We start from the raw sequence: 252,381 nt of genomic DNA on the forward strand, positions 1-252,381 counted from the left end.
GAAAAAGAACAGCAAATAAAGCCTAAAGCCAGCAGAAGGGGGGCAGCCTGGGTGGCTCAGCGGTTTAGCGCTGCCTTCAGCCCAGGGCCTGATCCTGGAGACCCTGGGATCGAGTCCCACGTCAGGCTCCCTGCATGGAGCCTGCTTCTCCCTCTGCCCATGTCTCTGCCTCTCTCTCTGTGTCTCTCATGAATAAATAAATAAAATCTTTAAAATAAAAATTTTTAAATAAAAAATAAAAATAAATAAATAAAGCCAGCAGAAGGGAAATAAAGATTAGAGCAGAAATAAGTGATATAGAAATTAAAAAAAAAACAGTAAAACAGGGGATCCCTGGGTGGCGCAGCGGTTTGGCGCCTGCCTTTGGCCCAGGGCGCGATCCTGGAGACCCGGAATCGAATCCCACGTCGGGCTCCTGGTGCATGGAGCCTGCTTCTCCCTCTGCCTGTGTCTCTGCCTCTCTCTCTTTCTCTCTGTGTGACTATCATAAATAAAAAAAAAAATTTAAAAAAAAAAAACAGTAAAACAGATCAACGAAACTAGGAGCTGGTTCTTTAAAAGATTTAACAAAATTGATAAACCCCTAGCCAAACTTATCAAAAGAAAAGAGAAAGGACCCAAATAAATAAAATCATGAATGAAAGAGGAGAGATCACAACAAACACTGAAAAAAATACAAACAATTATAAGAGAATATTATGAGCAATTATATGCCAACAAGTTGGGCAACCTGGAAGAAATGGATAAATCCATAGAAACATGTAAACTACCAAAACTGAAGCAGAAAGAAAAATTCAACAGACCAATAACCAGCAAAGAAATTTTAACATTGATCAAAAATCTACCAAGAGGGATGCCCAGGTGGCTCAGCGGTTAAGTGCCTGCCTTTGGCTCAGGGCGTGATCCTGGAGTCCCCAGATCAAGTCCCACATCGGGCTCCCTGCATGGAGCCTGCTTCTCCCTCTGCCTGTGTCTCTGCCTCTCTCTTTCTCTCTCTCTCATGAATAAATAAATAAAATCTTTAAAGAAAATAAAAGAAGAGTTAATGTCTATGCTTGTGAAACAGAAGAATGAAAAAAACAGAAATGGAAAACAGAAATGAAAAGAAAACTTCCAAATTCATTCTATGAGGCCAGCATTACCTTGATTCTAAAACTAAAGACCCACTAAAAAGGAGAGTTACAGACCAATAACTGTGATGAACACAGATGCAAAAATTTTCAACAAGACACTAGCAAATTGAATCCAACAGTACATTAAAAGAATTATTCACCACTGTCAAGTGGGATTTATTCCTCGACTGCAGTTCAATAGTAGTTCAATAACAGCAAATCAATCAACATGATACACCACATTAATAAAAGAAAGAATAAGAACCATAGGATGCTCTCAATGGACGCAGAAAAAGCATTTAACAGAATACAGCATTCTTCCTTGATAAAACCCCCCAAGAAACTATGAATCAGGACACCTGGATGGCTCAGTGGTTGCTTGAGCATCTGCCTTTAGCTCAGGGCATGATCCTGGAGTCCTGGGATCAAGTCCCAAATCGGCCTTCCTGCATGGAGCCTGCTTCTCCCTCTGCCTATGTCTCTGCCTCTCTCTATGTGTCTCTCATGAATGAATGAATAAACTCGAAAGAAAGAAAGAAAGAGAGAGAGAGAGAGAGAAAGAAAGAGAGAAAGAGAGAGAAAGAAAGAAAGAAAGAAAGAAAGAAAGAAAGAAAGAAAGAAAGAAAGAAACTAGGGATAGAAGGAACATACCTCCACATCATAAAGGCCATATATGAAAGACCCATACTTCATATCATCATCATTGGGGAAAAACTGAGAGCTTCTCCTCTAAGGTCAGGAACAAGACAGGGATTTCTACTCTCACCACTGTTGTTCAACATCATACTGGAAGTCCTAGCCTCAGCAATCAGACAATGAAAAGAAATAAAAGGCATCCAAATCAGCAAGGAAGAATTCAAACTTTCACTATTTGCAGATGACATGATACTCTATGTAGGGAACCTGAAGGACTCCACCAAAAAATTGCTAGAACTGATACACGAATTCAGCAAAGTTGCAGGATATAAAATCAACATACAGAAATCTGTTGCATTTCTATACACCAATAACAAAGCAGCAGAAAGAAAAATCAGGGAATTGATCCCATTTACAATTGCACCAAAAACTGTAAGATACTTAGGAATAAATCTAAACAAAGAGATGAAAGATCTGTACTCTGAAAACTATAGAAAGCTAATGAAAGAAATTGAAGAAGACACAAAGAAATGGGGAAACATTCTGTGCACATGGGTTAGAGCAAATATTGTTAAAATGTCTGCACTACCCAAAGCAATCTGCACGTTCAATGCACTCCCTATCAAAATAACATCAGCATTTTTCACAGAATTAGAACAAACAATTCTAAAATTTGTATGGAACCAGAAAAGACCCTGAATAGCCAAAGTAATATTCAAAAAGAAAAGAAAAGCAAGAAGCATCACAATTCCAGACTTCAAGCTGTATTACAAAGCTGTAATCCTCAAGACAGTATGGTACTAGCACAAAAACAGACACATAGAACAATAGAACAGAATAGAGAACCCAGAAATGGACCTCAACTCTATTGCCAACTAATCTCCAACAAAGTAGGAAGGAATATCCAATGGAAGGAGACAGTCTCTTCAACAAATGGTGTTGAGAAACCTAGAGAGGCACATGCAGAAGAATGAAACTGGGCCACTTTCTTACACCATACACAAAAATAAATTAAAAATGGATGGAAGTCCTAAATGTGAGACAGGAAACCATCAAGATCCTAGAGGAGAACACATGCAGCAACCTCTTTGACCTCAGCTGCAGCAAACTTCTTACTAGACACGTCTCTGGAGGCAAGGGAAACAAAAGCAAAAATGAACTATTGGGACTTCATCAAGATAAAAAGCTCCTGCACAGCAATGGAAACAATCAATAAAACTAAAAAAACAACATACTGAATGGGAGAAGATATTTACAAATGACATATTAGATAAAGGATTAGTATTCAAAAATTTTTTTATTTTTATTTAAAAAATAAAAAAAATCTATAAAGAACTTGTCAAATTTGACACCCCAAAAATAAATAATCCAGTTAAGAAATGGCAGAAGACCCATGAAAATGGCTAACAGACACATGAAAAAATGCTCAACATCACTAATCATCAGGAAAATACAAATCAAAACCACAATGAGATACCACCTAACACCTGTCAGAATGGCTAAAATTAACCACTCAGGAAATAACAGATGTTGGGGAAGATGGGGAAAAAGGTCGGAATGCAAACTGGTGCCACCACTCTGGAAAACAATACGGAGTTTCCTCAAAAAGTTAAAAATAAAACTACCCTATGACCCAGCAATTGCACTACTAGGTATTTATCCAAAATATATAAAAATATTGATTCAAAGATGCACATGCACTCCATTGTGTATAGCAGCAATGTCCACAATAGCCAAATGATGAAAAGAGCCAAAATGTCCAGACATCAAAAAGAATGAAATCTTGCCATTTGCAACAATGTGGATGGAACTAGAGGGTATTATCTAAGTGAAATAAATCAGAGAGAGACAAATACCGTTTGATTTGACTCATATGTGGAATTTAAGAAAAAAAAACAGTTGGGGATTCCTGGGTGGCGAAGCGGTTTGGCGCCTGCCTTTGGCCCAGGGCGTGATCCTGGAGACCCGGGATCGAATCCCACGTCGGGAGCCCAGTGCATGGAGCCTGCTTCTTCCTCTGCCTGTGTCTCTGCCTCTCTCTCTCACTGTGTGCCTATCATAAATAAATAAAATTTAAAAAAAAGAGATTAAAAAAAACAGTTGAACATAAAAGGGAAGGAAAAAATAAAATAAGATAAAAACAGAGAGCAAGGCAAAACATAAGAGACTCTGCACCATAGAGAACAAACAGGGTTGCTGGAGGGGTGGTGGTGGGTAGGGGAATAGGCTAAATGGGTGATGGACATTAAGGAGGACACTTGTTGGGGTACCTACCTGGCTCAGTTGGTTAAGCAGCTGCTTTCAGCTCAGGTCATGATCTCAGGGTCCTAGGATTAAGCCCCACATCAGGTTTCCTGCTCAGCAGGGAGTCTGCTTCTCCTTCTCCCTCTATCCCGTAATCCTGGCTCATGCTCTCTCTCCCTCTTTTTCTCTAATAAATAAATAAAATCTTAAAAAAAAAAAGGAGGGCACTTGTGATGGGCATTGAATGTTATATGTAAGTGATGAATCATGAAATTCTACTCGTGAAACCAATACTACACTGTTAACTAACTCGAATTTAAATAAAAACTTGAGGGACGCCTGGGTGGCTCAGCAGTTGAGCGGCTGCCTTTGGCCCAGGGCGTGATCCCAGGATCTGGGATTGAGTGCCACATCAGGCTCTTTGCAGGAAGCCTACTTCTCCCTCAGTGTATGTCTCTGCGTCTCTCGCTCTCTCTCTGTGTCTCTCATGAATAAATAAATTAAACATTTTTAAATAAAAACTTGAAAGGGCGCCTGGGTGTTTCAATTGATTAAGTGTCTGCCTTCTGCTCAGGTCATGATCTCGGGATCCTGGAATTGAGCCCTGCATTGGACTCCCTGCTCAGCAGGGAGTCCGCTTCTCTATCTCTCTCTCTTCATCTCCCTCTGCCCCTCCCCCCACTCTTTTTTTCTCTTTCTCTCTCTCAAATAAATTAATAAAATCTTTTAAATTTTTTTAAATAAACAAAAACTTGAAAAATAAAAAAATGAAAAGATATTATTATTTCCCTTTAAAAAGTCAGTTTGGCCTATTTGTTCAGGTCTATTTCCAGGTTCTCTATTCAGTTCCACTGATCTGTGTCTTTCCTTAAGCTGATAACATACTGTCTTAATTACTGTAGCTACATAGTAAGCCTTAACGTCATATAGAATTATTTCTCCCATTTCATTGTTCTTTTTCAAAATTGTTTTAGCTATTCTAGACTTTGCCTCAAAGATTATTTTTGGGCAGCCCGGGTCGGTGGCTCCGCGGTTTAGCGCCGCCTTCAGCCCGGGGCGTGATCCTGGAGACCAGAATAGAGTCCCATGTCGGGCTCCTGCATGGAGCCTGCTTCTCCCTCTGGCTGTGTCTCTGCCTCTCTCTGTGTGTGTCTCTCGTGAATAAATAAATAAATAATCTTTAAAAAAATTTTTTTAAAGAGTATTTTTAAAATGAATTTATGAGCAAACAAGAAAATAAAGACTGTGAAGGCCAAAAACTAAGTCAAAGCTGATCTCAGAGAGGTAAGCTGAGCACTGAAGCCTGTTTTGTATTGAGGGCGTTTGCTAAAAAGTTGAATTTAGGCATGATGACGGCCTCACTGATGCCAGCATGGTATACAAAACAGAGTTCAAGCCTTTTCTAGGGTTGGAAATCTAACTGAAGTTCCCCACCATAAGTCAGAACCCCTATATTGTCATGTAAGAATGGATTTAAAATATACTAACACCCCGACTGCCCTAGGGGACTTCACTGAAAATTGCTTGTCTGGAACCTAGGTTCCTAGTGGAGATCTTTCATTTTTTTCTTTTAAATACTAGCAGAGAATTTACAACCACAAGCTATGGGTTTTCTACCTCAATTTTTTGTTGATCCTAAAAACAAAATGTCAAGAATTTAAAGTGGTTTTAGGTTAATAGTGCCACCAAGCACTAGGCAGAACCAATGCAATCCTCTCTGGATGAGCTCATCTTCAAGCTAGGCCCTGGGGAATTTCCACAGATATAGTTCCAAGAAATATAAATTGTGGTAAAAAAAAAAATCACAAACAAATAAGGAACAAGGTTGCAAGAGCAAGAGCCAACAGAGACAGAGATACAAAATAAGAAAGAAAGTTAGAAAATCAAGCCAAATAGTACAATCTCTACTGATAGGAGTTCTAAAAAGAGAAAACAGGATATGAGGTAGAGAGAGATTATTAGAGAAATACAAGAAAAATTTCCTGAATTGAACAAATCCTTCTGGATTAAATAATGTGCTATGTGCCCCCACACAATGAAAGAAAAAAGAAGCACATCAAGACACATTTTTGTGAAGTCAGAATATTATGGAAAAAGAGAAGATCCTAAAAGAATTCAAAGAGAGGGGAAAAAAGAACAGGAATCAGAATAGCATCTCAATACAGTATTAGAAGATAGAAGACAATGTGGTAGTGCCTTTAAAATTCTGAAGAAAAATGATCATTAATCTATAATTCCATACTAACCAAACTATCAATATAAGATCAATATTTTAAAAAAGATCTGGGCGCCTGGGTGGCTCAGTTGGTTAAGCGTCTGCCTTCAGCTCAGGTCATGGTCCCAGGGTCCCGGGATCAAGCCCGGAATTGGGCTCCCTGTTCAGTGGAGAACCTGCTTCTCTCTGTCCCTCTGCCATTCCCTCCACTGTGCCCTCTGCCTCTGTCTCTCTCTCTCTCTCTCTCTATCAAATAAATAAATAAAATCTTTTTTAAAAAGATCAAAATGTATCAAAAGTTAGAATATAGACTACTTTCAGCATCAAAATTCTTACCTCTCTTTTCAAGTAGGCCTCTACAAGGTACACTCTGGCAAAGAGGAAAGAGAAAAGCAATAGATAATAAGGAATGGAGTGGTGGATCCACACACATAACTGGGGAAAGAAAATCCTTGGAATGATAGCTGTGCCATAGACCCAGAAACAATGTGTCCTGACTGAAATAAGAGGTTAGAAAAAGTTGCAGGAAAGACTCCAGAGAAAAAAGCAGATAAAGTATCTAACATGTTTAAATATTTGAAAAATAATATGAACACGTATTTTTACAGGTCTGATGAAATACGGAAAAAATTCTAGCTAGATACATAGAAAATTATACAAAATAAAAAGAGGCAATCATTAACTTAAGGAAAAACAAAAAGTTAAATAAGAAAGGGAAGTCACCTCACACTTATGTCAATTGACTTTCAACAAAGGTGTCAAAACCATTTAATGGGGGAAAGAATAATCTTTTCAACAAATGCTCCTGGGACAACTGGATATCAACATGCAAGAGAATGAATTTGGATGTTTACCTCTCACCACACACAAGCATTAAATCAATATGTATCAAAAACTTAAATGTAAAAGCTAAAACTATAAAAGTTTTAAAAGAAAGCATAACTATGTCTTCACAACCTTGGATTAGGCAATGGTTTCTTAGATATGATAACAAAGACACAAACAACAAAAGAAAAAAGTAAACAGAGCATCAGAAAAATTTAAGACTTTTGTGCTTCAGGGTGCCTGAGTGGCTCACCCGTTAAGCCTCTGAATCTCATTTTTGGCTCAGGTCATGATCTCAGGGTTGTGAGATCTAGCCCTGAGTCAGGTACTGCACTCAGTGCAGAATCTGCTTGAGATTCTCCCTCTCCATCTCCCTCTGCTCCTCTCTCTAAACTAAATAAATAAAGTTCTTAATTTTTTAAAAAGATTTTTATTTATTTATGCATGAGAGACACAGAGAGAGAGAGGCAGAGACACAGGCATAGGGAGAAGCAGGCTCCATGCAAAGAGCCCGACATGGGACTCGATCCTGGGTCTCCAAGATCACACCCTAGGCTGAAGGCAGCACTAAACCACTGAGCCACCCGGGCTGCCCTAATTAATGTTTTTTTAAAAAATAAAACTTTTGTGTTTCAAATGATTCATAGAATGGAAGAAAATATTTGCAAATCAAATATCTGGCATAGTAATTATATATAGAATATATAAAGAACTCATCCAACTCAATTATAATAAAAAAATTGAAAATAGACAAAGGATCTAAATAGACATTTCTCAAAAGAAGATAAGCAAATGGCCAATAATGACAAGGAAAGAGGGACTCCGGGGTGGCTCAGCCTCTGAGCGGCTGCCTTTGTCTCAGGGTGTGATCTCGAGTGCAGGGATTGAGTCCCATATTGGGCTCCCTGTGAGGAGCCTGCTTCTCCTTCTGTCTATGTCTCTGCCTTTCTCTATGTCTCTCATGAATAAATAAATAAAATCTTTAAAAAAAAAAAAAAGGACAAGGAAAGATGCTTTACATCATTAGCCATCAGAGAAATACAAATCAAAGCCACAATGAGATATTACTTTTTGCCCACTAGGATAGTTATAGGGGGGAAAAAAAGATAATACCAAGTGTTGGCAAGCATATGGAGAAATTAAACTCATATACTGCAGGTAGAAATGCAAAATAATGCAGCCAATTTGGAAAAGAGTTGACAGTTTCTCGAACAGTTATCATGTGACCCAGCAATTCCACTTCTTTTTTTTTTAAGATTTGATTTATTTATTCATGAGAGATACAGAGAGAGAGAGGCAGAGAGACATAGGCAGAGGGATAAGCAGGCTCCCTGCAGGGAGCCTGATGTGGGACTCGATCCCCAGACCCGGGATCATGCCCTGAGCCAAAGGCAGAGGCTCAACCACTGAGTCACCCAGGTGTCCCCTAGCAATTCCACTTCTAAGGTGTATATGTAAGAGAAATGAAAATATCCACACAAAACCTTCTTACTTTTATGTTCATAGCTGCATTATTCAGAATAGCCAAAAGTAAAACAACCCAAATGTCCACCAACTGATAAATGGATAAATATAGTGTGGTATATCCACACAGTGGAATATTATTCAGCAATAAAAAGGAATGGAGTACTGATACATGCTACAATTTGGATGAACCTTGAAAACAGTATGCTGAGTTTAAAAAGTCAGTCACATGGAATGATTCCATTTAGGCAAAATATCCAGAATAGGCAAAAATCTATAGGGACACAAAGTTGGTTAGTGGTTGTCTAGATTTGGAAAGGGGAATTGAGGGTGGCAACTAAGGAGTATAGGGTCTCGTTTTGGAATAATGATGAAAATTCTAGAATTGATCATGATTATGGAGATACAACTCAGTGAATACATTAAAAGCCATTGAATTGGGCAAATCATATCTCAAAGATACAGAGTTTTTGAATAAGAAACCCAAGTTATTCCACATTACACTAAGTAGGAAACAATACTTACATGGTCCTAATAATGTAGACACTACCTACTGATTCAAGCCAAAATGCATAACTACAATGAAGAGGAGTGGGGGATGGGAACTATAAGAAAGAAGGGGATTGAGACATGTAAATCCAGTTTCCTGACAAGATAACTAAGAGAGGTCACTGGCTTCCTCTTCCAAAACCAAATCTGGAGAATCTACTGAAGTTAGAAGGAATCCTGAATTTCAAGAACCAACAACAAAAGCATAAGAATGTGATATATATATATATCACATTATATATAGAGAGAGCATTAAATCATATATATTGATATTTATTCATATTATATGTTATATATATTTATTTATTTATATTATATATTTATATATATAATATATATATATATATAAATCTATACCAAAGTAGTAAAAATATGTATTGGGAAGACTGAAGACCATTGTTATGGGTTCAATCATGTCCTTCAAAAATTTTTATGTAAAAGTCCCAGGGCGCCTGGCTGACTTAGTTTGTGAAGCATGTGACTTTTGATCTTGGGGTTGTGAGTTCAAGCCCCACATTCAGTGTAGAGATTACTTAAAAATAAAATCTTTTAAATATTTTTTTATGTTGAAGTCCTAACACCCAGTCCCTAGGAATGTGATTTTATTTGGAAATCGGGTTTTTGTAGATGTGATTAGTTAAGATGAGGTCATGGTGGAGTAGGGCAGGCCCCACTCTGGTATGACTAGTATCTTTATAAAGTGGAGAAATGTGAAGATATACATACACAGGGAGGATGCCATGTTAACATGAAGGCAGAGATCAGGCTGATATGTCTACAAGACGAGGAACACCAAAGATTGCCACCAAACTACCAGAAACCGGGTGAGAGGCATGAAATAGACTCTCCCTCACAGCCCTCAGGGGATCCAACCCTACTGAGACCTACTGGCATCTCAGACTTCTAAGCCACTAGAAATGAGAAACAATAAATTTCTGTTGTTTAACTTATCAAAGTTGTGGTATTTTGTTATGGCAGCCCCAGAAAATTAATGTGTACAGCTATATTGTGCATGTACATTACACATGATTATTGAATACGTGTGAGAATACCAAAAGGAACTTGAGGGTGTGTAAAGTTCAATTTGTTATAATAAACACTGATAAGTTTAAGAAACCAACAAGAATAAATAAATATGTTTCTTAGAATATGAATCACCCTAAAGACAAAAATAGAACATTGTTTTTCCAGGAAACCACATGATCTTTACTTATCCATTGAAAGATTTTTTTGTTTCATTTTTTTAATTTCTTTTTCCCCTATTCTCCCCAGCCATAAACATCATAAATTGCTTGATGTAATTCTGGGTTTTTGCAAAACGTGTTATTTTCTGTGCATGTACTTTTAATTTACATACATGAGGTTTTATTTTTTTTATTTATGTATGATAGTCACAGAGAGAGAGAGAGAGAGAGGCAGAGACATAGGCAGAGGGAGAAGCAGGCTCCATGCACCGGGAGCCCGACGTGGGACTCGATCCCGAGTCTCCAGGATCGCGCCCTGGGGCCAAAGGCAGGCTACACTGCTGCGCCACGCAGGGATCCCCACATACATGAGGTTTTAATTTTTTTTTATTTATTTATGATAGTCACACAGGGAGGGAGAGAGAGAGAGAGGCAGAGACACAGGCAGAGGAAGAAGCAGGCTCCATGCACCGGGAGCCCGACGTGGGACTCGATCCCGGGTCTCCAGGATCGCGCCCTGGGCCAAAGGCAGGTGCCAAACCGCTGCGCCACCCAGGGATCCCATACGTGAGGTTTTAAATCTCAATCTGCTTCTTTTTCCCACTCAGCTTTAAGTTTTAAAGATTCCTGTTTTAGACAATGAAAATCACATAATTTGTAAATTATCACAATTTGATCTTTTTTTTTTTTTCAGACCTCATAAACATTCTCTCCTTTCCTTTCTTCCTTTCATGACATTTACTAGGACCTTCAATACTAAGTTAAAGCGCAGCGGTAATCTGGGCATCCTTATCTTGTTGCTGATTTTTCTTCTTTTTTTTTTTTTTTTTTTTTTGAGAGAGAGCAAGAGTGGTAGGGTGAAGGGGAGAGGGAGAGGGAGAGGGAGAGAACCTTAAGCAGGCTCCACGACCACCAACACAGAGGCAAGGTTCTATCTCACAACCCTGATATCCTGACCTGAGCTGAAATCAACAAGGTTTGTTTTATTTTTTAAAGCTTTATTTATTTATTTATTTATTTATTTATTTATTTATTTATTTATTTATTTATTTATTTATTTATGATATACAGAGAGAGAGAGAGGCAGAGACATAGGCAGAGGGAGAGGCAGGCTCCACGCCGGGAGCCCAACGCGAGACTACATCCCGGGACTCCAGGATCGCGCCCTGGGCCAAAGGCAGGCGCCAAACCGCTGCGCCACCCAGGGATCCCCTTTGTTTTATTTTATTTATTTTATTTTTTTAAATCTGCATTTCTATTTTATTTCCATTAGAAAAATACTATCTATTAAAATTGTGATCCACTTTATTCTCCTTTATCTCTACCATTCAAATTTCAGGTACTTTAATTTTATTCAAGTAAAAGCAGAATTATATAGCTGATGTGAGGACTAATTATTTCACATCATTAAATTAATAGGATTTAACTGAATTATGTGTGCTCTTAATTATTTATTAGGAATGGTACTTCCTCTCTTGCATGATTTATTCCCCTCTACTTTCATTTATTTGCATATGTAATGAGCATCTCTTTCCCGACGTCTAGTACCATGAGTATGTGTGTGTGTGATTTATGGCACCAATAATTGGAGTTGTCATCTAATCTCCAATTCATGCTTAATTCCCCTTATTTATGGTTATTTCCATAATGACCTCAAGTGTTTTAGCCAATCAAACACTTTCCAACATCAACGGTAAAAATTAAGATGTAAACTTAAAAACATTGTTACGATTCCAGACTAAATAACACTGGGCCCACTTATAGCAATGCTGTGGTGAGAGGTCCTAGGACAGCCACTGCTTCAATCTCCACACGGCCTCCTTTGGGCAAAGCAGCAACCTGGTAAGCAGCTCTTGCAGGAAAACTACTCTTGAAATACTGTTTGTAGACTTCATTGACAGTGTTGAAGTCATTTATGTCAGCCAGCAAAACAGTTTTTACCACATTAGTGAAGTCACAGCCCGCAACTTTCAGAATTTCACCCATGTTTGTAAGAGCTTGTTTGGCTTCTTCTGCCACCCCTCCTGGCACAAGCTGTCCACTTGAAGGGTCCATCCCTAGTTGTCCCGAAATGTAAATGGTCTTGTTGACTAACACAGCTTGACTGTAAGGACCAATGGCCCCTGGAGCTTTCGCAGTGCTGATCACCTTTCTGATCAGAGACGCCATGGCTAACCCTTTTTTATATCTTGCTTCCCCTCCAAGAGAACAATCCTGTCCACTGCCTCTGCTAGTGTGTCACCAGACTAACCCTGTTTTATTTTTAAATCATAAATAGGAGTTGAATTTTTAAATTTCCTTTTCAATATCAGCTAAGATAATCATGGAGGGTTAAACCTTCATCTTTCATAACAGGAAGCTAATAAAGTCTAAAGCTGATAAATCCTAAAGAGCAGTAGGCTGTATTATTTCAAATTATGATAATAAATATGATAGTTCACAGAAGTGAAACTGCTTGGGATAACTGGGTGATGGACATTATGGAGGGCACGTGAAATGATGAGCACTGGGTATTATATAAGACTTATAAATACTGAACTGTACTCTGAAATTAATAATACACTATATGTTAACTAATTGAATTTAAAATTTTTAAATGTGAAAGGCTTTCATTCTGGGAGGCTAATGTGAAGAGTAGACAGGTGAAACAGGGGACTGCTGTTTTTGTCAACTCCCCGCCCCTACTCCTTTTTTTTTTTTAAAGTAGGCTTTATGGAGGGCTTGAACTCCACCCAGAGATCAAGACCTGAATTGAGATCAAGAGTCAGACACTTAACCAAGCCACCTACGTGTCCCATTTTCCCTTCTTTTTGATTAACCATATGCATGTATTTACTTTTATTTAAAAAATAAAGCTTAATTTAGAAATAAATCATTTTACAAATTGATATAACTCATGTACCATATAATCCACTCATTTAGTATATGTTTTTAAGTGTATTCACAAGGTTGTGCAACTGCTAATTCCTGAACATTTTTATCATCCCCAAAAAAGATTTGTACCGGTTAGCAGTTATCTCTCATTCATCAGCCCTTTCCCCATCTCCGGGCAACAACTAATCTACTGTCTCTGTGGATTTACCTATTCTGGACATTTTTTTTTAAGATTTTATTTATTTATTCATGAGACACACAGAGAGAGGCAGAGACATAGGCAAAGGGCGAAGCAGGCCCCCCACAGTGAGGGTGAGCCTGATGTGGGATTTGATCCCCAGACCTCAGGATCATGACCTGAGCCAAAGGCAGCCGCTCAACCACTGAGCCACCCAGGCACCCCTATTCTGGACATTTAATATAAATACAAGCCTTTTATGACTGCCTTGATTTACCATAGTGTTTTTAACTTTTCAAGGTTCATCTGTATTGTTATATGTATTGGTATCTCATTATTTTTTATGGCTGAATAATATTCCATTCATAATGGAATATTGTGTGGATATACATTTTTAAAGGATTTTATTTATTTGAGAGCACCGAGTCCTAACCACTAGACCACCAGGGAACTGGATTTTATTTATTTGAAAGAGAGAGAAGGCACATGAGCACAAGTAGGGGGAGGAGCAGAGGGAGAGGGAGAAGAAGACTCCCCACTGAGTGTGGAGCCCAACACAGGGCTCATCCCAGGACCTTGAGATCATGACCTGAGCTTAAGACAGTTGCTTAATGGACTAAGCCAACTAGGTGTCCTCCCAGCATTTATCAGTTGATAAACATTTGGGTTGTTTCTTCTTTTTGGTTATTATGAATAATGCTATGAACATTTGTGTACCAGTTTTTGTATGAACATGTTTTCATTTCTGTTGTGTATATGCCCAACAGGAATGGAATTGCTGGGTCATATGTACCACTGATCACTCTTGTCTTCCGCACATGAAATGTTCTACCACTTTTCTTTCCTTATTGAAATCCAACCTCTTCTAGGAAGCCTCTCCTAATTAGGCCAAATTTTTTTATCTAGATCATTCATCTCCATTTCAGAGGTTTCCAAACATGGCTAATTAAAATCATCTAAAAGATTTTACAATCAGAATCATCTAAAATTAGAGGACACATACTTTGAATAAGTACAAGCCTGGAAACAATCTAAATATCTATCAAAATGGAACTAGTAAAACATTATGGTATAGAATGTGAGGATATAAAAGAATATCCAAGTTATAGTAAATAAATAAGACAGGTACAGAACTCTAAGTATGGAATCCTACTCTTCTCAAAAAGATATACAGTTAATATATGCTTGTACATGCACAGTCTATGTCCAAAGGATTAAAAATAATTTTTTAAGAGTGGTCACCTCTGTGAAGGAGCACAAAAACTTTTGTGAGAAAGTTTTTCACTGTGAGAAAACTTTTCACCTGATTACCCTTTAGCAATTTTTTAAAAAATATTTATTTATTCATGAGAGACAGTGGCAGAGACACAGGCAGAGGGAGAAACAGGCTCCTTGTAGGGAGCCTGACGTGGGACTTGATCCCAGACTGGGATCATGCCCTGAGCCAAACCACATCTGCCCAACCGCTGAGCCACCCAGGTATCCCACCTTTAGCAATTTTTAAATTTTGCATGATATATAGGGATATACTTTTAAAATGTGTTTTAAGAAAACACACATAGATGTTCAAGACTCAGCTCAGCTCTACAAATCACAAATCTTTGGAGGCAGAGACCAAGTTTTTGAAATTATGAAACTACCAAGATGATTCTGATAATCAGGCTTAGGATATAAGCCATTCAAATGGTATTTTTATTTTATTTTATTTTTTATTTATTTATTTATTTTTATTTATGACAGTCACAGAGAGAGAGAGAGAGAAGCAGAGACACAGGCAGAGAGAGAAGCAGGTTCCCTGCAGGGAGCCCCACGTGGGACTTGATCCCAGGATCCCGGGATCACGCCCTGAACCAAAGGCAGATACTCAACCACTAAGCCACCCAGGCGTCCCTCAAATGGTACTTAATGCCTCATATTAAAGTGTACATATGAGAATAGATCTTTATTCCCTAACTAGAAGAGCATAATAGCTATTACGTTTTGTTTTTCCTACAGTTCTTAACTCAGAAAAGGTACCAAATATTTTTTTTAAATTTTTATTTATTTATGATAGTCACACAGAGAGAGAGAGAGAGAGGCAGAGACACAGGCAGAGGGAGAAGCAGGCTCTGTGCACCGGGAGCCTGATGTGGGATTCGATCCCGGGTCTCCAGGATCCGCCCTGGGCCAAAGGCAGGCGCCAAACCGCTGCGCCACCCAGGGATCCCCGGTACCAAATATTTTTGATGAGGATCATGCAGAAGCATAATTCCAATTATCTGTTACTTTTTAACCAGTGTGAAGGTGTTTTGAAAAATATATTTAACATAACAGAATTATGAGGTAATTAAAAATGACCACTTTCAATACATGAAGGCCTAGATATCAAAAAGTGCCAAAAATAATTTTTTTTTCTTAAAGGGCAAGTGGTTAAGTCCAAACCTAAGACTATAGGACTTATGGATGAATCAGACTTTCATAGCCTACAGGAATGAACAAAAGCAGCATCTAGAGTAAAATAAAGTCTGTGGATAACAGATTCCAAAGAAGCCCCATTTTATTACAGGGAGCATACAAATTCTTTCCCTTATAAGGAAAAGTACTGTTCCCCTTCTCCGGTGTGACAGATGTGCCTCTTCTAGTTTCCAGCTTTCTCTTTTACCGGTACTTTCCATGTCGATTAAAGTGTTTATAGAGGTAGCTGATGCGTTTGTTAAGTTTGTGCAGATCATCAAGGAACATTCTATTTCCAACCATTTTCTTCTTTCGGATACAACGTTGTAATTCATTCCCCTTCCAGCCTCGAAGCCATCTGGGGCCCTTGATCAGTTCTTTGGGGTGCATTTTAAAGTCTCCTGTGTAATATAAGAGAATGAATTAGTTCTAAGACCAGAGAGAACCCAGCTTCAATCCGCTAAGCCTTTAGCAGAGTTGCTTTTCCTGAGCTACACCTATAAATAAGACATGTTACACCATCAGATCAAGAGCATAGACTCTGGAGCTAGGCTGTTTGGGGCTCAAATTCTGGCACTGCCATTTACTAGCTTTGGGAAAATCACATTACTTCTCTGTGCCTCAGTTTCCTTGCCTGTTAAGGTGAAAAAATTATTATAAGGATTAAGTGAGTTAATAAGTGTAGAGCACTCAGAACACTGCACACAACCTAAATTGACACGTAGGTGTCTGCTCTTACTATTGAGCAGGATACCATTCCTACACAGCTGAAAAAAGTCGTTACAGCACAGCTGCCATTCTGAAATTCTGTACCACGGGGTCGAGTCTTACCCAGGATCCCGATGTTGTCATACACCCCAAACATGGCCCTCTTCTCGTTCCAACGATCAACCACTTTGGGAGGAGGGAGGGTGACCCTTACATGGAACATTCTAGGAATACCTAGGAATGGAGAAGAAAAGGAATGGCTATGAGCCGCTTCTGACAAGCAGTTCTCGGGGCGTCTTTAATACACCAGCCACTTACCCAGAGAGAAGCTTCTGCAGGCCAGGGGCACCTGGCCCCATAGGACCCTTCCTATCCCCAAAGAGAGGCTCCCTGTCATTGCTCTCGTCTCTCCCCTACAACAGCACACCGCACAAGCCTAAGAGTAGCTTTGCTCGTGCCCTTCAAGGAGCTGACGGGGATCTTCCACACTGGCGACACTCGACGCTAAGTGGAGGCAGCCATCTTGGGCCTCACACCGCCTTGGCCCCGCCTTCCCCAGCCATAGCCCCGCCCCCCGGGTTCCGCTGTACGGAGGCCTTGACATCCTCCCGTCCCACCCCGCCCAGGCGTTTCCGGTTCGCCTGCAGAAATCCTGGAACGCCGGAGGGCCTGAGGACTCGTCTCGTCGTTGCCCGGGACGCCTCAAAACTGAGTTTCAAGAAAGTTCACCCTTTCCTGGGGCGTCCCTCAACTGTGAGGAAGATGAAGGTGCGGACCTTGGAACCCCGAGCTTTTTTCTGTGCCTCACAGCAGTTTTGCGCTGAGGCTGCTCTTATTACCCCTTTTATACAGGGGAGGAAATCTGAGGCTCAGAGAGTGAAGTGGCCTGCTGGACGTCACATAGCAGAGGAGATGGCGGAACGTGGATGAGAGCCTCAGCCTCCCAACTCCCAGCTTGGACTTGCCTCCAGTACTGGGGGACGTGGGGGGAGTGACTGAGTGGGTCCCTAGCCCAGGGCACTACCACTTCCCAGCTAGGGGCGCCGCAGGAGTAGGCGGCCGGGAGACGAGGAGGCGGGTACTGGGTCTAGGCCCCGCCCTTCCGGCGGCTTCTGGCATGTGATTGGCCGGTCTCTGCAGGGAGTGTCGCGATTGGCTTCCTAGCGACCGTTGAGATTTGAACTCCACGTTTGTGGCTTTGCCCGCGCGGCGCCTGGTCCGGAGGCGGGCTTTTGCCTCCGCCTGCCGGGGATTGGCTCGTTTCTTTGCCCGCTCGAGTGCTGCCATGCTGATTGGTGCATATTGTGCACTCCGTGTTTTTTCCTTCTTTTCGTCCTCGCAACCCGAGTCGGAGGAGCGGCGGGCGAACTCTTGAGGTGTGGTGTTAATGGGCTGGGGGAATGAAAGGCTAGGAATGTTGGGTGCGGGGCAGGATGTCGCGGTATTAATTCGGGTATGAGGGATCCCTGGGTGGCGCAGCGGTTTGGCGCCTGCCTTTGGCCCTGGGCGCGATCCTGGAGACCCGGGATCGAATCCCACGTCGGGCTCTCTGCATGGGGCCTGCTTCTCCCTCTGTCTGTGTCTCTGCCTCTCTGTCTCTCTCTCTGTGACTATCATGAATAAATAAATAAAATTTAAAAAAAAATAATTCGGGTATGAGAGGCGAAGAGGTTGCAGGCGTGTATATAATGGGGTAAGATGCCGTAGAAACAGATCCGCAACGGAATATGGGCAAATCGCTTAACCTTTCTTAGTTTCAATTTCCTCATCTGTAAATTGGGTTATATTTTGATGCATTCCTTGAGATTGGCATTCGGAGAACTAGATCAGATATGTATTTAGATAGCCCAAGAACGTGACACAGTAAACAAATGTTAAATGTTGATACTCTCCCCATTCTGGGGCAGGAACACCCAGTAGCCTATGCTGACCCACTGTCCTGGCCTCGGGTGAGACATTTTCTCAGTATTTAAGCTTTGTCCATAAAAACAGAAATAATAGTGCTAACGTGATGCATTGATATGCCACCTTACAACTCTTTAAACATTTTCATACCCTTTGACTCATTTGATCCTCAGAGCAACTTTGTAAAATAATCAGAGATTAGTAACTCGTTTTGCAGATGAGGTTCATAGGGTTAAGTGACATGACCAAATGACAGAGTCACAACTAGAATTAGCTTCTAGTTCAGGGTTGATCTCACATCCTCTAAGATAACGTTACTAGCCTGAAATAAGTTTAATATAAGCATCGTATATTGGAGAGGGGAGGAATAATATATCCAGATAAAAAGACAGGCCTTACTTACAGACCCTGACCTGTTTGCTGTTTGGTTTCCAGCCCTGTGAGTCAGTGGAAGAAAGATGTCGCCCCAACTGTATGAGTTCCATCTACCCATATCCCCAGAGGAGTTGTTGAAAAGTGGAAGAGTGAATCAATATGTTGTGCAAGAGATATTGTCGATCAAACATCTTCCATCACAGCTCAGAGGTAAGACTCCATAGCTGCTACTGTGCCTAGCACCTCAAAACAACCATCTTACATGTAATTATATCGTCTCTCTGTTCCACCACACCACTAAGCTCCATGAGGGCAAAGAACTTGTCTTTCCTAGTCAATTTTTTCCTAGCATTGCTTGGGATGTATTACATGGGAAGTATACATACACATTGACCTCATTTTCTCCATTATTCAATAAACAGTCTTGATGTATGTGGCTACTCTTTGGACAAAAACCTAGTTTTGATCTTTACCTCTTACCATATGCCAAAATTAAGTTCTGGTAGATTTAAAAGTTATAGGAGAGGGTAGCTTTCTCAGAATGTATGGGACTTGCTTGACCTGTATCAGGTAATATTTTTTAAAAGTCTAGATCTCTTGTTTCCAAGAGTATGCAATAATGGGGGGGGGGGGACATGTACAGCTGCAACACTGAACAGCATATGTACAATGCAGTTATCCCTTGAAACCTACAGATGAACAAGGCAATTTATACATTATCAACAAGATCCCATAATGTCACTATACTTATTGGAAGTGATCTTGTGTCGGTTAGGTTGTTTTGGAGAGGTACATAAAGTAGAGATTAAGACTTAGGAGCCAAGCTATCTCAGTTTGAATCTTGGCTCTACCACTTTGACCTTGGACAAGTTACTTATTCTCTTGGTGCCTCAGTTTCCTCATCTGTAAGATAGGGATAATTGCCTACTTAATTTGTTAACTCCTACAAGAAGTGTTGGTTAATATATCAGCTAGAATTTAACTCTGTCTTATCTCTTCTCTGCCTTCCCATCATGGTTGCTAAATGGCAGCTCCTAGCTCTGATTTCCAAAGGTAGAAAGGGTGATTTTTTTTTAATCTTTTAAAAGATTTTTTCTTTTCTTCTTTCATTTTATCTTTTTTTCTTTCTTTTTAAAGCTTTATCAGAAGCCTCCCAATCAGTTAGCCAAAACTGATTTTGCCTGTTTCCCTAACTATTTACTGGTAAGGGAAATGGAATCACCTAGATTGTCTAAATTGATCAAGATTATTGGGGCACCTGGGTGGCTCAGTTGGATGTCTGTCTGCTTTTGGCTCAGGTCATGATACTGGACTCCCAGGATTGAGCCCCACATCAGGCTCCCTATTCAGCAGGGAGTTTCCTTTTGCCCTCACCTTCTCCCCATCCCTGCTTACTCACACTCTCTCAAATAAATAAATGAAACCTTTAAAAAAAAAAAAAAAAAAGATCGTTATTTAGGAGCCTCCCCAAACCTAGACGTATCACCATTTGGTAAGCAAAGAAGGCAGAGTATGGAAGTCAATGTGTAGGTGGCTAGCCAACAGTATCCACTATAGAGGAGAGATAGACTGTTCTCTCCATACTGTATTGATATGTGCATCACCAATTGCCTAGGCTGCCCACTGTAGCAAATTGTTCTTTGGGTATTATAATGCATCATTTTTTTAAATTTTCTTTTTTTCTTTAAGATTTTATTTATTCATAAGAGACACAGGCAGAGGGAGAAGCAGATTCCCTGCAAGGAGCCTGATGTGGGACTCGATCCTGGATCCCGGGATCACACCCTGAGCCAAAGGGAGACACTCAACTTCTGAGCCACCCAGGCATCCCATAATGCATTATTTTTTAAATAGATAATCACTCTCTTTAAAGAGTTCTTTTTATAATAATTTCATTGCTTTTGGTGTTTAGAATCCTAATTATAAGTTCTACAAGATCAAATTGTTTAATTTATTGAAAAAGTATTTACTAACAATATACTGTGTGCCAAGCACTATTCTGGGTACTGGATATACAACTGTAAACAAAACAGACAGGTTCACAGTTTTTTCTCAAGGTTCTCAACAAGGAATAAATAAATATGAGATATATCAGATAGTTGCAAGTGCCAGGGAGAAAAATAAGCAAGATAAGATACAGTGTGGTGGGTAGGAACTACATTTTATGTTGGATGATCAGAGAAGGCTTGCTGATAGGTGACATTTGAGCAGAGGCCTTAGAAGCAAGGAAGTGAACTATGCCAATTCTCATAGGCATTCTAAACAGAGAGAAAAGCCAGTGCCATGTCTCTGAGGTGGGAAAATGCGAATATGGTTGGAGTGGAGTAAGCTAGGGAAAGGGAGATCAGGGGAGAAGTGGTGCAGATTCTCCTAGAGTTGTGCTCCTCAAAGTGTGGTCTTCAGACTAGCAACATTAGAATCATGATTTAGGAACTTACTGGAAATCCAAGACCCAACCCATAACTACTGAATCAGAAAATCCATTTTTTAAGACGATCTCCAGGTAATTCGGATGCACATTTAAGTTGGAGGAGCACTAATCTAGAGCCTCGTAGGTCATAGTAAAGATACAGTGTCAGTGTAAGTTTGAAAGCCATTGGGTTTTGAGCCCAGGAGTAACACGGTCTGACATTTTAAAAGTATCGCTATTCTGTGAAACAGAGTATGAGGGCCAAGGGAAGAACAGGGAGACCAATGGAGAGGCTAATACAGCAGTACCAGTTAGCGTGCCTGGAGTAATAGCAGTGGAGGTAATCTGAAAAGTTAGGTACTAAACAGATAGATGTTGAAAGGAGAGCAAACAGGATTGTTGATGGATTGAATTTTAGGGTTAAAGAAAGACTAGCGTGATGACAAGGCTTGTGTAAGAATGGAGCTGCCATTAACTGAAATGGAGTAGAATATGAGAGGAGCAGGTTTAGTCAGTCTATTGGTTGTAGAATTGTGGAGTTCAGGGGCACAATGTGATGAGAAACAAGATATTTGCATAGATTCAAAGTATCCCCCCACAAGATACTTAATTACTGCAAAGCAGAAAATAGTAACTTACACTAGAGATACCTGGCAAACACTACCAAGTGGTCAAAGTTAACATAGTAATAAGGCAATGATACCATGTACTCCTTGGTATGATGCATTGAAAGAATCCAGCATCCCTTCTACAGTTATGTTGCCAAAAATGCATAACCTCATGAGAAAATAGCAAACAAACCCAGACCAAAGAACATTCTACAGAATAACTGACTAGCACATTTCAAAAGTATCAAAATTGTGAAAGACAAAGACAGAAGAATAAAGTGACATGACAGCTACATGCATTGTGGGACCCTGAATGGGATCCTGGACCAGGAAAAGGACAAATAGAACAACCAACAAAATTCAAATAAAGTCTGTAGATTCATTAATGGCATTCAGTTAGTGTTAATTTCTTAATTTAGAATAGATTCTTGAGTGGTGGTTATATAAGATGTTAACATTATCAGAGTGAAAAGTGTAAGAACTTTGTATGGTTTTTGCCACTTTTGTAATTTCAAAATTAAAAAAAAAAATAGGTCCTCACTATTAACTACACTGGACAAGTCACTCAACCAGTCTGAGACTTCATTGCTTTTTCCGTAAAATAGGCATAATACCATCTGCTTTATCTAACTCACAGATGTCATGAAACTCAAGTAAGGCTTTCATTATAAAACATGACAAATGTCAGATATTATAATAGGTTTCATCAAATGAGCTCTTTTGGTGGATCGACCAATAAAAGTAATTAACTCGGTTTTCTGCCATCAATAGAATTTACCAAAAAGGCTTCTCTCCTCCATATTAATTAGTTTCTTTCATCTTTATAGCATTTCAGGCTGCCTTCCGAGCTCAGGGGTCCCTGGCTATGCTGGAACACTTTGATACAGTCTACAGCATTCTACAGTAAGTATAAAGCACCTAGCTGGTACTTTAAGAACCAGTGGCTAGTTAACCCTAACTTTGCATGTTAGTCCTGAAATTCCAAATTATAGATGCACTGACAAAGGTTCTGGGTGCTGAGATCCCTACTAATGAGCATTGACCCCAACTTAACACCACATTCATTCGAGCAATTTCACAGATATTTTTAAGTATTAGATTCTTCAGGTTTGATCTGATTTAGAATGGGATCTGCAGTTTCCTGTCTTAACCCCCACACTTTCTTTCCCTCGTAGTCACTTTCGAAGTATAGATCCTGGCCTCCAGGAAGATACTCTGGAATTCCTGATAAAAGGTATCTGTGGGTCAGGGGTTAGGTAATGGAAAGTGTTTGTCATTGTTTGTTTACTCCTGTATTTTGTCAGCCATGTGATGATATCAAGGCTGTGGTGATTCAGTTGGTTTGGCTAAGCCCGGGGACCTTTGACCTATTAAGGTCTGTAATCTTGGTGGGCAATACAGAGTTATGTGTGTTCGCTGTAAGGGCAGACCAACAAGAAATATTTCCTACTTTTGAACTACCTCTCTTTAATAAGAGGGTTCTTCCAGTTGCCAGAGAGAAACTAGGGTAGCTGGAGTGAGAGAGTGGGGACAGGGCATGTTCAGGGTAAAGAGGTCAGGGGTCCCAAAGGATTTGGCTTGTGTTGTGGCCACTGAGAGATGAAACACAGATCTTTGGTAATCTGATGGCTGCAAATGCAAAAGGTGTTTTGAAGTTGGGGTGTGTGAGGAAAGTGAATGAAGTTGACTCCAGATTCTGCCCCTTGTAGTGGTATCCCGTCATTCCCAGGAACTTCCCGCTATCCTGGATGATGCAGCTTTGAGTGTGTCAGACAGGAGTGCCCACCTAAATGCTCTCAAAATGAACTGCTATGCTCTGATACGCCTCTTGGAATCCTTTGAGACCATGAGCAGCCAGACAAGCCTCATGGACCTGGACCTTGGGAAGGTAATTGGCGGTTTCTGGCTTACTTAATATGGGGCCTGGAAAGGTAGGGAAATGGAAAGAAGGGAATCCAACAGTTCTGGCAATCTTTTCTGTCCTTACTTAGGGTTTATGGGGAAGTATTCAAAAGTATCACAGCATATCCTTCCCTGACAAGAACCTCCTCTATATTTTAGAGCTTGTAATACGTCTTCTGTGTTAGTTTCTACGTTGTCTCAACACTGGATAGTTTAGGCACTCGGACTAGCAGATCTTAATCTGCTTTTGTTTCCTTATATTTCCCTAAATATATGATCTTTTTCTAGGGGAAGAAAGCCCGGGCCAAAACAGCCCATGGCTTTGACTGGGAAGAAGAGAGACAACCAATTCTTCAGCTTCTAACACAGCTGCTCCAGTTGGATATTCGTCACCTGTGGAACCACTCAATAATTGAAGAGGAATTTGTCAGGTGGGTGGTTAAGATGCCTATGGGTTAGTGAGCTGTGACGAACAAGGGCTTTGTTGACAGACATCTTTCTGAATACTTCATTTCATGCCTCACTTCTATATGTAACACATAGAAGTATACTCATAACACTGAGTTGTTAGGAAGTAGATAATAAATGTTAGAAACTACCGTGAATTTTTCATCTTTAATCCCATTAGTCATTCATGACACAGACTTTACTGAGTGTCTCCTGAGCACATGGCTGGTATGTATGGCAGGCACTGGAAACAAAAGTTTCTACCCTCTTAGAGTTTATAGACCAGAAAATGATTTTTTAGATAAGTAAAATATATGGTGTGTTTTATAGTTTATTATTGTGGAGAACAGTAGGGGTGGGGGGGATTGGAGAGTTTGATGGAAGAGTTGCAGTCTTAAATCAGCTATCCTAGCAAGACCTCTTTAAGTGGTGACATTTGAGCAAAGATCAAGAAGAAGCCCGGTGAGCCATGAGAGGGTCTGGAGGAATAGGAAAGTCAAGGAATAAAACCATAGGTACAAAGAGCCCAAGGAGGGCATGTATCTGGCATGTACAGGACAGGGAATAGCAGTGAGGCCAGGGCAGCCACGCAGTGAGAGGGACACGCTATGAAGTCCCAGAGGTGGTGGAGAGCCAAGTGTGTAGACCCTTGGCTGTTGTGGTGATTTTGGCATTTTCTCAGCATGAGCTGGGGCCGCTCAAGGATTCAGAGCAGAGCAGTGAGGTGATCTGACTTGAATTTTAATGGGATCATCAAGCTCTGGTTACTGTTAGGTTACTATGAAGGGAAAGGAAGAAAGCGGGAGACCAGTTAGGGGGCTGTTGCAGTGACTTGGGCAAGAGATGGTGGGAGCTTCAACCCAAGAGTGGCAGTGGAGATGAAGGGATGTGCATGGATCCTGTACCTGTTTCCCAGAGGTAGAGCTTACAGGATGAGCTCACAGATGTGTGTGAGATTTGAGGGAGAGTGCAGTCAAGAATGACTCCCCCAGGATATGTGCATGAGCATTCGGAAGAACAGAGTTGCCAATAACTGAAATACAGGCAAGGCTATGAGGCATGTTTTGGGGTCAGGTGGGGGGAATGGGACGGGGGATGGACAATTAGAAAGAAGTTCTGGGATTTTTGTTTTGTTTTGTTAAAGATTTTATTTATTCATTCATTCATGAGAGAGAGAGAGAGAGAGAGAGAGAGAGAGAGAGGCAGAAACATAGGTAGAGGGAGAAGCAGGCTCCATGTAGGGAGCCCAGTGTGGGACTTGATCCTGGGACTCCCGGATCATTCCCTGAGCTGAAGGCAGATGCTCAACCACTAAGCCACCCAGGCATCCCAGAAGTTCTGTTTTGGATACAAAGTTTGAGGTTCTTACCAGACAACCTAGCAATGTTATCTGACTCCGATGTTGAGTGTACAAATCTGGAGCGCAGGAGGGAGGTCAGCTAAGGTACTCATTTGGGAATACAGTGTATTTATATAAATGCTATCTATGGCCCCAAGACTGAATGAGATTACTAAATCAGTAAGTGTAGCTAGAGGAGAGCAGAAATCCCTATTGTACCCTGGGGAAGGGAGTCTGGCATGTGGCCAGAAGAGGTTTCCAGGAGAAAGGCATGATCAGCTACATCCCATGCAGCTGAATGGTTGATCAGATGAGGACTGTGAGAAATCTTTGGTTTGGGGGATCCCTGGGTGGTTCAGCGGTTTAGTACCTGCCTTCAGCCCAGGGCGTGATCCTGGAGTCCCAGGATCGAGTCCCACATCGGGCTCCCTGCATGGAGCCTGCTTCTCCCTCTGCCAGTGTCTCTGCCTCTCTCTCTCTCTCTCTCTCTCTCTCTCTTTCTCTCTCTCTCTCTGCGTGTGTCTCTCCTGAATAAATAAAATCTCTAAAGAGAGAGAGGTCTTTGGTTACTTTCTCCTACCTTTTATCATCTATTTGGGTTCTGTGTAGGCATCATAACTGTTGAAAGTTGGTCATCTTGAAGATCAGAACATCTGTCTAGGGTCAGCAGAGCAAAGCAAATTGGTGTAGAAGGTGAGCAATAGAATGAAGAAAGCTAGAAGCCCCTGACTTTGGGGGCAGGTGAGGGAGAATGAATGATGCAGGGCCTGAACAGAATGGAATCCATATAGCTGACTTCACATCTCCTTCCCTTCCTTTCTTAGTTTGGTTACGGGCTGCTGCTACCGCCTCCTGGAGAACCCCACCATTAGTCACCAGAAGAACCGCCCCACCCGGGAAGCCATAACACACCTGCTCGGTGTCGCCTTGACACATTATAACCATATGCTCAGTAAGTTAGCCCTCTGCTTTGCCCCATATTTTCCATTTTGCCTATACTTTTTCTCACATTTAGTATGTCCACAGGTGCCAGTGTGAAAATCATCCAGATGCTGCAGCACTTTGAACACCTGGCATCCATACTGGTGGCGGCTGTGAGTCTGTGGGCAACTGATTATGGAATGAAGAGCATAGTGGGAGAGATCGTAAGGTGACTCTTCTCTGAGTTTCTGATTCTCCCCTCCCTCGGGGAAGACACAGAAAGGTGGGAAGTATTTTCTCTGTGCACTCTAGATTTCTTCAGATGTTAGATAGCAGTCTTACCTTCCCTTACTAGGAAGTGAATTAACTTGCTGTGGCTGTGTTTTCTTCCCTGTGTAGAGAGATTGGACAAAAGTGTCCCCAGGAGCTGAGTCGGGACCCTGTGGGAGCAAAGGGCTTTGCAGCCTTCCTGACAGAACTAGCAGAACGCATCCCGGCCATCCTGATGTCCAGCATGTGCATTTTGCTGGATTATCTGGATGGAGAGGTACGTGGCCCCCTGGGGATCTCCAGGGGATTTTAAGTACATTGCTATAAGGCTGTTCTTTAGAACAAGAAGATGGCTTTCCCATGAAGTCAAGGTATCTAAGCATAACTCTTGACAGTTTCTTCCTACAGAGAGGCAGATAAAGTTCATTGACTAAAGAGCCACTTATTATTCCCCATTTCAGTATCAGTTGGTTTTATCCCGGTCTGGTGGGGGGTTGGCAGTTCCACACCTTAGGTCTAGTGAGAGTCACTCAGCTGTGATTCTGAGTCCCTTCCGTTCCTCAGGATGAAGCCCCTTCCGTTCTTCCTACCACCTGGCTTGCCTGCACTCTCCAAACAATACCGCCTCTCAATTCTTTCTGCCTGGCTGCCTCCCAAACTGATGCAGGGCACTCGTAGGTGAATGTCAAAGACAAAAACAGTCCACTCAGTCATCTAATTCACTTGAACTTCTTGTGCAAGACCCCATTCTCTGGCTCCTGGCTTGGCAGAAGCCCCAATCCCTATTCACCAGATTCCGCAGTGGACTTGCTTGGCACCCTGGGGGCTGACTTGTGCTTTATGTCTCACTCTTTGTCAGTAAAATGTGAGAAGGGGAGTGGGAGGGAAGGGGGTGTTTTATTAGTAAAGATCAAAGGCTTTGAGGCCTCCCAATGAAAGGTAGAAATGAACACTTTTCAAATGTGCATATATGTGATGAGCCTTATGGGGAAAATTGTTTGGGCCTCTTGTTTATTTTGTCTCTATATTCTCTGAGCAGACGAGGCCCCTTCCAGTGATCTCAGGGGTAAACCTAAGTAGCTGACCTGAAAAAGTAACAGTTAAGCAAGCTTACCCTTCACTGAGGGCCTTGCCACTTCTTTGTGCCTGGACAGGCCCAAGAGTTTGGGGGAAGGAAAGTTAGGATTGGAGTGTGGAGCCTCAGACCCTTTTTATTGCTCTCCCTTAGAGTTACATGATGCGCAATGCTGTGCTGGCAGCTATGGCAGAGATGGTCCTGCAGGTTCTGAATGGTGATCAACTGGAAGAAGCGGCCCGAGACACCAGAGACCAGTTCTTGGACACCTTGCAAGCCCATGGCCATGACGTCAACTCCTTTGTGCGGAGCCGTGTTCTGCAACTCTTCACCCGAATTGTGCAGCAGAAGGTGAATAACTTTACACATGATAAACACATACAGTACTCTGGAAAAAGGAATCCAGTATCCCATAGAAGAGTCTGTAATTCACATTGTTACTACCAGTAATAAAGGTCTTCCTCTATCAAGGACAGGGAAGCCTGGCTCCATTTAAACCTGGCTCCATACTATGTCTTAACCACTTAAAAGAGAAACTATTTTATATTCCATAGAAAAGTTCCTTTAGAATGAGTGGGTTGGGCAGCCCTGGTGGCTCAGCGGTTTAGCGCCGCCTTCAGTCCAGGCATGATCCCAGAGACCCTGGATCGAGTCCCACGTCAGGCTCCCTGCATGAAGCCTGCTTCTCCCTCTGCCTGTGTCTCCGCCTCTCTCTCTCTCTCTCTCTCTCTCTGAATAAATAATTTTTTTAAAAAAATCTTAAAAATAAATAGATAGTGGGTTGCTCACATAGAGTGTACTTCCAGATCACCTTTAACAGAATGGATGGTGTGGGGTGTGAGCTCATCCTTCTCTTTGTACCCCATGCAGGCTCTCCCATTGACACGTTTCCAAGCAGTGGTGGCCCTAGCAGTGGGTCGTCTGGCAGACAAGTCAGTACTAGTATGTAAAAATGCCATTCAGCTCCTGGCCAGTTTTCTTGCCAATAATCCCTTTTCCTGCAAGGTAAGTAAGCTTGATCTACCCCAAAGAGAAGGAATTAAATGGAAACAGGGATCAAATTCTGTGACCTAGTGACTCTGATACTCATTTGACCCTGGTAGCTTAGTGATACTGACCTCGCTGGACCACTGAAGAAGGAGACACAGAAATTACAAGAGATGAGGGCCCAGAGACAAGCTGCAGCTGTTTGTAAGTAGTTCCTGCTCACCCTAGCCATTTCTGCTTCCTGCTGTCAGAAAGTCCAAAGAAAGGGTCTAAGTGAAACTTTCTCATTCAGCCACAGTGCTGGACCCAGAGGAGGAGTGGGAAGCCATGCTGCCAGAGTTGAAGTCTACTCTGCAGCAGCTGCTAAAGCTTCCCCAGGAAGAAGAGGAGATTCCTGAGGCAATTGCTAATACAGAGACTGCTGAAGGTGTGAAAACACGCATCCGTCAGTTGCTTGCCAAGGCTAGTTACAAGTATGTGAAAGGTTCTAAGAAACTTCACAAACAAACAAACAAACAAAAAAAAAAACTTCACAAACAACTAATTGTAAATAATGTTATAATTATATATGCAAATGTTCTCCATTTGAAAAAGAAAGTCTGAGTATAATTCTAGTTGTATAATCTCAAGTAAGTTGTTTAAACTTCCTGGGCCTCAGTTTCACTGTAAAATAGAAATGGTTGAGGGGTGCCTGTGTGTTCAGTGGGTGGACCCTCTTGATCTCGGGGTCATGAGTTCAAGCTTCATGCTGGGTATAGAGATTAGTTAAAAATAAAATCTTTTTTTAAAAAATTAGTTCATTGCATGGTACAAAATTTAAAATTATAAAAAGGACATGTATTGTAAAGTCCTTTCCAGACCTATTTCCTAGCTACTTAGTGCCTCTTTCCACAAGGAAGCAACATTCTGAGTTTATTGCACATTCTTCCAGAGATAACAGACATGTTAAACATGTTCTTTTCCTCCCCTTCTTACACAAATGATAGAATATTCTACCCTCTGGTCTACCACCTTGCTTTTTTTCACTGAACCATGTATTGTGTGTTTTTAATATATATGCCTAATAAATAGCTGCCTCATTATTTTTTATGGCTACATTGAATCCCATTGTATGGATATACCATAAATTAACCAGTTATTTGACTTAGCAAAGTTTTTAAGCAGATGTTTGCCACAAGATTTGAAAAGCCTTATTTGAGTGTTTTGAAGACTGTGTAGTAAAACATTGTCAATTTAGAAGTGGGAGAAGTGTTTTTTGAGCTCTGCCTTTAATAGGTGTTTCTCAACTTTGTAAGCATGAGAAGTGTTCCTTTTCTTTGGGGGGCAGTAGGTCTAGCTTCTCTATGGAACCATGAGGTAGGCTCCCTTATAGAAGACTGCAGTGACACTCTTGTCAGTCCTGAGTTGGTGACAGGTGGATGTTCTGACAGGCAGGTCATCGTTCTCACTCAGGAAGCCATAGGCCACTTCCAGGAGTCTGAACCTTTTAGTCACATGGACCCAGAAGTGTCAGAGGAGACCAGGTTCCTGAATCTTCTGGAGACTATTTTCAAAGGTAATTCCTTTTCCTTTATCAGCTAGCAAGCAAAACATTTCTACTAGTATTTATGTGCCATTGACTTCATGCTAGATGCTGATCTGGCTAACAGAACCCAGTGCTGAAGAAATCCAGAGAGCTGTCAGAGCTCTACTCTGGAACAGAAGCAGCCCAAAGGCCTAAGGTTGATAAGTCATTTGGTGGAGGGAAAGGGTATTTCTAAACCACAGAGGACTTTAGGAGTCTTTTTTGAGAAATGAACCAAGATATCTTTTTTTTTTTTTTTTTTAAGATTTTATTTATTTATTCATGAGACACAGAGAGAGGGGCAGAGACATAGGCAGAGGGTGAAGCAGGCTCCCCACAGGGAACTCGATGCAGAACTCGATCCCAGATCCTGGGATCACACCCTGAGCCAAAGGCAGACGCTCAACCACTGAGCTACCCAGGTGCCCCTAACCAAGATATTTTAGAGTAGGTTCTAAATGTAGAACTTCCCACTGTGAAAAAAAAAAAAAAAAAAGAACTTCCCACTGTGGAAAGAAATGTCCAGGGATGTTACAGGTGTTGGGTTGCCCCATATGCCCTCAAGGAATAACCATCCTATAATTGTCTAACTCCTAGGCCCAGTAGCTTCCACACAGGAGAATACCCAGGGGCCTGTAGGGAACACGGGCCCAAAACAGCCAGACTGTAAAGATAAGCCCTGTGTGTCAGAGCCTATGAAATCCAGGGACAATGATGAACTGGTAAAGCAGGAGATGCTGGTGCAGTATCTGCAGGACGCCTATAGCTTCTCTCTGAAGATCACAGAGGCCATTGGCATCATCAGCAAGATGATGTATGAAAATACAACAACAGGTATGCCAGTGTCCCTCTCTGTAAGGACTGGGTCTTGGGGTTGGGAAAACCAGTCTTGTCCATATTTTAATGATAATTATCTGCTCCTTAAAAAGGCAAGGATTCTTTTTTATTTTTTTTATTTTTATTTTTTGGATTCTTTATTTCTTTTGGCTGTGTATATCCCCATGGAGCATACACATTTTAACACACAGTTCATGATAGGGCCATCAGGAGTTGACTTTCTCAGGGAGAGTGAGGAGAGCTTCCACTTGCGTGTTGCTACACTAAGAAAGGTTCTGTCTTTAAGTATTAGGAGAATTTGGCCAAGCAATGGGTGATATTTGTATCTATCCTCTCAGTGGTACAGGAGGTGATTGAATTCTTTGTGATGGTGTTCCAATTTGGGGTACCTCAGGCCCTGTTTGGGGTGCGCCGCATGCTGCCTCTCATCTGGTCTAAGGAGCCTGGTGTCCGGGAAGCTGTGCTTAATGCTTACCGCCAACTTTACCTCAACCCCAAAGGGGACTCCGCCAGGTATATGTGGTACTTTGGCCTTTGCCAACTTCTCTGAGGTCAGCTTCTCATAGGACTGCAGTCTTTTAGGAGTCTGCAGTCTCCTAAAAGAATGGTGGGGATGCAGGGGCATCCTTCTAGAGGAGTTCTAAAATCATCGGACATAGATCTGTAATGGGATTCAGTGGAGCTCAGACTTCCAGTCAAACCCATCCTACATAGTTATCCGACGTTGTGGTGGGATAGCCCTAATAACCCGTTTGTGGGTTCAAACTTAGCAGTTTTTAATGACCTCTGCTCTCTGCTATTCCCACAGAGCCAAGGCCCAGGCTTTGATTCAAAATCTCTCTTTGCTGCTAGTGGATGCCTCAGTTGGGACCATCCAGTGTCTTGAGGAAATTGTAAGTCTCCTTACTTCTACTTTCTTTCTATTTTGTTTGCTTTGTTTTGTTTTTGGCTTATTTAGTTATTTAAATAATCTCTACACCTAGCGTGGGGCTCAAACCCCTAACACCCCAAGATCAAGTATCATACGTTCCTCTGACTGCGCCATCCAAGCACCCCCTTACTTCTACTTTCTTTATTCATTCAATAAGTATTACTGTGTGTTCAGCAATTTACTCAGCCCTACAGAGTATAAGATTATTTTCAAGTTCCCAACTTTAAAGGAACCAACAATATAGTGGGTAGCCAAAAAACATAAAACGTTTATAGAACGAGGTAGCACATCAGTGCCAGAAAAAGTGGCCTAAGTAATGGTTATAGCAGGAATGGTAATATAATAACACTTATTATATATATGCCAGGCCTGTCCTCAGCAGTTTGCTCGTAGGAGCTTGCATCATGCTTATACAACCCTCTGAAGTGATGCTACTAATGTACATTTTACGGTGACAGGTCCTGAGGCTCTGAGAGGTTAAGGTACTTGGCTAATGACAGCTGGTTTGTGGGAGAGACACAGGCAATATGAGCTCCGGAAAACATACTCTTGTATGTTTTTCTGATGAGTATTGTGGGAAGGAGAACAGTGGGAGGACTTAAGCGGGGTCTTGATGAGCAGGATACAGAGAATTAGAGAAAGGAAGGAACCAAGAAAGCACAAAAAGTTGCAGAGTGAAGATTGTGTTGCTGGCTGGAAATTGTTACCTGCAAAAGATAAAGTGGGAGTGTAGGTTGGAACGGAATTGAAAGGTCCCTGAATGCCTTTCACAAGTCCAGGACTTTCAGTTTGCCACCATTTTAGTGAGGCCCATGTGCTTTGAAGCATTTGGATTGTGGAGCCTGAAGGCGGAAGTGGTGCTGACCACCAGCATCCACTAGGTGGAGCATTCCTGCCAGCCACCTTTTCTCTTCTCTGGGGCAAAGAAGAGCCCCGTGACAGCCACTGGCCTGAAGTCTTCGAGGCTAGGAGGCTAGCTTGTGGTCCCGGAGCTCCTACTGTAGGCAAAGAAGAGCTGTTTCCAAAAGATGAGCTGAGGTATGGCATGATGAAGTAGGTGTTGGGAAGACTGGTCCAACAGGAACATACAGGTTGGTGGAGAGGAGGCTGCTGTCAGTGTGCAGTGGTAAGGGGCTGGCCTTGGAGGAAAAGCTATGGAATTGCACTTAATGGAAGATGGATTTTAAAGAGTAGGTGGGACGAAGTGAGGAAACGTTGACTGTGAAGTTTCAAGCATATGAGACTAAGAGTGTTGGTATTCTGGGCAAAATGAAAAGGCAAGGGAGGATGCAGCCTTCCATTTTAGACATGTTGCATTGTTGTAACAGCAACAAAACCTACTAGAAATCTCCAAAATGTGGTCAGAGCCACGGATCCACACAGAACTCAACAAGGTCACTCTGAAAATGTCATCTTAAATGCAGTTTTGAGGGCATGAGGATGGAAAAGTGACAGAGATGGAAGCCCCTCCCCAGACTCCTCCTCCTTCCTTTTCTGTGCCTAAGCATTGCTTTTACCCACCTCGGGTTCTCAGTGCTCTCTTCAAAGAAGTGGAACAAGGATCAGGCGAATTGTTATTTCCTGGCTTGAGCCTTTTTTTTTTTTTTTTTTCTCTTCAGCTCTGTGAGTTTGTGCAGAAGGATGAACTGAAGCCAGCAGTGACCCAGGTGCTGTGGGAGCGGGCAACCCAGAAGGTCCCCTGCTCTCCTCTGGAGCGCTGTTCCTCTGTCATGCTTCTTGGGATGATGGCACGGTAAGGCTCGGGTCCAGACAGGCAGTAGGAATAAGAGGCAGAGCGAGGGCTCTGAGAAGGCTCCCTTCCCTTCGGTACCGGCAGTCAGGCCCACAGCTATACCAGGTAGTAGTTGGCTACCTAACTGAAAAGTAAAACAGTGCAAGTACCAGCCCCCCCACCCTGCCCAACAGAAATAATGGGATTTGGTACAGGGAGAGGGATTCTGAGGGCCAGCCCTGTAGAGCCTCTTCTGTAGTCCTCCAGGACTCTCAAAGCCTCGCACAGAGTGCTTGCTGTTACCTACCCCACTGGGCATTATTCCCTACAGAGTGCTGTCCCCGACTAGCTTTAACTCTGTGGCTTCCTTCTCCTAGAGGAAAACCAGAAATTGTGGGAAGCAACTTAGACACACTGGTGAACATAGGGCTGGATGAGAAGTTTCCACAAGACTACCGGCTGGCCCAGCAGGTGTGCCATGCCATCGCCAACCTCTCTGACAGGAGAAAGGTATGGGGGGGTCTCCAAACCAAGGAGAGTGGGGCTCCTCTTAGCCACTCTTAACACATAGGCACATTTTGTCTTTGCTGTTCTCAACAGCCTTCTCTGAGCAAACGTCACCCTCCCTTCCGGCTGCCTCAGGAACATAGACTATTTGAGCGATTGCGGGAGGTGATCATAAGAGGTGAGTTATCATGAAGGCCTCGGGTAGAATCGAGTCCTTTGGCTGCAATGAGTGACTTCTCCCTTCTTCTCTGCAGGCTTTGTCCACCCAGACCCACTCTGGATCCCATTCAAAGAGGTGGCAGTGACCCTCATTTACCAACTGGCAGAGGGCCCTGACGTGATCTGTGCCCAGATACTGCAGGGCTGTGCAAAACAGGCCCTGGAGAATTTGGGAGAGAAGAGCACCACCCAGGAGGGCCCAAGTAAGTAGGCAAAGAGGGTCCTCAGTGGGCAGCAGCCAGACTCTACTGCTTTCCTTGTCAGGCCAGCAGCCACTGCCAATACTACTTTCTATACCAGCCCCTGCCCCACCCCAGACCATACTCTCACTGTTGTCACTTAGGTTGATCCAGTTGCTTCTACCATTCCCTTGTCCCCATCTCTTACTTCTTTGCTAGTTTGTGTACAGCACACAAACAAGAAGATCTATCAAAATAGGGTGCAGGGCCATGTGAGACTTGATTCTGTCTTTCTCTCCCGGCTATCCCCTCCCCTCCTCCAGAGGACACCCCTGTGCTCCCCACTTTCCTACTGATGAACCTACTGTCTTTGGCTGGAGATGTGGCTCTGCAGCAGCTGGTACATTTGGAACAGGCAGTGAGTGGAGAGCTTTGTCGGCGCCGGGTTCTTCAGGAGGAACAGGAGCAGAAGACTAAAGACCCAAAGGAGAAGGTGAATGAAGTGCCTGGGCATTTGGGTTTCTCTGTCAACCATTGCCCAGATTTGTTTCATGACCATGGGTCATTCACATTTCCTCTTGGGGATCTGTGCTTTTCTACCAATAAATGAAATAAGGAAGACACTCTGCTCCCTGCTGCTATTACTCTGGGAAAGATTAGTGAGAACAAAGATGGAGCAGGCCGTACACTATTTCCCAGGAAGGAAGGTTTTAGGGAAACACAGAGCACTGTCTTAGGGGCCTCGGCCTGCAGTACAGGCTGCCCCCCCGGAGGTGCTGTTTATGAGGATGAGCACGCACTTGCCCCCCCTTTCCCATCAGCCCTGGGCACTGGGCCTGCCGCCTGATGGGGACCTTGTGTTCTCCACTAGAGGCAGTGATGCCTTGCAGACCAATAAGCCTCGCAGCAGTGGAATAAGGTCTGACCTCTGTGACCTTGAACCATTGTCCATGTGATCCATCTATTGACTGTATACAGGACATGACATGCTTCTCTGAGGATGAGTTCAGAGATGGAGGAATATGCTTTGGCAACTTGAAAATAAATGCCATTTGTTCAGTTTCGAACTTGCCAATTCAGATTTGGCAACATGAAAACAAAATGACAAAGACCTAGTTCTTTTCCTGTTTAATTCAGGAGTCCTCCCTCTTCACAGACACATTTGACAGTCGTAGGAGTACTTTTGCAGCACTTGCCTTTCCCCAGATGCATTCCTGCAAAATGCATTCTAGTCAACAACACTGTCCCAGATAAGCTGTGACCTCTGGTTTCTTTTTCTTTTTTTTTTTTTTTTTTAATTTTTATTTATTTATGATAGTCACAGAGAGAAAGAGAGAGAGGCAGAGACACAGGCAGAGGGAGAAGCAGGCTCCATGCACCGGGAGCCTGACGTGGGATTCGATCCGGGGTCTCCAGGATCGCGCCCTGGGCCAAAGGCAGGCGCCAAACCGCTGCGCCACCCAGGGATCCCATGACCTCTGGTTTCTTATCCCACCAGAACACCAGCTCCGAGACCACCATGGAGGAGGAGATGGGGCTGGCGGGCGCCACTGCTGATGATACAGAGGCAGAGCTCATCCGCGGCATCTGTGAGAAGGAGCTATTAGATGGTAAGACTTGCTGAGGGCTCTGCTCCCTGGCCCACGTAACATGTCCCAAACCTAGAGCTGTTCTTCTGACAGGCAAACAAGTCCTGGCTGCCTTTGTTCCGCTTTTACTCAAAGTCTGCAACAACCCTGGCCTCTACAGTAACCCTGAGCTCTCTGCAGCAGCTTCACTTGCCTTGGGCAAGTTCTGCATGATCAGGTAAGCCCTGGGGCGTTAGTCCCTTCTCTGAGAGGATGGGGATTGGACGGTCTCCCTGATGACTCTCTTCTGGCCCCTAGTGCCACTTTCTGTGACTCCCAGCTTCGTCTGCTGTTCACAATGCTGGAAAAGTCCTCACTCTCCATTGTCCGGTCTAACCTCATGATTGCTACTGGGGATCTGGCCATCCGCTTCCCCAACCTGGTGGACCCCTGGACACCTCATCTGTATGCTCGGTAGGAGATCCCTCATGACACTTTAGCAGGCCTCACCAGCTCTGGGATGCTGTAATCCGGCAAGTATGAGAATCACTAAAACTGTATTTGTCTGGTCTTTAGCATTACTTGGAACATCTGCTTGATACTTGGCCTGTACAGGCCATGGCTTTGTATGGCCCCAAAATGATTGGCACCTCAATCCCAAGCCTTGACTGCAAGCTTGGCCTCTTTCCCTGGTCCCAGCTTTCTAACTGTTTCTAGACTTTCACATTAAGAAGGGGTAATAGAGCATAAGGCTCTTGACCTTGGGGTCATGAGTTCAAGCCCCACATTGGGGATAGAATTTACTTTAAAAAAAAAAAAAGGTGATCCCTGGGTGGCGCAGTGGTTTGGCACCTGCCTTTGGCCCAGGGAGTGATCCTGGAGACCCGGGATCGAATCCCACGTCGGGCTCATGGTGCATGGAGCCTGCTTCTCCTTCTGCCTGTGTCTCTGCCTCTCTCTCTCTCTGTGTGACTATCATAAATAAAAAAAAAAAAAAAAAAAGAAGAAGAAGAAGAAGAAAGGGCCCCCAAGGGCCTTTCCTGCCAGTGATTTAAGATTTCATCCCCAGGCTCCGGGACCCAGCACAGCAAGTGCGGAGAACAGCAGGACTGGTGATGACGCACCTGATTCTAAAGGACATGGTGAAGGTAAAGGGGCAGGTGAGCGAGATGGCCGTGCTGCTCATTGACCCCGTGCCTCAGATCACTGCTCTGGCCAAGAACTTCTTCAATGAGCTTTCCCACAAGGTGAGAGGCAGTGAGGAAGCTGAGGGCTTGCTGCTCAGGAAATAGGCACACCACCATCTCTATAACGTGACACTCTCTGTCTCAGGGCAACGCGATCTATAACCTCCTTCCAGATATCATCAGCCGCCTGTCAGACCCCGAGGGAGGGGTGGAGGAAGAGCCTTTCCACATCATCATGAAGTATGGTTCCCCGGGCCCAGAAGCACACTTTTCATGGAGTAGATGCTTAGGAAGGAGACGGATCTATACTTGAATTCTGGCTCTGTTCCTTAGCCATATGGCCTCCAGCAATAACTTAACCTCTCTGTGCGTGTTCCTCCTCTAAAGGATGAGGCCTGTGAGACATGTCCCTTAGTTCCTAAGCAAGTTCAGTACAAGAAAGTTTCTAACATGGGGGTAGGCACAGTAGTCCTCACTACATGGCAGTGCTTTTGTTATAAGTTCCCATTCTCGGTGAAAATTTCTCAGGGGCGTGGGGTGGACCTATTGCCGATAGCATACGAAGAGGCCAGGAGGAATGTTGAGGCAGGCCTAGGCCATGGCCAAGGGGATTTTCTCCCTCAGCCAGGAGGATGGCAGCAGGCTGGTGCCCAGGGAGGGATGGAGTTGTGTCAGGGACAGGTCTGAGCTGGCCCTGGGAGGTCACACGTCTCCCCTTCCTCAGGCAGCTGCTCTCCTACATCACCAAGGACAAGCAGACTGAGAGCCTGGTGGAGAAGCTGTGTCAGCGCTTCCGCACAGCCAGGTACTGCCTTCCCCCCGGGGCGCCCCGCAGCGGTTGGAGCCTCCAAGGCCCAGGCAGGACAGGCCTTTACCCCTGCATCCCGCTGCTTCCTACAAGCCCTTGCCATCTGCAGGACTGAGCGGCAGTACCGGGACCTGGCCTACTGTGTGTCACAGCTGCCGCTCACCGAGCGAGGCCTCCGCAAGATGCTGGACAACTTTGACTGCTTTGGGGATAAACTGTCAGATGAGTCCATCTTTGGTGATTTTTTGTCGGTCGTGGGCAAGCTGCGGCGTGGAGCCAAGCCTGAGGGCAAGGTGAGTATGGTCCGGCCCTAGCAAAGACACCCGCGTCTGTGCTGCCCGGGCCTGCCTCACCTGCCCCAGGCTGCAGTGCAGCCAAGTCACCAGCATGACCTGAGACCAGGTCTTTCTGTCTTCAATTCCTGTTTCTTTTTCTCTTTTTAAAATTGAACTTTATTTTTTAGAGCACTTTTAGGTTCAAAAGCAAAATTGAGTGGAAGGCATAGAGTTCCTCATATGTCTCCTGCCCCCCCACACACACAGCCTCCCCCACAATCAATATCCCCCACCAAAGTGGCACATTTGCTGCAATCGATGAATCTGTGTTGACACATCATTATCACCCAAAGTCCATAGTTTACCTTAGGGGTCACTCTTGGTGTGCATTCCGTGAGTTTGGACAAGTGTGTCGTGGCCTATGTCCATCATTATAGTATCATACAGTATGGTTTCACTGCCAGAGAAGTGTCTGTGCTCCCCCACTCTTTGGGCCCCAAACCCCCAGCTACCACTGATCTTTTTTACTGTTGCCACAGTTTTGCCTTTTCCAGAACATCCTATACCCGAGTCAGGCAGAATGTACACCTCTCAGCTTGGCCTCTCTCTGTTCTGCATCTTAGTTTTTACTGTGTCTTTTCATGGACTTCTTTTTCATCATAGAAATAACTGTTTCCAGGGGCGCCTGGGTGGCTCAGTGGTTAAGCATCTATCTTGGCTCAGGTCGTGATCCTGGGGTGCCGGGATCGAGTTCCACATTGGGTGCCCCGCATGGAGCCTGCTTCTCCCTCTGCCTGTGTCTCTGCCTCTCTGTGTCTCTCATGAATAAATAAATAAAATCTTTTTAAAAATCTTAAAATCTTAAGAAATCTTAAAAAAAAAAAAAGATTTTAAAATCTTAAAAAAAACAAAAAACAAAAAACTATTTCCAGGCCTATTCTTCATCTCTTCTTCCCTTCCAGGCTATAATCGATGAATTTGAGCAGAAGCTTCGGGTCTGCCACACCAGAGGGTTGGATGCAGTAGAAGACCTGGAGGTTGGCCAATGGGGTAGCCAGAGAGCCCCATCCACCAAGAAACCCTCCACTGGTATGTGAGGCAGCCCCACGGGTGGAGAGACCAGGCCTCCTCTCAGAGGTTCCTTTTTTTGGGACTGGTGTCTCTGCCTTTTCTAGTTTCAAAGCGGCACCAGCATCTGGCTTCTGCAGCCTCATCAGACGGTGACTTTGTCACCCCCAAGTCCTGCCGTACTGCCCATCGGCATCCAAATACCCAACAGCGAGTTTCCAAAAAGAAACCCAGAATTGTCTTCTCAAGTGATGAGTCCAGCGAGGAAGGTATGCTGCTCCCGGCCTTGGCCCAGAGGGAGCACAACTTGGGCGGTGAGGCTGGTTCCGATGGGGCCCTGCTGTGTGGATGGTCTTCACCCCCTCCCCCAGGTGTCCTCCCCTCGCGCAGTTTGGGTTTGATTTCTGCGGTGTGGTCTGGGGCCATCCCACTGTTCTCTGAGATCTGTTTTTCACCATCTTTGTGACTCAGCTTTTTCTTATTTCTCCAATCCTCTGAGTAGAGCTTTCGGCAGAGATGATAGAAGAGGAGACACCCAAGAAGACCACACCCATCCGCCGAGCATCTCTTCGAAGGCACAGGCCCTAAGAGGTCATTCTCCCTGTCCCCGTCCCTGCTGTGCAGGATGGCTTGTGGGGGTGACCTTGAAGTCTGTTGGCTCCTGTAAAACACTTGTTTGCCTGTCTTCCTTTCTTTTTTTAAAGCATGGTTCTTCAACTAGCCTAACTGGGCAGGATTGAGCTGCTTTCACTGGATTGTGTCTGCCACAATTATTCCTAGTGAATAAATGTTTTTATATGTTTTTATTCTTCCTAGCCTTGTCTGTCTCATCTTTCACATTAGCCAAGACACAGGAGGCAGGCAGAGGATTATCAGTCCAGAAAGGGGAGGTTCTAGAGGCTGTTTCAAGCCTCCATGCTCCCCCTGGTGCCTTATTTTCCCCTTCTCAACCTCCCCATGCTGCCCAAATAGCAGGATTGCTTCACGGCAGCAGAGCACACAGTGTCTAGTCTCCAGATCAATGCTGCTCCACTTGGGGGCAGTTTTGCCCTCCAGGGGACATTTGGCAATGTCTAGAGATTATTTTTGTCATCAACCTAGGTTGGAGGGATGCTACTGGCATCTAGTGGGTAGAGACCAGGGATGTTGCTAAATTTCCTACAATGCAGAAGACAGACCCCACAACATAATTACTCAGCCCAAAACATCAATGGTGCCAAGGTGGAGAAACCCTTCTCCAGACCAAGGGCTGGTCTGTGTGCTCCCCTCCCCACTTTATGTTCTGTAAGCCCATCTCTGGGACAGGTGACTGACCTGGCCACCGGGCTGATGGAAGGTCAGGTCCTCTCCACCATCTGTGGAAACTCCACCTACCAAGAATCCCTTTATTATTACAGAGTCTGTGGGAAGTCAGCCCCTCAGGCAGGCACTGCTTTAGCCTGCCCACCCCCTCAACTCCCCAAGTCTGTCTGCTGAGTCACCTGGACCAGGAGGCAGTGAGCATGCTCTCATGACGACAGTGGTGTCTTTGCTGTCATGACAACGGCAGGCTGCATCAGTAATGCTCTGTGGGCACTGAGCTCCCTCTTTCTGGCTGAGGACACTACTGAAAAAGGATGCGCAACAGGCAAAAGGGAAATGGGACCTCAGATAACGCATTGTGGGTAGTGTGGGAACATGAAGGGGCTAGGACCCTTTCCAGAGAAAGATTAATGGTCCTGGTTGAGCCTCTGAGTCCCCATCCCAGGCCCCAATAGAAAGCCTGTGGCGCATCCTGTCACCTGTCCCCATTAGGTGCCCTCTGGCCCTGCACTTGGGGTTCGTGAAAAGCCCCTGGGAACCAAGCATGCACATGGCTGCCAGACACTGACTTGGCTCTGGGGCCCCAACGAGGGAGGGCAATCCCAGAAAGGGCAGGGACTGGGAGCCGGGGTGCCGGGGAGTGTGCTCTCTGCCTTTTAAGCAAAGGTTATCACCAGGCGGGCTAAACTTAGCTGCAGGCTCTTCAGCTAGAGAAGGGGGCTGGTCTCAGGTTACGCTGGGCCAGCAAAGAGGCCCCTGGGTCCCCAGCCCCCAGCACCTGCTGATGGGCCAAGTCCATCCCACTCCACCCCTTCCTAAGCCGTCGTTCCATCCATCCTCTGCTGGGGCTGCGGATTGCTGGAGGGCGACGGGCCCCTTCCTCTCCCTCGCGTGCGGCCGGGGGCGCTTCCCGCCGCGTGCCGGAGACCTCCCGGCTTTTTTTCCCTCCTCCGACCGCTCGCCCTGCCCCCCACATTCCCGGGCGCCCGCAGGGCAGGGGCGTCCCTGGCTCCGGGGCTGGCCCGCACGTCCCAGGATGGGGAGGGACTTCCGCCCGCACGTCCCGCTCTCCCGCCCGGGCTGCAGCGGGTGAAAGGGGCGCTGTGTCCAGGCCCGGGCGGCGCAGCCCTCAGCAATCCCGGAGCGACTTAGCGGGGGGCCTCCGGCCTGCCCGCCCCCCCCCCCGGGCCCAGCCCCGCCTGGGGGCCAGCAGCTGGTGCACACACGGCCCGGTTTGTCCTCCAGCTCGCAGGGCAGCGTGACCTTCAGTGCAGGGCGCCCCCACCGTCGGCCGCCTCCGAGCCGCCCCCCGAGCCTCCAGGCCCCCCTGCCCTGCGCCAGCCCAGGTCCCCGGCCCACAGGGGCCGGGAGCCAGGGCCCGGGGGCGGGGGAAGTGGGGGCTGGGCCGGGCCCGGCGGACGGCGGGCTGACCCCTCGCGGGCCCTCTCCTCCGCGGATCCCCCGTCACTACCGCAGAGCCTGGAGAAGTGTCTCAGGCCTCCCGCCTCTCAGTCTCCGAAAAAAAGGGGACGGGGGTGGCGGCGTGCAGCGGCGAGGGGCCCCGGCTCCGGTTCCCCATCCCGCCAGCTCCCAGGGCCCCCCCGTGCCATCCGTGCAGCAACGCTAACGGCCCCGGCTCCCGGAGGCCCTCCGTCGTCCCCAGGAGCCGGCCTCGCGGCCCGCAGAGCTCCCTCGGAGCTCGCCGCCTCCACCGGGCCGGTCTCCGTCCCCTCCCCCACTCCGTCCCCGGCCCACACGCTGGGTGCGTGCGCGCTGGGGGCCGCAGACGCGTCCAAAAAAAAAAAAAAAAGCGGGGGGCCCGGCTACTCGCGGCTTTACGGGCGCACGTAGCTCAGGCCTCCGCGCCCTCGGGCCGCGACTGGGCGAGCGGGCGGGAGGCGGGGCCCGCGCCCCCCCGCCCCCCCGCCGGGCCCGGCGCTATAAATTGAGCCCGCAGCCTCCGCCGGCGCTCTCTGCTCCTCCCGGTCCCACAGGCAGCCGCGTCTCCTGGAGCAGGGCCAGGTAAGGCCGGCCGGGCCCCGCCGACCGGAGCCGCGGGGAGCCCCAGGAGCCCGGCGCCTCGCGGGGCCCCGCGTACCCGGCCGCACCTCGGCACTGCGGGGCGGGAGGCGCGCGGGGGGCGGACGGACGTGCCCGAGCGCGGGGTGGGAATGGAGGCCGGGGGGGGGGGCGCACCGCCCCGCGCCTCATGCTCGCCCCCCTCTGTCCGCAGCCGCGTCCCCGAGACACGATGGTGAAGGTCGGAGTGAACGGGTGAGTTCGGGGCCGCGGGCCGGGTGCGTGGGAGCGTGGCGCGGTGGTCCTACCCCCCCCCCAAGGAGAACTCAAGGTCGGCCCCGGGACCCGCGAGGCGCCGCCGCTGACGGCCTCGTGGCCCCCGGCGCGGCCTCCCTCCCACCCGCCGCCCGGCTTAGCAGCCGCCCCCTTGATCCCCCGGCCGCTTTCTTCGCTTTCGCGCCCTGCGGGGTCACGTGCCGCGGTGCGCCCCTCCCCCGCCCCCGCCCCCCAAGCGGGGGGGCCCCGGGATGCCCGGGCCGGCGGGGTGCGCAGCCCGCTTGCGGTCACCCGGCCGCCATGTTGCAACCGGGGAGGAAGCGCAGGAACCGCCGTTAGGGAAGCTCCCGTAGCGCTCCGCTGCTGCTCGCCCGTGACTCAGCCCTGCTCCGGGCCCGCGGGGTGCGGTCGCCGGCGCCCCGGAAACCAGGTGGGGCGGGGCTGCAGACCTGCCCGCGGACCATCCCTAGGCTGCCGGCGACTTCCCTTGGGGATGCTCCTCCTAGAACATTCTCTGGGGGATTAGGAACAAGGATCCAAGGGTGCCCTCCTGTCTTTTTTTCTTTTTCTTTTTTTTTTTTTTTTGCCCCTTTTCCTTTCTCTAGAGAGAAAAAGAGGTGTGGTAGCGCAGCTCAGTGCCATGTTGGGGGAGCTGAGTCATGGGCAGTCAGAGATTTTGCGCCACAAGATGGCTCCTGAGGCGGCAGCCCCTTCCTGCACCTTGGCTTTCCTGGAAGCTCTCTTCACCCACGCCCGGAGCTGACCCAACCCTAAGGGCCAGGCTAGAAAGGTCACTGGGAGGATTAGGTGTCCGTGAGCCTTGGGAATCCTGCCCTTCTCCCCATTCCATCTCCCAGAAATCAGATCCCCCCTCGTCCTAATCTGGGGTTAAATATAGCTGCCTGACCTTTTTGCAGCGGGGCCTGGGCTTCTAGTCTTCTACCTCCCCCACCTGCCCCCCACGCCCACGCCCACCCATCTGCTGCTTCAAGCCTGATGTTTAGCAGAGGGCTTAGCAAACTGGAACCATGAGATTAGGGGGTTGAGAACTACTCCTTTTTTCCCTTTCTCTTTTGGAGGAAGGAATGGGCTTTCCATGGCCAGTTAGTTTCTGACCTTTACTCTTGCCCTTTGAGCTTGGTGATGCCAAGTGTGCACCTCTTTGCTGCCCAGAGGGTGTATCCTGAACGTCCGCCAGACGAGAACAAGCATTTCTCAGGGCACAGCTAGTGGGGGGTGATAAACACCATGCACCTGGACGTGGGAGTGGCCAGAGCCGGGCCCTGCACTGCTGCTGTTCTTTGTGGGGACTGGCGAGTTGAGCAAGAATCTGATCACCCCTTGGGGCAGGTTTCACTTTTTGGCCAGGGTGTCCTGGCAAGGTTGCCCAGAAAGATAAAATTAGACTTCTTGGGACTTCCTGGTGGCTGGGAAGTGCCATCTCCTAACCTCTGGAAGAGAGTAAGTTGGCCTGGGGCTGCTTCCATGCCCCTACCTCATTCTGTCTCACCTTTTGTCCTCAGATTTGGCCGTATTGGGCGCCTGGTCACCAGGGCCGCTTTTAACTCTGGCAAAGTGGATATTGTCGCCATCAATGACCCCTTCATTGATCTCAACTACATGGTGAGTGCTGCCCCTGCAGCTGAGCTAGGGAGCCGAGCCTGGCTGAAGCGCAGCCCGTCAATGCCCTCCCTTGTTCCCTCCAGGTGTACATGTTCCAGTATGATTCTACCCACGGCAAATTCCACGGCACAGTCAAGGCTGAGAACGGGAAACTTGTCATCAACGGAAAGTCCATCTCCATTTTCCAGGAGTAAGTGTGCAAGACACAACAGGGAGACGTTTGCTTTGAGGGAAGATACTAGGATGGGGTGACCACCTCAAGGTTCATGGTACCTTCTGTCTCTGAACCTGGCATCTTTGTCTTCCCTCGTAGGCGAGATCCCGCCAACATCAAATGGGGTGATGCTGGTGCTGAGTATGTTGTGGAGTCCACTGGGGTCTTCACCACCATGGAGAAGGCTGGGGTGAGTGCCAGGGAGACTATAAAGGTGGAGAAGGGTGACCCTGGGATTTGGTACGGAGTACGGATGTAGACCAGGAAAGGGAGCCCCTGGATCATAATGACTCCTACTGCAGGCTCACTTGAAGGGCGGGGCCAAGAGAGTCATCATCTCTGCTCCTTCTGCTGATGCCCCCATGTTTGTGATGGGCGTGAACCACGAGAAGTATGACAACTCTCTCAAGATTGTCAGGTAGGTATGGCAGGAGGGGAGTGGAGAAGCAGTCCCATAGTACTTGTGCATGTTCCAGGATGGACTTGCTTGACCTTGACTTGCCTCCCTCTTCACAGCAATGCCTCCTGCACCACCAACTGCTTGGCTCCTCTAGCCAAAGTCATCCATGACCACTTCGGCATCGTGGAGGGCCTCATGGTATGAGTGATGGGGAAAGTGCCTAGGCCCCTCATTTCTTACTTGGGACTACATTGTTGGACTACATTGTTTTCCCCACTTAGAACATGATCCTGGGCTGTGGGGGCTATGGGGCATTGGGGGTTCTGAGGTCCAGTCACTCTATCCCTAAACTCTTCCTAAGAGGAAGGCCAAAGGGTCGGTGAGGCGATGACTACTGGCAGGCCCTCACTCCTTCCCTCTTGTCTCCAGACCACCGTCCATGCCATCACTGCCACCCAGAAGACCGTGGACGGCCCCTCTGGGAAGCTGTGGCGTGACGGCCGAGGGGCTGCCCAGAACATCATCCCTGCTTCCACTGGCGCCGCCAAGGCTGTGGGCAAGGTCATCCCTGAGCTTAACGGGTGAGGTTCCTTGCTGCTGTTCTGCCCTGGGCATCTGGGGGGCCAGGGGGAATGGCGCTGACCCTGCTTCCGCCCCCTCCCATCTATAGGAAGCTCACTGGCATGGCCTTCCGTGTCCCCACCCCCAATGTGTCAGTTGTGGATCTGACCTGCCGCCTGGAGAAAGCTGTAAGTATCACCTGGAAAAGGTGGTGGCTTAGGGATTAGTGTCCCAGGGAAAACCGCAAAATTGGACCTTGAATAAGCATCTCATTTCTACCTCATTAGGCCAAATATGATGACATCAAGAAGGTAGTGAAGCAGGCATCGGAGGGCCCCCTCAAGGGCATCCTGGGCTACACTGAAGACCAGGTTGTCTCCTGTGACTTCAACAGTGACACCCACTCTTCCACCTTCGACGCCGGGGCTGGCATTGCCCTCAATGACCATTTTGTCAAGCTCATTTCCTGGTAAGTGGCCCGGTGTGGAGCAGCACCTAGGAAAGCAGTAGGAGTCTGGCGCCCTCTGGTGACCGGTTCAGGAAAATGGGCTTTAATTCTTGATCTCCTTCCAGGTATGACAACGAATTCGGCTACAGCAACCGGGTGGTGGACCTCATGGTCCACATGGCCTCCAAGGAGTAAGAGCCTCCTGGACCACCAGCCCCAGCAAGAACAAGAGGAAGAGAGAGGCCCTCAGCTGCTGGGGAGTCCCTGCCCCAACTTAATCCCCCAACGCACTGAGAATCTCCTGACCTCCAATTTACATCCTAGACCCCGAGGAAGGGGAGGGGCTTGGGGAGCCCTACCTTGTCATGTACCATCAATAAAGTATACTGTACCCAGCCAAGTCTTTGGGAGTTTTGTGTTTTGTTTTTTTTAGCTTATTACAGGGTCTGGGGTAAAGGGGAGGGGAGCTAGGCTGTGTGCCAAAGAGAGGTCAGTCCAGCCTACTCTAACCGGCAAAACTCAGCCATGGGCCTCACCTAACAGAAGGCATCCTTCACGACTGCGTGCACACAGCACTCCCTACCAAGGGCTGTTGCTCTTCACTATGGCTTAGTATCCCTCTGAGGCCCCTGGTGCTACAGGATCCTGCATGGCTACTTCAGAGGACCAGTCCATTTTGTCGCCAGATACCTGGCCAGCTCTGAGAGCTGTACTGTCTGCAGCCCCCTGGAGGGTAACCTTGCAGAGAAATCAGGGCTTTGGAATTGGGCTAGCAAATCTAACAGCCTTGGCCGGGCTGGGTTACCTGGCCACTGTGAAGTGGAGCCCTAGCAGTGTGGAGTATAATGACTGCCAGGGTGCAAATTCCACTGCCTCACAGCTGTGAGATCTGGAGTAAGTTACTGGTATGCGTGCCCTGGTTACTCGCATCTGCAAGATAAGCCAGTGCCCAGCCCCTGCAGGTCTGGAAGGATTACATTCTGTGGCTGTATTAAGCACTGTGGTAAGTGGTCAGGAAAGGGAGGGTAATGTCCACCTCTAGTACTTTCTCGGGACACGTTGAGGGAATCCGTGCCATCTCCCTGGGTGAGGGCTTCAGGGGTGGAAGCACAGGCTGGCCTCAGCCACAGATGGAGGCCCCAGTTCTGCCACTGGAGCCTCCACTGGGGCAAGTTCCTTACAACCTCCCCGCCTTACTTTGTACCTGCTCACGTGTAAGGTGATGAACAGTGCGTACCTCCCAGAAGGGACTGTGTAGCCAGCACCAGAAAGTGCTTCAAACAGTGACACACAAGTGTTCAGTAAATACTCTCCAGGTTATTATTAAAGATTCCATTCCAATGTCAGCTCAGCCTTCCTCAGGCAGTTAGGCTGACAAGTCCTCCCTCCTTGCCAGGTCTCCAGTTTCTCCCAACCTCTTCCCAGTCTGGGACATCTTCTTAGCCTATTGCCCCTCACTGTATGACAGACACGGAGGAGACAGATCTCCAATGGATTCTTGAAGAGACTAAGACCCTGAGCGCATACACATGCACGCACACACGCACGCACACACATACACAAGTAGCTTCACCTTTTTCTCTGCCACTCAGCGTTGACTGGGAAACAAGCAAGGGCTTCCACTTCCCTCCACAACACTGCACCCAGTCAGGTTGAGAAGCTGCCTGGACCCAGGCTCGGTGAAGGAAGGGTCGCAGCTGTCTCTGCCATCCACGGGCAGACGGCAGTGAGCACTTGAACGACAGAGGGAGGACAGAACAGCCTACCCAGTCTGTCCTCCTCCCACTGCATGTGTTTATAAGCCATAGAACATCCAGCCTAATCCACTTCATACCAGTACCTGGGCCAGTTAGCACCAGTACAGAATCAGCCAGCTGGCTCGAGGCCAGAGATGGAAGGAAGCTCTGACAACCACATTCCTTACTCAGTGGAGAAAGTAAGGAGCCACAATTGCTCTGGCAGGATTTTAAAGATGAGAAAGTAGCAGACACCCACGCATGAAGGCAGCAGAGCCCCAGCTGTGGTGGGAGTCGCCTGGGACGGGCGGGCTGAGCCTCACTCCAGACACCTTAAGGCCCTGGAGGCTAAGGACCAGGCAGGAAGGCTGAGGAAGGAGCGCCCCAGTCCCCAGGGGCAAGGCTTGGTGTGGCCGGAAGAATGATGTTCCCCTTCTGTGAACCCCCCTCTGCCTCGGTGAGTTCCCAGCAGGGTGGGGGCCCCAGGACACCAAGCTGGAGGTAGGTCCCTATCTCATGGAGCTATCAGATGAGACATCGCGATCGGAGTCCTCAGCCTCACTTGGCGGTGGTGGCGGCGGGTCGCTAAGCGGGACCGCAGTGAAAGCAGGAGACTTTCTAGAAAAAAACACCAGTTGTCACCTTGGGGCAGGCAAGAAGGCATACTGCTGAGGCTGGCATTCCTCTTTCCCGTGACTTTATTCTCAGGCGGGCCTGTGAGCACCATCTCAGGCAAGGACAGGAGGGCCACAGAGGTGAGGGTGGCCGCAGGGTGAGGGAAGCAGGGAAGGGAGAAAGCTCTTCTACCCCACTCTGACGGGATATGGTCCCTGTCTTTATCCTGTGGACTCTGGGAGGCTCAGAGTTCAGAAATATCTCAAATTGCGGGGTGGCTCAGTCAGTTAAGCATCTGCCCTCGGCCCAGGTCGTGATCCCAGGGTCCTGGGATCGAGCCCCATGTCTGGCTCCCTGCTCAGCGGGGAGTCTCCCTCTCCCTCTCCCCCTGCTGTGCTCACTTGCTTGCTCTCAAATAAATTTAATTTAATTTAAAAAGAAGTATCTTAAATCATAGTATGAGAGAGGTTGCCTGAGCCCGAGTGCACAGACTTGATTTATGTCTATCTAAATCTACTCTGTCTAGTATTTTTGTGACTTTTTAAAATTTACTTTTTTGTAGAGGTAGAGCTTAAACAGGGTTAAATGCACCAATTGTAGCCCTGGCTTTAGATAAAAATCTGCCCCCACACCTCTTCTGTTCCCTGCCAATTTTTAGCTGCTCCTAACCAGGGGAACCACCAGGGTTAGTGGCATTGGGAGGTTTGGGCTGTCCAGCCACAAATGGGCACACACCCCTTATCCGCCTGCTAAGGGAGAGAAGGTTGTCGGGCTGGCCTGACATACCAGGTGGCCTCTAAGGGCCTCTCATCACGATGCATGGGGTCTCAGGGTCACGGGGCCTCTGGTCCACCACTCCCCTGCCCCGCCCGTGCGCACCCTAGGAGGAAGACGCGGAAGAAGGCAGGCCAAGCCCCCACTCCAGGGGAGGTCCTCACCGGTCTCCAGACTGTGTGATGAGCCGGCGGCAGGTCTCCATCTGCACGTCCAAGCCTCGCTTCATACTGCACATCTCCATGTATTCATGCAAGTGTCGGTTCATGTCATTCTTAGCTGTGGCCAGCTCCAGCTGTGGCAGGGGCAGGGCAGGGCCACCCAGGTCAGCGTTGTCCTTGCCCCAAACTCCCAGGAAGCTAACACACCAAGAACACCACTGGGGAGTGGGGGGTGGCAGGCGGCCGTGGGTGAGGGCTCAGATTAAAAATAAGCCAGGCCAAGTCAGAAGGCACCCAGTGTACTCTCATTCCTCCTAGTTGTCCTGGGAATCTCTGCCTATGGAGGAAGGCAGAGGCCTCTGCTACGGACCCTCTCTGAGAGGAACGTACATGTGAGCAGAACAGAGAGCCCGGCGGCCGTCTGCGCACAGCCTTGCCCCCTCACCGGGCTTCCCACATGGCCCTGTACAAGGTTGCACCCCATCTGTCTCCCTCTCTCATTCAGGTGCTCCCAGGAGCCCAGCCACGGGTCGTATTCATCTCTGCCTGTGCATGCCCAGCACCCTGATAGGGAAATCACTTAGTGACCCCCAGGACATAGCACAGCACAAAGGGGGCCCTCCCGCTTGCTCTGCTGGAAGAGGCTCAATCCTCTCCTTAGTACCCTCTTGTCTCACCTGTGAGCCGACTCAGCATCTAACAGAAAGAATGCGGCCACAGCCAGTGTCCTATTGGTTCTAAGATGTATCCCCATTCAGGAAACGTTCGTTCGTGAGAAAATGGGGGCTCAGAATCAAGGAAATACGGCCTCCTTCACAGAGGTAGAGCTGAGAGGCGTGGCAAAGGCGGAAAAGATCTGGGCCAGAGTCAATCTGGACCTCTCTTTGTTTGGGGTACAAAGGACAGGGGCCAAAAGGAGAGGCTGAATAAAATTGCTTGAAGGAGATTGGCCTGGCTGCCTGAGAGCAGAGAAAGGGTAGGAAACTACCCATGAATAATCCAACTTGGATAGAGGAAACCACCCAGAACTAATCCAAACTAGACAGGGAGAGGATGGGAACTCAGAGGAAGAAACAAATGGGTCACAGGGCCAGACAGAAGAGATGGTGGCCTGGGTGCATCGGGAGCCCCAGTAGATACAGCTTGGCTGGCAGCCTTGACTCCAGAGCTGAGACACGGTAGCAAGCCAGAGCAGCAGGACATGCCCACCCACCACTCAATCCAGGAAGACAACCGGGGGTTACCACCTTTTGTTCAGATGGGCTGCTGCCTCACCCCAGTTTCTCTAGCTCAGGGGAGCAGGAGGGGAAGGGGCTAGCTTCCAGAGGCCATCACTCACTAGGACAGGAAAGAAGGAAATGAAGCAAATGTATTCTATACAAAGACAAGGCTAGATCTCCACCAGTTGCCGCTATGTTTCTGTGTGTGTCCCCTTATTTATCTCACACGTCTAAAGCAGGGGTGAGGGAAGGCAGCCACCACACGCTAGGAGGTGTCCAACAGCCTCCACTGAAAATCGCAGCCTTGCTCTGTGACCAGAGGGCGGCATAGGGCTGGGACTCAATGGAGAGGAAGCAGAAAGGACAGCAGGAGCTCCTTCCCACCCTCACCTGGCCCTGGCTTTACCACTGATAATGGGAAATGCACCTTGCCTTCATCCCAGTCACCCCGGGGTCACCAGGGCCAACATTGCACCTAATGCCCCCCACACCCCGTCAGCTCTCCCAACACCTCTCCTAACACCATCTCACTGCAAGAGAAGAAGACTGCCACGTGGGTGTCAGCAAGTGGATGGAAAACAAGTGGCTCCCCACCCCCTCCTCATCGGGGAGCAGACACGTGGCTGCAGCCTGGGTGGCTCAGCGGTTTAGCACCGCCTTCAGCCCAGGGCGTGATCCTGGAGACCAGGGATGGAGTCCCACATTGGGCTCCCTGTGTGGAGCCTGCTTCTCCCTCTGCCTATGTCTCTGCCTCCCTCTATGTGTAGCTCTCATGAATAAATAAATAAAGTCTTAAAAAAAAAAAAAAACACTCAGCCTCTGTCTGCCTGGGCAAGAGACAAAACAGGTGGTTTAAAGAAGCAAGACCATGTGATATGTGTTGGGAGAACACACATGTAGAAAAATCATCTGTCAACTTCCTTCTCAAAATGCAGGCAGTGTGACAGCAGCAAGTATATAAATATGCTACATGGGCTTGAAGAGAGGCTGAGAGTTCCAGGCCCACAGCCTCTTCCCTAAGCGAAGGGCCCTCCCTGTGAGCAGGAGGCCGCCCCTCCACCCAAAGCATCACAAACCTCCCTCAGTGGCTGCAGGCCTAGCTCTAACTTAGAGCACTGCTTCCCTTGCCTGCTCCCTCCCGGCTAGGGAATGACAACAGAGGTTCCTCCATCAGCTGAAGAGCTGAGCTAGGAAACAGAAAAGTCACAGTCTACTTAGTAGCCGCTGCTATCACCCGGACAGTACTACTGATAATTGTAAAACCGCCATGCAGCATGCTTACTAGGAGGCAGGCACTGCCCTCAGCTCATTGCCTCATTTAATTTGATTTTCAGACCAGCTTGTGAGGGGGTTGCGATTCAGACCCCACTTGACAAATAAAGAAATAGGCTCAGAGAGCGGAAGTAGCCCATTAGAAGCAGGAGCAGCAGAAAGTAAGTGACAGGGCTGAGACTAGAACCCACATCTGGGGCAGCCCGGGTGGCTCAGCAGTTTAGCACCACCTTCAGCCCAGGGCCTGATCTTGGAGACCCGGGATCGAGACCCGCATCGGGCTCCCTGCATGGAGCCTGCTTCTCCCTCTGCTTGTGTCTCTGCCTCTCTTTCCCTGTGTCTCTCATGAATAAATAAAATCTTAAAAAAAAAAAAAAAAGAACCCACATCTGTCCACCCCCCCTCCAGAGACTGAGGTCTTAAGGCTCCAGCCCCACAAAAGAGAGAGAGGGAAAGGTCTGGTGTCTGGAACCCTTGGGGTCACAGCTTCAACCCCCAGCCTTACCTCTATCTGGTCAATGGTTTCCTGATATTCTTTTTCCCGGGTCTTGAACAGGGACTCTGTATCTTTAATCACCTTCTCCAAACTGTCTTCCTGCTGCTGGAGCAGACAGGGAAGCAAGGGCAAGGCCAGAGGGGAGGGTGGGATGGGGGTGTTGCATAGGGCCGAGGCGGGAAAGAGAGAGAGAGAGAAAGGTTAAAGGAAGCTAGAGACGGTGGAGAGGATAAAGGAGAAGGGGAGAAGCAGGTAGAGGATGGAGGCCACAGAGGGAAAGCAGCGACTGCAGGGAGGAGGGGGAGGGGACAGGACGTCCACCTTGAGGTGGGGGGCAGGCCTGGCGGGGCCCCAAGGCAGAGAGGAGAGAGGGGCCATTACCTCTCCCTGCGCCTCTGCGGCTGCCATGGCATAGCCTGAGAAATCCTCCCAAAGCAGCAGGGTCTCCTCAGTTTCCTCCCAAGTCAGGCTGTCACAGTCGTCCTCAAAATCATACTCCCTCCTAGAGACAGGGAACCCGCCGTCAAGGAGGGTGGGGGCCTTTCTGCCAGAGGAGGGCCACTGTTGGGGGTGGGAGGTGGGTAGTGGGGGCTCCGGCCTCGGGATGGGGGCTGCTAGAGGTGGGCCTGCAGGACTCAGGACTCACAGCTGGTTGAGCATGCGCTGCATCTCCTCGTTGATGCTGAGGGCTGTGCTCTCCTCCTCATCCCCATCGGGCTGGCGGGGCCCATCACTTTCCGACAGGGAGGTGTCCTCCTCGATGGCAGCCTTGCGCTCCCGCTTCCGCCCCCCCATGGATGGGACCTTAATGGGAGACAAGTGCAGAGACTACAGAGACGAGGCCGGGTGCATGAGGAGAAGGGCGGATGGGTGCCGGCAGGGGTTGGGTTGGGGGGTTGGGGGTGGGGAGGGAGCAGAGAAGCGTGAACCAGCGGGAGGGTGGGGTAGACAGGGACAGAGAGAGAAGACACAGTTACGAAGACAGCAACAGACACCGGAATTACCGAGAGACAGGCGGATAGACACAGATGGGGACAGGGCTGCAGACTGAGAAGGAAGAAAAAGAAGAAACAGAGAAAATAGGGCAGTAAGACCAGGGGAGAAATGGCCCTGAGGCACCCACGGTAGATGTGCAGAATGACTACGGAGGATTTGTTTGCTAAAAAAATAAAAATTAAAAAAAAGCCTTTCTAATGAGATGACGGAACCAAAAGGCAAGTTTCAGGCTGCAAGGAAGAGGAGGACGCGGTGTATACAAAGGAGAACCTGAGTCTCATGTCCAGATCTGGGAAGCCAGAGAAGGGGCAGAAAGAAATGGAGCAAAGAGGGAACGAGATAGAGAAAAGGTGGAGGAAGAGCAAGGAGAACGGAGATGGGAGAAGTCTGGGTCCAATAGCCCAGCAGGTCAAAACTGATGGCCAAAGGCCAGGGTGGCTGAGAAACCGGGACGGGACATTCAAAAGCTTGCATGAGAGCCAAACTAACCAGCTTCTTCTGTGGAGGAAGCAAGAGAAGATGAAAGGAAGAGAGGAGAGGAGGCGGACAGAGGGGGAGAGAGGGAGGGGGAGACGGCGTTAGAGATGGCTTCCGAACCTTCTCTTCAGAGGCTCTTCTTGCCCCCCAGCCTAGTCCCACGGAGGGCCCCCACTGCCGGGGTGGGGCCCCCCAGGAGGATGAAGGAAGGACCCTGCCTGCGCCCCCCTCCCGTGAGGAGCTGAGGCACCGGGCAGGCGTGGGCAGGGGCCCAGGGCCTGTGGGCAGCCCCACCCCCTCACCTGGAATATCTTGATCATGTCCTCGCAGTTGCGCTGCTGGGCCACGTCACACAGTTTGGCAGTGATGTCAATGCGGCGACAGATGTCCATATCTACCTTCATGGCCTTTTCCTGGATCTTTGTATCCAGCTCAGACAGGTTCTGTCCAGGGAAGGTAGGGTGCAGTGAGAGGGCAGCCAGTACCCTAGACGAGCCCCAGGATGGCCCTGGCAAGATCCTCATCTTTCCAGTCACACACCACCATGGCCCCCTCTTCCTGAATGCCCTCCCTGCAGCACTCATGGGCTGCTCATGCCACAGACCCCCTGGTTGGACAGGGAGCCCTGGAGGGCACAGCCCAGAACCCACAGGGGCTCCCTCCTAGAACTGATGCTCCCAGTGAGACCACTGGGTGTTACAAAAGTGGAGGAAATATTGCCAGAAGAAGAAGAATGGCTAACACTCATTCAGCATTAAGTCTGTGCCAGCACGGTCCTAAGAGCATTACAATCTCCACAGTCACTCTGCAAAGTACATGCCTTTATTATCCCATTCCACAGAGGAGGACACAGAGGCAGAGCGGTGAAGGAATTCACCAAGGCCACACCACAGAGCTGGGCTCTGGGTTCTTAACTAACCGCTTGACAACCTCTACTTATGATGGAGGCCATAGTGCCTCTTGGATACGACACCGAGCCTTTTGTTACTTCTTTTCCTTTCTCTTTTTAAAAAGATTTTACTTATTTATTTGTGGCAGAGACAGAGAACACAAGTAGGGAGCAGAGGGAGAGGGCAAAGCAGGCTCGATGCCAGGACCCTGGAGTCATGACCTGAGCTGAAGGCAGTCACTTAACCAACCAAGCTGGCCAGGTGCCCCCTTCTTTTCCTTTTGAACGAGGGTGGCGTAGGGACAGGCAGAGGTAGATGGAAGCATAGTGAAGTGGGTGAGGAGGGCAGCCCAGGTGGCTCAGCCACTTAACGCCACCTTCAGCCCAGGGCATGATCCTGGGGACCGGGAATCGAGTCCCACATCGGGCTCCCTGCGTGAAGCCTGCTTCTCCCTCTGCTTGTGTCTCTGCCATTCTCTCTCACTCTCTCTCTCTCTCTCTCTCTCATTAATAAATAAATAAAATCTAAAAAAAAATTTTTTTTTTAAATGAAGTGGGTGAGGATGGGGTCCAGGAAACCAACAGGCCCAAACCAGAAAGGCCTTATCTGTCTGGTCTCAGGCGTGAGGTGGCTGCACTCACATTGCTCATGAGCCCCTTGAAGACCACTAGCTCAGCTTTCAACTGCTCCACCTTCATGGCCAGCTCCTCTTGGCAGGCATCAGCCTCTTGGGCTTCCTGCAGTTGGGGAGAAAGCCCTGCCTGTTAGTGGTGCTGTCGATGCAGAATGCAGGTGAAGACAAGGAAGGGCCAGGGGAGGACAGGGTCTGGGGGGTTGCTAGGGGCCGGGTTGCTAGGGGCCGAGGAGGGAGGGTGGAGGGAACACAGTGGTGGGCAGCCCTCACCTCCTGGAGCTCATTCACTCGCTCCTGCAGCTGTATCCGCACAGTGTACTCCTCTTCCCACCTGGCAGACATGGGGGACGGGGAGGGAATATAGGTGTGGGGTCCCACCCCGCCCCACAGCTCCCTGCCTCCCACCTCTCTGGCTCAGGCCTCTCTTACTCTAGGTCTCGTGCCCTAGATGCACAGGGGCTGTGGACAGGAATGGCTGGCCAGTCTGTGGGTGGCCAGCTGCAGCTGTTGGGTGGCTCCGCGCCTCCTGGCAAGTGCAAGCTCACCAGCTGCCTTCCCAGAACCTCTAGGCCATGCCCCAGGAACTGGATTTAAGAGCAACTGCTACCACTCTGCGCCCTTGCAACGCCTGTCCCTCTCAGGCCCTGGCCCAGCCAGCTGCTTGGCTGGCCTTCTCCCCACTGTGGTCCACCAGCCCGGCCCCCCACCTTCGGTGGCACAGATCCAGTCTCCTGCCTCCTGCCCGCACCAGACCAGGGCTCCTCTAGCCCACTGCCCTGCCTCTCATGGTGCCACTTAACACCAGAGAAGCAGCTGCAGGACATACACCACATCCACAGGGTAGGTCAAGAGCCTGGGAGCAGACACTGAAAGTCTGTCCTCTGCAAGCTCCAGAAAAGGCCCACACAGAGCCCCTGAAAGTGAGCAGTGGAGAGGTGATGGGGCTGGCCCTGAGGTGTGAAGGCGGTGGAAAGCTGGGGTTCCCAGACACCCAAAACCCGAGGGTAGGGAAATCAAAGTACAGAAAAGCACCTCTGCCAACCCGATGGGTAGGAACCAGAAGCGGCATCTCCTGGAATTCCAGGACTAGGACCACAAGCAGAAAAGAGGCCCCCTTGGCCACAGGCAGGCTCTGCTGCGTAGGGCTAGGGTTCTCCCCGGACGTGAGTCCCTGGCAAGCCAGTGCAAAGGCCATGGCAGCGCAGAGGCGGTAGGACAGTGCTGGGGACAGCACAATGCGGAGGGTTTCAGGGGCCTGCTAGGGTGCCCAGACCCCACTCACACAGCCTCCACTCAGACAGCCTATCACCTCCTGCCACTTCTTCCAGGCTGAGGAAGGAAGCCATGGTACAAGAGAAGCCACAGGATTAGGATCAGAAAGGGAGCCAGAGGCTGCAAAAAGGATAGCATGAATACGAAAGGCTGACCGACAGACAGATTCTGCAGACGTGGGACTTACTCCTCCATCTCCCACCTCACCCCCCCTCTCCCTTCCTGGGCTCTGCCCGCAGCCTCTTCCTTCCATGCCCTCCTGCTCCTCACTGGGCTCTGCATTGCAGTGCTCCTAAAAATAACTCCTCTACATCAGCAAGTGCCCCTCCTCATGGAGCCAGCCTGGCCACCACCCTGCCGGCCCATCACACAACCCAGCTCCCCAGCCTCTTGGCCCTCTGCCCACCCTTCCCCGCTGTCCCCATGTCCTTCCTTCTTTTGCTCTAGCATTCTCCATCAGTTAGTCAGGGCCGGGGAGGGGCTCTAGCAGCATCAAGTTATATCTTTACATAGATAAGACTTTATCTTTTCTGGGCCTGTGGGTTTTTTCATTGACAGCCTGCAGGTGTGGGATTCAGTGCCCTCATACCCCTGAGTCTGTGAGTCCCTGGAGGAAGCAAGACTGGCAAGGGGACAATAGCCCTGGGCAAGATGCACTGGGAAGGGCAGGAAGCAACAAATTCAGGTAGAAATTTAAATAAGGAAGTTAGGGAAAGATTGAGGTGAACAAAACCTTAGAGTTGTTGTTGTTGTTGTTGTTGTTTTAATCTGAAAATAATTCATATGGAAACTTACTAGAATTCTTGAAAGTTTGTTTGTTTGTTTGTTTGTTTATTTATTTATTTATTTATTTATTTATTTATTTATTTTCAGTAACTCTACATCCAAAGTGGGGCTCAAGACCCACTTGACCCTGAGGTCAAGAGTCGCGTGTTCTTCTGCCTGAGCCAGCCAAGGCGCCCCTGGATGCTTACTAGAATTCTCTGTTCTCCAGCCTGACTTTCCCACGAGTAGGTTCCTTCCAACCTCCATTCAAATCTGGTCTCACAAAGTCCTTGACATGGGTAGAATTTGAGCCATTTCCATGAATTCTATGTTTACTAAAGACCTCCCTCCCAAATAAACGGTATCCTTGAGCAAAGTGAGGAAGCAGGGGCCATTCCTATGCTGGAAAACTGAGGCCAGGAGAGATCCACCCAAGGCTGCACACAGCAGGGGGAGCTGAAAATTGAACCTGGGAGGCCTCAGATTCTTCCCAGTTTACTGCTAAAGCTCTACCCATGCCTTCCAGGCCACAGATAGGAGCTTCAGTGTTGTTTTAAAGAGAACAGAACGAGGGCACAGGATCTGGGGTGGAGGAACGAGTAACTGCCAGTGTCACGTACCAGACAACTCTAGCTGCAGGGCCCTCTGCACAGCAGCGTGCTGCAGAGCGATGAGCTCATCAATCCCCAAGGAATAACTCTCTGCTGCCCTGGACAGCTGGACCAAGGACAAACACTCTTTCAGTTAAGAAAAAACAAATACCCGAGAACAGCAGTTGTTTCTGTGGTTATGGGTGCATTCCAGAACTGTCCGTGTTCTGCTGCTGGCAATGTTAATTAATTCCTGCAAGGGCAGGGGCAGGGGCAGGTGCTGGGGCTGGGCCAGGGGCTGGGGCAGGCTGGTTCTGGGTGGCATCTGAATAATGGAGAGGAGAATGGTTTAGAAGAACTGAGACTCCCAAAGGCACTTATAACACGGGCTACGATGAAGGAAGCCAGCATGAGGACAGGACTCAACCTCAGAAAGCCTGCTGGTCTGCAATCTGCTAGACTCTGGCAGGTTACAGATCCCTGAAGGCTGCCCCCAGACCCTGGGGTAATCTCTGGGAGCATTCAGCCAAGCCCCAGAGGACACCGATCTCTGCTACACTGGGCCGCAAGGGTAGTTCCCAGGCTTGCCCACAAGGGGTCAGAGTAGTCTATTAAGAGGTTAACCATGATGGCTCCCAAAATAAAGCCTCCTGCTGACCTGTCATCTTCCTTCTCAACCATGGCATCCCTCACCAAGTCTACAGAGGGCTGGCTGTGTTCATGCTCCTTCCTCATGGCCTGGTTATCAACCCTCTAAGGGATCCACTTGATATACAGCCAGCACTAGCATCACATCCCTTCCCCTGGCCCGTTGTGCTACCCTGCCAGTCCCTTGCAGAAAACCCAAATCGTCTTCCTCAGACAGCACTGGGCCTGGCCCCCAGCTGCCTTATACTCACAGGGTGTGTCCATATTCTCAACTTTTCCCCACTTGGTTCCTCTGCTGGCTTCATTCACATTTCGTCATCCTTTGGCTCTCTGCACTTTCACAGATTCCCCCAGCTTCCACAAGTCCTGTGACAACTACCAGTCCCTTCCCCTTTCCCTAGCAAATTCCTTTTCCCCCTTGTTTTCTATTTTATTTTATTTTATTTTATTTTATTTTATTTTATTTTATTTTATTTTATTTTTACTTACTCTGAGCAATGTTCTGGGGTCCCAGAGCCTTTCATATGGAACTGGGGTAAGTTCCCAGTTTCCGTCGACATTGCTTTGGGAAACCCAGAGCAGGGCAGGGTCGCCCACTCCAAGATGCAGCCCCTCCCTTAAGACTCCCTTCTAATTTCATTTAGACTCCCAAACGAAAGCTCTATGCTTTGTCTCTTACTTTTGATCAGTATGTGGAGCCTCTATCACAAAACTGCTCTGAGGGCTGCGCCTGGAGAGGCTTAGTACCCCAGATGTGACCACTCAAACGCGTGTCCCTTTCACACAGCACACGACCCCACAGTTAATGCAGTCATCCAAACACTGCAGCCTAGATGAGACAGAAAGAAAAGCCACAAGAAAAATATGTATTCCCCACAATCCTCCGCTTAGAGAATCCTTCTTCCTGTCACGAGTGCGACTTCTGCATTCCCTGTGGATTCCCCTCTTCCTGTACCCAGTGCCGTCGGTCTACCTCCAAGCTCCTCCTTACACAGCAGGAACTTTACTCTCCTATTCCTCCCTGATTTGATTCTTGGGCCGCACTGCTGTCCTCTCCAGCACCCACACCTCGTCCTGGCCCCATGTGTGGCATGACGCTGAGCCCGGTCCCCACCTTCCCGGTCCCCTACCTCCGCTTGTACTCGTCCCGCTCGCGCTTCACTTTAGCCAGGACGTTGTAGAGCGCGCGGATCTCGGGGGTGATGGTGTCGATCTGGACGCCCACCCCGTCGGGATGCACCCACGACAGGCCAGGCCCCTGCACCAGCGTGGGCTCCAGTCCCGGCCCGAGCCGGCGGGCGTGAGAGAAGGACCAGATGGTGCCGGGCATGAAGCGGGCTGACGAGGAGTAGGAGGTGGAGGTGGAGGTGGAGGGCGACGAGTGGCAGGCCGCGGAGGGCACGAGGGGGCCGGCTGGCGACCGCGCGGGCGAGCCAAGCACCCGCGCCGACGGGGTGCAGACGGCGGCCGGCCGGGCGCTCAGGGGCAGCCCAAGGGGTCGGATGGGGCTGACGAAGCCGGTCTGCACGGCCTGGTCGCGGCGAGCCAGGCCCCGCCGGCCCTGCTTACCCTCCTCCAGCGCCTGCTGCAGCTGCTTCTCTAGCAGCCGGTTGCGGCGCTCCAGCTCGTGCACCTTGGCCAGGAAGCAGCGGAAGCGGAGGTTCAGGGTCTTGAGCACGTTGATGTTGGAGCCCAGGTCGTTGCGGAGAGCCATGGCGGCGGGGGGGGCCGGGCCCGGCCCGGGCGGCGAGTAGGCAGCCGGGCCGGCCGGGGCGAGCGACGACGGGGACACGTCCCCTCCCCCGGCGAAATGGTCGCCTCCCAGAGGGTCCCCCAGCGGCCCGGCCAGGCCCTGCTGCTCCTGCTGCAGGAGGAAGAGATTGGGGCCGAATAACGGATTCATGGTGGCGTCTTCTGCTGGGAGACGGACACCGCTACAGGAGCAGGGATGGAGAGCGAGGGGGAAGAGCCAATGAGGCGCCAGGCGGACGCGGGGCAACCAATCAGACGGCCCGGCGGTAGGGGCAGAGGTCACGGGGGCGGGGCAGGGGAGAGAGGAAGCCAATGAACGGCCGGGCTGGAAGCTGGCCCCGGGATCTTTCCGGGTCTGAGGCTGGCGGACCCCAGTCCATGCCTGCAAGCCAGGATGGCACAGAGGAAGAAAATCCAGGTCCTTTGCTACTCCATGGGTTCTGGCAGGATGCCCATCCCTCTACACCCCCATTACCCTCCTCTCCCCAGAATCCAAACTGACTCCAGACCCTGAGCCCCTGAGGAGACAGGGAGCCCAAGAGCCTGAAACTCATTTCTCAGTAGACTACATTATTTTCTCTCTTCAGAGGGGCCCTGCCCCACCCTCCCGCCACTACTCTTCAAGCAACAAAGCCAGTACCCAGTCCCCTCAAAAAACACACAGTGGCCAGAGATTATATATAAAATGTGTATTAGATTTCATATGCAGTGGGGACACCAGCCTCACAGAGGTTAAGAGTTCCAACCCTGTGCCAAGAGCAGTAAGCCACCCCAGTCAAGTACCAGCAATTCATCTAAGACAACACTGGATGGCTGCTGCCTCTGGACTGAGATTTTCTCCTCTTTGCTGGTGGGGGCTGGCTGGAATCAAGGGGGGACATGACGGGAGTCTCAGGTCCCTCGGGGGTGCCATTCTGTTTCCGGAAGGCAGCTCTCTTGGAAAGCTGTGCTGGCAACTGCTGCTTTACTTTCTTGGTCCCTCTGGTGCTTCTAAGGGACTGATCACAGTCCTCAGGCTTGAGTGTGTCCTGGGTCTTGGAAAGGGATAGCACAGGCACTTCTGTGTCCATGCCCTTAGGAGGGCCATTCAGCTTCCGGAAGGCAACCTTCTTGGAGGATAGCAGCGTAGCTGATTGTTGCTTTAGTTTCTTAGTCACCTTTGGTCCCCTGATCTCTTGAGCTGGCTGACTGCTGTCCTGGAGCTTGGAAGAAGCTTGGGACTTTGTGTCACAAGATACAGTGGACAATCCTGAGTCTGTCCCTTTGGAGATGCCATTCTGCTTCTGGAAAGAGGCCTTTTTGGGATGTTGCCGTTTCTGCAACTGCTGCTTTGCTTTCATAGCCACTCTGGCCTTCTTGGCAGGCTGGCTGCTGCCCTCAGGTTTGGGGGTCACCTGGCCCTTCACCTCAGGCAAGTCTAGGCTTGTAGGGGTGGAAGCTGCAGAATTTCCTAAGTTAAAATGAAACATGTGGTTTAAGAAAATGGGCCTCACCACTGGTTCCTGATCATTACTAGAGGAAGTTAGTACCAGTATCAAGATAAGGAAACTGCCTACTAATGGCCAAATATGCCACGTAGTTGGCGTAAGAGTACACTATCTTGGGATCCCTGGGTGGCTCAGCGGTTTAGAGCCTGCCTTCGGCCCAGGGCCTGATCCTGGAGACCTGGGATCGAGTCCCATGTCGGGCTCCCTGCATGGAGCCTGCTTCTCCCTCTGCCTGTGTCTCTCATGAATGAATAAATAACATCTTAAAAAAAAAAAAAAGTACTCTATCTAGATCCGTATTACTTAATATTACCTGGCCTTTATTCAAGTCACATCTGAATCTTGTATTAGAGAAAGGGATCAAAAAAATAAATAAAAAGGAAGAGATTATCCATCCTTGGGCAAAAAGGTTTTCAGAGGAAGCTGTGCCCCCTTCAGGACAGGTCACATGACACTCTTGAGGAGGAGGTGAACCTTGAATAAACTGAGGCACTGGGCTTTTTCTTTTTTAATCAAAGACCAGTCTGATGGTGTTTTTTGTTTATGCAGATTTTGATGAGATGCAAGAAAATAAGTCATACCCAGCAACTAGAAACAGGCTAGTAAGGCACAAATGAGAAATGACATTAAGTACTTTTTTAAGATTTTATTTATTCATTCATGAGAGACAGAGAAAGGCAGAGGCAGAGAGAGAAGCAGGCTCCATGCAGGGAGCCCGACGCAGGACTCGATCCTGGGACTCTAGGATCACACCCTGAGCCAAAGGCAGATGCTCAACTCCTGAGCCACCCAGGAGTCCCTAAATATGTACTTTTAAAGTTACAGCAAGGGCAGCCCCGGTGGCTCAGCGGTTTAGTGCCACCTTTGGCCCAGGGCGTGATCCTGGAGACCCGGGATCGAGTCCCACGTCAGGCTCCCTGCACAGAGCCTGCTTCTCCCTCTTCCTGTGCCTGTGCCTCTCTCTCTGTGTGTCTTTCATGATTAAACAAATAAAATTAAAACAAAAATAAAAATAAAGTTACAGCAAATTTTGCTAGTTCTTACGGTTCCCCTTAACGTTCAGATTTGACTTTTGTGAGGACCATTATTTATAAAGAAAAAAAATTGCAGTCATGCGACTCAATCTCAGGATCAAGAATTCAATTCATGTTGGGCGTAGAGATTACATAAATAAGTAAACTTAAAAAAGAAATCAACTCAGTCACAGTTTGTATTCAGAGAACTCACCTCTCCCTCTTCCAACTAAACCTAGGTTTAGGGACGCCTGGGTGGCTCATCGGTTGAATCTCTGTCTGCCTTTGGCTCAGGGCATGATCCCGGAGTTCCGGGATTGAGTCCCACATTGGGCTCCCTGCATGGAGCCTGCTTCTCCCTCTGCCTATGTCTCTGCCTCTCTTTCTGTGTCTCTCATGAATAAATAAAATCTTAAAAAAAAAAAAGACTAAACCTAGGCTTATATCCCAGCTGGCAGAACTCTGAAGCCTGTTCCAGAAAACCCCACCCTTCTCCGAGATCTAGGCCAGACTCAAGATGGTTGAGAAAAAGATCTGCAATTAGTGTGATGGGCTCAAAGAACCTCTAATAGTCCAGAGGAGTCTTGTGCCAACCCGGTGCTGACAATGCTGGACCTCTGCTGAGGTCTATTACCAGGAAGGCAACCCTTGGCCAAGAAGGAAAAGAAACCACAACTGTACTGGGAATGCATTTAGTGCCCAAAGACTGCAGCCACTTGGCAGGATCAAGGAAAAGGTTCCCAGTCGCACGAATTCTTTAACATATACTCAAATGGGGTCCAGGCTCTGGAACGATTCTGACTGGAATGAAAGAGGCAGAAATCCCTCCCTTCCCTGCAGTCATACACCTCCTAAAAGGTAGAAAGAGCAAAGGTGGTGAAGAAGGGCAGAAAGGGCAGAGTATGCTTACCTGTCTGGGACTGGGGGATAGAATTAGAGAATTTCTTGAACTTGGCAATAAAGAAACCATCCATATTGTGGGTATGAGGGTAGAAGCGGCGGGTAGAACGCAGGGTAGGGTGGAAGCGCCTTTCTCGAAAGCGAGTAAAACCCTCCTGGCCAAAGTCTAAACCTGTGGGCACCAACCGCACGTTCCTCTTTTTCAGGGCATAGTCTACCACCCACTCATTCTCTTCCACCTGGATACATCAAGGAGACAAGGAAGAGAGAAGGAAAAGTAGAGCTGGAGCTGAAGGGAGCTCTAAGGGGTCAACAGCCTCCTGGCCCTGTCCCCTGAGCTCCGCCACAACAGAGGCCTCACCATGATCGAACAGGTACAGTATACAAGGTAGCCTCCTGTCTTGGAGGTAGCATTGACGGAGTCAATAGCACTCAGGAGCAACTCCTTCTGAAGGTGAGCACAGCGCAAGATGTCCTTCTCATCCTATCCCAAGGAGAGACCGATAGAAGGGTGTCAAAATGTCACAAGCCAGCCTCAGGAAAAGAGGTGAGCCTCAACCTCCCATCCCAGCTTGCAAGGACTAGGCCAAGACTTCTCAGCCAGCCCCCACACTCACTCTTAGCCCCACCCCCCCAACACCTCACCTTGTTAGTCTTCACGGCTGGGTCTTTGGAGATGACCCCAGTACCACTACAAGGAGCATCCAAAAGTACTCGGTCAAAGCCCCCCACCACCTGGGGAAAAAGGATAGGTTAATTAGGTGTTTTTGGTGGTCCATATCACACCATTATTTTCCAGGGGCAAGTTTCAACACTGAAGTCAAGAAGGGGACAGGCAAACTAGAAGACACACAGAGGGGAGCCACACCTTGGGGAACTGGCGCCCATCGTAGTGGCTGATGATGGTGTTGGTGACTCCCAACCGGTGCAGATTACCCACGACACTCTTGAGCCGCTCAGCATTGGCATCGTTGGCAAGAATCACACCTGTGTTCTTCATCAGCTGGGCTGAAGGGAGAGAGGCATGGTGCTCACCAGCCAGCCACCCTCCAGCCCAAAAATCCATGTGAAGTGGTGAATTCTCACCACTTCAAGGCAACTTTACTGTGAATAGGCCTCCTCCCCATGGTCTACAGGACAGATCTAGACCTGCACCCTCTGATGAGTAAGACTGCCAGTGTGGTGTTTTTCAGTTACCAAGCATCTTTTTGGTCCTCCAGACTAACTTACTTAAATGATAATAGCTTAATAAAATGACTATAACTAGCTATATGCTGAACACTTTGCTAAGGACTTCTAAAACATAACTCAACCCCGACAATTCAAGTATAATATAACTGCCAAGCCAAGCACGGTTGCCCCATTTCACACAGTAAGACAAGACCAGAGGCTTGTCCGTGGTCATATGGGTACTTAGTGGTACAAAGGGCTGGAACCCAGGCCAAATCCAGAGTCTGTACTCTTCACTTTTCTGCTAGTTGCTTGTGCACTGTTTTCTTGAGCACCAAAGAGTCAACGACCTCATTTACTTAGAAAAGCAGAGCCAGATGGCTGCCTTTCTCATACCTATGTAGCTAGTCTTTCCTCCAGGGGCACAACACATGTCCAAGATCCGTTCGTGTTCTTGGGGTGCCAAGGCCATGACCGGCAACATACTGGAGGCTCCCTGAAGCATATAGTACCCAGCCAGGTACTCGGGGGTAGCACCTGTGGAGGAGGACCAGTCAGTGACATGCTGGGACATGGGCAGGGGCAAAGGGGCTATCGGGCAGGGGATACTTACCAATGGGCACAGAAGAATCATATACCACTAGTCCAGTCTTTGACCACTTGCCCAGAGGATCCAGGTTAACTCCACGGTTAATTAGCGCCTGAAAATAAGAAAGATAAAGATCTTATAACCTCGTAGGCTACCGTATCCAGAAAACAGGTGGAAATATAAAAATACTGTTCTACTGAGTTACAACAAAATCATCATAGAATCTTTGACTGCAGCCTCTCCTATATCACCCCATGACGTCCTTTCCCTTAGCCTTAGGCTCTAACTCAAGGCCTGAACTCTATCTGAATGGAGCAGACTGCCAGCTCCTGTCCTTTGGTTTCATGGAACTGAACTCTGATGTTCCAGTAGGCTCAGTCCCCCTTACCACTATAAAATATAACGTCACCGGCTATATCACATTAAAGATAAGGATCAGGTAGGTTACATTCACACCAGGAAGACTACACACAGGGTTCTGCCAGTGACCATAGAACACCAGTATTTAACATAGGACCCCTGAACCCTCTAAAACGGTGAGTTTAAAATACTGTTTGTGCATGTGTGGGGGCAAGAATCAGTTTCACCAGCCCCTCAATGATCTAAAAAGCAGGTAACTTCCATTTTGTTCTGAGGCAGCAGAACTTTAATCCTGATGCAGCATCTCAACCCTTTCACAGGGAGCACAAGCTAAAGGGACAAGTTCCCACTTCAGAGTTCCCGGGCCCCAAGCCAGTCAGATAAATCCAGTATGACACTAGGCCTACCTGAGTTTGCCTTTGGATCATGCCTGACCAAGAAATGCTTAGGTACTAACAGCCCACTCCTCAACCCCCATCTAAGTCAGTTAGGGGAGTCTCTGCGGTTAGAAGTCAACACCCCCCTGAGATAACAAAACAAAAATCTCAAATCCATCCCTTACCTGAGCGAGGTCTCGACGTCGGGTTTTCAAGGTATTGGTCCTGAGGGTGATGGGCCGAGGCACCTCATTAGCTTCTAAGAACTCCAGCAGCTGGGAAAGCAAAATGGCAGGGAGCAAGTCAGGCTGGCCAAGGAGCTTAGCTGGAAGAGGAAAGACGAAGGAGGCTGCCTTCCTCACACATGGTAAGATTGAGAGGGTGAGAAAAGAAAAGAAGGGGCATTAGATTAGCACTTCAGTACCTCAGACAGAGGAAAAAGGTCCATAAGCTTGCCAAGTAGGAAGTCTCCATAGGAGTAATAAGTGGCCAGATCCTTCTGAAGCCGGTGCAGATACTCAGAACGAGACCGACCTTCCTCCCGCTGAGTCCCAAAATCACGCAGCACTCCCACTATATCCTGGATGCGCTTGTGAATCCGTTGCAAGTCTGGAGCCTGGGCATGTGGATGTGTTAAGGAACTGTACTGTTTCATGATGTCCAGAGCCTGGAAATCCCCTCTCACAAGCACCTTTCCCCTACCCCTCACCCAGCACTGGAAGGATATCCTGCTCCATCTCCCCAGGAAGGGGCAGCACAAAGGACTCCTCCTCATCCACATTGATCTGAAGGCCCCCCTCTGTCTCATCATCCTTTTGGGGGCATGACTGAAGGGACCCTTTCTCCTCTTCCTCCTCAGTCTCCTCCTCACTCCACTGGCCCCTAGAAACAGGTTCAGAAACAAGGATTCACAGAATAAAATAGACACCAGCTCCTCCCTCAATTCTTTCACCCCAGCTGTTGCCTGGTCTCCATCTTAAGAGTTTCTAAAACTTACCCAGCCACAGCCTCCTGAACCTTTTGCTTCTGAGCAGCCCTCTCAATGGGCAGCAGCTGAAAAAAGAGACAAGGGGCTAGTAATGCAAAGCCTACCCTCCTACCCTCCCAGGTAGTATTTTATCTCTGTATTTTATCATTTCCTAAACGCAAAAGTACCCTCTCAGAAGCATGGAACCTAAAGAAGTGAAATGTGAGATTGGTACAGTATTTTTTTTTTTTAAGATTTATTTATTTATGATAGACACAGAGAGAGAGAGAGAGAGAGAGAGAGAGAGAGAGAGAGAGGCAGAGACACAGGAGGAGGAAGAAGCAGGCCCCATGCCAGGAGCCCAACGCGGGACTCGATCCCGGCGCAGGACTCAATCCCAGGACTCCAGGATCGCGCCCTGGGCCAAAGGCAGGCGCCAAACCGCTGAGCCACCCAGGGATCCCCAGATTGGTACAATATTGACCATTTCTGCAACTAAGTAACGGATCAAGGGGTTTCACCAAAACTGTTCAACTTTTGTGTGTAGTTCCCTTCTCCTTAAAAAGCTCAGAACCTGGGGCATGCCTGTGTGGCTCAGTTGGTTGAGCAGCTGACTCCTGATTTCAGCTCATGTCAATGATCTCAAGGTAGTTAAGACTGAGCCCCACTCAGGAGTCTGATTCTCTCCCTCAGCCTCTCTCCCTGCTCCCACACATGCATGTGCTCTGTCTCTCAAATGAATAAATTTTTTAAAAAGCTTTTATTTATTCATTTGAGAGAAAAAAAAAAAACACATGCGCATAAGCAGTGGGGAGGAAGAAGCAGACTCCCCATTGAGCAGGGAGCCTGACGAGGGACTCGATTCCAAGATCCCAGGATCGTGACCTGAGCCAAAGGCAAAACTTAGCTGACTGAGCCACCCAGTGCATCTTCAAATTTGTTTCCTGCCCTTTCTCAGTCACAGATCACCAGCACTTTCATAGACATAATAGCCAAATGTTAACTTATTAGTTAGTTATAAGCTTCTTTATACTCTAACTTAGCGTATAAAGAAATTAAAATTTACTTAAGCATATTGGGTATTTTGGCAGCTTCCAGAGTTTGGAGCATTATAGTCCACAGGGTGCCTGCAAATCTCCTGATAGTAACTCTGTAGAGAAAAGGCAGTCTAGGAAAAAGGTGCAAATGTGAACTTTGTTTTCATCAAAAAAAAAAAACAAAAAAAAAACAAAAAACAACCTTGTATCACCTGAGTTTTCCTAACATATTCATATACTAACTATAATAATACATAAAGAACTCCTCCCTTTTTAAAAGTAATCCCTATACCCAACATGGGGCTTAAACCTACACTCCCAAGACCAAGAGTCCCATGCTCTACTGACTGGCCAGCCAGGCAATCCTACATAAATAACTTCTTACACCCCAGTCAATAAATCTGTCCATACTCTGGATCCTCCTCTGAAACAGAATTACTAGGTCAAAAGGAAGAAACTCTCCAAGGTTCTCAGACACCAAATGCTTCACTAAAAAACTATGTACGCTCTCTAGTCCCCTCAGTGGGGCAAGTATCCACCTGACCAGGTCCTCACCAGCACTGAGGAGTCTCGTATTTCAAAATGATCAATCCTACGGCTTTTCTACACTTTTGTGTGCATTGAGCAAACACAGATGACAGGAAAACAATGATGGAATGCTAAAACCCCTTTTCTCTACTCAGCTCATCCTTGTCACTGAGTCTCAAGGACCTGGAAAGACTAAAAGGCAAGGATCCCTTCCTCAACACCCAGAGAACTAAAGCTCACCTCTCCATCTTCATCCTCGCCCTCTGAGTCGGAGTCGGCGCCATAGTCATCTATCATATCAGCATCACTGTCCTCAGAGCCCCAGAGGTCCCCCTGGTTCAGCACACCATCCTCTTCAGAGTCTTCCTCCTCCACCTCTTCCTCCTCACTGCTATGGGTCAGTGCTGGACGCTTCTTGCCTTGAGTACCGTGATGCAAGGGCTGGGCTCCCTTCTTACCAGGTGTCTGGACAGCTCCTCCAGAGATTCCTAAGGGTTTGAGGAATTATGGACTGACGGCAGCCACACACTGATGGAACCTACACTTTCTATTCCTAAAGATGTCCTGTTTCTTTCTCTCCAGAAATGCCCAGCAAGGCCTTTCCTACCCAGAATCCAGCGGACTCGTCATAGAGCACACAGCTCCTATACTCACTGACCTTTGGGTAGTTTTCCAGGCAATGGTTTGGCCCCAGGGAACTTATGCATCGCAAGGGATTCAGCAGAGCCCAATCTCCTCTTGGCTGCCCTGAAAAGAAGTGAGGAAATGGAACATACCTCTAGGCTCTGCCACTGAAATGTGACAGTCCCCAAACAGCCCTTTCCACATGTGATCATGGGACTAAAGATAGGCAGTACCAATTTAATCCAGGTAAACCTGCACAACCACACTCACCTCTTCCGAGCACGACTAGATAGCCTCTTAGAATTTTCATCACCAGCTGTATTTTTTTAAAAAAAAGAGAGAAGCAGAACAATAGGTTACAGAGAAAATGAAAAAGAACATTAGAAGAGAGGGGTGCCTGGGTGGCTCAGTGGTTAAGCGTCTGCCTTCGACTCAGCATGATTCCGGAATGCCAGGATGGAGTCCCACATCAGGCTCCCCGAACATAGCCTGCTTCTCCTCTGCCTGTGTTTCTGCCTCTCTCTGTGTCTCTCGTGAATAAATAAACATATCTTTTAAAAAAAATTAGAAGTGAAAATAAATGTAGAGAAAGAATACACTAATTAGGGGCATCTGGATGGCTCGGTCCGCTGAGCTTCTGCCTGTGGCTCAGATCATGATCTCAGATCTCAGGGTCCTGGAATTGAGCCCTGAGTTGGGCTCCCGGCTCAGCAAGGAGTCTGCTTTTCCCTCTTCCTCTGCTATTCCCCCTGCTTGTGCTCTCTCACTCTGTCAAATAAATAAATAAAATCTTACAAAAAAAAATATATACACTAATGAAAGGGTGTAGATTCTAATTCGCTCCACAGAGCTTTACAAGGAGCTGGATGAGAGATGTAAAGGAGATGATCTGTATGTGGTTGTTCATCAATCAAATCCAAACTGGGTCTCCCTCCAGACTTCTGATTTCAGTAAATAGTATTACCATCATTCTGGTAACAAGAGAGATTCAAAATTAATCTTTACTCTCTGGCCTTGGACCTGGTTTGCTGCAACATGGCTAAACCCCCCAAGAAGGTCTGAATTGGGGATGGGATGATAAATATGGAGTAGCCTGTGGTGCCTGGACCTATACCACCACTTCTGCTGTGGCAGTCAACTCTGCCATCAGAAGACTGAAGGAACTGAGGGACCAGCAGAAGCTCCACCATCTGAAACACTGCTGGTCTATAACAAATGGATTTATTTTTTTATTTTTTTTTTTTTATTTTTTTTTTTTTTTATTTATATATGATAGTCACACACACACAGAGAGAGAGGCAGAGACACAGGCGGAGGGAGAAGCAGGCTCCATGCACGGGGAGCCCGACGTGGGACTCGATCCCGGGTCTCCAGGATCGCGCCCTGGGCCAAAGGCAGGCGCCAAACCGCTGCGCCACCCAGGGATCCCAACAAATGGATTTATGTGACAAACAAAATTGTCTTCTCTTCTGTTTTTTTTTTTTCTTTTTTTAGGATTTTATTTATTTACTCAGAGACAGAGAGAGAGAGGCAGAGACACAGGCAGAGGGAGAAGCTGGCTCCACGCAGGGAGCCCGATGCGGGACCCGATCCCGGGACTCCGGGACCATACCCGGGACCGAAGGCAGACGCTAAACCACTGAGCCACCCAGGGATCCCCTCTTCTGCTTTCTTTTATTCTCAATTTAATCAGTGACCAGCCACAGATTTTACCTTAGTAACTAGTTTTCCATACATTCTCCAAAAAATAAAAGGCTTAAATGCCAGCCCTGTCATTTGCAAATGCCCAAGCTGCTTAAACTCTCAACATTCATTTCCTTCAGAATGTCTCTGAACATTGAGGTGACATAACATGTCCAACATAAATGCCCAAGCTGCTTAAACTCTCAACATTCATTTCCTTCAGAATGTCTCTGAACAGTTGAGGTGACATAACATGTCCAACAGATTCAGTATAGTGGCTAACACTTTTGAAAGATTTCAGAGGGGGAGAGAGTGTGCATGAACAGGGGGAGGGGAAGAGAGAAAGAATCCTCAAGCAGACTCCCCGCTGAGCAAGGAGCCTGATGCAGGGCTTGATCCCACAACCCTGAGATCATGACCTGAGTGGACATCAAGAGTCTGATGTTTAGGGCAGCCCGGATGGCTCAGCAGTTTAGCGCCGCCTTCAGTCCAGGGCCTGATCCTGGAGTCCCTGGATCGCGTCCCACATCGAGCTCCCTGCATGGAGCCTGCTTCTCCCTCTGTCTGTGTCTCTGCCTCTCTCTCTGTGTGTCTCTCATGAATAAATAAATAAATAAATCTTAAAAAAAAAAAAAAAAAAAAAGAGTCTGATGTTTAACCAACTGAGCCACCCGGGTGTCCCAGTGCTAGCACTTTCTAGTATCTCAAAAACCTGCATCTTTTATCTAATGCCCAACACAAACTACCTGTCCACTCTTCTCTCATCCCCAGCCTTCCATGCCATAGGTTATTCACCATATGGGAATCACATCTGTGCCTTCCCATGCTCACCTCCTCCACAATGCAGTTGATGTGACTGGTCTGTTCCCTTCCCAAGTTCCACTTACTAAAACGTCAACCATTTTCCAAAACCCAGATTAAAATCTTTTTAAACTTGAAATGCGTAGGTCCTCTAATAACCTTACTCAGTATTAACCTAGTATTAACCTGTACCTCTCGTTGCATGGGTACTTGGGTCCCTGCTGCATCTTCCCTAGTTTCTAAGTGCTGATGACAATAAGTGTTTCATTCACACTTATTTTTATTTGAGAGCGAGCGAGAGAGGGTGGGGTGGGGTGGGTAAGGGGAGAGTGAACCTTAAGCAGACTCCCCACTGGGCAGGGAGCCTGCTGTGAGGCTCCATCTCACCACCCTGAGATCATGACCTGAGCCAAAATCAAGAGTGGGACGCTTAACGGACCAAGCCACCAGGTGCCTCCATTCATACTGGCTTTCTAAAAACTCATACAACAAACTCTGGTTTCTCTTCAAATGTATAAAGCTAGTAACTCATTCAAAGAAAATTCCCTTTGAACAGAAAATAAATACAGAGACGAGAAACGGAGGAGAATGTGATTCAGATGAAAGAACGGTGCAAAACCTAGAGGCCTGGGAGGAGAGGGGGGGCCCTAAGCCTTACCTGCAGGCAAGAATCTAGCGAGTTCGGTCTCAGCACCCTTCTGTTTCCGAGCCTTCCGGCCCGGTCCGCGCTTCTCCTTCTTCGTGGGGTCCAACTTGCGCCCCATAGTTCTGGAGAAAAGAAAAATGGGAGAGGAATAGAGTCGCGTGTGTTGGAAAGGGAAACGGAGACGGCAGACTCAGCGTATCAGAGTGGGACAGGGCACCCTGGAGCCTCGACTCAGCACCTCTCCCTCAACGGAGCCTCCCGGCCAGACCAGACCTCCATCCCCCGCTCGGCTCGGCTCGGCCCGGCCCGGCCCGGCCCGGCCCGGCCCTTAGGTCCCACGCCGTTTGTACGGCGTCCCCCTCGCAACGCCCCAGTCTGGATCAGCGCAGTCACCCTTCCCCGACTTCTCCCACACCCGCGCGAAGGCCGGGCTCACCTGAAAAGGTCCGGGGAAGCGGCGCGACACAACACGTGCACCCCGAGGTCACGGTTCCGACACCGCGCTCGGAGGAAGCGCTCCACGCAGGCGCACGGCGGCGCGCCGACCTCGCGGCCCGCCTCTTCCGGTCTCCTCCAGTCGCGCAGACCCGGAACGGACTGCAGCCCTGGGAACGCGCCTGGGCTGGCGGGGGGCCCGGGAGGAGGTTCGGAGGCGGACCGCTGCAGTCGCTCTCCGAGGCCGAGAAAGCGAGGACGGAACCGTCTTCCACTTCCCGCCCTTCCCGCCAAGTGTTGGCTTCTTGATTCACCGCAGATTTCAGCGGGAAGAACTGGTACCTCCGAGCCGCCCCCCCACCTCTCGAACCAGGACGCGGCGGCGGCCCTCGTGGCTCGCTCCACCCTCCATCTAGTCTCGGGATCACGGAATCCCATGCCACTCCCCTTCCAGCCCCTTTGACCGGGAAAGCCACCTCTTCGGCCCCACAGACCCCTGCTCAGCCCGTCGAGGAAGGTCTCTGCCTGGCTTCACACACCCAGAGGCTGAAGGCGGCCTCGTGGGTCCTCATTTCACACAAGTTGACAATACCCTTCAGCCTTCTTTCGAATATAAGCGCTAAGGCGGTGCGCTTAGCAGCTGTTACAAAGTTTTCCAAGCACTTTACTAGTTTTATCTCCCCACCTCTATGGGAAGAGATCTTTATTTTATGAGACATCTACAGCCCAGTAACTTTCTCAGCTCACAAAGCTATGGAACAGCAGCACAGGGTATGAACCCAGGTCTAGTTTTGTAGCTCATTTTCCAGGTGGTGGTCGGTCATCCTGGGTCCCGAGCACCTAAGGCACAACAAGCACACGGAACATGGCTCTTCTGTAGGATACCCGACACACTCACCCACCTTCACCTACACCCACACTGAACCAGAGCACTAAAATACAAGGAAATTTTTATTTTCAATTTTCATCAAGAAATTTGCTGTGGTTTTTATGCTTTTGGTTCTTTTCCTTTTTTTTTTTTTCCACTTTATTTCATTCTAGCTGCTCAGTGGCTGGAGCCGCTGGGTTCCTGGTATTAAAAAGATGCCAACAGAGGTAGCTGTGTCTCGCCCAGGGGCCCGGCCCACTCTGAATACCCCAAAAAAGGAGAAAAAACACAAAATAAACCAACAAAATAAAACCAAAAGGAGGAAGAAATTCAGATCATTTTCTTCAAGCCTGGCGGGAACCCACAACAGTTTGTGTGTAACAGGCGTTACAGTGGGGAGAAGCCAGGGCCCAGAAGAAGGCCAGCCCGCCAGCTCCCTGCAGATGGCGCCGGCGCTACTGCTGCATGTCTCTCCAGCAGGAAGGGCACCACTGCCCCTCACTCCCCCCTTCCCCAGTGCACTGGGGGCTGTTCCTTTACAACACGGAAGATGGGGCAGAAGGAAGGAGAGGGTCTCTCAGGCCCCCCGGGGAGAAGCTGGGCAAGGGAAAGTGAGGAAGGTCACTGCTCAGCGGTGGAGGTGGTATCATAGATCCGGATCTTCACTGCTGCTGGGCTACCTATAGGAAAAAAGCCAAAGGAGTCAGAATTCCAAACCACAGGATCTACCCAATCCCAAGGGAACTCCCTGGTAAGAGCCCCACCTGCCCAGTATATGAAACTCGGGACCGAGAGCAAAGTTACAAGTTCCAGTATGGCTCTGCTGAAACAGGTGGCCAGAAGACAGGGGTCTACCTGCTGTGGAGTAGGTTCAGGTGCTCGGTTTGCCAGGCGGCTGAGAATGTTACGCTCTGACATCTGTAGCCTCACAGCAACTGGGGGAATCCGGGCAATAGTGGCTGGGAGTCGAGTCACATCAGCTTTCATGTCACTCAGCAGTTCTTCTAACTGTTTCAGAACTGCACAAGGAAATACAGAAGGTGAGCTGTGGTCGTCAAGACTGAGAACCTTCTTACCCGGCCCCTCATTACTTCTCAGTGACCAAGCGAGTTATGTGCTGGAATGCTGGAGTACTATGCTCCAGTACTGGAGTACTGTTTCTCTGGAGTCACCTGACCAGCCTCCGCCACACTCAAATTCTTATTTCTCAGATTCCAGTTCCAACTGTCCATGATGCTATGCATCTTTACATTCTTGAACCCTCACTAACCTTGCTCCCTTACTGCTCTATTTTCTCCACTCCTTGAGAGATTTCTATTGTTTCCTTTTCTCACCATCTTTCCTCTCCACCTTTTGGAGCTCTCTTCCTTCCTGTTTATATCAGCCTTCTTTCCCTCATTTCACCCTCCACCCCTCTTCATGTTTAAACTTTTTTTTTCCAAAGATTTTATTTATTTATTCATGAGAGAAACAGACATAGGCAGAAGGAGAAGCAGGCTCCCTGTGGGAAGCCTGATGCAGGACTTGATCCCAGGATCACGACCTGCGCCCAAGGCAGACGCTCAACCACTGAACCACCCAGGTGCCCTGAATTTGACAGGATCTTAAATCACCAGAAGTTAACCTCTACAGTAAGCCAGTAACACCCTATTATTCTGCTTTGCTTTCTACCTCCAAGAACTTGAATATATTAAGAGCCAAAGAACTAGTGTCGTGGATTGCCCCTAAGATACTAGCTTTCCAAGGAAGAAGGCAAAGATCCCCAGCACATCCTAAGCACCCAGACAGAGGGGCTCTAAAAACGGTTTGGAAACCAGGAGTAACTATGTGTGAGGGAGAGATAGCAGAAGGAAGCTGAGTCAGCAGGAGGCAGGAGAGCCACTGGCTACCTTTGTGCAGGACCGCATTGGCTGGCTTGTTTCCTGCCATTGACTCCTTGGACAAGTGCTGGTGACTCTCCGCCAAACATTCCACCTCAGCAAAGCGCGTGTTTAGGGCCATGGAAGGGTGGGAGGGGTCTTCTGACATGTTCAGGTAAGCTGCCCGACGCAGCTGTTCCTCAATCACCAGGGCTTGTTCTAAGAGCTGGAGAAGGATAAAGAGCAGAGGGGAGTTGCACTGACGCTCGCTTTGCTTATTTCTGATGGGCCTTTCCCAATCTATAAAGAAACTTACAGATGGCTCCCCCACACCCAAGCCCTTCAACACTGTGTTTTTTTATCCCCATTTGGAAATCCATGTTTTTAAAACTCTTTGCCCTTTATGAATTCAGTTATACAAAAATGTTAAAATATCTAGAAAATAGAGCAGATAAAAAAACTAAGATCATAGTAATTGCACCTCCTACAGATACTTGTTAACGTGTTGAGGTTCCTAGCATCTGTATTTTTTATTTAACTGAGATCACTCTGTACACCTGTTTTCAAAGTTCCATAGTAAAACCTTCCTTTATTATAACTGCCCTTGATAAAAGATGATTTTTTAATGATTGCATGATAGTCTGTCCTATGGATATACCTACCACATCATGTTGTTTAAGTGGTTTTATGTTTTAAGAGTATTTGTTTCTTTTGTATCCGTTACTCCCATTCCTTTCTTTCCCAACAAGCAGTGCTTCTAATATACTTACCAAATGGCTTTGTGCAGGTATTCCTGAAAACTGAGTATTGTTTCATGTGTGCATTTCTAATTTACAGAATGTTGTTGTTCTGTACACATAAAAACCTTTTATTCCTTTCCCCACTTTAGATCTTTTTAAAATGTTCAATTTATGTTATTCTATCATATATATTTCATTCCTTCTAACTGTTGCTTAAAATGCTCCATGTGAATCCACGTTTTACCTATCTACACTCCCAGTCGATGTCCCAGGCAAGCATCTAGGTTATCTCCAGGCCCCACCACCAAAAATCATACTGCAATGAACACTTACACGTGTCACCTGATGGAGCTATGTAAAAGGTTCTTTGCAATATATTCCAAGAGACAGAATGTTGATTCAGAAGTTATAAGACTTAATTTGCTCAAGTATCCATCCACTGGTTCTTAAAGACAATAAAGCCATTAGGGGTCAGGAAATAGGACAGTATGAGAATAATGGGCTATTGTTTCTTCTACAAGATGTGTTCCAATGAGCAGAGTAATTCATCCCCAGACTGACCAAGCACCTACTTTCAATCTACATGCCCTGTTTCCTTCACCGACTGCCTCCTGTCCCAAACTATGACCCTTCCCCAGGATCATCAGCCCTTGGCTTGCTGTTCTTTTAAAGCACTCCCTTAAGTGATTTCTCCTCTCCCAGTTCAGCCAGCCCCTCCATACAAAGGATCTGATGCTTTTCGAACCTGCATTTCAAGCACTGAGTGTTCTGATCTCATTCATGTATGATCATTCTTTGATCCCACGTTTGGGGCGGGGGGATGGGTAGTGGGAGGATATTAGCACTTTTCTAAAACTGAACTTACTCTTTTCTACACACTGCTCCGTCTCCTCACTTCCCTGATGTGCCAATGATAATTTTTCTCAGTGACTCAGGCTCAAATTTTAGTTTTTAATCTCAAATCCGTTAAGTCAAGAGTCAGCAAACTATGGCCTATGGGCCAAATCTGGCCTGTCTGTTTTTGTATGGCCCAAGAGTGGTTTTTTACATTTTTAAATGGCTGGAAAAATAGTTTGTGGCACTTTATGAAAAAAACATGAAGTTCAAATTTTCATGTCAGTAAATAAAGTTTTATTGGAACTCATTCCCACTTGTTTATAACCTGTGGCTGCTTGCACACTATGACAGTATTTGCAACATGTGTATCCCTCAGAGCCAAAAATAGTTGTTATCAGGCCCTTTAAAAGGCTTACTGACTACAATAAATCAGTAAATCCTATCAATTATTTGGTATCTGATTTCCTTTATTTCATCCTTTTCTTTTCTTTTTTTTAAACATTTTATTTATTTATTCATGAGAGACACACAGAGAGGCAGAGACATAAGCAGAGAAGAAGCAGGCTCCATGCAGGAAGCCTGATGTGGGACTCAATCCCGGGACTCCGGATCACACCCTGAGCCAGACTGATGTTCAACTGCTGAGCCACCCAGGCATCCTGCCCTTTTCATTTTCTACAAAAAGCATCACAGCCCAGCCTTACACCTCCTGACTATATGACAGTTCTATAATCTTATGAATGTTCTATTTCCATTTCCCTTGGTTGTATTACAACTCTTCACAAACCTTCAATGGCTGCCCAACTCTTATCAGGTGCCAAAAACCCACCTACTAACCTCTACTTCTTCCCTTGCTCTCTGATCTACCTCCCACCATCACCCAACACAAGTGTTTTCTATAGCCCAACTGGGCTGTTTCCAAACTCTGTAAGCTCTGCTGCCTCTAGGCCTTTGCCCTACTTCATCCTGTTGATTCAAACAGCCTTCTGCTTCTCTCCAGCTATTTCTATGACATTAATCAAAATTTAATTCCAATGCCTTCTTCTCCATGAAGCCATTCAGGAGCTCTCTCTGGATTCCCCAAAATTCCCCCCTGGAGAACTTTCATACGGATCTCTCCCAATACATAGAGTGGCATTCATTTGATCACACATTTGCCTCTATCTTAAATTAAAAGCTCCTTGAAAACAGGCACCGTGCCTCATTTGTCTTTGTATCCTTGTGCTACTCACTGCTTGGCACATGATGTCTAATGGTTAGTGTACATTTCTTACTCCCCCAGTGATACTCAGCTTAAAACCCACGACTTATCCACTGGTACCCCATTTTGACAGTCTACACACAAGTTGCTCTCAACATACATTTGCTGAATTTCAGACTGAGACTCCTCTCAGTCCTGGGCTTACTAACCCTAGTGATTCTGAGAATGAAGCTCTACCTTCACATCTCCTCTTTGCATCCACCCCACACACCCCTTATCCACACAGGCTCTCTCAAACCTAGGGAAAAAAAGTACCACTAGCCCACTGACAGCCTTCCCTCTTCAGAGATCCAATTCAGTCCTACCTCTGCATCTTTCCTAACACTCTAACCTATACTGTTCCCCTGATATATCCATGTCATTTTTTAGTTTACATTTCTTTTATTTGTTTTTTTTAAGTAGGCTCCATGCCCAACATGGGGCTGAAACTCACAACAGTGAGATCAAGAGTCCTATGCTCTATTGACTGAGCCAGGCAGGTGCCCCTTCTTCTGTGTCATTTATTAGGCACAGTCATCTTAGGCCCTTAAAGAGCTAATCTTCAAGTCTGTCCTGTTGTGTTTTTTTAATTTACTTATTTTAAGGAATCACTACACCCAATATGGGGCTCAAACTCACAACCCTAAGATCAAGATCACGTGTTCTCCAGACTGAGCCAGCCCTGTGTCTTTAATTCTAATATTTAAGACACTTGGGAGCAATACAAAGAGTTAAGTAACAGGAGAATGCAATAAACAGCATGGCTGCATGAAGAGACACCCTCCTCTACAGTCCCTTCTGCACTCCAAAGGCTGTCACTTCAACACTATATTCCTCCCTATCCTGCTCACCTTGAACCTTCGGGCTAGAAACTTATTCTTGATCTCTAAGAAATTGCCACGATTCATTTCACCCTTGAAAGGTTCATTGAGGATGGCATAGCGTGGGTCATTCTGGATGTCCTGCCACCGGGCATAGCCATGGCTATTGGAAAATTGCTCAGGAAAAACAAAACAAGGAAAGCAGAAACTTCAAACAGTAGGACCTTCAGAACCCTTTACCAAGAACCTCAGCCCAGATTCCAGCAAAGGATACTTTATGATGCCAGCCAGCAGCCAGTAGTCGTGCCGCCGATGCCAAATCTCGTAAGTCTTCTTAGTGACTGTGGCTGCCCGCTCCTCATTCTGCCAAAGGGAGTGCAACTCTGAATTGGAATTTGGGGAAGGTGGAGAAGAACAAGAGAGGCAAATATCTGTAAGAATTCAAAAAGCTATTTATTCCTGGCCCACAGATGCCATCTTAGGAGTAGGCCTCTGGCTTTCTAACATAGAGTCAGAGGAATGTGCAATCAACTTGGCAGTCCCTTATCTGGTAGAGGTAAAATCTTTGTATCCTGGCCTCTGACAAGAACCCTACTTTCACTTCAGATCCTTCTAACCCCAGTTGGTCCCTCAATGTCATACCGGTAAAACCACCATCTGCGATGTTGAACATGAAACGTTGTTTGATATTTTTTTTCTGCTTCTCATCATTCAGGTCCTTGGGGGTCTCTCCATTCTGAAGCATCACCTCTTTTTTCTCTTCTTCTTCTTTTTTGTCTTCTACAGGATATGCAGAAAAAAAATGTCAGCTCCAGACAAAAGCATAGCACCTTGGCCCTTACCCACAGCATTATATGCTCTAAGCACGCAGCCACCTTCACCCTTTCTCCACACAGGTATTTCTCAAACCCAGAAAAATGTCACTGGCCCGTGACAATCATAAGTAGGGACAGATGGGAGTCTTTTAGCTGGGATTAAATAGTTATATGGGTGTGAGAAGCCAGGGGGTGTACCAGAGATAAAGTCCTTGCATCTAGTTTTAGAGTCCTTTTTAGTCACTATCAGCTTCTCCAAACACTCACCTTTGTCTTCTACCACAATGGGGGTCAGATCTACTGCTGACTTCTCTTCTACCTTCTCCACGTCAGCAACACCTGGGGGGAACAGATGGGATTTGAGAGTATATAAAGAACATTCTGGGGTGCCTGGCTGGCTGTTGTTAGAGCATGCAACTCTTGATCTCGGGGTTGTGAGTTCGAGCCCCATGGTGGGTACAGGTTACTTAAAAATAAAATCTTTATAAGAAAAGAAAAATAAAGAAGATTCTCCTCTGTCCCACACCATAGCCAACTGGAACAGTCTTAACCCCAAATCTCAATGACTAACATCATAAAAAATGTCTTAAGGGATTAAAAACCCTCAATATAAAATCAAGGGTAGGGGATTCTCCAGGGTGTCACTTCCTCCTGACCTTTCCTTAGCCCAGCCGGAAGTACCTAAGTTTCACAGGGATCTGGATGTAATACTTGGAAATGTGGATACCTTTGGGCTCTGTCTCCATTGGTTCCTCTGTTCTCTCCTTCACCTCCGCCTTTTCTACTTTCTCCTCAACCTCAGGAGGTTCAACAAGGACTTTTTCATCCTCTGAGGCAGGGGCAGGGGGTTGTGTACACTTCAAAGGAAAAAATACATAAGTTGAGGCAGACAGGCCAGCAACTGAAAAGATGAATGGGCTTCTTCATTTATCTTCCGTATGGCATCTGGTCACCCCCATCTCTTACCTCAACAGTGGCCTCCGGAGCTGTAGATTTAACCTCCTTTTCTCCTTCTACACTCTCTTCTTCTTTGAGGCTATTCTCCTCTATTTTTATCCCATCCTCTGCAGACCAATAGAAGGCAATTAATTAGGAAGAAAGTTCTAGATCAAAGAGAAGGTCATGCCTTCTCAGTTGGTCTTATCTTAAATTGTCCTCTCGTGCCTTTAAGAGCCAGCCCTATTCTTAGGACGGCTCTCCTAAACTGAGAGGGAGATTGCTGTGTGTCCTGCCAGACTCCTCTGTCAGAGCTGAACACAAGGGAGCAGAAGAAACACTGGCAAGGACAAAAAAAAAAAGGAACAGAAAAGGATAGACAGTTCAGACAGACTTACCAGCAGGTGGGGCAGGTGCAGGGGTATTGGGTTGTGTGTCCCCTGGAGTGGAGGGTGTAGGAGTCTTTGGAGAAGGTGACCCTGGCTGGGACATTTTCTTATTTTCTTCTACTTCAGCAAGCTCAGGCATGCTCCAACGCCCATTGACATGTTCAAACTCCTGAACCTGTAGCAATGGGATAGGAAGGTGAAGACCAATTCCAGCTCTAGGCTCCTCTCCCGTTTGTCCTCTAGTTTCCCGTAGAAACTCTGAACAATGCAGAGAGGCTTAGGGCTCACCTTCTTTCGAATCAAGGACATGACACCAATCCTGGTAAGGACATGCTGGCGAGACAAGCCTTCTCGGGGGACACCATCAGCAAAGGTCTCAGCCCCATCTGCTCCCGGCTCACATAAATGTCGCATGAAAAGAGATACGTAAGCCCTGTAGCAAGGAAATGAGAAAATGAGTTCAACAGCAATCAGGCCAACTCCTAGAGGAGATCTTTCCACCAAACAACTCTGGCTCCATCTTAAGATAAAGCCTGCCATCACACTGAAGGCCAGTTCTCCAGAACCCACACCATGCCCCAGGTTCTCCTCTAGGGAAACTAGGAACACAAGGAACCCTATTACTAGTGGTCACACCCACCAACTTCAACAGAGGAACCTGCCTGTTTCCCTGCGCAGCCTTGACTAGTACCATGGAACCACCAGAGATCAGAAGTTCTTGCTCTACCATCAGTTGTTCCAGCTCTCCACTTACTTGAACTCTTTCTCTGATTTGCCTCGCAGATCTCTCACAAGCCACTGGGTGGTAAAAGCATCCTGAGGTGGCATCCCATACCGCATAATTGCATTAAGAAAGGCTTTTCGCTGGCGAGCATTAAAGCCAAGTACCTAGAGGAAGGAGGAGCCTAAGTGAGAGGGAGTAGGCCTTACTCCATCGATGACCAAGTATCTAGCACTCACCCACCCCACCTTAGAACCAAATGGCACTTACTTCGATATTTCCACCAACACGAGCCAACAGAGGAGGCAATGGCTTATCTTTATCATTCCGCAGGCCCTTACGGCTGGGCCTGCGGGGAGCTGCAAGAAGAAAAGGACATGTGAGTGATGCTGGTAGGGGTGTGAAACAAAGCAATATTTAAAAAGTCAGCAGAAAGGCATAGCTCTCACCTTCTGAACGTTCATCAAAGTCTTCATCACCTTCCTCTGAGGCCACTGAATAATCGGACTGGTTGTCGGACTGGTCGTCCTGCCAATCTGGAGGGAGAGAGGGCAGATGAGCGGGGCCCACTGCTCTAGTGGAACGGCCCATGGGTGGGGGGCGGGGCCGGCCACACACACCTCGGTCCTCCTGGGAGCCATCATTGTAGTTGACCTGTTTACGGATTCTTTTTCCTTTGCCCAAATTTCGGGCTAGATCTTCTTGCTGCTGCTCATAATGGTGCCGCAGCAATTTCTCCCAGTAGTCAGGATCCACACTTTCTTCCTGTTTTATGATTTCTCGTTCTACCTCCTCTTCCTCCTGGGACAGAGGGAGGGCCAGGACTCAGGGGTGCTGAAGTCAGCACCACCAGCTACCCCTGGTCCTCACAGTTCCCATTCTGCTAGCTCCTTTTCAGGACTGGGCTCTGAAATACTTTAGTGTGCCTCTTTGGACCTAAGAACTTAAAAGGAAATTTAATCGACAGGACATCGCTCCTCATTACGTAGAGATTAGCAGTCAACATAACTAAAAAAAAACGTGAGATGATGCTGTTATCACAAGAGAAGGATGAAGAGAGTATGCTTTCTTCTAACCCCCTTTGCAGACACCTATATGGTTGGGAGGCAGCAAAATGTAGAGAAGAAAGGTTAGCAAGGTAGAATGGAAGGTCTTCTGAAATACTGTAAAAGATTTCGTAAGACATAAAGTAGAAGAGTCATAAGCTCTTTTGTTCTTTGTAACTTCATTAAAGTTTGCCAACTGTGTGCAAAAAACAATCCAGCAAATTATACAAACATATCCTCTTAGGTCCCAATAATGTTTATGTTCCTCTGAAAGTCTTTTATTTTCTTCAGACACTTCAGGACCAGCAACTGATTCCAAATCTCTTACATTAGTACAAAACCATTACAAACAGCATACTAGCAGAAACCACCTAAATGTCCATCATTATGGAACTAACCAAATAAACTCCTGGTGATAAGAAGTGGGCAAAATGGGTAAAGAGGGTCAAAAGGTATAAACTTCCAGGTACAAACAAGTCCTGGGAATGCAACACACAGCACAGTAACTACAGTTAGTAACACTGTATTACATACTGGAAAGCTGCAGACAGTAGATGTTAAAAGTTCTCATCACAAGAAAAAAAAACAAAACCATATAACCATGCATGTTAACAGATGTTAATTAGACTTATCATGGTGATCATTTTACAAAATATATAAATATCAAATCAATTTGTTGCACACCTGAAACTCACATTAATTATGTACCTCAATTTTTAAAAATAAATCATGGTACTTCCAAATAAGGATATATATTATATAGCCCAAAAAGGGGGGGGGGGAGGGGGGGAGGGGAGAAAGCTGGCTGGCTCAGTCAGTAGAATATGCAACTTTTTTTTTTTCTCTGTCTTCTGAGAAGCCAGAGAGAAGACAAGAGAAGCAGAGAGACAGAGAGCAGAGGGAGAAGCAGGCTTCATGCAGTGAGACTGATACAGGACTCATTCCAGGACCCCAGGATCATGACCTAGGCCAAAGGCAAAAAAAAAAAAAAAAAGGCAGACACTCAACCACTGAGCCACCCAAGCGCTCTGAACATGCAACTCTTGATCTCGGGGTTGGAAGTTTGAGCCCCATGGTGGGTATAGACTACTTAAAAAAATAAAACTTTGTTTTTTTTTAAAGAGGAGGGAAGGTCTTTATGTAATAATTTGGACTAAATCTCAAAGATTCATTTATTCATTTTAAAAATATTTTATTTACTCAGAGTGCAAGCGGAAGAGGTAGAGGAAGACAGTGAGCAAGAAAAACCCAAAAGGTTCCCCACTGAGCACAGAGCCCCACACTGGGCTTGATCCCAAGACCCAGAGATCATGACTAAAGGCAACATCAGTGGGGATCCCTGGGTGGCTCAGCAGTTTGGCGCCTGCCTTCTGGCCAGGGCGTGATCCTGGAGTCCTGGGATCAAGTCCCACATCAGGCTCCCTCCATGGAGCCTGCTTCTCCCTCTGCCTGTGTCTCTGCCTCTCTCTCTATGTCTCTCATGAATAAATAATTAAAATATAAATAAATAAATAAAATAAATAAATAAATAATGACATCAAGAGTCAGATGCTCAACCACCCAGGCACCCCTAAATCTCTAAGATTTATTAAGTGGACAAAACCAAAGTACATTATGTATAACAAACTCTACTTTGTGTTTTTTTAAAAAAAAGGGAAGAGCGCCTGGGTGGCTTAGTAGGTTAAGCATCCAATTCTTGATTTCAGTCCAGGTCAAGATCTCAGGATTTTTGAGATTCAGCCCCATGTTAGGCTCTGTGCTGGGCATGGAGTCTGCTTAGAATTCTCTACTTCTCCCCTGCCCCCACTGTACTTATGTGCTTTCTCACTCTAAAAAAAAAAAAAAAAAAAGGGAAAAAGGTGTTTGTAAGCACATGCATGTGTGCATATAGATGGACAGATATGCACATAATTTGTATGCACATAAAATACCTTCAGAAAAATATACAAGAAACTGGGGCACTCGGGTGGCTCAGTTCATTAGGTACCTGCCCTCAGGTCTTAATCCTAAGGGCCTGGGATTGAGCCCTGCATCGGGCTCCCTGCTCAGTGGGAGCCTTCTCCTTTTGCCTCTGCTGCTCCCCCTGCTTGTGTTGTTTCTCTTGCTCACTCTCTCAAATAAATAAATAAAATCTTAAAAAAAAAGAAAAGAAAAGAAAAAAAGAAAGAAAAGAAAAAAAGAAAAAAAAGAAAAGAAAAGAAAAACATACAAGAAACTGAAAAAAATCAGTTATCCCCAGGGAGGGAACTAGATGAGAAAGTGATTCCTTGTATCTTTTGAATGTGAATTACTATTTATTAAAAAAATGTTTTAAAAATATTGTAAACAGCCAAAGCAGCCACTTATGAGAGAGGGCCTTTTGTGTACCTGAGTAGTTGAGAGCAGAGGTCATCAGTGGGAGAACCACCCTCCCTTCCCAAACACCCAGCATGTGTTGCCCCAGTCAATCACACAGCCCCTGCCGTGACCGAAACAGGGAGCACCTTACAGAAGGGCTGTCATGATTAAACACTGCTGGTCCGTAGAGCCAGGTCAGACTTTTTAGCCATCACTACCCACAACAGAGGCTGGCGGCATCACCTCCAGAAGGGAACAAAGGTAACAGGTATATATCAGAAAAGCACAGCAAGGGAGATGGTTCTGAATGGGAAAGATGAGAAAAGAAAAGATAGCAAATACTGCCAGAAATCTACGCCAATTCAAAGAACCCTGAGTTGAGTGGTCTAAAGGGGACCAGAAGAGAAAGTGATTTTTTTTTTCCATTTTATACTCTATTTTTTTGGGGGGAGGGATTATTAAAGAAACCACGCATTTATCAGTTTCAGGTTTTCTTGTTGTTGTTGTTCTGTATAAGAGACCAAGTAAAGGTAAAGAAGGGAAAACAATTCTAATGTTTTTTAAAAATACAGGGAAATGAGTTGCTTAGATAGGTATCTCATCTCTTGCCTTTTTTCTCCAGAGACTTGATAACAATCAAAAGTTAATTCGTAGGGTTAATAAAAATAGTGAAAATGAGATTCCGAAGAGGAAGAACTAATACAGATAAGTTTTGAGTAGGAAATTTAGCTGTGAGTTTTCTGACAGCCATGGCAAAAATGAAAATGCGATTGCCCATATGTGATAGTATTTATTTTCAAAGAAGGAGGTTTATCAGTTCATCAATGTACTGACTTACGTACAGATGTTTTCCTCTTGGATCAAATACCATCCTGGTCTCAGTAACAATTTCCAGACCAATCACCAAGCACAGCATTGTCGTGGACTCATACTCACCCCCATCTCTTCTTCCCGCACCACATACTGGGCTACTTTGAATGAGCTCAAGTATTCATTCATGCCCTGCAGTTCTGTGTCTTCTGTCTCATCTTGGTTACGGTCCAGAAGTCGCTCAATGGCCTTATCATCATAGTGGATAACACTGCTATCTTCCCCCTCTTTGTTGTCTCCTCCTGTAAAGAATCAGGGGTCCACACCCTCAAAGTCAGTTTCAGCAGCTGCAGTGGTAAAAGCACATCCTAGAAGACCCTAGGTCCAAGTCTCAGGACCCTAAGTATCAAATATACCCTTTAGAGAGGCCGAGCCCCGCACCAAAACAAGTTCCTGACCAGCTCACCTCCATCTGTGGCTTCATCCTTAAATAGTTCCTCAGTGCCAAACTTGAGGATGTCATCAAGCTCTTGTTTGGACATGGATCCAGTCTTGGAGCCCAGCCCAGGCCGAACCACTAGATGCGTCAGCATCATCTTCTTCTTTGCCACCTGCGTGATGCGCTCCTCCACTGACGCACGGGTCACAAATCGATAAATCATCACCTTCTTATTTTGCCCAATACGGTGAGCTCTGCTAAAAGCCTGAAGTTGGGTACACAACAAAGCCAGAAATTGAAGTAACCATATTTTCCTGCTTCTGCTGTTGCCTTGATGTTCACATAATAAGCTAAATCCAGCACAAGGCAAGAGCTGCAACTTGCTTTCAAATGAACTACCCCCCCCCGACCCCACCCTTTATCATGTTACCCCAAATAAGACCATAGCTAATCCAAACTCTCTGGCTCATGTGATATAAAAGACATAGAAAGAATCTATTGTTTCCCCCTTGAAACAACTAATTCCAGATGGTAAAGCCTTCACAGAGAATACTTGCATTATACCAGTAAGTTACTGTATATGAAGGCCACTACCTCTGCTCACCTGGATGTCATTATGCGGATTCCAGTCAGAGTCATAGATAATAACTGTGTCAGCAGTGGCCAGATTGATTCCAAGGCCCCCAGCCCGCGTGGAAAGCAAAAAGCAGAACTGTTGAGCACCCGGTGCTACAAAAGGAACCAAAACACCATTATTAGTGTCTCCTGAATTCCAATTAATAAATGTAGAAGAAATGTCAGAAATATAAAACATCATCAGGCAAACACCACAGTAGTAAATCACTGTAAGCAAGGTCCACGGATGGATGCTGAGATCAATGTGCAAGTTTAAGGAGAAACAGTGTAAGACCACAGTCTCAAATACCTCCCTCATCCAGTCATGGAGGTGAAAGGCACAGCACAGGAAATGCAGGGATACTATAACACTGTTGTATGAAGACAGATGGCAGCTACACTTGTAGTGAGCATAACTTACAGTTGCCTAATAACCACCTGGCACACCTGATACTTTACTGTGTCAACGATACGTCAATTAAAAAAAAAAGATATCAATTATAATATGAAAAAGAGTGCAGTAGAGATACTAAGTAGATACCACCTGAACTGAGTGATCAAGGTTAACATCACCAGTAATGGAACATTATCAATATCATGTCCTCCCCTTGGTATGATGCAATGAAAAGAACATAGCATTGCTTTTATGGCATTCTTGCCCAAAATGTCTAATAAGCTCAACCTACTCAAGAGAAAGCATCAGACAAACCCAAACTTAGAGACAGTCCAGAACAACTAACTAGTGATCCTCAAAAGTATCAACAGCATGATAGCAAAGGAAAGAATGAAGAACTGTCACAGAGAGGAAGAGACACAATAACCAAATCCAATGGGAGATCTGGTATTGGATCCTGAAATAGAAAAAGGACATTAGGAGGAAAACTGGTGACATTCAATTAAGGTCTAGATTTTAGTTACTAGTATGACATCAGTCATCACATCCTGCTTTTGACAGTTGTACTGTGGCTATATAAGCGGTTATTATTAATTGAAGCTGAGTGAAGAATATATGTGAACTCTGTATTATTTTTTGCTACTTTAAAGTCCAAAATTAGGGGCACCTGAGTGGCTCAGTAGGTTAAGCGTCTGCCTTCAGCTCAGGTCATGATCCCAGGGTCTTGGGATCAAGCCCTGTGTTGGGCTCCCTGGTCTCCCAGGAGCCTGCTTCTCCTTCTCCCTCTAATCCTCCACCTGATTGTGCTCTCATTCTCTGCCAAATAAATAAATAAAATCATAAAAAAAAAGAAGTCCAAAATTATTTTAAAATAAAAAGTGAGGGGGTACTTGGCTGACTCAGTTGGAAGAGCATGTAATAATCTTGGGGTCACGAGTTCAAGCCCCATGGTGAGTGCAGATATTTTTTTTTTTTTTTTTTTTTTTGGTGAGTGCAGATATTAATAAAAAAGTTAATAAACTTTCTAGGGGATCCCTGGGTGGCTCAGCAGTTTAATGCCTGCCTTCGGTCCAGGGAGTGATCCTGGGGTCCTGAAATCGAGTCCCACATCAGGCTCCCTGCCTGCATGGAGCCTGCTTCTCCCTCTGCCTATGTCTCTGCCTCTGTGTGTGTGTGTGTGTCTCTCATGAATAAATAAAATATTAAAAAAAAAAACAACTTTCTAAAAAAAATTAAATTAAAAATAAAGAGGAGGAGGAGGAGGAAGAGCGGCAGCTACTGAGAGACAAGTCTGCTATGAATGGCTCAGTTGAGTAAGTCCTGGTCCCTCTCTGGGCCTCAAGATACAACAAAGAGGGTTAAATGAAAGCTCCTCGTGTATCAAAAAGGATGAAGACAGGGCAGCCCTGGTGGCTCAGCGGTTTAGTGCCTGCCTTGGGCCCAGGGTGTGATCCTGGAGACCCTGGATCGAGTCCCATGTCGGCCTCCCTGCATGGAGCATGCTTCTCCCTCTGTCTGTGTCTCTGCCTCTTTCTCTCTGTGTCTCTCATGAATAAATAAATTAAAAAAAAAAAAAAAAGGATGAAGACTCCAAAGGAAAAAATTATCTGCTAGGAAAAGCCCAATAGGGATCCCTGCGTGGTGCAGCGGTTTGGCGCCTGCCTTTGGCCCAGGGCGCGATCCTGGAGACCCGGGATTGAATCCCACGTCGGGCTCCCGGTGCGTGGAGCCTGCTTCTCCCTCTGCCTGTGTCTCTGCCTCTCTCTCTCTCTCTCTCTCTGTGTGTGACTATCATCAATAAATAAATAATATTAAAAAAAAAAAGCCCAATACATTCAATCAATGCATTCAAAAGCTTTACTCTTCCACATTAATTGACAAAAATCCTAAAGAACCACACAGAAAAGTAGACATACAAGAACAAATGATCCATGCGAAGTCGTGAGTGAATGAGAACATACAGACTGAAGCCACTCCTTCTCACTTACCATTGAAGCGGTCAATGGCCTCTTGCCGCATATTCCCAGTGATCCCACCGTCAATACGTTCATACTTATAACCTTCATGTTCCAAGAAATCTTCTAATAGGTCTAACATCTTGGTCATCTAGAAAAGAAGCACAGTTTAATTAAGGGGGAGTCGAATGACAATTGCCTGCCTCATGTCGCTGAGGGCTGTCTACCGTTTTCTCCTCAAGCTCCCAGCCCAGCCCACAAAATACCTGAGAGAAGATGAGTACACGGTGCCCACCCTCCTTAAGGTTCTTGAGCATCTTCTGTAGCAGCAATAATTTCCCAGATGCTCGAATTAGGGCACTGCCATCATACATGCCATTAGGCATTTTAGGGGCTTCCTGAGGAAAGCAGCACAAAAAGAGAAAAACATTGAACCAAATGGAGCAACTCCAGCCCAGTGAGGAGCAAGAGGAGGCACAGCATACCATTGCAGCCACAGGAAAGAGGTACGGGTGGTTGCAGCACTTCTTCAGATCCATCACCACATTTAGCAGAGAAACCTGGTTCCCACCACCTCGAGCATTGAGTGCTTCAAAGTTTCGAGTGAGAATGTACTTGTAGTATTTCCTACGTGGACAAGACAGAAAGATCAGACTCAAGAGCTTTTATAGGACTCCTAACTTCACATGACTCATCATACCATCCCAAAGTCTGAGATCTTCCTCCCAACATACCTCACTTTGGGACCTAACAGATGGAACCCTAATAAGCACCAGCACCACCATGTTAAATAAGGTATTCAACTAAATAAGAACTATGGCATCAAGTTTCTGGAGATCTTGCTTGCGCCGGTCACCAGATGCCCTGAAGCAAAGTATAGGGAGGAATCGGAAGCACTCTTCAGACTAGTAGGTGTCTAACTACTTTTACAAAATGGAGTCGATGCTTCTGAACCTCTGACTCACTTCTGCATGGGGCTCAGCTCCACACGCACAATCAGTTCTGTCTTGGATGGCATATTCTTGAACACATCAGCTTTGAGACGCCGCAACATATGAGGGCCCAGCATATCATGCAGTTTTTTAATCTGGTCCTCCTTGGCAATGTCAGCAAACTCCTCCAAGAAGCCTTCTAAATTGCTTCAGAAAGAAAGGAAAGTGATATAGGAAATGGGCAACAGGAAGATTTGAAGCAGAATTATCAGCTGATTATGGAGAAATGTACACTTACTGGAATCTCTCAGGGGTGAGAAAGTTGAGCAAATGAAACAACTCTTCTAGATTGTTTTGTAACGGAGTCCCAGTCAGCAACAGCTTGTGTTGGAGTGAGTAACCATTTAAAACCCGGAAGAACTGAAGAAGCAGATGGAGAAAGTAAAATTCAATGAAAAGAGGGCTCTGGTAAATCTCTGCAAACTGAGCTGTTTTGCTGCCCAATAGTTAAGCCCTCCCCGCACCCCCATCTCTATCTCCCTTTTAAGGCCTGGCCACCAAGGGGAATCCCAAGTGAGGAGGGAAGGCAGAGAGACCACTTGACCCTTTCCTCTCCTCCTAGGTCCCCTCTTAATGAGTAGGTGGTACCAGAAAACTCAAACCAGGGGCCATAACCTCCCTCCTTTCCTTCACCTTTGACTGATTGTTCTTGAGACGATGCGCTTCATCCACGATAAGGCAGGCCCAATCAATGGAACCCAAGATAGCCATGTCAATGGTGATCAATTCATAAGATGTCAGCAGCACGTGGAATTTCACAGATGCCTCTTTCTACACAAGGAGTAGACCTGGTCACTAATGTTCAACTCCTCCAATGCAGGTTAACCCAAGAGACATATGGGGTCTTTCCTCCTCCCAATTGTTATCCTTCTGCCTCACCTCAGGGACTGAGGTCAGAAGAAGCAGTAAGCCCACAGCAACAACTCCCTCTAGGGTGCTCTCCCTCCCACTGAGATACCTTCATACGAGAGGCTTTCTTGCCACCACGAATGGCATTGTCTTCAAAGGAGAACTCATTCTCTCGGATGATGGCACGGCTGTCTTTGTCACCCACATAGGTCACCACATACATATCTGGAGCCCACATTTCAAACTCCCGCTCCCAGTTGATGATGGTAGAAAGAGGGGCACTGACTAGGAAAGGGCCTTTGGAATGACCCTTGGAGAAAGAAGAAAAGTGGCAGAGTAAGGACTGAGGGCCCCAGCATACTACTGGCCTAGCACCCATCTCTACCACTGCCCACAAAGCCAGCCAAGGACCGGCATATGTGCGCTCCTACCCTTGCCTTTCTCTACGTACATAAACGCCTTGCCTACTTCCCACAGCACAGCCACCTTTACAGAGAGTTTAAAATCTGAGCCTTTCCTGTATGTCTTTCCATGCTAATTCCACTCACAACTCTCTTTATCTCAACAGGTATTTATTCCTCCAAGACAGAGGCTCTATGCATCTACCACTGACTCTACCCAGGTTGCCATCTCCCCAGTCTATCTCTGTGGACATGTGTCTACCTGACTGTCATTCAACAGTGTTCTTCAAGTTTTGTGACCAATTTTTCCTTCCTTTTCCTCTCTCCTCAAAATGTGAAACGACCACAACACAAAATACCCACATAAAAAAAACTAATAGCCCCAGCTTTCCTACCTCCTTGTAGAGAGAATAGAGGAAGACTGCTGTCTGGACAGTCTTCCCAAGGCCCATCTCATCAGCCAAGATGGTGTCGGTGCCTTGAGCCCAGGAGAAGCGCAACCAGTTCAAGCCCTCCATTTGATAGGGGTGCAGGGTTCCCCCTGTAGCATCCAGGTACTCTGGCTGTCGCTCATACTTCACTGTTGGCTGAAGGATGAAATGAAGGAAGTCAAGTGCCGGCAAGAACTCCCTTCCGTAAGATAACAGATGCTTGCTCCTCACACATCCTCACTAGATTCTTAAGAGCCACAAAGATTGTGGGGGGGGGAAGATCCCCAACAACTGTTGTAACTTTGTGTTTGATTTAGGATCCTCCATGAAGGCAACTAACCTGTCAGACAGATGGGAGATCTTGGTCCTACAGATCCCTGGTGAAAGATACATCGTAGCCTCCCTAGCAATACAGTAATTCTGCTAAGCAAGGTTCACCTGGTAAATAATCATATGTTCCCCCTAGGGTCGTCTTTTTAACCTTAACAGCCCTTACATTATATTACACAAATAAAACCCAGAGGAACTGAGCCATTGAATTGAGTCAGAAGACCCAGGTTCCAATACCAGTTTCATAAAAGTGTGGTTGTGTGACCCATCCCTAGATAATTACTTTCTCAATCATAGGAAACACCATCTCCTATGTTTTTATTTTTGATGATGCAAGAAGAAAATGATTCTAGCATATCCCTGGTTTAGAGCTGTGGAGAAGTAGGGAAGCATTCTACTCTGAAGTTACTATTGGCAGAGCATCAGTAAGAGCACCATCAGAGAACTAGAGCACATGAGATTTATCCTCCTACCCAACAAATTCTACCCTTTCTTCTGCCCCAACTCACATCAACTGTAGGAGTTTCAGGAGGCCTCTCCAACTTCCTCAGCTTTACCTTCTTGAGCTTCTTGCCTGGTCGTCCTTCCTCACCCCTCATTAACTCCCTAAAGAAGACAAACATCACACAGCTGTCTAGAGTCCTTCTCAATAAGAACAAACTCCACACCTCAGCAAAGCTGCCCACCTGTGGTTCCAATAGCTCTGCTTGAAGAGGTCGTAGTCCTGTATCTCCACATCCTCACTCTCCCAGGATGCCTGATCGTAGGGCAAGTCCCGCCATTTGATCAAGTAGTGGACGTGGCCCTTCTTGTCCACACTACAAAGTCAAGGAGAAAAAAATCTTCAGAGCCAGAAGGCCATGCCTCACTCTCAAAAAGTGCCAATAATGGGTATTCCAAACTAGACTTCTAGGAATGCCAGATGCCACATGTAATCAGAGTCTCTACTACACAGTATTTGGACCTAAAATTACATCTAATCTATAGTCTTCTCCTGTGGCTCAAATACCAGGATTCAGTCAGTTAATAATATATCAAGTACACATCTCTTCCAAGTTTAAATCACCGGTGACATCCATTTTCTTAACCCCTTGGGCAGCAGTCTCTCAATGGATATGCTGCCTACCTCCAAAATGCCCAAGACCACCACCAGTCTGGCCCAGCTCCACTGGTACCTGTGGTTGAGAATTCGGTGGATCATCATCCACTCAGGTTTTATCCCGTAGCGATAGAAGCGTTCCTCCATTTCTGCAAATTTGGGGTCTTTGTTCTTACGCTTCCGGCTCTTCTCTTCATCACCACCAAAGTCCCCAGAAGGTGGTTCATCCATATCATTCTTCCGCTGATAGTTTCGGAACATCACTTGACAGTGCAGCTCCAACTGCAGGCAGAGAGGATAGCAGTCACCAAGGAGTGGCATCCGTTCCTTCCATCCACAAGGCTGTTTCTCACGACCCTCTTCCCTGCAGCCCCCAGATCTCTAGCCTATCCCAGGTTTACCTGCAGTTCAGATACCCAGGAGCAGTGCCAATAAGACATGCCTTGCCACTTCACAAAGAATTGCCGCTCTGGCCGCCCCTCCAGGGGCTTGGGAGAGGGAGTATTGGGATCAGCATCTGGAGGCCGAGGCACTGGTGTGGGAGATGGTGGCTGACCCCATTTCCAGATTAGAATCTTCTGAACTTTGCCCTTAAGAGCTGGACACTGAGAAAAAAAGAGGATTCAACACCAAATCATTACCAAGAGGAGGAAATGACACAGTTGGGAACCTGACTCTTGGTTTTCGCTTGGGTCATGGTCTCGGGGTCATGGGATCGAGGACTCTGCTTGAGTTGCTCTCCCCACCTCCACCCTTGCACCCCCACTCGTGCACGTACATGCTCGCACTCTCTCTCTTAAATAAATAAATGATAAAAACTTTAAAATCTCAAAAAAAATTTTTAAATCTCATTTCAAGAAGGACCACTCTAAGTAAATAATAATAGAACTCCTGCTCTACTTCTGGACTTCATCCAGTACCTGAGTGACCCTATTGCTACTATATGTTTAACAGGGCCAGTAACTAGACTTCAACAACAACCCAGAACAAGGAAAGCACAGAAAGCCCCAGGACTTGGATCCCAAAATTCCTCTCATAACCAACTGACAAGCAATTAAGTGACTCCACTAACCATTCTAAACTACTAAGACCTCGGGGCACCTGGGTGGCTCAGTTGCTTAAGCATCTGCCTTTGGCTTGGGTCATGATCCCAGGGTCCTGGGTTCCAGCCCCATGTAGGGGTCCCTGCTCAGCAGGAGTCTGCTTCTCCCTCTTCCCCTGCTCTTCCCCTTGCTCATTCTCTCTCTCTCAAATAAATAAAATCTTTTAAAAAATAAAGTAAAATAAAATAAGCTACCAAGACCTCAAGGCTGGGTGCCAAGACAGGGTGGATGCTCTAAGCTAGAAGCACAACCCTTAAGAGAGCTGGCAAAACATCAACTCCTCTATTCAAAGTTAGTCCTACATTTTATTTTCCCAGACTATATGAGAAAGGAAAATAACTTGTCTCAGGGCTAAAAGACAAAGAGTTCTCCAATGACCTCTCCTGCACCTCAGCGCACCGCGCCCCCCCCCCCCCAAGCCAACACATGAAAGAGGTATACCCTTCTGCTAGACTGCACTACCCACACCTCCCACCTTTGCTGGGGTCAGTCACTCACCGTACAACGGGGACAGAGCCATTCACCATTAGGGATCTCTGGCAGTGGGGGGTTCAGGCAGTGGATGTGGTAAGATGAAGGACAAGTGTCGCAGCAGAGCAACTCCCCACCATCCTTACAGACACGACAGAATTCCATATGGTGGTCATCCTCCTCTTCAGGGTCTCCTCCAACCTCTTCCAGGATCTCCTCACCCTCTGAATTGTCCTCTTTAGCCTCCCACTGGATGCCTTCCTTCTCCTGCAGTAAAGGACCAGAGTCAGATCACCACCACCCCCCACCCACCCAAATCAGAACCACACCCATCATTCTTTTGAATGCTTCCCAAAGTCCACACCAGGAACACCACCCAGGCCCAAAAAACCCCCATCATCCCACCCTTCCTCTCAAGGGTTCCAAAGGGCCACACAATGGCCAGGTACTCACGCAGTGTGGACAGCTCCACTTGCCCTCAGGAGCCTTCTCCATATCCGGATCCAGGCAGACCATGTGGTAAGCTCGGGGACAGGTATCACACAGGATGATCTCACCGCCTTGCTGGCACACCTCGCAATAGTCCTGGTGGTCTGTCTCATAACCATCCACAGCAGTCACCTCCTCCTCGCCTGGGCAAGGAAGAGGGAAAGCCCAGTTATTAGAAAAAAACTACCTCCCCCCGCCCCCTCTAAAATAAACTCAACCCTGATCTCCTTAGGGAGATTCTTCCCCAATCATTCCCACCCTATCCCATTCACACACAGACACAAAAAAGAAACACACCTTTCTTTTTCTTTTTAGTGGTTCGGAGTTTCTTGCGGCTGCGGCTACTGCGGCTGGTGGAACCGTCAGAAACAGAATAGCTATTGATACTGGCATCATCGAAGTCAGATTCCACATCTAAGTCATCATCCTCACTCTGGCAGAATGAAAAGAAAGTAAGTTAGAGGTTGAAGCCAAGGGAAAGGAGAATGCTAGAGAAGGGATCACTCTCTTACTAAGGGTGCTAGAACCCCAGCCAGGACAGTCAAGTAAGAAGCCTAGTCACCTTGTTGTGGAGCCAACTGTCCCCATTCTTACATGCCTACTATAAAGGCTAGACTCTGACATAAAGTAACATCATTATTAGATAAGACACCCTCACCAAAGGGATGGGTTGGGCTCTCACCGAGGATCTCTTACGCTTAGAACCAAAACCTCCCAGCTTGATTTTCAGGGGAGCTACTTTCTTAGGTTTAGGCTTCTTGGCATCAGGTACACGAGGGCTGCCCTTTGGCTTCCTCCGAGCATTGGGACCTAAAAATCAGAAAAGCACAAGTAAGATCGTATAATCCAAATGCATGACAAGGTAGAAGATGGGGAAGATGATAAAATATTCTCCACCTAAGCTGGTTTCCCCATGTTCAGCTTCCCAAACCTCCTAAATCCAGGACTCATTTCTCCCTCACACTCTATCTTTAGGCTAACAGAGCAGCACCCCCATGCTTCTTCTAAGTTCAACATCCCAAGCCCATGTCAGTCCCGCCTTGCACTGGGTCCCATTTCACCTTTGCCCTCCTTGGTCTTGGCCTTGCGGATAGGGACCTCCACCGGGGGAGGAGGTGGTGCAACTTCAGTGGCCGTCACCATGCTCTCCACCACAGCCACCGCTGCTGCTGCTGCTGCCGCCACTGAAGCCCCAGAACTGCCTTTGAAGGGATTGTTGGTGCTGAACTCACGCCACTTTGCACCCAAAACCATCATCATTTTGGAGACAGCAATCTTGGGATTTTTGGCAGCAATGAGGGGTCTGGGGGACAAATGGACAAGAACGACAAAGTGAAAAGAAGTTTAAGAATAAAAGAGAGAGAAAGAGAAGTGAGAAGAGATCATACAAGCACTCTCCTCTCCCAGGCCCAAGACCCTCTTGTTTACCGGACAAACTGGCTGAAGGCCTTGTAGTTGGTGAGGGTACGATAATCCTCCTCTGAGAACACATGGTCAATGTCTTCCATGCCCCAGTCTTCTAGGAGCTGAGCAGATGATTTAGGCTCCTGCAGAGAGAGCAAGGTCAAAGACCTGACACCTAGTACCCACACTTGCTAAAGGGAATCTGAGCTGAGATGGAAGGCTTGCAAGACCAGGGAAGAAGAGCAAAGAGAAAATCATTTCAAACGGGGGGGAGAAGGGCACTAAGGGGCAGGGCATTATCTGGGAGATAGAAGGACAGAGGTGGACAGCAAGCACAGAGGAAAGGACAGAGGTCCAGGCACCTTTGAATCATCGTCATCGTCATCCTCTTCTTCCTCTTCCTTCCGCTTGGATTTGCTCTTCTTTTCTTTCTTAGGTCCAAGCTTCTTCTTCTTCTTCTTGCCAGGGGTATAGTCGCTGCCCTCACTGTCTGAGCGAAGAGCCACCTCTTCCTCCTCCTCCACAAACTCCGGCCCCTCCCCAGAGCTGTCCCCCAGCTGCCGGCATAAGAGCATACGCTGGAGCAGGGAAGGGGGAGAGGGAGAGGGAGACAGACACACACATGCTACACACATGCTGACCTCAGGACAGCCCTGAGGCTCATCCCCAGGGCTGAGGACCTCAGGACCTGGCCCACCATTCTAGAAGAAGAAACAAATGCCCCTCCTACCCCTCGACCATTCTCAGAGCTGCTCCCTTCTTCTTATTATTCCCCAAAACATCCAGTCACCCACTCACCTCCTTTTTTTGGCGCTTGCTCTTAGGGATTTTAGGGTCCCGAGGTTTCTTAGGCTTTTTCTTCTTCTTGAGCTTTGGAGTCTCTGCTTCTGACAAATCCTCTTCTGGGTCCTCTTCATTTTCTACATATATTTGGCAGAGAAAGACAGGTAGAGAAAAGATCAATAGCAAAAGGTTAGAGCCTAATCCAGAGGCTTTAGACTTTATTCCCCACCTCTTGTCCCAGATTCCACTGAAGAGAACTGCTATACTCTCCACAGAAGGAAGCTGATACTCAGGACAAAAACAGACAAAGAGAGAGCTGTATATACCCGAAATAGGCCTGCCAGGCCAGACCAGGCCCACCTTGGGCAGCTGTCCAGACCCCTGCCTCCTTTCCCTCATCTCTAACAGGAGTCCTCTATATGTTCACCAGTGCAGCTCCAGCAAGCTGCTTAGAATTAACCAAATAAGAGAAATATATCTAGCCCTCCTCTAACTGCCCACCAAATATTCTACAAAGCAAGGAATGAAAATGAAAGAGCCTATCAGTGCAGGGGGCCCAGAAACCACACCCTTGACTACCCACTCTGGGTCATCACTGCTCAAAACCACCAGAATCCTCAAGCCCCAGGTTCAGTTGTCCGCCCAATATCACACCCACTCCCAAACATGATTTCCTTTCCCCATCTCCAGCTCTACTGTTCCTCCCCAGCTTCTCCTGGGTCAGTAGCCTCTTCTCCCCAGGGGCCCAAATCAGCCCAGCTGTCACCATCTCCTCCACACACACCCCCATCCTCCTCCCATCTGGCTCCACCTCCTTCCCTGGCTGGGAGCACACACAAAGCCTAGGGTAATACTGAGAGCTCCTGGGCAGGGCTAGGTGGGAAGGGGCACAGGGGGAGGAGAAGGCCAGGAGCAGCTTCCTTTGTAACTAACACACATTCACACCAACTCCCTCCTCCCTCCTCTCTCTCCTTCTTCCTAAGCCACCCCCGCCCTGGGAGGCGGGAGTGGAGAAGGGAGTGGAGAGAAGGAGGGAGTGCCTCACCCACTGAGGAGAGGGAAAATGGCTCCTGACCGCAGAAGCCAGCCCAGGGCACCCAGCTGCCAACATAGGACAGGAAGTAGCAGGGGAGAGGGGGTTGGGTTGAGAGAGGTAGCCGAGGAAAGACTACCCTCACAAGACTTCCCAAATTGCTACCTGGCCCCAGGTCCACATACCACTTCTCCTAACACCTATTTTGGGATGACACAGTTCTCAACAAGCCACTTTAATGTCCTAGGCAAGGAAACCCAAGACAAACATGAAGGGTAATACTACAAGAAAGACTGGGTTACTGCCTCAATCAGAATTATTTTTCCAAACATCAGAACTAAGATTTAACAAAGGCTCAGTGGAGCTGTGGTCACAGCATACAACTTTCTTGAATTTTTGATACCCAAAAAATTTAGCTTGAGGAATGGGAGGCCAGAAGAAGTCTCCACAACTCAGTTCCCTTCTCACCACCTACCTCCCCAAGAGTCCAAGCCATAGACCCTAAACTACCTCTCACAGATTAGAAGTAGCCACCTATCCAGCATATGTGATGTTCACACGGAGAAAAGAAGAGCAACACCTGGACAGTGTGGGACAATATGCTTCCTTCTCTTCTCTTCGCCCCTGACTCCCAGAACTAGCCCTAAAATGCTCTGGCTCCGCCCTTCCTGAGCAAGGCAGATACTAGGGAATATGAGACATTAAGCTTGACAAAGCACCATCAGCCTCCCCCCACTCAGCCCAGGATCAGGCCAGGCATATGAAAGCCCCTCCCATTCTCTTGGGAATGGAACACCAGCTTGGATCTCACCAGAAAGAACCATTTTCTTAAGGCTTCTTCAAAGCAATCCCCCATGTCATCCCCCTCACTAATAAGTCACATCTCTCAGTTCCTCATCTTCCTCACCTCCGTGAAAGCTGGATACCAGGACAAACCCGTGCAGGTGAAGGGAACACCCATCCACATAAGACCCCCAAACTTCTCAAGCAGATAATGCACCGAGACAACATTCAAAGTGGCTGAGACATAAAAGAAGATTTGGGAAAGGGGCAGAAATGGGGTGTGGCAAGTGGAAAAACTGGGTCATGCTACAGCTTGGGGCAGAGTTCACCCTGGGAGCCTGCACTGCTCCCAATCAGCACAGGGGCAGCCCCAGCCCAAGGGGCCAATGGGAAGCCAAAATGTGGAACCAACATTGGCTGGACAGCACTACTACTTCTCTCTCGCCCCTCACAGAGAGTCAGATCATGTTACCAAAGCTGCTACCCCACCCCCACCTAGGGCAACAGTACAGAAATTTGCCACCTTGGTCTACACAGTGATGAGACTCGAGCCTAAGTTTCTCATCCCAACAGCTGAAGACTCAGCAACAAGACTGACCCCTTTACTAAGTGGCCTCAGTTTCAAACTAAGACTTGAAGACTTCCAACTTAGAAAACACCAAAATGTAGGAACATCTTTCCCAGACCTCCTCAACTTACTGCTACAGCTAAGGAGAGAGAAGGCAGAAGTGAAAGATGTTTGATGGGAAACAAAAACATGACCAGCAGGCTCCGGAATTAAAGCGAAAATAAAGACAAGCAGAAGGATAAAGAAATGACATTTAAAAAAAAAAAAGAAGCTTGAAAAAAAGGTCAAGGAAACAAGTAGGTGACTTAGCTACGGGCTGTAAAAAAGGAAAGACAGACAAGAGAGAGACATCCACTCAGATGCATGACATCAATCACCATTTGAGGAGAGACAAGAGCTTCTCCAATCAGGCAGGATGATTACAACCATACGGGTTTGGCCAGTCCCAGGAGCCACCCACAAACACAGAACAACCCCCAACACACCTACACAAACACTTCATGACACCAGCCCAAACCCTAGGCTCCCTGCACCAAAGCAGAAGCCTCTAGGAAAAAAGTCTGTATTATGTCCATTTGCTATGGGAAGGGGGAGGGGGGGTGCCCCGGGTGTCACCTCCCTTCTTTTGCCCCTCCCTAGTATATCCTTCAGGGTGTGACATCCTACCCCAAGCCCCCATCATTTCCCCATTTGAAACATTCCAGCAATCTGCCTGCTAAAAGCTCTCTACATCCCAGCTGAGGAGCGCAATTCAAACTTCACAGTTGAGACACCACAGAAAACCGGTAACTGATCAGAAGCTAAAAATAATCAGATAGAGAGTAACCAGCACTCCCTCTCTCCTTTCCACAGCAGCAACCACAGGATCCTGCTAACACAGATGCCGGACTGGTCTTCAACATGCAATCCTCAACACCCACCCGAACCCCCACCCCGCCTCCAAGGGGTCCCAGCCACCTGCATTCCTCCGTGGACCCACACAAGGTAAGGTCTCCAGACCAGAGGGCTCCCTCAACTGGGAACTGCATAGCATTCCTTAAAACAGACAGTGCAGCAAGCTTGCATCTCGGTCCCAGAGCCCAGGAGGCACATGGCTTCCACCCCCTCCCACAAGAGCTCCGCAGAAGGGAACCACTCCCTTCGGATGCCCTCCACCTCAGACTCTGCACGGAGAGAGAGAAACTCAACCTTGCCTCACCAGAGTCGCTAGGGAGGGCCCAAATGCCTCCTTCCTGCCCTGGGCCCTTGGGGAAGATTTACCTGGGTGGGGTGGGGGCAGGCTGTTGTTCAAAAGTGCATCCATATCTTCCTCCTCGCTGCCCGCGGAGCAGGGGGACGGGGAGCCCAGGCCCGACGCCATCCCCTTCCGCTCCCGGCCAGGGAATTGGCCCAGCTGCTCCTGCCTGCGGCCTGGGGCCCTCTACACTGGCCCGAGTCACTGTGCGGGGGAGGGGGGGAAGAAAGAGAGAACAGTCAGTGACGCGCACTGTCCCCCTCCCCCACACCCACCCGCTCTTTCCGCCCACCACCAAAGCGGCCCCCCCAACCCCAGCCACCCTAGCAGGGCACCCGAACCACTCAGGCTGAACTTAGTTCCACACTCCTCGAGGGCAGCCCGGAAGCCGGCTCCCCAACTGGAGCCCCCAGATGAGCGGGAGCGACGCCCCCGAGGGCAAGCTGGTGCAGGCGTGGGGAGGGGGAGAAACCAGGCTGGACCAAGCAGCGTATGTCGGGGGGAAGGGGGCCCGAGTGGCCGCGGCGCGGGGGGGTCGGGGGAGGCGGCAGGCAGCGAGGCGCTCGGGGACACAAGGTCACTTGGGGGTGGGGGGGCGCCTCCCTGCGCTTGGGGAGGGGCCAGTCCCCAGACAGGGCAGCTCTCCAAAGGCTGTCCTCTGGGACAACTCAGGTTCTCCGGAGGAGCCACGGGGCCGAGGGGGCGTGGAGGCTCGGGCGCTCCAGGGGGCTGGAGGCTGGGACGCGGGGGGCGAGGGAGCGCCCACCGGGCAGGGGGCCGGGCCACGTGTCCCGGGGGGCAAGTGAGCAAAGGGCGAGGGGGCGGGCGCCGGGCATTGTGGGAGACCAAGCCCGAGGTGGGAGTCGCGGGGAGCAGGACTCGGGCCGGCTTAGGGCGGGGGTGGGGGGGGCAGGGCGCCCTGCAGGCAAGGAAAAGGAAGGGTCGGCTCCTCTGGGCAGGGGGCGGTCCGCGAGTCCCGGACATCTGAGGAAGGGGTGGATGCAGGGATGAGCCTGGGGGCTGGTCAGGCTCAGAGGGGCGTCTCTTTAGGAACCCCGCGCTCTCCTCACCCCGGAGCCGCCGCAGGTCGCGCTGGGTCCGGCCCGGTGTCACTCCCGCTCCGGCTCCTCCTCGCCGCGGCCGAAGGGGGGAAAATGGCTCCGGCTCCGGCGTCGCCTCTTAAAGGGCCCGAAACACCGGCCGGGAAATCCCACCGCACAGGCCCCGCCCCCCCACGGACAGCCCATAATAACCTCAACCAACTCCAACCCCCCCTCCACTACCGCCACCCTCCTCCTTAGGTCTCCCGGGCAACCCCCGCCCCCTCGTCGCTCCGGCAACCATTGGCCACGCCCCCTTCGAGCGCGCGCGCGCGTGTCACCCGGGCAACCACCCACCTCCGGCCATCCCATAATACACACGGACACCCCACCACCACCACCCCACACACACACACTCCATACACCTATATGCTAAGGTTGTTGACATATCATAATATTGCAGACCTTTTGCAACTAACCCTTTCCCCACCTCAGACATCCCATAATAGCCATCCTTTGCCAACTTCTTCACTCTTGGCCCTACTGCTAACATCCCATAATAACTCGTCACCTCTCTTTCCCCATGGCCATCCCATAATAAGCACCCCTCCCAGCACTTAAGCCTCACAGCCCATAATACTCATTCCCCATCCCCCACAGACATCCCATAATAACCACTCTTCATCCACCCCCAGTTTGATATCCCATAATAGTCAGAAACAACGCCCCCCCCCCCCCAGTACTACAACGGACACTTCGGCCTCCTCCCACACACATCCCGTAATAATCAGTTTCCCACTTTTATCCTGACATCCCATAATAACCAACCCCCTAGCCTGAGCTGCCCTCAGCCCCTGCAGACTAGGGTCTAGATCCTCACACCACCACCCTCAGCCTTCATACCTGCGTTCTAACTCCACAGCCCATAATAACCTCTTCTCCTCTGTCAAAGAGCTATCCTCTAATGATCGGCAGCCCTACTGTCACCCTACAGATGGACATCCAATCTCCTTTCCTCTAACGCTGGAAAGATATCCCATAATTTTACTCTCCCACCCACACCTTGATATCCCATAGTAATGTCAAGGAGCCCGAGGTCCACCAGACATACTCTAATACTCCCAGCACATCCCATAATGCTTCATCGCCAGCCACCACCCCTATACCTTTCCAGCCAGGCATCCCATAATATTCACATTCATACCTCCCCCACCTCCTCAGGCTGTCAGGTCTATTCTAACACCCAGAGCCACAAGGTTGTGAAGCAGGCTGCTACCCACACTGCCCTGTGCCCACCCCAACCTGTACATACCTTTATCCCTTTCTGGGCCAAAGCAGTATCCTGGCATAAAGCCTCTTGATGTCTAGGGCAAGCCCTACCTTCCCTCAGACCATTTCTAGACTCTCAGGAACTGCCAGTCAACCTAGGGCCCCACCCAATCCCACCCAAATCCAGTTATTCTCCAGATGCTTACCTCCAGCTCCAGCTCTTAAATATTGAGTAAGACCAGCCAAATACCAGGCTGACCAGATGAACCATTTACATAAAGTTTAATTCACCCCACAGCTTCCCCTAATCTTAATAAACTCCAATCTTTAGAAGGGAGTCTTTAGCCTACTTCTCAACATTTCAGCAGTCCTTCTCCCACCTCATCCTACCTCTCCAGGTCAGGTGGTGCAACACACCTGGGCCACTCCCATGGATGGACATCCCACCATGATGTGACATGAGGATATATATATATAATATATATGCCAAGATCCAAGACCCACTCTCCCTCGACTCACTGCTACTCATGTTCATTTAACAGATGTTGCCAGCATACCTAGTAAGGCACCAAGGTGGGCACCACAGGGAATGCAAGGACCACAGGTGCCTCCCTTCATCAAACAATGAGACAAGATAGAATGTCTGGTGTCAAGGGAACACTGCTCAGTGCTATTTCCCAATTTCCTGTTACAGAGAATAAAATAAATCCCAACTGGTCTCAGGAGAGATCAGATCCCAACAGAGGTTCTTGATAGTCCTTCTATAGGCTAGAAAGTATTCCAAAAGGATGATATAGATGGGTGGCCAAGATATCTCCTCTCTGTTCCCTACCACACTAAGGGATTTTGATTGGAAAGCAATGTCCATCTATCCAGAGTTTCTGAAATCCTATAGTATCCTATCATGTGCCTCCTTCTTGAGAGACTCTTAACACACCAGAATTGTTACCCTCATTCTTGAACACCAAATTATGCTGACCCTCAATGTCCTGGACATTTTTTTTTAAGATTTTATTTATTTATTCATGAGAGACAGAGAGAGGCAGAGACACAGGCAGAGGGAGAAGCAGGCTCCATGCAGGGAGCCCGATGTGGGACTCGATCCCGGGTCTCCAGGATCATGCCCTGCGCTGAAGGCAGATGCTCAACTGCTGAGCCACCCAGGCATCCCTGTCCTGGACATTTTTAACCTGGATTGTTTGTATCCTGAAGTCTCATACTTCCAACTGCCCACATTCTTATCTTGTTGAGGCCCCATGCTCCATCCAAAAAAACCTTTTGATGTAAAATATTCACCACAAGTCAACATTCCAGGATGCTTCCTTCATTCAATTATGCTGCAAGGTAGTCTTCCAATATGTACCCTCCACTTCCCAGACTGGGCCTATCTTGCAGTACCTTGGGGACCCAGCCCTAGAAAGTCCAAGAGCTCAATCTTAAGACGTGTTAGCCCTCAGAGAGCCTGCACCCATAAATCTGTCACTTTTCCCTCTTCCTGATCCCCAGAGAGCCAGGACCCAAATGAGAACCAATGTCCCGGCACCACTGCCTTGCTGCCCCTGACCCCTGAGGCAGAGATAATGCCTTTCTTTGTTCTCATGTGCCTTTTTCATACAAATCCAAGACCTATGGCAGTGGGACAGTTGGTAGAAAAACTGGGATGTTCTTCTAGGAGGAGCCTTCCTAATCAGAAGTGAATAGGATAGACCTCACACCATCACTGCATTGCTCTTCTAATCTCACTTTCCTAGAGAAGGGGCCTGGCCAGAGGACTCTGCCCTTGCCTAGGAACCCAGGGCTGGAGATGTAGCAAGGAGAAATAAATTCAGGAGGTAAGAACTTGCTTCAAGAAAGTTACTATCCCGGGACGCCTGGGTGGCTCAGCGTTTGGGCGCCTGCCTTTGGCTCAGGTTGAGATCCCGAGATGGTGTCCCGTCCCCGTCCCCCCCCCCCCCCCCCCCCCCCCCCCCCCTCCCCGCATTGGGCTCCCTGCAGGGAGCCTACTTCTCCCTCTGCCTAGGTCTCTGCCTCTTTCTCAGTCTGTGTCTCTCATGAATAAATAAATAAATCTTAAAAAGAAAGAAAGTTACTATCCCTTTGCTTCCAAGCAGAGCACCAGTGATGTGGATACTTCTTTTCACCAACTCCTACCTGACTTAACTGCCTAGACCACCCTTTTGCCATGTCCATGGGTGTACTGGCTGTTTCCCCCATTCTGTAAGGCTGTCATAGCCTCCCTCATTCAATTCTCATGACACCAAGATTGGGCCCCATCCATTTGTGCAAACCCTCTCCCATGATTCTCTGAGTACTAAAGATGAACCTTGTACTCTTTGCTTAGGGGAGAGGAGGCAGCTCTTTTAAGATACCATAATGTGGGTATACCTTCTTCCAACAAGATTCTCTTTTGCAAGTAGAGCTGCTGGAGATCTATTATGCCTTCCTCTCTCCCCCCTTTTCTCTCGGGGATCCAGCTTGTCTCTGGGCCTCAAATTCCCTTCTGTAATATCTCCATCTGGCCCTTAGCCTTTTCTTCTCCTATGTATACCACATTACTACAGTGATTCATAATATAAACCAGGAAGAGAGTTTTATAACTGGGTAGCCACAGCTTTGTGCCCATGGTTATAAATATGGATAGATTTTGTCCTCCACAGCCCTCTGCCCCCATCCCTGCAAGTTCTACCCACTTACCACCTTCCTCATCTTACTCCCCACCTCTCCGTGCTACCACCACAAGGAGAATGTTAGAATCCCCTCGTCTCTTCTTGAGTTCCAGAGAGGGCTAGGATTTGTGTGTTTAACTATTGCTTTTGTGGTCTTGGTGCTTCTATACTCCCCCACTCCCTATCCTGGCCCCATGCTACTCTTCCAGATAAATTACAAATAAACCACTAGCATGATTGGCCCACAGAGACTGAGGGTGGGATAATCTCCTGATTAATGCACCCAGGGGGACAGCCTCTCTAGCCGGTTACCTTAGAGTTCTGTTTCCATCCCATGATACAGAAGAACCTAGAATAACACTCAGAGTGGGTTGTCCATGGAGTTCTCAGCACATGCTCTCTCTACATCTCTGTTCTGCGTGAGCCCCAGAAACTCTGCACATAAGAGGTCTAAGGGACCAGTGTTCTCCTGCTTTGTCAGAAAAAGGGGTTTATAAAGACAACATAGGGAAGAAAAGCCAAAGTGACAATGCATTCTAATGGCTAGACAGGATGCAGGTGTGCAGGGTTTGGGGGGGGTGGTGACAGGCCAGGCATTTGTCCTTCAGGAGCCAACAGAGCCTCTGTCCTCTGGGTGTGACTGCAAGGTTGCAAAGCCCCCCTGGCCCAACCTACCTACCTGAGCTGTAGTCCCAAGTCTCAAATCCAGGAAGACAAAGTGGGGAGGAGAGTGCTTAGGTACTGTGGTCACCCAGGAGCACTACTCCCTTTGGTGTGCCACACAACCAGAACCCAGGCATTCTCACTGCCAGCCCAGTGCTGCAGGCCCTGGACTCAGCCACCCTGCAGCTGACAAGCTGCAAAGGGACCCAGGTGTCCAGGGTTCAGATTTGACCAACTCTTGCCTGCCCCAGGGGCCCCTTCAAACAGCTGTCACAGAAGAACCTCTCCAGCCAGTTACTCTTGCCAGGCCTCAGGTCTGACTCCAGGGCTCACCCCACCCTCCCCAGCTCCTTTCCCTCCCTCTTCCTTCCTTTCCTTCCTCACCACCCCCCCCCCTCCCCAGAGCTTCACCTACCCAGGACAGCCCCACCCAGCTGTGCAGGGCACATCCCATAATAATCCTTCTCTTTGCTAGCCCCCACCCCCCCCCAAAAAAGAGAGGCGGCCATCCCATAATAGCCACCCACAAGAGACATTCCGCGGTGACCGCCCCCTCCCTGCAGAGCTGCCGGGAGCAGCCATCCCATAATAGCTGGCCGCCTGTTTTACTGGTTACGGCTGTGGAGGGAGCTGGAGAGGAAATGGAGGGGAGGGGGGAGGGGAAGAGGCTCAAGGGCCCCCACTTTGTGGAGGGAGAAGGGGGAGGAGAGTGGCCCAAGGGGATTGAGAGCCAAGGGGACACAGTGCAGGTGGGAGGTGTGGTCCACTGGCCACTCCAACCATGCTTTGGGGCTTTCTCCCCATTCCCCAGGGGCCGTTTTCCCCCCCTGAGCACCCTGGAGGTGTCTGCTAGTTAGGGTGGATGCCCAGGATGGGTTGAGGTGCTCAAAGTGTGTGCGTGTCGGGGTAGGGGTGGGGGGGTGGATTTCAGGTGTTCCCCTTGGGCCGTTTGAAAGAGAAGACAGACCTTAGGGAGGATGGCAAGAGAGTAAGGGGTGGGGGGGGTGTTGGAGAGGAGCTCCTCAGGCCCTCCCCATTCTGCACCACCATCCCATAATAATCCCCCCAGCCCCACTCCCCCTCCCACACACGACATCCCATAATATCTTCTGGAGAAGCAGTCCCCGCAGTAGGTACAAAGAGCTATCCCATAATATGCTCCCCCACCCCCACTCGCCACCCCCCCAACTTGGCCCCCCCCCTCAGTCACATGCAGCCGGTGCCATCCCCCGCTGCTCCCCCCTCTGGCCACCGAAGGCCTTGCCAGCCCATAATACTCTTGCCTCTGGTCGCAGGAGGCCTCCAGCCCATAATATTCCCTTCCACCACCACCCCCCCTTCCCGCCCCGCACCCCTTCCTCCCGCCTCCAGTTGGATCCGGGCCTCACCAGCCCATAATACTCCCCAGTCTCCTAAGGCTGTTCCAGCCCATAATACTCTCCCTGTCTCCTAAGGCCTCTCCATCCCATAATACTGCCAGACGCCTGACCTGTGGGCCAAACCCCAGCCCGTTCCACACATCGAGGCTGTGTCAGCGCCGCTGGTCTCCCTCCCTTCCCTCCCTCCTCCCTCCTCGGCGCTTTCCCTCCCAGGCTCTCTCCCGCCCTCCTGCCCTAGGCCCCTCTGCCGGCCCCACCCTGTGCCTGCCTGGGCCCTCACTTCCCCTCCAGCCTCCTCTCTTGCCCTTTCTCCTTTGCTTGGTTCTTCAACCCATGCCCCCTCTCCTCTCCCTTTCAGGCACTTTTCTACCCACTCCTCTGTCTGTGGGATGGATGTTAGGCCTAGTGGGGAGACAGTGCCCCCAGAGGGCAACAGGCCGGTCACTGCCCCTGAAAGCTGTCTACTTGACCTAGCACCATGGAAACTTGCCCAGCCTGCCTTGCTCACCCATCCCCTGGCCCTGGTTCTGATTGCTGGCAGAGCTCTGTCTGCGTGAGGATTACCTTGGAGCCCTTGCTGTCTTCCAGAAACACCCCCCTTGGGCATCACGAACAGACTTTACCAACCCCGCGGTCTCCTTTACGCCTCCCCATACTTGTGTTGAAAAGAGAGCTCCCCCTTATGGGATTTCTCTCAGGTGTCTTTCACAGGTGATCTCATTGACCTCACAGCAGCCCAACAAGTAAATACTATGATCCCCATTTCACAGAGCAGAAAACAGAGGTTCAGAGAGTTGAAGTAACTTTGCTAAAGTCACATTTTCAAGAAGTGACAGGGCTGCAATTACTACTGGCCCAGGTTGGTTCTGAGAGCCTTGGGATTCCCCAAAGCCCAAGGGAGAAACTTCACTTTTTGGTGCTACCTCCTCTGGAAGGGATATAGCATGGTGAGAGCTACCCAGCCTCCCTCCATCTCCAGGGCCTCCTGAAGGAATGAAGAAGGCAGGCCAGTGGTGTGAGAAAATTAACCTCCCCCTCCCCACTTCCTCCATGGGACCCCTGGTGGCAACCCTTTGGTTCAGGGCTAAGAAAGAAGCATCCCTGTCCCTCTGGGACCCCTTATCTTGACCCTGGTTCTCCTAAATTTGTTTAATTTCAAGACCAATTATTGTTTATCTTCTCCCAGCTACTCTCACCATGTGGAGGGACCATTCTGCAGAGGAAGCAGACTCTGAGGAGACCTAGGGGAAGGTCTCCTCTTTGGCTTAGTTGGTGAACAAGCAAGAGGGCTGCCTTCCAGATGCTGGGTACCTCCTGGCTAAGGGTGGGGAGTCATGGTCAACTCCACCAAGGCTGAGCCATCCTGCCCTGATATGCCACCACCTAGCTATTCCCTTCTAAGGCCTCAGTGGGGTGTGTTTCGGGGCTCAACACACTGGAACGGTGAACAAGCCCAGTTCTCTCCAGGGGCACCGGTGCTCTGTGCGGGAACCTGGGGCAGGTGTGCCGAAGGGTCAATGGGTTAGTAGCATGGAGGAAGTAGTAGGAAGAGGGAGCGGAGAGGTACAGCAGATTCAGGGTGAGAGACATAGTTGAGAGAGGTGGCCTGTGTGAGGAGGATAAAGGAAGCCAGGAGAAAGGTGGATGGAACGGAGCCAGGATGAGAAGGTGGGAAGCCTCAGGAAGGAAAAGATACGGTAGCATGTCCTGCAAAGAATGGGAGTTTGGGAACCAAATAGATACCATGCCTCTTCCTGTTTGTGTGACTTTCAGACCCCAGCTTCTCTTGGGTGCTTCATTTGGAAAATGGGGATAATGATCATCCCTAACTCATTGGCTTGTTATAATAACCAATCACTAAATAATATAATCAATAGTAATAAGCACCACATTGAGATCCTGGTATAGGGAGTATTTTCAAAACTTGTTTTTTTTTTTAATTTTATTTATTTATGATAGTCACACAGAGAGAGAGAGAGAGAGGCAGAGACATAGGCAGAGGGAGAAGCAGGCTCCATGCACCGGGAGCCCGATGTGGGATTCGATCCTGGGTCTCCAGGATCGCGCCCTGGGCCAAAGGCAGGCGCCAAACCGCTGCGCCACCCAGGGATCCCTCAAAACTTGTTAAACGCTCTTCTTCCTCCATCTAGGATGCTCTCATTTCCCCCATTTGGATTTTCCTAAAACTGCAAATGCAGCCTCTCCAGGATGCTGGGTTAGGCCTCTGGACTTCCACCCCCCCCCCACCATCTTGCATCTGTCTTACTGTGCATCTGGTAATTGGAGAGTCCTGTGAAAATGGCAGTGGCTGGCTACAGGTGTCCTTAGACTTCCACACCTTGTTACTCGTAAAGTTCTTCTGTTCATGCCTCCTCTGCCTGCCACATCTCCCGAATCTATTCCTGCCTCTCTATTCTCGTGATCAGAACTCTTTGGATATACTGAGTGCAGGCCAACAGCCCACCAGAGCTTAAACACCAGAGATTTCACACTGGAGATGACCCATTTCCATCCACCTCCACAGGCCATGGTCACACCTCTCCTTGGCAATTTTAACAGCACCCCAAACAGTCTTCCTTTCCCCCTTCCTTTCCTCACTTCCCTACAGCTGATGCCACATGGTATGTCAGAGTGAGCAGAGCCTCACTCAGAAACCTTTAGGAGCTTCCCAATGCCCACTAAATTAACTTCCACCACCTTACTCTGCCTTCTTGCATCCTGTCTTGAGTGGTAATTGTTGACTTGTTCTGTGGTCCCCGACGAGACAGTAAACTACTCCACACCAAAACTCAACAGTTCATCATTCAACAAAATATTTATTAAGTGCTTCTTTTGTGCGAGGCGCTGTTCTAGATGCTGGAGATACAACAGAGAACCAAGCAAACAGAAATCCCCCCCCCCCGCCCCCAGGGACCTTACATTCTACCTGAGGGGAAGGGGCGGAGGAACAGACAAGAAACTAAAAACTATAAAAATAAATAGTTATATAGTATGTTACTTTCTATGTGAGTTTTTATTACTCTGGAATTTGTTCAGATACCAGAATATAAAAATACTCAAGTAATTTTTAAAAACTGTACACAGTTCAGTTCAGTTTGGATAGGGCAAAGTTCTGAGACTTTGAACTACTACTACCTTTTATGCTCTCGGGGCATGCGTCTTGAACCCTAAGGATGAAGCAAGATGGAGCAGGTGCTAACCATCAGGCCTCTAGGAGAGCCACAGGGGGGCCTGGCCCAGGGCTCTATCTTCCCACCAGATGGTGTAAGGCTCTACTTGAAAGCTATCACGGAGGAATCTGGGTCAGTTCCCCGCTTTGGCCACCAGGGGTCATTTTACCCCTGTAAATCACCATCTGGAGCATTCTCTTGAAGACACAAAAGGCTTACTCCAAACTAAAATACATAGTCACACAGGGGAAGACCCTGACAGTCTCTCTCTCTCTCTCTCTCTCTCTCTCTCTCTCTCTCTCTCTCTCTCTCTCTCTGACACACACACACACACACACACGCACACACACACATCATAGAAAGACCTAGAGACAGAAACAGAAATGCATACAGGACATACGCATGGCAGCAACTTCCTCACTTATGCAGAGCCTAAAGATGCCAACTCTGCAACCCCTCCCAGCCCTACTTGGTAAAGAGGGAAGAAGGAAACAGTAGGTGGTCCATTAACCAGTCTTCCATTTCCTTGCCTCCAGCTTGCTCAGAACCAGACAGCCTATTCCTGTCCTCCCATTGCACTTATTTCCCTGGAAACTTCTTTCCTGGCTGTGGCAACAGTTCCCTTTTCTCTCTGCAGGAAGAGAAGCCCACCCCTCCTCTGAGTGTGTGTGTGTGTGTGTGTGTGTGTGTGTGTGTGTGTGTGACTACTTCACCGCACCTCAGAGCTGCCCCCAGCACCAGGAAACCCAAGGTAGCACTACACTGAAGGTGCAGCTCCTACTTCTCCCCCTGCAAACCCTTAAAACTTTGGGACTCTGTTAGCACTTAATTTATGGAGTATTGCCCCTTCCGGCAGTAATAAGCAACAATGTATATGTATGCCCTGGGAAGAAGTTACACATGAACTCTAATACTGACTCTTTGAGGAAGTCCACAAGGTCAAGGTTATTTTCAGAATACTACTACTCCCACCATGTTGTTTGTCCTGTGCAGTCTCCTTGCTTACGGTGTTTTCTAGAAGCTTCATGAAGTGTGATGACATTATTGCTCTCACAGCTAATGGAGTGTGTTGCTTGTGTGTTTCTGTTGCTAAAACTTACGAGTTTTAATTTCTATTATGGTATCAAAAGCATAAGCAAAAACTTTTTGGAATCCTCGATTTTTAAGAGTTGTAAAAGGGTCAGGAACAGAGTCTGAGAATTGCTACTTTAGTACAAAGAATTTTCTCCTTAATTCTAGATGAAGCTGCAGAGGCAGAGAGAGAGAATTTAGGACCTAGAATGGAGGAGGTCCCAAAAGCGGGGTGGGGTGGAAGGAGAAAGGATACCTAGAAAGGGCTAAAGGGACCAGAATCTTGGGAGGGGGGAACAGCCTCTAACTCACAGTTTTGTCCTGTCCCCAAACACCCCATGCTAGGTATCAGGTCTAAATTGTTACAAGTCACTAACCAAGAATGAAACCAATTCTGTCTGCATCCAGTAAACTCATGCCTCAGTGCTGGGCAGGGGAAGGCCAGGTGGAAATGAGAGTGGGTGGCATCCGAGGCGCGAAGACTGCCGTGGTTGGTCTAAATTCAGGACACTCATTTTCTGCTCCAACTACTAGCTCTCCACAGTGTTTCATGCCCACACCGAGGGCATGTCATCCGGTCCTAGCCGGCCGCTGCACTGGGAAAGCTCACAGCAACTCTTCTTCGGGGCTGGGGAAGGGGTCTGCCCCGGCTCACCTCACCGTCACCACCAAAGTAAAGGCATTTCTACCGTCACTCTTCCCTGTGCCCCTGGATCCCCACACTTGGTTCTCTTGTGTAGTTATGGGCAGCAGTGGCCACCCGGAAGTCCAAGTGCCCAATCCGCTTCCCTCATGTACACACCCTGCGAGTGTGCGTGTGCGTGGGAGGTGGGGGTGACCGAGCGGCAGCACGTTGGGCACTTCAGAGGGCCGAGTCCTCCCGGCGCTGGGTCAAGGGCGTCCCCCGGGGGGAGGACCCGGGAGGCTCTCGGCTGGCGGGAGCCGGCCCCGCGATGCAGGTGGTCTCGGTGAGCCGTTCGGCCAGCGCCCCCTGCGCCCCGTTGGTGGCCAAGGTCCTGGCACGGTGCCAAGTGCCCAGGCCGCGCAGGGTGTTGCGGAAACCCTCGGCGCTGAAGTAGTACACCAGCGGGTCCAGCACGCAGTTGGCGCTGGCCAGCAGCACCATCACCATGAGCACCTGGCGCACCCGGTCGCAGGCCTCGCTGCCGGCCGCCACCAGGTTGCCCCGCAGCAGCCCGTAGACGGCCAGCGTGGCGTTGTAGGGCACGAAGCACAGCAGGAAGATGACGAGGTTGGCCAGCAGGAGGCGCACGGTCTTCCGCCGCCGCCGGCTCCGCGTGGCGTCGGGCCGCGCCAGGGTCCAGAAGACCCGGCCCGACGAGTAGAGCATGGCCGCGAGCGGCAGCAGGAAGCCCAGCGCCTCGGCCAGCAGCACGAGCGGCAGCAGCCCGCCCTTCCACAGCTTGTCGCCGAAGCTCTCGAAGCACAGTCGCGCCCGGCCGCCGTCGTAGCTGCAGGGCGAGGGCCGGTGCACCAGGACGGTGGGCACGGCGAACACCAGGATGAGCGCCCACACGCCCAGGCACAGCAGCCGCGCCACGCGGGGCCGCCGCAGGTGGCGCAGCCGCAGCGGGTGCACGATGGCCGCGTAGCGGTCCACGTTAATGAGGGTCAGGAAGATGCAGCTGCCGTACATGTTGGTCTGGAAGACGGCGCCGGCCGTCTGACACAGGAGGTCGGAGAAGGGCCAGTGGTGCAGGGCGTAGTAGGAGATGCGCACGGGCAGCGAGAGCGTGAAGAGCAGGTCGCTGGCCGCCAGGTTGCACATGTACACGCTGACCACGGAGTGCACGCGCAGTGCGCGCAGGAAGACCCAGAGGGCCAGCGCGTTGAGGGGGAGCCCCGCGGCCAGCACCAGGCTGTAGGCCACCAAGTGCAGGCGGTGGGTGACCCGGTAGTCGGGGCATGGGAGGACGGAGCTGTTGGCGGAGGCGGTCAGCATGGTACCGGAGCGTGATGAGGAGCTGGGCCCGGGGCATCAGCGGGCACGCCGGGACCCCGGCCTGGTGTCAGTCTCCGGGGCGAGGCCCGGAGGCTGCGCAGAGCCCATCGCGGAGCAAGCAGCGCCTGGGAGTGTGGGCTATGGCTGTAGGGCTGCAGGGGGCACGGCCGTTAGCGTTAGCGCCGGGGTGCTCTGGGTCACCGCTTCCTCAGCCGCGGGGACCTGGAAGAGGAAGGCAAGCCAAAGTCAAGGTGATGCAAGGAAAGGGTAGAAGCCTCAAATGTTTATCTAGCTAACCTGGCTGCCCTCTCCTTTCATATATTTGTTTAGTTATTCATTCATTCATTCTTGAGAGGCAGAGACATAGGCAGAGGGAAGCAGGCTTCCCGTGGGGACCCCGATGCAGGACTCGATCCCAGGATCAACCCTTGGATCCCAGGATCATGCCCGGGGCCGAAGGCAGACACTCAACCACAGAGCCACCCAGGTGTCCCCCGGCTAGCCTCTTGAGTCTTTTCTCAGCCTCAGAAACACCCCCCTCCCCCTTCCATGCGGCCAGAATAGCTTTCTGCGGTGAGGCTAGATAGGGTAGTGTTAGAGGTCCAGGCTTTGGAGTCCGACTGCCTGGGTTTATTTTTTTAGTTTTAAAGATTTTATTTATTTATTCATGGGGGCGGGGCAGAGAAACAGGCAGAGGGAGAAGCAGGCTCCATGCAGGGAGCCCGATGTGGGACTCCATCCCGGGTCTCCAGGATCAGGACCTGAGTGGAAGGCAGATGCTCAGCCGCTGAGCCACCCAGGGATCCCCAACTGCCTGGGTTTAAATCCTGGTTCTGCCAACTTGCTTACCTTTGTCCCCAGAAAAGTGACTTAATCTCTCTGAACCCCATTTTCCTTACCTGGGGAAAAAGGTGGTCTTGTGTATATGTATGTGGGGGGGGGGTGTCTCCTACTTCATGAGGCTGTTAAACTAGGTATGTGTAAAATGCACAAGTTGCTGCTAATACATAATATGTCTCTGTTTCTTTCTTCTACAGATGTTTACTGAACTTTTTAGAAGCTTTTAGAAGGTTCTGGGCATGTTCACAGCCCTGAACAAAAAACAAAGGGCTTGCCCCCATCTACTTTACTCCCATTGAAGGGAAACCTATAATAAAATGCAAGTAAATAGGTGTTGTGTCAGATGGTGAGAAATATGATGGAGTACCTCCCCTGGAACTCCCCAGTTCTGCTGGCTCCCCATTATCTAGAGAATAAAGTTCAAACTCCCTAGTACAGTACAAAATCCAAGCCTCATTCATCACATCCACCATTGCTCCTGTGTGGGCTGGGTTTATGGTCAGAACAACCCAGGTTCAGCTCGATTGCTTGACCACTCTCCCCATTTCTTCATCTGTAAAATGGGGAGAATAACATAATGGGCTCTCATAGGCTGATCGATCACATACCAGCACAGTCCTGCCAGGCAGGGGAAGGTGCTGTGGGTTGAGCATTTCCATGTGCTCTCCTGGAGGATCTACCTAGGGAGCTTCCCAGCTGGGGTGCTGTGATGGAGAGAGACAGTAGTTTTTTAGTGAGGGCTCAGAGGGGACCCGAAGTCCAGAGAGTGTGGCAGTGAGGCAAGAAAGTACCAAGGGCACTGCCAAGGCCACAGGGAGAGCAGCCCACGGCAGCCACAGTGCTCAGGCAGCAGCTTCTCTCAGGCAGGATATGGCTAGGTGAAAGGGCCCGAGGACAGGACATGGTCTCAGGATCCCACCCTCCTTAATGCCCTAATGCCACAGAAGCTACTCTGCCATCTTAACCCCCAAAGTCCATCTTGTGTGTAAAATATACACAACTTCATATTTACCATTTTAACCATCTTTAAATATACAATTCAGTGACATTAAGTACACTCACAATGTTGTATGACCATCACTACTATTTCCAGACTTTTTTTCATCCCAAACAACTCTATACCCATTAAACACTAACTGCCCATTCCCTCCCCACACTCCCTCCAGCTCCTGGTAATGTCGATTCTACTTTCTGTCTCCAGGAATTTGCCTATTCTATTTGAATTAGTATTTTCATTTTCTTTGGGTAGATACCCAGTAGTGCAATTACTCGATCATATGCTGATTCTATTTTTAATTACTTGAGGAACCTTCATACTGCTTTCCACAGTCGTAGCACCAATTTACATTCCCACCAAAAGTCCACGAGGGTTCTATTTCTCCACATTCTTGCCAGTACTTGTTATTTCTTGTCTCTGTTGGGGGAAGGGCAGAGGGAGAGAGAGAATCTTAAGTAGGCTCCACGCCCAGCAGGGATCCAACATGGAGCTCTATCCCGCAACCCTGAGATCATGACCTGATCTGAAATCGAGTCAGATGCTCAACAGACTGAACCACCCAGGTGCCTCTCTCATTGTGATTTTTCAGTTGCATTTCCCTGATGATTAGTGATGTTGAGCATCCTTTCATGGGTCTGTTGGCCATCCGGATGTCTTCTTTGGAGAAACGTCTATTCAGGTCTTCTGCCCATTTTTAAAATAAGATTATTTGTGTTTTTTTCGGTGTTGAGTTGTGTAAGTTGAATTTACCTATCCCAGAAATCTCGTATGAGTGGAATTATATAATATCTGTCCTGTTGTGTCTGGTTTATTTCACTTAACATAAAGTTGTCAATATTCATCCATGTTTTAGTATGTATCAGAACTGCAATCTTTTTTATAGCTGAATAATATATATTTTTATATTTTTTGTTTATCTATTTATCTGTCGATGGTTACTTGGGTTCTTCCACCTTTTGGCTATTGTGAATAATGCTGTGAACATGGGGTCCACATGCCATCTGAGGGAGCAAAGTCATCCAGAGGCCTTGAGCAATTATCCCAAGATACTGGATTTATTCCTTTTAAAAGGAATAAATCTTTTTTTAAGACTTAATTTTGTAAAAAATATTTATTTATTTTAGAGAGTACACACACAAGCACAAATGGGGGGGGGCAAAATTCACAAGCAGACTCCCCGCTGAGTAGGGAGTCCAACTCCAGCTTGTTTGCAAGGCTTGATCCGAGGACCCATGAAATCATGACCTGAACCAAAATCATGAGCCAGACACTTAACTGACTGAGCCACCCAGACATCCTTTAAGATGTTTTTTTTTTTAAAGATTTTATTTATTTCAGAGAGAGAGCATGAAAGAGAGAGAGAGAGAGAGAGAGAGAGAGAGAGAGAGAGAATGAGCGGGGGAAGGGCAGAGGGAGAAGCAGACTCCCACTGAGTAGGGAGCCTGATACCGGGCTCTATCCCAGGACCCTGGGATCATGACCTGAGCCGAAGCCAGATGCTTAACTGCTTAACCAATTGAGCCACCCAGGTGCCCCAAGATTTAAAAAAAATTTTTTTAAAGGTTTTATTTATTTGAGAGAGAGAAAGCATGAGCGGGTGAGGGAGGGGCAGAGGGAGAAGCAGAGCCCCCCACTGAGCAGGGATCCCAACAGGGGTACTGGATCCCAGGACCCTGAGATCATGACATGAACTAAAGGCAGACACTTAACTGGCTGAGCCACCCAGGCACCCCAAGATTTTATTTTTAAGTAACCTCTACACCCAATGAGGAGCTTGAACTCATAATCCTGAGATCAAGAGTCACACTTTCCACTGACACCCAGCCAGGCACCCCAGAACTGCTTAAATTCTTACATGCAACCAGGCTGTAAATATGACTCTTAAGAAATTTTCTTGTGGGTTTTCTGTTCATTTATTCTCCCTCCAACCATGACTACCAGCAGTTTAAAACTTGTACGAGGTAAAAAAAAAAAAAAAAAAAAAACTTGTACGAGGTTTAGTAGGTCAGTTAAAGGAAATAAACATTTCCTCTGCAAAACACCAATTTCAACAACGAAAATCAGACTAAGTGGGGCTGAAACACGCCAAAAAGCAAAAAAACCCAGACTCTTGCCCTGATGCATGCCCCCAGCTCCCATGTTGCTTTGCTCCAGTCACACCAAACTAATAATTTTGCACCAATCTTATGTTCTCAGGACTCTGCTTTTTTGCACGTGCGGGGCCAGCTCTTCAACCTGGAATGCCCTGCCTCCTCTCATTCTCCAACTGGCAAAGTCAATCATTTCTTAGGACTCTGTGAAGCCTTGCCTTCCTCCCTCCCTTCCCGCAGGACAGATGTCGTTTCCTTTCCGGGGGATTCCACTTTGTACACAGGTTTACCATAGGTGTTCCACCTCTACTGTAATTGTCCTTTCTTAGTCTGCCCCTCCTGTTAGACTGTGAGCTCTTAGAGGGAAGGGCTGTTGGACTGTGACTTAGTCATCTTTGTCTCCCCAGCCACTGCCTCAATAAATGTGGAGTGAAAAATACTAGTGATCATTTATGACCATTCAGTGCATGTCCCAGGGGTTTGTGTTTTTTTTTTTTTTAAGGTTTTATTTACTTACTCATGAGAGACACAGAGAGAGACAGAGACATAGACAGAGGGAGAAGCCTGCTCCCTGTGGGGAGCCCAGATTCAGGATTCATCCCTGGGATCACGCCCTGAGCCAAAGGCAACCACTGAGCAACCCAGACGTCAGTCCCAGGGTATTTTATACGCATAGTCTTTAATCCTTCCAACAGCCCTTTGAGGGAGGTGTCTTCCCTCATTTTTACAGGAAAGGAAACAGAAATTCTAGAGCTCAGTCAGTATTCAGACTTGAGATTCAAACCCAGCTCCAAGCTGCCCTTGGGGAGCTGGTCAGATATGAGGATGCATGCTGCACAGAGCACCTGCCCATAAGGAGTCTGTGCCCACAGAAAAACTAGGTTACTTCCTTATTTGCCCAGATGAAATATACTTTTTTAACAGCCCACTTTTTCTCAAACTTCAAACACTGGTAACACAGACTCAACTCACTTTCACACACACACAAAACAGGAGTGTTCCTCCTTATGATGTCCTCTTACCTACTTAAGTGCTTACTTCGCTGCTTTGAACTCAGGTTGTTTTATGTATGTTTATTTGCTTCCATCAACCCCAGCTAGATGGTAAGGCTGTGAGGTGGGGCCCCATCTTCCATTGCCTTATTTCCAAGCACACACACACTTCAGTAGCCCTCGTGACATTCATTGACCGCCTGGAAGAAAATCTGTCCCTTTCCCCCATGTTCATCCATCCTGTAATCTTGCTATAATATCTCTTGTATCAGTCCACCACCTGCTTCTTATCTCACTCCTGACTATCTTGTCCACATGTATCATTCACTTAGTAAAAGACTATGGCCCCTAAAAGGCCTGTTTGGAAACAGCTTGCATTAAAATTTCAAAAAAACAGTTTACACTATAATTACAATAACACTTTATCGTTCTTAACCACTACCTAAAGAATCAACTGCTTCTTACAACCAGGGGGCACGTAAAGACAATGAATGAGTGAATATTTATTTTCCAAGAATCTCAAGTATCTCTGTCAACAAAGTTACAGCACTAAAGAAACCAAAAACGTATTAGGTGAGCTGCTACTTATAGGTAAAGTTAAGAAACCTTTAGTAAAGCATGATGGTGATGCATTTGTTACTGGATCCCAAAATGGAGAAGCCCTTTTTGTCAAAAAGTCATCCCTTTCTGACAGATACACACACAATGGCCCAAGCTGGGTGTTGAGAGCTGCCAGGCCCCTGCCCTGGTCCCCACCCCATCTGCCTGCTTCCCTGGGGCTCCTGTCAGTGGAGCTGAATGGGCACAGTGCCAGGCCAGATGGCAAAGATGGGGAAAACTGCCAAAAAGGAGGCAAACAGGAAATGGAAGGAGGGCACTAGCTTGGGGGGGGGGCAGTGAGGGGGAGGGACAGCCCAGGATCTCTGCCCAGTCCTGCCTTGAGAAAGAGGTCAGGTTGTAGAAAAGATGTTGGAAGAAAGAAACAGCAGCTGTCCCAGAAAAGAACCAACACCAGGGCTTCGTTTCACCAGAGAGGAGGGACATGGAGGTCCCATAATCTTTTTTTTTTAGGTCCCCATAATCTTAGCAGCCTCCACCCCCATGTTTGTGGTAATGAGCACGCCACTACACACACATGCACGTGCAAAGACACACAGAGGTGTAGGTACACTGAGAGAAGTGCACACAAGATCCCTGGTAACGTACAATCACTATACATACACACCCACCAACGCACAAGTATGTGCACGCATGGAGGTGCGGACAGCTAAGGCCAGAGGAGGAAGAGAAGGCACAGCCCTTGCCTTAGGGACAATATTCTTGCACAGACAGAGTCATGCAGCCTCAGGAGCACATAGCCATACGGAGGGGTCGCACAAACACTCGGGGGCAAAGGAAGCACCCTGCTTATGGGGACAGCCCTGGGGACTGCCCACTTCACACCGCCCGAACCACCACCACCACTCACACACAGAGCAGGGGGGACATCATTTTCCTTTCTTGCCTCGAGTCTCTTCCAGCTTTCCATGCTCACATCCGAGGCCCGGGTTCCTGACAGACTCAGGGCCTATCGGACCTGTCCCATTGCCCTCTGAGCTGGGCTGGGCACTGCTCTTTGCTGAGATAAGCCAGAGGGGCAGAGCTATTTTCTGCCAGGCAGGAAGTGAAAACTGAGTAAAAATGAGCAGGAGGCTAGGTCGTGGCCATCCCTCCCTGTCCTCCACACAACCTCCCCATGATATCTACCCTTCTGGCAGCTGACCAGCAGTGCAGAGGGCTGGAGAGAAAGGAATAGGTGATTCAGGAGAATGGTGGGGGCAGTGAGGGGATAGAAATAACTTTTGTCCACCCTCCTCCTGTCTGTCACACTCTCCATGAACACAACTATCCCCCCTCCACCGGCCGCTCTCGTGCGTCAACCAAATGCCTTGCTCTGTCTCCTCTCTTTAGTAATTCATATTCTCCAGGAGTTTGAAAAGGAGGAATCTCAGATTTCATCCTCCTTGCCCCAGAAAATCTGTTCTAGAACAGCCCCAAACTTCATTTTAGATTCTGGAGGCCACAGCTGAGAGTCATGGCCAGTCAGCATGTCCCACACTTACACAGTATGGATTCTTTTTTTTTTAATTTTTATTTATTTATGATAGTCACAGAGAGAGAGAGAGAGAGAGAGAGAGAGAGGCAGAGACACAGGCAGAGGGAGAAGCAGGCTCCATGCACCGGGAGCCCGACGTGGGACTCGATCCCGGGTCTCCAGGATCGCGCCCTGGGTCAAAGGCAGGCGCCAAACCGCTGTGCCACCCAGGGATCCCCACGGTATGGATTCTAACCACCACATTAGCTGAGCCCACTTCTGCTGCTGTGCGTGGGTGGCCGTGGGAGGATACACCCTTGACCCCCAGACAGGCTTAATTTTCAATTATACCTCTTAATACGTGTATGTTCAGACTCCCCAAACAGATCCAAACTAGGCTGGAGCGTCCAGCGGAAGCTTAACGAAGTCTGAAGGCTTTGTGAAAAGCTCTTAGAGCTGCTCTGAGGACATGGATGAACCCACTCATTGGAGGGGTCTCCGCATGGAGATAGTACAATGTCACCATGGTGAGTGGATGGCCTCTTCCTAAGGGGGCCACAGTCTTCCCAAGGAGAGGAGCATCTGACACAGGCCCCTGGGGGGTGTTGTGTCCTAACTCCCTGTCCCTCTTCCTGTCCCAAGCTTGCTCTGCTTCTCCAGCCAGAATTCCTGCTCCAGCCTTTTTCCACCTTTCCCCACCTCAGCCTGTCTCTTCTTTCATTTCCAGTATCATCCTCAGCCATGTCTTCTCCCTCCCTGGGTATTCTGATCTCATCTCTCCCATTTTTTCCCCCAGGCAAAAGCAGAAAGTAAAGGTGGCCTACAGCTCAGTGATTTGTTTCCCCTGTGTGTGGATGTTACCTTGCATCACCTGCCCATGTCCCTCCACCCTGCTTTCAAGAGCTTGAAAAACAGGAAATAAAGTCACAATCCAGAGAAGTCGCTTGGGCTGGACCAGCCCTCTGCTGCAGCCCTGTACTCTGCGTAGTCTGTGTGCCTCTTACCCTTGCTTTGGGGCCTGGATGGGTCCTGCCCCCGCAGAGAAGCCCGGAGGCTTTTGGCCTCTTTGACCTTGCTCTGAACTCGGGCAGCACTTCTTGCACACCCCTGGCTTCACCCTCACCCTTTCTGCTGCCTCCTTTCTTGTGGGCCTGGGCACACAAGGGGTCTGTGCTGCTGGGGTATACTCTGGGGGCAGTAGGCTGTGGAAGGCCAAGAACATCAGCCAGACAAGGAGCTGGGCCTTAGGGTCTCTGAATGGCCAGGAGGTAAGGCTTATGGGTACAGGCAAGTTCCTATTTTTCCCTCACTCCTTGCCTCCATCTCCCTCTGGGGCTACAATTTTCTTACCCTAAAAGAAGCTGGAGATACAGCCTGGTGGGAGTTCCCCTTCTTGTCACAGGGGCGACCCTAAACATAAGGGATGGGTAGGCAGCTGCCCTTAGTATTGTGATCTAAAGTTATCATAAGGCCTTGCTGACCTTCAAATATTTCCCCCACCTGCACTCAATATCGGAAATTTCATCCCCTTCATGCCACTCATGAGCCACATTCTATCAGAGTTATAGGGACATTAGAGACCATCTCGTCTAATATCCTATAGAAGATGAATGCACTGGGTTTAAGCAGTATTTCTCAAAGACCCGATTAAAATACATCTTGGTTAGCTGGGAAGGATAACCGGAAGAACACATCTGTGCCACTAAACTCATTCGTGGAGTTTAATCAGGTTAGTTCATTGTCATCTAGCAGAGGGTTTGGCCTGGGGGAGAGGGTGAGTGGGTCCAGGATTAAGTTTTATCTGAGAGTGGGAAAAGAGACACCATCCCCACAGAGCCCTCCTAAGTGGCTGTAGGAAGCCTAGGGTTCAGCATAACAGTGGGAGCCCAAGGGGTGAAGGGGAAGACACATCTCCCCAAGGTGGTCCAGTGTGGGGGCTTTGGGCTTCAGAGGGGCACTCCTGGGTGTGCCAAGTGTGGTGCCTCCCCTGGCTGGGTCTGAAAAGGTCTGTCTGCCAGAGGCAGCCCCTTACAGTTTTTTTCCCCCTAAGATTTATGAAAGAGAGAGAGAGAGCACACATGAGTGGGGGAGGGGCAGAGGGAGAGAAACAAGCAGACCCCCAGCTGAGCAGGGAGCCCAGTGTGGGACTCATCCCAGGACTTGAGATCATGACCCAAGCCAAAGGCAGACGCTTAACCGCTTAACCGACTGAGCCACCCAGGCACCTCCCACCCCCCCCCTTTAGCTTTTTACTCTATTCAAAAAGATTTTCCAGGGCCCATGGCCCTCCTCATCTCCATCGCCACCCACAGACCCATTCTAAAAGAAGGCCACTGCCTCTTATGCCCCCTGCAAGGTCCAACCCCACCTGTGACAGCCCCATACCTGTGTTCTCTGTGGCTTCCGCTGCCTGCTCTGGGCTGGGCTAGGCTGGTAGGACCTGCTCCTGAGGTGGGTGGAGACACACTCTCCTGGCAGATCTCAGCGTGTCCCAGCTCCCTGCACTCACCCAACCCCACATAGGGCAGGGAGAGAGAGGAAGCAGTGCCCTCAGTGGCCTTCACCGCTGGCTAGGGAAGAAACCCCAGCAGAGAATGGCACTTAATCCAGCCCCAACTCTTGCCTACTAATGCCTGCTCCCACCCATGGCTCACACACTCCCCAGCTTCCGGGAAGTTCAACTGACACACCCACTCACCGATGCTAGATGACTAACCCACCCACCTCTAGCTGTACTATACCAGTTCCCCCTGGGTGTCTCTCTTTGGGTTCCAGCAGGTGGTTTCATTCCTGCCACTCATAGCCCCATGCCACACCCTGTCCAGAGCCGTTCCTCCTTGCTTCTGTCTGGCTCCCCTAGGCTGTGGGCTCTAGGGAACGGGGGACTTAGATGGTAGCCCCTCTGGCTGAGCCCATCACCTCCTGCCTCAACAAGGCTAGGTGTATCATGCCCAATACACAAAAGCAACTTAAAGTTTCTGAGCATAGATGAAAAAGGATATTGTGGTCAAATAAGTCTGAGAAACACTAGGCTGAACAGGTTTCTCTATGACAGGGTTTCTCAGAGCGTTTACCCTGCCATTAGAAGATTGACCATGTGTTCATAATTGAAGCTGGGTGAACGGTGCATGGGGTGCATCATACTATTCTATTTTTGTGCATGTTTGAATTTTTCCATAATAAACAGGTTTTTTTAATGCTGTTAATCACCATGCACCTGTAGAAGGAGAGACTACAGTGTCCCAAATATATGTGTCCCTAGAACACATTTCAGGAGCTCCCAAGTTATTAAAGGCCAATGCTGGAGGCAGACCTGAATGTATGTTGTCAAGATAGGACCACCTCAACCTTCAGATCATCTGGCCCATCACTGGATGTTAAATCAAGGGTTTCCTGAGCTCTGGGTCCCAGCTTTCCCCTCCCTCCTGATAAAGTGTAAGTTTTGCCCTACTTTCCTGGGGTTGTTCCCCCTGGGACATAATCTCAGTCACATTCCAGCCTTGATCCTCCTGAGGGACAATCTTATACCTGTCTGAGGGCATAGGCTTTAGAAATGAAGACACACACCCTCATGACCCACACAATCCCTAAGACCCCAGCCATGGCCTCCTTCAATCCAACTTCCTGATTTCTTAGGTATTTTCCTGGCAGGTGGCTACTTCCTTGAGTACAATTCATGAGGTTCTTTCATCTTCAGATGGATCCATGAATCCCAGGGGTCGAAGTGTTGATTCCCATGGGGTAGGATGGCAGTGCTGAGGATGGGATCATCACCAAAGTAAGCCACACAGATTGAAAATAAACACTTTATGTAAAGACATCCTTTAAGGCGAGTGGAGTGCCCATCATGGACCTCTCTGGGACTGCTGTCCCAACCCAAGGCAAATGTGAGTCAGGGCAAGGTGAGAGACCCACAAGTGGCAGCCAGGAAAGCAAACTGACAGATGGGGTCTAAAGGCAATGGAGAATGTGGGGAGGTAGGGCTGGGGTGTAGGTAGCATGGACCTGAGTTCATCCGGCTTGGCCTAGAGTCAAGGTGCTGAATTCCTGGCTCCATCGAAGTACAAGGTCCTCGCTTTTGGCCTGGCTTAAGACACTGTAAGTCTCATTCTGCAGACATCTCATACGGGACACCTACACAGGGGTTGGGGACACGGAGTCTGCATCACAGAGCCCAAGAGGCAGAGGTGTGGCAGGAGGGAAGTGTCAGAAGTCCCGCAAGAACCAGAGGCGAGCAGGGATGGGCACAGGGCAGTAGAAGGAAGGAGGAAACAGATGTAGGTTTTTAAGGCTGCAAGAGACGCCAAGTAGCCCAACCTCTCCTTCAAGAAGTGAGGAGGTTGAGGATGGAAGAGGAAGTAACTTATCTAGACTATTGGGTGAGTAAGAGTAAGAGGCAAGAAGGACACTTCAATATCCAATGCCTAACCCAGCTAGGGAGTCTTGCCGTGGTGCCTCTTATTTGTAGCATGCCTCCTAGACTCCCCTTCGTCCCTGCCTGGGAGGGCCTCACTTACTCCAAGACAGGAGGAGTGGGAGAGGAGGCTTTGGTGGAAGCTTCTGCCCAGAGATACAATTTGGGAACTCGTTCTCACCCCAGTAGACCCCCTGTGGTGACCGAAGGGAGGAGGAGGAGGGGGCAGGGTGAGGGGCTCACCTTCCGGTCCCGGCTTCTCATCAGGCACTGTTGGCTTTTGAAGGCACAGTAGTTTGGATACTGTACATAGTCTGTGTCACAAATCTAAGCCAGGATCCAGGAATGGGGAGGTGGGGAGATATCAGAAGCCTTCTAAGACACCCATCCTCCAGAAAGCCCATGATGGCAGAACCAGGGCCAGGGGCAGAGCCCTTGAGACCCAGCCCTTCCACACCTGGGGTGCCCCCTCTCTGAGGAATAGGCTTCTGTCGCCTCTGCCTTTCTTGCCTCACCCTCAGTCACAGCTTGGTGCTGAAAAGACACCAGGAGCCAGAGAATGAAGTGGCTGCCTTGCTGGTCAGCTTGCTGGGAAAGTAGCCAAGGAAGAGGGAATGGGGAAGGGGGCCCAATTAATGGCCCAATCTCAGGGAGTCTTCTAGTGATGGTTAAGTGAGAGAGAGGGTAGAAGAATCTCTAATGTGTGACCTTGGGTGCACCACTTCCCTCTGTGGATCTTGCCTCCCCATCTATAAATCCAGGGGAAAGGGAGGGATGACCTCTGAGACCCTTTTCAGGTCTAGGGGCCCGGGGATAAGAGCTAGGCGGGGGCCCTACCAGCCCTTTAAGCTGTCCTGGCTTTTCCTGGCCTTGATTTTTTCCTGTTAAACCACAGAAAAGAGGGATCTGGCTATCAGTGAACAACAGGTAGCTCCAGAAGGGAGGTAACTTTGGGCAGAGAGGGGGCAAAGTCGATCCCACTGAGCAGGGGAAGCCCTGGAACCATAGGGCAAGGAGCCCTGCCAGACTGAAGCAGGCCAGCACTGGGTCACAGGTCAGTGACACCTCAGGCATTACCTAGTCATCAGTTGTAGAGGTGAGTCTCACTTTGGGCCAGTGTGGGAAGTGACTTGACAGAAGCCCCACAGCAGGTAACAGGCAGAGCGGGGATCAGAACCTCGGTCTCCTGCTTCCCAGTCCCTGGCTCTCCCACCCCTCTACCCCTCTGATTCCTCCTCCTTTGACCAACACAATCCTGCTCTTTTCTTTGAGAGGGGGTGGCAGGGTGTCTGTTGGAAAGAAGCAGGAGGGCTCAATGAGGGCCGGTTCCCTAGCCGCCTCGTACATCCTAGGGCTACTGGAGCAAGGAATTGGAAGGAACTGGAATAACTGGGGCAGGGTTGAGCTTTGGGGAAAGGCTCCAACCTTGGTGGGGAAATCCCCATCCTGGAAGCTAAGGAATTCTGTCTGGAGCCAGCCGGACACTCGAACATCTTCACAGCCCTTGGTGGCTAGTCGGGCACACCAGAAGTCCATGCGGAGCCCGCCATACATATCCAGCCCGTAGAAGCGGCCTGATGTTGGGGTCCCTACCTGTGGCACAAGGGACAGGGGAGAGGTGCATGCCCCTTTCCCCCCTACAGACCTCCCTTCCCACTGTCCAGTCCTGCCTGGAGCCTCAGGCCTCCCCACTGCAGGCTGCCCTGCCCAGCTAGGTACCTGGGTACCGATGGACATGCTCTGGGCTATGAGCAAGGGGCTGATGAAGGGTGTTTTGTGGGAGCTGTCACACAGCTGCCGCTGCAGGATGGCCTCTGAGTGGCACTGTTCCAGCTTCAGGGAGCAGAAGTCACAGAGGTCACAGGTGGCTGAGTGTCGCCGCCCAAGGCTATCACAGACCTGGGGCAGGAGTGTGGTTGATAGAATGAGGCTGAGATACTTTGAGCCCCTGCAGAATGTCTTTGTGTTAAGTCTCCTCCCAAGGCTTCTCCGGCTTTCCTCCCCACCCCCTCCCCAAAGGCTCCTCCGGGACCTTTCCTCAGTGCTCTAACTCTTCACCCTCTTCTTCAATGATGTGCCTACTCCCGGCTAACCTTCACTTTCCTGTGGGCCACACCCAAATCTTTATCATCAGTTCCAATCTCTTTCCTGAGCTCCAAATCCTCATCACCAAGTATCTGACAGACGTCCTTAGACTCTGACAAGGACTCATGCCAGTCCCTTTCTCTCACTCTGTTAATGATAATACTAGTATTTACAGAGTCGACATAGTGCTAGGCACCATGGCCACAAATGCTCTCAGCCCAGCTAGCCTTCACCAGAGCCCTGTACTAGCCTAGGCACTAGAAACATCTCCATTTGACTGATGAGGAAACAGGGCTCAGTTGAGGCTGAGTAATCCACTCAGAACAGGAGCCTGATAGACGGTAGAGCTCTCTCCCAGCTAACCCCCAAACCTACACTCTACCCAAGAACCTAAGCCTAAAACCTCCAAGTCCTCAGAAGATGTTCTTCAGAGTGGAGTTACCCATCTCCTAGCTGGGGTCCGTGCCCTGACTGGGCCTCCTCAGCATTCTCAGGTGGGTCTTACTAACCAGCAAGTCCGGTCCACACCATCCTCCCCCTTGGTCACAGCACATGAAATCTCTTATGTCACCTGTTTACTCCTCACATGTAAGAGATCATCATCATGTCCCTGACTCAAAATCGTTATTGGATTAGCTTTTCCTACCAAGTTAAATACAAATACTTCAGACAGCTGATTGAGATTTTTCACCTTGTGATCCTTCCTATCTCTCTGACTCTATCTCCTGCCACCCTGCTCCCAGTAAAATGGGCTTCTGACTGTTCCCTTAACCAAACCCAGATATCCAGGGAGCTCTCCATGACTCCTGAACTTGCTACACTAGGGGGAAAAAAAGTCTCAGGGGCAACTGGGTGGCTCAGTCATGATCCCAGGGTCCTGGATCAAGCCCCATGTTGGGCTTCCTGCTCAGCAGGGAGTCTGCTTCTCCCTCTCCCTCTGGTCCCCCCCCTCTGTCCCCACTCACACCCTCCCACATTCATGCTCTCTTTCTCCCAAATAAATAAAATCTCAAAACAAAACAAACAAAACAAACCCTTGGGATGCCTCGGTGGCTCAGCGGTTGAGTGTTTGCCTTTGGCTCATGGCGTGATCCCAGAGTCCCAGGATCAAGTCCCATATCGGGCTTCCTGCAGGGAGCCGGCTTCTCCCTCTGCCTATGTCTCTGCCTCTCTCTGTGTGTCTCTCATCAATTAACAAATAAAATCTTTTTTTTTTCAACAAATAAAATCTTAAAAAAGAATCTCTCTCCAGTGCCTACCACACACTTCTTTTACAATGCCATTGAATCCTTCATGGCTCTTGGACCCCTTAAGGCCAGGAGCAGTATGTTCATTCTGGGTCCCCTACTATTCCCTCTAGCAGGAATCTCCACCAAGCCCCTTCTTTTGCCTGCTTAACTTCTTTTATTTTCAGGTCTCTGTTCCTTCCCAAACGTGGACCATGGGGTCCCGCATCTGCTGCCTCTAGATTTTGTACTTATCTGTGACTGCAATTACCCATAATACTCTTCTGTCTCATCTGTCTCTCCTACCAGACTCTAAGAAGATTTTACTCATCACCAACATCTCAAGTACCTAGCACAGAGTTGGTATGCTGTACTAAAAAAATCAATTATTTGTTGAGCAAATGGATGAATGGATGGCATGTTCACTCTTAACACATGTTTGCTAACTTGTCTTATCTGGAAACCTATAGACTACCTTCCTGGTAATAGGACTCACTGGGTGCTGAGGGCATATTGAGACTAGGATCTCTCTACAGATTGTTGGAATGGGTTCTGTGACCCCTTTGGAAAGGATCACTGCATCTAAGGCAATGCTAAGTATTGAAGATGGTGAACTAGATCAGGAGATAGCTCAAGCCTAACAGCTTAGAGAAGTGAAGAATGAACTCTGGACTGGAATGGGTTCCAGACTAGGTCTTGAGCCTTCTTCCTTTAAGGTGAACTGGAGATGTCCTTCCAAAGAAGGGATTCTCACTCATTGGAGAGACCAGCCTTTCCCCATACTCTCAAGTCCCAGTATAGTGCCAGGCCCAAAGGATAGCTATCATTGAGCATGTATCCATTAAACAGCATTGCAGTCATACCGGCTTCCCAAAACCAAGGATCTCCTCCTCCACGTACTGCCAGGCCTTGGCTGTGGGGGTTATGGTGCAGGTGTTCTCCACAATCGAATAGCACAGCACCAGCAAAGCCTCTATGTGGGGCATCTGCAGGAGGCTGCAAGAAGACAGCACTGGCTGGTGAGGATGGGCCAGAGGGCTGGGACAGAAAGCCACATCCACTCTTTGCCCCTCCCATTGGTGTCTGGATTTGGTCACACACATTCAGCATGCTGATGGGGCTTTAGAGGCCTCCAAACCAACTGCCTCCTTTTACAAATGAGGAACTGAGGTTCAGAAAGGGGAAGTAATCTTCCCCAAAGCTGCAATGCTAATCTGAGACAGAGACAAGAGCAGAAACCAAGCCTGGTGGCTGCAGGTATAGGGCTCTTGCCACTACATCACAGAGAATGAGCATCTAGGACAGTGCTTAAGCCAGCGAAGGTGACAGAACAGCTGAGGCAGACAGTTGCTAGACACACATGAAGCCCAAGCAGGTCTGAGTGGGTCTGGGAAGCCAAAGCTGGGAAATGGAGCTTCTCCTTCCCATAAAAGGCAGCATCAGGGGTAGGGCTGGTGGTGGCGGGAAGGGAGTCAGGACTGCCTGTACCTGTCACGGGTTGGCTTTTTCCAGACAGGTTCTTCATCATACAGATCATTCATTTCATCCATCTCCTGGGCTGATCGAATGAGCTCCTGGATGTTCTCTATCATCATAGGCGTGGACTCCACTTCCCGCACCCGGGGAGTGAAGGAGAAAGGGTTGGAAGACACAAATTCTGACTGGAACTTGAGCTCTGGGTCTGTCTGCAGCCCTGCCATTGACTCCAGTCCCTCCTCTGCCCCCTGTCCTTCCTCTTGCTTTCCCTCCTCCTCCAGCTCCTCCTCTTGCTCTTCTTGCTCTTGCCCTTCCTCCTGCTTATGTTCTTGCCCTTGTTCTTGCTTGTGCTCTTGTCCTTGTTCCTGCTTGCGCTCTGAACCTTGCTCCTGGCCCCCCAGGGACAAGGACGATTGCAGCAGCTCCTCCACATTGTTGTTAAGCCTCTCAGGCCACGGCTGGAAGGCCTGTCGTTCTGTGGCTGCACAAGGGTTTGGGAAAGGATCAAGAAAGAAAATGGAAAGGAACAGTCAGGCTTCTGCTCCCTGAGCATCTCTGCAGCAAGAGGGACATGCACAGAAACACAAAGGCACAGGAAAGCCGCCCAGACACTGATTCACACAGTCAAGCACAAAAAAGCATGGGGGATTAATACGACCATCAAAATAAAAGAAAAATTGCCAAGGCAATTGTGGTTCTTCTTTCCACCTCCCTTACATGTGCTCCTCTGCCCTAATTCCCACCTCAAATACTACCTGTTGGCCCTCTCACTGAGGAAACCCCCAAGATTCTGAATAGCTAGCAACTGATCGTTCCTAGAGTGAAGATGTTAAGCCAGAGGACTTCCAGATGCCGGAATGTTTTGGGGAGCTGGGAAAAGTGAATTTTTCCTAGCCTTGGAAGTAATGTAGGAAAAATACCCTGAAGCCCCAACTTGTATTCATAAAAAGCAGTCTCCTGCCTTATGTAAATAGCTGCCTGCTGCCAGCCACCCCCACCAACCCTGCTCAACATTCTTCCCCATTCCCTACACTAGTGCCTTAACTCCCGGGCTCTGGGATTTGTGCAATGGCTTGCAGGTAGCCTCCCAGGTACTGGGAGGGTCTCACCTGTGACATGAGATGAGAGGGGGGAGGTCATCGTGGTGGGAGGGACATCGGAGGAAGCATCAATCTCCTTGAGAGTGTTAGGTGAGAGGATTGAGACTGGCTGGGAGCACCGGACCCTCTGCAAGAAGAGAAGGACAGTGGGCATCCCTTTCCCATGGGGCAGACTTTTACTCCAGTGCATGGCTCCGTCCTTTTCTGGCATGTCTCCTCTCTAACAGTTCCTGGGCAGGGATGAAGAGATATGGTCCCTGGTGGAACCCTCTAGACCTGAGAAAGGGTTCCCTTGTGAGATAAGACTCTGGGCCACACCTCTGCCCTCACTCTTGTGTTTGACTTGAAATCACTCGAGAGTTAGAGAAGAAATGGGAGGGCTTGTCCCTTTGCCCCTTCACTTCCCTCTTCCCTGATTTTCTTGTAGTAACAAGGTTGTTCCCGAAGGTCTGAATGCCCAAGGTGAGACTGACTCAGGTTACTCTTATCCCCGCATTGCAGATGACAAAACCAGGGCTTGGAGAGACAATCTAACCCAGGGGGTGGTGGCACCTTGGTAGGAACATTGGCCGGGTAATGGGGCAGGCAGGGATGGAGTGGAGGAGCAAAGTTGGGGCCTACCTCATATGTAATCTCAGTAAACAACTGGCCAAGTGGCAGGCAGGGAGGGAGGATCTCAGGACAGCCTTCCTGGAGCCCATCCTCATTTCCTCACCCCTTCCACCTCTCCCCTGGTCCTGGGACACTGAATCCAACCTTTGTCTGGAGCCTCACCTTGGCGTAGTAGACGTGGTTGGAGCAACGATACTGAGTAAACTGGCAGAAGGATTCAAACCAGGAGGCATAAGGGAGGTCTGAGCACACAGCGCCTGAGAATGGGCAGGGGTGGAGAAGGTGAACAGAGACAAGGGGGCGTCGCCCTTCCTGACCGGGAGGGGCCAGTGGGCTCCTCGGGTCTGCAGAGTGGAGACTCTGGCTTCGGGGTGAGGAGCAGGCCGTCCCCTCTGGTCTCAGGCGAGCACAGGCCCGCCCCCCTAGTCTGGCCCTCACCATCAGGCACCAAGCCGTGATTTTCGTACTGGTCCAGCTGCACGAGGGTGGGGTTCCGGCAGCCGTGCGTTGCACGGAGACGGCAGGTAGTCTCTGCTTTCCAGGTTGGGGTTAGCAGCGCGAAGAAGCGTTCATACTCGGTGGAAGACAGAGGGCTGCCTGGCGTGGAGGCCGAAATTGAATCCTGGGCTGGGGCGGGTGTCAGAAGTAGGAGAAGCACTGCGGGGCCAGGAGACACACGGATGGATGGATGGACCAAACCCCGAAACCCGCTCGGGGCGCTGGACTGACCGACTGGCAAGCGGGGCCCGTGGAAGGCAGGAGCTGGGGGCGTATGCCGGGACCTCGGCTGATGGAGTGACACACTCCGGGGACACAGGCGGAGGTCTGACCCCAGAAGCTAGGGAGCAAACCCAACGCGACCACCCAGGAAGGTGGTTCAGGACTACACAGCAAGGGCTTTGGGAGGCGGAGGACTGAACCCCGGACCAGAGCCGGCTCCGGTCGGCGGGGGCAGCTCACCCTCGAGGAGTGAGAGAAGGAAGCCAGCAGCTAGCTTCCTCATGGCCCCAGTGGATCTGCCCGCGTTTCCCGGACCGAAGCGGCCTCTAACGGGCCAAGCCAGAGAGCCGGCAGCGGGCGCGGGTCGCCCTCGGGGGAGTAGAAGGTGCGGCCCCCACGTCACAAAGGGCGGGGCGGGGCCTCGGGCACTGACGCGCGCTCAGGGTTCAACCCCCCCCCCCCAACCCGGGGCGTAGGGGTCCCGCCTCTCGCAGATCAGAGGGCACGGACTCCGTACCTTCCATGGACTAGGCCCTGCGGTGTTCTGTGTATCAGAAAGGTACTCCCAGAGGTATTCCCAGAAAGGGGTTACTCTTATCCCTGCATTGCAGATGACAAAACCGGGGCCTGGAGAAGCAATCTAACCCACGGGGTGGTGGGGCCTTGGGAACGTGGGCCGGGCCCTGGGGCAGGCAGGGATGGAGCTGAGGAACAAAGTCAGGGCCTACCTGGGTAGGTACTAGAGGGAGCCTCCAGTAAGAAATGAGCCCAAAGGGGAAACAAGCAGGGTTCAGGTGAGGAGGTGCTCAGGTATAAGGATGGTCCAATCTAAGGAAGTGGTTTCCAAGCAGAAGGTGAGCAAGACAATCCATCCAATTTGGAGAGAAATATTTTTGTTTTGTGTTTAAAATAAGAAATCAAGCTAATAGTATGATAGTACATGCAGAAAACACAAATACATGTTTGTTGGAAATTAAGTGAAAGATGTTTTATGGGGAAAAGATGCATGATCTTAAACGTTTGGGAAACCCCTGGTCTGAGGCCCATCCCCTAGTCGGCTCCATCCTTCCCAAGTTGAGAAGTTGTGAATTCTGGTGCAGAGGTACCACGTCTGGTTCCAGGTCTCATTCTACTTTTGGCATGTTACCCTCCCACCTCTAATCCAACCCAGAGGATGCAAAAAAAAAAAAAAAAAAAAAAAAAGTTTAGCACATGTACTAAAATACGGTCTGTACAATAAACACAGCAGGCCAACATGTATAGCTTTTATTCACCTACTCAAATTCCTTTACATGTGAGTTCTGTGCATTCCACCTTGCCCCCTCTCCCATTCACAAGGCCAGGATGAATCCTCTTGGCACAGAGGAAGGGGTGCCCTTCAACTAAGGCCACAGCCCAGATGCTGTGGGAGAGCCCCTACCAGGGACAAAGTGGGAAGAGAACAAAGAGAGTTTATCACACCGTAGCCCACTCCCCCCGCAGGGGGAGGGAGTCAGGAGGGCTGGGGAGCACCCCCATGCTACTGCCCTAGTCCTTAATACAGAGCGAGGGGGGGGTGAAGAGGACCATCCCTTGGAAATACAGCACCAACCTCAGCATGGAGGCAAAAGGACAGTGGGCAAGACCGCTTCCCTCTGAGGGGGGGCAGGCTGAATGAGAGCACAGCCAGTTAGCGGCTGTGGCACCCCTCCCTCCTAAGGTTGGGGTGCAGCCTCAGCACCAGGAGCAGGAGGAGGGGAGGAGAAGAGATGACAGCAGTTGTGCCATCCACCCTCCCCGAGCCCCCAGGCCCCAGCACAGGCTCTCCTCTCCCCACTAGCCCGGGTCCAGGGATGTGGAAGAAACCGTGGGAATCCAAGGTCCCTATCTATTTCTTCTTGCGTTCCTGGGAGCAGCGTGGGCAGAACCTAGAGGGGGACGCGATAGAGAGGCGGGAGGGAGAACGTGAGTGAGAGGGAGTGCCCTCCTCCATGCAGCTCAGGGGCAGCCCGGCGCCTGCCGCAACTCTCTCACTCACCACTTCCCCCGAGGCTTGGTCGTCAGCCCCACACAGGCAAAGTGGAACCACTCAATGGAACACTGAAAAGGAGGAAGATGGAAGAAGCAGAAGTCAGGGGCCCAGATGGAGCAGAGGAAAGAAAAGAAGTATCCTCCACAGATTCTTAGAAGAGTTCCTATATTCCATCCCTTTGGAGAAATCTTGGGAGGTCCCAAGGTCAACCAACTCCACCTTCCTCTTATTCTGGAGTCCCGCTATTCAAGCATTTCTTCCCCTCTCATACCCACACCCTCATGGCCCCCAGAACCCCATCTGGAGGCAAAACAGTTGGTTCTCACATCAGGGTTGTCACAGCCAATCATCTCTCCATAGGAGACCTGGTGACAAAGGCAATAGGTGGGTTCGTTGGGATCCACAGGCATATCCAACACATCAGAGGGGTGGACACTGCCAAAGGTCACTGAGGGCATCCCATACTCAGGACTTCTGCATGCCGAGAGGAAGAGAACGTGTCATCTGCAAAAAGGGAAGCTACAGAGGTGGTAGAAAGACATCCTGGTGGGGCAAGTGATTTGTGCCTTCTCTTCTCTATCCAGCAAAGACTGCAATGATAAGGAGAAGTTGCTGGCACAGAAGATGGAGAGGGTGGCAAGGGGCAGTGTGTGCAGTGTGTGTGTGTGTCTGTGTGTGTGTGTGTGGTAGGGTGCAGGGCAAGGGGAAAAACTAATTTGGCAAAATGCTCCCTTGTACACTCACGTGCGCACAAGCTTTAACTTCTTTTGGGTGGCTTTGGGAGCTTCTTCATCTGAGTTTTTCCCTTTGGAACGAGCACGGGCAGCTTTCTTCTCCTTTTGAGTCCGGCCTTCTAGGAAAGAGGGGGAAAGCCAGGAGGCAGGGAGACAGAAAGATATGGTTAAGTCTTCCTGCTTCCCCCTCCTTCCAAGCTGCTGCCCCTCCCTCTGGGCTGAAGAGCAGTAGCTGCTTCTCCCTTGGAGTCCTGGCCCACCTCTCAAGCCCCGCCCCCCTCCTCACTCTTTTTGCCTTTGCTGGATGAGCTGTCATAGTCACTTGATTCAATCTGCTTCTCCTTTAAATCAGCCTCAAAACGGGCCAGGTCTGTGTCCAGTCGCCGAATGTGTTTATCCACCTAGGGGCAAAGGAAGGAAAAGAAAGAGGTACACAGCTGGTTCCAGAAAAAGAAAATAAGGCTAAGGCATACTCTGCGTCTCTCCCAGACCCAGAACAGATCCCAACACAGCTGAAGGAGGGTTCTAGGACCCCGAGGATTAGACAGGAGGTAGGTGGGGAGCCATGAACAGGGCCATACCATCTCATAGGTCTGCATGGCAAGCTGCACCTTGTCGTCACCAAATTCCTTGCATTTGCCATAGGCTTCCTGGATCTGTTTGAGAAGAGCCAATTTTTCCTCGGAGCTCAGGCTGCGGGCGCTACTCATATACTCAGTGGCCAACTTGTCAATTTCAGCCTTCAGGTCTACAACAGAGACAGAGGCCTGGTCACAAAGGCCCCGGAGTGGCTAGGTGAAACACACTTCTTCCTCTTGTTTCTTGGACCTTTGCCATTGACCATCATCATAACCTTCGAACCAAAACGCCCCGAGAGTTCACAGGTACTGTGCCACTTACTCAAGAAACGCAACACATTGACAGTATTTGTTTTAGAGGTGCCTCCAGGTGCTGAAAACATTGCTATCAGAGTTGGAACTAAAATTCCTGAAAACCACGGAGGGGGTCTCTGCCCGTTGCACTAATCCGAAGGCTATTTTTGTTATGTCTGAGGATGCTTCTTCGCAGGGCTTGCTGCTTCTTGAACCATGAGTCTTGTCTAACAGGCTTCCTGATTTCTTGTCTCAAAAACATTCTGCAACAGCTCTGAGTGTGGCAAAGCTGGCTGGGTCATCTGCTGCTGCTGCTGCCTTCCAGGTCTGTACATCTGTGACTCATCGTTCAAAACTAGGCCCTAGTTCATTTATGTAACAGTTCTTCTACCCTATTTTGCTCATCATCTGCAACCTGCTTGTATTTCCCATCACTTTTTTTTCCTGTTTGTTCATCTTAGATGTTGCTCCAAACATTTTAATAGCAGAAGGCTGGCGACGTCCCCAGACACTGAGGCTGTAGATGTCTACTGCCTCCTATTTGGTAGGACTCATAAAAAAATGTTGATGAAAAGAGGCAAAAGAATGACTATAACAAGGTGCCATGACAGACAACCAGAAGGCTCTGTGTACACACTATATTTGTGTCCCGTTTCATGTGATGCCTTGCGAGGAAGCTGAAAATGCATGTAGTTCAATAACCTCCCCCAACCGGTCTTCCTATGCATGAACTCAAGAGTAGGGACTGTGTAATACAAAGGAAGCAAGCTGGTTCTCAGCATTCAGCAGGCAGTTCTCGGGGGTCTAGACCCAGGATTTTCCATGATGTTCACCTTTTCATGAGTAAACTTACCCAGAGTGGCTGAAATCACAGCTTTAGGTATTCTAACACCAGCCTGTCATATCCTTAAGCATGGCTACATAAGGACGGAAGATAAGACATAGGTCTTATATATAGATATCCTTTAGCAGGTATGGAGGATGGCTCCAAAAGATGATATCTTTGCCCCTGAAGAGACCAATCTGACCACTGTAGTGTAGTCTTAGGCTCTAAGTGAATGCCTCAACGAAGCCAGATATGCTCAACATCCAAGGAAGGCCACAGATGGTATCTAGTGCTTCTATAAGGTTGAAGAATACAGTGTAGAGATCCTGTTGTTAATTGCTACTTTTTCTTCGTTTTTTTCTCTCTCTTTCTTTCTTAAGAGCTTCTCTACCAACATGACTTGTGGTCTACAGCCACACTGAATTTTTTTTTTCCAAACTGAATTTTTTGATAGTAACATTAACAATCCAGTGGGGCAGAAACATCCCAGTCTTCCTATAGATATATTGAATACAGAGAATAGAAATGATTCTAGAGTTGGCTTCTTTTTTAATTCTTCTCGCAGATACAAAGAACATAGCATCCTTGAATTCTTGAGGCATCATCACAATACTCTACTTATTATGGAAATGCTGATCTAGAGGTGCAAATCTTCACTGTTCTCCTTTTAAGAATATAAGAGAGTAAAAAAAAAAAAGGAGCCACAGTTCCCCAGTTCAGACCAGATGATACAGTAACATCAAAGAGAAAAAGAAGTGATCATACAATCTCATTATACACTCAAAATCCCTACTCTATACGTACCCTCTGTTCTTTGGTCCAGGTCCCTCATGAGCTGAAAGTTTCTCTGCAGTTCGAAGGGAAGGTTTTCGATACCTAGGGAGAAGAAAAACTGAGAATCATGGCACTTCATAGGCCTGATAGCTGATTTCATTTTATTTTATTTTTAAAAGATTTTATTTATTCATGAGAGACACAGAGAGAGAGAGGCAGAGGGAGAAGCAGGCTCCATGCAGGGAGCCTGATGTGGGGCTTGATCTGGGGACTCCAAGATCACACCCTGGGCCGAAGGCAGGCGCCAAACTGCTGAGCCACCCAGGGATCCCGTGATAGCTGATTTTAAAGTACAGGTCCAGCGGGACTCAGTTTCCCCTCCTTGGAACAGTTGGATTTATCTGGAACAGCACCCATCATTGCTTTGTCAGTGGAGGCTGTGTTTGCATCTCTGCACAATTAACTCTGCCACCTCTTTACAGCTTTCCCATCACTTGCCCCTTCAGTGACCTTACTTTACCAATCAGTCCCTCCTTTCCTTGTACTCCTCCAAGCTCCTTGCCCTCAATCTTGTATTCCTCCAAGCTCCTTCCCCTCAATCCAGATACCTACCTGGTATCTGATGAGTGGAACCTTCCACTCATCACACACACATACTTCTAATCTCTTTTCTATATAGTAGTCAGAATGTTCTCTTAAAAAAATGCAAATCTCATCAAGTCCCCCTCTTTGCTTTTATAACTGTCTAACAATTTCTATCACACAATTCCTGTTCCTATTTTGTACTTTCTGCCCCATGCTCACCTTACTCCAGCCTTGATTCAGGTCAATCCCCCTGTGTGCTGTCTGCTCTAATCAGACTGGCCTTCTCTGAGTGCCCTCAACCTGCCAGGGCTCATCCTGCTCCCCAGCTTTCCAAGTACTGCCTTCTCTGTCCAGAATGCACTGCTTGGTGTTCTTCATCCCACCTCCACCATACCTCTTTTCCTACTGAATTCCTGTTCATTCTTCAAAGTTCAGCTCAACTCTGACTTCTCCAGACTCCAAGTGCCCTGGATTATGCTGTCAAGTTATTCTAGCTCTACCCTTTTGGGCACTTATCCAGCTGTGGTTAAGGAATTAGTTGTGTAACCGGTTATTTGGTATCTATCTCCTTAACCCTCCAGAAGGACTGCTGGTTATTTGGTATCTATCTCCCTGACCCTCCAAAAGGACTGGACACACCTAGCTTCTCTCTCATTTTACTATGACTTGAGTACAGAGGGTCTTCAATAAATACCTGAATAAAGACATATATACTTAAGTCTCTCCATAAAAGAAAAAATCTCTTCCCATGACACCATTTCAACTTCTAAAATAGCTCCAAAACAAATGATCTTTTATATGTCCTATCTTATTTTTTAATATTTTTTTTAAATTTATTTATTTATGAGAGAGAGAGAGAGAGAGAGAGAGAGAGAGAGAGAGAGAAGCAGGCTCCATGCACCGGGAGCCCGATGTGGGATTCGATCCCGGGTCTCCAGGATCACGCCCTGGGCCAAAGGCAGGCGCTAAACCGCTGCGCCACCCAGGGATCCCTATATGTCCTATCTTAAAAAATACATCTGCAGCAGTTGGCACCATCTTCTGTCCTTCAGTAACTTTCTTCCTCTCAGGATTCCAAATCTCATCCTATACTTTCTGATAATTCCAACAGTGACGTTTTGCTAGCCTGTCCCTTAAATGCTAATGTTTTCTTGGGACTATACTTTAACCCCCTCGTTTCCCACTTTGCTTGTATTCCCTGAATGATCTCGATCTCATTCACTCTCATACAATCGCCATGCCTGTGCTTAAGTTTAAATTGAGTTAGGTGTATTGCTGTTACTCCTGAATTCCCTATCTTGCTGAAGGTATCCTATCTACCTCACCTCCCAAGCAGGAAATCAAGGAGGCACTTTGTATTCTTCCTTCTCTCTCAACTACCCAGCCATTTCATCTGTCCCTTTAGCTCCTAAAGACTTCGGTGACTCTCTGAGACCTTATCATACATCAGTTATTTTCCTTTATTGAAACCTATTTTTAAAATCTGTTGGTTCTTGACTATCTACAGTGTGCAAGCCTCTTAGCTTGGCTTAAAAGACCTTGCACAACCTAGCTCCCACCTCCTTCTCCAGGCTCACTTGCCAATCGTCCACCTTAAGAGTCCTATACATCAAGCACTCTGACTTCACTATTCCTTGACCTGCCACACACCCACCACAATACCTTTGCTGATGCTTTCCCCAACCAGCAGTTTCCTTCTTTCTTCACACTGGCAAATAAACACTTGATCTTCAAAACTCTATTCAAACATCACATCCTCTGGTAAAGCTTTACCTACGTCCCCAAGTAATTTGCCCCTCTTTCTCCAGTGCTACCAACTGTCCTTTAATGTATTTCTATTATTTCACTTGTCACAGTTTTATAATTATTTATTAGCAGAATCTGTTTCCTCCTAAACTATAAGCACTGGAGGGCAGGGTCTGTGTCATCATTTTGGTATCTCCGCAGTACTTGCCATTATGTCTGACGCAGAGCAAGGCCTCAATAAATGAATGAATGAATGACTCTCAACACTAAGACAAATGTAAGCGCATAAGGGTGACAGGCTTTGTGAAGGGGTGGGTTACACAAATGGAATAAACGTAGCACCGGATTTCCATTTGGTAGGAATTGGAAGAAGAGAAGCGTTCCAGTTTATCATCTGACAGTAGTCACTGACCACCCCCGATCCCCACTGAAAAACCGTTTCTGAGAAAGAACAGAGCAGAGAAGCTGCGAGCAAGTCTTTGTCGCTGCTCCAAATGGCAGTGGGTGATACACTAAAACGACCGATCCTGAAGGATTGGGGGAGGGGGGCATGGGGGATGGATATCCTGAGGCTGGAGACCCTGAGATGGGGTCGGCAAATACCTTCCCGGCTCTGCCCATTAGCCCCTCAAGAGACACCCCCCTCAGCCCTACCGCGCAGCCCCTCCCTCGTCTACACCCAAAAGCCAGGCCTCGACCCTGCTGCCCCGCCCCCTCTTTCTTCACACCCTTCAATATTTTCTTTCACGGAACCCCTTCACAATTGGGACTTTCTGACCACCGGGACTTCGGGGCCGTACAGCTCCTCAGCTCCGATCCCCCCCACCACTCTATGACCCCTGACCCCCTCCTCCAGCCTGCTCTTACTGTCCAGATAATGTTCCAAATACATCCCCGCAGCCATCTTGAAGCAAAACAAAGCAACTTCCGATCCGCCCCGGAAGTGACTGAAACGCAACAGGCGCTGAAGCTATTATCCGTGGGTTGGAGCCTTTCCGCCCTTAAAAGGAGAGCTTCCGCCCTCAGTCAATTATCCGGGGGGACACATCCGCCCGACGTTAAAACTTTCCCTTTTGCGTAGGTAGCCGGGCTGCGGGTGCCGAGGCTCCTTGAGGTGGCTCTAGCCCGCTTCCGCCCTTACTGAGGCCCCGGTACGCGACCGAGGTGGGCATGACGTCACTGCGGGTCGCCATTTTGCATTCCCTATCAAACTTTTTTTTTTCCCTCCAAAACAGAGATGTGGGGTTATGATGGGCAAACCAACCCTCATCCCACCCCCCCACCTCCCCCAACCCCGTCACTTTAGGACTGTGGTCCAGAAATATCGCTTTTCAGCGAATGGGGACTCTTTTCTCCTTTTTACAGGATATTAATCTAATGACCACAGCAGGTCCTGGCTGAGCCAAGACTTCCTTCAAGGTAGCTAGTTTCTTAACGAAGTTGGGGAGGCCTAGCTGGTGCTGCGAGAATGAAACCATTCGCGTTTCTGTTCACTCGCCTGAGCGTCAGCTCACCGGGATAATTTTTTTAACATGCAAAAAAAAATAATTGTTTATAAAATCTACATACTAAGCCTTACACAATAAAGCTGTAATTCTCCAAGACTCGTCAGGGTTCCTGGCCTTTTGATTACATTCTGGTATAAAGTGACATAGTACTTCCAGCCTTGCCCTCTTCTTTTCTTATACTTCCACCCCCACCACCCCCACCCCCGCCACCCTTCCGCTGATTTTGTTTTCCAGTTTATATCTGATGTTAACTAGCACCATGGCTGTCACAACCGGGCCAGCTCCCATCCTGGTCCACTAGGGTACAGTGAGGAGGTCTCTATATGGGGACGGAAACCAGTCCAGAGCCTGACAGGCTCCCACCATGCTGGAGAAGCAACTCAAAGCCCATAGCCTAATAGTGGTATTAGTAAGAAAGCTTTTGGAGGCTGTTGTCCTTCCTAACTCACATATTCGTGACTGTTGTCAATGCCACAAGGCAGCGTTTTAATGAAAGATTTTTCAGCCACCTGATTTGGGCCAAAAGTGTGAAGAAGGAGAAGATGAAATCTCAGGTTTAGTGGTAGGATGCAGTAGTTGGATCTAGAAGACTTCACTCCAAGTGTCTTGCCCCCGGATATGGTAAACTTCTGTGCTTATGTCCTGCTCTGTAAAATGGAGACTAGTAGTACCTACCTCATAGAGTTCTTGCAATGATTGTGAGTGAATCCTTTAGTAGATTCTGGTTCTAATACCTGTGGTGAAGACAGGGCTGTCAGGGCATTTTCAGTGATTGATGAAGAGCAGGGGGATAAAAGTATTCAGAAGCTAGCAGACATTGACAGATTTCGTCTCAGGTAATACATTCATTAGACTCACACTGCAGATTGAGAGGTATTGGATGCCTCAATACCCAAGAGACCAGCTGAGCCCAAAACTTAAGTAGGCATGATTTCATGGACTACCCACATTCTTCTTGATAATGAGCATGGTTGCCCAGCAGTATACAGAAGACAGCCATGTTAGTCAATGTTAGAGCTTTGTCAACCTTTTCAGTGCTTAAAGGCTTTTAATATCCCAAAATGAACCTTGGAGGCTAACTAGTCTTGGACGCCTCTCAGTGAACACTGGTTGGCAGTAAAGCCAGGGCTGAAAAGTTGGTTTCCTGACCACTTCTACTTCTCAGCACGACTGTCCTGCATTGTTACTCAGTTCTGGTTATGGCTTCCACCATTGCAAACCTATGGATACGGATAACAAATGTCTGCACACACTGTGCCAGCTGGAATTAGCACTGAGCCTGGTGATGCTCAGGCAGGAGTATAGGCCCTTTCAAGAGAGCACGCTTCCATTTCTTTTAATGGGGAGCTTAGTGGTTTTATTAACACGATTGAAATCTTCTTGCTCTCATAATATGTAGGCATTGCAGGCCACAAATAAGATTTTAGAAACCCTCATAAACTGGGAATTCCTGGGTGGCTCAGCGGTTTAGCACCTGCATTCAGCCCAGGGCATGATCCTGGAGTCCCACATCAGGCTCCCTGCATGGAGCCTGCTTCCCCCTCTGCCTGTGTCTCTGCCTCTCATGAATATATAAAATCTTAAAAAAGAAAGAAATCCTCATAAACCAAGATCTCACTTGGAAGTACCAAAGCTTTCCCTTCCACATTTGGGGATACACACATAGAGCCTCATCAAACAGCATTCATTCTTCACATACACACATTCTAGTGTAAATCCTTGAACATCTCCCCAGGTATCTTCTTCCCATGCTCGCTCACATCAGCAGCTCCACTGCCTCTGATCCTTTTACACGAATTTATTTCTATACAAGGTTCTAAAAACACCCCTTGGTTTGTACATAAGTTTTTTTTTTCTTCATTTTAAATTGCTTTATAACAACTGGTTTCCTGATTTTTTTTTTTCATTTTCTCTTTTCTCTGAAATCTGCCATGATTTAAAAATAAGGACAAAAGGAAATAAAAATGCTGTTGGCCAGACGACAGGGTGGAGAAAAACAAAAAGGACAAAAAGTAAAACATCAAATATGAAAATTCTCAGAGATAATGCATTTATAAACACAGAAATGGTTACAACAAAGATGGCCGTGATGAGTGGGTATATATATATATATTTATATATATATTTATATATAAATCCGTGTCCAGCAACTGACCGTGGCACCTAGGGAGCTAAGTCCAGTCCTTGTGTTTGCCCTGAACTCTCCCTTCTCTGCAACACCCCTTGTTTTGGGCTTTCATAAAGAACACAAAACTCCCATAGCTCCTCTGGCTTTGGGATTGGGAGACTGAGTATAGGGTTTTGGCTGGCAGAGAAGGGGAGAGGCTCCAAGGAAAACGATAACCCACATTTCTAAGCCACCCTTGACCATTTTGGGGATCTCCGGCCCCTTGGGGACCACATCTCAGCCCTTGCCCCTTTACAAATAAAGGGGGTCTGACCCCCACCCCGATCTCCCTCTTCCAGCAGTAGGTAGGAAGTGAAGAGACCACAAGGGGAAGACAGCTCCCGGGGGTCGGGGCATTTGAAAAACCTCTGTTCTTTTGCAGGCAAGAATAGAATGGGAAGCCGGTTGCATCTAGGGCTCCCTTCTCTCAGAGATCAGGGAGGTCGAGCCTCTACTCTTCCACCAGCCCCAACTTTGAGGATTATGAGGGTAACGAGAGGGTAAGTGCCCACACTGGAAAAGTTTCTATGAGGTCATAGCAAATCCCTCCCCTGAGCACCAACCCCCAATTTTGAAAAGCTATGCTTGGAAGGGGAGGCTGCTGGACTACACTAGCAGCTCATTATTCCTTTGCCAATCAGGAGGGCTGATGTTCCTTTTGAAGAAGAGGTGAGAATAAGCATGGTATCCTGTGTAGGAAGGCCGTGCTTGAGGCCCAAGGAGATGGAGCCGAGGCCTGTCAAGGAAGAAGACTTTTCCCACCGAGAGAAGTTGGAGAAAGAAGGGACCAGAACTTCTTTCCCCTCTTCCCAGTGGGTGGCAGCACAGGTCTTTACGAGCTGGCCAGGTGCTCCACCTGGATGGTGCTGGTGGTGACAGTGAGGCAGATGTCCTTATGATGCTCCGCCGTCTTATAGGGTGTCAGGTCAAAGGAACACTGGGGTGGAGGGTTGGGGTTGCTGTCCCCGCCACCCCCACCCTGGGGGGCTGCCCCAGGGGACTGGAAGTGTGGTGGCTGTGGCTGTTGCTGCTGCTGCTGCTGTGATGCTTGGGAGGCCTGGGCCTGGGCCTGAGCTTGAGCCTGAGCCTGAGCCTGGGCCTGGGCCTGAGCCTGGGCCTGGGCCTGGGCCTGGGCCTGAGCCTGGGCCTGGGCCTGGGCCTGGGCCACTGCTGCCGCCGCTGCCGCTGCCTGCACTTGTTGCTGGAGATCGGGAGGGTTGTGTTTGCGCATATGTTTCATAAGGTACGTTTCCTGAGGGAGATGTTGAAAAAGAGTTGAAGGATGAAAGAGAAGCAGAGGTTACTTATAATACATCTATAAATACAACCATACTCCTTTCTACAAGGACATTGCGGAGCCGTGGGCAAGTTCTCCTCGGGAGCCTCTATCAGTGCTCACTATCGGGCAGGAAGGCGAGGGAGACTGTTAGGGACACGGTGGGCATTCACCGGCATGGGGAAAGCGGTCAGTGCCTCAAAGATAAGTGGTCTTACCACCTTTTCCTGGAGTCTAATGGAAAACTTCTAACTGAAATCCTTCTCTCCAAATTGCAAGTCACTCTATTTTACCTCATGTTTAAGTAAAATTAAGAATCCTTGCTTAGCAATCTTTCTCTGTGGGCTTGAGGGATCAGGCACCCCCTAAATTCCTCAGCTACAGATCTAGTTAACTTCTTCATTGATGCTGGGAAGTTGGCGCGAGGGCGCTCGCATGTTCAAGGCGACAGCTCTTTATCTGAGATGACGGGGCAAAGACTGTAGTCTTACAGGCCGATGGGGAAGTAAAGGGAAGCACTGAGCACTCACCGACGTATATGCCCGACTACAGATAGTGCAGGTGTACACCTTGGCATGCTTCACCGTATGCGTAGACAGGTGCACCTCTAGGGAGGCTGCGTCCGTGTACGCCCGGTGACAGTTGTGGCACTTGAAGGGTTTATCTTTGTTGTGCTGCCGTCTGTGGGACTGGAAAAATGAGGAGAAATCAGGATGAGTGCAATGGATTCATCCTTCCTGCCTCTGTGACCGTAATGCCAGAGCCCTGAACTGGGTGTCAGCCTCCCAGGTTCTCTTTCCATCCGGAGGCTTTCAATAAAACTGGAGGAGGTACAGGCTATCTCCTGCAGCACACTCCAGGATCATGAAAAGTGAGAAGGATGGACATGCTGGCCCCACTAGCCCAGTGGTTCCCAAAGTAAAGCCTGGGGACACACTAGGGAATACCAAGACTTTTCCACAGGGCCCCCAAAGTCAAAATGGTTCCCCAAATGAGTATAGTAAGACCATGTTTGCCTTTTTGTTCTCACTCTCTCACATCTCTACAGAGATTACATGACATGTAATGTCGCAAAGACTGAGCGCAGCAGGTAGGAGCATCTAGCTGTCTTCTCGTAGGCTAAACATTAAAAATGTGCAACATGTAAAATGATGCCAGGGCACCTGGGTGGCACAGTCTGTTGACCATCCGCCCTGATTTCAGCTCAGGTCATGATCTCAGGGTTGTGAGACAGAGCCCTGTGAAATTGAGCCCTGCTTTGGGCTCCTCGCTGAGCATGGAGCCAGCTTAAGAGTTTCTCTCTGCCCCTCCTCAACCCTGCTTGTGCACACAGTCCCTTAAAAACAAAACAAAACAAAACAGCCATTCTTTCAATTTTTTAGTGGAGGAGTATATTAGGAAATATGTTATACACGTTAGTGTGCAATGGGTTTGTAATTTTTAATTGAATTACTAAATATTTTTTCAAGTTTTTCAGTTTCACGTTCTCTGTGTAGACAGACATTATACACATCAACAAAAACTCTCTGCGCTTCCCAGTAATTAAGAGTGTAAAAGGGTCCTGAAAAAGTTTGCGAACCACTGTGCTGGTCAGATGGCACTCTGACCCAAATCTTTGATACGAGGCCCCAGTGTGGAAGGTAAAACATTTACCTGCAGATTGGACAGCTGTGTGAAGGCTTTCTCACAGCCTGGATGTGCACATTTGTATGGTCTGTCACCGGTGTGGATTCTGCAGGGGATGAGAACAGAAGAAAGGGAAAGGATGTCAGCAAGGCCACTCAGGGATTAATTCCTTAACAGACCTCCTCCAGGTCATGCCTGTCCTCCTACAGGAGCACAAGCTGGCTTTCCAGGAGGTCCCAGCCTCAGCATATTTCTCAAGAGGATCATGCCATGGGGCCTGATCCCTGCTCACTGCCTCCATCACTCAGCTCGAGCTGGGCTCCTCTGCTGGGGGAGGAGGGACTGATGGGTTGGCAGCCAAGAGACAGGCAGTCCAAACTATGGCAGACAAGTCAACTCCTATAGTAGCTGTCCTTAATGATGTTCAGAAACATTAGGTAAACACATGGGTAAGGAAAAAGAAACACAGAACACTTCTTCCTTGGCCCCCACCATACAACCGAAACCTATTCCCTCAACCTTGAACACCGCTTCCAGAAAAAGTTCTGGTATCAAAGAACAAAGTTATGCTAATTATGGAGAGTAGCAGTGATATTAATACTCATGGAAACTCCTTGGGGGATTTTCCCAGTCCAGTCTCCTAATGCCTAGTTTAGTACTAGTTTGACCTCTTTCCCAAACACGACAGGGCCCTCCACTGAGATGAGCCAAGGACTTGAGGGTCTGCAGACACCTGTTCCTCATCAGGGACACTTCAGAACCATTTTTGCAACCAGGTGCTTTTCTGGACCTCCAGTATAAAATCTTGGAAACCTCACGGGATGCATCTCTTTGTGAGGAAAGCCCGACTTCTCCTCTTCGCAAAGCAGGATGTCTGGCCACTTTGAGGGGAATCACCACATCCAGAAGCAACCACGTGAGAAGGCTTCTGACCAGTAGTAAATCTAGACTCCAGCTCAACTTGAGCAACCGTTGAAGGACATCATCAACTCTTCCAGTTGGCTGGTGCACTTCCTCCTAGTCACTCCAGATTCGTGGGACAAGCAGTGCGCATCCTTATTGAGCGTGAGCCTTTTCATTTTGTTTGCCAGTTCCCTGTGACCGTTTCAGATGTGTTTTGTTTTATTCTCTACTCCTGTCATCCTTGGAGCCTTGCTTGATCCTGTTGGTGTCACCAGGCCGGTACCCAGCTAAAGTCTGATTGTATCTCCTATTTATAGCTGGTGCCCTAAGGGCCAGAGGTATGGTCTTCTCCAATCAAATGCCCTTGCTTTGGTGTAAAGAAGAAACTCTTGCCAAGATGTGTGTGTTGGTATTTTCAGGGAGAGTAATGAAGGCAGAAGTTGCCTCTGCTCCAGGTGAGCTGAGTCTCTTCCTCCCATGGATCAGGGAATGTCATACAGTCATTGTATCTCCCCTGTGCTGCTTATGCCCCAGAAAGGTTCTCTCTGAGCGTCCGCTTCTTCAGGGTGGTTGTTGCTTCTTCTTCTCCCAGATGCCAGTCGTATTCTCCTCCAGCCAGGTCTCTCCCCCGCCCCCCGCATGCGGGTTGTTGTGTATGTCCGGGGCGGGGGGTGGGGAGGGCATGCCAGCGGGGGCGGGGGCAGTAGCCCGCCACTCTCCCTTACCGTGTGTGCTGCTGGAGGTGGGAGAGCTGGCGGAAGGCCTTCTGGCAGTAGGAACAGTTGTAGGGCTTGGCCCCCGAGTGGATTCGGAGGTGCTGGGCCAGGTAGGAGGTGTTGGCGAAGGTCTTGGAGCAGTGCGGGCACTTGTGGGGCTTGATGGTCTCCGTGTGCATCTTGGAGTGGATCCTGCCGGAGAGGAGAGGAGAGGAGGGAAGGGGGGAGGAGGAAGCGGTTCGACACCATGGGCTCAGCTCTCTGCTGGGTGAAATGATGTTGCTTGACGGATGAGAGCACCCCCTCCTCCCTCCTCCCAAACACACTCCGGCCTGGAGAGGCTAATGACGAGGACACCCAGATCTATGTTGCTGCTGCTCTTGTCGGTGGCTAGGATGGCAGTGAGATGGTGAAGAACTGCGACCCCTGGCTCCTGGTAACCTTAACAATTCCAGTCTTGTCAACCCTCGGCTTTGTCCTAAGGTCACACAAACTCACCACAGATACCCTGCTTCCAAATAGTAATTTGAACAAAGGCCAATACCGCCTGCTCCCCATGGACCTGAGGTTGAATGCACACCTTGGCTCTGACCTGAAGCAGAGAGTATAAGCAGGGCCTGCTCTGCAGAAGATTTCCAAACACAGACACAGAGAGAAACCACAAAAACTGTTCCAGACCTTGGGATTGGAGAACACACTTTCCCAGGCCCCCGCAAGCTGCTAAAATACACACAGTTTATTTCTTACAGACAGTAACAAGAGTGGACTGAGGCTCCCCGAGGGCAAAGTCAAAAGGGAAAAAAGAAACCAGGAGGAGAGTAGGCTCAGGCGACGTGGCCTCGGGGACGGGGCTCGCAGCTGGGTGGCAGGGCAAAACCAAGAGCAGCCTTACCGGGTGTGCTGCTGGAGGTGGGAGAGCTGGCGGAAGGATTTCTCACAGAAGTTACAGCTGTAGGGCTTAGCCCCTGAGTGGATTCGGATGTGCTGGGCCAGATAGGAGCTGTTGGCGAAGGTCTTGGAGCAGTGCGGGCACTTGTGGGGCTTGGTCTCGGTGTGTGACTTGGAGTGGATCTGCATCTCCGACTTTGAGTAGAATGTCAGGGAGCACATCCGGCACCTGGGCCAAGTGAGGGCAGCGGTTACAACTTTCCCACTGGCAGGCAGCTGCTGCACCCGCCCCTCCACTTCCACAGAAGCCAGCCTATCTGATCTCTTTCTTACTGCAACAATGCCGTAAGGCCCCTACCAGGAGCATCTGTTCTACTTCTCTTTATAGTCTAAGTGTCTATATAGACCTACACAATACAAATATTCAATACACATTTGAATGATCTGACTCCCTCAGTGTGTACAGAAACAAAACTCCAACCAGAAAAGACAGCTAAATCTTATTATCAGCTCTAGGCTCAGGCGGATTTTGTCAGGCCAGGAATATCAACTAACTTCTGCTTTCCTTCTGCCTAGAACTTGATTTCAGACTTTGAAAAGGCTCCTTTCCTCGACTTCCTGTGTATAAAGTACATCCCTTGGGTAGTTCTCAAGTTCCTGAGATGATAATGAGGACAAACTGACTATATTCCCCAGAAGAACTTCTCTCCTATCTTTCACGTAATTATCCTCTTAGATTCTCTCTTACTTCCTTTCTGCCAATGATTTCTAGAGGTATGGGGGTACAGGATAGGAATTATTTGGAGGGCCTTTTCCAAATCATGTGTGTGTAGCCTCCACCCTGGATCTGGTGTTCCACCGACCACCTCCACCCTCGAGTCCCTTGCTAATCAACCACTACCGCAAAGAGCCAAGGTAAGTGTTGGGAGTGAGCCATAGCCCTCAAAGATTTAGAAGGAAAAGACTTGTGAAACACTGAGCTTCCATGCTGAACCTTTCCTCTTTCCTAGCACATGGAGCCAATGGCAGCGCTCTGGGTTGACATCCATAGCAGCTGATACACTTTCACCCATCACCTGAGTGGGCAATCCTTCCTGTTCTGACATTGCCCAAGAATATCAAATAAGGAGGCCTCTGAGCGAGATAAGCCACAACTATTCAGACTTTATCAAGTAGGAGTTATCTGTGTTGAAGCTGGAATGCTCTCGTTCCTGAACAACTCTGCAGTGCACCTTGTGAGCTAGTAGGAAGGGCAACACCTGGAAGCCAGGCAACTGGGGAAAAAGTCCCTCTGCTCTGGTTCCTCTCCAACTGGGCTGGGACAGTGGGGGGTGATGATTTCGGCTTTTTTCTGGTCCCAGGAGAATTTTTAGAGGATAACGGAGATTATCCTCTGGACTAAAAAGAACTCTGTGCTTCTCAAAGAAAGAAAAAAAGACTACATTATTCGGGGGTATGATCTCTATATTAATGTTGTCATGAAAATTCTAGTCATGGAGGTCAATTTCTATTTCTCTGGGTACTTGAAAACTCTGAAAGAAATCTGATTCCCAGTTACCAATTCCTGGCTGTTGTCTGGCATGCCCAACCATTATATGGGAGGTCAGAGGTTCTGTTTATAGTCAGTAAAGTCCAAAGGACACCGCCAATGGAAGTTCCGACACCTGGGCTCTATTCAGGGCTCAGTGGCAAGCTTGCTCCTCAATCTAGACCTCAATTTTCTGGTCTGTAAAATGGAGAGATAAATAAATATTTGCCCCTAGAAGGGACAACAAACACCCAGCACAGTCAAAGGGAAGCCGAATGTTCTCTAATAAGAAAACTGCACTAATATTAACGGTACCAGTGCCAATGGATGAGCTCAGGCTACTATACGTTCCACTGAGGTTAGAAACTGGACACAGGGGGATCCCTGGGTGGCGCAGCGGATTGGCGCCTGCCTTTGGCCCAGGGCCCGATCCTGGAGACCCGGGTTCGAATCCCACATCAGGCTCCCGGTGCATGGAGCCTGCTTCTCCCTCTGCCTGTGTCTCTGCCTCTCTCTCTCTCTCTGTGACTATCATAAATAAATAAATAAATAAAAATTAAAAAAAAAAAAAAAGAAACTGGACACATTGTCACTAGGAGGGGAACATTACTAAAGTTACAAGATAATTTCCCTTGGTTGCTAAAATTTCTCCCACAAGTGGAACAACATTCATTTTAACTGGAACAAAAGCTCATAGTTTGTGTGTAAGTGTGGAACACACAACTGTACCTTTAACGTGAAATTAACAATACAAGAAAAAATAACTCTCTTTACCCAAGTTTTCAACTAGAGAAGAATCCGCAAAAAACTGAAATTCACAATGGACAGGAGCTGTCTCACAAGGTAGAAGATTTAGCAGTGATGATCATAATAATGATAGTAATAGTTGCCATTTGTTGTGTGGATACTGCCAGCACCCACAGGCCAGTTAGGTGCTTTAGACACATTGTTTCCACTCCTCACAACAACCTGGCAAGTATTATCCCTGGCTTACAGAAAGGAACCCCAAGGCTCAGAAAGGTTAAGTAATTTGCCAAAGGGCAAACACTTATTCACTACAAAGCTATGACTCTAACCTAATTTGAGATTCCTCACACTAGAGGTAGTCAAGGAGAGGCAGACTCATCTGTCAGAATGTCCAGAAGACTAAAACTAGAGAGAAGGGGATAGCTTAGGTGACTATTAAAGTATTTCCAACTCTGAAATCCTATGAAGCCAGATAAAAGAGCAGAGGTCCTTTAATTTGAAGTGTTGGGTGGATGGAAAGAAATCTGATTTAGGAGCACTGTGGCAGTGAGCAGTTAGCAGGACACAGAAAAGCTACCACCCCATATCACTAGGTGCACAATGCCAGAGGGCCATTCACATCCAACACAAGAATACGGCCCCTTTGGGGGCACGCATTGCAATGGCCCTGTTTACAATAAGAACTGTTTTCCCGAAGATATTAAAAAATAATTTCAGATACTCTTATTTTCCCTCCAAAAAATATTTCCAAATGATAAATTGGGGCCATGACTGATCTTCCCATTTGAAAGATGGGATCAAAGAGCTAGAAATAAGTTACTTGTCTAGACTAATAGAACCCAAGTCCAACAATACCCAGTCAAATGCACTGACCACAGGAATGGACGTGGTTGACCCAAACGTGCAGAGAAATAGGTTTTGTTTTGTTTTGTTTTTGTATGTGATTAAAAAGTATCCTTAAGAACTTCAGGGTTTTGAGTTTCTGAAGAAATTCCATTCACCAAGAATATAATGAGGTGCCCTTAATTTCAGAGTTCTCCTTAGTCACCTGGGGGCATGGGGCCAGTCAACAATCCCCAAAACACTGAAGGTATAGAAAATGCTATCAGGGCTTCCTTCCAATTGTATATTCACGTTTCTGCCCACAGACACGGTTTGGGAAGTCCAGAGATAGCTTTAATGTGGGTCCAAAAAATATACAACCAAAACAAAAACAAACCCTTGGCAGAATCAGAGGACCCTGATCCATGTGCAAAGCTCCATAGGGGTCAGAGAACTAGCCCATTACTCTTACAAGAAATTTTCTAGAGGAGGTGTATCTCTGTGTCACAATGACCTCACTGTAAGCAAATACATAAAAAATCCAAATTTCTACAAAGCAAAGGGATTTTCGTTTTATGAAGTGATGTATAAAAGGTGCTTTTAAATGAAATCAAAATTGTCAGGTACCTTTATAAAATGGTATGATGCAAACATTTTCCAGGAACACTTTTATTGTATAAAATGGGATACACCTATAATAATAAAGCTGCAATGAACTTTCAGATTAGGAGCTGGAACTCTGTGGTGCTTGATACTTTCTGCATAGCAACACTCCCCTCGTTTTCACTTACAAGTAGGAATTTAAATACTCTGTGGTCTTGGCTACTCTCCACAGTAGAAGTGTATGACACAGAAATAAACGCTAAATGACGATTTCTTTTGTAGTTCCCAACATTTCAAATCTCAGCTGATAGGTACTCCTACCAAATGGGAGGCATAAACAGAATTCTCCCCATTTTACAGATGAGGAAACTGAGGCCCAGAGAGGGGGGAAAGGACTTGCCCAGGGTCACACAGCAAGTTGGTGGTGGAGCCGGGGACTGAATCCATGAGCCCAAGGCTCTGTCCATTTCCTGTGCCGCAGTTCCCTTCGCTCCTAAAATGGGAACAACATTGCCCATCTCGGTACACTAAGGACAGACCCAGTCTCCCAGCCATGCACCTCTGCCCCTGTCTGCATCACAGCTGTGACCGTGGTTATCCCACTCTCTAACCTGGCACCAGACTTCCCAATCCCACTAGGGCCCTTGATAGTTTTTCAAGGGGATTAAAAGACTTCCAACTTTCAAAGGGCAGGGAGTTTGCTTCTGCAATTCTTTCTGTATCGCACCACATGCAAATATAACACTTTTTGGCAATGGACAACTTAAAGGAAGTGGAGAAACAAAATGACTTTCATGAATTAGAAAGTGAGCAAACAGGAATTTATAAGCATACAGTCCAAGGTGGGGGGGTGATATCCTGTTCCTCCCATCTTTTTATATAGACCCCTCCCATCATACCAACCATGCAGGGTCAGGCAGTCTCACTGCTCAAATATGGCCCAAGACCAGTAGATGGCACACAGGTTAAGGTTAGGGGCTTATCAGAACAGTGTCTTAGAAAAAATAGCAATCTAAAATGTAGAAAGCACAAAGGAGCTGGAGACAGAGTCTAAAACCCAGTCTAAAGCCTTATCATAAGGAAGAAACTCCATTAGGTCATTCAAAAATTAGTCAATGCTGACAACCCCAAAAAGGAAGGTGTAAAATGGGTCTGTATCCTGGGGAAGAGTCATTAGAGAAGTGTTATTCCTACTAGGAATAAGCTCTACCTTCCTACCCCACAACAGAACACCTGACATGCAAGTGGATCTGAGGTGGGAAGCTGTCAGTATAGAGCCTGATTAGGGGTAAGACACAAAGGGGATAGGTAAGCTGAGACAGTGATCCTCACCCCTTGCTGCCCTGGCTCTGATCCTTACCTATAGGTTTTGCCGTCTTTCTGATGGTCATCATCATCCTCAGGGGAGAGGACATAAGGATCATTCATCTCAGGCAGCCCTGATTCCAGCATCCGCTTCTTCTTCCGGCCCCGAGGGGGCTTAGGAGCCACATTGCCACCTCCACCACCACCTCCGCCTCCTTCCTCTGTTAGGGTTGATGCTACCTTCTTGGAGAGGTCAGGGACCACCTGCAGGGCTTGTGAGCCAGGGGGAAGAGCTGAGACAATCATGGGAGCCGAAATGGGGAAGGTCTGAGCTGATGAAGCTGTGGTCACAAGGGAGCCTGAGGGGGACGTGATTACCAAACCAGGACCTAGGATTGGGAGAAAAAGGAGATGGCGTCATGTTGTCTGGTCCTGATCCTATTTAATTTCCCCCAGATCGTTGTCTAATTAACCCCTCACCACCGCTCCCCCAGCCCAGAGTATAGAGGAAACCCCAAACCCTGTAGAAAAATAATGGTCTCCTAACCCCTGTCCCCACCCCACCCCCAGTAACAGTGAGATTTACCCCTTGATTGACTCCCTTCTCTTCTCCACCTCTGAGAACAGGAGACTCCTTGATTCAGAGAAGGAAAGAATGTCACCTCCTCAAAGGCAGGGACCGCATCTTCTACTTCTTTGTATCCCCCACAATGCCTAGCGCATTGCTAGGCACACAGTAGGCACTTAATAAAAATGTGATTGAGTAATCAAACACATATCCCACTCCCCATGTCCTTGGAGCCCTCCAGCCTGGGGTACTGATCATGGAAGATCAACACCTCAGATTGGAGAAGAGCAGAGTGGCTCACCAGCAGTCATCAGTCCTGTAGACGGCACAGGGACCACGGTGATATTCTGGGTAACGGACGCCTGGCTATGTGGGGTCAGCTGGTCTGACTTGGACTCTGTGTCCATACTGATGCCTGAGGGCAGGGACACTGAGGCAGGCACTGTCAGCAGGGTGGGGTAGTGGGGTGGAGCCAGCCCACAGCCCTTCTCTGGCAGCAGCTGATCCTTCATTTTGTTGATGAACATCGTGTTCTCAATCTAAAAGAAATGGAAAGGGGAGGCAAGCGACCACCTAAGAAAGTCTGATTCCGTCTGCTCCCTAAGCACTGTGCATTGTTGGTCCTTCTTGGCAGTCAAGGAGGGAATGGTTAGTATCTCTGTCTTCCAGAGAGAAGCCAAGAGAGAAATGCTATAATTCTCAGTGATGGGGGACCCTGGTGAAACGGCCGGTGATTTATCTTGCTTTAGTGTCCGCAATAATAGAATTTACTACTCAGAATTGAAAAAAGCACATGATAGGGAGGAGCAAACACAAACACCACCTACCTGTCCTGAGACTGTGGGGATAGAAGGCCAGAAGTACGGGTTAGAATTGAAGTGAGATTCTTCCATTCTACCTGAAGAAAAAAAGACAGACCATATCATATTCAGGAATAAATCTGAAGCAGTGATGATCTCGGGATCTACCATATTAGTCCTGGAAAGCCACTCAGCCTGAAATCCAACAGAGCCTACTATGTAAGATGCTAGTGAAAGAACTTCTACACATCTCACTTACCCACAGAATGTCTCCTGTAACCCAAAGAAACAGACTTGGTACTGTTACTTTCCTTTGGTGACAAAAAAAGAAACTAGGGTCACGAACAGGGAAGGGATATACCCAAGGTCATATAAAGTAAATCACCAGCTGACTTAAAAACAGCCAGGGGACCTATTCTTGCTCTTTTCCTTTATCCTTCAAATCCATCTTCCTTGAAATAAAACATTTTAAGATTTCCAATGGACAAATGTACAGTTCTCGGCAGCAAAAAGGTTCTAGGCCAAGAACACAAAATGCCCAAGAGAACTGAAGAGTGAAATTGGCAGGAATCACAATCAAGGTATTTTTCTGAGTAAGAGATGATACCTGGGGACCATGCCCCACCAATCCCATTAAGGTTTAAGAACATCCGGGCAGTCCTGGTGGCGCAGCGGTTTAGCGCCACCTGCTGCCCGGGGTGTGATCCTGGAGACCGGGGATCGAGTCCCGCATCAGGCTCCCTGCATGGAGCCTTCTTCTCCGCCTCTCTCTGTCTCTATGAATACATAAAATCTTAAAAAAAAAAAAAAAAAAAAAGGGTTTAAGAACATCCATGCTGCTACACTGGGTACTATACATGCCGAGCTGAGCAGTGAGAATCTGGAATTACCAGTTTAAAAAAGTGTTCTAGCTCCAGGAGTAGCAGCAGCACCCCAGATTTCTACTTACAGGGATTCCGAATAGGGACGAGAGCCGGCCAGAACACATACACAGTACTAGACTCTTGCTTTGTGATTCTCAAACACAATGCTTCTGAGAGTCCAAGTTCTCCTCTGTATGTAGATGATAATTAAGCTTACAACTTTGGGAGGGAGGAATAAGCAAGAAAAGTAATCCCTCAGAATCATGTTGTAAGCCACAGATGGGTACAGAATCTAGGCATCCCATCATTTTCCCATTCATTTCTCCTAGCAAGGTCGTATGTTAATTGCAGGTATTCAAGAGTGACGTCCCCAAATCCTGGATCCAGAGAAATCCAGCACAGCAGAAGGCAGGTAAAGAGGGAGCATGAGAGGGAGCAGTGAGGATGTGCTGGAGGCAGATACCAGAGCCACTAAGTACCAGAGGGTACCCTGGGCAGAGAAACCAGTTTCAAAATAGGTTAAGGAAATTAGGAAAGATCTGTAGCAAAGGACAAACAGTAGGGCCATCACTCTAAATGTAACCCTATTCCTTCTTCTCAAGAAATCTCATCACATTTTTTGCTCTATTAAACAGCATTCTTAATTTTCATAAAGCCTATAAAGGCAAGGAGAACTGAATTGCAGCCTACTCTTTCCTAAAAAGTAACAAAGGGAAAGGAGAGGAATGCACCAAATCTGTGACTACAACGTCACACAAGTAAGACTCAATATTAACTGACTCGAGAATCAGCCACAGGCAAATCCTGCTCCCCAACTTATAAAAAACATCAGAACAGTCTCCAAGACAGGTACTAACCTTTTCTTTCCAGCACTAACTTTATAAAGGGGCCTCAGGTCCTTCTTAGGCAACAGAAATCAAGAGATGATCAGATCACAGTTTTTAAAGGGGATCCAAACTTGCCAAGCCTTCTGGGAAGCAGGGATCACATCCTGGACCTACCTACCATCTCTAACACAGAGCTCCTCACCCAGAATGCAATTCCATATTTAATGAACAGAATGACAGTTGGCTGTCTACATGCAGATTTTAAGTACAATGCTAGGGGCTCAACCCATAATCTACAACCCCTATCTGTCTAACCTTCTAGTCAAGAGAAATGACACAGTGGTGGCCTATGGTGGGAATGAAGTAGAGAATTAGGCTGGAGAATAAAGAAAGGAGGGTCTAATTATAATTTCTCCCTAGAGTCAAGGAAGTAAACACATTAGGGATGTGAAAATTTAGGAGTGAGGAACTGAAAGCCTGAAAATAAGAATGTCTTCAGATAGGGTTCCTAAGCATGATGCCCCTCCCCGCCAATAAAGATTAGATCCATTCATATCGTCCTACAAGTGGCTCAGGTGAAACACTTTCTGAAATAGCCCCCATGGGTTCTTACAAAGGAGGCACACAAAGTGATGTGGAGGACAGGACAAGGTCCCCACCACCAACACCATTAACATCTATTAAGTCCTCATTGTGTTCAGGGCACTGTTCTAAGCCCTTCTAAGTATTTCGCCACTATTCCATCATTTAATCCCCACAGCAACTCCATGAAGTAGGGACTGGGATCCTCATGTTTCAAAGGAGGAAACTGAAATCCCAGAGTCAAAGAGTAAATATCTGAGCATGGATCTGAATGCAGATACCAAAGAGCAAGTTAAGACCGGGGGTTCTACAAGAGACCAAAACCCAACAACTTAAGTATACACTCTCTGATACTGTGGCTTAATGCATCAATTAAAATTACAACATTTCCAGGAATGGACCATATGTTTCTGAGATAGTTCTCAATAAATGTTTCCAAAAAATGAAATTTTGTTAACAGCAAAAGTGCAGTTAAAGATGATATTCTCTGCCCACAACCTGGGAGACCTCACTTGGCCACCAGGTAATTGATTTTAGAACAACAGAATCAAAGTAAAAAGGCCAGATCATCCAAGGGGGTACACTTAGAATAAAAGGCCCCTCCATTTCCCTGTATATCCAGTTTATCACTCTGCTTTGGTTCTTTTCAAGATTTTATTTATTTATTCATGAGAGACACACACAGAGAGAGGCAGAGACTTAGGCAGAGAGAGAAGCAGGTTCCATGCAGGGAGCCCGATGTGGGACTCAGTCCCGGGACTCCAGGATCGTGCCCTGGGCAGACGCTTAACCACTGAGCCACCCAGGCTCCCACTCTGCGCTGAAGATCAGAATCACAGCTGGTCCCAAGACACAGTAATAAATGCGCCTTGTGGGCGTCCAATAAATATGCCCACCCAAGAGAAGGGGGTACATGGAGAGTTCTGCTCACTCAACTAGAAGCAATTATTTCCCTGCAAAATGACACCTATATGCCAAACTACTGTTCTGCAAAGGCTGACTTCAATCTCTATATCCCTGAAATGAGATCAAATGGAGAGTCAAGAAGGAAGGCTCCTGCCAGCATACAAGGTAAACAGTGCCCCCTGGAGTTGTGCAACAGGGTGCTTCTGGTGCCAGATCTCTCAATACCTCTTTACTGTCCATTAACCTAGTAACTTTCTATGTTTCATGGAGGGATTCTCCTCAAATCATCCCGATGTCCAAGTAGGCACATAACCAATATTCTTAAAACCGGAGCCCAATGACATTATGGGGAAACCTCATTTCTACAGAGTACCGGTTTTGATGATTATGCCAATAGATCAACGATAATAAAAAGAATTGGTTTACCCTGGATTGGGAAGGAAGTAGGTGGCTTTTATTACAGATTCAAAGAGCAGGAAAGATGGAAAAACATAGTAAGTAGAAAGAAGATTGCTGGCAGATTGAAAACCTGGGTTCTAATTTCAACTTTACCATCCCACAGCCACTCTGTTAATAAAAAGGAAAGTTTGCTATAATTAGGTTGAACAGTGTTTTTCTCTCAAGAGGGTCAAAGCACTACACATTTCTTTCCCAGTCTCAAAAGAAATCTTGGAAGCACTGAGGAGGTGAAGAAAAAAGACAATATTAAGTAACACCCACAGAACATTTAGTAGGACTTGAACTCCTGTACCAAAGCTTTGTCCATCTGTCCATCCTTCCATACTGCTACCAGCCATCCAGGAACAAAGTTGTCAGTGCCTGCACCATGTGGTTTTCACAGACATGGCAAAAGACCACAATCTCTTTCCTGGTACTTACTGCATTTTTAAAAATTATTTTTTCAGATAAAGCCCGACTTTTCCTCAGGAAAGCAATATTCTCTTAACGCAACAAGTCTTTAGAAAATCATGAAAAACTTGTGCCAACCAAGTGTAGTAGCTGGAGAATGAACCTAGAAATCAAGACTTCTGGAATCTAATTCTGGGTCCCACATCAGTGGTTGACTCTGAGTAATTTACTATTCTACTAAGTTTCTATTTGAGTAGAGAGAGAATGGAGGAGAATAAACCCCTTAAAACAAATTCATAAGGCATATGGTGATGGGAGGCAGCTCAAAAAAGAAAAAGAATAAAATGCTTCAAGTGCTCCCGAAATGAAGAGAGTTAGGGAAATACTTCCATGTGCCGAGGACTACTAGCGACAATTACTGACAATTACGTAAAGACCACATAATTACAAAGGTACTACCAAAAGTACCAGATCTATAGCCTCCAGCTTAGTAATCATCAACTGGAAGCACTAACAATAAGAGATTCAAAGAACAATCAAGTCAAACTCAACTACAGAAAAGAACTTGACCCACAGACTTCAGACACTCTACAGTAAAAAACTGCTCCAAAATGCACAATTGCAGAAAGGCTGCGATATTAGCTAAGGATTTGAAATGAAGAGACAGAACCATTTTTTTTTTCTCAGTAAGATAACAAAATCTTTTTCCTCAACTTCTAAGGGTATTCAGGAAGGGCCATCCCAATATAATCTGTGGCCTTCCTACCATTTGCGAACTCAGAACAGGTTTATCCCAATCCTCCTGGGAAAGATCATCACACCATGCCCAAACACACCCACAGGACCACTGTCACCACACAGTTTGCAATATGAGCCAGCAACTTCTACCCTGGGTACCGCTGGACCATGGTACCCAGTACCCTGTGGGAAGAAAAGCAAAGTGGTTCCTCTGTCCTGCCCATTCCACTACAAATGATGGATCTGGGAAATACAAGACCCCCCAAAAAAGTGGGCAGGGGAAAGGCGGTGGGGCAGTTACAGATGAGGAAATGTGCACTTAATATTTAATTATCAACTTGGCTCAGAAATCGATGGGGAATAAGTTTTATAAACCAGACTGGAATCAGTTATTACAAGACACCTCTAGGATTAGAGACTCTGAACTCAAACTCTGGTGGATCTCACATTGTCATTTCTAGACTACCTAAAATTCTACCACCATCAAACTTCATATTTTGAATTCTTCCAGACCTACTTCTGAAGTTCACTCCATACAATTTTATCCACTTGCCTTCAAAGCACCCACAGATGAAATTTGTTTTGTATTCCTTTCCTGAAAATTTCACCCTGACACATCAAACTGAAATAACCCTTTGTCACAGATTTAACTAACTCAACAGGTCCACTTGATACTAAGAATATAAACCCCACTCTAAACTCAACTCTGCTTGTTCCAAACACAGGAAAGCAATTCCATAAGCTAGACCACAAAGACTATACTGGCCACTGGGGCCCATTTGTCCCCAGAGCAGAATAAATTCCTCCTTTGGACACAGTGCAACTCTATTTAGTGACTTCACTTGGGCATTTCATAAATCATTTCTGAATACTAGTGGGAAGGGAAAGTGATGGGGATACAGTGCTAACTTTATACACAAAAACTTCCTGGGTATCTTCAAGAATTAATCTTCCTCTCACAGCAAACACCAGTATTACAATTGCTATTACTAGAAGGACTCTGTCACATTGTCACCCAAGAAGCCCATTTAATTATGACCCCTTCTCCTCCCAAACCAGAAAAGCCATTAACCCAAAATTGTCTTACCCTCTCTCTCTCTTCCTCCTGTCGTCTTATTCCTTCTCCTTTCCAGGGCTCCTGAACTTTCTGTAAACAAATCGTCTGGGTTACAGGGGCCAGTAAGGGTGCAGCCACCAGAGAACTGCGGAGAACCTCAGGAATTCTTTCCACTGTCAGCAGTCAGTCTGGAAGGCAGGCAGACCCCGAACCAACAATCCAAAGGTGCAATGGTATGGTAAGGAGTGCAGTGCCACCCACTATGTGGATACAAGAGAAATAAATCCAATTCCCAGGAACTAAGGTGAACTCTAACACCCGTGTTTGGGTTCCACTCCTGGGCTGAGATACTGGCTCTTCTTTCTTCCCCAGGGCCACAGGTCACCAGGGGTCAGAGAAGAGAAGAGGTGGAGGAAGAGATGGGCCCCTGCCCTCTGAGGACTGGCTCAGAAGGCAAAGCTGAAGGCCAGGGGGGATGCACAAGCCCTTGTGTCAGGCACAGTGCCAGTTCAGGCCCGGCCACTTCCTCTGGCCTCCCCCCACTTGTGCGAGGACTTCGCCCCTGCCTACCCAAGGCCTTGCGCCAAGAAGTACCTCCCTCAGCCTGCACAGGGGTCTATCTATTGGAGACCCCAGCTGTCCCCCCAAAACCTTCGCTCCCCCGAGACAGCCCCCGGGAGCCTTCCCCTGATGTCGCCCCCCACCCCTTCCTGAAAGACCCTTCTTTGGGACGTCCCTCCTTCCCCTCCAGGGAGCTAAACTCTGCCACCCACCAGACAGACACCCGCCCCCTAAACCCCCCCATTCCTCCCCATCGCCCGCTCCTCCACAACCACTTCCGGTTCCGGGACGGACACACATACAGTCACACCGTGGACCCCCCCTCCACGCCCCCCCCCAAGGAAAAGGGGAGGGGGGAGGAGTAGAGAGCTTGGCGCGCGCCGGCTGCAGCGGCGCGAGACTCACCCGGCGGCGACGGCTGCGGCGGCGCCAGAGCCTGAGCCAGAGCGCGGGAGGGGCGGCGTTTGCTGGGAAAGGAGGGAGCCGAGTGGGGCGGGAGGACCAGCAGGGGGCGAGGGGAGGGGGGAGAGCGCGAGGCGGAGCGCGCGGGCACGCACTTTCGGCGCGAGACAGACCCACACACTCACACGCACGGAATGCGCGCGAGACACCCGCAGGGCGGGGGCGCGAGGCAGTGGGTGGCCCCCCTCCCTCCCTCCTCTAACTCACCCGGAAGTGGTGCTGCAGCTCGTGCTCCCGAGAACCCCGATCCCTCCACGCCCCCTCCCTCCCTCCCTCCCTCCCTCCCCCCAACAGACTCGGAGTAGAGCTGCGGCGGAGAGAAGGCGGGAGCGCCGGAAACGAAAAGGGGGGGAGGGAGGGAAATGGCAATGCAGGGGGGGCGGTAATGTGGAAAGGGAGGGAGGGAATGCAAAGGTCGAGTCACTTCCGGGAGCGGCAGAGCACATCCGGCGCTGCCAGCGCTCTGGGAGTCTCAGGGCGGAAGTTACGAAAAGTAGGGGCGGAAGTGGCTTCTGCGGGGACGCGAGAGAGCCTTGTGTGGATGTGACGTCACAACGGAAGCGGAGGCGGATTCCGCTAAGGGCAGAAACTGAACCTTCAGAAGTGCTGTCCCGGGCTTCCGGAAGGGACTTCTGGGGAAGTGGGAGGGTGGAAGCCGACAGGTTTATGAATTATGCATCAGGTACGAGAGGCGCTAGGGAGGTAGGGAGGTAGGGGTTCTTAAATGACGGTGGGTCCGTTTCCCTTCTCTCAGTGTAAAATAGACTAATAGACTGATGTAGGAAGTTGCCATTATTTTTCGTTTTGTTCTCAAGAATGTCTCAGTGCTTTGAATTGCGGGAAGGGATGAGGATGTGTCAGTTGTTTTCTGTGGTCCCTCAGTAGGGGCTCAGGCCCGCCAGAGTAACTGATGACCTCTCCCTGACCACACCAGTGCTCTTGACCTTCGGTCTCTATGTTCTTGTTGCCCTCCACCCCCCAGTCTCTATCTCCTCACCTTGCTCTACCTTTAAATACAGCACTCATCACCCCCTGATAGATCGTTTGCTGTTCACCTCTTCCTGCTGGAATATCGGCTCCATGAGGGCAAGCGCTTTGAGTTGTTCACCCCCGTATCCTCAGAGCCTGGCATTTAGTAAGTGGTCAGGAAACGTTTGTTCCATAAATGAACACGATATGAACTCTTTTCAGGAAGCCTTACGGGATTGCTCGAATGCATAACGATTTCTTTCTCTGAATTTCCACAGCATTTAGTCTGTACCTTTTGTTGCTCTTTTAACTATTTCATATATTTGACTCTTCAGCAAACTTGTCAGTTCCTCAGAGAAGAAACAGTCTCGTACATGGCATCCTTCCCACTGCTTTGCTGAGTGCATAGTAGACGGTGCATAAATACATGCTTTTGAGTAAATGAATGCTGCCTTCACCGTGATCTGGCCAGGATCCCCTGAGCTGAGCTCTATTTTGGCTGAAGCAGAATTGAAGTCCCCCCTACTAACAGTAATAGCCCTTTGCTTAGAAAAGAAAATAAGTCAAATAAAAATAAATTTATTTTTAATTATCTACTTTATGGATAATGAAAATTAGACTCTGAAGATTTAAATGGTCCTTTTTTTTTTTCTCCAAAATCACAGCAAGGAAGTACCAAGGACGCCTAAAAATAGTTAAGTTAAATGTTTAAATAGAAGATAGGTATCTTTGGTTTGTCATTATAGTTTGTATCTTTTTTTTAGAAAGTGCCTACTGTCTCAATCACACTTTGGGGCTCTGTACTCAGTCTGTGTTAACTGAGGAGCAACAGTTGGCAGGATAAGATCTTAAGGGCTCAGATGTGACCAGACCTACTTGCTGTATGGGTTAGAATTGCTAATTCCAGAAACGTCAATTTTGGAGGCTGAGATAGAGAAGTGAGAGCAAAATCATAATAATCACTCTTAAGTCCTGGTTCTCCTCTTGTTCTTTTCCTATTTTCATTAACAGGTACTCGCTGAGCCTCCGTGTCTCCAACTGTCAGCCAGGCTTCTGCCCTTGCTATAAGAAGCCAGATTTTAAAGTGCTTTGAACTCCTTAGAGAAGAGCTTTAGAGATAAATGTGGGGCGTAGGGGGAGGAGGGCTGTTAATTTTAGCCTGGGGTTTTCCAGCTGGCACACTGTTTCCATCTTGAATCACTTCCACACCCTGAGCTCTGCCTGGGAGATCCCTCCTCCTGGGGGCTTCCCCATTTCCTGGTTTGGTCTGAGCCATAATGGTAAGCATTCCAGAAAAATGGGCTGAGTCATTTGATGCACAGCTCAGGAGGCAAAGAAAGCATAGTGATGAGAGATACTGGTCCCAGTGGTGCTTGTGATGTGTGGCTTCCAAGAACCAAAAAGGTCATATGGCCATAGTTTGTGTTCTTGGTCTGTCACTAAGCAGTGACTCTGCTCTACCACTTGCTACCTTCAAGGACCTCCAAAGGCCCCATAGTCTGTTTCAACTTCATGAAAGATAAAAGTTAGGATCTGTTCCCCAGGGCCTCCCAACTCATCCTGATTATCCTGACAATGTAATCTAGTTTGGGATATTTCCTTTAGGACAGCTCAGGAGACTAGGACGTCTCCTTTCTCCTCTGTCTTTCCCTGCCATCTGACTTTCCACGGGGAAGGAGGGCATTTCGGGAGAAGGAACAGGTGAGGATTTCCCAGTATCTTGCTGGTGTATTTTAATTTATTTAAATTTAGAGGAACAGCAGGCTAATCAGGCAATAATTAATTCCCTCTTCATTAGGGGCCTTCATGCATGACTTTTGCATATGGATGAGCCTCGGGGTCACACTGTCCCTCTGAAGAACTACAGTTGCAGAGGGTGATAGAGCAGTGGTGTGCTCTCCAGGCACTTGAGCTCCTCCCCACCCCCCACCTGACAAGGACTAGATTCCTGGGGGGAAAGAAGGGAAAGGTTAGTGAGGCTTCTTCTCCCATCCACCTCGGATTCATCCCTCACTGCCCCCAACCCATGTCCTCAGCACCTTTTCCTGCACCCTCCCATTCCATCCAGCCCTCTCCCTCTGCCAGCTGCCACTGGGCTCTCTTTAGGCCTCTCTGAGTTGACTCTGAGCCCTCCTCAGCAGTTTGTTGGCTTTACACCTCTGCTTTTGGTTGGCTCATCACTCCTTGCTCCTGCTCTGGCTTTTTCTTCTGTAGCACTGTTTTTCTCAGGGAGTCTGATACCCCAAATGTGCTGCTCTGGTCTTGAGAAATATGCTCCCTCCTCCCCTCACCATTGTATGCTATATGGATTCACACACACTTCCTTGAGTAGACAGGAAAGTTCCCCAACACCTAAAACATACACCTACCAACACCTATACACTCCTAATTCCAGCTGCAAAATGCTTGGAGGCATTCAGAGTCTGGGGTAGCCCAGACTGCCCTTGGCTCATAACAGTATCCTCTCCTCCCAGGAGCTCCACATTTCCAGGGAGCAAGTGGGGCACAGATGGGGGTGGGGGGAGAAATGGGACCTGGGTGGTTACCATGGCAATGGAACTTAGCAACAGCTGAGAGGCTGATATGTGGGCTTTTGCAGAGCTTTCACTAGAGCCAAACCTAGAATGGGGGGCTCAGAGGTGACTGATCCCAGCTGGGCAGCCTGTTCCCTCCCCCAAACATACCCCTTGATCCTGCCCTTGTACCCTAGCAGTTCCTTTCTCTTAGGGCAGAGCGGAGGGGGAGAAAGCTAGTGAGAGCTAACCACAGGGATTCTAACACTGCACAGCTTTTGGAGGGCAGCTGTAGATGGGGACAAGTTCGGGAGCGAGGCTGAAAATACACCAAGAAGGGCAGCCTCCTTGTGGCCCCTCTCACCTCTTCCCCTTTACTCCATTTTTTCTCTTCCTTTCACCCTTTACCCTCCGTCTGTCTTATCAGCTCACTCCTTTTCTTGCTGGCTTCATTGCCTGTTCCTTTTCTCTGTCTTTTTTTTTTTTTAAGATTTTATTCATTTATTCATGAGAGACACACAGAGAGAGAGAGGCAGAGACACAGGCAGAGGGAGAAGCAGGCTCCATGCAGGGAGCCTGATGTGGGACTCGGTCCCAGGACTCCGGGATCACGCCTTGAGCCAAAGGCAGACGCTCAACCGCTGAGCCACCCAGGTGTTCCACTCTCTGTCTCCTTTCTTATGGTCTCTCTTGACCTTTACTGGCAAGTAACAAGCAAGCCACTCTTCCAGTTTCTCTTGCTCTGGCTGCTCCCTTCAGTTTCTTCTTCCATTCTGTTCCAAGTCAAAGCCCACGGGGCGCCTGGATGGCTCAGTAGGTTAGGCTCAGGTCAGAATCTCAGAGTCATGAGATCAAGCCCCACATCAGGCTCCCTACTGGGCTGGAAGCCTGCTTAAAATTCTCTTTCTCCATTTCCCTCTGCCCCTCTACCCCCTTAAAAACAAAACAAAACAAAAACCCAGGAACCCTAACTCCAGGTTGGAGCAGCCCATTGTCACACAGAGTCTTAAGGGGTTCCTTTCAAACCCCCATCCTTCTTTTCCTCCCTTCTTGGCTGCCTGTTGCCTGCTCCCTCTCCTCTCTTCAGAGTTCATAAGCAGAACTAACTCCAGTATCTTGCAAAGGCTTTATTTGAAAATTTTGAAACTTACATCCCACAAGAATTCAAGATTATCACCACAAGAAGAAAGATAATACAAAAATATATATCACAGCATAGGAGCCAGGTAAGAGAGGAAGAAGGGAGGAGGGCGGAAAAATGGTGAGAAGTAGGGACAAATATGAGGAGAAGGGAGACAGGCAAAAAGGAGAGTGGAAGAACCAAGGAGGGAGGAGAGGAGGAGTGTGAGGGAGCCCATGAAAAGGTGGGATAGATTGGGAGGCAGAGCTCCCGATGGCCTTGAACCAGTAGGCCCCAGTCCCTGGCAGCCTAGGTGGAGTTAGGGAGGCCCCCAGAGAGGCTGGGAAGTAGAGGACTGGCTCAGGGACTCTGAATTCCAGTGACCCACACACAGACAGCCAGACAGATAAGACAAAAGGGACTTAGGAGGAAGGGAAGGGCAAATGGGAGCCCCTTTCTTGTGTAGTGCAGCAGGTGACTCCCCAAAACCCATCTTCCAGACAACAGAATTTAGCAGTTGGGGGGGGGAGAAGCTTGGGGCCTCACTACCCCCATTCCCATGGGGGAGCCCTCAGGGTAATGAGCACGCCCTTGGAGTGGGATGGGGGAGACCACAAAACACATGATATGGAATGGGATGGGACCATGACAGATGCGGGCAGAGAAGCGCCCAGCTCACCTCCCACCCACCTCTGGGGCAGCATGCAGAGGCCACAGAAACGAGATCAGTGGGTGTTCATGAGGGAGAGTGTGAGCACAACACACAACACCACAACATGGGCCAGGAAATGCTTGTGAGAGGTAACAGGAAAGTCACCCACTGACCACTGAGCAACTGAGCTGAGCATGGAGTGTGAGAGGAAGAGAGAGTGAAAAGTGTGAAACGAAGGGAGAAATGTGAGGGATTGGAAGGGTGGTGTGGGTGGAGAGAGGGTGCAGAAGACTGGCTGTACAAGAGCACAAGTGTGTGCGATGGCCTGGGAGGGTGGAGGTGAGTGTGCAAGGCTTTCATGTGAGTGTGCAAGGGTAGGGATGGGGGACCAGAAGCCACAAATATGTGAGGCCCCCACCTAGAGGAGGGTGAGCAGCTAGGATCACCTATGGGGCCAGTGAGGGTTCCAGGGTGGTGTGCAAGGGCAGGAGCCAGGAGTACCCGTGGCCCCAGCTCCCACAGCTGTCCCACCCTCAGTGGGATGGGGGCTATGCTGGCCCCTCGGCCTCCTGCTTGGCGGCACCCCAACATTGAGGGGGCATCACAGATTCACCAGGGGGATCCTGAGAGGAAGAGGGAAAGGGCACAGTCAGGAACCACTGGGTAGGCCAGAATCGAAGGGAAGTCCAAGGCAAAGAAAGGGACTCAAGGAGAAGAGGGCAGAGTTGAGTTAAACGACAACGTGAGAACAGGACAGAGATCCACAGAGAGTGGGAGAAGGAAGGGTCCCCTAGAGAGGATCTAGTCCAGCCCTAGGGAGGGTGAGGAGTTGTGAGGGGATGTAGGTCTACCTTCTCCCCGCCCACCCAGGAGGGAGCTCTCCCAACCAAGGCTATGGACCAAAGTTGCCTTACCTCCCAGCCCTCCCAGCCCTTGGCCCCTGCCCTCACCGGTTCAATTGGAAGGCTGGAGCCCCCTTGGGCTGGGGCATCCCAGGCCGGGGTCCCCCTCGGGGCTCCTCATGGTCAGGGGTGGGGGTAGGCGAGTCCCCGAAGGCCCCCAGCACAGTGACCCCAGCTGGGGACAGGTCTGTCAGCGGCTGCTGGCTCTCTTCCTGCCTCAGGGCACCTTGCTGCCCAGAGGGCCTGCGCCGCTTCTGACTTCGGTCCCAGCTGGTACACGGGAAGGAAAGAGGTTCTCTCACACATTTAAGAAACCCCCATCCTGGGCCTGCAGTGCTGGCCACCCCCATCCTCCCTCAGACACTCCAATATCCTACAGCAGAGAAACTGGCCTCTTAACAGTTCCTTATAAGAAATATCTGGAGACTGAGTGTTCATAAAGCTACTTTCTCTACCTCCAGGCAGCCAGGTGTGTAAACAATCCTCCAGACCTGGTCCAGATCCACAGAATCAGTACCTTCTCCCCACCAACACAGTCTCCCAGAATTGCCCCCTCCCATGCATTCCCAGGAGAGCCATTTCTCTCCTTAGCAGGTGCCTGGAAGGTTTGGTTTAGTTCTAGTTCAAAATCAGCTAATGACCTGGACACCTGAGTCTAATGATTCTCAGTAAAGTGTGAAGGACTGAGTGACCCCTTATTAAATGCATGCAAAGAAAGCTCCAGACTTTCTCCCTCCTCTCCAGGCAGCTCCAAAAAGGGGCTCTGCAGAATGGGTCCGTTTTCTCTGTCTTGGAGGAAATGGGGACAAGGGATGCCCACGTAGGCATCCCTTTGCAAGCCCCCCAGTGCACATAATTCCCCTGCCTCTCCCATTATCCATGTGTTTCCCTGGGAAAAGGAATTTGCCCCAATTTCTGTCTCCCACATCCAAATCCTTACCACCTTTTCCCAAGGTCTTCCTTGCCTAAATCCACCACTTTCTCTCCCACCTCCAGCAAATATGTGGCCCTTGCTCCTGCCCTCCTTCCAACCAAACACTACCAAACATTAGATCCCCATCCGCCAGCACCCTCCTCCCCGCAGCTTACCAGAACTTGAAGATGATGCCAGTGGCCACAAGAACAATAATGATGGAGATGGTAATTGTGACATAGAGCTGGGGATCCACACCTGATTGGGGTGGGGAGAAAGTTTTAGGAGGCCTGAGGTGGTAGGAGCTGGGGGGTGGGGGTGGGGGAAATTAAGCTTCAAGTTCAATAAACTTGGAGCTGGGGGCTGGGGGGGGGAATTAAGCTTCAAGTTCAATAAACTTGCAGAGTTGCTATTCAAATCTACATTGCCCAACTCTTTCTGCTTTCTTGAACCCCACCCTCCCCCCTTTATTCTTAGCATCAGCTTTCACTGAAGTTTTTAGTTCTCCTCCATGTTCCCAAATCTTCTGTATACATGCGATGAGGAGGAGGCTCCAAGGTCAGAGAGAACCCCTGTATCTGCATAGAAACTAGGGGTAGGAATGTCCATCCCTGTACTAGCCCCACCCCCAAACTAGTGGTCCTATCTTGGCATTCCTTGAGCTGAGATGTCACCCTGAAGATCCCTTTCATTCACGGTGTTCTTCTGCATGGAATACTCCTACTCCATTTTCAAGGTCCAGCTCCAATGTCAGTTCTTGGAAGGTGTCCTGATCCCCAGGCACCAGTAATCTCTCCCTTGCCTCTTTTGCTAAAAACATGCTGTGTGTGCCTCTATTAGAGCATTTATTATATTGACTCTTCCCTGAGTGTTTACACATCTGTCTTCTCCAGTGGACCTGAGTTCCTCCAGGGCTCAGAGGGCATTTCATCTCTGCCCCCCTGTGCCAGCACAGTGCCTGACACATTTGTGGGAGGAACTAGCAGACAAGATCTCTGTCGTGGCCCTTCAGCCAGCCTCCCTACACCTCGTACCCTCCATCAGCCTCTCCTGCTCCCACTCACCTTCCCCATGGCTCCCGAAAAGGAAAGGCCTCAGGGTGGCAGGTGCTTCTCCAAGGATGAGCCCATCTCCATCACCCCGCATGGAATCTGAGTTGGGGTGTGGGGTTGCCAGCCCATGGGGGGCTGCAAAACCATAGTCCAGGGGCAGAAATCCAGGATTGGCAGAGTTGGGGTCCCCCCCATCCTCTCGAGACACTGTAGGGCCCCATACAATAGCCCAGGGGTACTGAGAGGAGGGTGGCCCCTCCTCAAAGCCAGATGGGGTGGCAGGGGGTGCAGTGCCCGGCAGGACTTGCCTACGCGATCTTGGGACCCGAGGGGATCGGCTCGGTGGGGGTGCCCGCTCCCACACGCACACATGGCGTGGGGCAGAGGGGCCTCCCCGGGCACAGGGGGGCCGGGCTGGGGCTGGTGGGGTTCGAGGGGAGGAGGAGGAACCTTGAGCAGGTGGTGGGAGGGGCAGCAAGAGCAGTGGCCAAAGAGGGAGGAGGTAGGACAGCAGCAGTGCAGGCCTGCAAGAAGGGAGAGAAAGGTGGTGAGACACAAGCCTGTCTCAGGCTAATATGTGGGGAGCACAGGCTCATACCAGAGATCCCGCTGCCTCCCTCCAGCATTCTCTGGAAAAGCAGGTGGGCCTTGGAAAGACTGGCCTCATTTCCTTCCCTCCTTGGGTCTGGTCCTCAGGAGGGAAGGCCCAGGGCAGACATAGGAGGGAAGGGGCCCCAGACCCCAGGAGCAGTGGCCTCCAGGTTCCATCTGCTGAGCCAGACTTACCACATTTTGGACTGCATGTCCAAGTTCTTCCTCAGCTGTGACCCAGATTTTCAGCCTTTACTGGGGGAGAGAGGGGGTCGTCACATCCCAACTCTGCCCTGAGTGCTTTCCCATTTCATTCAGCCACCAGTCCTACCCGGATCTGTCTCCCAGGCTGCCAGCTGCCACTTTTCATCCTTGGGTGGGTGGGGGGCTCCCAGAGTGTTTCTTATCTAGCCCCCAGCCCCTATCTACAACTGCCCAGAGATCCCTGCAACTTCCCCACCTCGGAGTGTACTCTTATTTCTCTGGCTTCCTTCCTTCTCACTTCCTCTGCCCACAGTTCCAAGCTCTTGTTGGAGCTTAATTTAGAGCCAAGAACCTTGTGATTCCTTGAGCACCTACCGCTAGGGAGGGAGCCTGAGGGTGGGGGAGGGAAGAGGAAGTCAATCAGAGTGTCTGTGAATGTGTGCGTGGCATGCACACAAGGGGAGCACCCCAGTCTGTCCAGCCTGCTTGGAGTCCCCAGCATTTCTCTTATGATGAGCCCTAGGGAATCTACCTCTTCAGCAGTAGGGGAGCAGGGGAAGGAGGGATGGAAAGCAAGAGACAGAGAAAGACAGAGGTGGGTGGGAGAGAAACTACAGAGTATAATTTTTGCTCAATGTTAAATCATCCAATGCATAGGTGCTCTCTGAAGGGAAGTGGAGCTGGGAAGAGGTCACCCCCTCAAATGTAGCTCTCCTGGGTAGAGTCCTGGGAAAATCTGGATGGTCGGTTTTTGAAAGAGAAAGGAAATGTTCTCAGAGCTGAGGGGGTTAGACCCAGGGGGGCCAGACTCCTCAGAGTGGAGGAGGATAGGACACCCTGGATCCTCAAGATTCTGGTCTAAATCTGCACATTAAGTGCTCCCAGAGAAGATCAGGAGAATATGATGGGAAAATCTGGGAAAGGGCAAGGCTAAGAGGGCAGTGGGGAGAGGGACGAGGGGTTAGAGGCTGAAAGAGGAAGGGCTGGTTAGGAGTGAGGAGAGAAGGAAGGTGAAGAAGTGGGTACAGAGCATGGGGTGAGGGAGAGGAGTCTGCCTGAAAGAGTGGACTGGGAAGGGGGTGGGTACAGAAGCCTGGAAGCCTGGAGGATGCTGCAGGGAGAATAAGAGTACAGGTGAGAGAGGGAAGCGTCGAGGGCCAAGGGGTCGAGGGCCAAGGGGTTGCAGGATCAGGGAAGATGGGGGAAGGGCAGGAGGACAAGAAAGGAAAGGTCTAGACAGGATGGCAAGTGGAGAGAGTGGAAGGGGAAGACAGAAAAGGAGTGAAGACCAAAGACCGGGAACAAGGGAATGGAAGAAGAGAGAACATCATGCTGAGGATAAAATGAGAAGAGAAAGGGACTGGGGATGACAGCTGAGCAGCAAAGATGGAGGAGTTGGAAAGTGCTTCTTCAGATGTAAAGGGATATGGAGCTCTGGAACGAGATAGGGATGGGAGCCTGGTGGGCTAAGGGGGCGAGGGCCGGGAAGCTTAGGAAGCTGGAGGGAGGGAAGGAGGGAGGGAGGGAAGGAGGAGGTTAGAGCGAACCAGTGAAGCGGAGAAGGGCTCACGGGGACATCTGTGGCCAGCTGACTCCAGGACTCACTTGCCTCTCAGCGTTGTGCATCACCCCCCACCACCACCACCCAACGTCAACTCCAGTCCCGAAGCCCCGCACCCCCTTTAGCCACCCCCTCCAGGAAGCCCGCAGTCCCCAGCCTGGCGCGCCACCCCCACCCTCTCCTCGCTTCTCACCGACCTGTTGTGCGCAGGAGACGAGCTGGGGGTGGGGCGGGAGCTTTGGGGTGCGGGAACCGGGCCCCATCCCCAGCGCGGCCCCGAGCCCACCCCTCCCACAGGCCCGGCTCCCCGGACAGGCTGGAGAGCGGCGGTGGGGGGGGGCGGGGGTTGAAACGAGGACCAGGAGGTCAGCGAAGGGACTGCGAGGGAGGGAGCGTCGAGAGCAGAAAGGGAACCCGACACAGAAGGATGCCGGAGCCGAGGGCTGAGCCGAAGGCGGGATGGAGGCAGCCGCGGGGACGCGGACCGCTGCGCCAGGAGGGCAGGATGGAGTCGGGACCCGCGGAGGGATGGAGAGCACCGCGGGGAAGGCGCGCCGAGGGGCAGGCGGCTCGAGCCCGGGCGGGGGGCCGCGCCGGGAGGGGCGGGGGGCGGAGGGCGCGGAGTCCGGAAGGGCAGGGCCGGGCTCCCGCGGGCGGGGGCGTGGGGGTCCGGCTCTCGCTCACCTGCAAGCCTGGCGCGGCGGCACCACAGCTGCGGGCGCTCGGGGCTGCACGGGGCTGGGGGGTCGCGGGGGCTTGTGGGGCACGGGGCATGGTCGGGGGGCTTGGCCGGCAGCCGGGGCGCTGGAGAGGTTGGGGGGGGGCGCCCGGGGCGCGGGGCGGCGGCGGCGGCGGCGGCGGCGGCGGGAGATGCTCGGCTCGGCTCGGCTCGGCTCGGGCTGCGCTCGGCTCGGCTGGGCTCGGCGCGGCGCGGCAGCTCAGAGCGCAAGGTCTCCGCCTCTCCCGCTCCCGCGGTGGGCCACGCACGGTTTAACCCTCCTACTGCCGCGCCGCAGGAGTTGCACTCGGCTGGGTCGCAGGTGGAGGGTTGGAGAGGGGAGCAGAGGGTGACCGACAGTCTCATTCCCCGCGTTCTAATAGCAGCTTCTCCACCCCTTTGCCCCAACTCCATGGATACCCAAGGTCACTCCAGTCAGTTACCGAGATTCTGAGTCACCTAAGGCTCTGCATCCCCAACTCCGTTTCGCCCCTGGTGGACATTGCGGAGCGCCGGAGCGCCGGGGATCTAGGTGGGGCTGGGGCTGCGGCTGGGGGTGAATACCTCGAACCATCCTTGTATTATCCCAAAGGCTTGATGTCCCCGTTCCATTCATTCCATGGCCTAATACAGTGCATTCTCCCAGAAGCAACTCAAATGATCTTTAAAATAAGTAGATTAAGTTGCATTACTCAGCTTTTCTAGCCCTCAGAATATCCAAATTCCTTATTGTCTTACAAGGCCCTTTGTGACCTGTCCACGAGATTGCTTTCTGATATTCTCTCCTAACACTCTTCATGCCCCTGCCTCTTTGGACCTGATCTATGTTCCTAGAACTAGAGGACCTTAATCTGCCACTGGGCCTTGGCACTCACTGTTTCCTCTGCCTGGAATGCCTCCCTCCTTTGCACAATGACTCACTTTTTTTTTTTCATTAAAATTTCCCTGAGATCCAATGTCACCTCCTCTGAGAGGCCTTCTCTAACCTCTATCAAAAGTAGTTCCCCAATCCCCACTCTCTATCCTACCCCAACCCTCTCTACCATGTTTTATTTTGATTGCACTTCCAGGACACCACACTCTCCTAGTTTCCCTCCAATCTCACTGACTTTCCCTCTCAGTCTTCTGCTCGACCTCTAAATGTTAGTGATTGCTAGGGCTCAATCCTTGGCTCTCCTCTCTTTCCACATTCTCTCTCCAGTGATGTCATCCAGTCCCAGGGCTTAAATACTATGTAAATGTCAGCAAGTCCTAAATTTATATCTAAAGCTCCAGACTCATTTATCCAACAGCCTGCTTGACATCTCCACTTGGATGTCTAATGGCCATGTGAAGTTAATGTGGCTAAAATAAATGGCTTGAATTCTTCCCCCACCAATCTATTTCTCTCCTTGTGTCCCATCCTGGGATATGACAACTACTTGTTCAGGCTGAAAACCTAGGAAACATCTTTTTCCTCCTTTCCCTTTTCTCACTGGTTCTTGCCCTGTATCAACTTTGCCAGCAAGTTCTGTGAGCTCTGCTTGCAAAATGTATCTTGAATCCATCCACTTCTCTCCACTTTTGTTACTTCCATCCTTGTTCAAGCCATCATCTGTCATCTGAAATAGCGCAATAGATTCTCAGGTGGTCGCTTGCTTCTGCTCTTGCTCTTTGCAAACTAGTCTTCACAATATCTAGTAATATTTTTATAATCTAAATCATATCATGCTCTTCCCTGTGTAAAATATTTGAGTGGCTTTTCATTGTGCTTGGAATAAATCTGAACTCATTGTTAGGAAAGGCCCTTCAACTTGTACTCCTCCCCCATGTTCAAACAATGCTCCTGCCAGGTGAGATCTCTTGATGTTCTAGAATATCTGAAATGATTCCCTTAGCACCCTGGTACTTTTGACTACCTCTTCCTGAAATCCTTTGCCTACCCCTCACCCTCCTCTTCACCTGGTGGGCTCTCTCTTGTCATTCAGTCACCCACTCTGTTTCTTCAATGTTTCATTGTCTTTCCAACTCATCACTCTCTGAAATGATCTTATATTTGTTTACTGTTTATTGCCTCCCTTGCTCCATCCCCTGCTCCCCCATCCCTGCCACCATAACCTAGAGAACAAAGAGTATATTTGTCTTGTTCCCTTGTATCCTCAGAGCCTGGCACATAGTATATGTTCAATATTTATTGCTTAGTAAACTTCACCTGGGACCCCTGCCCATTCTCTTCTCTGCTCTCCACCTGCCTTTCCTCTCTATCTGCCTGCCTTCCTTAATCTCTGCCCTGTGCTGAATGCTTTAGGTTGAGTCTCTGCTCACACCCACGCCCCTCCAAACACTTGCCCTTCATCCTTTGCATTATTACTGTGATTAGCCTGGCACTCCTGCCTCCCGGAAGGAAGCCTGCTGTTCTGACCAGCATCTGCAGTGGTTGCCCTTCTGCTTGTCTGTCCCTGACAGCCCTTCATTCACATGTCAGAATAGTAGTGAGTGAGCCACCCTCCTGGTGTTTCCCAGTGGCGGGGGAAAGACAGTATATGTTGAATCCAAAGGAGGCTATGTGAGGCAGAGTGTGCAAATCATGCCATATCCTGGGCCCTAGTAGGCCCCATATCCTAAGGATATGCTGTAAGAGGACTCATTATGTGATGGGTGTGGGTCAAATTTTCCAAGTAAATATTCACTACCTATGTGAGTGCCTTTTACGTGGAGGACTTTGGATCATTATCAATTATTTCTAGTATTCCTGATTCATTAATTCCTTTGAAAACTCTTTTTGTAATGCCTCCTACATCCCAGGCACTGCACTGCTGGCTGGGGATACAGCAGAGAGCAAGACCAAAGTCTTTACTGTTCTCGTGGAACTTAGAATCTAGTAAACGAGACAGTGAAATGCAGAGTGATAAATGTGTCTTCAGATGATTTGAGAACCTTCCCACACTCCACCATCTAGAAATTCTCTCCCTGTGTCTGGCTCCACTGGTATCTTTATCATTATCTTTGTGCTCATTGGGGTTTCCCAGCATTTGTCAGAGTAAATTTCTGTCTGTTTCCTGTCCTCACATGTCCAACATCCTTCCAAACCCTTCTCACTCTCAGTTGATGATTTTGCTTGCTGCTTCTCTGAGGGAACAGCAGCAGACAGAAGACATCTCTCTCAATTCCCCACTACCACCACATCCCAGTCCACCTCTCCTTTTGTTTTTTTTTAAGATTTTATTTATTTATTCATGACAGACACAGAAAGAGAGAGAGAGAGAGAGAGAGAGAGAGAGAGAGAGGCCACAGGCAGAGGGAGAAGCAGGCTCCATGCAGGGAGCCTGATGTGGGACTCGATCCCGGGACTCCAGGATCACACCCCGGGCTGAAGGCGGCACTAAACCGCTGGGCCACCAGGGCTGCCCTCCACCTCTCCTTCTGTGGAGGATCCCTGGTCTTCTCAGCCACGCCAAAGTCATCACTGTGATGGCTGTCCTCCCTCTTCTGCAGCTTCACTCTCCTCTCTACTTGATTATCCCAGCAGCATGTGAACACACTGTAATTCCTTACAGCCTAAAACAAGCCTTCCTTAGCTCCACCTTCCACTCCGGTTATCTGCCCTTCTCTCTTTCCCTTTACAGCAAAGCATCTCAGAAAATGATTTCTACTCACCATCTCTTCCACTTCTCCTCCTATTCCTTCTCTTTCCCTTTTATTAAATTGAATTAAACTATTTTACTTTTGCAATTCATTAATGGGTTTTTTTTTGAGGGGTGGGAGGGGCAGAGGGAGAGAGAGAGAGAATCTTTTTTTTAAAGACCTATTTATTTTATTTTATTTATTTATTTATAAAGATTTTACTTATTTTTTTTAAAGATTTTATTTGTTTATTCATAGAGACACAGACACAGAGAGAGAGACACAGAGCAGAGCAGAGGGAGAAGCAGGCTCCATGCAGAGAGCCCGACGTGGGACTCGATCCAGGGTCGCCAGGATCACGCCCTGGGCTGCAGGCAGCGCTAAACCGCTGCGCCACCAGGGCTGCCCGAGAGAGAGAATCTTAAGCAAGTTCCATGCCCAGTGCAGAGCCTGACGTGGAGCTTGATCGCAAGACCCTGAGATCATGCCCTCAGCCAAAATCAAGAGTTAGATGCTTAACTGACTGAGTCACCCTGGTGCCCCTGCAATTCATTGCTTTGAATTGGTAGTACATTCACATGTGCAAGAAAAGTTTCTTTTTTTTTTTTTAAGAAAAGTTTCTAATATAAAAAGGTATATAGTGAAAGTTCCCATTCTTTCCCCTGTCCATCATCTTTCCCGTTCCCATCTCTACCCTTAGTGTGACTAATTTCTATGCATTCTTCCAGTTTATGCATGCACAAGCAAATAGTAATATAAATTCTTTTCCCCCGTGTATTTTCAATAAAAGTTGGCATACTGTGTATACTGTTCTACATCTTTCCTTTTTGACTTAACAATGTACCTTTGCGGGATCCCTGGGTGGCGCAGCGGTTTGGCGCCTGACTTTGGCCCAGGGCGCGGTCCTGGAGACCCAGGATCGAATCCCACGTCGGGCTCCCAGTGCATGGAGCCTGCTTCTCCCTCTGCCTGTGCCTCTCTCTCTCTGTTTGTGACTATCATAAATAAATAAAAATTTTAAAAAAATCCTTAAAAAAAAAAACAATGTACCTTTGCTATTTTATAGTATCAATGAATAGGGGTCTTCATCCTTTTTCATGTAGCCTCATCATATTCTGACATATAAATGTCCTCCTAACCTCCCAGCCAACTTCATTCAGGCTTTTGCCCCAGCCACCCTGCTGAAATTCCTCTTGTCAAGGCTACCTGTGACTTTTATGTTTCCAATCCAAAGTTCAGTTGTCAGCTTCATTTTACTTGGTGTTCAGCAGCCTTTGTTACAGTTATGTCCCCTTCCAGAAACTTTCTTACCTGGCTTTTTTTTTTTTTAAAGATTTACCTACTTGTTTGAGAGAGAGAGAGCATGAACCAGGGAAGGAGCAGAGGGAGAGTGATAAGCAGACTCCTCGCTGAGCCCCGAGTCCAATGCAGGGCTCTATCCCAACACCCTGAGATCATGACCTGAGCCAAAATGGAGAGTCAGGACGCTTAACCAACTGAGTCACCTAGGAGCCCTCTTACCTGATTTTTTTTTTCAAATCCCTTCCTTACCTGATTTTTTTTAAATTTTTTTTAATTTATTGATTTTTATTTATGATAGTCACAGAGAGAGAGAGAGAGAGAGAGAGAGAGAGAGAGAGAGGCAGAGACACAGGCAGAGGGAGAAGCAGGCTCCATGCACCAGGAGCTCGACGTGGGATTCGATCCCGGGTCTCCAGGATCGCGCCCTGGGCCAAAGGCAGGCGCCAAACCGCTGCGCCACCCAGGGATCCCCCCTTACCTGATTTTTAAGATACTACACTGTCCTGGTTTTTGTTGGACCACACTGATTCCTCCTTCTCGGCCTCCTTTCCTAGCTCATCTCCTGGACAGCTACACCTTGGCTCTCTTTTCTATCTATGGTCATACTCCAGGGGATATTCTATATCTGAGCTTTTAAATATCATTTTTAAATAGGTAGATGGATATCATTTTTTTCTGATGACTCCTAAATTTTTATCTCCAATCCAGACTCTTCCCTCTTTCCAGACTTTTTTTTTCTTTCTTTCCAGACTTTTCAACTGCAAATCTGCCACTCCTTTAGCACTTCCTCTCTTTTAAATGGCACCTTTATTCTTCCAGTTGATCAGGACAAAAACCTTGGGGTCATCCTTTCTCTTTTTAAATGTCTATGTAGCTGGCTAGTATTTTTTTTTAAGATTTTATTTATTTATTCATGAGAGACAGAGTGAGAGAGAGAGGTAAAGACATAGGCAGAGGGAGAAGCAGGCTCCATGCAGGAGCCCAACGTGGGACTCAATCCCGGGTCTCCAGGATCATATCCCTGAGCCAAAGGCAAGCGCTAAACTGCTGAGCCACCCAGGGATCCCCAGCTGGCTAGTATTTTATGTAACTTTTTAATCTTTAAGTATATAGATATACAAATATAATACATACTTATGTGGTGCCTGGGTAGCTCAGTTGGATAATTATCTGTGTTCATCTCAAGTCATGATTCCAGGGTCCCGGGATCAAGTCCCTCATGGGGCTCCCTGCTTAGCTGGGAATCTACTTCTCCCTCTCCCTCTGCTCCTCCCCTGGATCATGCTCTCTCTCTCTCTTTGTCTCAAATAAAAATTTTAAAGTATTTATATTATATATATATATATATATTTTTTAAAGATTTTATTTATTTATTTGACCCAGAAAGAGAGAGAGTAAGAGAGAGCACAAGTAGGCAGAGCAAGCAGCAGGCAGAGGGAGAGGAAGAAACAGACTCCTTGCTGAGCAGGGAGCCCCATGAGGGGCTTGATTATGACCTGTGATTATGACCTGAGCTGAAGGCAGATGCTTAACTGACTGAGCCACCCAGGTGCCCCTGTATTACATATAAATATAACTTTACATATATATAAAATTTGACACACAAGATATTATATGTATGATAATTATAAAGTAGGAAAATAAAATGAATATCTGTAAACCCACCGCCCACCCCAAGGACTAGAAAGTTGCCACTAACTTGTATCTATGGGATTCCCCTATCCTCCCATCCCCTTGTAATCACTACCTCTCTGGATTTTTTTGTTATTCCATTGTTTTTTAAATATTCTTTTCTTACAAATGCATATAAGCTTAAATATGCTTTTAGTCTTGCTTATTTTTAGGTTTGATTAAAAATAGTATTATATGTTGTCTTCTGGTACATGTTTATTTTTCATTCAATATGGTGTTTCCAAGATTTATCCATATTGTTGCAGGTAGCTGGAGTTCATACACTTTCACTGGAATATAATGAGCCATTGTGTGAATATGTCAAATAAATCATTGTCTATTCTCCTGTTGATAGATTTATTGAGTTCTTTCTTTCTTTTTCTTTTTCTTTCTTTCTCTTCTTTTTTTTCTTTCTTTCTTTCCTTCTTTCTCTTTTTTAATGAAGATTTTATTTATTTATTTAACAGAGAGAGAGAGAAAGAGTGAGAGCCAGAGAGCACAAGAAGGGGGAACAGCAGAGGGAGAGGGAGAATCAGGCTCCTCAATGAACAGGGAGCCCAATGTAGGACTCCATCGCAGGACCCAGAGATCATGACTGGAGCTGAAGGCAGACACTCAGCTGACTGAGCTACCCAGGTGCCCCACTTCTTTCCTTTTATATAAACATTGTTGCTATGAGCATTACTGTATTTGTTTCTTGCATATGTGCAAGAGTTTCTCTGGAATGTATATCTAGTAGTGAGACTGCTAAGATGTAAGGCATAAGAATAATAATCTTTGAGAAAGAATGCCAAATTGTTTTTCGATTTACACTCCTACCATTAATTTTTGAGTTCCCATTGATTTACATTCTAACACTTGTATTTTTAGATTTCTTAATTTTTGCCAATGTAGTAGGTGTATAATAGTATCTCTTTGTGGTTTTATTTATTTATTTAGTAAAGATTTTATTTATTCATTCATGAGAGACACAGAGAGAAGGCAGAGACATCGGCAGAGGGAGAAGCAGGCTCCCCACATGGAACACGATGTGGGACTCCATCCTACAACTCCTGGGTCATGACCCTAGCCAAAGGCAGACGCTCAACTGCAGAGCCACCCAGGTGTCCCTCATTGTGGTTTTATTTGGCATTTCTATAATTACTAAGGCAATTGAGCATCTTTTCATATGCTTATTAGCCTTTTGAATTTCCTCTTCTGGGAAACGCCCAATCATTTGGTTTGTTTGTATTTTTCTTATTGATTTGTGGGAGTTCTTTTTTCTTTTTTTTTTTTTTTTGTGGGAGTTCTTTTTTCTTTTTTTTTAAAGATTTTGTTTATTTATTCATGAGAGACACAGAGATAGGCAGAGACACCGGCAGAGGGAGAAGCAGGCTCCACGCAGGGAGCCCGACGTGGGACTTGATCCCGGGTCTCCAGGATCACAATCTGGGCTGAAGGCAGCGCTAAACCGCTGAGCCACCCAGGCTGCGCAGTAGTTCTTTATATATTCTGGATACTAATCTTTGTCAGCTTTATATGTTGCAAATATTTTCTCTTTTGTGACATATTTGTGACCTGTCCTTTACTTTTTTCATGATTGATTATCATAAGTTCTTTATTTTAACATAGGCATATTTATCAACACTTCATTTATGATCATGCTTTTTGTATCTTGTATAAAAACATCAATCTCTACCCTCCTGGTCAGAAAAACATTTTCTTACATATTTTTCAAAAGATTTCAAACTTTTGCTCATTATATTTAAGTCCGAAGGCTACCTAGAATTGACTTTTTGTGTGTAATGTTTTTTGATAGTCTATTTTACATTGTTTAATATGGAAAATTAATGATCTCAGCCTCATTTATTAAATATTCCCTCCTCTCTGCTTGATCTGCTTGGCTGACTCAATTATGTATCGAAGTTCTATAAGTACATGGATCTGATTCTAGACACTTTCTCTTCCATTAGTCAACTTTTTAAAAACTGCACCAATAACACATTGTCCTATAGCTTTTTAAAAATTTTTATTTATTTGACACACACAGAGAGAGAGCACGCATAAGCAGGTGTAGGAGCAGGCGGAAGGAGAGAAGCAGGCAGAAGGAGAGGAAGCAGGCAGAAGGAGAGGAAGGAGAAGAAGAAGCAGCCTCCCCCTGAGCAGGGAGCCCAACATGGGGCTCCACCCCAGGACCTTGGGATTGTGACCTGAGCCAAACGCAGATGCTTAACTGACACCCAGACACCCCTGTCCTATACCTTTAAAATAAAACTAGGTGTCTCCAGAGCAAACACCACTTTGTCAATATATTTTTTCGGGAATATTTTGCCACTTCTTGGCTATTGCTGTATTTGAGAATCAACTTGTCAAGTTCCGGGATTTTGAATTTTGGAATTGTATTGAATCCAAAGTCCAATTGGAGTCAAATTGACATCCTTTTGATATTGAAATTTCCACACTGGGTGTTATACTGTATGTTGGCAAATTGAATTTAGATTTAAAAAATGTAGGGATCCCTGCGTGGCACAGTGGTTTAGCTCCTGCCTTTGGCCCAGGGCGCGATCCTGGAGACCCGGGATCAAATCCCACTTTGGGCTCCTGGTGCATGGAGCCTGCTTCTCCCTCTGCCTATGTCTCTCTCTCTCTCTCTCTCTCTCTCTCTCTCTCTCTCTCTGTGACTCTTTTATGACTATCATAAAAAAAATTAGATTTAAAAAATGTAAAGAAAAACAAAAGAAATAATATTGAAATCTCCTACCATGGACTTGGATATCTCTTCATTTATTTAGGTCTTTAATGCCTTTTGATGATGTAGTACTATTTTCTTCCTGCAGATTATGTATATCTTCTGTTATCTATTCCTAGGCACTTTATTGCTTTTCTGTTTATGGTAAATGGTATCCTTTTTGCCCCCCCCCCAAATGGTATACTTAAGATGACATTTCAAATTGGTTTTTGCTGGTACATAGAAACACAATCGATTTTCAATATCGGTTTTAAAGCCAACCACTTTGATAAGCCCTCTCTTCTGCATAGTTTTTCTATAGACCTCTTGAATTTTCTAAAAAAGACAATCGTGTCATCTGCAAATGATGGCAGTTCGTTTTTTTCCTTTCCTTTTCTTAAAGATTTTATTTATTTATTCATGAGCCACACAGTGAGAGGGGAGGGGTGCAGAGACACAAGCAGAGGGAGAAGCAGGCTCCAAGCAGGGAGCCTGATGTGGGACTCAAATCCAGGACTGCAGGATCAGGCCCTGGGCTGAAGGTGGTGCTAAACCGCTGAGCCACCCGGGCTGCCCCATTTTTTTCCTTTCCAATACTATGCCTATAATTTCCTTTTCTTAGGGAACCCTCTTACACTGTTGGTGGGAATGTGAACTGGTGCAGCCACTCTGGAAAACTGTGTGGAGGTTCCTCAAAGAGTTAAAAATAGACCTGCCCTACGACCCAGCAATTGCACTGTTAGGGATTTACCCTGAAGATTCAGATGCAATGAAACGCCGGGGCACCTGCACCCCGATGTTTCTAGCAGCCATGTCCACAATAGCCAAACTGTGGAAGGAGCCTCGGTGCCCATCGAAAGATGAATGGATAAAGAAGATGTGGTTTATGTATACAATGGAATATTACTCAGCCATTAGAAACAACAAATACCCACCATTTGCTTCAACGTGGATGGAACTGGAGGGTATTATGCTGAGTGAAGTAAGTCAATCGGAGAAGGACAAACAGTGTATGTTCTCACTTATTTGGGGAATATGAATAATAGTGAAGGGGAATATAAGGGAAGGGAGAAGAAATGTGTGGGAGATATCAGAAAGGGACACAGAACATAAAGACTTCTAACTCTGGGAAATGAACTAGGGGTGGTGGAAGGGGAGGAGGGCGGGGGGTGGGGGTGAATGGGTGACGGGCACGGAGGGGGACACTTGACGGGATGAGCACTGGGTGTTATTCTGTATGTTGGTAAATTGAACACCAATAAAAATTAATTTATAAAAAAAAAAAAATTTCCTTTTCTTGTGCTGGCCAGGACCTTTAGTACAACGTTGAATACAAGCAGTGATAGCTGGCATCTTTCTTTTGTTCCAGTTTTAAAAGAAATGCTCCCTATGTTTTCCTGGTAAAAATAGTATTTGCTGGGCAGCCCTGGCGGCTCAGCGGTTTAGCGCCGCCTTTAGTCCAGGGTGGGATCCTGGAGACCTGGGATCGAGTCCCATGTCAGGCTACTTGCATGGAGTGGAGCCTGCTTCTCCCTCTGTCTGTGTCTCTGCCTCTGTCTCTCTTGCATAAATAAATAAAATCTTAAAAAAAATTAATATTATTTGCTGGGACAGCCCCGGTGATGCAGCGGTTTGGCGCCTACTGCAGCCGAGGGCATGATCCTGGAGACCCGGGATCAAGTCCCATGTCCGGCTCCCTGCATGGAGCCTGCTTCTCCCTCTGCCTCTCTCTCTCTCTCTCTCTCTCTCTCTCTCTCTCTCTCTGTCTGTCGCTCATGAGTAAATAAATAAAATCTTTAAAAAAAATAGAATAGTATTTGCTGTGTTGGTTGTTTTTTTTTTCTAATGACTTTTATCAAGTTAAGAAAAGTCCCTTTTATTCCTAGTTTGCTAAGAGATTGTCAAGTATGGATGTTGAATTAAATACTCTTTTAAGCTTATTTTTGTGGTACCTCAGTGGCTCAGTCAGTCGAACATCTGCCTTCAGCTCAGGTCCTCAGGTTGTGGTCTCAGGGTCCTGGGATTGAGCCCTGCATCAGGTTCCTTGCGCAGCGGGGAGCCTGCTTCTTCTCCCTCTCGCTCTGCTTGCTGCTCCCTGCTTGCGCGCTCTCTCTCTCTTTCTCTTCTTATCAGATAATCGATAAAATCTTTAAAAAGGGGGGGGGGAATCCCTGGGTGGCGCAGCGGTTTAGCGCCTGCCTTTGGCCCAGGGCGCGATCCTGGAGACCCAGGATCGAATCCCACGTCAGGCTCCCGGTGCATGGAGCCTGCTTCTCCCTCTGCCTATGTCTCTGCCTCTCTCTCTCATTCTGTGTGACTATCATAAATAAATAAAAAAATTTTTTTTTAAAAAAAGCTCATTTTTGGGCAGCCCAGGTGGCTCAGCAGTTTAGCGCTGCCTTCAGCTCAGGGCCTGATCCTGTAGTCCAGGAATCCAGTCCCACGTCAGGCTCCCTGCATGGAGCCTCCTTCTCTCTCTACCTGTGTCTCTGCCTCTCTCTCTCTCTCAATCTCTCTCGCTGTGTCTCTCATGAATAAAATCTTAAAAAAATAAAATAAAATAAAAAAGCTCATTTTTATAGTGGAATACAACACACATAAAGACAAATGCAACAAAACATAAAGTAAAATGTATTGAATACTTATAAAGGGAATACTTACAGAGAGAATACTCATGTGACTACCAACCAGGCTAACTAAAAGACCCTTAACAGTATTTTTTTAAATGTATTATGCTTTTATTTTTGTTTAAGATTTTATTTATTTATTCATGAGAGACACAGAGAGAGAGAGAGAAGGCACAGACACAGGCAGAGAGAGAAGCAGGCTCCATGCAGGGAGCCCGACATGGAACTCAATCCTGGGTCTCCAGGATCAAGCCCTGGACCCAAAGAGGTGCTAAACCGCTGAGCCAGGGATCCCTGGGTGGCGCAGCGGTTTAGCGCCTGTCTTTGGCCCAGGGCGCGATCCTGGAGACCCGGGATCGAATCCCACGTCGGGCTCCCGGTGCATGGAGCCTACTTCTCCCTCTGCTTGTGTCTCTGCCTCTCTCTCTCTCTCTCTCTCTCTCTCTCTGTGTGTGTGTGACTATCATAAATAAATAAAAATTAAAAAAAAAAAAACCGCTGAGCCACCCGGGCTGTGCCCCCCTTAACAGTATTTGAAATGGACTTGTGTATCCCTGCTCGCTCATACATCATTCCCTCCTCACTTATACATAAGCAATGTTCTGATTTTTATGATAATCACTTCTTTGCTTTTCTTAATAGTTTTCACATGTAAAAAAAATAGTTTTCACATGTGTTTGTGCATTCCTTAACAATATAGTTTCTTTGGTCTGCTCTTGAAGATATATGCATAACAATGCTGTATGTATTTGCTATGTGTGTAGAAGTGGGATTAATGCATCATAGGGCATTTTCCACATTATTAGATAATACCCCTTTTCCAAAGTGGTATAACCACTTGTACTCTCACTAACTGTATATGAGAGTTGCTTTTACTCTGTATTCTTGTCAACACTTGCTATTTTCAGACTTTATTTTTTATTTTTTTAAAGATTTTATTTATTTATTTGTCAGAGAGAGAGAGAGAATGAGCAGGGGGAGGGGCAGGCAAAGGGAAAGGGAGAAGCAGGCTCCTGGAAGAGCAGGGAGCCAATGCAGGGCTCAATCCCAGAATCCCAGGATCATAACCTAAACTGAAGGCAGACACTTAATCAACTGAGCCAACTCAGGCACTCCTATTTTCAGACTTTAATTTTAGCTATTCCGGTGCATACAGTGATATCTCATTATGGTATTAATTTGCATTGGTTTGCTTACTAATGAAGTTGAGCACCTTTTCATATGTTTGTTGATCTTACGAATTTCCTCTTGTGCTAGTTTAAATCTTTTAATGCTTATAATGTTTATTGTTACGAGGTTTTTTTTTTCCTACTAATTTGCAGGTGGACACATCCTTTGTTGGTTATATATGTTATAAACACCTCCTTCTATTCTGTGGCCTCTCTTGAGGAACAGATGTTCTTGATTTTAATGCAGTCAAATTGATCAATCTTTTTATTTTTGATTTTTTCCTTATCTTTTTCTTTTTAGTTCATATATTTGAGTCTTTTTTTAAATTTTTTTTTAATTTATTTATGATGGTCACAGAGAGAGAGAGAGAGAGAGAGAGGCAGAGACACAGGCAGAGGGAGAAGCAGGCTCCATGCACCGGGAGCCCGACGTGGGATTCGATCCCGGGTCTCCAGGATCGCGCCCTGGGCCAAAGGCAGGCGCCAAACCGCTGCGCCACCCAGGGATCCCCATATATTTGAGTCTTAAGAAATAATTTCTTACCCTGAAATCACAAATATATTCTATATTATCTTCCACACGTTTTTTAAAAAAGATTTTATTTATTTATTCATGAAAGACAGAGAGAGAGAGAGGCAGAGACTTAGGCAGAGGGAGAAGCAGGCTCCATGGAGGAAGCCCTATGTGGGACTCGATCCTGGGACTCCAGGATCACACCTTGAGCTGAAGGCAGGCATTTAACTGCTGAGCCACCACCCAGGTGTCCCTTCCACAAGGTTTTTTTTTTTTTTTTTTTTTTTATAAATCCACAAGGTTTTTAATATGCCTTTTACATTTAGCTTATAGTACAGTGGAGAATGATTTTTGTGTATGGCTTAAAGTAAGAGTTTAGTTTTCTTTTTTTTTTAAGATTTTGATTTTATTTATTTATTCATGAGAGACACAACGAGAGAGGCAGAGACATAGGCAGAGGGAGAAGCAGGCTTCCCGCAGGGAGCCAGATGTGGGATTCAATCCCAGGACTCCACGATCACGCCCCGGAGTTGAAGGCAGATGTTCAACTAGTGAGCCAACCATGCGTCCCTGGTTTTATTTTTTTATATAGATACCCAATTGTCACAGCAACATTGAAAAGTGTCCTTTTTCTCCTGCTCAAAAGTGCAAACTCTATCATGAATCAAATGTCTATATATGTGTGAATCTGTTTTGGCTTGTATCGTGTCCCAGTGGTCAATTTATGCATCTTGTGTCAATACTACACTGTCTTAATTATTATGGCTTTGTAATTATGTCCTGGTATTTGGTAAGGCAAATCTTTCCACTCTGTTCAAGAGGCTGTTCTTGGGCATTTGTTTGTTCATGTAAATTTTACAATCAGTTTGTCAGTTCCATATATTCACAAAAAGCCTATTGGGATTTTGATTAGTCTTGCACTGAATTTGTAAATCACTTTATGGAGAATTGACACCCTCATGATACTGAAATTTCTAATCCACGAACATGGTAATATCTCTTCATTTATATTAGTTTTCTTCAATGTCCCACAATAAATTATAATTTCCTGCATGCAAATCTTACACATATTTTGTTATGTTTATACCTTGGTGTTTGGTATTTTTCATACTATTACAAGTGGTAATTTAAAAAATTATTTATCATTTAACCGTTGTTCATATATGGATGGATATATATATATATATATATATATACTTGATTTTGTATATTTTTGGTCAAGCAAACTTGTTAAGCTTTTATGCTAATAATTTATTTGTGGATTCTCTTGAATTTTCTACATATGCTACCACATTTTTATATTTTCTGTGAATGATAACAGCTTTGTTTATTTTTTTATCTAACTCTTTTACCCTTTCTTTCTTGTGTTACTGCTGTGGATCCCCATTACAAGACTGAATAGGATTAGTGATACCAAGCATTCCTTTATCAGATTAACAAGTTCCCTTCTAGTTTTCTAAAATATTTTTATTTTTTTTAAGATTTTACTTATTTATTCATGAGAGACACGGGGCGGGGGGCGCGGCAGAGACACAGGCAGAGGGAGAAGCAGGCTCCATGCAGTGAGCCTGTCATGGAACTCGATCCAGGGTCTCCAGGATCCCACCCTGGGCTGCAGGCGGCGCTAAACCGCTGCGCCACCGGCGCTGCCCTCTAAAATATTTTTAAACCACAAATGGATACTGATTTCATCACATACTTTTTCTGAATTTATTGAGAAGATCATGTGATTTATACCTTTAATCTACCAATATGATGGATAAAATGAATGTATTTTCTAATATTAAGCTACCTTAAATTTCTTTCATAAATTCAAGTTAGTCTTGGTGTATTATTTTTTTTGCACATTGCCTGATTCAATTTCCTAGTGTTTTACCGAAGATTTTTGCATCTCTGTTAAAAAGTGAGATTGTCCTATAATTTTCCTTCCTATTATTGCCCTTTTCTGGTTTGGTTATGAAAGCAATTCTGGCCCTATATGATGAGTTGAGGATAGTCCTTTCTTTTCCTATTTTCTGCAAAAGTTTATATAAAATTAAAATGATCTGCACTTTGGCAATTTGATACAATTTACTTGTATAATGTTCTCAGCTCCTTCTTTTTCTTTCATATTTCACATCTAATCCATTTGCAAATTCTGTTTATTCTAGTTTTATTTTATTTTATTTTTTAAAAGACTTTATTTATTCATGAGAGACACACAGAGAGAGAGAGAGAGGCAGAGACACAGGCAGAGGGAGAAGCAGACTCCATGCAGGGAACCTGATGTGGGACTCGATCCCGGGTCTCCAGGATCACGCCCTGGGCCAAAGGCAGGCGCTAACCCACTGAGCCACCCAGGAATGCCCTGTTTATTCTAGTTGTTTTTTTTTTAATTTTTTTATTTAGTTATGATAGTCACAGAGAGAGAGAGAGAGGCAGAGACACAGGCAGAGGGAGAAGCAGGCTCCATGCACCGAAAGCCCGATGTGGGAGTCGATCCCGGGTCTCCAGGATCGCGCCCTGGGCCAAAGGCAGGCGCCAAACCGCTGCGCCACCCAGGGATCCCCTGTTTATTCTAGTTTTAAATTAAATTCCAAATCCAATTACTTCTCACTTCCACTGCTACCACCCTTATCTAAGCCACCACCATCTCTCACTTGGATAATTACCGTGACCTCCTAATTGGACTCATTGCTTTAGTCCATGCAGCCATCATATTAAATTTTTTTTTAACTAATCTCTACACCCAATATAGGACTTGAGCTCACAACCCTGGGATCAAGAGTCACATGCTTTACTGACTGAGCCAGCTAGGTGCCCCACAGTCCTACTATTTTAAAAATATGGGTCAGATCCTATTACTTGTCTACTCAAATCTTCCATTGGCTGCCCATCTCACTCACAGTAAGTACCAAAGTCTTACAATGGTTCATGAGGCCTGATAGGATTTGGCCACCTTGTTCTCTCTCTCTGACCTCATCCCTACATCTCTCCCCTTGCTCAATATGCTCTAGCCACACCACCCCCCTTGATGTTCCTCAAACACATCAAGTATGCTCTCATATCAGAGCCTTTGCATTTGTAGTTTTCTCTGCCTGGAACACTGCCCCCACAGAAATCCATATGACTTGCTCCTTTTTCTTTTTTCTTTTTAAAGATTTTACTTATTTATTTGAGAGAGAGAGAGAGAGCGTGAGAGAGAGAGCGCGCACAAGCGGTGGGGAAGGGCTAAAGGAGAGGGAGAGGCAGACTCCTTGCTGAGCAGGGAGGCTGAGCAGGTAGCCAGGACCTGGGGCTCAATCCCAGGACCTGAGCTGAAGGCAGATGCTTAACCAACTGAGCCATCCAGGGGCCCCTAGTCCTTTTTCTTTTTTTTTTTAACATTTCTGCTCCTTTGTTCTCTTATCAGAGAGGTCTTTACTTACTACAATATATAAAATAGCAAATGTCTCCTGCAGTCTCACTCCTCTTCTCCTTGCTTTGTTTTTCTCCATAATATTTATTACCTCCTGACCATTAATGTGTGTATGTATGTATTTCCTGAGTCTCACCACAAGAATGCAAATACCAAGAAGGCAGGTATTTTATCTATGTGCCTAGTAGCTAGAATGATGCCTGGCAATAAGAGGTGCTCAATATATACCTTTTGAATCAACGGTAAATGTTTTATTATGTGTCTGACTCCTTGATGTCAGTCAGTCTTTCTAGCTTTATTTCCATGCATTTTGTTTTCTATCCTTAGCATTTAGAACAGAACACCTAGGGACCCTTGGGTGGCTCAGTGGTTGAGTGTCTGCTTTTGGCTCAGGGCATGATCCTGGAGTCCCAGGATCGAGTCCCATATCAGGCTCCATACATGGAACCTGCTTCACCCTCTGCCTGTGTCTCTGCCTCTCTCTCTCTCTCTTTCTCATGAAAAAATAAATAAAATCTTAAAACAAAAACAGACCATCTGGCACATGGCTTTGTATATAATTGTCACTTTGTAGCAAGTGAATGAATGAATGTCATATCCTAGGCTTTACTTAAGTTTTTAATGAGCTCCCATCCTCCTGTTGGAGAGCTTATTTTTCTGCACTTTCCCTCTTCTTTCCTCATCTCTATTCCTTTCTTTTCTTTTTCACATTTCCTTTTTTTAAAAGATTTATTCATTTATTTTTAGACAGAGTGAGGGGAGGGGCAGAGGGAGAGAATCTTCAAGCAGACTCTCCACTAAGCATGGAGACTAACTGGGAGCTCCATCTCATGACCCTTAGATCATGATCTGAGTGGAAACCAAAAGTCTGCTCAACAGACAGAACCATTTGAGTGCTTTGCTCTTTCTTTTTTTTTTTTTTTAAGATTATTTATTTATTTATTTATTTACTTATTTATTTATTTATGAGAGATACAGAGAGAGAGAGGCAGAGACACAGGCAGAAGGAGAAGCAGGCCTCTCGCGGGGAGTCTGATGCAGGACTCCATCCCAGCATCCCAGGATCATGCCCTGAGCCAAAGGAAGACACGCAACTGCTGAGTCACCGAGGCGTCCCATGCTTTGCTCTTTCTAATCTCACTTTTTTTAGTCCATCGTCCATCCCTTTTCCTTTATTTCTCCAAATTTTCCTTTTCTACTTATTTATTGTTCTCTCATTTTCTCTCCTTATTCCTCCTTCTCTGTTTCATAAACATAAAAATCAAAATTGGCTTTAGAAAGTCTGTTGTTGGGATCCCTGGGTGGCGCAGCGGTTTGGCGGCTGCCTTTGGCTCAGTGTGTGATTCTGGAGATCCGGGATCGAATCCCATATCGGGCTCCCGGTGCATGGAGCCTGCTTCTCCCTCTGCCTGTGTCTCTGCCTCTCTCTCTCTCTTTCTCTGTGACTATCATAAATAAATAAATTTAAAAAAAATTTAAAAAAATATTTGAAAAAAAAAGAAAGTCTGTTGTTGGGACGCCTGAGTGGCTCAGGGGTTGAGCGTCTGCAGGGGTTGAGCGTCTGCCTTTGGCTCAGGGCATGGTCCCGAAGTCCTGGGATGAGGTGCTGCATCGGGCTTCCTGCATGGAGCCTGCTCCTCCCTCTGCCTGTGTCTGTCTGTCTCTCTCTCTCTGTGTCTCTGATGAATAAATAAATACAAATCTTAAAAAAAAAAAAAAAAGAAAGAAAGAAAGTCTGTTGTCTAGGGGTGCCTGAGTGTCTCAGTTGGTTGGGCAACCAACTCTTGATTTTAGCTCAGGTCATGATCTTGGGATTGTGGGATGGAGCCCCCTGCGGGCTCTACACTGAGCATGGAGCCTGCTTGAGATTCTCTCTCTCTCTGTCCCTCCCCCCTCCCAATCACTCACACACTCTCCTTCTCTCTCTCTCTCTAAGATTTTATTTTTTAAAATAACCTCTATATCCAATGTGGGACTCAAACCCTGAGATCAAGAGTCGCATGCCAGCCAAGCACCCTTTTTTCTTTCTTTCTTTTCTTTCTTTCTTTCTTTCTTTCTTTCTTTCTTTCTTTCTTTCTTTCCTTCCTTCCTTCCTTCTTGTTTTATTTATTTGAGAGAGAGCATGAGAGAGAGCACAAGCAGGGAGAGGAGCAGAGGGAGAGGGAGAAATAGATTCCCCGCTGAGCAGGAAGCCCAACAGGACCCTGGGATCATGACCTTAGCTAAAGGCAGATGCTTAACTGACTGAGCCGCCCAGGTTCCCCTTTTCTTTTCTTTCTTTATTTTTTAATATTTTATTTATTTATTCATGAGAGACACAGAGAGAGAGTGAGAGAGAGAGAGAGAGAGGCAGAGACACAGGAAGAGGGAGAAGCAGGCTCCATGCTTCGTTTCCGGGTCTCCAGGATCAGGCCCTGAGCCAAAGGCAGGTGCTAAACCGCTGAGCCACCCGGGATGCCCTTCTTTTCTTTCTTAACACAGTGTTAAAATCAGACAAACTTGCATCTGGATCTCAGCTCCATCACTTATATTGGCCGTCAATAAATTATTTAACTTCTGTGATTCTCCGTGTCCTCACAGGTTAACTAAGATATTAATAAACACCTCAAAGTGTTGTTGTAAGGATTGAATATCAACAACAACAACACCCTACAGCTAACATCATACTTAATGGTAAGAAACTAGCATTCTCACTGAGATCAGTTACAAGGCAAGGATGTCCCTTCTCACCATTCTTCTTCAACACTGTATTGGAAATCCTTGATAATGTATTAAGGTTAAAAAAATAAAGGACTACCCTAGGACCCAGCAATTGCACTACTAGGTATTTACCCCGAAGATACAAACATAGTGATCCAAAGGGGCACCTGAACCCCATTGTTTATAGCAGCAATGTCCACACTAGCTAAATTGTGGAAAGAGTTGAGATGTCCATCAACAGGTGAATAGATAAAGATGTGGCATATGTATACAATGGAATATTACTCAGCATAAAAAATTAAATCTTGCCATTGCAATGATGTGGATGGAACTAGAGAGTATTAGGCTAAGCAAAATAAATCAACTAGAGAAAGACAATTATCCTATGACTTCACTCATATGTGGAATTTAAGAAACAAAACAGAGGAGCATAGAGGAAGGGAGGGAAAAATAAAACAAGATGAAATCAGTGAGGGAGACAAAACATAAGATACTCAGTCATAGTAAACAAGCTGAAGGTTGCTGGAGGAGAGGGAGGTAGGAGGATGGGATAATTGGGTGATAGGTATTAAGGAGGGTACATGATATAATGAGCACTGGGTATTATACACAACTTGTGAATCACTGAACTCTACTTCTGAAACTAATAATACACTATATGTTAATTGAATTTAAATAAAATAAAATTTTATTTTTTTAAGATTTTGTTTATTCATGAGAGACACACACACAGAGAGAGAGAGAGAGAGGCAGAGACACAGGCAGAGGGAGAAGCAGGCTCCATGCAGGGAGCCTGACGTGGGACTCGATCCCGGGCCTCCAGGATCAGGCCCTGGGCCAAAGGCAGCGCTGAACCGCTGAGCCACCCGGGCTGCCCTAAAATAAAATAAAAATTTAAGAAGAAAATAAAACATTTACAGATTGGGAACAAAGACATCAAACTGTCTTTGTAGATGACATAATCATTGATGTGGGGAATCTGAAAGAATTGATCAAAAAAAAAAAACCCTCCTGGAACTAATAAGCAAGTATAGTAAGGTTTGGGGGACCTGGCTGATGTGGTAAGCAGTTCTTGATCTTGGGGTTGTAAGTTCGAGCCCCAAGATGGGTGTAGAGATTGCTTAAAAATAAAATCTTAAAACAAAAAAACTCAAAAACTCAAAAAAATCAATTGCTTTTCTGTACACCAATAGTGAACTAGTGGATTAGCACCCCCCAGAGTGAAATATTTAGGTATAAATCTTACAAAATATACATAAGAGCTATATAAAAAAAATAAAACTCTGATGAACTGGACACCTGGATGGCTCATGTATGATCCTGGAGTCCTGAGATCAAGTCCCACATCAGGCTCCCCACAGGGAGTAAATAAATAAATTCTTTTTTATGAGTAAATAAATAAATTCTTTTTTAAAAAGCTCTGATGAGTAAAATTAAAGAATTAAATAAATGGAGAGATAATTAATGTTTATAGCTATGAAGACCCAATATTATCAAGATATCAGTTCTTCCCAATTTGACCTATAGATTCAATGCAATCCCAATCTCACACTTAGCAAGTTATTTTATGGATATTAACAAAGTGATTCTAAATTTTATACGGAGAGGCAAAAGGCCTAGAATAGCTCATACAGTACTGAAAGGGGAAAACAAAGTTGGAAGACTGACACTATCTGATTTCAAGACTTACTATAAAGTTATAGTAATCAGGGTAGTGGAGTATTGGTGAAAGAACAGACGAAAAGATCTGTGGACCAGAATAGAGAGCCCAGAAATAGACCCCTATATATATAGTCAAGTAACTTCTGACAAAAGAGTAAAAGCAAAACAATGGATCAAAGATGAGTTCTTCATTTTCAATAACTGGGAAGCTGGAGAGATCCTGGCATAGCTGAGGATGTCGAATCTCACTGTGCTCCAACTTCTTTGACCTTTCTCTGAAGCCCTTCAATAAAATGGTTTGATCCCCCCCCAAAGACAATCTCTTCAAAAAATGATGCTGGAACAACTGTATATTCACATGAAGAAAGAAAGAAAGAATTCAGGCACAGAGTTTATATTCTTCACAAAAATTAACTCAAAATGCATCAGAGACCTAAACCTAAAATGCAAAACTGTAAAACTCCTGGAAGATAGCATAGGAAACAACCTAGATGACCTTGAGTATGGTGATGCCTTTTTAGATACAACATCAAAGACACAATCTATTGAAGAAATAATTGATAAGCTGGACTTAATTAATACAAAAAACTTCTGCTCTGCAATAGACCAATTAGAAGAAGAGAATTAGAACACAAGTCATAGACTGGTAGATAATATTTGCAAAATACACATCTGATAAAGGATTATTATCCAAAATAAACAAAGAAGTCTTAAAACTCAACAAATAAGAAAACAAACAACCCAATTAATCTTAACGTATACTCTACCAAAGACACACAGATGGCAAGTAAGCACATGAAAAGATGTTCCACATCATGTCATCAGGGAAATGCAAATTAAAACAACAGTGAGATACCACTACACACTTAGTAGAATGGTCAAAATCTGGAACGCTGACAATACCAAAAGCTAGCCAGGATGTGAAGCAATGGAAACTATAAGGGGTGCCTGGGTGGCTCAGTTGGTTAAGCATCCAACTCTTGATTTCTGCTCAGGTCATGATCTCAGAGTCGTGGGATTGAGTGGAGTCCAGTCTCCACACTGAGCACGAAACTTGCTTGGGATTCTCTCTCTCCTTTTCCCCCTTCCTCTCCCCTCCCTGCTCATGCTCTCTTCCTCTTTCTCTCTCTAACAATGAAAAAAGCAAAAACAAAAAAGAAACTTTCATACATTGCTGATGAGTACAGCCACTTTTGAAAACAGTTTGGTGGTTTCTTACCAAACTAAACATACCCTTGCCATATGTTCCAGTGATCGTGCTCCTTGATGTTTACCCAAAGGAGCAGAAAATTTTGTCTACACAAAACCCTGCACATGAATGTTTACAGCAGCTTTAATCATAATTGCCAAAACTTGGGAGAAACCAAGATGTCCTTTAGTCTATGAATAGATAAATAAACTGTGGTACATCCAGGCAATGGAAGACTAGTGCGGCTAAAATGAAATGAGCTATTAAGCCATGAAAAAACATGGAAGAGGGCAGCCCCCATGGCGCAGCGGTTTAGCGCCGCCTGCAGCCTGAGGTGTGATCCTGGAGACCCAGGATCAAGTCCCACGTCGGGCTCCCTGCATGGAGCCTGCTTCTCCCTCTGCCTGTGTCTCGGCCTCTCTCTCTCTCTCTCTCTGTAGTTCTATGAATAAATAAATAAAATTTTAAAAAAACATGGAAGAGAAAAAAAGAAAAGAAAAAACATGGAAGAAACTTGAAGTGCAAAAAGCCAACATGAGAAGGCCACATATGGTGTGATTTCCACTCTATGACATTCTTGAAAAGGTAAAACTGGAGACAATGAAGAAAGATCAGTAGTTGCCAGGGGTTGTGGGTGGGGTGAGATGAACAGGTAGGGCACAGAGAATTTTTGGGGCAGTGAAAATACTCTGTATGATATTGTAATGATGGATATATGTCACTATACATTATCCAAACCCATTGAATGTACACTACCAAGACTGAAATCCTAGATAAATTATGGATTTCCGGTGATTATGATGTAGTCAATATTGGTTCATCTTTGGTACAAAAATGTACCATCCTGGTGAGTGATGTTGTTACTGGGGAGGTTATATATGTGTGGGAGCAGAAGTTAGTATGAGAAATCTTTGTACCTCACTGTCAATGTTATTATAAACCTAAAACTACTCTAAAAAAAATTCTTAAAGAAAAGTTGAACAGATAAAAACATGGTACATAATAGAACATACGTGGGCTCTTGTTCTTTCCTTGCATTTTTTTCCCTTCCCTCTTTAAATTGAGAAGATTGGGGCACCTGGTGGCTCAGGTGGTTAAGCACCTGTCTTCGGCTCTGGTCATGATCCCAGGCTCTTAGGATGGAGCCCAACATTGGGCTCTCTGCTCAGTGGGGAGCCTGCTTCTCCCTCTGCCTGCCACTCTGCCACTCTGCCTACTTGTGCTCTCTCTGTCAAATAAATACATAAAACTTTAAAATTAAAAAAAATTTAAATTGAGAAGTTTGGACTCATTAATTCTTTGGTTCTTTCAAATTTTGGATGTTTTATAATGTTTTTGATTCCTTCTCCTCACTTTTATGTATCATCTCTCCCATTCTTTTCTTTTTTAAAAAAAGATTTTATTTATTTGAGAGAGAGTGAGAGCCAGAGAGATCATAGAGGGAGAGGCAGAGGGAGAAGCTGACCCAATGCTGAGGAAAGAGCCTGATGCGGAGCTTGATGCCAGGACCCTGAGATCATGACCTAAGTGGAAGGCAGAAGCCTAACCAATTGAGCCACCCAGGTGCCCCTCCCATTCTTTTCTTCTTCTTTACTTTTTCCTCTACCTCTTCCTCTCCTTTTTTCCCTCCTTCTCCTCTCTCTATCTCCTTTGTCTGTTTCTGCTTCTCATTTGCTACCATAAACTCAGCCATGTGGACCATAAACTTTGAGTTTAAGGTCCCTTCCTCTTCAGCAGTCTACCAGTCCTGTGATACTCTCTTCATTTATGTTCTCTTTTTTTCTCACTTTCTTTTCTTTCCATTGTTTATAAATTACTTAACTTCCCTGGGCCTCAGTGTTTCCATCTAGAAAATAAAAATAATAGATTGTTATAAGCATCAAATGAATTAACTAAACCTCTTCATTCAGCATCTAACACAAAGTCCTCCAAAACGTCATTAACTTTATTCTTATTTGACCTTCTGCAAGCCCGCGTGATGTAATATACTATAGAACTGTTAGTTATTTATTATTTTTCCTAAAGTATCATGGTAACGTGGAAAGATAGTTTCCAGCTTGAAGAGACCTGAATTCCAGGCAAATCTCTAACTTTATTTTTTTTTTATTGGTGTTCAATTTGAAATCTCTAACTTTTTTTTTAAGATTTTATTTATTCATGAGAGGGATCCCTGGGGGGCGCAGCGGTTTGGCGCCTGCCTTTGGCCCGGGGCGCGATCCTGGAGACCCGGGATCGAATCCCACGTCGGGCTCCCGGTGCATGGAGCCTGCTTCTCCCTCTGCCTGTGTCTCTGCCTCTCTCTCTCTCTCTCTCTCTCTCTCTCTCTCTGTGTGTGTGTGTGACTATCATAAATTTAAAAAAAAAGATTTTATTTATTCATGAGGGACACAGAGATAGAGGCAGAGACACAGGCAGAGGGAGAAGCAGGCTCCATGCAGGGAGCCGGATGTGGGACTCAATTCCGGGACTCTGGGATCACACCCTGAGCGAAAGGCAGACGCTCAACCATGAGCCACCCAGGCATCCCAAAATCTCTAAATTTTTATGAGCATCAATTTCCTTATCTATAAAGTTAAAGTAATAACAGATACCTTCCTTACACCTAGGGGTTTTTCGTCTCGCAGGAATGAAATGACTCGATGCGCACGAAAGCCTCACTCTACAAGTACTCCCGGAGTCACACTGGGCGGGGGGGGGGATGCAGTATAGTTAGGAGGCTTCAAAGGGGTACAATTTTAAAAGATGCCTCACCAATAGTGAGCAATGTTACTACAATGTCAGTGTTACCTCTTATTACTTCCTTTACTTTTCCCACTACTTTCCTCTTGCTCCTCAAAAAAAGGAGTGGTTAAAATAGCCAGGGGATCCCTGCTGCTAAACTTCTATTATTGATTCTTGTCTTCTTCCTGTCTCTCATTTCCCTCCCTCCCTTTTTTCCTTCTCCAGACCGCTCGTTCTCATTACAGCTTTCCTGCCGCCTCCGGCGCCCTGTGCAGCCCGGATCTCCAGATTTCAAGCAGCTTTGAACAGACACATAACCACCCGGTACCTGCTGCAGACCAGGGGGCTCCCTTTGCATTTACCATCTAGCGCTCATCGGACAATAAAGTTTTATTGAAACAGAGCAGGAAAAAAAAAGACGCCGTCCTTCTTCCTCAACAGCCAATCAGAGAGTAGAATGACTGGCGCTCGCCGGAGCTTCAGCCCTCGGAAGGCGGGGGAGGGGCCTGGCCTCGCCAGAGCGGAAGTACGAGCCGGAAGCCCGCCATAGAGTGGTAGTGGCCAGAGCGACTCTACAGGGAGGTGGCAGGAAAGGCTTGGAACAGCTGCCGGAGGTGACGGAGTGGCTGCCCCGCCCGGTGTGCTGGAAGACGAAGCTTCCAGGTAGCGGCCCGCAGAGTCTGAGCCAGGGTACGACGGGGCAGTCGGCGTGAGCCCGTGGTCCCTGGGCGGCCTCTTTAAGGGAGGGGGCGGAGCCACGTGGAAGGACCGTGAGGGTGAGGTCACGTGGTTGGGGGTACTTGTGGGGCACCGTGGAAATTTGAGGGAGCGTTGTTGTTAGGGTGGACACCATGTGACGCCCCTTCCCCCAGCACATCCTATGCCTTGGGGTTCAGTGGGGTGCACGTGGTGGGCCTTGGGATCAGGCCCAGGGATGGGGGAGGGGGCCTGGCAACTCTGTCTCAGCCAGGCTTCCATCAAAGTGGCCGGTTTTCGGATTTCTAGAACCGAGTTTTAGACAGCTCCATCTCTTGTTCTTCATTTGTAGAAGTGACTCAGTGCCTCTGCAGTCCAGCCCCTGGCCCCTGTGCTTCCCGCCCTCCCAGGGTTCAGGGACTTCCAGCTTCACATTCTCTCTCCTTGCAGCTCCAGATATCCTGAGCCCAGGCCCTCCCAGCTCATTGCAGCCATGAGTGCCGAGGTGAAGGTGACAGGGCAGAACCAGGAGCAATTTCTGCTCTTGGCCAAGTCGGCCAAGGGGGCAGCGCTGGCCACACTCATTCACCAGGTGCTGGAGGCTCCTGGTGTCTACGTGTTTGGGGAACTGCTGGATATGCCTAATGTTAGAGAGGTGGGTTCCTGGCCTAGAAGGCACACATGGAAGCTTGGGACTAAGTCTGAATTTGAGAATGGGTGGGCAGGGCTCATTTGCAACCGCATAACCATTCGGTTGAACAGGAATATGGTGATGATTAATTAGCAGCTGGCAAAATAAGTAGGCAAATAAACCTCTCACTTTCCTTTGCTGATGAATCATCTGTAAAACCCACTGTTTTTCATTTTTAAGCCAAAGAGTGATTCAGAAAAGGAGACCTAATTCCATCCTGTCTCCTCCAATGTAGTACCTCTTAGTAAAATCATGTTGCCTTGATCAGGTCACTTTTACTTTAAGACCTCCGTTTAAAATTGAAACTGATACTGCCCCTCAGTGTCAATTATAGGAATCAGGTCAGATTATGGGAAGTGTAGAATCTGGTACAATTGGGAGGAATGAACATGAAATTGGCAGCCCCTCCTCTCCTCACTTTGTACTCTTTGTTCATTCACTTAGGTTAGATAAGTGCCTGGAAGTGTTAGAAGGTGTCTTTCTCCCCGAGACATGTGGCAAGATGCTAGGGACACAGCAGAGAGAACTGTTCACATAGAGTTAAGAGTTTAAAGTCTAGAGGGTGCTGGATCACCAAGATGTGTGACATCTGCTCAAGTCCTGAGGTGCTATGGCATTGATATGCGGGCAAACTGTGTTAGCTTTTTGAGAGCCAGTAATTGATGGAGTCAATGGATTTAGCTTTCAGGAGTCACTGGTATATGGAGAAAACTCTGGCTGCCTTCTTTCCCTGCGCTTTCTTCTGCAGTGGAACTAAAGAGGGTCCGTTAAGGTGAAAAAAACAAGCATTTGTTGAGTGCTTGTTTCTCTCTGCGGGTCATCTGGGAATACCAGAAAAGTGTAAGACACAGTGCTTATTATCCTCCTAAAACTTATATTCCAGTTGCAGAGATAAGATGAATGGATATGGCCATGTAAATTACTCATTTAGCAAGTATTTTCTGAGAGCCAAATAGCTCTGCAGACCTAACTGGGTGGGATACCAGGGCCTGGAGCTGTTATCATATTGGAAAGAAAGATATTCTTCGGTAACAGCCTAAGGGTTTGATTAAGTGCCAGAATGAGTGATCAGTGATTGGAGAGGAGATCTGAGTGGGCTGGCCTGGATGATGAAAGCCTCCTGGGTGCTGCAGGTCTGACGTAGAGGCCATGCAGCTCTCAGAGATGAGTGAGGCTAACGCAGGAGTGTTTGGTGAATTGGGAGGTACGGCAGACTGCCTACTCAGATTCAGAAATATTAAACATGCTCTAAGGACCAAAATGCAGTTTACAATGTCTGAGTGCGTGTGTGTGTACATGCACGTACGCTCACTACCAAACACTCTGAATGTGCTCAGTTCTGAATTTGGGGTAAGAATGAAGACGTACAGAGGAAGAGGGCATGGTGGATTGGGCGGAGTAGTGTAGACAACTGGAGCCTGGAGGTGGCAATGAGGCCTTCATATAGGGAGAGCCATCAGAGAGGCAGAGAAGTCCTGCGGGGGGGGGGGGGGTGCTGGGAGAGCCGATGGGAGAAGGGAGAGATGGGGCCAGAAAGTGGAATTGAGAACAGAATGAGGCTGGGGAACTGGAGAGAGGCCTGTCCTGTCACCTCTTCCTTCGTATTTTTGCAGCTGGCTGAGAGTGATTTCGCTTCCACGTTCCGGCTGCTCACCGTGTTCGCCTATGGGACATATGCTGATTACTTAGGTAACCAGAGGGTTAGAGCTCTGGAGTAGTGGTGGGAGAAGGGCAGTTTCTGGAAGGACTTCAAAGAAATTCCTGGGAAACCCTCCTGGGGTACACAGGGTCAGGGTCAAGACCTGAATTGACATGGAAAACTAAAAAAATTTTTTTAAGTAGAGGGTAGGAAGCTAGGGCTTCACACGAAAGTGTAATCAAGATTTCCTCTGCTTTGTCCTTTTATCCCAGCTGAAGCCCGGAATCTTCCCCCACTCACGGAGGCTCAGAAGAATAAGCTTCGCCACCTATCAGTTGTCACCTTGGCTGCTAAAGTCAAGGTGAGTGACAGTCCATCACCCCCCCACACACACACACACACACACACACCTGCCCCAGTCATGAGGCAAAGAGGAATGTCCCTTCACAAGGGATGGTCCAAAGGGAATTTGCACTTAGACAGCCTTGGCCCACACTTAACCAACTGAGCCACCCAGGCATCCCTGAATATTCTTAGTTTTCAGTTTTGTTTTGTGTTTCATTCAGCATTTTTTTGCATTTTGGGTCAAAATAGCAACCAGGATACCATTTACTTGTTTAGCAATCACCTGCCTCCTCACAATGGGAAGTCCCACACAGGGGTGCCTGGGTGGCTCAGTCGATTAAGTGTCTGCCTTTGGTTCAGGTCATGGTCCCAGGATCCTGGGATCCCGTCATCGCTGCTCAGCAGGGAGCTTGCTTCTCCCTCTCCGCCCCTCCCCAGCTCATGCCCACTCATGCTCTCCTGCGTGTGCGCTTTGTCTCTCTCTCTCTCACTCTCTCTCTCTCTCTCCCTCTCTCCCTGTCAAACAATTGAATAAAAATCCTAAAAAAATAAAGTCCCGTACGAATGCCCTCGGCTTTCAGATTTGGCAACAAAGCTCTCTTTTCTGGTGAAGTACTAGGCTTCTAAATGCTAGAGTCAGAAGTATATGGCCCAAAAGTAGTTTCAGTTAGGTTCAGTTTTTTATTAAATATCCCCCCACACACACACCTAACATTCTCTCTACTGTTACTTGATTCTCTTGTCATTCTCATGACTTTACCTAAATCAGGCTCCCTATCGTGAGATGCCGCTTTGGAAGGAAGTGGGAGATAAATGATAAACAGGAACACCAGAGCCCTCCCCCACCTGTTCCCGTTAATGCTAGGCTTGTATGCTCCAAGGTCTGTGTGCTGTCTTGAGCTGTGGCTGGAGGATTGACATCCAGGCAGATGTCACTTTCTTCCTCGATGGTGTGGGAGGTAAAGGGTGGTAGGGGAACGTAAATCTTCTATTTTATTTGCAGTTTTCCTTCTTGGAATGTTTTCAGGTGGCAATACTTTCCCTTATTTTGCCTTAGAACCAGCCTCTTAGGGGCACCTGGGTGACCCAGTGATTGAGTGTCTGCCTTTGGCTCAGGTTGTGATCCTGGGGTCCTGGGATCGAGTCCCACACCAGGCTCCCCGCAGGGAGCCTGCTTTATCCTCTGCCTATGTCTCTACCTCTCTCTGTGTCTCATGAATAAATCAATAAAATCTTTAAAACAAACAAAAGAACCAGCCTCTTAGAGGAAATCATTTAGGAGTAGGAGTGGAGGATAGGCAGGGGGGATAAGGAGGGAAGAATCTTGGGAGCCCTTCTATGCTGCAGAACCTCACAAATCCCAGCCTGACCTCCCTGGGCCCCAGTGTATCCCATACGCAGTGTTGCTGGAGGCCCTTGCCCTGCGTAATGTGCGGCAGCTGGAAGACCTCGTCATTGAGGCGGTGTACGCCGATGTGCTCCGCGGCTCTCTGGACCAGCGCAACCAGCGGCTGGAGGTTGACTATAGCATCGGGCGGGACATCCAGCGCCAGGACCTCAGTGCCATCACTCGGACCTTGCAGGAATGGTGAGAACTGGCTCCTGGCCCTGGCTCTTCTCTTCTCTTTCTCTTGGGGGGTGGTGGGGAGGACTGGGCTGGGCTGCATAGGTGGAATCCCAGAGGAAGAAGGGAAGTGAGCTCATTCCTCCAAAAGCTTCCGAGGGCAGAAGGGAGCAGAGGAGGGCCTGAAGAGCAAGAGGCTGGATGCAGTGTCCTTGGCCTAGTAACTGGGGGATGGGAGAGGGAGCAGTACTCTGGAGAGGATCCTCACTGGGATGTTGGAGCCTCACTGTCTTCAGTTGTATTCATCCCACTGGTCTGTAAGCAACACTGTAGGCCATGGGTCTCTTCCACTTCTGTTTCTCTCTTTATATTCTTGTCTAACATGCTTTTTTGTTTTTCCCTTCAGCATCCACCTGTTGTTATATTTAGTTCCTCCTCACAACATTGCACATTATTCCAGGCACTTCCCCTACCTCTCTTGTCCACCAAGTGTCTTTGTGGCTTCTGAGACCCTTGTTGCCCGTGGTCTCCAGGTGCCCTGGCTAGGGTTCCTGAATCAGGACAAGGGTTTGGATGCAGGATATTCCAAGTCTGTTTTTTGTGAGTATGTGATCACAGCCTCCCTCTGCTGATGCTTCTCCTTTCTTGATTCTTGCAGGTGTGTGGGCTGTGAGGTGGTGCTGTCAGGCATTGAGGAGCAGGTGAGCCGTGCCAACCAGCACAAAGAACAGCAGCTTGGCCTGAAGCAGCAGATCGAGAGTGAGGTGAGCAGACCAGGGATCCGGACGGACCCAAGTTCGTGCAGTCCAGGCCAGCTGTTCTGTGCGGGATGGGGGGGTGTGGTGGGGGATGTGGGACTGTGGCTATAGCAAAAAGACAAGGTAGGCAGGGACTGGCTGATTCTGGGTCTTCCGTCATCCTCCCCCATTTCTTTCATTCCGGTAGGTCGCCAACCTGAAAAAAACCATTAAAGTTACAACAGCCGCAGCTGCCGCGGCTACATCTCAGGACCCTGAACAGCACCTGACTGAGCTGAGGGAACCTGCCCCTGGCACCAACCAGCGCCAGCCCAGCAAGAAAGCCTCAAAGGGCAAGGGGTGAGCCACTATAGCAGGAACTGCTTGCTTCCGGGGTACCCTGCTTTTACTTCAGTGACCTGGCTGTCCTCACCCTCTTTAGTCATTTGCATGGGGGTAGACATGGTGGGAGCCCACAGGGGTCAAGGGATTCCCTGCAGCCTCTCTCTCTCTCTTCCCTTTGCCAGGCTCCGAGGGAGCGCCAAGATTTGGTCCAAGTCGAACTGAAGGGACTGTCGTTTCTTCCTTGGGGATGTGGGGTCCCAGCTGCCTGCCTGTCCTTTAGGAGTCCTCAGAGAGCCTTCCTGTGCCCCTGGCCAGCTGATAATCTTAGGTTCATGACCCTTAACCTCCCCCTTCTCTCCCGACCCTCCTCTAAGGAGGAGGCAAGTACAAGTCATGTTTTTGTTGGTACTTTTGCTTTATGTGACTTTCTTGTGTGTCCCATTGTCTCCCTCCCCCTCCCTGCTATGCTCTCTCCCTGTTTCTTTAAGGGGGGGAGGGTGGCCAGCATCTGTCCCTGTTCGTTATACGTCATGGAGTAGGTGGGGCTGCTCCTTCTGGAGCATAACCCACGTGTGTTTCTTCTCTTTCTAACCCCCATCCCTGCATGCCTGATCCCCAATTTGTACTCCTTACCCCCAGCCTTTTTTGGGCAGCATCTGAAGAGCCATAGGGCTTCCACCTTTATTCCCACCCAGAGAATTCTGGGAGCCAGTCTCCCATTCTAGGAGTCACTGGACACTTTCATCCTAGAATCCCATCACACTACAGTTGTTTCCTCTCCTCTTTCCTCCCCTTGGGTCCTGGGAATGCTGCTGCTTCAATGACCCCAGAGCCTAAGAACAGCAGCTGTCTCTTGAGATGTTGAGAGATGGTTCTTTCTTAGCCCTGGCTATCTTGGAAAGCCTGATGGCAATCCTGGAAGGATTTATACTTCCTTTTGTGAGTTTGGGGAAGGGAAGGGGATATAGATTGTATATAAAAAAAAAAAAAAAGTATATATACATATATCTATATATAACATGAAACAGAAATAAATCTATGAGAAGTCTATCTACAAACATACCCTGAAATGGGTATCTTCTGTCTTTGTTATGTGTGGATGGGAAGAAGGCTCATTGTCCATTGTAAAGCAAAGTGCTGGAAAAAGAGGAGAACCAGATACTATGTGCTGAGTCCTGGCCTAGGAGCCAGGAGACCTAGATCTTGAGTCATATGACTGTAGACAAATTGCTCAGTGTCCCAGCACTCATTCAGAAGCAGCAGATGCTTTCTGAGCATCAATGTGCAAAAAGCACTGACATGGAAAATGACTGTCGCTGGCTCTGCTCTCAAGGAGCTGGAGTTCAGCCTGCTGTTTTCCTTCTTACAGAATTATAAGGGGGAGGAGTTCATAATAACCTTCAGTTTTTGCATCAGGACCACACAACTCTTGAGAGCTGCTGTAAGAAGCAGCAGGCTCCTATCCACTATCCAAGGCAGAGCTTCCCATGCTGGGAGAGTTGGTCTCAGTCTAGTGGACTGCTGCGCACTTTTTAGAATTGAGAAGCTCTAGTGTAAGGGATGGTTGACCGCCCCCCTGCCACCCAACTTGGACATGAAGCCATTGCCCCCAAGGGTCCCAATGTTGACTGAGCTGCTTTCCAGAGATTGTGTTTTTCTCTAGGTAGAGATTTAGTACAGACCGCTCTACCAGTGCCAAAGGTCTCAGTCACAGAACTAGAAAGTGGGGTGAGATCCTGGATTTTGGTTAAAAGTGGGCTGGGTGAGCCTCTGGTTTTGAGAGGGCAGTGGAGACTTCCCAGGGCCAGTCTAGTGAGCCCTACTTGAGGAGGTGACACTCCTGAGTTCTAAGTTTAGCTTTGCTCTTGACAAGTTTGTTGAGCCTCTTTTGTCTTGGTTCTCAGTCTCTTCCTCTTCAATAAAGCCCTTCCCTCCACACCCTCCATTGTGTAGAAGTTGCTAATTCCTGGCACTTTGAGCCTGTCCCCTTGCCCCCCTTCCCCCGCCACCCCAACTTTTCACTTGAACTTAGTATCTTGTTTTGTAAGCTAGTTCCAGCCAGTGGCACGCCATAATTCTCTGAGCTCTCTAGTTCCAGCCTTCAGTGGATGGCTCTGAGTCCAACTGTGGGCTGAGTCGGGACTGCCTGGCTTAACACCCGGAGATGGAAGGGGACCATTCACATGTTCCTGAAGACATGCAAATGCAATTTGTCTTTGACTTAGAAAGACAGGGCTCTTGGCTACTAAGGCATGAAGAAGGGGGAGCAGATTATTTTGGGACTCAGTTTTTAACAATGAAACTTGGTTCAGGATTTAGAGACTTCATGTTTGACCAAGCTCAGGGCACCAGAATATTTCTAATCAATCTTACCATCACTGGCACACACTGATCCCTAATGTACAGCAGTCTTAGGTAGTCTTACGGCTGGACCACTATGGTAGGAGGAGAAAGAGGACTTGCCTTTATGAGAATTCAGAGTTCATGCTCATGAAACTAGTGACACTTAAAATACTAAGCCATAGTGTCTGAAGCTAAAAACAGCAACCAGACTGTGTACATCTTTATGCATAAGAAGAGCAAAGACAACGTCTACAGTCAGTATTCATGAAATCCTGTTGAGGAGAGATTGGAAATTCTCCGTGTAGATGTGTTTTCCAACATGGATGATAGAAGGGAGCTTTGGGAAGTCTAGGCAATGTATTACCTGATACAGTGTAACAAATTACCCTAAAATTTAGTGGCTTAAAACAACACATTTATTGTCTGTTTCTGTGGCTTGGGAATGTGGGGCACACTTTTCTGTCTCAGAGTCTCTCACAAGGTTGCAATCAAAGTGTTAGCTGGAGCCATACCTCATTTCTGGGCTGGCTGTTGGTCAGAGGCAGCCCTGGTAGTTCTCCATCAGAGCAAAAGCCAGAGAGACTACATCAGGAAAGCAGAACTGGTCTTGTTATCTAGTCACAGAAGAGGTATCCCATTAGTTTTACAAGTCCCCCGTTCCAGCCTATTGACTGTCAGAAGGCAGGGGTCACTGTGGAAGTCATATTAGAAGTTTCTTACCACAGGCAGTGTTTCTGTGGGCCAGCAGCATATCATACCAGCATCTGATGCTGGTAGCCCACAGAAACACTAGGGGATCTTTTGAAAATGCATATTCCTGGACCCCACTCCCACCCCAGTTCCTACTGAATTAGAATCTCCAGGATGTGGACTAGAAATATGCCTTCACTGTCCTCATTGACTCAGCTGTGAGCTGAGAAGTCCCATTTATATAAGCAGACTTGCCCAGATTAGTGCCAACTTGGATCAGCTAAAAGGCAGTGCAGGGCCTTAGACAGGTAAGGAGGCCTAGGGTCACCATCTGGAACAGAAGGATGTGCAAAGGTGAAACTGAGTACAGGACAAGAGAGAGGACTTGTCTCATGTTTTGAGGTTCTTAAGTATATGGCTAAGTATTTAAAAGTGTGATAAGTACTAAGATGTATAGGGTGACATGAAAGCATTTAACATAGGGATCTATATCTTACCTGGGGTCAGAAAAGCCTTCTTCAAGGATGTGACCTTTCAACTGAAACTAGAAGCTAAAGTGGCAGTTAGCCTGATGGAGGATGAGCATTTTCTTTTTAAGATTTTTTATTTATTTTTCATGACACACACAGAGAGAGAGGCAGAGACACAGGCAGAGGGAGAAGCAGGCACCAGGCAGGGAGCCTGACGCGGGACTTGATCCCGGGTCTCCAGGATCACACCCCAAGCTGAAGGTGGCGCTAAACCGCTGGGCCACTGGGGCTGCCCAGAGGATGAGCATTTTGGGTGGGAGGAAGAGTGTGATGAAAGGTTTTATTCTGTAACCTACTGCCTCTACCCTAATAAATGCATAATTTGGGGAATGGGGCAGGGAATATAATTCTATACTTAGATATTCATTTGTCTATTCAATGAATTGGTAAATATATCTTGACTGAAAAATCTGAAATAATATAAACCATAATGTATATGTTTTATCTGTTGGCAATAGGGGTTTTGGGTAATTTTTGTCTTTTTTACCTATCTCTGTTCCATCTTTTTTTACAATAGTTTAATATTCATTAAGTGCTTAACTATAGTCAAGCGTTATTGTAAGCGCTTTACATATATAAATTCATTTAATCCACACAATAGCCTTTTGAGGTTGATACCACTATTATCCTCTTCTAAAGATGACAGAAAAGGCACAGAGACGTTATGTAACTTGCTCAGGACCACACAGATTATAAATGGAACAGGCACATCCCACTCCCATCACTCCCAATGCTCCTGGACAGAATGCATGGGGCAATTGTATGAGATCTCAGAGAAGTAAATGGTAACGAGGAAGAAACCAGAATTTGAAGTTCCGTGAAACCAGTGGTGTTTGCCATTTCCCTCACCTCCATTATTGCCCAGAGTGGACTCAAAGGTGACCCCAAACCTGTACATCAGGTGTGAACTGAATGAACTTCTCTTGGAGCCATCTATTGCAAGTCTGAGGAGCAGGAAAGGGATTCCTCAGGGTCAGAGAATAGAGGAATCACCTGTTGTTTTTCTTTTTTCCTTCTCTTCCACCTCTAGCCCCAGGCGGTACCATGGTGGTGTAGGTACAGCAGCAAAATGACAGCTGTAGTGACTGGGCAGGCACTGAAAACTGAAGGAGGAGGATTCCCCTACTACAGGAGCTGTGGTCCCAAAAGTGTGAGGCCAATCTCTTTGCTTTTTTTCTTTGTTCTGTTGATGTTTAGCTCAGACACATAATGGGAAATACTCAGCAGAGTAGAGAAACTAAAGCCCCTCCCCCCCTCTTTTGCCAGAGGATTGGGAAAGGAAGACCCAGAGAATCAAAGTGTCAGGGAGATCACAGAGAGGAGGGAAACTGAGAGTCCTATAGAGTTGTGTGTGAACTCCTGGGCTCACTGCAAAGCTGCACAAGCATGCATCTGACCTTAAGCATACTACCAAAGCTTTATGAATTGAGCTACAATGTGGACTACTATCCAGGTCTGATTAATCATTGGGCAGCACACATACAGGATTGATTTAAATGACATCACAAACTGAAAGTTAAACTCACATTGGAACCACAAGGCAAAGAAGATAAATTATTGCCTGAACCAAACTGGTCAATCGTGTGCTAAAACGAAAAACATTCTCATTAGGATCTTAGTAAGATCTAGAGTCTCAAAACAATATTCAAAGTATCCAGAATTCAATCTAAAATTACTCAGCATACAAAGAACTCTCCAGGGAAAAGACAACCAACCCCAAGACAGAGATGTTGGAATTTAAAGCAAAGACTTATAAGGAGTTAGTATAACTATACTGGAAGAAGAAAGGGAGGAGGCTTTTGAAACAAATGGTAAGATAGAAAGTTTTATCAAAGAAATAGAAGACCTAAGGAAAAGCCTAATGGAAATTTTAGAACTGCAAAGTAGGAGTAGCCAAAACAAAATGTTCACTGGATAGCAGAATGGAGATGACAGAGGAGTGACTTTGAAGATAGTTAATATGTAAGTTATAACAAACAAAAAAGATAAAACAGAATCTCAGAGACCTGTGGGACAAGACCAAAAGATCTGACATTTGTGTCAACAGAGTCCCAGAAGGTGCAGAGAAAAAGTATGAAATTGGAAAATTATTGGCAGTTCTTATGGCTAAAATGGTCCCAAATTTGGCAAAAGCCAAATACAGATTCAAGAAGCTTGGTGAAGAGCAAACAATATACTCAAATCTATGACCAGACACAATAAATTGCTGAAAATTAAAAACAAAAATATCCAAAGAACATCTAAAGAAAAACAACCAATTTCATTTAAGGGAACGATAACTCAGATTACTGCAGATTTCTCATCAAAACTATGGAAACCAGAGGGAACTGGAATCACTTAAGGTGCTGAAAGAAAACTGTCAATTCAAAATTCTATATCCAAAGAAAGTGTCACTCAGAAGTTAATGTAAAATAAAGACAGTCTTGGGATGCCTGGGTGGCTCAGCCGCCGAGCAGCCGCCTTCAGCTCAGGGGATGGTCCTAGAGTCCCAGGATCGAGTCCCACATCTGGCTCCCTGTATGGAGCCTGCTTCTCCCTCTGCCTGTGTCTCTGCCTCTCTCTCTCTCTCTCTCTCTCTCTCTCTGTGTGTGTCTCTCATTAATAAATAAATAAAATCTTAAAAAAAAATGAAAGGATCTAACTGAAATTTATAGAACACTTACCCAACACAGCAGAATGACAATTTCTTTTCAAATGCATATGGCACATTTACCAAGACAGATCATGTCCTGAGTCCTAAAACAAACCTCAACAAGTCTAAAAGGATTGAAGTCATACAAAGTATGCTTTCTGACCATAATGGAATTAAAACTAGAAATCAATAACAGAAAGATAACAGGGAAATCTCCAAACACACAGAAACTAAACAACCTACTTGTAAATAATCCAATGATCAAAAAGAAAGTCCCAAGAGGGACACCTGGGTGGCTCAGTTGGTTAAGCATCTGCTTTTGGCTCAGGTCATGATCTCAGGATCCTAGGATTGAGCCTCATGTCAAGCTCTGCACTCAGTGGGGAGTCTGCTTATTCCTCTCCTTCTGCCTCTCTCCTCTGCTCATGCTCTCTCTGCCTCCCTCTCAAATAAATACATAAACTCTTTTTAAAAAAGAAGGAAAATACAAAATATCAAAATACGTGGGATGCAGCTAAAGTAGTGATTAAAGAAAATGATCACATCAAATGTTTATATTAGGAAAGAAGAAAGGTCTCAATGTCAACAATCTCTACTTCTACCTTGAGAAGATACACGAACAGCAAAAGTAAACACAAAGCAAGCAAAAGGAAAACATAATAAGAGCAGGAATTAGTGAAATTTATTTTTTAAAAAGACTTTATTCATGAGAGAGACAGAGAGGCAGAGACACAGGTAGAGGGAGGAGCAGGCTTCATGAAGGGAGCTGGATATGGGACTTGATCCTGGATCCTGAGGTCATACCCTGAACCAAAAGCAGACACCCAATTGCTGAGCTACCCAGGCTTTCCAGGAATTAGTGAAATTTAGAGGTGCCTAGCTGGCTCAGTCGGTAGAATATACAACTCTTGATCTTGGAGTTGTGAGATTGAGGCCCATGCTAGGTGTAGAAATCACTTAAAAATAAAAAATTTTTTTTAAAAAGAAATTAATGAAATTGAAAATAGAAAAAAATTAATGAAACCCAAAGTCAATTGTTTGAAATGATCAATAAAACTGATAAACCTTTAGCCATACTGACCCCCAAAAAATTTTAATTAAAAAAAAGACACCTGGCTGGCTCAGGTGGTAGAGCATATGACTTTTTTTTTTTTTTAATAGCATGCAACTCTTGATCTCAGAATTGTGAGTTTGAGACTCCCATTGGATGTAGAGAGTACTTAAAAATAAAATCTTTAAAAAAATTTTTAAAAAGAGAGACAAGAAATACCTATATCAGGAATAAAATAAAAATACCTATATCAGGATATCACTAAACTGCCCCCACAGACATTAAAAGGTTAGTAAGGAAATATGACAAATAATCCTACACATATAAATTCAACAATTTAGATAAAATGGACCAACACCTTGAAAGCCATAAGCTACTAAAACTCACCCAAGAAAAAGAAAGATGTAAATATCAAGTGCAGAACTATAAAGCTTTTAAGAAATAACATAGGAGAAAATCTTTTAGTTACCCAGAGTTAGGCAAAATGTTCTTAGATATGATACCCAAAACATATTTATTAAAGATTTTATTTATTCATGAGAGACACACAGAGAGAGATGGAGACATAGGCAGAGGGAGAAGCAGGCTCCTCACAGGGAGCCTGATGCGGGACTCAGTTCTTGGACCCCGGGATCACACCCTGAGCCAAAGCAGATGTTCAACCGCTGAGCCACCCAGGCATTCCAATGACACTCAAAATATGATACAAAAGAAAATGATGGTAAGTTGGACTTATCTTAATTGCAACTTTTGCTTTGAAAAAGAAGATGTCGGGACACCTGGGTGGCTCAGTGGTTGAGTGTCTGCCTTTGGCTCAGGTCCTGGGATCGAGTCCTGTATTGGGCTCCCCACAAGGAGCCTGCTTCTCCCTCTGCCTGTCTCTGCCTCTCTCTCTGTATCTCTTATGAATAAGTAGATAAAATCTGAAAAAAAATTTTTGAGGTAAAAAAAAAGAAAAAGATGTCAAGAGGAGGAAAAGACAAGCTACAGAATGGGAGAGAATTGTTTGCAAATCCTATTAGCAAAGGACTTCTAACCAGAATATGTAAAGAACACTCTTGGGGATCCCTGGGTGGCTCAGCAGTTTGGCACCTGCCTTCGGCCCAGGGCGTGATCCTGGAGTCCTGGGATCGAATCCCTCATCGGGCTCCCTGCATGGAGCTTGCTTCTCCCTCTGCTTGTGTGTCTGCCTCTCTCTCTCTCTCTCTCTCTCTCTCTCTCTCTCTCTCTCTCTTTCTTTCTCTCTCTCTCTCTGTCTCTCTCATGAATAAATAAATAAAATCTTAAAAACAAAGAATGCTCCAAACTCAACTGTAAGGAAATAAACAGCCCAATTTTGAAAAATGGCAGGAAGACTTACAGACATTTCATCAAAGAGGCTATAATGATGGCAAATAAGGACATGAAGAGATGTTCAACATCATTAGTCACTAGGGAAATACAAATTAAAACCGTGACAAGGTATCTATTAGAATAAATAGAAGAACACCTACGCACTTAATAGAATGGGTAAAATAAAATAAAAACTGACAATACTAACTGCTGGCAAGAATGCAAAAAGCAGCCAGGACTCTCTTACATTGCTGGTGAGAATGAAAAATGGTGTAGCTGCCCTGGAAAAGTTTGGCATTTTCTTGTAAATCTAAATATACACTTACCATATGACCTAGCAATCCCACTCCATTTTATTCCTAAAGAAGTTAAAACACGTTCACACAAAAGCCTGTACACAAATGTTTATAGCAACTCTGTTCATAATTGCCCCAAACTGGAAACTAGAATATCCTCAGATGGGTGAATGGATAAACAGACTATAAACACACAGTTAAGAGGGACGCCTGGGTGGCTCAGCAGTTGAGCGTCTGTTTTGGGTTCAGGGCGTGATCCCAGGGTCCAGGATTGAGTCCCACATCAGGCTCCCCGCAGGGATCCCGCATCTCCCTCTGCCTGTGTCTCTGCCTCTCTCTCTCTCTGTGTCTCATGAATAAATAAATAAAATCTTTAAAAACAAAAACAACCCCACACAGAATACTACTCTGCAATAAAAAGGAGTAAATTATGAATAACATGCAACAAACAGGGCAGCCCCGGTGGTGCAGCGGTTTAGCGCCGCCTGCAGCCCAGGGCGTGATCCTGGAGACCCTGGATCAAGTCCCTCCTCGGGCTCTCTGTATGATGCCTGCTTCTCCCTCTGCCTGTGTCTCTGCCTCTCTCTCTCTCTGTCTCTATGAATAAATAAATAAAATAAAAAAACATGCAACAAACAACATGAGTGAATCTCAAAGGCATTATGCTGAGTGAAAGAGCTACTTTCATATATGATTTCATTATATGACATTCTTGAAACGGCAGAGTTACAGCAATGGAGAACAAATCAGTGGTTGTCAAGGGTTAGGATTAGAGGAAGGGTGTGACTACAAAGGATCAGCAGGAGGGTGTTCAGGGTGATGGAACTGTTTTGATCCTGATGGCGGTGCTTACACCAATCTGCGTGTGTTAACACAGAACTGTACACACACACATACACAGCAATTTTATTACATGTTTAAAAAATACAAGGTTTAAAAAACATGTTCTGGGCTGCTGGCATTCATCATTTTAAATATGATGTTATTACTGGAGTAAATTTTAATATGAATTAAAACTTTGAAAGGACTCCCATGGTGAATCTTTCTTTATAGCACATTGGTATCATTTGTGTCAATCTAGATTTTGAGTCCTGGCTCTTGCAGTGTGCTAGGTAGCTTGCTGCCTGATGATGTTCAACAAGTCACCTCTGTTTCTTAAGCAATGACGCAAGGGGGTTTGGATATGTGTAATTGTTGCTAAGCTGCGTTGGAATCCTCTCTAACCTCGAGATTCTGCTTTAGTAAGTCTGAAGTGGTGATGCCCATCTACTGCCACATTTGGGAAGGTGCAGGGAAGGTGATCTGTGAGGTCTCTAACCCTAGAGATGTTATTTATATTATATACTGGGGTGGCTTAAACTAAGGGTCTATCTGAATTGGGAATCACTGTCTGTCCTTGTCTAGCATGTTCCCTGCCCCTGACACACACAAATCCAGGATATCTTAACTAAGCTCACCAGTAGTTTTCTAAGAACCTTGCATCAAACCACTTCCCACCTCAGTGTGACCTTGACCTTTCCTAAGTGTATTTCTGCTTCTCCCTTTTAGAGATTCAATGTGATATCTACGACCCTTTCCCACACCCTCTCTCTTATCCTCATTTCATGTGTCCCAGTGTCCTAGGCCCCAGCCTTCAGACACATGGTTGGCCTCTTGGCTGGAGAACACTTATGTCTTAGAGATGATTGTTCAGAACCTGCAAGCTCTCAGGTGGCAGGTGACAGCAGATGAAGAGGATGGGATGGATGCTGAGAAAAACTTGGGCCAGCACCCTATTCCTATGCAAAAAATAAGGTCCTCAGGGAAGAAAAGAATCATAAAAGGCAGAAAAAGGGCAAGGAACTCTGAGTACTAACTTAGCTTGTCTCATCCTAGGGACAGTCTAGGGCTGAGAGGGGGAAGTACCACCTGCTTGTCCTGGTCTCCCTGGAGACCGTGTATTTTATTTTATTTTAGAGATTTTATTTATTCATGAGAGAGACAGAGAGGAAGGCAGAGACACAGGCAGAGGGAGAAGCAGGCTCGGCTCTCCGTGGGGAGCCCGATATGGGACTCGATCCCGGGACCCTGGGATCACAACCTGAGCTGAAGGCAGACGCTCAACCACTGAGCCACCCAGGTGCCCCTGGAGTTACCATTTAAGGGTGGACATTGAGGATAGCAGGCTCGGAGCTGTCGGCACTCTCTGCCCACCTTCCACAGCAGCTCTGCCGGCCTCCTGCATCCCGGGCCCCACACCATGCCAGCTCTGTGCCTTCCGTAGGCTCTCCCCAGGGACAGAGGCTAGTGGGGAGGCTGCTTAGGAGAACCACCTACCCTCCCCATGCCCACAGTCCCCAGTTTTTTCTCTTGTCTCCTATGCCTAACTGTCCCCATTTTCACCTCCCCAGCTTCTAGCACAACCTTGCTTGGATCCACTGCTCCTATCTGAGGTCCCCGGTGATATCTAAGAAGTAGAGAGGTAGAGGCTACTTTTTTTTCTTATTCCTATCCCAACTGGAATGGTCTGGGAGAAGAGTCCTTGGTCCCTGCTGCTCCCTCAGCCCTCACAACGACCTGTGCCCAGGACTGGGAGCATCATGGCAGGGCAGATATGTGGAGTATTTAAGTGGACTGGGAATATGTGGGTTGGGAGACTCGAATACTGGGCTTTTATTATGGATCAACTCCTGGTTCTCTGGGTAACCAGTTTGTGAGCTGGGTATTGGATTGCAGAATGGTGGAGAAAGGGGGCATCAGGTAAAGGGTGTTAGTAGGACCCAAGGCTCTTGGTTATCATAGGAAGGAAAACATCCCAAACTGCAAGCAGGGCTTGCAAGAGTGGCCCAAAACTCTGAACCAAACGTTTCTTACAAAATATTTGTTTCAACTTGTTAAGTCTCTAAAGCCAAGGCATGAAAAGTGTGAAAGATAATAACTGGTAGCTGGGAGAACAGAGGGCTGGAGGCCAGGATGATGATTTCCAAGTTATGTCTGGAAGTATTCTAGGACCCCCGAGGATGGACCCAGAGAGGAGGACCACCAGAGAACACTGAAGGAGCAAGACAATAATCAGGGAGAAATCAGTCATTTATATCTCATGTACTGTGTCACATGCTTTCTCTGTGCTCATGGATTTCTCATCGTTCCAAAGTATGGACCCATGTCCCCACTGCCATCAGCGCCTAGAAAGTTCCATTTTACAAAATGGGAGACTGATGTTGAAAGATTAAGAATCTTTCCCAATCGTAGCTAAGCGGTGGAGCAGGTCTTGCTTATGGCAGGCTGTAGTCATCATTTCACTCCTCTGGGTAATTCAGTCTCCCACCAACTATCAGCCATGGGGGAAATAATGAGTCTGACATGTCCTCTGGACGTCAGGCCAAAGGCTTGAGGGGATGGCTATTGTGAATGAGGCCAGCCCAGTTGGAGAGCTGACCAGAAATAAAATGTCAGCTCTCTTCCTGAGAGTTCCTTTTCTATCTCTATCCTCTGGCCCTCACCCTACTGACCTGGCAGACAGGTCAGTACATGCCAAGGGGCTGGTTCTTGAGCTCCTTACTCGGTGGCTGCGGCTAACTAATTGCCCACAACATCTCACTGCTCACAACTAGTCACAGGCCCTAGGAAGGAGTGCTGGGTTGAAGGGTGGTCCTCACTCAAGAGCAGGGAGTAGGGGTGAGAATTAGTTCATGTGTCTGAAAGCCAGGACCTACATGGGAGATCTTATGCAACACTAGGTTGACTCACCTAGATTGAAATCAGGGCAACCCTTACCCTGCTCCAGCCCCCACTCAGAACCCTACCCGCCAGTGTGGGCACTATTATTGAAATCCAGGTTGGCAGGTTGAGTGTGAACTGTAGCCTTAGATTTTATAGCTGGTAAAGCACTTCAAAGCTGAGGTCCAGGGAAGTGAATGACCTGCCCAAGACCACTTGGCTATAGTTGATGACAGAGCCAAGGACTCAGCCTCTGGGCATCTTTTATACAAATCTTGTGCTCTCTCTCCTGTGGGCTCCTCTGGAGATTGATGAAAACTGCTTCCACTCCCAGAGGAAGGAAATATGAGTCTATTTGAACAGAGCCCAGGGGACACTTGAAACCGAGGGGAGCTGTGCTCAAAGTCCCATCATTTACAGTTCAACAACACAGGTGGAGATGAATTATCTATATAGGCACCCCACGCAACTCTTCAAAAGTTCATGTTATGCCACTTCACATTTACAAAACACCAACGTTAATACCAGTTTTGGCCAACACAGAGAGATACAAAGAGATCTTTTGCTTTTACGAGACAGGTGAAAATAGCTATCAGCATTTGTTTTGCAGGTTATAGAGGCGACACACACCGCAAGGGTGGCACCACCAAGCTCCTTCCCCCTGAGCTCTATGCAGCTTCTCTCCATCAAACCGAACTTTGGAACTGTCTGTGAGCTCTAGTTTGTGCATCCCTTAGCAAGATGGTTTCAGGAAAATCCAAGAGGTTCTATTTGGAGTCTGGGAACGCTTGAGAGCTTTTCCATGTAAGTTAATGGCAATTGGTTCACTTTCTGCCATTTCAGCTTATAAAAGATTTTGCAGGAATGCTCTGCTTTTGGAGAGAGGGAAACCTATGCCTATTTGACTTCTGAGATTCCTGGATTCTCTTAGCCACTCGGTGGGTTCCCTTAACCCTGGTCATGCATCTTCACCAGGCCTATTTAATGAGATTTGGCACCTGCCCTAAAATAGAGTCAGTGCCTGGCTGTTAAACTCAACTTCATCCCTCTACTCATTCAGCAACTAGACAGATCTCTGGAATCTGTTCACAGAGGACATGGGAAAGATCCCCCCTTCCTTGAGAGGAGCTATTTTTGTGTATGTTATTTTTTAATGAAAGATCTACGTCCCACATGGGGCCTGACCTCACAACCCCAGGATTGAGGGTTGTGTGCTCTACTGACTGGGCCAGCCAGGCACCCGTTACTTTGTTTTTTGACTTCGATTTACCACAAACTGCAAGGAACTGAAGATTTTCATAAAGAAACCATCACCACTCTTTATAAGCATCTGCCATCATTAAATAAGTTCCCAGGAAGAACAGAGTGACCCCATTTGGCTAAGCCAGGTCAAGCAAGAGTGAACACCTTGAGAAATTTGAGCACCTCATGCCCTTCCAGTACCACTCCGGTTCCAGATTAGTTTTCTTCTCTGGTCTCCTTCCCTGGGCTCAAATTCTCAACCACTGAGGGTGGAAGAACATTGCTGAACTTGGGGTGCGTTCCCCTTGAAGGCCTGTGCCTTCCTGCTCAGTACAAGTGTTCCCACCCATAGTCCAGGGGAGACACTCACCCCAGGGGGCAAGGGGCAACAAATTCCTCAGGTGCCTCTGAGATATGCCCTACGTTCCCCCAGACGTGTGAGGTTGTAGCAAAAGCAGGGGAGACAGCCAGCAAGGCAGCTGCTAGTGTTTCCCCACCCCCCGCCAGCCTAGTGCAGATGAGTGCTGCCACTGTTTCTCTTCTGCTGGGGCTCCAGCAGTCCCACTGTCGTTACCACGGAGGTACTGGGCTTGAGCTCAAGTTAGGAAGGCCACACATGGAGACAGAGGGAATGTAAGAAGGGGCCGGGGGGACAGCAGGCGAGGTGAAGCCGAACAGGGTAAAGATCAAAAGTAAAACAAGAATCCCACTTAGTCTTTTTTCCATTCTCCTTTATTCCATAAACACCTAGTTACAAGTTGCACGAATCAAAAAATAAAGGCAGAGAAGGGTGTGGGGAAGATTTCTGTGATGTGCAGGGGGTGGGTAGGGAGGAAGGGTGGGGAGCCAGTCCTCTCCCTCCACACAGCCCTGGATGAGGGCTATGGACCCTGCAGCAGGGGATCTGAGGTGGAGGTGGGCAAAGATCCAGGGTGGTTGAAGGATGGAGTAAGGCCCTAAACCCAGAGCTCACCCCCAAAGCCCCTCCAATGCATGGCAAGGGTAGAATGGGGCAGGTAAGGAGGTTCAAAGATGGAGCAGCAGAATGAAAAATCAAGTTAGCAGACACAGGAGAAATGGAGTCATCATGGTAGGGGATTAAAGAAGGAAAAAGTAGGTAAAGGGGGCAGTGAAAGGTCCTCCCTGAGACCCCCAGGGAGAGGTGGGGGCCAGCTTGCCTGTTAATTTAATAATTAAACTGGGAGTGGGAGTTGGAAAGGAAAAAGTTATTTCAGGGGATGATTCTTCAGCCTCTCAGCCTGTACCTGGAAGAGGAAGAGAGAAGAGCACAAGTCAAAACAAAGACAAAGTATAAAAGCCGGGAGTTGGGTTTAATCCCCTGTTCCAGCGAGAGCATTCTTCCTTCCACACCAGTGAAAACTTGTACCACTAAAGGCAACACCTCCCTGCAGAGGAAGGTGCACAGGTCGGCTCCTCCACCCCCTTCCGTGCTCTACACCTTACAAGTCTCCCCCTTGGTACTTACAGGAGAGGCTGAAGGCCTAGGGCCCTCACCAGTCATAGCGGCGGGACTGTCGGGAGGGGGAATCCTCGGGGCCCTGGATAGCCAGGCGGGGTGGCCCCTCAGCCCTTCTTCCCCCACCACCTGAAGCCTCATGCCTCCGAAATTCCAGGGGGCGCTGCTGCCGGAATCGGGATGTCTCCCTCCGCCATTCATCATCGAATGCTGCGGCTTCACCTGAGGAGCACAGAGACCAGGCGTAACACTTACTAAATGCACAGGCTGGCTTCTGGAATCAAGTGCCAAGAGTGAGCCATGGCCTTCTCAGGTGAAGAAACAGGGCAAAGGCTGAAAGTGTTATGTTGTGGGGGGGATATGTTGAGGGGGAGCAGCATAAAGAAAAATTTCTTTTCTCCCTAACTCAGGGTTCAATATGGTTCTGCTAGCTGAGAGCCCATAGCTATCCTAATATGGAAGCCACCAAGCCCAAGGCAGGGCTACTGAAGAAGGAAATCAGGAAGGGGATATTATTAAGTTAAGGAGCATAGTCCCATGTACACATTTATCAAGTATTTGATAAATATTTGTTGACTTGGGGAAAAAAAGGGGAGGAGAAAGGAAAGAACTGACCCTGCCAGCATCTGACTTAGCTCCTGAAGATGACAAGGCTCACGTGAGGTAAGAAATGGAACCCCCCCCCCCCCCCATAACTTTGCCAAGAAATATCTACAGAGGTAGGGAAGAAAAGTTTTTATCTCCTAGCTTGCAGGAACTGGGCCAGTGGCTACTGGTCCAGAGGTCAGAAGGGTGATGCGCAGGAAGGAGGCTCACTCTCATCCAGGTTGATATAATCCTGCCGCTCCTCCTGGTCCCCCGTGCGGTGGTTTCGGGAGCGCTGGAGGATGTGGGCCCGGTCTCGGATGTGGTGCCCAATGGACATCTGCTCTAGCCCACTGTCTGAGTCCCGCACGGTCCTCCGAGTCTCCCGGATCTGGGATGGGGGAGAACACAGCCCTCAGCCACCCCTTCCGAAGCCCTGGCCACACCACGCCAGGACAGCAAACCACCCCCAGCTCAGTCCTGAGAAAGGAAGGCAGGGCTGCTGCCTGCGGCCTTCAGTGCTGCCTTCTCTGGGAGGTGAGAAGCTGCCCAACTCACCCCGCCTGGTGCTGAGCGCATCTCTGATGTCTCCTGGTAGACCTTGGGGGCGCCATCACCCGTATTGGAGTAGGAGATGACAGTGGAGGATGAAAAGGTCTGGCAATTGCCTCCTGCTGTCATGTGTTCCTGAGGAGGAAAAGGTACCACAGGACTGAATGGTCCCTCTGGAGAAGGGATCCCACACTTCAGCTGCCTGTTCTTATCCCTGTCTTTCTCACAGAACGGGGGAGCCAAGAAAATGTCAGGACTCATCAGTAACCCCCAAATTCCCTGGAGCCCAACAATAAATAAGACGGAGCCTTAATTGCACACTTCATGAGACTGCTGCTGCTGCTTCATACTCAGGCATGAGAGCAGATAAGGGAACCCAGTGCTCTCCGGGCTCCATGACTTTATCTAGCTCCAGCCCTTCCTTCCACCAGCACACTCTTCCCTGTTCCTGCCTCAAAGGACTCAAGGTGTTGCCAGCTATCACCGAGAACAAGAGTACAAAAGCATATGGGGCAAGAGCCTCACCATGTTCCCAATCATGTCATTCATCATTCCAAACATGTCCATGAAGCCACCCGACTGCAGCAAAGAGATGGAAAACAGAGTCAGGAAGGCACAGTCAGAACTCAGATTATCTTTAGGTACCCGCTAGACAGACACGTGGCTACACATTCCCTTTCTTTTCTTCACATGGAGCCACTGCTCTGTCTCTTCCTCAGCACACCAGAACAGGGGGTGTTCCCCTTCACATCTCCCTCCCTGCGCATGCTGCCTTCCTCCTCAGTCTCTACAGCTTCTCTGATCCAATCTGCTTTCTCCCAACTGTCCTATTTCCTCCTATCTTTAGGAAGCACACCCAAGTAAATAGATTCTAACCCATAAAAGGGTTGGGCATGAAACCATAAAAACAGCAACAGCAAACTTCTAAAAGCCATCTTGGTTGGCCCTTCGACTCCATCTCCATCCTCAGAACGACAAACTTTGCTAGGCAATTACATTTTCCTAATAGGTGTGGCTCTTAGAATGGAGGAATCAGTAAGTTAGCATCTTTAACCCATAGGACTCAGCACACAAGAGACCCAGAGCTTTATGAACACTATAAAAAGATTTTAGGGTTACCCATAAGGCTGTTCCAGAGAGCCACATTTGGAAATAACATCTAAGGATATAGAGTGTGTCTGAGAATGGAAGGACATGAGGACATTAGGACTCACCATTCCCAGCATCCCAAAGGGGGAGACAGCCCCAGCCTACAGGAAAACATAAAGAACAAATTAAAGACCACGTCCTATCTCACTACAGTCCCAAACCAAGTGCATGGTCTCAGCTTTTTTTTTTTTTCCTTCCATACTCCTCTCAAAAGGGGATCACAAAGCCCTTTTGCCAGACCCCTTCCCCAACTCCTAAAAATGATCATTCCACTTGCTAAGTTGGCTGAAGTGCAAGAGAAATCAAGGACTTTATTAGCCACCCTCCAGCATTTCCTTGGGTGTTGGGTATGTCTCGGCATCATTACCTGCATCCTACGGCTGGCAGGCCTGGCCCCGGGCATGTTGCCATCTGTGATGCTGAGGAAGGGGCTGTATCCAAAGCCACCTGACAACATTCGGTTCATATGCTGACGGTGAATAGCAAAGGGGTCCCTGTGGAAGTGAGCATACAGTGTAGATGGCAGAAGGGACAGTCAACACCTTCCTCCCCCACAAAAAAGAAAAGTCCAAGGGAGAAGGTGGCACAGATGCCTATTTCCTCCCCTAAGCTGGAGCTGAAGCAGAGTATCCAGCTAGTTCCAACCAATGCCAGCAATGGGAACCCAGATGTCTGTCTGAACTACTTAGAGACCCGAAGTGGAGTAGGATGAGCGCTCTAGAACAGGAGGGGGAGGGAATACTCACATCAGGAACATGGGATCCTCCGGCTCCACGTCCCTCATGAAGCGGAACATCCTGATTTTAGCTCCAGGGGGCTCCACACTGTAGAGATGTGGAGGCTCAGATACTCGGAGGCAGCCAGGCTTTTGCACACCCGGCTCAGTGTAGGGACTCTCAGAACACTGTCCCTTGCAAATGCTGTAACCGACCCCCACAAACTCCAGTGAGCCCCTTCTCCAGGCGGTGTTGGACACCACCCTCAAGGGAGATTAGGGCTCTTCAAACCTGTCGAGGAGGGCTGTGGAAAATTTTTCCCAGCCTCGCAGTTTTCTGCCTCCCCCACTCAGCCATCCTCTCCCGGAAGCCCCGGCCAGAAGCACACCCCCTTCCCCCGACGCCACTGTGTCTGTGTCGGATGCGAATCTCGAGGGCCGGCCCTCGCCCCAGCAATGCCCCCGGCCACCTCGCCCCCTCCTCACCCCCAGCCGCAGCCAGGCCTCCCCCCGGCGGGCCTCACTATCCCCACCGCTGCCCCCGGCCCCCGCCTCCCCTCCCGGCGAGCAGGAGCGGCAGGCCCGGCCCCCTCCCCTCCCCGCCTCCCAGGCTCCCAGACCCCGCAGCTCCGCGGGCCCGCTCCTGCCGCCGGCGGCCCGCACCGCTCGAGCCTCACCGGTCCCCGATCCGGGCTCAGCGGCCCATCCGGCCGGTCTCGCCTCTCTGTGCGCTGCAGGATCGGGGGTTGCGGCCCGGGACGCGGGATTGGTCCGGGCTGGCTCTCCTCGGCCTCCCGCGCCGCCTCCTCCACGGCTGCCACCTCCGTACCCCCCCACGGCCCACGGAGCCCGAACCGCGGCCAGGCCCGGGCGGAAGTGACGTCACGACGGGACGACCCGCCCCGGGGCCGGGCCCGCGGAGCTCCGCCCACCGGCGAGCGCGGGGCTAGGGCTGGGGCCGCTCCGGCGGCGGGGTCCTCCGGGGGCTAGGGGAGGGGGGCCTCATCCCCAGCTGGACTCGGGCCCTGTGGCCAGGAGGAGGCGCCCCGCGGGGCTGCGGGGGAAGAGCGGGGCGCCCCGCCTCGTGAGGCTCGGGGCGGGACGGGGCGGTGCGGCACGTTCCCTCCGGGGAAGGAAGAGCCCGGGGGGCAGGTGCCCGGGGGGAGGGGCGGGCTCCCCGTGGGCGACGACGTGGGGCGGATCCTGGGGGGAATATTAAGCAGATTTTCTCCCCCCGCGGCGTTCGGCCCGAGAGGGAGGCAGGGCAGCCGCCTCGCGGGGGCGGCGCCGGGGCCAGTCCTGTCGGGAGGAGGCGAGTTCCAAGCAGGGGCGGGGCCCTCGGACTGACGTCGCAGGGGAGGTGACCGTTCGGCCCCCGTCTGGCTCCGGCTTCCAGAACTCCGGCGGGGCGGGAGAGAATCCGGGGTGGGCGGGCCGGCCGCCAGGTGGCGCTCCTCGGCCGGTCTGGAACGGCGGGGCTTCGGGAGCTGCGGTTGGCCCCGCTCCCGGACCCTCGGTTACTCCGTGCGCAGGGTCGGTCTGGGCAAAGGTTGTCGTTCTGAAATCATTTCGTGGAATGCCAGTTTCTCCCCTTTCTTTCCTCTCGCTGCTGTGTTCTCAAGAGCTCCCAGTCCCGCTCTGATCTTTCTTGCCTCCAGTCAGGTAGGTAGGTCGAGGGTCTAAAGTTTGGGAGAAGGAAGGGGTGGAGAGCTCCATTAACCAGGATCACCCAGGGGCGGAGCTGGAATCAGACCCAGAAGGCCAGGGCCAAAGACTGAAACTTTGACATACTAAATGTCTTGCATAAAATCTGGCCCAACTGGAGAGAAGGGCCCTCCCCCGGGGTGTCAGGAGAATTTGGACGGTCTACGATGGACTTTAAACCAGACTCATCCAAACTCTAGCTCTCCCTGGTTCTTTACTCTGGCTGCTAGCCATATTAGCGCTCTGTGGAGCCCAACAATGCCAAAGACTTGTTCCCAATACTTCCCTAGGGGTGAAGGGGGGGGGGGTCCCAGGTGACTCAGGAAAAGGTACCGAGCAGGGCTTCCCAGGTTTCTTTGGACACGATCATTATTAGTGAGGGAAAAACAATAGTGGAGACAGAGGGGAACAGTGATAATTTAGAAGCTGCCAGGCTGGAAAACCAAAGAAAGATAAAGACAGGATAAAAGAAAATTTGCTTTTCAAATTTAGAGAAATTTGGAAGAGACTTAGTCAGGTCTTTTAAATTTATTCTCCAGATCCTTTATCTCTGGACATTCCACTCTGCATCTGCCCCTTTTCCTTTTGCCTCTAAGGCAGTTGACATGTGATCAGGTTTTCTCTCAGAGTTCTGTGGCCCAGACTCAACTAAGTGTGATTCCTCACCTTCCAGCTTCTCCCTTCTCATTCCATTATGTCCAACCTTCACCAAATTGGGTAAGAGATAAAACTCAGCTTCTGGCCTCCTCCTTTTTTCTTTTTCCATTACCTGGTGCTGTCTACCTACTGCTTTTAGGGACCTAGAAACCTTTATTTTATTTTATTTTTTTTAAGATTTTATTTTTTATTTATTCATGATAGAGGGAGGCAGAGACACAGGCAGGGGGAGAAGCAGGCTCCATGCAGGGAGCCCGATGCAGGACTCAATTCTGGGTCTCCAGGATCACGCCCTCTGCTGAAGGCAGCACTAAATCGCTGAGCCATCTGGGCTGCCCCCTAGAAGCCTTTCTTCTCTTCCTTGGAAAACCAAAGAATCAGATACCAGTCATATTTACCTTTGCCTGATTTTAAATCAGTGTATTACCTCTCCTAGGAGAATTTACAAATTACAGCTTAGCTTCTAACTAGAAGGGAAAGCTCCAAACCTGGGCTTTGTCTGAGGTTAGAAAGAAATTCTTGACTGGGTAGGGATGAAGAAGGAAGTGCAAGAGCTCATTTTCAGAGTCCCCAGAGACATAGCACAAAGTCAACCATCCACTCCAAAAATGGAAGGAATATAATTTTACGAGGAACCTTTATGTCCCTCACAACCAGAGTTTGTGTCTGTCTCCTTTCTCTCTTGCCTTCCTTCCCTTCCATTTCCTGTCTCTCTCTCCCTTTCTTCCTTCTTTCCTTCCTTGTCCAGTGGACTCTGAAGAACAAAAATTTCTCAGTCACTGGAGTGTCCTGTATATGATAAGATGTAGGATGGCGAGTGAGCCCTGCCAGGAGTGAGGTTTAACACAAGGAGGATAGGATTTGGGGAAGGAAGAGGAACAATGTGTTTCTTACGTGTTCACTGCTCTATCTGATGGAGCCAAAGTCAGAAAGTCCTTGTGAGAGTAGAGCTGGGCCAGAAGATGAACCCTCTTTATTTTTTTTATAAATTTATTTTTTATTGGTGTTCAATTTGCCAACATACAGAATAACACCCAGTGCTCATCCCGTCAAGTGCCCCCCTCAGTGCCCGCCACCCAGTCACCCCCACTCCCCGCCCACCTCCCCTTCCACCACCCCTAGTCCGTTTCCCAGAGTTAGGAGTCTTTCATGTTCTGTCTCCCTTTCTGATATTTCCCACTCATTTTTTCTCCTTTCCCCTTTATTCCCTTTCACTATTATTTATATTCCCCAAATGAATGAGACCATATAATGTTTATCCTTCTCCGATTGACTTACTTCACTCAGCATAATACCCTCCAGTTCCATCCACGTTGAAGCAAATGGTGGGTATTTGTCGTTTCTAATGGCCGAGTAATATTCCATTGTATACATAGACCACATCGTCTTTATTCATCTTTCGATGGACACTGAGGCTCCTTCCACAGTTTGGCTATTGTGGACATTGCTGCTAGAAACATCAGGGTGCAGGTGAGATGAACCCTCTTTAGATGTGAGGTCACACATTTAGGGCATTCCCAGGATAGTTGTGTATTGGAACAGCGTGAAGAAGAGGCAAAATGATGTGTGAGTTAGGGGAGACTGGATTTCCTGCCTGAGCCAAAGTGAATGGGTGTGACTGAGTGTATGTGTGTATGTAAATGGGCATAGGTATAGGGGAAGAGAGGAAAAGCCTGAAAATTAGTGCTAAGGTGCCCTTAGAGTGAGTTTTACTGCGGACACCAGGTAAGTAAGATTAAAAAGTGACTTGAAGGGCACCTGGGTGGCTCAGTGGTTGAGATGCTGCCTTCAGCTCAGGTCGTGATCCTGGGGTCCTGGGATCCAGTTCCACATCGAGCTCCCCGCAGGGACTCTGCTTCTCCCTCTGCCGATGTCCCTGTCTCTCTGTGTCTTTCATGAATAAATAAATAAAATCTTAAAAAAGTGACTTGGGAAAAAAAAAAAAGTGACTTGGGGATTTTTAAAAATCAACTTTTCAGCTTGTTTTCATATCCATATCCACTCAACAAATATTGAATGCCTACTATGTGTCGGGTAATAATCCTGGCTCTGGAGATACAGTAGTGACATAGAGAAAAATAAAGCAAGGTAGAAAGAGGAATAGAGTAATAGGTAAATAGTTGAGAAGTGGTGATTGCTTTTTAGGGTGATGAGGGAAGTCGTCACTGATAAGATGACATTGAAGAAGAGAACTAATAAGCTCAGGAAAGCTGAGGTGAGAGCATTCTGGGTAGAGAAAACAATAAGTACAAAGGCCCTGAGGCAGAAATATGTTTAGTGTGTTCAATGTGCCTAAACTGATGTGAATGTAAGGAAGAGCAGTAATAAGAGACAAAGTCACAAAGAAGGAAGCCAGATCACGTGGGACTTTGTAAGACCAACAAAAGGATCATTCTGGTCGTTGGATGAAGAATAGACTATTGGGGGGACAACAGCAGAAACAAAGATCTATTGGCATGCTGTTGCCATAGTCCAGGTGAGACCCTGTGGCACCTTACTTTTATTTTTTTTTTAAGATTTCATTTCGGGATGCCTTGGTGGCTCAGCGGTTGAGCATGTGTCTTCAGCTCAGGATGTGATCCTGGGGTCCTGGGATTGAGTCCTGCATTGGGCTCCCCACAGGGAGCCTGCTTATCCATCTGCCTCTGTCTCTGCCTCTCTCTGTGTCTCTCATGAGTACATAACATCTTAAAAAAAAAAAAAAAAGATTTTATTTCATGAGAAACACAAAGAGAGATGTAGAGACAGAGGAAGAGGGAGAAGCAGGCTCCCTGTGGGGAGCCCAATGCAGGACTCAATCAATCCCAGGACCCCAGGATCATGTCCTGAGCCGAAGGCACATGCTCAACCGCTGAGCCACCCAGGTGCCCCCTCTGGTACCTTAAAGTAGATTGGAAACAGCAGAGGAGAGATGCCTGGGTGGCTCAGCAGTTGGGCCTCTGCCTTTGGCACAAGGTGTGATCCCGGAGTCCCAGAATCTGGTCCTGCATCCGGCTCCTTGCAGAGAGCCTGCTTCTCCCTCTGCCTATGTCTCTGCCTCTCTCTGTATCTCTTGTGAATAAGTAAATTAAAAATCTTAAAAAAAAAAAAAAGGCAGCAAAGAGGAGTGGTCAGATTGTAGATATATTTTGAAGACAGAACTAACAGAATGCGCTGATGGATGGATGCAGTGTGAGGAAGAAGAGTCAAGAAGGACTCTGAGATTTTTTGATCTGGGCACCTGAAATGAGAAAGAAATGACCATTCTTCTTGCCACACTGTACTGAGAACATACAAGTACCGGTTTGAGAATATATCGAAATTGTGTCTAGCTGTAAGATAGATGTGGCTACACAGGATAACTGACTCAGTCTTGCCTTTAGCAGTTACCTACCTCAAGTAGGAGGAGATGTAGAAATAAGTGAATTCCATGCGCAGTTTGATCACATTATAGTAGTTGTTAGACCACCTTGAGTGGATATGCTAATATGAGTAGTCTGCATTAGAATGGGAAGTTTTAAGTTTTAAGAACTTCTTATTGTCTGATCTTTTCAAGAAAACATCCAGAAAGAGGCAGAACACATTGTGTAGAACATGGACATTAAGGATCGAAGTTTGTGCTACCTGTGTGACAGACCTGGGATCCAGCCCCACATTGGGCTCCCTGCTCAGCAGAAGAGTCTCCTTTTCCCTTTCCCTCTGCCCCTGCTCATGTGCTCGCTCTCTCTCTCTCTCTCTCTCTCTCTCTCTCTCTAATAAATAAATAAAATCTTTTTTTAAATAAATAAAATCTTAAAAAAAAGTTTTATGTAGAGAAATGACAATAGCCTATTTATATTTTATTTACTTTATTTTTATTTTTTAGTCTATTTGTATTTTAGGAAGAAAGTCAGCTTACCCATTTCTGGAAACATTTTTGAGCTTCTACAATATACCAGGTAGAGAGATAAGTGCTGAAGATACAAAAATTCTTTTTTTTTTAATTAAAAAAAAATTATTCATGAGAGACACACAGAGAGAGGCAGAGGCAGAGGCAGAGGGAGAAGTAGGCTCCCTGTGAGGATCCTGATGCAGGACTCAATCCCAGGACCCCAAGATCACCACCTGAGCTGAAGGCAGATGCTCAACTGCTGAGCCACCCAGGTGTTCCGATACAAAAATTCTTTTTTATTTATTTGTTTGTTTATGATAGTCATACACACAGAGAGAGAGAGAGGCAGAGACACAGGCAGAGGGAGAAGCAGGCTCCATGCACCGGGAGCCCGACGTGGGATTCGATCCCGGGTCTCCAGGATCGCGCCCTGGGCCAAAGGCAGGCGCCAAACCGCTGCACCACCCAGGGATCCCCCGATACAAAAATTCTCAAATCATGGGTGAAAACTGTCATGAAGGGACGCCTGAGTGGCTCAGTTGGTTGAGGGTCTGCCTTTATCTTAGGTCATGATCCCCGGGCCCTGGGATCACATCCCACATCTGGCTCTCTGCTCAGCAAGGGGTCTGCTTCTCCTTTTCCCTCTGTCCCTCCTCCTGCTTGTGTTCTGTTTCTCAAATAAAATCAAAAAAAGAAAAGGAAATAAAGAAAGCCCTCATGAATTTAAAGTCAGCAAGTGAAGTTGACCCCTGGAGCAGAGACAGGGCTTGAGTTTGGAGAGAAGGGGAACACTCAAGGAATCTTTAGAAAGTCAAATGTGGAGGAGCTGGGGAGGGAAAGAAAAGGTGGTCTTGGATGACCCCCTGGCAGGAATGAATGGGTGGAGGACAGTACCATTTCCTGAACTAGAAAGGGAGAGAATCTCATCTGGGTCATGTGGGGTTTGAGGAGCCCCAGGGGATCCAGGGATTGATGACCAGCAGGGAAGGAGTCCAAGGCCTAGAGATAGAGGTTTGAGAGTATTGGTGTTGGAGGTTTCTCCTGGCAATGGCGCTGAAAACCAGGCAATCCATGTGGAACCGCTAAGGGAGAGTGTGAAAAGTAAGGACAGGACCTTGGAGACTGGAGTCACTGGGAAGGGTTCAGGCAACATGGTCATTGCCTTCTCTTGGTTACTGCAGGCTTTTACCCTCTGGGCAAAATGAGTATCTAGCTGTCACTCCTGGTAGCCTCTCCTCTAGACTTTATATTTTTCTACTTTCTGTTCTCTGCCTCAGCCACAGAGTCTGTTTAATCTGTAAAACTTTGAAAACCCTGAACAGACTCGCACCTATGGTAAAGTACTGGACAACACTGGCCCAGGTGACCTTCACAGCAGCCAGAGTTGCTCTTGCCATTCTACCTGCAGAACACGGGGGATGGGGCAGCCCGGGTGGCTCAGCGGTTTAGCGCCGCCTTCAGCCCAGGGCCTGATCCTGGAGACCCGGGATCGAGTCCCACGTCTGGAGCCTGCTTCTCCCTCTGCCTATATCTCTGCCTCTCTCTCTGTGTGTCTCTCATATGAATGAATAAATAAAATCTTAAAAAAAAAAAAAAGAACAAGGGGGATGCAGAAAGGTAAGAATGCGGAAAAAGAAGAGACATTTTATGGTGAGGTCTAAAGCGGTGCTGTCCAATATGGTGGCCAGTAGCCACATGTAGCTATTTAAATTTATTTATTTTTTTGTAGCTATTTAAATTTAATTAAAATTGAATAACATTAAAAAATGCAGTTCCTTAGCTACATTTCAAGTGTTCAGTAACCACACGTGGCCAATGGCCACTGTACGAAAAGTGTGGATATAGAATATTTCTATCATCACAATAAAAGCTATTGGAGAGAGCCAGAAATCTGGAGGAGATGTTTTCTTCCTTCCAGACTTTTCTGAAGGCCTGTGAAGGCTTTCTGAAGAGTGCACATGGAGGAGAAATTGAAAGGAGGGCAGTAGAGGGTTGGGCAGTGGCAGCTATGCTTCATCTAAAAGTGAAGGAGGTCAGGAAGAGGGCATGGAGAATTATAAAGCCAATCAGCAAATCTGGAGGAGATGTAGGATGGCAAAACCAATTCTTTTCGTTGGGGAGAAGACTCATGGGGAAGTAGGCAAGCCATATGTACGACGTCTGGTTGTGATGATGATAGCATAAAAGACAGTGGCCACCAGGACATCACTAGTTAGAAGATCCCAAGTCAAAGAGACAAGCGTTTTCCTGGCCTACTCAAAGAAAGAAGGTTGAGAGGGCACTGAGAATGAGTCCACCATGGTGTGTCAGAAGTAGGAAGTCAATGATTTATTGAGCTCTTCCTCTTTGGTGCCTGGCATCTTGCTAGGTATTAGGCACAAGAGGAGACAATCAGTAAGGGTGGAGGAACCAAGGGAGGCTGTTGGGAGTTGGGAACAATGGATAAGGATTTGCGAAATCAGGAGAGATCTTGGAGGCTTTCTAGAAAAGTGTATGGTGGAGACAGTGTGCTGTCTGCCTGGTGGAAAGAGTGCTAGATACATGTCCCTTTTCAGGCTGTACTTTGAGCTGTCTCCATCTATTCCTTAAGGGCAGGGATCATCTCTTTTTCAGCTATGTCTCTGTAACATAGCACTGTGTCTGACACAGAGGAAGAGCTCCCTGTTTGTTGAAGTCCAAGAGTTCAAGCTTGGTAAAGGGGCAAAAAGAAAGCTTAGCATGAAAAAAAGCTCACCTCTACTTAAAAGTGCATGGAATGTGGCGACGATGGGTACGATGTGACCCCTGATGGATGTGTTATGAAGAGGCTTTCTTAAGGAACATTCCTGCAGGCAACCAACTCAAACATGATCAAACTTGGGTGGGTTTAGACCTCTCTCTAGGGGTCCCTCAACTCTCAAGTCCACTGACTTGAGTTTTGAAAAGATTAAAAAAGAAAAAAAAAAGGAAAAATGAAGAATAGAAAATAAGTTACACTGGAAGTGGAACGGGGCTACAAAAGTACAGTGAGAAGCAGGGAGGTTCAACTTTCAGGCTTCTGCTGTCCCATGGCTTCAGGGATCACTAGGCCTTCCTTAGCACTTATCAGATAAATAGGCAAGCTGCAAAAGCTCCTCCGGAAGCTGGAGATAAAGAAGAATTCACTTAAGATGAGATGGCAGTAATTAGAATTGAACACCTTCCACACGGGAGTGAAGGAAATTTCTAGGAGGTCAGGCCAGAAGCCACGGTTTCCTTTGGGGGCTTATGCCTCCTTTGTTCTCACCTGGCTTCCTTTTCCCCACCTCCAGAAAATGTGTAAGAAGCACCAGCTTTCCCCATTCAACTACTGGGAGAAATTCTCAGTTGGACTGAGGAGCAATGGAACTCTAGGAACAGGCAAGTCTCTACAAGGTCTCAGAAGCAGTTCTCTGTAAAGGAATAAAACAAACAAACAAACAACAAAAAAAAAAAAAAAACGAGCTGGCATCCTGTAACTCCACTGGCCCCAGAGGCCCAGACACTAACCCTCAAGAGTATGGGGTTAGGCTCTCAGCATCCCACTTGCTTCAAATTCATCCCAAGTTCCACTTCTAGCTTCTTTCTCAGGAAGCCAAGACTTCAGGAGACCCGGTCTGCTGTCCAGTCAGGCGGGAAAGGAGAAGAGATGCTTCTCTCATGGAGGAAGGGAATTAGATCCAAGCCTTCTGTTTCCTGGATCTTTTTCCTGTGGTCTCCGGGGACCCTGGTGTCCAAACTCTTAGATTCTCAAGGCACTCCCTTGGGCCTTGGGGCAGGATTCCCATTCTCTGCCTCTCCATCTCCCTGGAATTTTCCACTGCAGCTGCCTCCGCTCCCAGACACCCCTCCCTGGGCAAAATTCCCGGCTCCCTCCGCCTCCCCTTCCTAATCACACCTCATTCCCACCCCCAGGCCGGAGGCTCAGCCCACAGCCCGGCCCCTCTCCCCACACAGACCCCGGTGGTCCCAGTTAGGGAAATGGGAGGCCAGGCCTTATACAAGGGTAACTGGGAGGGTCCCAGCCTCTCTCCAGGGCGGGGAGAAAGCACAGCGGACCGGCTTGTCCCCTGTGGGGCTGGATTGGGGGGAGTGGCCCTCCTCAAATCCCCATATAAGGCAGGGCAAGTAGTTAGACTCCTGGATTGGCTGATTCAAATGAGCATTCCACCTGGCAACAGGGTTTCTATTGGCTCTCAGGAAAAATAGGAGGAAGGTGGATGGAGGTTGTCCGTGGCGGTGATTGGAGGGGGGGAAGGGAGTGGAGGTGACCGGAGTGGGGGGCGGTTACCAGGGCAACAGGGTAAGAGCCCAGCAGGGTGTCCGAGACGGCAGGCGGGGCTCGGAGGTAGAGTAGGGGAAGAGGAAAGGAGGGTGGGAGGGAGAGGAAAGAGACTGACAGGAGGGAGCCAGACAGGGAGGGGGGGGCGGGGGTAAAAGAGAGGGGAGAGGGAGAGAAATGAAGCAGGAGAGTACAGAGATGGAAAGGGTCAGAGATTGCTAAAGACATCACGGAGTGAGTCAGAAAAACATTGAGATAGAGATGGAAAGATCTCAGAGAAAGATGTTCAGAGTCCAGCTAGGAGAAACCTGGGTGGGGCTCTAAGATTTTTGAGGAGATGGAGACTGAGAAACTGATGGGAAGAGTCAGAAAGAGAAATTGGGAGGTGTGCACACCATAGGGCCAGAAGAGGGTATATTTAAGCACTCAGATACCAAATGATGATGATTGATCAGAGTGTCTTTCTTATTAAGAAAATGAAAATGATAAAAAGGATGATAGGGCGCCTGGGTGGCTCAGTGGTTGAGCATGATCCTGGGGTCCTGGGATGGAGTCCCACATCAGGCTTCCTGTAGGGAGCCTGCTTCTCCCTCTGCCTATGTCTGCCTCTCTCCGTCTCTCTCATGAATAAATAAATAAATAAAACATTTTAAGGACAGTGATATACAAATATGGGAGTGCACACACACCAAAGATATCTTTTTCCAAACCCCAGTCTTCCACTACCATCCACCTTCCTGTTAATACACCCAGCTCCTGAAACCCCTAAACTTCTCAAGATGATGCACAGATAACTGAGGATGAGTGGGACGGAGTGAGGTTGGAACTCCAGACCTGAACCCCTTGCAAAGGAGGCAGATAGAATCCAGAAAGGCTGGGGAAGATGGCAGCAGAGGAAAGAGAAAAGCAAAGAGAGGGAAAATGTAGAAGATCAGTCAGGAACCTGAAGAGGAGTTGGGGGAAACCACTGAAAGGTACAGGGCCAGGTGACAGACTCAGAGGACAGAGGAAGTTGGTATGGGAGAAGGGAGAACGAGGTCAGAGATGGAAGGGAGAAGAGACAACAGATGAACAAGAGATGTAAGGGACAAATGGTTGTGACAGAGGGGTCTGGGTACAGGTGAATGAGCAGGTATGAGGAGAAAAAGAAAGACCAGGCAAAGATGAGTGAGATGAGATGGGCGAATAAGAGCGGTCCAGGATGGAGGTAGAAGGAAAGGGCCGGAAGGGCCTCTGACTTCTCCAGATCTCTCCGAAAGATCCAGGAAGGGAGGAACCCAGCAGGGTTCACCAAAGTCAGCCTCGGGCAGGACCGAGGGTGGGCTGCCCGCTTGGCCCTCCCATCCCCTCTCAGGGCCACCGAGAGAAAGGAGATGCAAGACGGGAGGGGAAAGCCAGCGTGATGTGGAAGAAGCTCCGCCACCCGCTTCCTCTTCTTTAAGCTTTTGGTTTCTCAGATACCTGCCCGGTCTTTCCATCTGCTTCTCCCACCCCATCCCTTGGGGAAATCTCAGGGTTTCTTGGGGGTGTGGGGGGGGTAGGGTCAGTAGGATTCTGGCCATCCCTCCAGTCCGCCCCCAAAAGACGGACTCCACTTTGGCAGGCCCTCCCCGCAGGAACCCCACCCCTTCCCACCTCCTCGCCCCACTCCTTTCTCCGCGACCGTCAGTCTCTCCATCTCCCCCTCCTGGTCCTGTCCTCCCTCCCGCCTCTCGCGCGCTCCCTCCCCTCGCTTTCATCCTCCTATCCCCACCTCGCCAACCTCCGCTTTCATCCCCCTCCCCTCTCCTCTCCTCCCCGCTCCCGCCAGCCCCACCCCTGGGAAGCCCCTCCCGTCGGGCAGCGCCGCCTTTATAAGCGGGTTCCCTGCCCGGGGGCGGCAGCGGCTGGTCGGCGGCAGCTCTGCTGGTGCGGGGGCGGCGAGCCGAGGACCGAGCGACCGCGGCCGGAGCGCGCCGGCCACCGCCCGCACCGCCCTTCCGCCCGCCCTCCGGACGGCCGCAGCCCTGCGGGTCTCCGCTCCAGACCCACCCCCGCCCCACCCCGCGCGCCTCTGCCGCCTCTTCCAGAGACCCAGCCTGCTGAGCGGCCGCCGCTGCCGCTGCCGCCGCCGCCGCCGCCGCCACCGCGCCAGGTTCCGGCCGCGGCCACCCTCTGCCGTCCAGGGCCCCTCCGTCCCGGCCCCGGGACCCCGGCTCCCCGCCAGCCCCGGCCCCGGCCCCGGCACCATGTCGGAGAAGAGCGTGGAGGCAGCGGCCGAGTTGAGCGCCAAGGTACGGGCGGGGACGGCGGCGGCCGGGACCCGGCGCGACCCCGGGCTCCGCGCGGCTCCGGGCCCCACGCCGCCCCCGACGGCCCCACGCTGCCCCGGCGCCGGGTCCCGGCGGACCCTGCTCCGCCCTCCCCCCTCTCCCCTGCCCGGCGCTGCCTACCCCGCTCCGCGCGGCTCCCGCCAGCGCCCTCTAGCTTCCCGAGCGCCGCGCGCCGCGGCCCGGGCCTCGCCGCCCGGCCCGCGCCCGGCCCCCGCCGCCGTCCCCACCCCTCTCGGGCTCCGGCTCCGGCTCGGCTCCGGCTCCGGCTCGCGCGCCTCTACCCCGTCCGCTTCCCGTCGGAGCGCGCCGCAGCTCACTTTACCGTGCCCCTCCCCCGCCCGCTCTGTCCGCGCCCCGTTTCCCCGTCTCCCTTTCCATTCTGACCTCACCTTTCCTCTGCTAAGCGGTTTGAGATTCTCCAGAGTAAACAGGACTCTCCCGGGAGGCTGCTGCTCCCGGCCCCTCCCCTCGAGGCCGGCCGCCTCTCGCCTCTCTCCTCGGACGGCCACTGCCTGTTTTCTCCTCTCCTTTCCTTCCGTTAGAGCCATTTCTTCCCCCACTGGCCTTCAGCTCTTTTTTCTCTCCATAGCCCCCTACAGCCTCTCCCCTTCCTCCCCCCACCTCCAACCACACACACTTAAAAGAGTCTTGGATTCCTAAAAATCCAAGAAGGAAGGAGGGGGGCAGCGGGAATAGCCTTCGAGAAAGCTGAAGCTCGCGTTGCCTGGCACTGCATCGAGCCGTCCTGCTCTCATCAGCTCCCTTCCCTGGCTCCATCCCTTTGCCCTTGCTTCTCTTCAGCCTTCCTCTAATTTCCCTAGGGAACCTGCTGAGTGTCGCTTTGGGAAATTAATTCGGCCAGCGTTTGGGGGCTGGGAGCCCGACTTTGGGGGGGGGGGTCGGTTGTTGAGGAGGTCACAGAGGTCTCCTAGAGGCCCCCGAAATGTGAGTGGGGGTAACCAGTGGGATTAAAGGCAGTGGCAGAGGGGCTACGTGTGAGAGCTGACAAGGTGTGCGGTGTGGCCCTCCGATGGGCTGTGCAATGGCATGTGACTTCACTGAGTAGGTGTCTTTGTATGTCTGAAATCCAGCGAGTGTGTGGGACTGCCCGTGTCAGTTACATGTGTGCATGTGGAGACGTAGATGTTTCTGGAGCCATGTTGCTGCTTTGTGAGTACCGAGTGGCTCCACTGTGCTCTTGTGCTGTCTCAAGAGTGTGTGTCAGAATGCCCAAACACCCAGGCCATGTGTCTCCGGATCTCATGGGCGCTCCTCTGTAGCTGTGTGTGTGAATTGGTGTCAGCCTGTGGCAGTGTGTGTGCCTGTGTTGAGTAAATGAGGCCAGGGAGCTGCTTAGCACAAGACCTAGGTCACATACCCTCCTGGAAAAGGGATCATGGAAGGACAGTGACCAGAAGGACAGGACAGGACAGGAGAGGCGAGGGCCAGGCCCCTTGGACTTTGGTCTCTGGTAGCCTCCCTTCCCCCCATTCCCATAATTTCCCCTCCCTCCCTCCCTCTCTCTAGCAGCCCAGATGGGAAACTCAGGCCAGGGCAGCACAGACCTGGTGCTGGGGCCCCCAGAGAGAAGCTGACTAGCCCCCCTGGTTTTCCAGGCCCAGAATGCAGGGGAAAGCCCACCAGATAGCAGAAATGCCATATCAACCATTTGGCAAAGAAATGAGGACAGGGAAGGGGCATGAGGAAACCTAGCTGTAGTGAGAGGGTCCTGTATTCTGTGTTCCTCTTAAAGGAAAGAGGGAATCAAGTGTTCCTCCAGGTCAACCATTCTATAACCAACCCCTTGCCCAGAAAGGACACACCCTCCAGGGTGATCTACTCGCACCGAAAACTTCCATCCACATGGTATCAGATACACAGAGTTGTACGCCAACACCAGATCAGATCACACAGGGACATCCACAGTTGATCTGGTGCCTGCCATGGACTGTTGGGGTGGGGTGGGTGGGAAGAGGACTGGAATCTAAACTGGAAGGGCTGGTGTGATGTCCAGAGAGGAGGGACCCATGGGCATCTCCATCTGCCACGTCAGAATAGGACATCACAGGTGTGCCTGCTGGGCTCCTGGGGTGGAGAGAGGGGCAGTGGAGGGAAGGTCCTCCACACAGGTATCTGCTCCATCTGCATTCTCATCCCACCCCAGATACAGACCTGTTTTCTCTATCTACAATGTCCAATACCCTCTCCCTTCCATGTTTCCTTTATCCTCCTTTACCGATACCACCCCTGGAGAGGGTTACTTCTACCCTTGTACCACACCAGTGTGCGCATGGCAGGGTCAGGGGAGAGGATGTAGGGAGGAAGAAACTACTGAACTGGTTTGGAGTAGATGTGCATCATGTTGGCGTTTTTGGCCAAGTAGGAGCCTGAGGTGTAGGGGGAGCCACGGGCGGAGAAACAAAGGCATTTGAGGCTGAGGGGGAAGCTGGGAGGGATGCCCAGGAGAGTGAGTACTCAGGAAAAGGCCCCAGAGGTAGACAAAAGGCAGAGCAGGGCAGGCAGCGGGAGGGGGCAGGCCAGGAAGGCGGAGGGACCTCAAGAGGGGGTGGGGCATGGGGCGGCAGAGCAGATGGAGGGGATTTGCTTTGCTGAGCTGAACTCTTCAGCCCGTGAGGTTTTGGAGAACTTGGTGGAAGTGGTGAAGAGTTACCTTGGGCTGTCCATTCCTCTGTCTTCATCACTTTTGCTCCTCCCTTGAGTCTTGGGGAAGGTGTCTGGTCCCAGCCCCTTTGTGGCCTTACGGGCCCTGGAGCCTCCGTTCTGCCTCTGGCCAACTCCTTCATTACTCTAGGCTCACTGCTGAGGGAGAACGGGGCGAGGGAGGGAGATGGGGTGACGGGTCAGCTGCAGCTCGTTTGTGGTGCCAGGAAGGTGACCTCTTTCTCTCTTGCAGGACCTGAAGGAGAAAAAAGAGAAGGTGGAGGAGAAGGCAAGCCGGAAAGAGCGAAAGAAAGAAGTGGTGGAGGTGTGGAGGGGACCGGTGCGGGTGGGTGCAGGTGGGTGCGGGCGGGTGCGGGCGCTGGAGACTCGGAGCCCCCCTCCCCCCTTCCACTTACCTGGGGGCGGGTCCTGCCTGGGCTCTGGCCCCGCCCACCAGCCCCACCTCGCCCCTCAGGCCCTCCCTGTGACCCCTGACCCCGCCTGACCCCGCTCCCTCTCTTGCTTCCTGCAGGAAGAGGAGAACGGAGCTGAGGAGGAGGAAGAAGAAACTGCCGAGGATGGAGAGGAGGAAGATGAAGGGGAAGAAGAAGGTGGGGAGGGGCAGGGGAGGCAGGGCGGAAGGGAACAGAGTCAGGGTGGGTTTGAAGACCTGAAGCAGGGGGTCTGTGCCAGAGCTTCCTGCCCTTCCCCAATGACCCGTTTCTGGCTCCTCAGATGAGGAAGAAGAAGAAGATGACGACGAAGGGCCCGCGCTGAAGAGAGCTGCTGAAGAGGAGGTTTGGGCTGGGTTGTGGGCCCTGAGGGGCTGTCAGGGATGCAACAGGGGCAGGGAGCCCTTTGGACTTGGACCTGGATCCCTGTGGTGTGCGGGCTGGGGCGGGCTGGAGCAGGGCAGGGACAGGGAGGCCCTGCTCCCATTTTGCAGCTACCCCAACTCTCCCTCCACAGGATGAAGCGGATCCCAAGCGGCAGAAGACAGAAAATGGGGCATCGGCATGAGCCCCCCTGCAGTTGGGCTGGGGGTGGGAGGCCCCTCAAGGGCCTGGAGGTGGGAGTGGGAACAGACGAGTGCAGCCACTCTTCACCTGGCTCCTGGCTCTGGACACTGCACCAGAGCTGCCACCCTCTTTGCCCCCAGCCTTTCTCATGTCCGCCTCTCCAGACACTGCCCCTTCCATCCTTACTCTGCCATTCTTCCACCTCCCGACCTGCTCCATCTGAGCTCCCCAGCTGGTCCCTAATTGCTCCTTTCCCTGTCTTTGCTCTCCTCCTCTCTCCCCACTCCCTCTGGTAGCCTCTTCCTCCTCACATCTGCATCCCAGCCTCATGTCCTGTCCATCCCTACCCTGCCTGATCCCTGGGTCTCCCTCAGATCCCCTCCTCTCAGACAGCGCCAGGCCGGGGTGGGGCCAGGGTTGGGGCAGAGCCCCACAGCTGCCCCCCTCCCCTCCCCTTTTTGTATAATTTAATAAAGAAACGGTCGCGCTTCTGTTTTTAACCTGTCTCCTCCTTTCCCGGGGCAGAGGGAGGAGGGTGGCTGACGTCACATTCCATCAGGACCCTTTTCTTCTAATAAAAAAACAGCTGTACCCTCCTACCACCCACCACTCAAGAAAACAAGATCAGCACTCCAGGGTGGACACGGAGGGCACAGCTTCTTTGAGAACTAATTTCTTTCCTGGATTTGGAGTCTTGTGAATGTACCTCCCCAACAGAACACACACACTTCCCTGCTAGCCCAAACCAGGTCTAGACACTGCTGAGCCCAGTGGAAAGCTACTAGCTCTGTTGTGCTGAACCAGGCAAAGAAGCAGCCTCAGAAACAGGAAGTCCCGCCCCTGAAGTGGGAGAGGGCTGGGAGGCCTGGGTCTCAGCCTCCTGGGACCAGAAGTGAGAGCTGTTGGGCATCAGATAGATGTGTCCTCCACTTACTGAGGAAGTGAGCACTTGGTCCGGCAGGGGAGAAGTCCAGGGCTCTTGTGGCTCCCAGGTGTGGTGCAAGTTCTTGGTGCCCCGTGCTCCACCTCTCTGGGCTGGGTTCCTCAGGCTGGGTGGGGTGGGGAGCTAGAGTTCCCCTCTGTCAGCCAGACTTCCTTCCCTGGTTCTGTCTCGGTTTTTCTTGAGTTTGCTCTGTTGCGGGATTTCTGCATTTCTCCATGTCACCCTTGCCCCGTTAGAGCAAAACCTCTTGATTGGGAGAAGCTGCTGAGTACACAGGGTTCTGAACTGGAGGAGGGAGTGTGTGTGACTCCTTGACCACACCATTCTTCAAGGGGACACCTGTAACACACAGGGTCAGGACTACAGTCACAGACAGACAGACATACACACCTTTTGGCTTCACTCTCCCTAACTGACCTTGGCCAATTAATTTTTGAGTCTGCCTCAGTTCCTTCATCTCTACAATGGGAGGTGTTAGGTTTCATGAGTTACTGTATGTAAAGTGTCCGATACAGTCTCCACCCGATACGTCTCCACCCGTATCGTCAGTAGTATATAGTGAAGGCTTCCATATCATGCAGCTTTTCTTTTCCTGGGACATGGGGTGCCCTTCCCCAGACCTATCGTCTTTTATGTCTGCCTTATCCCCAGAACTGAGGGATGAGTGGGGAGGCAGGACTGATGCTAAGTGGAAGTCTAGGAGGTTAAGGCATTTAGGGGGGAGATGAGTACCAAGGGAAGGGCTTTGCCAGGAAGAAAGTGGACTGGAGTGGCAGCTCCAATTTTAATTTTGGGACTGGAGTGGCAGCTTAGAGGTGGGTGAGCAGTAGGTCCAGGCAGAAATGGCTTGAAGAGAACCGCAGAAGGTCCCCAGAAAGAGGAATAAATAGGAGGGTGGGGGAGGGGGGGTCGGCGGGGACACCCAAGACTGAGGAAATAAACAAGGGGAGCGCCACCACAGAGATGGAGGGTAATGCTGCTGGGAATCAACCCCCTCAGACTTTCCACTGCGAAACGAAACCGTGAGCCCTGGGGTGTGTGTGTGTGGGGGGGGGCAACGGGGAGGGGAAGTGGGGAAGGTGGAGGGAAGGCAGAAGGACAGGGGTGAGGGCCCTGGGAGCAACAGAACTGCCTCCCAGCTCTAGACAGCCACCTTGCCTCACTCTGCTCTCTGCCACTGCCCTGCCCATTTGCTGGGACCTGCCCCCCACCCCCAACTCCTGCTGCCTGATCTGGCCAGCTTGCCTCTGGATTCCAGCCTCTGGTCATTGGTTCTTCCCTCCATCTCCAGGTCTCTGTCCTCGTCCCTCTTCTAGACTCCCTTCCTCCGCCCTATATCTTTGCAGAACTTTCTTTTGCCCATTGTCCCTCCCTTCTTTCTGACCTCTTCCCTTTGGGGGGCTCAGCGTGGCCCAGGCCTAAGGGGAGATGTGGGAGGTTCAGTTCCTGGTTCTGCTGCTTCTGCAACTGCTGTGGGTGGCTCCAGGTAAGATGGGGCTGACTCCCTGGGAGGGTTGCCCTCCAGATCCACGGGTGGGGTAGGGGTGGTCAGCAGGGATGCCTGGACCTCACAGATGCTACAGTCCTTAGCTTGGGTGGATTCTTCTAATGCCTCGCTTGGGCATCTTTCTGCCCCCAAAGCCTCTCCTCCGTCCTACCGTCCTACCGTTAGGTGGGGAAGGGGCAGAAACCCAAGGTCTTCCTCAGCCCTGATTATCGTTCAGGTAACTGAGGCTCCTCTACTCCTAAGTCTTTTGGTTCATGGCCCCTCCCCTTGGCCTCTTTTCTCCTCCCAGTGGCAGCTCCAGGGTCTGGGACAGAGGTCCAGGTGGTGTGGGCCCAGGAGGGGGCCCCCGTCCAGCTCCCCTGCAGCCCCACAATCCCTCTCCAGGATGTCAGCCTTCTGCGAAACGCAGGGGTCACTTGGTACCACCTACCAGAGAGGTACGCACCCAAACTTGGGCATCAGGACCCCAAAATCCAACAGCAATGGCACCCAGACTCCTAACCCCAGGCCCAGGCTGCCCCCCCTGTCTCCTCCCCTGAGCTGTCAGCCCCTCTGAGGCCAGCGGCGCGAGCTCCCCCGCCAGCCGTCCTGCCTTTCCTCGGGAAGACCGCCCCCCTCACACCCGCATCCCTTCTGCATCTGCCTCTCCGAGTGGATGGCGCGGGCCCAACCCGAGGGGAGACGGGGCTGGGGACGGTAGGCGGTCTAGGGATCTTCCTTCTGGGTGGGTTTCCGCATCCTCGAGGTGGGGTGGGCCCGGGGCCTCTCTCTCCTCGAAAGTCTCAGTCCCGTCCCTCTCTCCCGCGCAGTGGCCCGCCGGCTCCCGCGCTCAGCCTGCGGCCCCCCGCGCCCTCCGCCCGGGGCCCGGGGCCGCGCAGCTACGTGGTGCTGATGCGGACTCCCGGCGGCCTGCGCAGCGGGAGGCCGCCCCTGCAGCCCCGCGTGCAGCTGGAAGAGCGCGGCCTCCAGCGCGGGGACTTCTCGCTGTGGCTGCGCCCGGCCCGACGCGCCGACGCCGGCGAGTACCGCGCGGCAGTGCACCTCCGGGACCGCTCCCTCGCCTGCCGCCTCCGCCTGCGCGTGGGCCAGGCCTCCAGTAGGTGGGGGCGGGCCGCAGGGGAGCGGGGCTGGAGCTGGGCGCCGAGTTCCCCGTCGTCCCCCAAGGCAGGAAGGGCCGGGGCCTGGGCCGAGCAGCTCGGGATGCGCCCTGGGCCCCGCCCCGGAGAGCGCCCCCGGCCCCCAAGGGGAGCGGAGGGGGTGAGGAGCAGAGTGGAAGCGCCCCCCCTCCCGAGAAGCACGTGCGTGTGGGGGGAGGTCTCTGTGGAGAGACAGTCTCACCGCCGAGCTCCCCTCCCCCACCCCCACTGGGAGTGCCAGGGTGGAGGAGGGGAGGCACCCCTGGCCTGGGGGTAGAGCGCAGGGCTAGAGTGACTCATTTCAGACCTCTGTAGCTCAGGGGGTGGGCTCAGTGGGGATCCTCCCGCGAGGCCTGGAGAAAGGGAAGGGGAGACCTCGCCAAGTTACCTGGAGGCAGGGGATTCCTGAGCATCCATTTTAAGCACCTCCAGGTACCAGGCACTGGACTCCAGTAAACGTTTGCGGGGAGGTCATCCGAGGAGGGTTGGGGGGGGGGGGAGAAGACAAATCTACCGCTGGGGCAGGTTTCTAGCTTCGTTGACCTGCTGCGTTTGAGAAGTGTTTGCGGTGGGGGCTAATCAAATCTTCTTTATCCACGGGCAGTGACTGCCAGCCCCCCAGGGTCCCTCAGGATCTCCGACTGGGTCATTTTGAACTGCTCCTTCAGCCGCCCTGACCTGCCTGCCTCTGTTCACTGGTTCCGGGGCAGAGTCCCAGTCCCGGAGTCCCCCCATTACCACTTAGCTGGAAGCTTCCTCTTCCTGCCCCAAATCAGCCCCTCAGACTCTGGGCCATGGGGCTGCACCCTCACCTACAGAGATGGCTTCAATGTCTCCATCATGTACAACCTCACTGTTCTGGGTAACTCCCCCAGTCGGCCCCCACACCTGACCACAACCCCTTCCTGCCCCCTATCCTCTCCCCTTGACTTACAGGTCCCCAAACTAGGTCTCCAGTAGCTGGTGCCCACTGTGAATGCCCTGGCCCTTAACAATCCTGGTCCAACTCGCTTTTCCCTCGCATTGCAAACTGTCATTTCACTCCCCCACTCCTGGCTTTTCCCTGGGCCATCCAGCTTCCCTGGGCAGCCTTTGGCCTCCTGCTGGCCCAGTCCACATGCGGGGGTGGGGGTGGGATGTGTGTGAGCATCCTCCATTCATCCACCTGACTCTGCTCCCTTGTGCTCTTCAGAGCCAGACAACCTCCTTTGCTCTTTCTCCTCCCTTCCCTGCAACCCCAATGTTCAGCCTTTCTGTATCTCTCCCTCTCAGCTTCCACTTTGGCTTCTCCTTCTTTTCCAGGTCTGGAGCCTTCAGGGCCTCTGACAGTGTACACCGGAGCAGGTTCCAGGGTGGGTCTACCCTGCCGCCTGCCTCCTGGGCTGGGGACCCAGTCTTTTCTTACTGCCAAGTGGACCCCTCCTGGGGGAGGCCCTGACCTCCTGGTGGCTGGAGACGATGGCAACTTTACCCTCCAACTGGAGGTAGTGAACCAGGCCCAGGCTGGGACCTACACCTGCCACATCCATCTGCAGGGGCAGCAGCTCAGTACCACCGTCACTTTGGCAGTCATCACAGGTCAGCCTCAAGTGGGAATGGAGTAGCTCCCCTCACAGGGGAGGGGGCATAGGGAAGGGAAGGCCAGCTGGGGAAACACCGGGCAAATTGCCTCAGGATGCTAGGCCACCAGGCACAAGTTGTAGAGGCTGCCCTGGTGGCCTCCTCTTTTCTCACCCCCACATATAAAAAACTGAAACTGAAAACCTCCCCTGAGTCACTAGGTGAACATTCCATTCTTCTCTGAGGGACTCCCCTGCTCTCAAGTGGGAAGGGGGGGCATCTAAGATGTTAGAAAGAGAGGTGGCAGATAGTCGAGTGGCTCAAAAGAGGTCAAATATATCTCTAGAATCTTTGTCTACTTTGGGACCAGTGCTTGGGGGAAAGTTGCAGGAAGTGGCCTGGATTTGGGAGGAGCTAATAAATCAGTCCCTTGGTCAGCAAATATTTACTGAGCGAGAGCTTTTTTTTTTTTTTTAATAGTATAAAACAAACACAGAAAAAAAAAATCACCAAAAACTCAGAAAGTACATGTTGATTGATTGGTAACTATGAGCCACGACAGCTCAGCTGTGCCTGTAACACTCACCTGGCCACTAAACAGTAGCATCTCATAGTACGTGCTTAATAATGTATATTGGGGGCAGCCCTGGTGGCACAGTGGTTTAGCACCGCCTGCAGCCCAGGGCGTGATCTGGAGACCCTGGATCGAGTCCCACATCAGGCTCTGCATGGAGCCTGCTTCTCCCTCTGCCTGTCTCTGCCTCTCTCTCTCTCTACATCTCTATGAATAAATAAATAAAATCTTAAAAAAATAATGTATATTGGTTAAGCAAATAAATGAACATGCTAACAGGTCATATCGCTCCTGGGGGCCCATGCTAACTTTCTGCCTGCTCCAGGATATCTCTACCTAGACATCGTACCTACACCCCAGCCTTGCTCTGAATTCCATCCTTTCCTCATACTGCATTCTCTTGCTGACTTAGCCACTCTCAGTAACTCCGTTTGCATCCCACTCCCCCTGTGGTTTCTTGTTAGTTTTCTAGACTCTCTGCACTGTAACAGGTGAATGGGGGAGATTGTGACCCCTGTTTTACAGGAAAGGAATTTCTTGAATCACACAGTTGGGAAGTGCCAGCCTCGAGGTCTGAGGCCAGGTGTCTGCATCACCAAATCCTCAAGTGCCTCCACCACTCAGCTTGGCTTAAGACCCTTCGCTGTGGGTGTCCTCCTACCCAACCTATCTCTCATGTACGGCTTTGAGGTGCTCTTGTCTGTAGATCAGTGGGTCAGTTCATTGTTCTCCGGACATCCAGAAGAGGGGGTAGAGTTCATTTGCAGGGCACTTAGAGGCAGAGGGCATGATGTGAGCCAAGTCATGGAAGCAAAAAAAAAAAAAAAAAAAAAAAAAAAAAAAAGCCAGGTGTATGGGGGTGCCAACACACCTGACTGATGATATTGGGGTTTCTGAGCATTTGAGTAGAAAGTCACGTAAAAGAATCCAAGGTAGTATTTGTTATGTGATCCTTCCGGGCCAATGTGAATTTGAACAGTCCCCATAGGCGGTAGAGAGCCTGGACAGCTTTTGAGTTGCAGAGTGATCTGCCCAGAGCTTTGTCTTGATAAGATTAATTTGGCCCTGACTCCCCCCTCCCATGTCCTCCTCAGCCTCACCCAATCAGAGCCCAGGTGACTGCAGAGACCTAAGACTTGAATCTATGGTTTCAAGTAAGGGGGTCAGCCCCCAAAGATCTCTTCCCTTTGATTTCCTCAGTGACTCCCAAATCCTCCGGGTTACCTGGCAACCTGAGAAAACTGCTTTGTGAGGTGACCCCAGCGTCTGGACAAGAGCGCTTTGTGTGGAGCCCTTTGGATAAGCAGTCTTGGCGAGGTTCCCCAGGACCCTGTCTGGAGATGCAGGAGACCAGACTCCTTTCCCAGCCCTGGCAGTGCCACGTGTACCAGGGGGAGAGGCTTCTCGGCACAGCAGTGTACCTCATTGACCCGGCTGGCCCAGGTCTGAGACCGCATGACACCACAGCTCCAGACCAGTCCTCTTGATTCCACTTTCCCGACAGCCCCCTCCCCACCACCACATTCCAGATCTTTTCTTTCTAACTTCCGGGTCTTCTCTGGGCCTGAACCCACTTCTGCCATTAATTAGTTAACGACCCTGGATAAGTCCCTAAACTCTGGGCCTCATTGTACCTGTAACGTATGAGGGGGCGGCAAGATAGCCTTTGGGCTATGACCTTGTGCCTAATGATATTCTTCTATAGGTGCCCAGCGCTCTGGGAGGGCCCAAGGTGTCCTGAAAACAGGCCATCTCTCTCTCCTTCTCATCCTTGGTATCCTCTTTCTCCTCCTTTTGATGACTGGAGCCTTTGGCTTTCAACTTTGGAGAAGACAGGTAAGTGGGCAAAGGGGAACCCCCCCATCCCTAACTGGCCACTGGCTTCCCCTCTCTTCAGGTGTCTGAGTGCCACCTGGCATCCCTTAGAGGAGATGACCCAGGGGGACTCTTCATCTTGCCTTCAGAACCCTGTCTTCATGAGTCTCTCCAGGGACTCTGGAGTCTCCAGGACTCTGAAGGACCTAAGGGAGGCTTGAAGGTGCTGAGAAAGGCCTGGGACCAGATGGGGTGGGCAGGAGGCTTAGAGAGAAGAGCCACACTCTGCACTCTGCACTCCCTTTGCTCCTTAATTTCTTTCTCTTCATCCTTTTCCCCACCCACCCTCCCTGTCTTCCCGCAGTGGCGGCCAAGAAGATTCTCTGCCTTGGAGCTTGGGACTCACCCACCTCAGGCTCAGAGCAAGATAGGTGAGCTGGAGCAAGAGCCAGAGCTGGAGCTGGAGCCGGAGCCGGAGCTGGAGCCGGAGCCCGAGCCTGAGGAGCTCTGACCTGGAGCTGAGGCAGCCTGCAGATCTGCATAACTCTGTCCAAATAAACTCCCCATCAGCAGCAAGCCGAGTCTGGCTCCTTCTTGTCCAGTACAGGTTCTTGTCTCTGCCCCGCCTCTGGGGGCTCCCTGCTTCCACCTCAGCCTTCCGACCTACTTTCCCCAGCCAGTCTCTCTTATCTTCATCTTTTCTGTTCCTGGCTTCTTCGTGATTCTTTCTGTCTGGTCTTTCTCCTGCTCTCTCTCTCTTTCTCTGTCTCTCTCTCTCTCCCGGCTAGTCGTTTCTCTGAAGCTCCCAAAGCCCTGTCTACTTACCTCTACAGCTCTCATCTGGGTCCTTCGTCATATTATGCTGGCTGCCCTGGTTTCTTTTGTATTTCTGTTTCCCTGGCCCACCCCACTCCACACTTGGCTGCATCTCACATTGTCCTTGGCCCTTTTGGTGCAGCGCACGCGCGCAGACACACACACACACACACACACACACACACACACACACACACACACACACGGCGGAGCCCTGTCTGTCACGTTCTCCAGGGGATCAGGTCTTGTAACCTTTCTGGGCAGCTGGCTGAGGTTCCTGCTTGCCTCCGCCCCACCCCCATGTTCCTTGGCTCTGGGCAACCTGTCTGATCCCAGGCATGAGAACACACTGCCACCCAGTGGTCCCTGATTGTCATACCATGGGAGGTCACTGGGCTGGCTGGGGCAGGCTGGAGGAGATTAACAGTGTAGTGGTCTAGACAGGCACAGATCCCTGCGTGCCCACATCACCTTTGCGGTGTTCACTTTCTATGGTTTGCGTATGAGTGCACCAAGGAGCAGTCACACACCCAGTGGACCATCCAGGAGAGGGGCTGAGCAGTGCCTGCCTCAGGACACATAGCCCTAGTCTTGGCAAGGTTATGATCTGAGTCTGACAAAGGAGAGTGCAGTGAACAAAGGCCCCACGTGGGAAGAAAAATGGCCAGTAAGACAGCTGGCCATGGTGCAGCTCCGGGAATCCAGAGACCTGGCTTCTGGTTCTATCTCTGCTGGTGTGACTAGAGCTGATCTCCTCTGCCTCAGTTTCCTCCTATAAAATGGAATAATGATAAAGACCCATTAAAATGGGTTGCTCTATCAGATGGTAAAAGGGCTTTGAAAGCTGAGGTGCTCCATGCATGTGATGTGCTTTTCTGATGACCCATTTGTGAAGGAGGAAGCCAGTCCTTCTGGTCATGCCAGGAAGGGTACAAAAGACCCACAAGCCCACCTTCCTCTTTGTCTGTCTCCCTCTTGGAGAGAACATTCATCTGAGCCAGGCGGACTGTCCTTTAGCAGAACACACACACAGTCTTGGCCTCCGGGGACCCCCCACCTCAGGGATCTAGACCTCCATGTGCAATATTGCATGGGGCTCTGGACTCAGCCACAGACAGTTCTGCTGGGGAATTTTAGCAAAAAAATATTGAAAGGGAGTGGGAGTGACCTGCAGGAGTGGGAGGCACATGTTGGCACATACCCACAGTGTGGCACACACCCTACTGGATATCGCACTGAGCCTGGGCTCCATGTGCACTGTGACACGAACCATGAGGCTGAAGATATATCCTTGTGGAGCCACAGTGGCCAGAGACCTGGGGACAGAGAACACTTGGGGACAGAGGGTTGGATACCTTGGTTCTGGGCAGAGACTTAGAGGGAGAGGGGCACCCTCTGAAGCCTGAGTAATAATGAACCACTAAAAGCAATCTGAGGTTCTGAGCCTTAGGGTGGTGGTAACCTTTGAGCCTTGTCACAGAGAAACAGTGTAGGCTCTGGCACTCACCAGAGATAATCACACTGTCAGCTGAAGTCCCGAAGTTCTTTTGAGTAGCCTCAAAACCATCATCCCCACCCTTTGCTGTGGGCTGTGGGTAGGTGCTGAGAAGACTCCTCAAATCTGCCCTGTGACCCTGTTCTCCATAGCTGTGGTGGAAGCCCCCCTGTTTTAATGGAGCAGGGGTTTCCTGGAAAGTTCTGTGGTGGCAATTTTCCTCTCTACTGGGTAACATCCTATGCCCTTTGGGCTTATGAGAGTAGTCATCAAGGATTCACCATCACCTATATGGGGACTTCCCCATGCTCCTGAATGAAGGAGACAGGGAGGAGACAGAGGCAGAATGAAAGGCCACCTGGTTCCTCTACCCACTCAGGAAGAGAAGAGCAAAGAAGGATAGAAATAAGAGGGGACATGGGGCTCATGCATACAGGGCTTCTTTTATTCATTCATTTTTTTTAAGATTTTATTTATTTATTCATGAGAGACACAGAGGAAGAGGGAGAGGCACAGGCAGAGGGAGAAGCAGGCTCCCCATGGGGATCCCAAAGCAAGATTCGATCTCACAACCTCAGAATCACAACCTGAGCCAACGGCATATGTTCAACCACTGAGCCATCCAGGTGTCCTCCTTTTATTCATTCTTACCTCTTTCTCTGTGGGGTCTCTCCTAGGAGTGACACATTCCTGTTCCTTCCCAAGCACTGTTCCCCCAAAACCCCACTCCCCATCCAGCAAAAGAGAATACTTTTGCTGTCCTCTTAAGGACCCCCAGGGAGCTAGATGAATTCATCTTGCATCTCCAAGTTCATTGGCAAACCAGTGTTCCAGGTTGGAGTTTTGAAGGGGAAGGGGCATTAAGGAGGCTGGGAGCTCAGGCCTTTACTGGGGCCCAGGGTGGGAGATCATCTTAAACACTTGTTAAAAAAAAGGAAGCAGGGGATGTCTGGGTGGCTCCGTGGTTGAGTGTCTGCCTTTGGCTCAGGGTGTGATCCTGAAGTTCAGGTATCAAGTCCCACATCAGGTTCCCCATGGGGAGCCTGCTTCTCTCTCTGCCTATACCTCTGCCTCTCTCTGTGTCTCTCATGAATAAATAAAATCTTTAAAATAGAAAAAAAGAAGGAAGCAAAAAAAGGGGGGGAAGAGACCTACCTATTAGTTACCACATAACATAGTTGTTACATAACAAGTCATCCCCAAAGTAAGTAATTTAAAACAATAAACATATGATCTCACACTGTCAAGAAGCTAAGAGCAGCTTCGCTGAATCATTCTGGTACAGGATCTCTTGTGAAACTGCTAAGATGTGGGTCAGGGCTGTGGTCATCTAAAGGCGTGGCCAGGATGGAGGATCTGTTTCCAAAACGGTGGCTGCTGGCCAGAGGCCATAGTTCCTTCCAGAGTGGGCCTCTTCCTATGGCTGCTCACTACATGGCAACTGACTTCCTCAGAGGGAGAGGGTGGCCATGAAAAAAATACCATATCTTTATAATCTAATCT

General features: G+C 48.5%; 15 protein-coding genes, 1 long non-coding RNA gene and 2 other non-coding genes across 52 annotated transcripts; 7 read left to right on the forward strand and 11 right to left on the reverse strand.

The window, feature by feature from the left end:
- Positions 1-15,799: 15,799 nt before the first annotated feature.
- MRPL51 (mitochondrial ribosomal protein L51) lies at positions 15,800-16,967 on the reverse strand. Its single transcript, XM_055315540.1, has 3 exons — positions 16,741-16,967; positions 16,546-16,656; positions 15,800-16,115 (listed from the first exon to the last, which is right to left on the reverse strand). Exons 1-3 carry the CDS (start codon positions 16,817-16,819, stop codon positions 15,919-15,921), a joined length of 387 nt encoding a protein of 128 aa, XP_055171515.1. The 5' UTR covers positions 16,820-16,967; the 3' UTR covers positions 15,800-15,918.
- Positions 16,968-17,066: 99 nt separating this feature from the next.
- NCAPD2 (non-SMC condensin I complex subunit D2) lies at positions 17,067-40,342 on the forward strand. 2 transcript variants are annotated; one of them, XM_055315585.1, is made up of 32 exons: positions 17,067-17,190; positions 18,763-18,912; positions 22,548-22,623; positions 22,896-22,954; positions 23,430-23,608; positions 23,911-24,053; positions 26,233-26,360; positions 26,435-26,558; positions 26,729-26,876; positions 27,828-28,025; positions 28,545-28,679; positions 28,778-28,865; positions 28,954-29,134; positions 30,092-30,216; positions 30,823-31,059; positions 31,401-31,575; positions 31,871-31,955; positions 33,613-33,746; positions 34,103-34,235; positions 34,326-34,410; positions 34,487-34,654; positions 34,954-35,123; positions 36,129-36,240; positions 36,313-36,436; positions 36,517-36,672; positions 37,268-37,445; positions 37,531-37,625; positions 38,110-38,190; positions 38,303-38,486; positions 39,431-39,557; positions 39,644-39,805; positions 40,039-40,342. In XM_055315585.1, the coding sequence occupies exons 2-32, from the start codon at positions 18,786-18,788 to the stop codon at positions 40,122-40,124; spliced, it is 4,203 nt and encodes a 1,400-aa protein (XP_055171560.1). In that variant the 5' UTR covers positions 17,067-17,190; positions 18,763-18,785; the 3' UTR covers positions 40,125-40,342. The 2 variants fall into 2 exon arrangements, with proteins under 2 accessions (XP_055171560.1, XP_055171561.1); XM_055315586.1 differs by lacking the exon at positions 17,067-17,190 and adding an exon at positions 17,216-17,798.
- On the forward strand, positions 23,024-23,351 carry LOC129503517 (small nucleolar RNA U85). The gene has a single exon (XR_008663189.1). It is a non-coding gene; the product is annotated as a small nucleolar RNA U85 (small nucleolar RNA).
- A 2,475-nt stretch (positions 40,343-42,817) lies between the features above and the next one.
- On the forward strand, positions 42,818-46,774 carry GAPDH (glyceraldehyde-3-phosphate dehydrogenase). The gene is made up of 11 exons (XM_055315549.1): positions 42,818-42,860; positions 43,072-43,112; positions 44,657-44,756; positions 44,840-44,946; positions 45,070-45,160; positions 45,273-45,388; positions 45,487-45,568; positions 45,800-45,951; positions 46,041-46,119; positions 46,219-46,400; positions 46,505-46,774. Exons 2-11 carry the CDS (start codon positions 43,090-43,092, stop codon positions 46,572-46,574), a joined length of 1,002 nt encoding a protein of 333 aa, XP_055171524.1. The 5' UTR covers positions 42,818-42,860; positions 43,072-43,089; the 3' UTR covers positions 46,575-46,774.
- Positions 46,775-47,284: 510 nt separating this feature from the next.
- On the reverse strand, positions 47,285-60,834 carry IFFO1 (intermediate filament family orphan 1). Of its 3 annotated transcripts, none has more exons than XM_055315548.1 (9): positions 60,056-60,834; positions 55,921-55,981; positions 55,658-55,753; positions 54,429-54,569; positions 53,300-53,457; positions 53,035-53,155; positions 52,663-52,758; positions 49,669-49,799; positions 47,285-48,729 (listed from the first exon to the last, which is right to left on the reverse strand). In XM_055315548.1, exons 1-9 carry the CDS (start codon positions 60,826-60,828, stop codon positions 48,630-48,632), a joined length of 1,677 nt encoding a protein of 558 aa, XP_055171523.1. In that variant the 5' UTR covers positions 60,829-60,834; the 3' UTR covers positions 47,285-48,629. The 3 variants fall into 3 exon arrangements, with proteins under 3 accessions (XP_055171523.1, XP_055171521.1, XP_055171522.1); XM_055315546.1 differs by having other exon boundaries at positions 47,287-48,733; XM_055315547.1 differs by having other exon boundaries at positions 47,288-48,733; positions 52,663-52,755.
- A 517-nt stretch (positions 60,835-61,351) lies between these two features.
- NOP2 (NOP2 nucleolar protein) lies at positions 61,352-73,394 on the reverse strand. The gene is made up of 16 exons (XM_055315618.1): positions 73,296-73,394; positions 72,872-72,981; positions 70,000-70,045; positions 69,764-69,852; positions 69,346-69,593; positions 67,571-67,626; positions 67,299-67,455; positions 66,998-67,195; positions 66,759-66,848; positions 65,861-65,948; positions 65,644-65,784; positions 64,946-65,085; positions 64,723-64,812; positions 64,439-64,561; positions 64,088-64,316; positions 61,352-62,127 (listed from the first exon to the last, which is right to left on the reverse strand). The coding sequence occupies exons 2-16, from the start codon at positions 72,975-72,977 to the stop codon at positions 61,472-61,474; spliced, it is 2,457 nt and encodes an 818-aa protein (XP_055171593.1). The 5' UTR covers positions 72,978-72,981; positions 73,296-73,394; the 3' UTR covers positions 61,352-61,471.
- A 568-nt stretch (positions 73,395-73,962) lies between these two features.
- CHD4 (chromodomain helicase DNA binding protein 4) lies at positions 73,963-103,277 on the reverse strand. Of its 7 annotated transcripts, none has more exons than XM_055315351.1 (40): positions 103,157-103,277; positions 102,113-102,290; positions 98,484-98,605; positions 98,048-98,242; positions 97,710-97,828; positions 97,343-97,584; positions 96,964-97,091; positions 96,579-96,714; positions 96,246-96,424; positions 95,820-96,059; positions 94,620-94,823; positions 94,295-94,500; positions 93,806-93,937; positions 93,629-93,725; positions 92,754-92,945; positions 92,067-92,267; positions 91,742-91,879; positions 91,347-91,468; positions 91,082-91,255; positions 90,602-90,743; positions 90,383-90,514; positions 90,150-90,267; positions 87,757-87,881; positions 87,180-87,417; positions 86,840-87,015; positions 83,141-83,321; positions 82,970-83,056; positions 82,791-82,879; positions 82,554-82,687; positions 82,088-82,232; positions 81,809-81,974; positions 81,441-81,538; positions 81,202-81,331; positions 80,742-80,813; positions 80,302-80,439; positions 79,934-80,042; positions 79,690-79,822; positions 76,049-76,247; positions 75,018-75,181; positions 73,963-74,842 (listed from the first exon to the last, which is right to left on the reverse strand). In XM_055315351.1, the coding sequence occupies exons 2-40, from the start codon at positions 102,210-102,212 to the stop codon at positions 74,825-74,827; spliced, it is 5,721 nt and encodes a 1,906-aa protein (XP_055171326.1). In that variant the 5' UTR covers positions 102,213-102,290; positions 103,157-103,277; the 3' UTR covers positions 73,963-74,824. The 7 variants fall into 7 exon arrangements, with proteins under 7 accessions (XP_055171326.1, XP_055171328.1, XP_055171325.1 ...); XM_055315353.1 differs by having other exon boundaries at positions 96,246-96,385; positions 98,048-98,263; XM_055315350.1 differs by having other exon boundaries at positions 83,141-83,318; positions 98,048-98,263.
- Positions 81,624-81,763, reverse strand: LOC129503515 (small Cajal body-specific RNA 11). Its single transcript, XR_008663187.1, has one exon. It is a non-coding gene; the product is annotated as a small Cajal body-specific RNA 11 (non-coding RNA).
- LOC129503352 (uncharacterized) lies at positions 101,001-119,659 on the forward strand. Its single transcript, XR_008663163.1, has 3 exons — positions 101,001-101,410; positions 101,705-101,836; positions 119,341-119,659. It is a non-coding gene; the product is annotated as an uncharacterized LOC129503352 (long non-coding RNA).
- Positions 111,393-124,931, reverse strand: LPAR5 (lysophosphatidic acid receptor 5). Of its 6 annotated transcripts, XM_055315357.1 has the most exons (4): positions 124,686-124,931; positions 117,448-117,561; positions 116,756-116,851; positions 111,393-115,529 (listed from the first exon to the last, which is right to left on the reverse strand). In XM_055315357.1, exon 4 carries the CDS (start codon positions 115,305-115,307, stop codon positions 114,207-114,209), a length of 1,101 nt encoding a protein of 366 aa, XP_055171332.1. In that variant the 5' UTR covers positions 115,308-115,529; positions 116,756-116,851; positions 117,448-117,561; positions 124,686-124,931; the 3' UTR covers positions 111,393-114,206. The 6 variants fall into 6 exon arrangements, with proteins under 6 accessions (XP_055171332.1, XP_055171335.1, XP_055171333.1 ...); XM_055315360.1 differs by lacking the exon at positions 117,448-117,561; XM_055315358.1 differs by lacking the exon at positions 124,686-124,931 and having other exon boundaries at positions 117,457-118,017.
- Positions 124,932-126,139: 1,208 nt separating this feature from the next.
- On the reverse strand, positions 126,140-134,216 carry ACRBP (acrosin binding protein). Its single transcript, XM_055315380.1, has 10 exons — positions 134,174-134,216; positions 133,652-133,870; positions 133,376-133,470; positions 132,611-132,728; positions 131,514-131,982; positions 130,889-131,021; positions 128,434-128,613; positions 128,140-128,307; positions 126,958-127,041; positions 126,140-126,434 (listed from the first exon to the last, which is right to left on the reverse strand). Exons 1-10 carry the CDS (start codon positions 134,214-134,216, stop codon positions 126,312-126,314), a joined length of 1,632 nt encoding a protein of 543 aa, XP_055171355.1. The 3' UTR covers positions 126,140-126,311.
- Positions 134,217-135,184: 968 nt separating this feature from the next.
- ING4 (inhibitor of growth family member 4) lies at positions 135,185-142,437 on the reverse strand. 4 transcript variants are annotated; one of them, XM_055315647.1, is made up of 8 exons: positions 142,349-142,437; positions 139,181-139,252; positions 137,260-137,426; positions 136,974-137,079; positions 136,689-136,794; positions 136,271-136,418; positions 135,951-136,012; positions 135,185-135,840 (listed from the first exon to the last, which is right to left on the reverse strand). In XM_055315647.1, exons 1-8 carry the CDS (start codon positions 142,383-142,385, stop codon positions 135,801-135,803), a joined length of 738 nt encoding a protein of 245 aa, XP_055171622.1. In that variant the 5' UTR covers positions 142,386-142,437; the 3' UTR covers positions 135,185-135,800. The 4 variants fall into 4 exon arrangements, with proteins under 4 accessions (XP_055171622.1, XP_055171621.1, XP_055171619.1 ...); XM_055315646.1 differs by having other exon boundaries at positions 136,689-136,797; XM_055315644.1 differs by having other exon boundaries at positions 136,965-137,079.
- A 2,581-nt stretch (positions 142,438-145,018) lies between these two features.
- Positions 145,019-164,037, reverse strand: ZNF384 (zinc finger protein 384). 10 transcript variants are annotated; one of them, XM_055315520.1, is made up of 13 exons: positions 163,991-164,037; positions 163,727-163,788; positions 162,791-162,948; positions 156,966-157,036; positions 156,440-156,677; positions 156,157-156,204; positions 155,626-155,959; positions 154,666-154,758; positions 150,570-150,794; positions 149,687-149,869; positions 148,086-148,164; positions 146,963-147,121; positions 145,019-146,408 (listed from the first exon to the last, which is right to left on the reverse strand). In XM_055315520.1, the coding sequence occupies exons 4-13, from the start codon at positions 157,029-157,031 to the stop codon at positions 145,989-145,991; spliced, it is 1,845 nt and encodes a 614-aa protein (XP_055171495.1). In that variant the 5' UTR covers positions 157,032-157,036; positions 162,791-162,948; positions 163,727-163,788; positions 163,991-164,037; the 3' UTR covers positions 145,019-145,988. The 10 variants fall into 10 exon arrangements, with proteins under 10 accessions (XP_055171495.1, XP_055171494.1, XP_055171496.1 ...); XM_055315519.1 differs by having other exon boundaries at positions 162,791-162,850; positions 163,991-164,031; XM_055315521.1 differs by lacking the exon at positions 163,727-163,788 and having other exon boundaries at positions 162,791-162,850; positions 163,991-164,025.
- Positions 164,038-168,389: 4,352 nt separating this feature from the next.
- Positions 168,390-175,083, reverse strand: PIANP (PILR alpha associated neural protein). Its single transcript, XM_055315569.1, has 6 exons — positions 174,945-175,083; positions 172,691-172,750; positions 171,917-172,428; positions 171,029-171,110; positions 169,988-170,209; positions 168,390-169,660 (listed from the first exon to the last, which is right to left on the reverse strand). Exons 2-6 carry the CDS (start codon positions 172,705-172,707, stop codon positions 169,639-169,641), a joined length of 855 nt encoding a protein of 284 aa, XP_055171544.1. The 5' UTR covers positions 172,708-172,750; positions 174,945-175,083; the 3' UTR covers positions 168,390-169,638.
- Positions 175,084-200,779: 25,696 nt separating this feature from the next.
- Positions 200,780-216,119, forward strand: COPS7A (COP9 signalosome subunit 7A). Of its 7 annotated transcripts, none has more exons than XM_055315570.1 (8): positions 200,780-200,930; positions 201,387-201,591; positions 203,241-203,316; positions 203,539-203,627; positions 204,976-205,199; positions 205,834-205,939; positions 206,121-206,272; positions 210,851-216,119. In XM_055315570.1, the coding sequence occupies exons 2-8, from the start codon at positions 201,430-201,432 to the stop codon at positions 210,891-210,893; spliced, it is 852 nt and encodes a 283-aa protein (XP_055171545.1). In that variant the 5' UTR covers positions 200,780-200,930; positions 201,387-201,429; the 3' UTR covers positions 210,894-216,119. The 7 variants fall into 7 exon arrangements, with proteins under 7 accessions (XP_055171545.1, XP_055171549.1, XP_055171552.1 ...); XM_055315574.1 differs by having other exon boundaries at positions 204,997-205,199; XM_055315577.1 differs by having other exon boundaries at positions 205,051-205,199.
- A 4,667-nt stretch (positions 216,120-220,786) lies between these two features.
- Positions 220,787-225,386, reverse strand: MLF2 (myeloid leukemia factor 2). Of its 2 annotated transcripts, none has more exons than XM_055315636.1 (9): positions 225,228-225,386; positions 224,582-224,659; positions 224,203-224,329; positions 223,901-223,936; positions 223,212-223,265; positions 222,693-222,821; positions 222,366-222,525; positions 221,559-221,771; positions 220,787-221,337 (listed from the first exon to the last, which is right to left on the reverse strand). In XM_055315636.1, the coding sequence occupies exons 2-8, from the start codon at positions 224,629-224,631 to the stop codon at positions 221,584-221,586; spliced, it is 744 nt and encodes a 247-aa protein (XP_055171611.1). In that variant the 5' UTR covers positions 224,632-224,659; positions 225,228-225,386; the 3' UTR covers positions 220,787-221,337; positions 221,559-221,583. The 2 variants fall into 2 exon arrangements, with proteins under 2 accessions (XP_055171611.1, XP_055171612.1); XM_055315637.1 differs by having other exon boundaries at positions 224,582-224,755; positions 225,228-225,385.
- An 8,141-nt stretch (positions 225,387-233,527) lies between these two features.
- Positions 233,528-241,532, forward strand: PTMS (parathymosin). The gene is made up of 6 exons (XM_055315381.1): positions 233,528-233,531; positions 236,625-237,313; positions 240,267-240,338; positions 240,546-240,624; positions 240,749-240,810; positions 240,983-241,532. The coding sequence occupies exons 1-6, from the start codon at positions 233,528-233,530 to the stop codon at positions 241,031-241,033; spliced, it is 957 nt and encodes a 318-aa protein (XP_055171356.1). The 3' UTR covers positions 241,034-241,532.
- A 1,606-nt stretch (positions 241,533-243,138) lies between these two features.
- LAG3 (lymphocyte activating 3) lies at positions 243,139-249,475 on the forward strand. 2 transcript variants are annotated; one of them, XM_055315517.1, is made up of 8 exons: positions 243,139-243,461; positions 243,772-243,919; positions 244,292-244,578; positions 245,223-245,480; positions 245,921-246,196; positions 247,953-248,195; positions 248,458-248,588; positions 248,932-249,475. In XM_055315517.1, exons 1-8 carry the CDS (start codon positions 243,404-243,406, stop codon positions 249,076-249,078), a joined length of 1,548 nt encoding a protein of 515 aa, XP_055171492.1. In that variant the 5' UTR covers positions 243,139-243,403; the 3' UTR covers positions 249,079-249,475. The 2 variants fall into 2 exon arrangements, with proteins under 2 accessions (XP_055171492.1, XP_055171493.1); XM_055315518.1 differs by lacking the exons at positions 243,139-243,461; positions 243,772-243,919 and adding an exon at positions 244,114-244,178.
- Positions 249,476-252,381: the final 2,906 nt, after the last annotated feature.

Source organism: Nyctereutes procyonoides, unplaced genomic scaffold, assembly GCF_905146905.1.
Source record: "Nyctereutes procyonoides isolate TBG_1078 unplaced genomic scaffold, NYPRO_anot_genome, whole genome shotgun sequence".
Lineage (NCBI taxonomy): Eukaryota > Metazoa > Chordata > Mammalia > Carnivora > Canidae > Nyctereutes > Nyctereutes procyonoides.

What these genes read in the sequence shown, in the direction of transcription:
- ACRBP (XM_055315380.1), bottom strand. Translation starts at nt 134,216, where the DNA reads ATGAGGAAGCTAGCTGCTGGCTTCCTTCTCTCACTCCTCGAGG. An exon ending in ACCACGTCTACTACGCCAAG is followed by an intron (nt 132,729 to 133,375) that starts GTGAGGCTCCAG and finishes CTCTTCTTGCAG; the next exon opens with AGGGTCCGGTGCTCCCAGCC. An exon ending in CCTCTCATCTCATGTCACAG is followed by an intron (nt 131,983 to 132,610) that starts GTGAGACCCTCC and finishes ACCCTTGTGCAG; the next exon opens with CCACAGAACGACAGGCCTTC.
- IFFO1 (XM_055315546.1), bottom strand. Translation starts at nt 60,828, where the DNA reads ATGAATCCGTTATTCGGCCCCAATCTCTTCCTCCTGCAGCAGGAGCAG. An exon ending in CGGGACGAGTACAAGCGGAG is followed by an intron (nt 55,982 to 60,055) that starts GTAGGGGACCGG and finishes CATGTCTGCCAG; the next exon opens with GTGGGAAGAGGAGTACACTG. An exon ending in CAGCGCATGCTCAACCAGCT is followed by an intron (nt 53,156 to 53,299) that starts GTGAGTCCTGAG and finishes CCCTGTCTCTAG; the next exon opens with GAGGGAGTATGATTTTGAGG.
- MLF2 (XM_055315636.1), bottom strand. Translation starts at nt 224,631, where the DNA reads ATGTTCCGCTTCATGAGGGACGTGGAGCCGGAGGATCCCATGTTCCTG. An exon ending in GAGGATCCCATGTTCCTGAT is followed by an intron (nt 224,330 to 224,581) that starts GTGAGTATTCCC and finishes TCACTTCCACAG; the next exon opens with GGACCCCTTTGCTATTCACC. An exon ending in TGCGCTCAGCACCAGGCGGG is followed by an intron (nt 222,526 to 222,692) that starts GTGAGTTGGGCA and finishes CCCCCATCCCAG; the next exon opens with ATCCGGGAGACTCGGAGGAC.
- PTMS (XM_055315381.1), top strand. An exon ending in CGGCCGAGTTGAGCGCCAAG is followed by an intron (nt 237,314 to 240,266) that starts GTACGGGCGGGG and finishes TCTCTCTTGCAG; the next exon opens with GACCTGAAGGAGAAAAAAGA. An exon ending in GAAAGAAAGAAGTGGTGGAG is followed by an intron (nt 240,339 to 240,545) that starts GTGTGGAGGGGA and finishes TGCTTCCTGCAG; the next exon opens with GAAGAGGAGAACGGAGCTGA.
- NCAPD2 (XM_055315585.1), top strand. Translation starts at nt 18,786, where the DNA reads ATGTCGCCCCAACTGTATGAGTTCCATCTACCCATATCCCCAGAGGAG. An exon ending in CTTGCCAAGGCTAGTTACAA is followed by an intron (nt 29,135 to 30,091) that starts GTATGTGAAAGG and finishes ATGTTCTGACAG; the next exon opens with GCAGGTCATCGTTCTCACTC. An exon ending in CACCAAGAAACCCTCCACTG is followed by an intron (nt 39,558 to 39,643) that starts GTATGTGAGGCA and finishes TGCCTTTTCTAG; the next exon opens with TTTCAAAGCGGCACCAGCAT.
- LPAR5 (XM_055315356.1), bottom strand. Translation starts at nt 115,307, where the DNA reads ATGCTGACCGCCTCCGCCAACAGCTCCGTCCTCCCATGCCCCGACTAC.
- NOP2 (XM_055315618.1), bottom strand. Translation starts at nt 72,977, where the DNA reads ATGGGGCGCAAGTTGGACCCCACGAAGAAGGAGAAGCGCGGACCGGGC. An exon ending in AGGAAAGACTAGCTACATAG is followed by an intron (nt 65,086 to 65,643) that starts GTATGAGAAAGG and finishes CTCTCCCTTCAG; the next exon opens with CCCAGCTGATGAAGAACACA. An exon ending in CAGCCGTGAAGACTAACAAG is followed by an intron (nt 64,562 to 64,722) that starts GTGAGGTGTTGG and finishes TCCTTGGGATAG; the next exon opens with GATGAGAAGGACATCTTGCG.
- CHD4 (XM_055315347.1), bottom strand. Translation starts at nt 102,212, where the DNA reads ATGGCGTCGGGCCTGGGCTCCCCGTCCCCCTGCTCCGCGGGCAGCGAG. An exon ending in CTAAGCGTAAGAGATCCTCG is followed by an intron (nt 96,715 to 96,963) that starts GTGAGAGCCCAA and finishes TCATTCTGCCAG; the next exon opens with AGTGAGGATGATGACTTAGA. An exon ending in CAATGCGGTCCTGCACAAAG is followed by an intron (nt 75,182 to 76,051) that starts GTAGCCAGTGGC and finishes TTCCTTGTGCAG; the next exon opens with TTCTGAAACAGTTAGAAGAA.
- COPS7A (XM_055315570.1), top strand. Translation starts at nt 201,430, where the DNA reads ATGAGTGCCGAGGTGAAGGTGACAGGGCAGAACCAGGAGCAATTTCTG. An exon ending in CCTTGGCTGCTAAAGTCAAG is followed by an intron (nt 203,628 to 204,975) that starts GTGAGTGACAGT and finishes CACAAATCCCAG; the next exon opens with CCTGACCTCCCTGGGCCCCA. An exon ending in AGCAGCAGATCGAGAGTGAG is followed by an intron (nt 205,940 to 206,120) that starts GTGAGCAGACCA and finishes TCATTCCGGTAG; the next exon opens with GTCGCCAACCTGAAAAAAAC.
- ING4 (XM_055315643.1), bottom strand. Translation starts at nt 142,385, where the DNA reads ATGGCTGCGGGGATGTATTTGGAACATTATCTGGACA. An exon ending in TTTGGAACATTATCTGGACA is followed by an intron (nt 139,253 to 142,348) that starts GTAAGAGCAGGC and finishes TCTTCTCCCTAG; the next exon opens with GTATCGAAAACCTTCCCTTC. An exon ending in CCATGCAGACCTATGAGATG is followed by an intron (nt 137,080 to 137,259) that starts GTATGGCCCTGT and finishes CTTTGCCCCTAG; the next exon opens with GTGGATAAACACATTCGGCG.
- GAPDH (XM_055315549.1), top strand. Translation starts at nt 43,090, where the DNA reads ATGGTGAAGGTCGGAGTGAACGG. An exon ending in GTGAAGGTCGGAGTGAACGG is followed by an intron (nt 43,113 to 44,656) that starts GTGAGTTCGGGG and finishes TTTTGTCCTCAG; the next exon opens with ATTTGGCCGTATTGGGCGCC. An exon ending in AACTCTCTCAAGATTGTCAG is followed by an intron (nt 45,389 to 45,486) that starts GTAGGTATGGCA and finishes CCCTCTTCACAG; the next exon opens with CAATGCCTCCTGCACCACCA.
- PIANP (XM_055315569.1), bottom strand. An exon ending in GGCATCATCTTCAAGTTCTG is followed by an intron (nt 170,210 to 171,028) that starts GTAAGCTGCGGG and finishes CCCGTGTACCAG; the next exon opens with CTGGGACCGAAGTCAGAAGC. An exon ending in CCAGCCTTCCAATTGAACCG is followed by an intron (nt 169,661 to 169,987) that starts GTGAGGGCAGGG and finishes TCTTCCTCTCAG; the next exon opens with GATCCCCCTGGTGAATCTGT.
- MRPL51 (XM_055315540.1), bottom strand. Translation starts at nt 16,819, where the DNA reads ATGACAGGGAGCCTCTCTTTGGGGATAGGAAGGGTCCTATGGGGCCAG. An exon ending in CTGCAGAAGCTTCTCTCTGG is followed by an intron (nt 16,657 to 16,740) that starts GTAAGTGGCTGG and finishes CTCCATTCCTAG; the next exon opens with GTATTCCTAGAATGTTCCAT. An exon ending in TGACAACATCGGGATCCTGG is followed by an intron (nt 16,116 to 16,545) that starts GTAAGACTCGAC and finishes TATATTACACAG; the next exon opens with GAGACTTTAAAATGCACCCC.
- LAG3 (XM_055315517.1), top strand. Translation starts at nt 243,404, where the DNA reads ATGTGGGAGGTTCAGTTCCTGGTTCTGCTGCTTCTGCAACTGCTGTGG. An exon ending in CACTTTGGCAGTCATCACAG is followed by an intron (nt 246,197 to 247,952) that starts GTCAGCCTCAAG and finishes TGATTTCCTCAG; the next exon opens with TGACTCCCAAATCCTCCGGG. An exon ending in TTCAACTTTGGAGAAGACAG is followed by an intron (nt 248,589 to 248,931) that starts GTAAGTGGGCAA and finishes GTCTTCCCGCAG; the next exon opens with TGGCGGCCAAGAAGATTCTC.
- ZNF384 (XM_055315520.1), bottom strand. Translation starts at nt 157,031, where the DNA reads ATGGAAGAATCTCACTTCAATTCTAACCCGTACTTCTGGCCTTCTATC. An exon ending in TCCCCACAGTCTCAGGACAG is followed by an intron (nt 156,678 to 156,965) that starts GTAGGTGGTGTT and finishes CATTTCTTTTAG; the next exon opens with ATTGAGAACACGATGTTCAT. An exon ending in AACTTGCTGTGTGACCCTGG is followed by an intron (nt 150,795 to 154,665) that starts GCAAGTCCTTTC and finishes CACTTGGCCCAG; the next exon opens with GTGCCGGATGTGCTCCCTGA.